This window comes from Calliphora vicina, chromosome 1 (assembly GCF_958450345.1).
Source record: "Calliphora vicina chromosome 1, idCalVici1.1, whole genome shotgun sequence".
Classification (NCBI taxonomy): domain Eukaryota; kingdom Metazoa; phylum Arthropoda; class Insecta; order Diptera; family Calliphoridae; genus Calliphora; species Calliphora vicina.
In genome coordinates this window covers 4,553,300-4,791,759 of record NC_088780.1, presented here as the reverse complement: position 1 = coordinate 4,791,759, position 238,460 = coordinate 4,553,300, and the positions used below count along the sequence as shown (strand labels likewise).

The 238,460-nt window shown below is 28.4% G+C and overlaps 11 protein-coding genes and 1 long non-coding RNA gene across 23 annotated transcripts; 7 read left to right on the top strand and 5 right to left on the bottom strand.

Annotated features, from left to right (window-relative positions):
* Positions 1-1,186: 1,186 nt before the first annotated feature.
* On the bottom strand, positions 1,187-1,870 carry LOC135963606 (NEDD8). The gene is made up of 2 exons (XM_065515528.1): positions 1,732-1,870; positions 1,187-1,663 (listed from the first exon to the last, which is right to left on the bottom strand). Exons 1-2 carry the CDS (start codon positions 1,777-1,779, stop codon positions 1,331-1,333), a joined length of 381 nt encoding a protein of 126 aa, XP_065371600.1. The 5' UTR covers positions 1,780-1,870; the 3' UTR covers positions 1,187-1,330.
* A 1,585-nt stretch (positions 1,871-3,455) lies between these two features.
* wrd (well-rounded) lies at positions 3,456-26,979 on the top strand. Of its 6 annotated transcripts, none has more exons than XM_065498790.1 (9): positions 3,456-3,601; positions 7,508-8,037; positions 8,735-8,897; positions 17,939-18,135; positions 18,211-18,545; positions 20,607-20,837; positions 20,905-21,297; positions 21,362-21,611; positions 26,356-26,979. In XM_065498790.1, the coding sequence occupies exons 2-9, from the start codon at positions 7,774-7,776 to the stop codon at positions 26,356-26,358; spliced, it is 1,836 nt and encodes a 611-aa protein (XP_065354862.1). In that variant the 5' UTR covers positions 3,456-3,601; positions 7,508-7,773; the 3' UTR covers positions 26,359-26,979. The 6 variants fall into 6 exon arrangements, with proteins under 6 accessions (XP_065354862.1, XP_065354861.1, XP_065354858.1 ...); XM_065498789.1 differs by lacking the exon at positions 26,356-26,979 and adding an exon at positions 22,459-25,488 and having other exon boundaries at positions 7,538-8,037; XM_065498786.1 differs by lacking the exon at positions 26,356-26,979 and adding an exon at positions 22,459-25,488.
* Positions 26,980-28,628: 1,649 nt separating this feature from the next.
* cdm (importin-13-like protein cdm) lies at positions 28,629-35,624 on the bottom strand. Its single transcript, XM_065498784.1, has 11 exons — positions 35,307-35,624; positions 35,058-35,225; positions 34,845-34,994; positions 34,601-34,779; positions 32,384-33,071; positions 31,518-32,117; positions 31,260-31,463; positions 31,068-31,205; positions 30,900-30,992; positions 29,364-29,830; positions 28,629-29,274 (listed from the first exon to the last, which is right to left on the bottom strand). Exons 1-11 carry the CDS (start codon positions 35,460-35,462, stop codon positions 29,190-29,192), a joined length of 2,928 nt encoding a protein of 975 aa, XP_065354856.1. The 5' UTR covers positions 35,463-35,624; the 3' UTR covers positions 28,629-29,189.
* A 1,244-nt stretch (positions 35,625-36,868) lies between these two features.
* On the top strand, positions 36,869-38,845 carry RnpS1 (RNA-binding protein S1). Its single transcript, XM_065498802.1, has 3 exons — positions 36,869-37,020; positions 37,081-37,260; positions 37,768-38,845. Coding segments are annotated over exons 1-3 (1,029 nt in total). The 5' UTR covers positions 36,869-37,018; the 3' UTR covers positions 38,615-38,845.
* Positions 38,807-41,014, bottom strand: LOC135949286 (probable tRNA (uracil-O(2)-)-methyltransferase). 2 transcript variants are annotated; one of them, XM_065498801.1, is made up of 4 exons: positions 40,653-41,014; positions 40,169-40,470; positions 39,301-40,006; positions 38,807-39,237 (listed from the first exon to the last, which is right to left on the bottom strand). In XM_065498801.1, exons 1-4 carry the CDS (start codon positions 40,966-40,968, stop codon positions 38,909-38,911), a joined length of 1,653 nt encoding a protein of 550 aa, XP_065354873.1. In that variant the 5' UTR covers positions 40,969-41,014; the 3' UTR covers positions 38,807-38,908. The 2 variants fall into 2 exon arrangements, with proteins under 2 accessions (XP_065354873.1, XP_065354871.1); XM_065498799.1 differs by having other exon boundaries at positions 38,807-40,006; positions 40,653-41,012.
* Positions 41,015-41,340: 326 nt separating this feature from the next.
* On the top strand, positions 41,341-43,380 carry BckdhA (Branched chain keto acid dehydrogenase E1 subunit alpha). Its single transcript, XM_065498781.1, has 5 exons — positions 41,341-41,517; positions 41,602-42,133; positions 42,198-42,363; positions 42,437-42,640; positions 42,702-43,380. Exons 1-5 carry the CDS (start codon positions 41,443-41,445, stop codon positions 43,042-43,044), a joined length of 1,320 nt encoding a protein of 439 aa, XP_065354853.1. The 5' UTR covers positions 41,341-41,442; the 3' UTR covers positions 43,045-43,380.
* AP-1mu (adaptor protein complex 1, mu subunit) lies at positions 43,112-45,760 on the bottom strand. Of its 2 annotated transcripts, XM_065498783.1 has the most exons (3): positions 45,701-45,760; positions 44,588-45,566; positions 43,112-44,096 (listed from the first exon to the last, which is right to left on the bottom strand). In XM_065498783.1, exons 2-3 carry the CDS (start codon positions 45,407-45,409, stop codon positions 43,638-43,640), a joined length of 1,281 nt encoding a protein of 426 aa, XP_065354855.1. In that variant the 5' UTR covers positions 45,410-45,566; positions 45,701-45,760; the 3' UTR covers positions 43,112-43,637. The 2 variants fall into 2 exon arrangements, with proteins under 2 accessions (XP_065354855.1, XP_065354854.1); XM_065498782.1 differs by lacking the exon at positions 45,701-45,760 and having other exon boundaries at positions 44,588-45,661.
* Positions 45,761-46,781: 1,021 nt separating this feature from the next.
* LOC135949057 (uncharacterized) lies at positions 46,782-48,436 on the top strand. Its single transcript, XM_065498516.1, has 3 exons — positions 46,782-46,838; positions 46,912-47,405; positions 47,485-48,436. Exons 1-3 carry the CDS (start codon positions 46,782-46,784, stop codon positions 48,434-48,436), a joined length of 1,503 nt encoding a protein of 500 aa, XP_065354588.1.
* Positions 48,437-48,743: 307 nt separating this feature from the next.
* LOC135963668 (uncharacterized) lies at positions 48,744-61,594 on the top strand. Its single transcript, XM_065515614.1, has 6 exons — positions 48,744-48,807; positions 57,221-57,661; positions 57,713-57,872; positions 60,319-60,606; positions 60,979-61,195; positions 61,263-61,594. Exons 2-6 carry the CDS (start codon positions 57,276-57,278, stop codon positions 61,448-61,450), a joined length of 1,239 nt encoding a protein of 412 aa, XP_065371686.1. The 5' UTR covers positions 48,744-48,807; positions 57,221-57,275; the 3' UTR covers positions 61,451-61,594.
* Positions 61,595-68,905: 7,311 nt separating this feature from the next.
* LOC135963189 (uncharacterized) lies at positions 68,906-69,457 on the bottom strand. The gene is made up of 3 exons (XR_010576833.1): positions 69,371-69,457; positions 69,227-69,313; positions 68,906-69,166 (listed from the first exon to the last, which is right to left on the bottom strand). It is a non-coding gene; the product is annotated as an uncharacterized LOC135963189 (long non-coding RNA).
* Positions 69,458-77,204: 7,747 nt separating this feature from the next.
* Positions 77,205-139,407, top strand: mura (murashka). 3 transcript variants are annotated; one of them, XM_065498779.1, is made up of 9 exons: positions 77,205-77,504; positions 111,034-111,501; positions 132,372-132,723; positions 135,748-136,140; positions 136,215-137,195; positions 137,257-137,426; positions 137,507-137,691; positions 138,070-138,182; positions 138,242-139,407. In XM_065498779.1, the coding sequence occupies exons 2-9, from the start codon at positions 111,203-111,205 to the stop codon at positions 138,512-138,514; spliced, it is 2,766 nt and encodes a 921-aa protein (XP_065354851.1). In that variant the 5' UTR covers positions 77,205-77,504; positions 111,034-111,202; the 3' UTR covers positions 138,515-139,407. The 3 variants fall into 3 exon arrangements, with proteins under 3 accessions (XP_065354851.1, XP_065354850.1, XP_065354849.1); XM_065498778.1 differs by having other exon boundaries at positions 77,206-77,504; positions 132,375-132,723; positions 136,206-137,195; XM_065498777.1 differs by having other exon boundaries at positions 77,206-77,504; positions 136,206-137,195.
* A 15,327-nt stretch (positions 139,408-154,734) lies between these two features.
* aqz (aaquetzalli) lies at positions 154,735-160,497 on the top strand. Of its 3 annotated transcripts, none has more exons than XM_065498773.1 (3): positions 154,735-154,884; positions 155,007-155,938; positions 157,735-160,497. In XM_065498773.1, exon 3 carries the CDS (start codon positions 158,393-158,395, stop codon positions 159,449-159,451), a length of 1,059 nt encoding a protein of 352 aa, XP_065354845.1. In that variant the 5' UTR covers positions 154,735-154,884; positions 155,007-155,938; positions 157,735-158,392; the 3' UTR covers positions 159,452-160,497. The 3 variants fall into 3 exon arrangements, with proteins under 3 accessions (XP_065354845.1, XP_065354847.1, XP_065354846.1); XM_065498775.1 differs by having other exon boundaries at positions 154,737-154,884; positions 155,430-155,938; XM_065498774.1 differs by having other exon boundaries at positions 154,742-154,884; positions 155,041-155,938.
* Positions 160,498-238,460: the final 77,963 nt, after the last annotated feature.

Genomic DNA, 238,460 nt, shown 5'->3' with positions numbered 1-238,460 from the left:
CAAAGACCTTTGCAACGACGTATATAAGACCATAGTAAGTAAGACCTATACACAAAAAAATCCATAGGTTATATTTCCTAAAAATATGGTATAAATTTAACTATACGCAAGGGTAGAATGGCATTTGCAAAGTTTCTTAGTTAATATAACTAAAATTTTATATAATTTCATACATACCCTTTTGCACCAAAAATATTTTCAATTGACAATAAAATAAACAAAAACAACATCAAAGAAGATACCAAACATCAAATTACTAATTCCAATAGTTATATTAACATAGTTTTTAGGAAAAGTGTATAGTTTGAATTACCTATTGGCATAGATAATAAAATTTAGTTTTTCAGTCTCATATAAAAAGAAATTACCTCGAAATAGCCTCGATTATTTTTTTGTGTGTACAATGGGTCAAAATCGGAAAAATATTTTCTAAGTCGAATTTTGTTTGTTCACCAAACGTTTTTTTTCGCTAAATATTAAAAAAAAAAATATTTAAAAAACAAAAGAAAAATATTTTAAAATTTAAAAAAAACAATTCGAAAATTTTTTTTCCAAAAAATTAAAAAAACAACTGGAAAAAAGAAATAAATTTTGTTTATCTAAAAATATTTAAAATTTTTATTTTGAAGTATAATTTGGTGAATAGTATATAAGATTCGGCACATCCGAATATAGCTCTCTTACTTTTTTTTTGTGCTTTAGGGACATAAATCAAGATCATCGGTGTTCGATACACCTCAGAATTTAATGTGTCTTCGTCCGGCCGAACGCCGACTGTAAGGAAATATGAATATTAACATAAAACAAATTATAAAAAATTAACTGTTACTTGATTTGTTGCAATATTATTCGTTGCGTGCCTATTTTGTTAGTGGTAAAAACTAGAAGGATTAAACTGACAAATTAGTAATAATTAATATACAATAATACAATAATTAATTATTCCTTATGATAGCAATAGTTTTTAGGCCAATTTTGTACAAATTCTTCATATAAAGTCCCTTTAAAGGGCAAAATAGGTATTTTACCTACTTTATTCTCCAAATATATAAACATATCATCGGGATCAGTTTAAAGATTGGGGTATATAAGGGAAATTTTTTTCTTAATAAGGAATCCACATTAAATTTAATGAATCTTAACGCCCAATTTAAAATAAATTTATCAAAGGTTTATAAAACAAATGTTTGTATGAAAATTTAGTTTTATTATATGTAATAGTAAATTAAGTAATGAAAATGCTTTTAAATTTTCTTTTTATTTAAATAGAAACAAAATTTTTTTGGAAACGTAAACTATAAATAAAACATTAAATTCTAATATACAAAATTCAAAGTACGTTTTCTGCTAAACGTTCGATATCATCAAGACTAAGATTTTTTAGTTTCTCCTCAAAATCTACCATAAACCTTCTGGTGAAAAGCTCCGATTGGTTCTCATTGTAGTATTTGCGAAAGGAACGATAAATTATGTCCCGTAGTCCTTCTTGTTTCATTACAATCAAATTGAGTTTTGTGCCATCTTTAATGTTGGAATACGCAGATAATGTCTGTTCGTCGTTTAAAGTGCGTCCTAAGAGTAAAAGTTTCTGGGATGCCTGTGGTATTTTTAATATCTGCTCAATTTGTTGTTTAATTTGGGAAATTGTTGTTGTGGGTGTAACCTGCGGTAAATTGAATAGACGATATAATTTTTTGTGTAGTTGTTTTTGAAATATTGGTTTATACTTACATCTAGGGTACAATCCTGTCCTTTTAATACTTTAATAATTATTTGCATTTTAAATTGGATGTTTCTCAAAAATCACACAAATAAATAGCTTTTTTAGTAGAAATTGCAATAATAGACTAAAAACATATGATTACAGGGTTGCCAAAGTTTAAACTTTATTGGCAACGCTTAAATGAACACTGAATATATTTTTTACCAAAAAAGCTAATAACTAAAAAATCGTTCTTAGTTATTAGCTTCTTATCGTAGTTATGTATTATCTGTAATAAGGGCCATCAATAATATTTGGAAGTATCATATCACACACACAGTTCGAAAGCATATACTTTGTGTCGAAAGTGACACAACTCAAAATTAATTTGTCGGGTTATATAAACCCGAAAAATGAATTTTACTCTTAAACTATGCACAATACACTTGTTTATCTATACAAAAGATATCAGTGTATTCTGTTGTTGTTAACTGTGGCTAATAAAACACTAATGTGTCTTTCATTATGTTTCAGTTGGTATATATTTATTTTCGATTTCTGAAAAATTACAATTTTAATGAAAGCTGGAAATACAATACTGAATTTACCATACTTTTTCTTCATATCGCTTTTCATAAACTTCAAATTTCGGGGTTAATAGCACCATTGCATTGCATGTAAATAAGTTGTTTTAATAACTGACAAAGTCTTGTGAACTAGCTTCTAACTAGGATCGTCATAGAAGAATTTTGTCCTAATTTCATAACATATTGTCTATTACTTGCAATAACGTATTGTTTTTGTTGTGCTTTGACGTTTATGTGTTCATAATAACTTTTGAACCAGATGTTATCTGTCCAAATTGGGCCATTTTCCTTAAAAATCTGGAGTAAAAATTCGTCTCCTGAAAAATTAAATTTTTTGAGTTATGACGACGTTGCAGCAAATGAGTGATATATAGATTTGGATTAATTGTCAAACATTTTTAAAAACTAAATGAAAAAAACTCAAAATCTGTTCTATTGAAAATTGTGTACTATATCAAAATATAATTTCCCTGGAAATATTTAGTATTTTACAATTAAAATCGCTTGAGAATTAACTATAAAACGTCTTAACTCAACTAAAATTGTTTGCCTGCTCTCGCTTAGTTTAGGAGTTTTTGTTCATTGGCATATCTTTTTACTATTTATAATAAAATATCCGCACAATATGGTATATAGTTCTCCAAAATACATTTCATCTAATATTTAATATGGTACAATCGTTATACAAAATGTAAAAAAAAATACATTTTGAATCTTTAGAATATTTTTAATACCGATAAAAGTATTTTTAGAGTAGCCAGTGTTCGATATATCCCAGAATAGAAAGTCCCTGCGCATTACAGAATATGTGAATATTAAATGTAAACAAATTATGTAAATATAAAGTAATGCATAATTTATTTATTTATTAATCCATAGTGTAATACAAAAGCTATTCATGTAGCAATACATTCCTAAGTATAGTTATTATAATACATTAAGCTTATAACTATTCTTATTATTTGTTTTTATAAGTTTTCGGCTACCCAGACGATAAGACTGTATCTTAATATATATATTAAATTGAATAAATAAATAAAAATTGAAAAATATAAAATAATTGAAATATAGGTTGGCATTTCTTTATTTATAGTGTTGCTCTAAAAGTAGTATTTACAATTGTTTTTTAGTACTATTTTAATTATTCAAAACCGGCAACACTCTTAGTTCAGTCATTCTCGTTGCAACGTTGCGGCAGTGTTTCGCAAAAGAAAAACGAAAAAAAAGAAAATTTTCGCAAATTAATTTCTATAAAATTACCTAATTGTTTTAACTTTTATCAAAAAGTCTATTTAATATGTATATTTAAAAGGTGACACATTTTTACAACACATCATATAGTAAAAATAAAGTTTAACAAAATTGTATGAGTTTTGCTTTGTCTTTCATTACACTTTCTAGGGTGATCGAAAAAGTGTGAAAGAAAATAAAAATATTCGCAACTCGTAATTTTTTAGTGATTATATTATAAAAAAATAAAAAGTAAAAAGAGAATCTTGAAAAGCAAACTAAAATAAGTGTTTAAAAAAAGAAAGAAATAAGAGAAAACTTAAAAGGTTGACAAACGCGTTTATAAGTGCGTGTGTGTTGTTAAAACGCTGCGCGATCCCCCACCCTTGTTACAATTATTTGTTCTACAGCTAGTCTTACAACTAGAAGAATATTTTTCTGGTGCTGGTATATTAACTGCAGCTATTTGAGCTATATAATTACGAAAATAAAACTGTATTTTAATGTTTTCAAATTTAAATCGGGGCAAAGAAAAATTTAGTAAAATATTACATCGTTTAGGGGTGCGTATATATATATATTTTATATATTTTTTATGTTCTTTTAGTATTAGTAATATTTAATATATATTTTACAATTTCAATAATGGTTTTTGAAACGCAGTGTTTATAAGCCTCTTAATTATACATATGAATACATACATATGTATCCATACATATAAATATTTTATAAAAACATCATCATTTGTGATGATTTCTTCACACATATACATACCCATACATATTTATACTTGTTGCCTACTTTACGTCCGCCATTTGTTTTGATGAAAATAACTCTACTCTCTCCTAATATTTTTACAGTGTTTTTGAATGATATTAAAACGCAGAGAAATACAAAGTATCTAGAATTTACAAAAAAGTACAGAAATAGGTAAAGGGGACACAATAAGCATTTATTTTTTTACATTAAAAGTATCTAGAATTTATACTATATTATTAATATGAACAAATATAAATTGTAACGTTACGTTACATATTTTAATGGCGATTATTATTTGTTTTTATTTGTATTAGGCAATTTTCTTTTTGTCTATTTCGTTTTTTGTAAAAGAGCATTTAATTATCAAGTGAATTTTCTCTCCTTTTATACGTTTCAAGTGTATAGTATTGCCAGACTATATTAGTTACTGAGGGGGGCTGGTTTATTTGTTTTTTTTTTGTGGGGTTTTGTAAGAAGATGTGACTTCTTAGATTTAGTTAAATTTTAATTCATGTTCGATATAAATCAAGATAATCGAAACATCTTTTATTTTAATATAATTTTGTTAGCTTTATTATAAGCACATATACATAAACCTTTTACCCGCTCTATTATTTTATTATTTAAAGGATTTAAAGTTGTTATATAACTGTAAATATATCCTATAAATAATGATTGACTGAAGAAAGATGTTTCTTAAACAGAACTCGATGCCGAATATTTATTAAATTCATAAAAATAATGATTAGTTATACTACAAATATATGATGTTATTATGTACAGTGGCAGTCAAAATAATAGCACCACAGAGCAATTAACATGAGGTATATTTTTATTTCTATTGTAATAATTAAACTTTTCTCTTTTAAATATTCATTGATAAATACCCAGATTTTGTGCTTTCAAAATAATAGCACCATTGCAAGAAATTGTGTAAATAAGCCTAAAACGGCCAAAAAAAATTATAATACATAGTAATTGTGCCTGATATTATACAATAAAAAATCTATAAATACCTTAATACGTATATAAAAATACATAAATGTACATATCGTTACCTAATATGCAAAACAACGTATCATCAAAATGTTCGAAATTGATTTTATTATTGATTACGATGTGTACAAAATTTTAAAATTTTAATATCAAAAATAACCAAGTTATAACCAAAATTAAAAACAACGTATCATCAAGTGCATGGTTTTCTTAAAAAAATAACGTCTAAGTTTTGAGTAATTAATTAATAAATATTATTCTACTTTATTTTAGGTAGTTTCATAATATTTTTTGCAGTCTTTACTCTTTTAGATTAAATACGTTGTTGTTAGTAATTCAAATAAATGCTGATTTATATTAATGATACGTTTCAAAATATCGTAAGACACATAACATAAATTGTACTTTGAAAAAAAATATATTTCTAGTTTCATTGTAATCGAGATTTGAAAATTTTGATTCAATATCTCAAGTAGTTTTCATTTTATTTCGTTTTTTTGCTTCTCCTATAAACTTATGCAAATTGGTGTTACGTTATTTTGCATTTTAGGTGACGATATACAAATATGTATGTATTTAAATAAAATCCTTAAAATTTTCATAAATTATGTAGATTAATTAAAATTATTTAGTTTATTTTAATTATATTTATGTATATGTTGCTTAACCGCTATATTGCCACTGTTTTGAAAATCAGGCTCTTATGATGTTCAAAAGTGACCTCCATCTAAAAGTAAAAGTTAATAAAAAAATATACCTACATGGCATACGATTTTGATAGAAAAATAGCGAAAAATACGAAAACAAAAAACCTAATAATGTAACTAAATTCAATTTTGGTTACTGAATTCAATAGGTGGGTCGAATTCTAGGGTTCCGAGAAAATGTACAAAGGCACATCGCGATTATTTGGTTAAAAGAAAACAAAATCGGTTTTTGGCATATGTCTCATATTTTAAACTTACCTAACAAGGAGGAGTCGTATTGCATAATTAATTATCTCATTGTGATTTACGAGGTGTCAGCATGTGACCATCTATATATGTACGTGCTTAGCAAAAAAGACATGCAAAAGAAGTAGTAAATGCATGAGTTCCACTGATAATGAACTGGTTCTTTTTTTTAGGTGAAACATGTATGATTTTTAGGTGAAACATGTATGATTTCAACATTACCGAGCATGGGTTCCTATTTAAATAAACTGCTCTTCATTAAAAATATTGCTTAAACCCAATGAAAGTTCCGTGATTAGACAAGGTTTTCATATATGTGCAATATTAATTCAAATTAGTGTTTAAAACCAATGGAAGTTCGATGATTATAATACGTTTAAAATCCGCTAATTAGTCGACTAGATTTTCTTTTTTCTAACGAAAATATTAAAACAAATTTTAATATTAAATATGAAAATTTAATGTTTATTGTATAAAATTATCGTCCCTTTTAAATCCTAAACTAATACCAAATTATAGTGAAATATTGCAATACCTATTTTTTATGCGTTCACTTATGATTAATTTTGATAAAGTATTGTATTTATTAAAGTTTAGTATTTAGTAAATGAATTTCAGTAAATAAATACTACAGAAATCAAGAAAATATCCCTTCTTCTAGAACAACTTAATTTGTTTGATACATAGAAATTAATCTGGAAATTTGTAAATAGTTTCTACAATGAAATGGTGGACCAAACGGTACTTAATTCCACAACATAATTATAGAATAAAATTAAATTCTATTTGAGAAAAGTAAATTTCATATAAATTTTTACTGTATTTATTACATACGTAATATTTGCAATACTATCAGCACAGCAAAAATTGTATTATTTCATCGTTTACCACTCATTACCACTCTCTTTACTTCCACATATTCAATCTGCCGGAATGTTTCATATGTTTATGCTGAATCTAGGAGACTACGAACAATCATTTGGATTTACACCACAGCAATAGATAAATAATTCTTGGCTATTGACACTATAACTATACACTACATATAAACTATCAAAGAGTATGCAATTCAAATTTTAAACTCATGCAATTTTAAGCAATATGTGCGTTCGTATGTTAATAATGTTGTCCAATGTTTTTTTTTATTATTATTAGTTAATATATCACTACATACATACGACATGTAAACAAACATATTTACAAAAGGTTTTCGATACATATACAACGTATACTTAGACTAAAAGTAAATCCTACATTTTCACTTCTCATTGATTTTCTAGTTGGTTGGTTTGTTTGCTTTATTGTTACAGTCATCGAAAACTGTGTGTTGACATTCGTTCGTTCTATGTTTTCTAATCGATAACGATAAATACAAAAACAACAGCAAAAACAGCAACATATGTACTGTAAGTTTTAATATATTTTACGCAAAGAAGATACGCGTAGAAATAATATAAAAAGAACAAAAAGAAAAGCAAAAAGCTAGACAAGCACGCGGAAAGCAGCAGCAGCAGCATAAACAGCAGTAGAGGCTCCTTAACCCGTTATGGATAATAAGGCAGCATCAACGTTACAAACTGCACCAGCTTCTAAAACAGCAGAAGCAGTGTCCATTGTCAACAATAATAACAACAATAACATCAACACGAAAATAGCAACAACTAACGGCATAAAGGAGAATAACAGCAACAATATAACAACGGCCCAAACAACCTCAACATCCATTGTGGTTACGAACACATCAACTGGCTTCGATAGCAGTGGTACACCATCATCTACACCATTATTAGGTGCAAACAAAAACTCTGAGGTAAGTTCAATTTGTCGTTTACTGTTTCATTTCATATAATAGTTTTCTATGTTAATGTTTATTACAATGTATGTACATACTTTTTACACCAATTTAACTAATTCCGCACATACACTTAACTTTGATCGCAAAAACAATACCAATTTCCAATATTCCCTACAAGACAATTTTTATAAAATGAATACATATGTACAAGCAAAATCTAAATCTTCATTCAGTTCGTTAGTCTCTATTAAGTTCTAGAAAATAGCGATAAGTCCGGCAAATGCTATCTATGCAATCTAATCATAAGTAAACTTAATGCGGTATTTCAAGTATTTATTATTTGTAGAACTTGGAATGGCAGTTGGTTTGGTTGGTTTGTTAGTTATTTAGATAGTTAACTTCAATGGACATTTCTCGATTTGGAACAACTATGAAAAAATTGTGATTCGCTTCTAGCAATTCTTAAGTATCCATACCCACAAATTGTTGATAAACAAAGCACTGCTGGTCTTTTTAAAATTGATTTATACATTTTTTTTGGAACTAAATGGACATGGCTGCTTTGAACATCAAAATGAGATCATTGATTATAGAACGTTGATTATTTAAATATTTAATTAAAAGGTCTAAACGTATTTATCGGCTTTGTTTAGTAATCATATTAAGTATTTAGTATTAATTTTATTTCATCTTTTTTTCCGTATATCTACAGGCAAACAAGGAAAATAAAAGAACTCCTCCTCCGGTGTCACCAATAACCAAAAGTTTAGACATAACTACAACACCACTTGTGAAAAAAGAAAAACGTCAAAGCAGCTCACGTTACAATGTTTCAAAAAATTGCGAACTTACACCATTGCCTCCATTAAATGAGAGTAAGTAAATTCAAATATTTATTTGTACTTTTCTAATTTATGTACTTGTAACACAATGAATGAATATGAAATTATTTGACTGGCTTATGTTTTATCTAACATCCAAAGTTTATGCAAAATGTTTACTTAAGGTATGTTTACACTATTGAAGACCATAGTATGTAATCGATGAAATAAGCTTTAACATTAAAATGTCGATATTTGTCCAGCCTTTGAACAAAACTTTATTTAAAAAAACAAGTTGAAATTTAAATAAAAAAGATACACATATAACAATATAATAATGATATTGTTGTAAATTATTTGCTCATACAAAATAAAGTTCTCTTTCGAATTGTTAAATTTTTAATAATAGTATATACCATGATACAATAATTGTAGAAGGTAGAATCACTAGCCCTATAACGTCAAACTTTGATTTTTATTTTTTTTCATATTTTTGTTTGTTTGACGTTACAAGAATTGTAGAATTGAGAAATTATTTTCTACTGAGTGTACCTTATATTGTTGTATCATGGTATATACATTATTGAATTTTGACCGATTATTTGAAACTGGTCTTTGACATAATTTTGTATTAAAAATTACCCTTTAAACAAACCTTTATTGTTTAAAATATGTTTTTTTCGTGTTTTTCTAAATTTGATAATGTTGTGATCATGATATTATAAACAATTTTTGGCATACATTTATGCTTGTATTCGATTATTAGACATTGCAAATATTTTGTATTTTAAATTTTTTAAAAATTTGTAGGCAATTTGAAAATGTACTAAGTCGGTATCCATTGTTACTTTTTACAATGCCCATATTTTGTATTTGAAAATTCTTTTTTTCTGTTTTTCGGAGACGGAATTTTTTTTATGGGGTTTTGTAGTTAACATTTCAATGTGACCTTTTTGCGCTTTATAGTTAAATCTCTTGACATTTTTATTTATTGAATAACTTTCTTCCTCATTTTTCTTCATATCAGGTTTTTTTTAAAATATTTTTCTACGATTATTCACAAAAATGTTAAATTTTGATAGGGATGAATTTAAAAAATATTTTTGAGTAAATTCTGAAACGTAGTGATTTATTTTAGAATTTAAAGCAATTTTTTATTCATCTCTTTTGGAAAAAGTGGAACTAAATCTTCATCAGTTACATTCATTAATCATTTAAAGCACTTTTAAAAGCTAATATATAGGATTCGGCACAGCCGAATAAAGATAACTATTTAGTTTTGTTTTATTTTCGAAAATAATTGAAAACATTACTGCAATATCCAACAACATGATACGGCGCAGAAACGTTACGCAACATAAGTACTAATGTTATATTAGACATGAAATACGTTTAAGTATATTTTAGTAACTTTACTTTAAGTTACATGTTTCTTCTTAGTTTAAGTTTATTCATAGACAATTTGTTAATTTATTAAAGATTTATAAATTAAATTTTGTATGAAAATTTTAGCTTTGATAAATTTAAAAATTGTTTATGAATATGGGGGTAATACTTTCATAGTTTTAAAATTCTTGATTTTAGAAATTCAAATTTTATATTTACAAAAAAAAAACGTAACGCTTGATTCATAAAGTGTACGTTTAAGCCAGAGTATTTATTTGTACCTTTATGGAACCCTAAGAGAATATAATAGAGAATATAAAAAAATTGTTGTGTCAACAAATGTCATAAGAAACAAATATTACCAGTTTTTACCTCATATATACACTAGATCAAACCTTTGCACATGGATTAAGCATCAAGTCCGTTTATGTCTTAGTTTTCAGTAAAATGTGTATATTTTAAAAAATTAAAGTTTTTAACTAAAATATGTTTGTCGCCAATATCATACAAATCATCTGTCATTATTTATTTACAATAATTCAAAAAACTAACTGCGCAATTACCAAAAATTTTCATCTCTTTTCCTAAACAAAAGTAGCAAGCACTCTGTGAAAACTCTTAAAAACTCTGTTAAATTGTCAAACAGATATTGATTTTTCTATAATGACATATCTATACCTACGGTTGTATCTACATTCTGTTCAAGTAATTTTTAGTATATTACAAAGAAAAGTAGTATTAACTTTAAGATCCATAAAAAATAGTTTTCTATAAGTAAATATATACTTATTTGTGTATAAAATAGATATTAGAATAAAAACCCTGTAAAATGTAAATAAAATAATAAACAAGAAAATAAATACTATAAATTTATAGATGTTTATATGTATTTTCGTCTTTAAGGTAAGAAAAAAATAAAAAACCCACAATAAAACACCGGCTGAGAAAAAAAAATCAATATATTATTTGTTAGTATAATTAGAATCAATTCATTATTTTATAATTTATGTCTATGTGTTGTAGGTATGTACTTATTATGGTTTGTTTATAATTATAATTTTCTTGTTGAGTTTTGGTCAATATTGCCATTTAATTATTTGTTGTTATGTTACAGTTAAAATTATATTTGTATAAATAAAATGCATGTGAAAAAAATTTAAGTGAAAATTCTTTTGGTCTGTCTGCCAATGCGAACTAATTTTAGATATACATATGTATTTATTTTTACATGTACACATGTATGTATCTACATATATATATATACATACATACATGTAAACATCATACTCATAAATAATATTTTCGTTAATTTATTATTATTATTATTAAAATTTGTTTTGTCATTCTAGTAATGTGTAAAATAATATTAGTTTTTTCAATAATTAGCAGTAAATTTTGTTTAAATGCAGACAAAATTTCTAATTGTTTTCATTCTTAACATTAAAATAGTTAGCAATGGAATGTTGTTTAATTTTTATAATATATACCTATTAGATATATTTTCGAAATAGTTTTGATTAAAATACAAAAATAATAATAAAAGCAGATTACAGCGCTTGGTAATTTCCCAATTAACATCCTCTGTTTTATAGTTGTAAGACATACATATTTTTTCATTTGAAGTGCAAAAACAAAACAATTCAAAATACATCGTACAACACAGGTTATGTGTTGAGCAATTAAGTACTGTTTTGAAATTTTCAGTTTTTTTTACTTAATTTGGACATTAATCATATTATTTAAAAATCAACAATAAGTTCTATTTAGTGAGAAGATCAGAATTTAGTGCAAAGTTATTTTTAGTTTGTACAAAAGCTAGTAATTTCACATTTTCACGTGGGTTAAAAATACTGCACTATACCTTTAAAATGCGAAAGTAAATAGAATTGTCTTGTTTTGGGCATGAATTAAAATAGAGTCAAGTATTTTTATAGTGTTTCAATAAATAAAATAGAAGAAATATTAATCTTCATTTACATAATAATAAAATAATTACTGTCTCCTCCAACACCCAAAGTTCACTATTATATTCAATTAATAAATTCTCACTCAAGACAAGTCAATTTTTAGAATATTGTTGTAGCTTTTAAAAAATGTTATTATTATTCTTAAATTCTGTTATATTGAATATTAATAATTATGTTTTTTTTTTTTATATATATACACACAAACATACATATATTTTTCTCCATAACGAAAAGTCTTATTCAAAATTTAAATTTTCATAAATATTGCTTTGTTTTACAGATTTTTGCTTGCTTAAATTTAATTTACTTATAATAGTTTAAGTATAAACAAGCACGTTTTAGAGACAGTAGATAATAAAATTTGAAAACAAAAATAAGAAAAGATATAAAGGTTAAAAATAAAGTGTTTTAGTGCATTTGAAATCGGTTTTGATTGAATAAATGTGACTTGTAATGAAATGGTCTTTAATGATATGTTATTTGAAAAGAGTACCAATGTTAACAATAATTCCGAACAAATTGACAAAAATACAAATACAAAAACGAAAGAAAATAAAAGTGAACATAGCAAACTGACTTCTTCATCCATTAGTTATTCGTCAAATTGTTGTATTAACAATAAAGAATCAAACAATAGCTATAATAGCAAACTAATCAGTGCCACCAGTACTAATAAAGCCAATCTCCTAAATAACGAACCGATAAAGATTTTACCTAGCCACCAACCATCCGTGGGGAGTGGTTATTTTGGTTTAGGTATACCAAAATCCCCATCATTTCATAGTGGTCTTGATCTATTGGCCGATGATTATGATGATGATGATGTTGACAATGATAAAATTTTAATACAAACGACAGCGAAGACAGAAGCGACCCAATCTGAAAATATTAGTTGTGGTGGAGGTGGCAGTGGTAGTGGCAGTATTGGCTGTAAATTTAAATTTACAAATATTGAAGAAATCAAAGCAAAATTATCCAATAGTTCCTTTTCAACAATAAATGCAGTTAAAAAAGTCTATAACAATAAAATGCCAGCATTACAACCTCAACCGCAAGAAGTTAATAATATCTCAACCAATCATCAATCACTATCATCAAATTCATCAGCAATATCAGTAACAACATCATCTTCTTCATCCTTATCACAGCAACAGCAAGTGACAGCATTATCTGTAGTTAATACTAGCAACAGTGTATCATTAAATGCGACAACAGCATCCATATCAATGGCGGCCTCTTCCTCGAACACCGGAGGAGTGGGTTCCTCCTCCTCCTCCTCAACTACAAATCCCATTTCCGCAACCACATCATCCATTGTTTCAACACTGGCTCAACATTTCAATGCAGCTACATCAGCTACACAACTTTTAACTACTGCCTCATCTACGCTTGGTTCAAATAACAAGGTTTGATTCAATCTTATCCACTCATCAATTATGTATATGTAATTTAGGAAATCATAAAAGTATCATAATGTAAAATCGAAAAAAAAACAAATTACATACGTATGTATATTTTTATGTAATAAACTAAACGTTGTCTATATTCGGCTATGCTGCTCACGTTAAAAAAATCTTTCTTTTTGTAACAAAGCTTTTTTTTTGTTATGTTTATCGAAAATTCTTAAAGAAAGTAATTTTTGTAAAATCGTTTATATATACTCCATAAAGTATATATATTCTGGATCGTTATAGATAGTCCGCCTGTCTATTACAATCAACTTCCGAAGGACCAAAATAACTTACATGAAATTCAGACCTGTAAAAATCGGGAAAACATATTGTTTAACCCGATTTTTTTTGTTAGCGAACATTTTTTCCCCCAACAAAATTAGTTTTTACCAAACATTTTTTTTCACCAAAAATTATTTTCAATATTTATCTTAAAGCGAACTGTGGTGAAGGGTGTAGCCGAATATAGCATTCTTACTTTTATCATTGAAATTGTATTTTTTTTTTGTGAAAATCGCTTATTTAACTGAACGATTTTTTAACATAAAAAATTAATTAATTATTGGTGGACTTCTTAAAGTTGATGGTTTTTCAACCAAAACAATACCATTAAAAATAAAATTTTCGAAAATCAACATAATAATACATATTTTTTTTTCGATTTTAATTTATGCAACTTATTAGCGTTTTATTAGTTTTTGTAACAAAAACTTTGAAAATTCATTCAAACTTAATCTTCATTATTGTGTCCAATTTCTTTTATTCCATTTTTTTGATTTTTCAAACAATTCATAACAACGTTAACCTAACGCAAATACAAATTGGGTATAATTTATATGATTGTAGTCTCCGGTGAGCGCAGCCACGGCAATTAAAAATATACTTAATGCAACAAAAAACGTGGGCAGTGCTGCTTCTATTAATACAACTAACACCAGTTATAACACAAGTAATGTCAGTGGTAATGGACAAGGACAGTATAATGCTGTGTCGTCTACAACAGCGACGACATCTGCATCATCGCCATCACAATCTGCAACAGCTACAACAAATAATTCTAGTTCTGTTACCCAAACTATTGTCAGTGGCATTAGTATATCCTTGGGAATAGGAAATGCTTCAAACAATAGTAATAGATTAACACGAAATAATGGTTCTAACGCTACACAAATCAAATTACAAAATAGTGGGAGTAATAGCGGAGGACCATCTACTAATGTGCAATATCAAAATGGAAATGAAAGTAACACTGCTAATGCTGATAATATTGATTGCCAAAATATTAATAATTCAGATGGAAGTGGTTCGGGACCTTTCGTGACGCAAACAACTCTGCAGCAAATTTCTGGTAGTCCGGGACGAGCAAGAGATAGAAATGTTTTTCATACACCAACATCATCAGCAACAGCTGTACAGTTACCGCTACTACGAGGTTTTTGAATGACAACAATTCATTAATTTTTGTTCGTTTTTATTTGTGATTTTCATTTATAATTTTTAAAAATCTTTAGTATAATTTTATATCATTTATAATAATCTATGCTTTTTATTTACTTGTTTACAATTTTTTTTTATCTCGATGAGGATTAATTAGGGAAAGAAGGAAAAAGATTACAAAATTTATAATTTGTCTTCTGATTTATATACGATAAACTTAATTTTTATATTTTTTAATACAGAAACAAAATTATCATATCAATGAAGAGAAGTTCATTAATTACAAATTTAAATGTCCGGTAAAAACAAATTCAACCTTTTATTTTTGCATACATAGGTATGAATATCATGCTTTTCATAAATTCCACTATGTCTAGCTAATAAATGATAATAATTAATGTTAAAATTTTAATTAAACACTTGAACAATAGGTAAGGTACATGTTTACATATTTTTTAAAATCCGTTTGGTTTTCACAATGCATATCTAAAAAATGTCGAAATTGTTCGAAATCATATGCAGTTTATATACATACATATGTATCATACTATTGTAAACATTATTATCATCTCTTGTTTTCTTTCTCTCTTTCTCCCTTTTAAAAGTGTGAGCAAAAAATGATGTTATTTGTTTACAAAATAATCTATGTTTTTATTTATTTATTTGGCAAATTGATAATCTGCCAAGAGTCCCAAGTAGGTGCAAATAAATTGCAAACAAAATCAAAACAAACTAAATATATAATAAAAAATACAACATCAACTGAAAATACTATTTCTGACTTTGACGAATAAACGAATAGAAAACCACATTCATATGTACAGTGATTCACAAGACCATTATGATTAGGCGTTACATACAAACGTATGTACATATATAAACTACAAACTTGTGTAATAAAAGAGCGGCGAAAAAATATTTTATAATTATCGATTTTCTTTTACTGTTTTATTTGTATTAATACTTACGTACTTAACATTTTAAATTGTGTGTTGATTATGATGTTATATTAATATAAATCTCAAAAGTTTGTTTATGTTAACAAATTAGTTTTACAAAATCATAATTCTATTGTGATCAAATCTAGATCGAGTAACTTTTTGTTTACATTAGGCATTTTTGTCACCTCTTCATTCTTTATTATTTTTTGTTTTTAAATTATGAATTTTTTCTATACACAGCCTATTTTTTTGTCATTTCACATTAAAAATGTGAAATGTGTAGTATACAACTCCTCGGTTTATGGGCTTAAATCGTATCGCAAAATTTGTAAATAATTTTATGAAAACATTTAAAAAACTTAAAATGTTTGCCAGAAATTTTAAAATTTGTTGTTCTTACATACGGTATTGAAATCGCCTTTCCTATTTTTCGCAAAGATAAATATGAAAAATTCATGAAAACCTTAAAGATATGTTTATCCTTTGAGCTCACCAAGACTGAACCTAGAGCAATTTTGAGAAACGTTATTTTATAATTTATTTTAGTTCCGCACTAATCCACAACATTTTTTACTGTTTATGTTATGTAATCAAAATGTAGGAAAATTTATTATCAGACCAATCATGAATAAAAAATCCGCGGGAATTTTTTCCCTTTTCAAATTTTTAACACTGAATTTGAATAGGAAAAATGAGAAAAGGGAAAAAACTCCAGCGTATTTTTTTATTCATGATTGTGCTGTATATACAAAATTTGTAGTAATAACTACTTAGCCGCAGGACTTATGGCGACTTTTAGCACCTTATTATTATTCATGCTGCAGTACTTTTTATATAGAGCTGGTGTATAGTTTTAATATTTATTTTTAAACACCAAGAATTTACACGATAAAATAACTTTCACAAAAAATTAAACACCGGGGTGTCACAGTACCATTTATTTTTAATTTCATGAACACTATTTTAAAAAAAATAACATTATCACTAAATTTGTTATACCTCCATATCACTAAGCTGTCGTCTCCCTGTTGAAATCAACTTTTCGAAAACCCCAAATAACTTACACATTCCAACATGAAAAAATATAACCATATACGGACACCACTACGTGATAAAAGACTAAAAAAGTCCCGTGTCTCCCAGTTTTGCCCCAAGTCATGCACTTTTTTTATGACTTGGGCCTCGGTGTAACTTTTGCAAAAAAGTGATCATTTTCTCAGGCTCATATATTGCAAACCGTTCGGAATTTTGATTTACTCTCTGAGGCAAAGTTGTAGCTCTTTTTTTCCCTGTTCAGGTCCATAGGTAGCAAACCGTTCAAAATTCAAGGAAACAACTACAAAAATGTACCTAATATAATTATAAATGTACATGATTGATGCATCAATATATCCGCTGTAGCCCTGGTTCGTTGTTGTTTTTGTTTTCACATAGTCTTTTCTACTAATACATTCTCACCACTTAGATTTTTGACAACTGAGTTAGGTCTTTGACAGGAGAGTTTCCGCTCTATATGGCTATAGGTTTTTTGTCTCTCAGTAACGCTTTTATGTTATGAAGCATTTTATTTATTTATTTTTTTCAAGACAGTTCTTTAGGATTTTCTTTTTTTAATTATAATTTTTTTTTATTTTTTATGTGCATATCATTTTATTATATAATTAATAAATTTATGTACGTCCTGACAACTTAAATATCACAAATTTTTCTGAATTTTGTAAAAAAAATATTTTTTTAATAATGGATATTGAAAAAAATTGCATAAGTACAGTTTGGTGTTAATAAACCATCAAATCAGTCAATTAATATATATTTGTCATTGTTATAATAGAAAAAAGTGCTATTTATGTTGTTTATTTCTTTTGGATACTTGCGAAAACAAACTATATTTATTTTATAATTTATTCATACAGAAACACCAACCACTGAACGCGAGGAACTTTTTGTTCAGAAAATAAGACAATGTTGCACACTGTTCGATTTTTCCGAGCCATTAAGCGACCTGAAATGGAAAGAGGTGAAAAGGGCGGCTCTACACGAAATGGTTGAATATTTGTCTAATCAAAATAATGTTATTACAGAAGCCATTTATCCAGAAGCAATAAATATGGTATAGATACATATTAAATCCCTTATTTTGTATGTATTTATTGTTTTTAATATTTTCTATGTTGTTTGAATATAGTTTGCTGTAAATTTATTTCGTACTTTGCCTCCTTCTTCAAATCCAAATGGTGCTGAATTTGATCCGGAAGAAGATGAACCAACATTGGAGTCTTCTTGGCCCCACTTACAATTTGTTTACGAATTGTTTTTGCGCTTTTTAGAATCGCCCGATTTTCAACCAAACATTGCCAAGCGTTACATTGATCATCAGTTTGTTTTGCAATTGTTGGATTTATTTGACTCAGAGGATCCACGTGAACGTGATTTCTTAAAGACTGTTTTACATCGTATATATGGCAAATTTTTGGGCTTGAGAGCATTTATACGCAAACAAATCAATAACGTTTTTTACAGGTAAGTACATTATGAGCTACAAAGCAAAGTACAATCTCTAGTTTGGACGTCCGATTTGTAAAGTTTAGATAGAATTTAAGACAAAATATTCTATTATATAAAATCTCTTCATAATAAGTTTTTGGTATTTTTTTTACCCTACACCATGAGTGATAAGGGTATACATAAGTTTTTCAATCCGTTTGTAATTTCCATACTATTCATGGATCGTTATAGATAGCGTGCTCAATATAGCCATGTACGTGTGTCAGTTGAAATCAACTTTCCGAAGACCCCAAATAACTTACAAACGTGGTTGATACATTAATATATAGGGTAGTCTTGGTTCGGATGCTATTTAAAATCAGGCCGATTTCCCCGCGAAAATATAAGCCAAAAACCACGAATACCCCGATTTCAAGTCATGTACATCGTCAATGTAGATTTCAAAAGAGAGGAATATAAAACACCTTTCCAATAACTTATATAACGTTATAGAGACACCTACAATGGGTCAAAATCGGCAAAAATATTTTTTCACCAAAATTTTATTTTTAAACCCGATTTTTGTTCACCTAATTTTTTTTACTAAAAATATATTTTTATTTCCAAAAAAAAAGTTATTTTTTTTTATCAAAAATCCATTTTTTTTTTAAATATTTTCCATTAAATTTAAACACAAAATAAAATTAAAATTTTTTTTTGTTTTGAATCTTTGCTCAAGGGTATAAAATATTCTGCACAGCACAGAATATAACACTCTTAGAGCTAGTTTCTGGGATAGAGATAATCTACATTCTTCGCTTAAACCTAAATTAAACTAAAAATTTTGTTTCTCACTTATTGTTTATATGCTATATAATCTAGGTTTAACTGAGCATCATTGGTGAGTTAAACCTAAGTATAAAATGCCAAAGCACAAACAGATGGAAAATAAAATAAACAATTCAGCACAACAGCTCTTTGTTTTTATTTGCTTTATTAACATCAATATAATTTTTAATATACATTTTATATACTTTTATGTCGCTTTTTCTTTTAGAAAGTTAAAATTTACAAAAAAAAGTTATGTAACGCGGTTGCTTTTTCTTATAAAATGTATAGTATTGCCATATTTATATGAAAAAATTTGAAGAATAAACATGTGATTTGACTGAAAAGTATGGCAATGCTAACAAAATTAATCCACTAGTGAGAAACACAATCATTGGTTAAATTCCGGCAAAATATATTTCAGGATTAATATAACAGCGTGTTAAGCTGAGTTTAACTGACAAGTAAGAAACTAGCTCTTACTTGTTTAAAATCAAGTTTATTTTTTCAATATTTGGAATTTCTCATGGAAAGATAGCGAAATGTTATATATTTTTGGGCCGATTTTGATGAAACTTAAGAAATGTATAACACAAAGTCTAGTATTTCTCGAAAATCTGAAAAATCTCAAAATTTAAATCGCAGGTACGGAAAAACTATACGAAGAATTGTCATACTTTTTTCATATTTTTATTCAAAATAATCTGAAATTTGTTTAACAAAATTTTTAAAAATTTTAAATTGGAGTTTTGAAACTGCCGTTATAAAAATTTAATTTTTTTGGTTATACGGTTATCCTACGAAGGCAAAAACTCATATACATATAAGTAAATATTGGAACGACAATTACGTACACATTTCGATTCTTTTAAATTAAATTGCAAACGTAATTATTTAATGCCAAAATTTTTACAAAAACTAAAAAAAAATATCCTACCATCCTAATATTTTACACAACGTGTTTCTACAATACATAGAACAATTGTTGTGGAGGGACGGCCTGTACGTCCATAACATCTTGGAGCAATCTAATGTACATATTTATTTTATTTATTATGAATTTTAACATATCATACGTTAGGGGTGATCCTTGATTATAGTCAGCCTCACAAAACGCAGTCCTAATGGCTGCTCTGTTTTCCCTGAACCCTATCGTTCGTTGGCCTTTACGCGTAAACAAAATAAATATATTTATTAACAAACTTTAAATTTTAGTAATATTAATTATTCATTTATATGTTTTACACTTTAATCTAATCACTGTTTTAGGTTTATCTACGAAACTGAGCATCATAATGGCATTGCTGAATTGTTGGAAATTTTGGGTAGCATAATAAATGGATTTGCTTTGCCTCTTAAGGAGGAGCATAAACAGTTTTTGCTTAAAGTTTTATTGCCATTGCATAAAGCTAAAAGTCTATCTGTTTATCATCCACAATTGACCTATTGTGTGGTGCAGTTCTTAGAAAAGGACCCCAGCTTAGCAGAACCGGTTATAAAGTATGTAATTTACATATAAATTAATGAATTTTTGTTTTAAAAGTATCCTCGTATCTTTGTGTTTAAGGAGTCTTTTGAAATTTTGGCCTAAAACCCATAGTCCGAAGGAGGTTATGTTTCTGAACGAACTTGAAGAACTGTTGGATGTCATAGAACCAGCAGAGTTTCAAAAAGTGATGGTACCATTGTTCCGACAAATTGCTAAATGCGTATCGTCACCACACTTCCAAGTGGCCGAACGTGCGTTGTACTATTGGAATAACGAGTATATAATGTCGTTGATATCAGACAATTCTCAAGTCATTTTACCGATAATGTTTCCTGCCTTAAATCGTAACTCGAAAACTCACTGGAATAAAACAATTCATGGTCTCATATATAATGCATTGAAATTATTTATGGAAATGAATCAACGCCTATTTGATGAATGTAGCAAAAATTATCGGCAGGAGAAGCAGCTGTAAGTTATAATTTTCATTAAATATTAAAGTTTTTTAACACTGTTTGAATTTGCGTTTTCTTAGGGAGCGAGAAAAATTTGCACAGCGCGAAGGTCTTTGGCAACAAGTTGAGAATATGGCTAAGACAAATCCAGACTGGACAAAGGTTGTAGGCCAAATGGATAGTTTGAGTATTTCTAGTAGTCAAAATGAGTTTGATCAAGACAATGACAATTGCGATTTAACTTATGATAAATTGGATTACGATGACAGACAACTACAGCAGCAACACCAACCATCACAGCTACATAGTTCTGTCCAAGAAAATCGCGAGGTATGTTTTTTAAAAAAGAATATACAGATACCTTAAGCATGTAAAGTAAATGGCGTCATTCATGTTCATGTAATACTCTTTAGAATATTTTACTCAACCTAAAAATTATGATGTTGCATTAACACTTTCTAAACGATATTAAAAACACAACTATCTTATACATTCCAATCCACTCTGTATTTTCTTTAACAAATAATATGTATTCAAGTTATTATAATTACTGAATTCTATTTCACACATACATACTTTTATTTCAAACTTTCGAAACTTTTTCATTTGTAGCGTATTGTGTCTGTAGATTAGCTTATTAGCTGGTGTCTTAAATTCAAACGTATGTAATTTAGAAATTTTAATATATTACTAACCCAATGGCTTTTATATACTCATACATTGTAAACTTATGTAATAAAACGCAGATACGACAATAATTAACTCAAACGACAATTGAAATTTTAATAAATTAAATAAACGTAATTAAATGGACCGAATGATTAAATCAGGTGAAAGACAGAGCCAGTGACCTGAAAATTGACATATTGAGGATATTAAAAAAAACACACACACAGTTTATGTACTACTAAGGTACTTTTGAATATTATTTTAGTTTAAACAATGACCAAATTTGTTTAATATATTAAAGGAAATTCCAAAAAAAAACAAAAAATATTTAATTAACGAGAATAACGTATCTGTGCTTACTACTTACGTAAACATTAAAATAAACAAAAATTATGTATGTATGTGTATATTTATATATATATATATATTAATATGTATATATTAGTACATTGTTTTAATTTACTAATAAAATATATTTGCTATTTGGTGTGTAAATTTCAATTCTCAGAAATCGCCACGTAACAAGGATAAACCGTTGCTTAGACGAAAATCTGATTTGCCAGCTGACAGCGGCACAGTACGTGCCCTAATTGAGCACAAAAGACCCGATGAATATTTAAAAACACCACCAGATGCAAACATGTGTTAAATGCACTAAATTAAATTATTAAGAGGGCTGCATAAAACAAAAATATATGTATATGTATACAATTATTTGATAGACATGCACACTTACACAAACAACATGTTACCCTAGAGCAGCACAACGCGGGCGTTAAATCCATACATATATATACGAGTAGTATTTTCAATCTACATCAGATATAAATAATAATAGTAGTACGTACTACATACATACAATTTGCCAGCCAGCCAGCTACTTGTTGAAAATATTTACAATTACAACAAAAATATTCATACATATTTAATCTACAACTACACAAAATATTAATAATAATTTCTGAATTTTTAACTATACACATATCTACATATCTACATACTATATACATACATAATAAATTACAAACAAATGTATGCAAGTATATACATGCATATTTAAATATTTTGAAATCAAGACATCTATTTGATTTTAGTGTATTTGTATTTGAGAAAGTTGATAATTATTATGGCGTTTTCTTTTCTCAAAAAAAAAAAAAAAAATGTTGCCGTTTGCTTTCAAAAGGTTACCTTTTTTATGATCACATTAGAGCAAAAGACATTAGTTTTCTTTAACAAATCAAAAATTCGCTGGTTTTAAAAAGGCAACATTTTACCTTTATGATAAAATTAAGGGCAAAAATTTAATTTTTGTTCGTTTTTAAAAAATCAAAAGTTCGCTGATTGCAAAAAAGGCAACATTTTAACTCTATTATAAAATTATGCATAAAAATTTATTTTTTTTTGTTCCTTTTTATGATGTTATTGTTTTGATAATAATCCCGTTAACATATTTTTCGAAAAAGTGCATAATAATCAAATTTAAGAGCTAAAAGGCAACATTTTTGTCCGAAAAGAATAACTGCTTTTAATGTAAATTATTAAAATGTACTAACTATTGCAATGAAATTAAAACATTTTAATTATTTCTATTCAATTCAACATAAGCTTGATTTAAAATATTTATATTTTTTTGTTACCTGTAATGTTAAATTTAAACAGGTTTTGGTTTTTTACTTTCAAAATTCTTTACATAAAATGATTATTTAATTGACCATTTCACTTTCTATATGTACTAAGAGCGTTTGTTAAACGGTAGAAAAATACTATGGAGAAATTTATGCATTTTCAATAATTATAAACTAATTTTGCTGTGAAAAGAAAAAAATGCAGAAAATTTATATTTTTACATTGATATTGCATTTAATACAATTGTGATTTTTTTGTTCAACATGTTTTACTGGAAGATTCAAATTTAAAAATAAAAGCCCAAAATAAACTTACAAACTTACACAAACTTAAATTAAAATCATTTTTTTGTCAACAATATTAATAAACCAATGGGAATTTGCACATAGCCGTAACATTTTTTCTGCAGTTTGGCATAAGCTCTAAATTATGAAAATTGTACATAGTTACATTTCATTTGTCGGTATACATATGTATATAGGTACGTACATATGTATACAGAAATAAGTATAGTATGTTATTTACTTTAAGTTTAATTTGATTTTATTTGAACAAGACTAATCAATAATTAATTTTTAAACATTTAGTGAGAATTTAAGGATTTGCACTGTAACTCAATAAAGAAATTACAAGAAACATGTTTTAAAGTACATTGTCCAATTAAAAGCAGACTTGATATTCTCATCATTAGTGAACATGTTCGATTATTTCAGAAAACTTCCATTTTTCTCTATAATTTTATTTTTTTTTGCAAACAGAAAAACATATTTTCCTTAAGTACATGGTGGCCGCCAAAATTATAAGATCACATATTTTTCGTTCTGTTTATCCAAAAATACAAATAGTATTCATTGATGCTGAACAAAATAAATTTTTACAATAAAAGTTTTAGAGCACTATTTGCAGATTTACTAGAACTGACCATATAGTTTTGAAACACTAAATAGAACACAGATAATCAAATTAGAAAAAAGTATTCTTATCTGAACAACGTTCAACCAACAACACGTATTGTAGCCAATAGCATAATTCAATACTATTTTTTTTGTAACAATTATGTTAAAAGTTAATTAACCTCCAGCTCTTAACAGAACCTAAAAAATTATTTTTGGTTTACATTTTAGATACACCCTCATGAAACTTTTCGAAACACAAACATTTGTAAGAAGAGAACTACAAATGAGAGTTCTATTCTAAGAGTCATTTAGTTTTTTTACATAATGATTTAAATAATGGTATATAACTAAACACATTTATAGTACTGATAAAGTAAACCATTTACTCTTACTCGTCCAGTGTTATAAATGTTTCGAATTAAAAATTTCTCTGATTTGTAAAATAATTTTTTTTAAACGTTTATTTCGTTTTCAAAATGAGGGCAGGGGCAGAATTACTACCGTATTAGTGATAGAATGAGCTATCGTATCGAAATTATAATAAAATGTACTCTTGCTCGACATCGAAATAAAGAAGTACGATAAATTTTAATTGATTTTGAATGCGGTACTTCGTTATCTTAATTCCGCTATTATATTTTAAAGATATGCATCAACTTGTTGGAAACGGAAAGTGTTATTTTTCATGATAAAAATCAGTTTGAAATGGTTCTATCGAATTTAAAAACTGTTACTTTGCAAGTGTAAAAATGCTGACAAGAGTACATACATCTATTATTTAAAATCTAGATTTGAAACGTTTTGTAGCACTAAATATTTATACGTTGGTTTTTTCTTTGTTTAGCCAATGTTTACTTACACAATATTGTTAATGCATGCATAAAACATGCCAAAATTCATACTTATTTAATATATATAGTTATTATAGATAACTATTTTAATATGTATTTTTATAAACGGTATAACATTTTGAATAAAATCTAAAATATTTCTCTACTTAAGTTGTAATAAGGACACTGTGTTGACTTTTTATTTCAGTATCTCGATATTTATTTTATTTTAAATAAATTTTAAGGCATGAAGTTAAAGTTTAATTTTTGTAAAATTGTTTGCATGAAAAAAAAAATAACTGCTATAAATGAATCCTCCAAATACCACACCTGCATATTTGATGTTTTGTACATGAAAAGTCTGCGCTTTAATAAAATGAAAATAAACGAATATATGTAAACATTAGACCGATTCATCGATCATACAAAAAAGTGCTTTCCGTCACCTCAGTATACTATTTTGAAACTTTATATTTTAGTTTTAACAGTTGAATAAAAGTCAGTTCCCATTTTTATATCAAAATAAAAAAAAAACAATTTTTTGAAGGCACATCATAAAGACGTGTGCAAGTGCAATTTTTGTACATAGACTTAATTTAAGTTCGTTTTATTTAATTAATAATCGATTGAAGTAAAATGTTAAGATTTCTTTTTAATTGGTAAAAATAACGTCTTCACTTAAAGTGTTATAGCATGGTAAGTCAAAATTGATTGAAACTAAAACGACGATATTCCCTATTCCCAAGGATATTAAATTAATAATTATTTCCCTATAAGATATTTAGAATAATCCAAATCAGGCAAGCTAAATCTACCTTAAAATTGAAACTACCTACCACTGTTAATACTAGAACAAAAAGTATTCGAAATAATGTAATCAAATTTAATTTTTAAAGGTGGATTGATGAAAATCTTTTTTGATTTGTGACCGGTGAAGAAGTATAATATTTATACATAAGATGAAGACGATGAACAAACACCATTTTCATATTATGTACATCAAAAACATCGATTAAATAATATATTCTTCTTTTTTTCTTTCTTCTTTTACAGTGAAACAATAGTAGGAGTACACACATATTTTAATTTAATTATAAGGATTTATAGCTATGAAAATAGTTTATTTATTTGTTAAAGAGTGTAATCCATATTTACTATAAATACATACAGACATACATACATATAGAACAAATAAATAAAATACCAATTAAAACACAAAGATAAATGGAAGAAAAGAAACCTTATTATATACATAAATAAACAAACAAACATACATACAAACATATATATAAACAAAAACAATATCTACTACAAATAAGAAATATTTTTATGTATATCTGTAAAAGGACAAAAATAATAAATAATAATTAAAAACAAACACAAACATAAAAACAAATAATTATTAATAATTAAGCTAAAAGCAAATGATTTAAACTAATGCTACAAAAAAAATATATACATAAACAAATATATTTTAATAATTACAATAAACCAACCAGTCTTAAGAACAGTTAAATTTGAGATGAAAAATAAATAAAACAAAACAAACAAACACAAATTATATGTCAACATTGTTGTAAATGCTTTTTTATAAAATTGTATTGATAAAAAAAAATAAATTTATAATAAAATATATATATTATTAAAACAAAATGGATACATAAGTATAAAAAATAATTTTTTATCATTCAAATGCAAAACAACTTATAATTGTTTTGTAAAATAGTAACAGAATCGTGAAACTTACTTACTTTCTTGGTTTATTATATCTCGGCCCTTTGGGGCTTAACTTTTTTAGATATATGAATTTCAGAATATATTTGTGATAGATCTAAGTTTTTAGAATTTTCAAAAATACTTTCAGGAGTCTATATAACCGATATATTGATCATATGTGTTGAGTTGGCTTCGTTTGTATTGAGTAAAAGAAGGTATCGATGTTCCCAACTAAAATTAAAGTTTAGTTTGTTTGCAGAAACAATTTCTCAAAATATTTTTCCTTGCATCAGTATTTGGTAAGCTGGGGCCAAATTACCGCATTCGATATCGAGTAAAATTGGTCGTAATTTTCTTATTAGAAATTATGGCATTCAATATCGAGAAAGAAATTTAGTACATTTTATCATAATTTCGATCACGAATGCGTTAATTTGGCCCCTGGATCAAAGGACAATTATTTCCTTTTTGAGGTTTTTATTTTTTTTTTTGTTCATATTTCTTTCATGAATATGAAAACCTTTTTCAAATGAGTCGACTAGAAAAACCACACTAAACTTTTACTATGTGAAGATATTTAGAGCTTATTACAACTTTTTAAGAGCAAAAATAACAGTTGAAACTGATCATCTTTATTTTTTGACCGTAAAACACGGCGCTGGATCTATCATGACATGGGGGTGTTTCTCTTCTTCTGGTGTTGGTCCAGTATATTGGATAAAGAACAAAATATGCTCCCCGGACTACGTAAATATATTGCAAAGCTTCCATTTGCTGAGGAAGAAATGGGCCCTTGAGATGGGAGTTTCGGCAGGGCAATGACTGGTTTCCTCTCAACAAAGTAACTCTTATGGAATTTTTTTACAAAAATTAAAAATAAATGTGTCTCTTAAAATTTAATCCTTTTACGCGTTTCTATTATTTTTTCCAGTAAAAATATTGAATCTTTACATTGTTAGTCATATGTATTTAAATATAAATGAAAAGAGGAATGATTACGTTTTTTCTTATACTGTAAAATACCCAAGTACATATTCATGTGTAATGAAATTTAAAACTTCGATACCGATAATGTTGATTCTAGAGGTTGTACGTTGAAAATCAATATAAAAGAAGTAAGAGGTTTATATTCGGCTGTGCCGAATCTTATATACCCTTCACCAATTACACTTTAAAATAAAAATTTTAAATATTTTTATGTAAACAAAATCAAAATTTTTTTTCCATAATTTTTGGAATTTTTTTTTTCTAAATTGATTTTAATTTTTTGGAAAATTTTAAAAACAAATTTTTAGTGTTTTAATTTTTTTTTTAATATTTAGTGATTTCAACACACAGACGGACATGGCTATATCGACTCCGCTATCAATAACGATCCAGAATATACTGTGTGGGGTCGCAAATGAAAAATGTGGAAATTACAAACGGAATTCTGAAGGGTATAAAAATATGATTTCGCTGTTACCTTGAATGAAACCATCCAGCCACGCATTCATACAACTAGGCTGTGTCCCACCCACATGTTGCTGGCTTTTGCATGGAAAATAATTTTTATTGATGAATTTGAAGTACAATTTTTTATAGCATTTTATCCTCTAATAAATAAAACATTTTTGTTATATCTGAGACAGAATAAAACATTTAAGTGTTTATTTTGTTGGTTTGTTTAAATCTTAATATTTGACACATTCATTAATGATGATAATTAGGGGGCGGGAATATAATTTTTATGCATTTTACAATATTTTATATAATTTGACACTTAATTTTTATTTTAATAAATTATAACATACACATACAAATTATTTATCACATTTTTTAGAAGCTACACATATTTAAATAAAAATTGCAGATAATTTTTATACGAGTACATGATTTATGGGAATAAAAAATTAATTTCTGAAATCGGCAACATAGTATAGATGTGTGGGTGTGTGTGCTCGTGTTATATACCGCGTAAGTATACACTCGTTATTATATACGAACAAGCAAACATATAAAATTTTGCATCTACATATTTAAATTACGTGTATAATATAGATATTATTCATTATTAGAAAAAAAGAAGAAGGAAACGGTATAAGAAATAAACAATAAAAATAGTCCTACTTAATATAAACATAGTGGTAATTAACTGTAGAAATTTCGGTTTGATTTGTTGTTCTCATAATTTATTGAAATTTATCCGTAAGACCTCGAGCTTTTATTGCGAATTCTGTAAGATGCTGTTGTAGTAAACGCTTATTAACTTTTTCCCTATAAAATTAATGAAAGTGGATTTAATATTGGAAATGTACGTCCGTACATACATATGCCTATGTATGAATGTATTATATCTTACTCACCTTATTACTTGTGTTACGAATTTTGATTTCTCTGAGTCGTCCACTAAGGGAGTTGGAAAATTCGTTACGTGTATAATGTTTTTAAGCCACACAGACATTTCTGCGGGATACTTTTTGTTAATGGCCAGAAAAATGTCGGCAAATTTTTCTACTTGTTGACGCGGTGTAACACATGCTACACAAACAATGGCCGTGCGTAGAATTTCTTCACCAGCTGCCAAAACGGCTTGTGTCATTTGTGCATAGTTACGTGATTGCATTACGAAATGTGATAGGAACTGCACACTTGTGCGTATGGGACCATTCTCGGGTAACGTCATTGCCTTTAAGGCATAAAATATTAAACGATCGTATCGTATGGCCTTGTCATCTAACGATTGAGGTATTTTCTTAATAATTTGCATTAGACAAGCATAGAACATTTCAATAGTTTCGGCAATATTTGAAAATCCATTTTCAGGTGTTGACTGTAAATAAAAACAAGTAAGAGAGCTATATAGTATATGGTGTTATATTCGTCGTTGAAAATGTTTTTGAAATATCTGTAATTAGATCCAGATATACATACAAACAAGTAAGAGAGCTATATTCGGCTGTGCCGAATCTTATATAACCTTCACCAAATAATACTTTAAAATAAAAATTGATTTGAAAAAAAAAATTTAATTTATTAGTGAAAAAAAAACACAAAATTTTTTTTTGGGAAAAAAAAATTGGAGAAAAAAATATTTTGAGCCATTGTAGGTCCAACTTACTTTGGCCTTATATACGCTGTTGCAAAGGTCATTGAAATATCTATCCATATTGTCAATATTAATGACTTAGTAATCCATATATAGATCAATAATCGAGGTTGTCCTGGTTCCTTATATCTCAGCCATTTGTGGGCCGATTGTCTCGATTTTTCCCAATATATTGATATATGAATCATTATTTGGGGGCTAAAGAAAGTTGAATTCAACGTACAGACGGACATAGCTATATCGACTACGTTATCTTTAACGCTCTAGAATATATCGGGGTTGTCATAAAATCCAATCATTGTCGGAATCGGTTTTGAAAACGACAATAAAGGTACATTTTACTTATAAAATCCAATGTAATTTTTTGTTTAATCGAATGTTTAAAGAATTTAATTCTAGATCGAATATAAAACCGATAACTTTCGATTTCACGAGACAAATGTACTTTTTATGTCGTTTTCAAACCCGATTCCGACAATGATTGGATTCTATGACAACCCCGATATATACTTTGAGGGGTCGCAAGTGAACAATGTAGAAATTACAAACGGAATGACAAACTTATATATACCCTTGCACTCATGGTGAAGGGTATAAAAATAGGTAAAAATCGAGGTAGGCGGACATGGCTATATCGATTATCGCTATCTATACCGCTCCTGAATATATATACATTATTACAAACGGAATGAAAAACTTATACCACTCATGATGAAGGGTATAATTAATGGAAATGAAAATGATTTATAGATATACGGAAGTTCTTTTAGCAAATTTAATTAAATTAATTTACCTCAAATAATTTAAAACTATGCATAACGAATTCGACGAGTAGTTGTTGCATTAGTGATTTACAATCAGCATCCTTATAAAATATAACAATGGCCTGTAGAAAACCAAAAGAGTAGTTAGTTAGTTTACTAAATATGTATATTTGAATTTGGAGTAAAATTAAGCTTACGGTTTTAGAAATTTCCAAAGTAGGTGCACAACATCGAGTTTGGAAAATGGCAACTATAAAATAACACAAATCCTGCAGCATTGGCTTAAAGCTGGACTTTAGATTTACTATAGCATGTTTAAGTGCTGTACAAGCAGTCTGAAAAATAATAGATTATTTCCGGTCGAATGCTATATGACTTCAAGATCTTACCTCTAATACATCTAATTCTTCCACCCATAGTTCAGCTATTTGTCGAAAAATGGGCATAGTCTTTTGCATTACTATTAACACTGGCTGGACATTTTGAAGATCTTCAATGGTCTCATCATCATCGAGATCAGTGTTGAGCGAGGAAAACAGAGTCGATACCATATTTAAACGGAATATTGTGCGTATGCGCGCTTGAGGAGTTTTCTATGAAATAAAAAACTTAAAATTTTTTGGAAAAAAATAATAAGATTATCTTACTGCTTCATTTTGACATATATTCGATAATTCTTCAAAACATGGACTAACTATTATATCCAAATAGTTGGGAATTTTATCCGGTGTCAACAGACTCATCAGTTTACCAATGCTAAACATTAACCGAACGCAGTCGGAATTTTTCATTTGTCCCGAAGTCAAGCTGACTTGACAGGCATTTAAGAGGGGCTCGGCATAAGGTTTCATTTGCAGCTGACAGTCGCGACAAAGTTCTTTCAGACCTAATGTTGCTTGGGCCGACATGCTTGAATTGAGACCTCGTACTAAAAGCTCTATAGCGGATGGAATATAAGCAGGATTATCCTTAAGCCATTGACAATAGGAACCGACTGTTTCCAAGGCAGTGCCCAGTAGCTTTTCATTCATTTTCTCATAGGGTATTTCGTTAAGCATACGCATTAATTTCGGTATTTGTTTTGTTTCTTCGCCATCAAAGTGTTCGGCTACTGACTGAAATGAATAAATACAAGCCTCCAATTTAGTCCATTGTGTTGGATTTGTCTGTAGTTGAGCTATAGTTTCATCTAGCACAGCTGACAATATGTCGAGAATGTGATCGTGTAGAACATCGTAGCAATACATCTAAAATTTAAAAAATATTAAGAATTTATTTAGAAGTACATATTTAATTAATATATAAATACAGTTCACATACAAACAAAAGCGCCGAATCTTATCTACCCTTCACCAAAGTTTAATTTAAGATAAATATTGAAAGAATTTTTATTAAAAAAATGTTTAGTGAAACAAATTTTTGGTGAACAACTTTTAAATAGCAACCATGCATGTAAGTTATTTGTTATAAAAATGTTATTGAAATACTAATTTACATTTTATGTCGTACTTACAAATGTATCTGAAATATCCTGGCGATAGCAACGAAAACTTTCCAGATCATCTGAACTCCATTTGTCTATAGAATTTTCATCGGGTTGCTCTGATTTGCGCACTAAAATCCGTGTCAAATGAGCATACAACGGTTTTATATATTCCCAACATTTTAGACGCTCCTCTTCATTGGACATGGCAAATACTTCATCTTGAAGAAGATACCAAAAACCTAATGCCATGCTACTGCAAGATTCTTCAACGGGATATATGCCTGGTTTATCGGTACACTGAAGTATCTCATGAACCAAACGACTATACAAGGTCGAAAGTTCTGGATCTGTTGTCGTTATGCCACTCAACAACAGTTGAGAGTGACGTTCCACTGCCGATACAAACAATGTATATATATAGGATACAATGTCTTCATTGTTGTTATCCGGCTTCCATTCCATTTTCGTAATGTCACACAATGAATCGAGAAACATTTTTATAAGAACAAATGCCGTCTTGGGATATAGATGACAGTCTGGTTGTATAATTATGTTTACTAAAGTCTTTAGACAAGTTTCGGCTAAATCATTTTCGTCGGCCGACATGCAACCATCTCCATCTGGATCTTGAGTACATGGCCAATAACATTTATTAACCACTTTCAAGAGGATACTTGTTATATTTACGCAGTTTTCAATAGAGAATCCAATATTCCTAGAAAATATTAAACATATGTATTTTTTAACAAATTTTTAAGTTTTCTTCAAAAATCGAAAATTTTACAAGTCAAAAATTTTTTTTTTTAAAAAAATCAATGATTTTGCAGAAATTACAAAATCATCATCAATTTTACAAACAAAAATCGCCAATTTCACAAAAAATATATAATTTCGCTATACACTTTCGATTAATTTCGGAACTTTATATTCATTCAATAATTAATAAATTTATGGATATCCAATAATAGATATTTCAAAGACCTACAATGAGTCAAAATCCGAAAAAATTCTTTTAACCCAGAATTTTTTTCCACCAAAAAAATTGTTTTTATAAAATTTTTTCACAAATAAATTTAAAAAAATTTTTCTTTTAAAAATTAAAAAAAAATTCTAAAAAAAAGTTTGCCATAAAATTAATAAATTAAAAAAAATTAATTTTGAAAAATTTTGTTTACCAAAAAATATTTATTTCAAAGTATAATTTGGTGAAGGGTATATACAGCCGAATATAGCTCTCTTACTTGTTTTTATACCCTTCACCATGAGTGGCAAGGGTATATATAAGTTTGTCATTCCAGGACAACCTCGATTTTTGACCCATATTAATATCCCAAATAATATAGACAATATGGATATCTAATGATAGATATTTCAAAGACCTGTGCAACGACGTATTAGTTGGACCTACAATGGGTCAAAATCGGAAAAAATATTTTTTAACCCGAATTTTTTTTTTCACCTACATTTTTTCACTAAATATTTAAAAAAAAAATTAAAAACTTAAAAAAAAATTTTTAAAATTAAAAAAAAATAAAATTTAAAAAAAAATTAAAAAAAAAATAAAATTTAAAAAAATTAAAAAAAAATTTAAAAAACAATTTCGAAAAAACAACGGGAAAAAAATTTAAATTTAAATATTTAAAATTTTTATTTTAAAGTATAATTTGGTGAAGGGTATATAAGATTCGGTACAGCCGAATATAGCTCTCTTGTTATTTATTTGTTTTATTCTAATTTGAGTTTTTATTTTAGCACACTTGCACATGCCCGATTATAACCAAATTTTTTTTTATTGGGAGTTATATGAATGTATATCCATACAGAAGATATTAAATATTTTATGACTTAACATGTTTTTGATCTAATGTCTCTAGTTAATGTACCAAATTTTCTTTGAAAATCATTCATCGATTCCCGCAACTTATAGACATCTTAGTGATTTTTATGACGCACATAACGATGAGGGTAATTTTTGGTTTAACAGGTTTGTCATCTAATGTGCAAAAAATACCAAAATCGATCGACAAAAAAAAATTTAATTTGGATCAATTTAATTTTGTCAATCTGTTTAATGATTTAAGTTTATATCACAGGTACATTTAAAGGTTTATCCATCACCTTAAACATTTTTCAAATTATGTTAGGATATCATCTTGCATTTTAGATGACGATAGTTGTGTCACTTTGTTATAGCTAGTTGTAATAGAAAATAAAGTTCTATACGTATTTAAACAAATTACTTACTTAACCCACGTGCCCACACATTTTACAGCCCTTGTCATATTATTAAATGCCTCTACGTCCCATTGTCTATCCAATTGCATTTGTAGATATTTTTCAGTAGTTTCAATAACAAGTGGCGCCCTTTTGGCTACTTCAGCACGAAGAGTTGTTCTTTTTACCGAAGAATAAATAGCCTGCATCTAAAATATAAAAATATTTTGATCATAATCATACTGTATTTAACATAATTAAACCTAATAATTACTTCTTCTGGAATAGCCTGTAGTATTTCTAGCATTATCCATAACTGAGTTTCATTGGTAACATTAGGTATTTGTTGATTTTGAAATGTGTTGATCACATCTTCAATGGCAGTAGGCCATTCTCCCAGCATGTGGACAATATAAGCACTCAACTAAAGGATAAATTTAAAACATATAGAAAAGCAATTCTATTTATCATGTGTATTGAAACCTACAGCAATACATAGTCGATTTAAAACCAATTTCGGACCACCTGCAAATTGTATTATTTTCTCCAAAATCTTTTGTTTTAGTTCATCTCGATTCTCGGGTGGCACTTCATGCCAAAACTTCATCAGTTTAGAGTGCAATGTTATCGCACCGAAAAATTGCACTTCTTGACTCTGCAAAGTTGTAGTATATGAACGGATGTGTATTAATAAATCGATTCAACAATGGTTAAACACTAAAGTACTCATATATACCTTTCCCAATTGCATAAGTTGCCAGGAAAATTGCCACGCCTGTGTGCTCGCCTGAGCCTTTGTAAGCCATTCATGCAATTGAGCTTGTTCCTGAGATGTTGAACGATAAAATACAACAACTGCCTCCTCCAGACGTGCAATGTCAATGGGTTCCATTATAACTAATATTACCGGGTTATTCCTTTTAATAACTATTTACTTTACAATCTTATTTTTACTACGTTTACAACTTAATATTTGTCTTATAGATACATATATTAGAATTTTTCTAAATTTCTTAAATTTTTCGTTTGCAAAAAAAAAACACTGTCAATAAAATCTTTCATTTGCAAACAATGATGGTAATTTAGCGAATTGCTTATTAAATTCAGCGATTTTGAAACCAGTTTACACGATATGTTTTTCGCATGTATCATTCGTATTTTATATGGCGTTCAGAAACCGTGTTTGTGAATGTTTAACTTATGGGTTTTAAAACCAAAACAAAACAGTTGCCAAATAATTTTTTTTCTGTTTCGCTCTGATATTTACCAGGCACATTAATTTTCTTTAATGTATTGTGGCTGTAGGGTAACATAGAGACGAGACATAGTTGTCAAAACCCTAACTCTAGCATCAACAAAATACACGTAAGTCAATGTTGTTGTATCAGACCTATGATTTGTTGTTTTTTATTGACAAAATAGAGTGTCTCGTCTCTATGCAAGGCGTATTAACAAGGTGAGTGCATACAATCAGCTGTTTCTTAATTCGCTGTGGTTTAATGTACACCAGGGCACACTTAGAAAGGTGACTGCGATGAAACAGCTGATTATTTTTTTTATTCAGTTTGAATTGTCAATTCACTTGTGGTTGTTGTGGCGAAAAATACAACAAACCCAAAAGCAAAAACAACAACAGGCAACTTTGACAGTTCACCTACTTTTTAACAAAAACAAAGTACCTGTTGTTTTTGTATTGTTGTAGTGATGCAGTCACCTTTCTAAGTGTGCCCTGATGTACACTATATGTCAAACTTTGTTTATGTTTACATTTGTTGTTGTAAATAACATAGCAAGGTGCATTTAATATGGTGCCATCGGCAGCACAGCTGATTATAGAAATAGCACGCACAAATGTCAAACTACATATATAAAAAATATTCGCCCGTACGTCCGTATGTCAAACTCTATATATAAAAAATAAGTGAATTCGCCTGTATTTATTTCAATTCGCCACTGCTGTCACCTTGTTAAATGCGCCTTGTAACATAGTAATATTTTAATTCGCCTTGATTTTGACATTTACCCTACATTTTAACAAAAACAAAATGCCTGTTGTTTATGCATTGTTGTATTTTTTGCCGGGGCGCACTCACCTTGTTTGTTATTTTATAAGTATTGTTAATAAAGTGCTGCCAGATCTGTACGATTGCACAATCTGGCAGCATCTTATTATCCGTTCAACGTGAACAGATCCGGCAACTCTCATTACAAAAATAACAAAATTATAGATAATTATAGCTATATCTGTCTCTTTCTGTCATGCTTGCTGCCGGCTGCGAAAGATATTGTAAAAAAAGAGACGCGTTTAATTATAAAAAAACTTGAGTGTAAAATTCTTTACTTGTGCTAAACATCTCCATTACCAACTGAAAAAGTCAATAATTTAAAGTAAATTAACAATATTTTCGATAAAAAATTATAAATTCGAACAAGAATATCAGGAGAACTATGTAAGTACATTTTTATATTTGTATTGCATTCTAATATTAAGAATGATTTATTTTCTATAGGGCCCGGGATCTTTCGCCCTCTATAGAGACGGCAGATAAAAATAAAGATGTTAAAGACAGCAAGGAGGGTATTAAAGGAAGTAACAATAAGGTGAGTTCTTCCTCGAATTCCAACCGTGGCAGAGAAAGGGACCGCAGAAGACGAGGAAGTGCTTCTTCCAGCAGTGAATCGAGCGACAGGTAAGATAAATATGAATTCGGGAGTAATATTTTATGTTGGTAGTGGTGCACGTTTTGAGACCGATTGTAAGGGAATACTTTATAGCTACCGTTCATTAGCATTTATTTCTATGAAAAATTTTAACCTTTTGCAAAAATGTCCATAATTGAGATCATAAAATATATATTACCACCTAAAGCACAAACCAACCTTACAACAACAAAGAAAAATGGCTTCAAACGTTTACGTTTGTTTTATAAGTTTCTTACTTTATACACCTAAACTAAACTTAAATCCACTTTGTGGCGTGAGGGAAACCCTTCTAGACGGATGTTGGCTTCGACAAACTCTTCCGACTAGTTACGGCTACATAGAAAATCATTTTTTGAACTTAGTATTTTTTAATATCATTTGCGGTCGAAATTGTATGTGATATTTTAGAATTTTGGTGGTGTAAATCCGTTCTAAGTCTTTCTGTGATACTATAATTTTGCTAAATTATTTTATTTCTAAAATTGTATAAATAGCTCTTCGGATAGCAGCTCATCACGCAGCAGTTCAGGATCGCGTTCAAGTTCGTCTAGTTCAAGCAGTTCGTCATCTTCATCATCGTCATCTTCGACACGTAAGAGTGGCTCGCGTTCTCGTAGTCCACCACCTAAACGTCGTGAAAGATCCCGCAGTCCTCCACCAAAGCGTCGAGAACGCTCACGTAGTCCGGCTATTAAGCCGAGGGAGCGTAGTCGTTCACGGTCTCGTAGTCCACCACCCAAAGCTCGTGATCGTACACGTTCTCGATCACGTTCACCACCACCGAAACGTAGAGAGAGATCCCGTAGTCCAGTAACAAAAACTCGTGAGCGAACTCGTACTCGTTCCCGCAGTCCATTAGGTAAGGCCAGAGAACGATCAGCAACACCCAAACCCACACGTATACACATTGGCCGATTAACACGCAACGTCACCAAGGATCATGTTGTTGAAATATTTGGATGCTTCGGAGAGGTAAAAAATGTTGAATTCCCAACAGATCGTTTTCATCCGAATTTTGGACGAGGCATTGCTTATGTGGAATATGCAACCAACGAGGAGTGTGAAAATGCCATAAAACAAATGGATGGTGGCCAAATTGATGGACAGGAGGTGAATGTTTCACCAGTCCTAAATCCCAAAATCCGACAGCCGCAACGTCGTCCATCACCAATAAATCGTAGACCAAATGAACGTTGGCGTTCTCCACCAAGATTTAATCGTTTCAATCGTAATAACCGGAATCGATCACCACCAAGAGGCGGACGTCGTTCACCCCGCAGACGTTCACGCTCGCCCATACGTAGGCGTAGACGCAGCAACAGTTCAGACAGTTCTCGTTAAGATGTTCTTCATTCCTCCAGTCTGAGAGAATGCACAACTGCGAACCTAATAATAAAACAAAAAATAAAACACTTTTTTTTAAAGAAATTGACATTGTGGTAGCAATTCTTAAACACAAAATTTTGTCATTTAATAATTTTACTACTTCTTTTGTTTCAGAATTATGCTTATGTAAAAAATACAAGAAAAATATTTAAACATGTAATAAATATTAATAAATTTTAATTAAAATTTGTATTTGTAATAAAATGAAGAATAACATTTTGTCAATGGATTAAAAAATAAAAACACTGCTTAATGTACAAAAGTGCATTCATCATCTGTCAAAGGACAACCTTGCGGATGGTGTAGTTTAAAGAAACAGGCTCTCTTCTTTACCGTTTGAGGTTTATTCGTATTGTAAGTCTGGAGTTGTGGTTTACGTAATAAAACAAAGTCTGGTTGTTGGAATTGAAAAATCTCATGTTTATTGCGTAGTAATGTTTTCAAGCCACCACATTCAGATTTAATTTGTTTCAAATTTTCCTTATCTAAACACTTCGCTATTTGTGACATTGTTAAACGACCTCCTGTTTGCCATTCGTCATCATTAGGTTTAACATATGGATCTTTAGAACTTTCACCTAACAATAAAATGAAAATTTCCTTAACCAACTTATCAATTACAGATTTTTCGATTTGTGTACAATTTCTAACTGCTTCTGCCTTTTCCCTCAGTTTAATTTCTTCTAAGGACGAGTTGGGATGCTGTTGTTGTTCATGTTTCACAAACTCTTTAATATGTTCCATTCTAGCCGAGTAATCGTTTTCAGTATACATGCGGGAAAGGCCAATTAAAGCAATGCGTTTAGTACTTGGTATTTTTAAACGATCTTTTTCGGTTTTAAAACCACAAACATTTGATATGTGTTCAGCATAATCACAAAAATCTTTGTAACCTGAAATAGAAGAATTTCGCCGTTGAAATTTATTGCCCGAAAATTCAAATGCACAGCAGGGCAATAGGAAATAGTTAATATTTTTACGACAAGTCGCTGCTAGAACTGGTAACCAGGGGGACAATTCATCGGAATGATTTCCTATAAGCCAATCTACTTCAGTTGGTAAATTAAATTTGAATGGTTCTACTGCTTGTTCATATAAACGTGAAGTAACTTGAATTGGATACAGTGACCAAAGTTTTCGACAGCGTACATCGTAACCGTAACCCTGGTAACCTTCTTGAATAAGAATGTATACCAAGAGTCCATTACCACAACCTAAATCGGCAAATGCTGCAGGTGGTTGGTTTACAAGATCACTTTGCCATAGAGTTATTAAATATGCAGCTATGGCTAAGTCTTCGTATATAAACTTCAATGGGTCGGTAGATTCTTTAGCATCATTCCATAACTGAAAAATATGGAAATAATTAAGTTACAAAAGGTACCACAGTAAATTGATACAATTGGTCTTTTCCAGTTTCAGTACAATTTTCAGATTTTTCCAAGTAAAAAAACTATGTACAGTAACTTATCTGACTAATACTAGAATAGAATTCCATTTAATCCTTACCTTCATAGCATTTTCACTGTATTTTTGTTTAAACTCATTATAAAGACGATTATATTTTTCGATATCTATCAAACGCAACGATGAGCAGTCATTGGATTTATCACATTTCAGCTTATCATCATTTCGGCACCATTTGTAAAACTTTGGTTTCAGCACAAACTCCGACCATCTTAAACTCGCATCAATATCGAACCTTGAATCTTCATTAAGCATATGAACCACTAATTCGCCGTTAAGTTTAATTTCAAAATCTGACATGGTATCGTTTTGAAAAGTCATTCTGTAGGAAGAATTTAAAAGATCTTCAAAAGAAAATTAAATATGTATGTATGTAGATGCATATGGTATTTTATTTTATAAAATTATTTTTGAAATAAATAAATCATCGCCTGAAATTATAGTGGACTTTTTAAAAAGTCCACTCGGTTAACCGTGTTTGAAATTTGAAAAAATAAAATGTTTGCTGTGTCTGTTTGTTCCATACCTAATATTCCTAATGCTTTCACATTACAGCCGCCTTTTTTCGGAATGCATTTAAAATTCACAACAAATCCTTCGATGTTTTCAATATTGTCTGCTTTGGTGATTTCCAGCAATTGTGGTATTAATAGGGATTTCTCCAAATTATTCTTAATAAGCTCTTCATGTGGTTCATTCAAGTTTGATTTTAGGTGCGACAAACCCTTGGTAACTGTTTCTGCAGTGATGATGGAACAAGCAAATAATTTACGATTGATAGCATGATAATTGTTTAATAAAATGGAAATGCCCCTCCAAAATTGCTGTTTATTCAGATTCATGTTTTTATTTATTTAAACGTGTTTGAGCATGTCCACAATAATTTTAGTTTTTTTTAGTTGTTTACATTTTTTGATCAGCTGGTTTTTGACAGTCGCATTATTATAAATGATACAAGGCAACAAATAGTTGGCAACATATTTATTTCTGGATTAAAATGTCTTAAGAATCATTAATTTGCAACAAAATTGTTCTGAAAATTAAATTATGTTCGCATTATATGTTGCAATATCCTTAAAAATATTGGCAAACGTACTGTAAAACAAGTGTAAAAATAATAAAATTTAATTTTCTTCCGAAACCTGAATAATAATAGTGTTGCCATTCAAACGGATAAAAATGCTGTCAAACTTATGTAATTTTTTGCAGTTGTCTTCGAGGTGGATAGAAGAAACACGATCATATTTTTAGTTTTTTTAATTTTTGCAAATATATTCCAAATTTCCCTTAATTATTCCCTTTATTTTACTATCAATATGTCGTTTCTACGCCAAACTCCAAATTTACTAAAATGTGTTGCACGTTGTTCAAAAATTCAAGGCCAAATAAAGGTAAGAACAATGACAAATTGGAAATCAACAAGTAGGCATATCTGATAAGAGGTAATGTCTATAATGTTTTATTTTTTTATGTAGAATGTTGCTGCTGTATCACAAGTTCGTGGCTATAGCAGCGATAATGTAGAACCCTCTTCCAGTTTTCCGGGTGCTAATGCACCATTTGTGAATAAAGCTACTTTTACCATGCCTACTGATTATTCCCCCATACCCATTTATCGTGTCATGGATCGCGACGGTAATATTAAAGACGAATCTCAGGATCCTAAGCTGGACAAAGGTGTTGTTCAGAAAATGTTTCGTGACATGGTTTTGCTAAATACAATGGACAAAATTCTGTATGAATCACAGCGTCAGGGTCGTATATCCTTCTATATGACTAACTTTGGCGAGGAAGCCAGCCACATTGGCAGTGCAGCAGCCCTGAATATGTCGGATTTAATATATGGCCAATATCGTGAAGCTGGTGTTTTGGTATGGAGAGGATTTACGATCGAACAATTTTTAAATCAATGCTATGGTAATGACCTGGATGTTGGTAGAGGCAAACAGATGCCTGTCCATTATGGCTCTAAAGAATTGAATTTCGTGACAATTTCCAGTCCTCTGTGTAAGTTTTTTTCAATTCTCCAATTAAACCCTAGACTGTAATAACAAGCTATTTTGTTCTAAAGCCACACAGATGCCTCAAGCTGTTGGTGCTGCCTATGCCATGAAACGTCGTCCCAATAATGACAGCTGCGTTGTGTGCTACTTTGGTGAAGGTGCAGCATCGGAAGGCGATGCTCATGCTGCTTTCAATTTTGCAGCCACTTTAGATTGTCCTGTTATTATGTTCTGGTGAGAGAGAATTAAAATTGTCCAAAATAGTGTCTTTATTTTCTATTATACAAAAAACTTTTTGTTTCTATAGCCGCAACAATGGTTTTGCCATTTCAACTCCATCTCATGAACAATACAAAGGTGATGGTATAGCTGCCAGAGGTCCAGCTTATGGCATTGCAACGATCCGTGTAGATGGCACTGATGTATTTGCTGTTTACAATGGCATGAAGTTGGCCCGTGAATATACTTTGCGTGAAAATAAACCTGTTATTTTCGAAGCTATGGCTTATCGGTAAGTCAATGAGTTCACTGCTTAATTTGATTTCTTGTTTTATTTGTTCGCTTATCTGCAGTGTTGGCCATCATTCCACCTCGGATGACTCGACTGCCTATCGTTCAGCAGAGGAAATTGAGATTTGGAATTCCACAGAACATCCCATTTCCAAACTTAAAAATTATATGATTAAACAGGGTTGGTTTAATGAGGAGGAAGAAAACGAATTTGTTAAAGATGTGCGCAAGCAGGTTTTAAAACAGATTTCTGTTTCTGAAAAGAAATTGAAACCCAGCTATAAGGAAATGTTTGAGGGTGTTTATGATGTAATGCCCGAACACTTGAAAGAACAATTGAAAGAATTGGAAGAACATGTAGCCGCTCATAAAGATTACTATCCCGTTAAAAATTTCAAAGCTTAATTGAAACGAGGGAGAATGAATAATTTTCTACACCCATTTCTCAAATGAACGGACCCAACAAAGAGACTAGTTTAAAGTGCATTTATTAGTTTATTTAAGTAGTACAAGTTATAGAAATACATATATGTAAATAATTTTAAAGCAATTATTATTTTTGATTGAGGGTATATTTTGCATAAACAAATTCTGTATAATTGTTGTGAATTGGACAAAAGTGTATGTTATGTTGTATATCCTTCAGATATCAATATCAATTTATACATGTAAATATATTTTGTTTTAGCCGATTATTGAAAATATACAGAGCAACAGCAGTTAAATACAATTAAAAACAAAGTCGTTTTATTTTCTTCATTTAAACTTTAATACATATGTATACACGAAATAATCAAAGAATACCAAAAATTCTCAATAGTTTGTAAAATTTAATACGGAATGAATTTTGTTTTGTTTTTTTTCTCTTAAAATATTTGAATAAAATCTTACAATGTATAATAAAAACAGAAAAAAACCTTGCAAACAAGTAGTAATACAAAATAAAATATATATTTTTAAGCAGAAACATCAAGGCATTCCATTTATAAAAGCAACTATTAATTAGTGCGTAGCTGATAGTCTCCATTCTGAGTGATGTAACGCACCCAAGGTAGAGCTTGATAACCACTCTTTTCAATGATTTTCAAATAGCGTACTTGTATGCCAGATGTCGTAAAGTATGGAATTTCAAATCGCACTTGGATAGGCGGTTTGCCCTCTAAACTGTCTTCACTCTTAACACTGGGCAGTCCAAAGTGAGCTCGCATTAAATACTCCTTGCCGCCCGGAAACGATTTAATAGTCCAAATGACAGCATTTTGTTCGGGTGCATATTTGCAACTGCCAATGGTGGTCTTGAATTTCGGTGAGTCTGCATCGGCTGGTACCGGAATAATAATCTCCACATTGTTTGCTGTAGAACGACGTTTAAACTGTGATTTGGCCTTGATCATATACTCAACACGAGAGTGCTCATGACGTTCAATGACTGATTCTATCCAGATCAATGGTTTTACCTAAGAAAAAAGTTTTGTTAATATTATTATGTATAATTATTAATATCAGAAACTAAAATTCAGCCACAAAACTATTATTCTGGTAAGGGGTGTGTGATTAATCGAATAATCAAACATTCTGATTAATAAATTAATCAACATATCTGATTAACCGTAACTATAATTAATCAATTAATTTTAATTTATCAAATTAAAATATTTTTGTTCAGAAAAATTATAAAAAAAAAAAATAAAATAACAAAATTAAAATAATTTATTTGAAATTATTAAAATTTTCTAAATAATTAATTATGCTTTGCTTTGGACCAAAAAAATTTAAATCAAAATTATTCAATTAATTCTAGATATTGATAATCTAACATGCCTAATTCGGCCTAATCCGAATTTTGATCGAATACTAATATTAGACCGATTATTGGCTTAAACCGAAACCGATTATTCGATCGGACTCTAGTTTAATGTTTAAATTTATACTTAATCCCATTACTTACATGTGTATTCAATCTGTAGGACATTAATTCAAATTCGCCATCAGGTGGTATAAAAGAAATTGTACGATCATTTTCAAATCTAGACAAACGAACGCATTGATGAAATTTGACATCTTCCAATTCTACAGATTTGGATTTGCCACGACCTGTGCTCTCAAACAGAACCTTGTCATTCAAACCCAATCTCAATTCGGGCATACCCGACAGATAGACGCGCATTTTAATGGCACCTACAATTTCACTGCGCAACACATTGCCGTTTGCATTGGCCAGGAGATTGACGGACTCTATAACATCCAAAAATACTTCATTCTTACGATATTTAATACCCTCTGAACGCCATGAAACCGCATTTGTTACGGCCATGGGAATGCGTGGTTGTATTTCCAATTTGTGACCTTCCTGTGTAATGTACTCCTGTAGTATCTTCGAGTCTGTGGTCTGGGGGTAGCCAAAATCTAAGAGCTCATCAAGCAGCTCGTATATTATGACAAAGTTGTCACGTATAGACTCTTCCTCCAACTCCTTGAAATACTCGATAAACACTTGAGCTATTTTGTGTAGAAATACAAACACCAACGCAATATTGACATTCTTGTTGCGCGGCGTAGTGGATACAATATACAAATTGTTTGTTTTTATGTAGGCAAAAGTACATTCGGCCGTTTGCAATATGGGTGTGATCATTCCCTCCTCTTCCTTTTCCATTAACAACGGCATGAATTTGTCTATTACGGCCAAATCCATGTTGTCGCCACGGTAATTGCGCGATATTAGCACTTTACCTTTTACATCCAAAACATATATCGCCGATGAAGACATATTTGTTGCTACAATTCACCAGAAATTATTTCAATTGTGGCAACAAAACTGTCTCTTCTAGACCAGTCAATACAGAAAAAAAAGTGAGTCAGTAGTTGAAGTAGCTGTAGCAGCAGACTGGTTTTTATTTTCACTCCTTATGATAAATTTATTGATCCTGGAATAAATTCGGATAAAGCCAAGATACTAATTATACTTTTATATAATGTAATTTACTTTTTTTTAACATTAATCTTCGAGTTTTTCATAAATTTTCACTAAAAACTGAAAAAAACCAACAAAAAAACTTACGTCGACTTGTCAGTGGTAAAATGACAGGTGTGCAAAGCAAAGTGATGCCAGACTATTGTGATATAATTTGTCCGTATGTTAAGGGTTTGCCGATTTTATTTTAATCGAAAAAGTAAAAAAAAACTATTTTGGTATTTAAAAAGCTCTAATCATTGATTAAGATTGCATTATTGATATATATTTTTGACAATATTATAAAAATTGTTTTATTTCATAATAATTATCAGATTAGGCCAAAAATCGGCTTTGTTACACAAGTTCATTATTCCTCAAAAATCTTAAATTGCTTCGGTTTGTCTTTTATCGATGTTCAAAGTTAAAATTATATTTAAGAATGGTGTAAAATAGATAAATTTTTCCATTGTATATAACTTCCATCTTTAACTTTTTAGTTAACCATATATTCAACATTTTTAAAATTAATATTTTTATGTTTTTTCTTATTGGTTGATAATTTAGAAAAATATATATATAATGGTACCAATTGGAGTTTCGAGCTCTGTTTTAACGGAAAAAATTGGTTTAGAAATTATAATTATCCCAAAATCTAATCTGTTATCAAAAATATACAAGGTGTTTTTATATATTACCGATCGGTTTTGGCTTTATTAATTAAATATGATAATTTAAAAAAAAATTTTTCACGAGTCCAATTAGAGTTACCAACTCAAATTGTTTAGGAAACAAAAAGCACTTTATTGACATTACTGATTATACAATACAATCGCATTTGACGAAACCTAACGGTTTTTTAAAAATTTGTGAGAATGGCCTGCTGCAAAAAGGGCAAATTCACTGTTAGGTGAGAGCGTGTCTACAGCACGTACAACATTTTTAAAAACCACATGCAGTTTGTTTTTGTTTATGTTGGCTGGAACTGTCGAAGTCGTCCTGTTGTTATTGTTGCTTTTATATTTGGTGTAGTTTTCACAAGATGAAACACTAGTAAATTTGACAGCTCGAGCCTCGAAACAAGTGAAGAAAAAAATTATCAGCAGTGCCATCGACAGCACCTTGTATAAATTCGCAAAAATTTGGCAAAACTTTTTGAAATAATTTACTAATTAATAATCTTACAAATATGTTTATTAAAATTAAATTGGAACCTCAAAGTTTAAAGGCTCTATCGCCACTTAAGGTATAAAACATTTATTTAAATAATCTTTATCAGTGTTTACTTCATATATGTACATATGCATTATTACATTTAGAATATTTCATATTTTTCTATCGATGATGATGCAACCATTAGTAATTTAAAGAAGAAAATTGAGGAATATGTTGATGTTCCTGCCGCTCGTCAAGACATTCGTACACTGACAAAAGTTTTCCAAAACAGTTGGTTTGTAAAGGAAGTATGCGATGTTCGTGGCTCAGCTATAATGCTATACGCATATGATGAATACTATGACAATCCTCAATTTGTATGTTTCTTGCAAGTGTATACGAATGAATTGGCTGTTCAGCAGCAAGAGCTTGAAAATCATTCAAAACTGCCCATAGCCAAGGTTAAATTACCGACACCTAGTTCCACATCATCGATAACACTGATCGCCGATTCGGATATAGAGAGCAATTCTGAAGCAACGGATACTGAAACGGATTCAAGTAAAAATAGTGATTCGGATGGTACGGATAATTCAGATTCATCATGTGGCAGAAAACGCAGTAAACATGTCATGAAAAATGTTTCACAAACTAAAAAGTAGGTATTGCAGAGAATTGAATGTACTTATTAGTTTTTTTCGGCTTTGTAATTAAATTTTGTCTTTCCTTTACAACAGGTTAAAAGTTACAGCCTCTTCGGGAAGTCAATACTCGGAAACTTTATGCCAGTATTTGGATGAATTTCCAAAATGTTCGAAGCAATCAAATTCAACTGAAGGGTCAGATAATAAAACATTAAAACCAGCTTCAACTGAATGTCCTAATAAAGACACCATCTCGAATGAGAACAGCTCATTATGCAAAACGAGCACAGATAAGGCAGTAATTGAAGATAACAATAAACATCAGGAAAATACTAACACCCAAGCTTCTCTTGGAACAAATCCACTAAGTAGCAGTTCATTAAATTCTAATTCAAGCATCAAAATACAATCGAATATTATTACAACCACAAATAACAAGTCCAATAACAATAATATCCATCCTTGTTATAACATTAATCCTGAAATAAGAGATTACTTGGCCATTATTTCTTCAAACGATATGAATACCACTATCAGTAATGTCGAATGTGAAGAATTGTTAGTTTGGTTTTTTGATCGATTTCGTGCATGTGATTCATCCAGTCATCTACAGTTTGATAACAAAACAGCGATAACACTATTTGATGGTAAACTTTGGATAGCCTGCATGAATAACAATACGTTTCAATGGATATCTACAAGTATAACAAAATATTCCCCGAAATCTTACAAGATATTATCCCTAAAAGATTCAAAACATTTGTGTGAAGTTGTGGTTCCAGTTGTTTCAAATAAAAAAAGTGTTTTAGATATTTTTGATTTGTTGGAAAAACAAAACAAAAATATCACAACATTAAAATGGTCGTTGCAAAGTCGCAAGCCCTTAACGGCCACGGATGTAGATTTTAACGAGAAAGCCGTATCAGCATTTTGTACAAACGAAATGTTTAATATTGTTGTGGATACGGAAAGTAGAGAATATTTAGAAAAATTAGATTTTAAGTTAAAATACTGTTTCTGGCAAATTGTATTAAAATTTATTTAAATATGTAGTATCAAATAAATATGTATTAACACTGTTTGGTCATATTTTATGAACAGAATGCGGCCCAAACTATTTGCTTTCTTAAATAAAAATGTTATATAATGAATTAAGTCTTTAAAATGTCTGCTAAAATATATATTGTACATCTAATAGATTTATAATAACTACGCGAAACTTCAATATGATCAACATTCGTTAACAATAGATACACAATAATAACAGCAACACTACGAATCGAATCAATCACATAGTACGTATTTATGTACGAGCAAAGAGTTTTTGAATATAATTTTACTCGTGAATATCAGTCGAAACGTTACTATCGTGCAGTTAAGAACGCTATTTTTACCTGACAGTTTTAGTACGTTTTAGTAAGTGTATGAAACTATTAAAACTACAATACAAAAGTGCTTTAAAAGAAATATTAATTTACACAATAGAAATCTGTTTTTCTCTTTTTTTTATTTGTTTATTTTTCTTTGGTAAATCAACATAATGTGTGTTTGTAATAAAGAAAATGAGTATTAATATTTTTTCTAAGTTAATAAATAGTTAATTCATTATAACAAACTGGTGATAATGATGATGATGAAAAAAAGTTGTATGTAATCAGCGCTAATTGTTGCATTGTATGTATGAGTTTGTTGAAACATAAATAGTTTTGGGAATTAGTGAACCGTTAAAAAAAAATTTGGAAAAATAAATTCTTTAAAATACTTATTTAAATGAAAATGTTTAATGTTGTTTGTTTTCCCGAATTAAAGTTCACTTCATCACTGAAAGTTAGAAGAAAACAAGGGACAAATGTATTGGACTTGAACCTTTTCCAATGTATAATAATAGTTTTGCCGAATCTTATATACCCTTAACCACAGTATACATTAAAATAATTTTTGTCAAACATTTTTTAAAAAAAATGTTGGTAAAAAAACATTTTTCCCGATTAGGTAAAAAATGGAGGCAGTCGTTATGGAAATTAACGTTATCTTAACATAACGGTACCGAAATAACTGCTATTACTCTTACCGCTAAAATACCGCTTCCAAAATAATCCAAATTAGTGTTATCGTTACCATATTACCGTTTCGAATCGGTTTAATTTAACTTTGGCATCTATGTATATTAAAATCTTATCTGCTTTCGGTCATATTTTCAGAATATATTTTTTTTAATCTGATTCATAATCAGCCCAATTATGAAAAAAATTCCCCGGGAGTTTTTTTCCCTTTTCCTTTTTTTAACATAGAATTTGAATAGGAAAAATATTAAATGAAAGAAACCGATTATTGAAAATCTGGGCGGATATTGCGTAACTCAATCCGAAAATGAACATGTTCGAAAATATGTGCTAAATACATACATTGTAATTCGAAAAGATTTCCTGAAAACCCTCAAATCTGTTAAAAATACTTTATAAAATATCTGCGAATCTAAAAATCCCGGCTTTCCAAAAAAACCATAAAATCAAACGCCACTGTTTCAGTTTTAAAAAATTAAGAACCGATCGGTTTAAGTGATGTTCATTAAATAGTATGATATTATAGAAAAAATTCTGTACAAAAGATCCTCATGTTGATAACTCGTAAAGGACGGATTTATGGCAGTCATTCAAAAAGCAGTATGTTACTTCTCCTTAAACAATTAATGTAAATAATACATCCAATGATATTTTTTATCGATTTGTCTTTATAGAAATTATGTTTATTGAATTATGAATATTTTTTCTTGTACGTTTTTAAATATCTGTTCTGTGTATCATACTTTATTAAAATAACATGAATATCGTATTTTCACATTTAATTAAATGCTAGAGAACAATTAAAAGATTTTGCAGACCTAAAAAGGGATAATTGGATTTTACATTAGGAAATCCATCTACCTCTTGTTTGGTCTGGTTTTACCATCCAAATAGAATTTTTGATGAATAATTTCCTTATACATAATATAATAAAAAGTTCGATAAGTTTGTCATTCCGTTTGTAATTTCCACAATATAATTTTCCAACCCTATAAAGTATATATATTCTGGATCCTTATAGATAGTGAGGTCGATTAAGCCATGTCCGCCTGTCTGTTGAAATCAACATTCCGAAGCCCCCAAATAACTTCATACATCAATATCTCCTATTGCTTGCTATTTAAATCGAGAAAATCGGTCCACAAATGGCTGAGATATATGGAAAAAACCAGGACAACCTCGATTTTTGACCTACTTTTGACCTAAATCTGGATTACTAAGTCATTAATACAGACAATATGGATATCTAATGATAGGTATTTCAAAGACCTTTGCAACGACGTATATAATAGTAAGTTGGACCTACAATGGGTCAAAATCGGAAAAAAATATTTTTTAATCCGAATTTTTTTTTTCACTAAAAGTTTTATTTTTCGCTAAATATTAAAAAAAAACAAAAAAAAAAAAATTATAAATTTAAAAAAAAAATTCGAAAATTTTTTTTTCCAAAAATTAAAAAAAAAATTTTGTTTACCTAAAAATATTTAAAATTGTTATTTTGAAGTATAATTTGGTGAAGGGTATATAAGAATCGACACAGCCAAATATAGTTGGTTCTAAATTTGTTATTTTTCGGCTAAAATTAGTTCCGATAGAAAAAACCGAAAACCCGTAGTTTATAGAGTACAACAAAAAATACAAATTATTTATCGACGACGCCTATTTTCGAGTGGGTGTGGCATTAAATTTGGAAATATTTCTGTACATAGAAAATATATGTATATATGAAATGATAGGTATTTCAAACACATTTCTAATGAATAGGGTTTTTATCCCTGGAATTCCCGGGAATTTTGCGAATTTTTCACTACCCGATTCCCGGGATTTTTAGTCGGGATTCCCGGGAATTAAAAACTGACGAAACTACAAAGAAAACATGTTAGAACTCTATTTTTTTTTTTTTAAATGTGTAAATTTTTTTTACAATTTTTCGTTTATATCTCGGCAATAATAGACCACTTATTATTTATTTTTGTTTTTCGAATGAACATTTAAAAAATCATATGGAAAACATCAATGCCAAGATTGACCGGTGCGAATTATTCCAGAAAACACTAGTAGAACAAAGGTCCCTACTTTTGATCGCGGCACACCATTTGGTATTTTCAAGTATAGAATTGATTTTGGTCTTGAAATGAAACACAGCAATAGTCCTTGGTAACAATGTCAGCTTTATAATGAGTGTCTTTTGCAGATGTTGTATTATAAAAATTCACCTTTGAATCCAATAATTTGAAAATTTTCAAGATCAACATAAATTTTATCTCTTAACTATTCAGTTAAATGTATTGAATTCATTCATTTTACTTAAAAGGATTTGAAGTAGATCTGAATCAACAAAAATTTAATCATTCAAAGTATGAATAAATTTTGTTATTAATTAACTTCAAAATTAATTCAATTTAAATGAAGCTTTTGAAGGAAGCTAAAGAATTAGATATTGGGAATGGATTTATGAAATGAATTAAGCTCAAATTGAATTAATTACTACGAAGTTCTATATATAATGATTGTAACACTAAATTTTTATATAAAATTTTGCTATAATATTCATAGTTTACAGTATTATTATATATTTCGGGAATATGCGGGTACCCGGGAATGTAGAGAAAAATTTTACCGATTCCCGGGAATCAAAAAAGGTCGGGAAATTAAAAATCCTACTAATGAAGTATAATGCAACTTTGTATTGACAATGGGCCAATTAAAATTATTGAAAACCTATATAAATGCCTTATTTCGGAGAAATTAGCCACCTTCTTATAAAATCGTGATTTGTTTTTGGATTTTAAGGATAAGGAATAAGCCAAAACATTTAAATTTTCAGTATGTATCATCATATTCTATTATTTTTAATCTTTACAGAAAATATTTTTATTACATTAAAAAAAAACAGAAATAAACATATTAAAATATTCCTCTTCGACATCTACAAATTTCTGTTTAATCAAGAAATTAAACACAGGTTATTATTATTCTTTTTATTGACTCTGATAACTAATTTTTGTTATTTATTTTTCAGCTGATAAACCATTATCACTATCAATTTTTCATACATATGTACGTAAAATGTACTCAAAGTGTAATGTGTATCTACTATATATTACATACATACATATACATATTTACATACAAACGCACTGCTCGAAATTATATTACAAGCATTATTATTTTCCCAATCAACAGATCATTTAAGCACAATATTTAATTAGTAAATCATAATTAATTAAAATGTTCAAATTTATATTAATTTACCATTTATTTTACCTAATATGATTCAGAAATTCGTCTCAATGAAAACAACCAGTTAAAATGTCCACCAGCTTAACAAACAGACTCACTTTAAACCAAACTCCGTCAGTGTTTCTTATAGAACAAAAAAATTCACACTTTATTTCTTATTCTGGGTCAAATGAACTCAATGTAATATGCTCGAGTGACCATTTGTTGAAAATTTTCTATTGTCCGATCGAAAGGGGTCAAGTTTGATTATTAAATAAAATAAAAATATATATGTATGTAGTATATACTCGTATATACACATGTTATGTCATACATAAAGAATACTAATTGAATATAATAACTCGAGTTATCAATGTACGTTGCTACATTGTATATGTACATTAGACCAGCCCTTAAAAAGTATTTTGCTACGAAAGAATGGGCCATCAATATGGATCTTCCTGTTGACTACACAATACCTAAACACGTCAATGGCCTAAATATTTTGCACTACGTCATCCAGTTATTCACTGAGGGATTCTGTCCTTAATGCTACCAGATTATGGTAGCATTATTTAAGCCGAAATAATAGCTATAAAAGTAGACGCGGAACTGATAGCAAAGCGGTCATTAAATCCCTAGAGAAATTGAAATCTGTCAAATAATGATGAGTGTCTCAATAGGATATAGCGAGACACTCATCGGTTACCCGATACATACCACTATAAATTTGAATGAATTCAGACGTGATATTGGCCTTCCTCTCTTTAGAGGTAAACAACCCATTTCACATATACTTCACTCGTACGTATTATAAACTCGCACCTCATTGGATTGTAACCACATCCAAACTAGGGTCAATTTTAATATCATTTGAAATGGATCTGTATCCAATTCCAGTTGCATTTACGATTTGAATTTAACGGTCTGTAACGGCTGCTTGCAACATTCATCATGCTTGTAAACATTTCCATCAGTAGAAACTTCTACTTAACAACACGCAGCTATTAACATTGCTTATAAGTATGAAAACATTTACTGTTAAATCTGTTATTATTAACATTAAAGCTGCTAAAAGCTTTAGAAATACAACATTCTAGTTGTGTCCGTTAGATAGATAATTCATGAAACTACTAGAAGATGTCACTATGTATAAATAATGTAGGAAGAGCAACAACTTAGTCAGTTGATCATAAGCACTGTTAGAATTAACATCAACTGTAGTGTGCTGTTATTGTACATTATAAAGTGTGTAATTTTAGTGTGTGTATATTCCTGTGAATTATACATGTGTATTTGTATAAAAACACATAGTAACTTTTTAAACTGTTGTTGCGCAAATTAGAATAAATAAAGAGTTGTTTCAATTTTAAACTACTAAACTGCTTTTATTTGCAATCAAAAGTATCCGGTTTATTTAAAGGAAATAAAACAAGTAAGAGTGCTACATATATTCGGCTGTGCCGAATATTATATACTCTTCACCAAATTATACTTCAAAATACAAATTTTAAATATTTTTAGGTAAACAAAATTTATTTTTTTTCCAAAATTGTTTTTTTAATTTTTTAGAAAATTACTTTTTTCGAAAACTTAAAAAATAATTTTTTTTTTTAAGTTTTAAAAAAAAATTTTGGTTTTTTTATTTTTTTTTTTGTGAAAAAAAATTCCGGTTAAAAAATATTTTTTCCGATTTTGACCCATTGTAGGTCCAACTTACTAAGGTCTTATATACGTCGTTGCAAAGGTCTTTAAAATATGTATCATTAAATATCCATATTGTCTATATTAATGACTTAGTAATCCAGATATAGGTCAAAAATCGAGGTTGCCCTGGTTTTTTCCATATATCTCAGCCATTTGTGAACCGATTTTCTCGATTTAAATAGCAAGCAATAGGAGATATTGATGTATGAATCGTTATTTGGGGGCTTCAGAAAATTGATTTCAACATACATACAGACGGACATGACTTAATCGACTCCGCTATCTATAAGGATCCAGAATATTTATACTTTATTGGGGAAATTACAAACGGAATGACAAACTTATATATACCCTTCTCAATAAGGTGAAGGGTATAAAAACAGCCCAGCCACTGCCAAAATTGTCTGTCTTATTTGTGTAGTTGGGGTTCAGTCTCTTTCCCTTCGGCTGCCTTACAGACGTTCTCCCATAACCGCCTCTTAAATTGTATTTCTATTCATCCATAAAGATAACAGTATTCCATTTCTGATTCGACCAGAGGGCAAATCACGGCATTTATTTAAGTTTAAATATTCAATTGGAAAATTGTATATTAGAGAAAATTAAATAAGAGTTTTGTCGCGGGGCGATAACACTTAAGAGCAGCCATATTTGCCTTGTGGCTAACAGTTCGAGAACTAATTTTCAATATTAGATCTTTAATAACCTATCGGGGATTAATTTTTGGGAATTGAGTTTAAAACTCTCTTGCCATTTAATTATCTTCTCTTGGCGTAGTTTTACGAGGCCTTTCTCTCAAATATTATTTCTACAGTACCTGTCTGTAAACTGCTGATTTATTCATTGAATATATGAATATCACAGATAGTTTTTTGCTTTAATTCATCTCTAAATTTGCGAAAAAAATTACAATTAAAATAAATATTGAAATAATGGTAAAATAAAGCGTGCTTTTTACATATTGTTACGTTTTAACCTTTTCAAAACGTTGGTTTATTTCCTTTAAATAAACCGGATACTTTTGATTGCAAATAAAAGCCGTTTAGTAGTTTAAAAATTGTAACAACTCTTTATTTATTTAAAATGTACAACAACAACAGAATGTTCGTCACTCAATGTTTTTTTATATACGAATTTACTTGAAAAATACAACACACTTTAAGGCACTCAGTTGATGTTTATTCGAATAGCGTCTCTGATAAACTGACTAACGACTGCAGCCTCTGCCACTATAACACTGCCATCTGCACTCTAGATTGCTCTTTAACTGTCTAGAGCATTCTAATACATACGCCATCTGTGGTGTACTTTCTACAATGTTCTTTAACTGAATATTCGAATATACGGTCGCAGCAAACAGCGTGGCCATACTTACAATCAATGGTCAACTGATAGCTTTTATTCAATGTTAATAATGCCCACAGATATGTTACAGTTTGCTACTTTAAAATCAGCCGTTAAAATCGTTATATTTGAACTCAAGTACAATTTCGTAACAATATTATTTTTGTTTTAGTCTTGTTTCTTGTACAAGTTTCCATTGTTTTGCTAATACTAAGAAGTACTCGTATAACCACATTCTATAAATGTATTTTTGTTAAGTATATTTTTCGTAAAAGATCATGTTTTTGAAAAGTGAGATTACGGAATAAAAAGTTTCCATTTTATTGTCACTAGAGTTTTTCACGGGAATTCCCGGGAAATTGTGCTAGAATCCCAGGGAATTATTTTGTTTAGTTTTATGTGATGTTTTTTGAACATGGCTTTCTCTAAAAGATGATTAAAGCTCCAAAACAAATGCAGAAGATTCATTCAACAAAAAAGATTTAACCCAAATAGAATAATAACAAGTTCATTATTCCAATTATTCCAAAAACTCCAAATGTTCAGGGCTGTCACAGAATTCTATTCCGAATGAAAGTGGAATTATTTTAGAATTTAGCTTTTTCACAAAGAGTAAAACGACATTTTTTGGAATAAAACCATCTTCAGTGGAATTGAATTTTGTTTAATATTATTGGGTTTTCTTCAAGTTTTAATTAACATCATTACTTAATTTTTGATTTAATAAGCAAAACATTGCCAATTCAAAATTAAAAAAAGAAATAAAATATTTATTTTTGCGAATTAACAGAATTAATTGGAACAAAATCTAATGGAAATACAAGCCATTTCGATACAAATGACAAATGGTGACAGGTTTGTATATAACCAAAATTATAAATCGAGTCAGTTTATCTCTTTATATTAATTTTTTGTTGGATTTTTTTTATTTGTATCCAATTACGTTTTAAAACCATACATTTTTTAGTTTTTAACAAAGTCTACATTCTTAAAATTGAATAATTTGTTCTAAGCGAGAATTCCCGGGATCCCGGGAAATTTCAAAATCAATCCCGATTTCCCGGGAAATAAAAAATTGCGGGAAAATAAAGAACTCTAATTGTCACTCACTGTATATCAAGTGCCCAAATAATCGACTCCGACCCACATTCCTCGAAATTCTCCAAATAATTGTGTATGTATTTCTTTGCTCCGCATTAACGAAATAATTTATCAGTAATTTTTATATATTTTATTTATTTTTTTTTCATAAATCTTATCTTAAACATTTCGATTTTTATATTCAACATACTGTGCAGTGTTGTATGACAAATGGGTTTAATTTAACTGATACTTCATTTGAATGTATGTGTGAATGCTCATATTTGCCGGCATTTTAATAAAATATTTTATTTAATTCTTTTTTAATTTTAACAAAAAATCTTATCTTAAACATTTTTAATTTATTTATATCTAACACAATTTTTTATCAACACCTACATAATTAATTACAGATTTTGAAAAAACAGTATTAACCCTTAATACTGTAAAACTAGAATAACACAAAAAATGGATGAGTCACTACAGCCCACTTGTTCGTCCTCGAAAGAGCCATTATGGCTTGACAAGGAGTACGTGGAGAAAATCATACAGCATTATTGTAACGATCAAAAGGTTGTCATTAGGAATTTTATCAAAAATCCTGCCACCAGTAAAGGCGAAAACTATTTTAGTGCCTTGTATTTGCTAGGAGTTGATTATAGCACGGAAACGGATGAGGAAACGGTGAAAAATGTTTCATTTATATTGAAAACGCGTTTAGAAAATGATTTAATGTCTCAATTGGAAGAGGACTTTGATGTTTTTGCTCGAGAGGCTCAGTACTATACGGTTATAGGCGAGGAAACTCAAAAGCTATTGGATCAGATCAAGGATACTACAATATTTGCTCCCAAGTAAGCATTATTTTTAAAAGAAAAAAATATTTTTTAAAATTAACATTTTAGAGCTATTTATGTGGATGATCGTATAATTGTTATGGAGAACTTAAAATTGAAGGGATTCAGTATAAACGATGTCAAGCTGGGTTTCAATTTGAATCAGTGCCATTTAGTTTTACAAAAATTGGCCAAATTTCATGCTGTCAGTATGGTTTTGTATAAAAAGGTAAATATTGAAGACTAACAAAACATAACTTAAATTTAGCACTAACTATAGGTTATAATTTTAAAAATTATGAATTAATAATTTAACCACAATGAATGATTCTGTAACCAGAAGTGCTACCAGAGATTTCTCATTATATCCTACTAACGTCGGAATAGACAATCCTTAACTATATCCGATCGTCTTAATTTTTGTAGTTTTTATACACTTCACCTTCGTGAGAAGGGCATATATGAGTTTGTCATTCCGTTTGTAATTTCCACAATATAATTTTCCGACCCTATAAAGTATACATATTATGGATCCTTATAGATAGAGGAGTTGATTAAGCCATGTCCGTCTGTCTGTCTGTTGAAATCAATTTTCTGAAGACCCCAGATATCTTCGGGATCCAATCATCAATAATTCTTTCAGCCATGCTTTCGAGAAGTTTGCTATTTAAAATCAGCAAAATCGGTCCACAAATGGCTGAGATATGAGGAAAAAACCAGGAGAACCTCGATTTTTTACCTATTTTGACCTACACATCTGCTCAAAATAATAGATATACCTAATTGGAAAAAAATTAAATGGCGGTAACATTGAAAATTTCCTCGCAAGCGTTAAGAATACATCATATTATTAAAATTTCTATCTGGCAATGTCATGTCAGTCAAAAATCTGGCAACTATTTGCTTTCATGTTGATTTTTAAAAACGAATTTATTTGAATTACAAAAAATTATTTGCTCATAAAAATAGATACACATCAGTAATTTGTAATTTGTTTATATACAATTTTTTTTTTGTGCAATTTTTTGTTCCTATTTACGTGAAACAGTAAGTATAATTTAAATTTTAGCAACAATTTTATAAAAAATAGGACTCTTTTGAAGAAAATGGGACGAAATCATCATTGTACCGAAGATGAGAAAAAAATTGTTCAAACGATGAGAAATCAAGGAAAATCATTACGGGAAATAGCAAAGAGCATAGGAAGATCTTTACATTTTGTCCAAAATGCTTTATCTAAAAAACAAAAAAGAGAAACTCGCGGTAGACCAAAGAAAACCAGTCCAGAAACAGATAGGCGGATCGTCCTTATGGTTAAAAAAGACCCTTTCATATCATCGAAAGCTATTTCTGCGGAGCTATGTAACGAAATCAGTCCACAAACAGTTCGTCGTCGTCTTTTACAAGCTAAATTGCCGGGAAGAATTGCCAGAAAAGTGCCACTAATGCGCCAAAAAAATATCAAGACAAGATTAGAATTTGCTAAAGAGCACTTACAATGGTCCGGGTGTGAAGGCGAAAAAAAATGGAGAAATATTTTATGGAGCGACGAAACAAAAATAAATTTGTTTGGAAACGACTGGAAAAGAATTCCACGTTAAATTTACAAAAAAGACGGTAAAACATGGCGGGGGAAACATAATGGTTTGGGGTTGCTTTTCATGGAATGGTGTTGGTCCGATATTCCGAATAGAAGATACCATGAATGCTAGTGGGTATAGAGACATATTGGAAAACGTAATGCTTCCATATGCATCGGAAAATATGCCATTAATATGGACATTCCAGCAGGACAACGACCCAAAACATAGTTCAAGATTAGTTAAAAACTGGTTCTTGGAGAATAACGTACCGGTTTTAAGCTGGCCCAGCCAATCCCCTGATTTAAACCCAATAGAAAACTTGTGGAGTGAATTAAAGATAAGGCTTTCGAAGGAAGTTTTCAAAAATAAAGACGATTTATGGGAGAAAACGCAAAAAATATGGTACGAGATTCCATTGGAGAAGTGTCAGAACTTGATATCCAGTATGCCCAGAAGAGTGGAGAAAGTTTTACAAAACAAAGGTGGATATACTGGATACTAGCTTTAATTTAATAATAAACTAATTTTTTTAAGATAAAATTTATTAGCTTTTGTTTAATAAGAATTTTTAAAAATGTATCTATTATTATGAGCACCAAATTTTTCGAAATTTAAGAAATTTAATTTACTTTATAATATTTATTATTAATTATGAAATATTTTGTTTTTGTTTTTTACTCTCCTTTTAACTATAAATAAAAATCGACTGAATTTTTTTTATAATTTTACAATATACCATTATTTTTTTTCGTTTTTAAAAAATAAATTTTGGTGTATCTATCTATCTATCTGGATTACTAAGTCCTTAATATAGATAATATGGATACCAAATGATAGATATTTCAAAGACCTTTGCAACGACGTATATAAGCCCATAGTATAGTTGGACCTACAATGGGTAAAAATCGGAAAAAAATATTTTTTAACCCGAATTTTTTTTTTCACCAAAAAATTTTTTTTTTTAAATTTAAAAAAAATTCCACACAGCCGAATATAGCTCTCTTACTTGTTATTGAATAAGTTTTAACCATTATATTCATTATTTATTGAAATATTTGAAAAGTTTATTTACTTTTGTACTCTATTTTTCAGAATCCCGATATGTTTCGTTATCATTTGCCCGGCAATATCTCCGAACATCCCTCACCCATACATGAAATGTATACGAAAGCAATAAAATCGACCATAGAATATTGCAATAGCCAAGAAGAATTGCAGAAATATGTTCCAAAATTGGAAAGTTTTAGCACCACCATTATAGCAAAAATGATCAATGTTTATAGTCGTTCGTTATCAGATCGTTTTCATGTGCTCAATCATGGTGATATGTGGGTGAACAATTTGATGTTCCAAGAGCCAAACGACGAGGAAGTTATATTTGTAAGTATATGAAGGATAAGGAACCGGAAGGTTCTGAACACAAGTTGTGTTAAATTGATCACAAACAATTTTAAAATTTTTGCTGAAAAATTATTTGAAAAGTGAGGGATTTTCTTTTAAATTTTTAAAATAAATTTTCTATACGGTTTTCTGTTTAATTAAGTCCATTTTTAGTTGTGTTTTCGTACTAGTCAGATTATAATCCAGATTTTCTGATTTTATGATTCTTTGTTTACATTTTTTTCATTATAAGTTAATAAAATATTTAAATTTAATTAAAAATACTTTCAAAGTTACTGTTACTCTTATTCAGTATTTGTTTTAGCAATAAGTTGAAGCACATTTTTTTAAATTTTGTTTATCTCATTTCAGATTGATTTTCAAGAGGGTTTTTATGGCTCGCCTGGCATTGATTGGAATTATTTAATGTTTACCTCGTGGCAGGCAGATGTTTTTCAAACACATTTGGATGATTTAATCATGGTGTATCATGAATCACTCTCAGATATTTTGCATAAACTAAATTATCAACAACGTATTCCTACAATAGATGATGTTAAAAAGGAAATTATCAACAAAGGTTTCCATGGTCAGTAGTTTTGGAAATTAATGTTAAATATGTATTTATAATTAAATTATTATATATTTTTATTTAGGCTTAGCTACTGCAACCTGCTTGCTACCCATTTTAATAAACGAACATCCCGAATTGGCTGATCCCGAAAATTTCGTTTTAGAAACTGAAGAGGCTTTAAAAAATAGACGCATTATTTTTCATAATCCGAAATTTGGCGAAAGACTAAAAGTATTTTTGAAATATTTTGAAGATATTAAAATTTTGTGAAATTTTAATTTATGAATTTGTGGAATTTTTTCTTTTATTAAAAACAGTATTAACATGACTATTATAAACTATTTTTTTTTTTTGAAAATGCTGTTAGCACTAAGAAAATGTTATTATTTTTTATAAATAAATTATTATTTTATATAAAGAGAGTGAAAATACAATGGAAACTTCCCTAATTTCAAATACATTACATTTTACTAACAGACATCTAGAGTTGTAAATGAGTGATTTCAATTCAATGAGTTACGTGTTTTGAAGTGGCCTGTCCAATCGCCAGATCTCAGTCACAATTGTACCACGAAGGAAGGATTATGAGATGCGTTTATAAGGGAATGTTTATTACGCTGTGAAGCAGTAATAAACAAGTAAGAGAGCTATGTTCGGCTGTGCCGAATCTTATATTCCCTTCACCATATTATACTTTAAAATACACCTTTTAAAAATTGTAAGGTTAACAAAATTAAAAAAAAAATTATAATTTATTTTAAAATTTTTTAAAAAAAAAAAATTTTATGGAAAACTTTTTTTAAAATTTATTATGTATTGAAAAAATTTTTTTTTTGGTGAAAAACAAGTTAAAAAAATATTTTTTCCGATTTTGACCCATCCAGATATAGAAAAAAATTTCGAAATTGTTAAAAAAATTTTTTTTAATATTAGTGAAAAAAATTTTTTGGTTAAAAAAATTCAGTTTAAAAAATATTTTTCCCGATTTTGACCCATCAAAAATAGGCCAAAAATTTAGGTTGTCCCGTTTTTTTCCTTATGTATATCTCAACCATTTGTGGGAGTCAGTCAAACAGCTGATAATTTTTTTTTCGCTTTTTGGTTCTAACAACTGTCAAAGCTTGTTTTTATATTTAAATATCTACATATTCTAAGCTTATTAACAAAATATTTATTGTTTACATAAATAAGTAAAGCCCTCACTATTCAATTATCTACACTATATTAAGTTTAAATACTTATTTGTTTAATTTTTCATTTTGGTTTTTTGACATTTGGAAAAAGGGCTTAACATGCTCATTGTAAAAATGAAGAGGTGCATCCAGAGGCAACCCGAATGGTAATGGTATTAAAAAAATAAACATATTTAGATCCTGCTACAAGAGAGAAGTCCAAAAAGTGAAGAACAGTTTGAAGTCAGGGTCATCAAAAGATGACATTTATAAACCGAAATTATGGTATTTTGACCAATTGGCATTTTTGGACGAAACTGTCGATAACAATGTTGGAAAATCGTCCATGTAAGAATATATGGTAAGTGGCAATAATAGTATCACTTTTTTTCAACATAAGTTAAGTTTATTTGAGACTTTTAAATATACATACATATTATAGGTACAATGGATCTGATTATAAGAAGTGTTGTTTTAATACAATATATATTGTTTCACAGCAACAAACTTGTCCGGTTAAGAAACAATTTTTATAATAGATTGTGGTGCTTGCTCCCGGCACAACATAAATTCAAAATGTAATTAATGGTGTACTTAAAACTAAACTTAAAGCTAAAGTAAAAAAAACTAAAAATATTATAATAATAAAAAAATCATCCTCAACCTTGAATTTTGGCAATGTAATATTAACGTATGCAACTTCATGCTCCACATAACCTAATGGTGAGTAGTAATTGGTATTCAACCAATTTAAACCACTTTGATCGTTCAAAACATCTAAGATTAATTCATTATTCAAGCAGTGTAAAGAGTCAATAAGGGTCCTCATGTAAACGCTTATATGTCTCGCAAACTGTGCAATCTGTGCATTTTTACACTCTCGCAAATGAACTGTCAAAAAATGTATGGAAATTCGTTTGCACAACTCCGATAAGTTTGCGCGTCAATTTAGACTCGCAAACTTGAATTTATTGTGCATTTGATGAATCAGCTGCTTTTTTTTATTTTTATTTATAAGAAATAAAAATTGTGTGCATGTGAAAATTGTGTAACTTTGGAACAGAATGTTTGGATTAAATGGCATTGTGTCTGAAAACATTAACCAACAGATAGAATATAAACAAAATCTTCCAAACTATGTATACCACCATTTGTTCCAAAGATTTAACTTTCATTCAACATTTTTCAAATTAAAATGTATGCAATTTGAACAAATTTTTTTAAAAGCTTTTGTTGAATTTATTTTTATTTGACATTTTTATCAAATATAAATTTTCTGTATAAACTTGCACAAAATTGAAAAGGTGAGTTCATGAAACACGTCGCGCAAATTTTGCACAAATGGGAAACTTAAGCGTTTAAATGAGTACCCTTAATGAAACTTTTCATTAAACCAAAAGCGTATGTAGCCAATGGTTTAATATTTACTAACTCGTAAATATACTGATTTGAATATTTTTTATTAGTATCATCAAAATGTTTATTTACACAAATCCTTAGAATTTTTCGCTCAAAAATTTCAAATTCTTTCATTACCAAGAGTTATACGGGAATACAAAATTAATATCATAGTAAGAATTGTGCTGAATTTCCCAATTATTGATAAATTCACTGACATTTATTGTTGGGGGATAAGCTAGTTCCTATGCGATATTTCACTGGTTGCTTAGGCCAGATCATCAGGAAACCTTTTCCAAAAAGGCTTTAAACTAAATATATTATACAAATCAAGCCATAGAGTGAATGAGAATTACAGACACTCAAGCTTTATTTGTAAAAATATCAAAGCTTAAACAAAATTCCAACAATAAACAGTGAGTTTATCTTTTATTAATTTCCCTCTTACCGTTGGTGAAATAATAAACCAAATTGAAAAGGCATAAAGAAGCACTGGTATAATACTTACTTTGTAAATAAATAATTTTGTTTTCTGTGGTAAATATTTACTATTGAACAATCTTCCAATTGAAATTTTGATACCTCTGGCTTTATTGAGAAAAATTCTAGCATGACGATTAAATTTAAAAAGTTTATTAAAGTGTACACCCAAATATTGCATTCTTAAGTTTCTTGCTTTCAGGAACAACAATATTTTTGCATTTACCGGACGCATTCCATAAACAAATAGCCTCACTTTTAAACACATTGATTTTTAATCCCCAACATTTATTGAGTTTAAGGTATCTTTCGGGGAGATACCGTGAGTATAAAGTAATGAATCATCTGCATATAATATGCCAGGTGAATTATTAAATTCATGTGTGGGAAATCATGAATAAATATGTTATATAAATATGGCGCTAAAATCGAACACTGAGGAACACCACAATGAACATCAACAAAAGCAGAATATTCGTTTTCCAGTTGAATGCAGAATTTTCTATTTTAAAAAAAGTTTTTTATTAATTTGATAATGAATGGATCAAAACCAACATTAATCATTTTAAATATAATACCATCATGATAAGCATGGTCAAACGCTTTCTCTATATCAAGGGACACCGCAACAGTACATCTTTTTTCCCTTAAATTCTTTACAACGTCGTTTTGAAATTTCAAAAGAGCATGGTTGGTAGAATGACCTTTTTTGAAACCAAATTGATGATTTGGAATATAAGAAGTATCCACATTCACAATTTTCATACTGAGACAAATGTACTCTAATAGTATTTTCATCATCTGAAACATATCTATTTGGCTTCAAACCAGAATAGATTACCGACATATGATTTTGAATATTTGATAATTTTTGAGCATTATCAGTAATTTCTATTCCGTTTACAATAATTTTGGTAAATGAAGATTTTTTGATGTTCCTAAAATATTAGAAATTCCCTTATAAAATATCTAGGCCCTGGAACAATATTTTTAAGACGTTTTTTTAAAAATTTCAGCCTGTTCAATTTGAACAAGTTCTTTTATAATAATTTTTATCAGCTGAATTTGCTTCGACAATAGTATATAATCTGGATGCGTTCTATTTAAAGTTCTTCTAAATATCCTTCTTAAATATTTTTGCCAATTAAATTTAAATTTGTATAATTTTTTAATTTTGTCAGAGACAAAAACTTGTTTATTTTTTAATTCTATTTTTTCACTATGATTATTTGTTACTTGTCTTATTGAAAAGAAAATTCTTCAACAAATTGATCTATTTCATAATTTGATAAATTTGTAGTCGAGGGAATTTTGCAGATAATTCTGATATAATTTAATTTTTAAAAGAGTTCCAATTAGTATTCTTGAAGGAGGTAAAAATTCGAAATTTAAAAATTATAACTGGACATTTATGGGAAAATGGACAGAAAAAGTTGGAAGTGATCTAATTAAAAAATTTGGATTAAAAATATCAACTAAATTTGAACTTATCAAAAAGTGATCCAAAAAGGAATTTCCATTACAAAACGAAGGCACAGAGTCGGAAAATCTTATAAAATCAGAACAAAAGTTGTATTATGATTTGATTTCAATTCATCTGCTACAAAATAACACTTTTTGTCAGGTTCTGAATTGAAAATCGAACTAATGGGGGTTGTAGTCCTAGGTGAGGACATACTAAAACCGTTTTCAAAGATTTTGAAACACCCTCAAATTCGAATTTTTTGGAATTATTTTGAAAAAACTGTTTTAGGGTAGGTCGTAGTACTTTAGTACCTCTAACTCACATTATGGATATGATAATTATGAAGTCTTAATTAAGCTTTCACAAAATGTATGCACAATTTTAGAAATTGTGTAAGTTTTTATAAAAAGTTTCGCTTTATTTTTTTTTCGTCATTTTTCAAATTTCTGTGAAAACCATTCTTTTTTCTGTGTAGGTTTTTGATTTTTTTATTCATATGCGCTGGGAGAGAAAATACTTACAATTTTCATCCGATTTGAAAAATTAAAACCATGTTTTACAAAATGAGAAAATTTGCACCAAATACTATTTCAATACTATTTCATTCGTTTCATTCTAACAAGACACCAAAAAAGGAGGACATAATGAAAATTCGGTAGACGATACATTTTTAGCAGCGGCCACCAAAACTTTGAAAAAAGAAGATGAAATTGAGAAAGTTTCTCTTGCAGAAGAAGAAGATGATTATATGCTGAAATGGTGGTATCTAAAATTAAAAAATATGCCACATGGAGTGCAACAGGAACGGGTGCAAACATGATATGTTGATGTTGCATTTCACTGCAGTCAGGGAGGTGAGATTACAATGATGCAATTGAAACAAATCCAAGATATTTTACATAGCAATGTAAGCCTAGAAACAACAGTCAATATTTTAGGTAAAGAAGAATTTTAAATCAAAGTTATATATATATAAATATACATAGTATATAATTTTATATTTATAGTATTTTAAAAATTGTTAATAAATTCGTGAAGTATTAAAAAATAAAATAAAAATTATTTGATTTCCTAATGTAATAGAAGGGCTATCTTGATCAAATACATTAATTTTAATAACCTGACAAAAAATTGCCCCTTTAATATTAATTTCTTATATTATTTTTAAACCTCTAATTATAACAAGAATTATTCTTTCAAGATTAATTGGAGCATTAACTGGCTAGGATGGATAAATAAAAAAAATAAGGAATAGCATTCTTTCTACTTTTTATAAAACCCTGTAACAATTTCAATATTTTTTTCATACATATAAAAAAATCGATATATACGATACTATATATCGTATCTAAAAAAAAATTAAACATTTGATCCCAACCAGGGTATCAAAAAAAAAATTAATTCAAATAAGTACGTACGAAAAATGCTCCAGCACCATTAAAATAATCTTTAAAAGTATTATGAACATTTTCACTTGTGAAATTTCCTACGAACCTAGAATTAAAATTTGTGTCATTGCTGTTTGTATATATTTGTTGAATTTTATGTCGCTTTAGAATAAAATTATAGAGGTAGCAACAAGCCATCGTACTTTTTCTGGGGATAGATTTATGGTTGTATAAAAAATACGGAACCGGCTGGACAACATTCCAAAGGCATTTGGAAAAATTGAAAAAGTATTTAGTTTCCCAAAACTAAAAATGCTGAATACTTTGGCCACTCCTCAAAATTAAAAAAATTACAACTTTCCGAAGAGCATCAATAAAATGGCGTACGTTTCGTAAAGTTAACTTCACGGCGCAGTATGACCTGGTCTCAAAAATTTTTGCAGCTAAATCCTATCCAAAATAATGCTAAATGGATTTTTAAATGCCAAAAAAAAGCTAAATTTGTATACCCTTCACCTTCGTGAGAAGGGTATATATAAGTTTGTCATTCCGTTTGTAATTTCTACATTTTTCATTTCCGACCCTATAAAGTATATATATTCTGGATCCTTATAGATCCAGTCGATTAAGCCATGTCCGTCTGTCTGTTGAAATCAATTTTCTGAAGACCCCAGATATCTTCGGGATCCAAATCTTCAATAATTCTGTCAGACATGCTTTCGAGTAGTTTGCTATTTAAAATCAGCAAAATCGGTCCATAAATAACGGAGATATATATGAGCAAAAAAGTGAGACAACCTCGATTTTTGACCTATTTTTTATCTATATCTGGATTACTAAGTCATTAATATAGACAATATGGATATCTAATGATAGATATTTCAAAGTCCATTGCAACGATATAGATAAGGCTATAGAAAGTTGGACCTACAATGGGTCAAAATCGGGAAAAATATTTTTTAACCCGAATTTTTTTTTATAAAAAAAATTTTTTGTCATACATTTTTTTCCCCCAAAAAAAAATTTAAAAACTAAAGAAAAAAAATTTGTAAAAAAATTTTTTTTATTAAAATTAAAAAAAAAATTTCAAAAAAAAAAATTGAAAAACTAATTGTTTTTCAATTTTTTAAAATTAAATTTTGTTTACCTAAAAATATTTAAAACAAATTATTTTAAAGTATAATTTGGTGAAGGGTATATAAGATTCGGCACAGCCGAATATAGCTCTCTTACTTGTTTTTTTTGTCTAATTGTTGATTTTGAAAACCAGTTGTAGGTTTCCGCCACCAAATATTCTATCTCTTCTGGTAGTTTTCGATGCGGAAGACACTGACAGTTGTATCGAGTGGCAGACACAGGGTACTAATACAATGTTTTTATTTTTTTCTTTTAAATTGGCGATAACACCACGATTAATATCTGTCATTACTCTGGCATTGTATGTGCCCAAACCCACCATGTTCGAAATATTTAAAATAAATTCCTTTAAAACATTCAAAATCGCACTGGTTATACCTTGAGCTGATCCATCTTCTAACGGGCAAAGCTGTAACAACGTACTTACTATGTTTTTGTTAGTCTTACTGTACTATCGAATCACTATTCCTAAATATTTTTCTATAGTGATGTCTGTTGATTCATCTATAATCAGGCTAAACTTACTGTCACTGATATCATCAATAAGAAGCTGTTGAAAATGAGGTGCCAAAACCGACTTAATTAAGGCCGTGTATTTGGTTCCACCCAAAGTCTTGCTGTCATAAAAAATATTTTTTTGTAAACGAATTAAATGATCAGTAGACCTTATGCTCGTATGAACGGCGACATACAAAGACTCTAATAACTCTGCCTCTTTTATTTTGGAATGACAGCTTGTTTGGTTAAATTGGAGAGTTTTCTGGCCATTGCTACTGAATGGGGCTGACAGTTTTACATGTTTAGACGTTTTTCCATGAGCTATAAGTGTGCTTAGTTTTGATTTTAAAATGCATTGCCAAAATTTGCATTTAACCTGCTGTTCATTTATTTCGATAATCCACTTAGACAGTCTTGGGTCATTAAACCATTTTTTTGCGTATACATTCTATAATATAAACACTTTTGTTTTAAAACAATAAATGGTAAGTTAAATTACTATTAATACCTTTTACTTGTAGTTGGACGACATGAGTCTTCAGAATCACTGATATATTCTTGTACATTAATATTTTGGTCACTTCTTTTAAGATAGCTTTAAAAAAACTAATGAGTATATCTTAATATGAATTAAAATTTATTTTGTACCAACCTTTCCATTTTAATATTTATAAAATTTGAGCATTTGTTTTGTTTACGCAGAAATCTAAGAAGTAACTAAAAGAAAAACAGTTAAAAAATAAGATGAACCAATTTGATTTTCGACTACAAAAACAACAAGCACTTGTCAGCTGTTTATTTTATCTTGGTCCAATCAAAGCAAATGTAAAATAATAACCAAGGCGAATTTATACAAGGTGCTATCAGTTCTACAAATACAACAATTGGTCTTAACAAATGTCAAAAAACAAAAATGAAAAAATAAACAAATATGTATTAAAACTTAATGTAGTGTAGATAATTGTATAGTGCGGGCTTTACTTATTTATGTAAAAAATAAATATTTTGTTAATACGATTAGAATATGTAGATATTTAAATATAAAAACAAGCTTTGACAACTGTTAAAACCAAAAAGCGAAAAAAAAATTATCAGCTGTTTGACTGACTCCACCTTGTATAAATTCGCCTTGATAATAACTCAGTGTGTTCATGTTATAATCTTGTTATACTTATTCCCTTGTGGCGGTTTGTTATTATGATGCCAGATTTCTGTTTTATTTTTTATCTTTTCATGGTTTTCGTGGTTACCAATAAACTATGTACAATCAATCAAATTTTAATTAACAAGGCGAGCGCGTCCCGGCAACAAATACAACAATGCAAAAACAACAGGCATTTTGTTTTTGTTAAAATGTAGGGTAAATGTCAAAATCTATATGTTAGTTTGACATATAGTGTACATTAAACCACAGCGAATTAATAAACAGCTGATTTTATGCACTCACCTTGTTAATGCGCCTTGGATCTATTTCTTGTAGGTAAAAATTTGGCGCGCCAAATCGTTAGTACACTAGAAAGGTACGTTCGTAAGTTATGCTATGTTCACACTTGGGCTTTTAAACGCGTTTAAGCAAAATGTTGATTAATACTATGTTCACATTTGCAGAGTTAATCATCTCAAATGTGATTAAGCTCTAATCACTTCAAAATCGAGATGATTATCCATACATTTAAATGATTTGTTAATCACTTCAAATTGACATGATTAAATCTTAATCACTTCATTAATCACGTAGGATCAACTGAACATACCTCAAACTGATGATGATGTAGCATCGGCCACCTTTTAGTGTAGTACCGATAAATAAATTTTGACAGAAGTTTTCTTTTTTTCCTTAAAAAACCTTAAATAATTCATCAATGTTCACAATTTCATTATTAAAAAGTTTAAAATAATTTGCTGATATCTTTAATAAAGTATTTATTTCCATATTTAATGCCTTATGCCCAGTTTTTGACTTGTTATTTAAATACGTATTTAGTTAATTTTTACTTAAAATTAAGTTGTATTTAAATACAGTTTGAGTTTTTCAGTGCTACATAATTTGTCTTATTTAAATAAGATAAAAGTATGGCAGCACTACTAAATATCAAAAATTTATCGATAGTTTTGCTTAAAACAGCTGTTCAACCAAAACAAAAATTGATACATTTTGCCCAATAAGAAATAAAAGTTTATTAAACAATAAAATTATTGGTAGGAAAATGCACAAAAGAAGCTCCAATTGCCCCGCATCGGAATTGTAGTTTTTGCAAGACGCTTTTTTTAGCAAGACGCTGTTGTTTGTTTTTTTTTTTTTACTACAATAGAGTGAAAAAAAAACCAAACAACAAAAGTCAGCTGTCAAAAACATATGGTAGTTTATGAAACTTAAATAGAATTTAAATGGCCAACGTTGGCCATTTAAGTATCATTTAAAAAAGCACTGAGAAACTCATTTTCGTATTTAAATAGAACTTAAATATAATTCATATTTAAATACGAAGTCAAAAACTGGCTCTTAAAGAAATATAAATTTGTTTGTTGTTTTTTTATTTGTCGACTTAATCATTTTAGTGTCAACTTAATCATCTCAAATGTAATGTGAACGGCTTTGATTAACTTAATCAAAATTTTGCTTAAACGCGTTTAAAAGCCCAAGTGTGAACATAGCATAAGTTAATCAAAGCCGTTCACATTACATTTGAGATGATTAAGTTGACACTAAAATGATTATGTTGTACAATGTACAAATAAAAAACAACAAAACAAATTTATATTTCTTTAAGGCATTATATATGGAAATAATGACTTTATTAAAGATATCAGCAGATTATTTTAAACTTTTTAATTATGAAATTGTGAACATTGATGAATTATTTAAGGTTTTTTAAGGGAAAAAAAACTGCTGTCAAAATTTATTTATCGGTACTACACTAAAAGGTGGTCGATGCTACATCATCATCAGTTTGAGGTATGTTCAGTCGATTCTACGCGATTAATGAAGTGATTAAGATTTAATCATGTCAATTTGAAGTGATTAACAAATCATTTAAATGTATGGATAATCATCTCGATTGTGGACTTATCCCCAAATTTAAATTTTTCATCTCCGAAATACCCCTAAAACAGTTTGTGATATCCCCAAAAATCCCCAGTGAAAATACTAGTTTAATTTTAATTCATACATATTTATATGTACATTATTTGTTCAACAATTCTTTTTATTTAAGTATGTATGATAATTTAAAAAATAAAATTTATAATACATATACATCTAAAGGTTACTTATTTCAAAAAAAAAAAAATTAAAAATTACACAAAAAGTTGTATTTTGAACAAACTATAACCAATTGTAAGAACTCAGTGTAATTTTCCATTTAATTTTGAAATGAATACCCTTCTTTATATACATTTAAATTTCAGATTTTATTCCATAAGAAATACCTTGAGACCAATATTCAATTTCCCAGGTGGAATTATGCTTTTTTTGCAATTTTATTTTTTGCAATTTTTAACGTTACAAATTCTTCTAAAACAAACATTCACGTCTATTGATAACACATAATATCAAGGATTGCCAGTATAAAATGTCAAATAGCATATTGTTGAAATTTTACGATTTATCAGACTTAAAGTTCAATGTTTTCTTTCGATTTTAAAATAAACTCTTACATAAATTAAATAAAACAATTCAGTAAATACGAAAACTAAAATGAAAAAATAAAAATCCCCAAAACATACAATATTTCCCCAACTGTTCCCCATATCCCCAAACCAAATTATTTATCCCCATTTAAAAAATAAAATCCCCAATATGGAGAAAAAATCCCCTAATCTGACAACACTGATAATATACCAAATTTTATTCGTATCTGTCAGACGTTTGTGGGACTCAGGTGTGTTAAGAAGGTAACCGCAGCGTAATTTTTTTTGTTTGCTATTTTCTATCCACAAAATCTTTTAATATAATATACCAAAAGAATGAAAAAATAAATACATATATAAATTACATATATATGCAGCAGTAAATGTGCAAGAAAAATAAACAAAACAAATGAAAAATTTATAATAATCATTGTTAAACGTACATTCTATAACTCGTTTGTGTGAATTAATAATAATAATAAAAAATAAAACAGCGACGAAATGAAATCATCCAAATCAACATTGTAAAGTTTTTTTTCTGTTTTCTGTTCATCAATATACAAAAAACTCACAATAAAATATATGTATATAAAAAAGTGTATAAATATGTGTGTATATAAATTATGTAAAGAATAAGTGTGTATTGGTAAACGAGCTGTATAATAAGAAAAAAAATTTAAAAAAAAAATTAAATATACATAGTAGATGTCTGTATGTATATAAGAAAATCTTTATATATCTAAAATGATAAAAAATAATTAATAACAATAAATTCAACAGAATTCTAAAGTATATGAATGTGAAAGAAAATAAAAATCAATTAAAAAGTTTTTCGGAGAGAATTAAAAGTTAAATATCTCTTGAAATTGTGTACTATATATAATTACATACATAGATACATAGTATGTAGAGGTACCCAATGTATTAATATTATACTACTCGTATGTAAGTATGTAAATATATCCAAATATATACAAACTTACTTACATACTCTCATATGTTTGAGATACATATGCATGTATGAATGGATGTAACATGTATGTACAAAAGGAAGTGAAGTGTTGTGTATATTGGTTGAATACTCCAACTACTCTATAAAAAATCTTAGTTAAATATCAATGTAGATGTATGTATGTTTGTCCCCCCGAATATCCCATAACAGAGTAGTCAAATAATTCATTCATCAAAAGAGCTATTTATGCTATTAATTTCTTCTTTAATAAATGGACCTCCAAAATTTAAATATCAGTCCTTATAAATTATCAAATAACCTTATTTCAAGTAAGGTAAACAACTAATCTACTAGGGAAAAAAGGGAATAAACAGACTGCACGCAAAGAAAAGAATATGGTTATGGTGATCATAATTGAATAGCTTCATATAATGCTTGGATTTTATTGTTGTTGTCAAAATATATTATGGTTCGTATATATCATAAATATGATCATCTAAATTAATCATAATTACATCCCTTGTTAAAATTATTTGTTGTATGATAATCAAAATATATGTATGTGTTCAATTATATTATGATTGAACAATCAGATTATAAGTGTAGATTTCTAAAGACATCCTTGCCAGGTTAGGAAATACATAAAGAGTTCAAAATAGTAACAAAATATCTAGTACAATCATAATATAATACAACCATATTATGATTTCATCTCAACTATAATATGATTATATAGAAACATGATAGGTTAAATGATCAAATTATGGTAGTAGCGCAACCATTTTATGGTGAACTCAACCATATTTAGATTAATGCTCAATCTTAATGTGATTATTTTTAATTGTATTAGATTAGGACGGGCTTGATTTGGCTTAATTGTCAAGCAAGCTATTTCAATGCGTGACAAGAATCAAGAAAAAATTTCATTAAACAAAAATATAAGTAAATTACTTTTTTAAATATATTGAATACTCGTTGTTGTCATTGAATAATTTAGAAGAGCTGCCAAATATTTTAAAAATTCAATTGATATGTTGTATGCAGATTACTACTCGGGAAGTTTTTGATGAATTACCAAAAGACAGAAAAAGAATAAAGCAAAATTAATATGCAGACAAAATTTTGCAGTATTTACTTACACCAGATGCTAGTGGTATTTTTAAATGAATTTTAATTGAATATTAAATTTCGATCTGGAAAGCCTAATTAGATTACATAATTATAATATAGTTGTAATCATAGAGAACATAGAGCGGAAACTAGAAAAAAACTCAAAAAAAAAAATTACTCAAAATAATCACACATACGAGTGTTGTTTTTGTTTTCACATAGTTTTTTTTTACAATACATTCTCACCACTTAGGTTTCTGACAACTGAGTTAGGTCTTTGACAGGAGAGTTTCCGCTCTATGTCTATTCTCCAACCAACTTTCCGAAGCCTCCAAATGACTTACATACATGATTCATTCATCAATATATCTTCCGTCTCGGTTGCTCTTTAAAATCGACAAAATCGGCCCATAAATGGCTGAGATATTAGGAAAAAACGATTTTTGGCCTATTTTTGATCTATATCTGGATAACTAAGTCAATAATATAGACAATGATATATAATTATATAAGGCTATAGTAAGTTGGACCTACAATGGGTCAAAATCGGGAAAAATATTTTTTAATCCCAATTTTTTTTCATCACAAACATTTTTTTTGTCATAAATTCTTTTTTGAACATTTTTTTTTAAAATTAAAAAAAAAAAAAAAAAATAAATTCGGTTATCGCAACCACAACTATTTTATATGTGTGACTAAAATGGAAAAAAGTGTATTAAAATTCAGAAATCAGAAAATTCCAATTAAATTGCGGAAATTTCTTATTGATTTTCAGAAATTGGGAATTTTTGAAATACAATTTGAAAATTTAGAAATATAAATGGAAAATTGTGAAATATAATTGGAAATTCCTCAAATATAATTGCACATTTCTGAAATATTAATCTGAAATATAATTGGAAATTTCTTAAATTCAATTGGAATTATCTGAAATATAATTAGAAATTTCTGAAATACAATTGGAATTGGTATAGTAGTTCGACTTAATACAAATTGAAATTTTTAAGTTCCTAGTTGCTTATCATTACAACATATAAGTATTTTCATATTAATAGAAAATAGTGCCATAATTGAAAAAGTTAGTTTTCGAAACGAATTTTTTCCAGACCCCTTAATTTTTTTAATAAAATTATAAACACTAGGTTCGCCTGGTGGCCGAAATTCGACCACTTTTAAAACGATTTTTACCACTTTTTATATTGTGCACATCTAGAGAAAAAACCTTTTAAACCATATATGTATGTTTCATCAATATTGGTGGACAATCATACTTAAAAATGTACCACAATAAAACGTGTGGCCTATTTATATATAAGATGATTATTGACCTATTATCTGAAATTTTTGTACTGTTTTTTGGATTAATTTAGTATTAAATAGATTTTGGAATTAATATAATAAACTGTTAGGTTATTCTCTTTTTTAAAGAATGCCTTCTTTGTGGGGCTGTATTTGTAGTATATATACATACATACATGTTTGGGGTTTGTTTTTTTTTTGTTTGTGTTATTTTTTTTCGTTTAGTGTGAGGGCGCTTTAGTCAATATACGGGTGCGGCGGTGGTTATATAGCGATGAAAATTTTTAATTTTAATATTTTCGTATAATATTCGTAAATTTTGTAAAACATAAGAAGCAATTGTGACATGTACAATGAAAAACTGATTATTCCAGTTCATACGAAATTATTGTCATAATATAGGAAATAGAATTTTACAACTTTTTTGTAAATGCGAATTGTTTAAACGTCCCTTAATTTTATTTATACAACCTTATGAAGAAATCATATTATTGCATGTATTTTTACTTAAATGTGGGGAGGGGAGCTATTTGCATTAATTTATATAAACTCACCACGGCACAGTGGTATGCAGGACAAATGTTAATTAACTACCTTATGATGAGACAAAAAATTATATCATGACGAATTTTGTATTTTGTTACTCGTTAAACAGAAAACTATTTATTATACATATTTGATTCTTAACATTTCTATAAAATTTCATAACAATTTAAAAAAAGCTCAAAGTAAGCTCTATTTACCACTGTGTTATTGGTAACTAATCATTCACAATAGTACTTTTCGTTTTCTGCTGTTTTGCTGTCTAGCTCATTCATACGAAATGTTGACATTTTATAAAGACAACAGACATTTGACAATTCACCACATTGTGTTTTTATTTTTCTTCGTGAGTGGTTCGCTTAAAAATAAACAACGTAGAACTTGTTTTATCATAATTATTTCTTCACAACTTGTGTTAATCTTTTTGTTTATTTTTTTTTTTAATACATATTTATATGTACTAATGTGAGAGTGTGTACATTAAATAAAAAAAAATACAAATACAAGAAAATAATAAAAATCAAAAAAATAAACAAAAGATAACAGTGTTATTTGCACACACACATATGCATACATATCAATAAACACGACAAACAAACATTCAGACATACATACGTGTATATAAAAGGCCAAAAGCACAAAAAAACAACAACAAAACAATGAACAAAGTCTTCTAAAGAGAGAGAAAGACATAATAAAGAGGCTCACAAAATTGACTGACAATAAAAAAATAATGAAAACAATAGAAGAAAAATAAAACAAAACGGAAGTAAAGTGTATTCTAAATAAAAAGTAATAATCTACAATACAACACAAACAAAACAAAAAATTCAATAAAATAAATTAAAAATTGTGTTTTAAATAATTTAAACAATGAGCAAAATCCAGAATAAAAGCTAAACAATAAAGTTTAATAATTATACTGAAAAAATAATATTTAAATGAAAACAAAAATATGTACAACAAAATTAAAATTTCATTATAATTTAGTTAAGTGTTAGTGAAAAATAAAATTAATCATCATAGTTGCACCTCTCCACTTCCGTTTTTAGGAAACCTTAAACAATAATTTCGTAAAAAACTAAATTTCATTCACAAAATAAATGAAAATAAAGTTATTTAAAATTTGCAAACATTAAATGGCAACAGGAAATCAAAACAACAACAACAATAAACAGCTATAAACCTACTATCTAAAACCCAACAACTGTAACAATAATACATACATTTGAAAAGAGAAATTATCATAAAGGTGGGAAATTTTCCTTCATATTTTTACAATATTTGGTTTATTTTCTTTTTTTTAATGTTTTTACTTGGGTTTCTTGGCATTTAATCAACTTTTGTTTGTTTGTTTTTTAATCTAAAACGTATTTACTTTCATATATAGAGTATTTTTTAACAAACATAAATGTATATTTACTTCTGGGTAGTTTTTTTTTTTGTAAAATGCACACATTTCATAATTGAGCTTAAAAAATCGTTTCAATTTTATTGCAACCCTAATTGTAATTAATGCTAAAAAACAGCTTTTGTTTCTTTTGCTGTTATAACTACATAATATATTTTTTTTTTTAAATTTTCAGTTTCAAATGAAAGTTAAAAATTATTTAGTTATTTCATATATAATTTCAGAGACGTGTTGATTTTATTGAATACATATTTTGTTAGACACATTATTATGTATTCTGTTCATTATAATAATGTAAAATATAACAATATGTAAAAATATGCAAATACTTTGTTAAAGAGAGTTTGTTATGCCATTTTAACTTTATTTCAAAATTAATTTGTTTTTTTTTTTTTTTTGGTATTTGAATACAAAATCAGTTTCTTAAAGTTATGGGTTTAAAGTACAATGTTTTATTATAAAATCTGTGATAGGGTTAAAATTATTTCTATATCTATTTTTAAACGTAATTAGGTGGTAAAAGCTGTTTTTTTTTAATAACTGGCAAAATTTCAAATGTTCCATTTCTCTTATATCGTTCGAAGATGTAAATTTGAAATAATTAATTAAATGGAAATTTATTATTAAACAACTTCAGATTTTAGTTAAGGTATTTACAGACATTGAAAACCTAAATATTTTTATACCCTTCACCTTCGTGGAAAGGCTATATATAAGTTTGTCATTCCGTTTGTAATTTCCACAATATAATTTTCCGACCCTATAACGTATATATATTCCGTCTGTCTGTTGAAATCAACTTTCCGAAGCCCCCAAATAACTTACATACATGATTCATACATCAATATCTCCGAAAATCTTCCGGCTCGGTTGCTATTTAAAATCGAGAAAATCGGTCCAAAAATGGCTGAGATATAAGGAAAAAACCAGGACAAGATCTATTTTTTATCTATTTTTGACCTATATCTGGACAATATGTATTTCTAACAATTTCTAACAAGTAAGAGAGCTATATTCGGCTGTGCCGAATCTTATATACCCTTCACCAAATTATATTTAAAAAAAAAAATTTTAAATATTTTTAGGTAAACAAAATTTAAATTTTTTTCCTGTTGTTTTTTCGAAATTGTTTATTTATTTTTTTTTAAATTTTTTTAAAAAAAGTAAAAAATTTAGGTTGTCTTGGTTTTTTCCTTATATCTCAGCCATTTGTGGACCGATTTTCTCGATTTTAAATAGGAACCGAGCCGGAAGAATTCGGAGATATAGATGTATGAATCGTGTATGTAAGTTATTTGGGGGCTTCGGAAAGTTGATGTCAAAACACAGACGGACAGACGGACATGGCTATATCGACTCCCCTATCTATAACGATCCAGAATATATAGACTTTGTGGGGTCGCAAATGAAAAATGTAGAAATTACAAACGGAATGACAAACATATACATATATACCCTTGCCACTCATTATGAAGAGTATAATGATAGATATTTCAAAGACCTTTGCAAGTTGGTCAAAATCGGAAAAAAATATTTTTTAACCCCAATTTTTTTTTCACCAAAATCAATTTTAAACAAACAATTCGAAAAATATGTTTCCCAAAAAATTAAAAAAACTACTTTGGAAACAAAAAATAATTTTTTTTACCTAAAAATATTTAAAATTTTTATTTTGAAGTATAATTTGGTGAAGGATATATAAGATTCGGCATAGCCGAATATAACTCTCTTACTTGTTTATTTTATCATGTTTTTTCCTCCTCCTATAATATTAGTAAAATGTAAGTTAGGGCACTTTGCTTTTCAAGTAACGAAATAAAGACAATTTAAGTTTGGAATGTGAAAAAAACATTTAATTGATATTTGAAGAAAACTCAAATTAATTTAAACTTGTATTTATGATTTTTCCTATGCATATTTTCCCTTTTATACTTATTAAACTTTCCCTGTTTTCAACTCTCAGACTAACTAAAGTTTTAGGCTCAAAAGTTATACTGATATTAATTCCAAATAATTGTGTATTTCTGGGTAAATTCATACGATACATACAACAAAATATGTGTAAGTAATGGAAATCCTTTGTTCCAAAAGAAACCATTACTTACATATCGCCCACTAAAATGCAAAATAACGTAACATCACTTTTTATAAGTTTAAAGGAGAAGCAAAAAACGATATAAAATGGAAACTATTAGAAATATAGAAACAAAATTTTTTAATCTGGATTATATATATTTCAAATTTTGAAGTATACTTTAGGCTGTGTCTTATGTTATTATGATTTGTTAATTGCTAAAGCCAAAATAAGGTAACATTAATATAAATTATATAAAAGCTGTTATAGGTTTTTTATATTTCAGATTTCTTCTTATTTAAACTAAAAAATATACTTCATTAAATTGAAAAATAATTAAAATACGTTATTTGGTTTAAGAAATTCATGCATTTGATGATACGTTATTTTGAATCAATTTCGAATTTTTTTATCATACGTTGTTTTACATTTTAGGTGACGATATATACTTTTTCTTTCTATTTATTGTGTATATTCTTACCCTTTTTTATGTTTTACATTTGGCTCTTTATTAACACTGAGACTATTTACAATTATATATTATGTATCTGTGTAAATTAGACTGCTGCAATATTGCAAGTAGAAAAAAATTACCCAGCCGTATCAGCTCTGTAATTTGGAAATATGTTTACAAGAAAGAATAATATTATTTTCAAGTTTTGTTATTCAATTGCCGCTATTCCCAAATATTTTGACTCTGTCAGAACTTATATATCATCAAAACATTGGAAAAAACAAAATTATAAGCCTAAATTCAAAATGCCGAGTTATTGAAACTGAGCCATAGTAAACAATTTTGTCTTAATAACAACAATTTTGGAAAATATTAAGGTTTTTCTGAAAAACGCCGAAAATTTGAAATTGAATTTTCAAAATCCTTTAAAGAAATTGAGATTTTATGCCATTTGTTTTTCAAGAAACTGAAAAAATAGTCAATTTGTCCCCTTATTAAAGCATTTCCAAATATTTGAAACCAATGCGACAATGATTTTTTTGCATAACTGTCACTGTTACTGTCAAAATTCATTATATTCTGGAGCAGTCTAATGTTTACACAGGCATACATACATATATATTTGTATGTATGTAAGTATTTACATAAATTTATGTATGTGTATAGATTTATCTACTTGGGTTTTCTTTTTTTTGTCAATCTCTTATTACAACATACAACAAACAAACAATAACGAATTGTGGCTCTTGGCACCATCAATTGAGTGCTGAAAGCTCCAAAAAAATAAAAACGTATTGAGTAAATTCAAAACAAAACAAAAAGCAGAAAAGAAAACTTAAACCAATTGCGTGCAAATAAAACAAAAATGAACTGTTTACAAAAAAAATAGCAATGACTGTTAGTATTTACACAGACATTCATGTACTCAAACATTTCTATGTATGTGTCTCTTATGTATTTCGCATTTACTTCTTTATATATGTATATGTAGATACTTAAAATTACCCACATTGAAATTATCAATAGCAACATTGTATTCTTTACTCGCCTCTTGACAGATCCTTAAAAATTGATTTCACTAACGTAAAAACTTTGGGACTCATTTTATAAAAATGTGTATTCAAGTTTCAAACCTTTTCCCAGTATTTTTCGTTTCCTTCTAAAAAAATGGCTCTTAATGTGAGAATTTAAGAGATCAATTTGAAAGGCCAACAACTAGCCCCCCTGGTCTAGACTAATGTCTATAATGTACTTCAGTCTGCGTTCCTAATTTGGAGTACATGTACATTTCAGAATGCTATTAAATATAAGAGTCTAACCCAATACGGGCTTCTTGGCATATTTTGGAACAGACGCAGATATTTGTATTCAATTTATTAATAAATCAGTTTTTTATTAATTTCGAACAGAAAAGTTTTCCTTAACTCTGAAATGTTGGTCGAATCTTATTTTCATTTAAAGTATTTTTCGAAATATTTGTTCATCTTTTGCTGTTATTTTTGGTGCACCCGGTTGGAAAAGCCTGACTGAAGTAGTAGACATATAATTTTTTAAGATGTACTTCATTGTTTAGGCTAATTTAGGTTTAATTGGCAACCATTTAAAGCGTTACTCACTTGGGTCCAAAACTTTGGAGCCGTTGAAAAACCTACTTCTTATAGCACCATTGGTCCCATGTTTCTTGGCCTTCATCACTCTCCAGCCAAACAGTGGATCTAATAAAGGTATGATCCACCCAAATCATCTTTAGAGACACAAGTCTTTGCAATAAGTATTTGTTGACCAAACAATGTACGTCTTCAAATGTCGAACAATGGCAAAGAAAATGCTTAGTCGTCTCTCCAATATTGTTGTCACCCTTTTCATTAAGTATTTGTTGACCACCTTTAATTACGGAGGTGAAATTTTTAGACATATTCACTGACACAGTCATAACAATTTTGATGTTTCAAAAAAGGCAAATCAGTTTCCTAATAAGTACAATGTCTTAAGTCTCCAAATGACCGACATTTACCGAAAAGAAGCTGAGTCATATCCTCTTCTTCCTTATCATTGCAAGTTCTGCTAAAGTTGCTGACAAATTTTTAGTCAAATTTAGTCTTCACCCATCTTTCCTTGGAATTGAGATAATATCGTTTAACCCTCGTGAGAGTTATAACAATATTGCAACTAATTTCATTAAAATCTGGGGTAGTGCCGGAATTCTCGAAAATGAAATCAAAGAATTTCTCACTTTCTCCTCCAGATTCTCCCGAGATTTTCGGTCAGTTTTCGATTTGATTAACTCATTAACTCATACAGGGAACTTATGTTTGCTTTGCTATAAGTAAATATGTGGTATCCTGGTCCGCATAACCCCTACTTTCAATTTGAATTACGCTACCATAGTCCAGTAATCTAAGCGAAAGTCTAAAAATTAAATTGGTCGAAATAAATACCTTTACAATAAATACATCCTTTAATGAGAACTTGATCCTGAGGATAATCCAAAGAAGTATGAATTATTTTGATTAGATTTTGTTGGTTGCTGTCAAATTATATTATGGTTCGTATAAAAAAGTCTGATGCGGCTTCAGAACTGTAGCAAGCATCATAGCGACAATCATAACCATAACAATTGCAGCCAAGAAACTTTCTAAAGTGTATAAAAAGTTAGCAAAAAATACCTCATCCCCTAAGAACATCATCCGCAAGGTATAACTGGATAAATCAATACTGAGCTGGCAAAAGAGATGGAAAAATTTTCCAAAAACGTAGGTGGACTTTTTAAACAGCAGCTTACATTGAAAAGTGGTAAAATCGTTCACATAAACTAATTCAAAGGCAAAATATGTTGGTTTTAGAAGGGCATGACAACTCATCTACAGCATTTCCAATTGGATTTCAGAAATTTCCAATTGTATTTCAGAATTTTCTAATTGAATTTCGGAAAATTCTAATAGCAGTACCAATGGAAATTTCTGAAATACAATTAGAAACTTTTTAAGTATAAATTAAAAATTCTGAAATACAATTAGAAAATTCTGAAATTCAAATGGAATTTTCTGAAATACAATTGGAAATGGTGAAGATTGCACTAATGGAAATGAATGCTTTTTACTAGAGATCGAGCGTTACTAGAACATCATTGATGAAATTTTGGGTACCCAAGATAAATCTAATGCTATAAATGCATTCATAACGGAGTAAATTAAGCACAAAGAGAACAGAGAGGATCCGTAAAAGCCATTCGGGGTAACAGTACTGAATTTTTAACCAGATCTGTAGGCACTTCAGTACAGACTGAAGGTATATTTAAAAGAATTTACACATTCACGGATGCTTCACAACTATATGTGTAAATATCATCCGCGCAATTCAAATCATTACCGCCACTGTTATTATAACCTGACACCCATCACAGTTTTAATACGTTTTGTTCATTGAAAACTTGTAGTTGTAGTTTTTTTTTTATATTACCAAGTCCAGCCTGATTATCTACGAATATGGTGATATCGCTTGAATATATCGACCCCAAGAATGTCAGCCTGGCTGAGCCTCCATTGCCTCCACTGTTATTGTGACCTGCTACCCAGCAGGTTCCAACTTAATCAGAATTTAATCCCTTGTTTGTCATTCTGTTTGTAATTTCCACAATATAATTTTTCGACCCTATAAAGTGTATATATTCTGGATCCTTATAGATAGCGGAGCCGATTAAGTCATGTCCGTCTGTCTGTGGAAATCAACTTTCCGTAGCCCCCAAATAACTTATTTAAATTCTCAATAAATTCTTCCGTCTCGGTTTCTATTTAAAGTCGAGAAAATCGGTCCACAAATGGCTGAGATATAAGGATAAAACTAGGACAACCTCTATTTTTGACCTATATCTGGATTATTAAGTCAGTAATATAGACAATATGGATATCTAATGATAGATATTTCAAAGACCTTTGCAACGACGTTTATAAGACCATAATAGTAAGTTGGACCTACAATGGGTCAAAATCGGAAAAAAAATTTAAGCCGAATTTTTTTTTTATACCATGTTTTTTTTGTTGCAATATTAAAAACAAAATTGAAAAATAAAAAAAAAATTTTAAAATTTAAAAAACAATTCAAATTTTTTTTTCCAAAAAATTATAAAAAACAACTTTGGTGAAAAAAAAATTTATTTTGAAGTATAATTTGATGAAGGGTATATAAGATTTCGGCACAGCCGAATATATTTAGCTCTCTTACTTGCTATTAAGTATTTGTTTATTATTTCATGTGTAATCATACTGTTCAACGATTTAATTTAATTTATTTAATCTTATTAGGTGATATTATCATAATATGGTTGTGCAAAATCATATTATGGTTGATTCAACCATATTATGGTTGATTCAACCATATCATGGTTGATTACAATCATATTATGATTGATCTCAACCATATTATGGTTGATACCAACTATATTATGGTTGTATTTAAATAACCGTATTATGGAGTATTTGTGATCATGTAATAATTTTAAATATAACAATATTTTTATAATAGTTATTCTTATTTAATTGTGTTTAGTATTTTCAGAAACACACCATTTAAAATGAACATAGCATAGTGGCGGCAAACATGTCGTAACCATGTGTTTTCTCTGCGTGTTGACAGTAAGAAATCAAAACATTTAAAATTTAAAGAATTTAGCGTTAAACTGTTGTTAATGAATTATACATTTTTATATGGGAATTTACTCTTATAAATATCTGGCTTTTTGTTTCGCATTTTATGGTTAAGAACACTTAAAGAAATTTGGGAAATTAGGGAATACACAAGCAATATTTAACATTTGAAAAACATTTTTTTTAATTTAATCCAAAATTCCAATTACAATAAAATATTTGTGAAATATTGCGTTTGGTCATCAATACTTATTCATATTTCGTTATTTTATATTTTGCGTGTAAACGGGTAAATTTAAAGGCGGACAGACTAAAGCGACAGTTATGAATCGGTGGCAAAGTAATGGCAGGAAGTACAAAGTGTAGGCAGGAGTACGGGTGTGCGGATGCATTTGTATGCCGAGTAAATGTATGGGGACACGCAGTATTTATACTCGTACTTTGGTAGACATAGTAAATAGAGTGAGTTATTTGTAGACCCAGTAATCGTTCGTTGTCCTTCCAATCAATGTTAACAGTGTATATACATTTGTATATGGATGGATGTATGTATATAAAGATGTGTACCTCCGCCTGGCAGCTGGTGTTTTTGTTTTGTTGTTTTTAATTTATTTTGCATATGGGCCCATACATAGTTACATATATTTTCATACAAACATACGATTACTTTGTTGTTTATTTCCATTTTGTTTGTTTTCAGTTTTGAACGCTGTACACTGGGAGGTTTTAATACTGGAGGTCTTTTCTTTTTTTTTTTTGCTTGGTTTTATTCCTACTCTTATCCATAAACTCCTTTGTAGTTCTTTTTTTTTGGTTAAATATATTGTAATACTGGGTGATTGTGTTAAGTTTACTCTGTCGTAGGATTTCTGTTTGAAATATAAACTTAGATTTGACTAAAAGTTAGGCATATTCAACTGCTAGACTTAAATGTAAACATAGCGTTAGATACAATGCAAACGTTCAGAAAATATTAATAAAAACAAGTAAGAGTGCTATATTCGGTTGTGCCGAATCTTATATACCCTTCACCAAATTATACTTCAAAATTTTAAATATTTTTAAGTAAACAAAATTTAATTTTTTTTAAGTTGTTTTTTTATTTTTTTGAAAAAAATTTTTTTCCATTGTTATTTAAATTTTTTTTTTAAATTTTAAAAAAATTTTTTTTTGTTTTTAAAATTTTTTTTTTTTGAAAAAAAAAATTTGGGTTAAAATTTTTTTATATATCCACATTGTCTATATTAATGTCTTAGTAATCCAGATATAGGTCAAATCTCAGCCATTTGTGGACCGATTTTGCTGATTTTATATAGCAAAATTCTCGAAAGCATGTCTGACAGAATTATTGAAGATTTGGATCCCCAAGATATCTGGGGTCTTCAGAAAATTGATTTCAACAGACAGACATGGCTTAATCGACTCCGCTATATATAAGGATCCATAATATATATACTTTATAGGGTCGGAAATGAAAAATGTAGAAATTACAAACGGAATGACAAACTTATATATACCCTTCTCACGAAGGTGAAGGGTATAAAAATATATAGAATTCTACAAATATTTGGCTAAACTTTTATTATAAACGTTTATTTCAATTTATTAAAGAAAAAGTTAGCCTGCTGGCATTTTATCTGGCTTTAATTAGTGCCTTAAAAATTTATATAATTTTTCTTTTCAAAAATTTGTTTTGGCTGGTTAAAATTTTAACTTGGATTAAGTCCAACAGTTAGTGGGGACAGTCAACGAAAGGTTAGTCAATTTATTTGCCAAATAGCGCACTAATCCATTTTTTCTTCTTTCAAAATAATAAAACTATTTGAAAGTAACTGCCAAAAATATGCATCCTTAAACAGTGCCAGAAAATATTTATGTATTTAAATTTTAGTTAAACAAATAATCATACATTTTTTTTTATAAATTCCGATTAGTTTGGATGTTAGTTTTCCATTATTTTTATTAGTGTATTTTTCTTCTGTTTACACTAGAAAATTAAATTTGTGTAGGTTTCACAAAAACAAATATTTAGCATTTATGTGCCAAGTAAATGTTTTTCTTAATATTAATTTATTTTTTATGTAATTTCAAAAATTATTATACATATAAAAGCAGCTAACGAAAACTGATATTTTATTTCAAATATCCCCTAATATTAACTTGTATTTAACACTTTTTTTCGTTAATATACATGAAATCTACTGAAAATTTTACTGACATCTAGGTCAACATTTTTAAAATATTGGATTTTTCTTTAAAATACAGCGAAATTATATGTAGTTAATGGTGAATGAAACTTCTGAAAAGAAATGAAATTGGAAGTGCAGAAAATGGATCGTTAGACAGTGTATTTTAAGAGCTTTCAAAAATGTGGCTTATTTTGAGCTCAAGTACTTTACAGAGTTAATTTTGACTAAAATTTAATCTTCAGATTTTATGAAATATTTCTTTAAAATCCGGAAATAAATAGCTAATAATTTCATAGCTTTATGTGAAAAATTCAAAATTTTGAAAGATTTTGACCTTTGATCCCGGTATTGAAAAGGGTTAATTTTGCCAGGTCTGAATAAACACTTCAGCAATATGTTTCAGCAATAATATTTTGAATTTGTTTTATAAAACAAGTAAGAGAGCTATGTATATTGCTGAAACATATTTACCCTTCACCAAATTATACTTTAAAATAAAAATTTTAAATATTTTTAGGTAAACAAAATTTAAAAAAAATATATTTATTCGAAATTTTTTTTTATATTTATTAATGAAACAAAATTTAATGGCAAAACATTTTTTTTTTAAACTTATTAGTGAAAAAATTTTATGAAAAAAAATTTTATGAAAAAAAATTTTTTGATAAAAAAATTCTTAAAAAATATTTTCCCGATTTTGACCCATTGTAGGTCTATATACGCCGTTGCAAAAGTCTTTGATATCCATATTGTCTATATTAATCTATATTAATGACTTTGTAATCCAGATATAGATAAAAAATATGTAGAAGATCGAGGTTGTTCTGATTTTTTTACTTATATCTCAGACATTTGTGGGCCGATCTACAGATATATCATGTATGTAAGTTATTTTGGGGCTACGATAAGTTGATTTCGACTCCGCTCCAGAATATATATATATATACTTTGTAGGGTGGCAAATGAAAAATGTAGAAACTACAAACGGAATGATTAATTTATATATATCCTTGTCACTGGTGTCATGGTGAATATTATACAAATTTTCCCTTAATCTAGTAAGACAAAAATTCACATCGTAGTTCTTGTATTACAGAATATTCCCAAAACTACTAAATTTGACTCTGGCATTCTTTATGTAAGAACTAATAATCATTTGGGGTATTCAAACGAATAATCATTTGTCATAATGCTTTGAAAATGTCAAACTATCTACTATAAGAAGTTTAATCTACTGCTGAATAGATAATTAGGGTATTCACACAGGGTATTCACATTAGTCATATTGTCAAAATGTAATAATATATTATAATAGTTGTTGTTGTGTTTTTTTTTTTAAGGTATTGTTTTATGACAAAACAATAAACATAAAGCTAATTCTCAAGGTGTCCTAATTTCAGAAGTACTAAAATAATAACATGAACAAATACGACTGTTATGAACAACCCCTCATAACTAAGTGTGCTATTTCAAATCTAAATCAGCTGATATAAAAGACCGATACAAAATAAAACAATTACAATTAAGGTTAAACAAATTACGTGTAAATATTTCTAATAAGAAATTCTGAGAAAATTAGATACTATTGTTGTAATTGTGCTTTCAAAAATAAGGTGAATGGTGAAAGTGAGAACAGGAATAACCCTGAATAATTATTTTCTATAGCGTCCATTAAATATTATTCTGCAACCACTTTTACGAAAACAAATAAATGAATGTTGTTCAAAAAATAATTGTAAACAAAAACAGCTGATTATCAGAGACCTGTGTCGAATACTTTTATCGGCGGCGGAGGCTTGTGAAAAATGGTATGGCGGTTTTGCTTAATTTTTCGAGACTAGAACTTTTTGGTGTCGGCTCCCGAATATTATCAGCGGCTCGACGTATGCGACTAGTAGGGGTTCGACGCAGGTCTCTGCTGGTTGGATACGACAGCACCATAAACATAGCTTACAGAGTAGTAATAGTTTAGGACATTTTTTGCTTGAATAGCAACAATAACAATTTTAAACCATTGTGAAATATTAGAACATTATGACAATATGACATGATAAGAGACCTTGTGAATTGACCAATAGTTCAAATAGTCTTATTAGTTTAGAACTTTTTAGTTTGAAACACAACAAAAATTTGTTTAAACTATCATAATATTTTAGGACATTATGACAATTTGAATAACCCAAATATATTTTGTCATAAAATAACACTTGTTTGCACCACAACAGCAAGTTGTTTAAACTATCATTATATATTAGGACATTATGACAATATGACTTAATAGCAGACCGTTTGAATCTCCCAATTATTTTTGACCGATTTCAGTATAATATTTGAAATTTATGAAATATTTGTTTAAAGTTTCATCAGAATCCGGTGTATTCTAGAAAAATGGTATTGAAATTTTCAGGAATAGCCCAGAATATTTCACAATATATTTATATACAACATTTTATGTTGTTGGATTTTGTTGACATTTTTAGTATATGTTATTTGTTTTATTTAGGCCACAATATTCTGAAATTGTTTTATAAAGTTTGAAAGTAAATATGTTAGTCAATATATATTTTGATTTCTTTCAATAACATGAATGTTTTGAAATCTTATCGGTTATTAAAGTTGCACTCTTTATATAACTATGTTGGTATTTCATTATTTTCAATTTCTGATAATGTCGAGTATTGATTTATAGCTTTGAAATGTCACTGACATTTTTGTCTTTCGAACTTTACAATCATATCATATCTTGTAAATGTGTGTTTTATTGTTTATTTTAGATAAATTATTATGATTACATTGAAATTACCTAAATATATAAAAAGTTTTTTTTTTTTTTTTTGGAAATATTTGTAAATTTATACAATAAATAAGTTGCTATATACAATAATATATGTATTTAGATGATTAAATATATAATCTAGAGGAATTACTAGTGTTTATCAGTGTGTGGTAATATTGACTCTTTATATTCAGTTTAAATAAATATATTTACAATTATTGTTATCACAATCATGTGTAAATAACACAGACAACACGTAATTCATTTATAGCTTTAAAAAAAATGCTAGATAAAAAGCAACATTTTCCAAAATAGTTATGATAGTTTTTCGATAAAAATATTTTACAGTGACTGCTTAATATAGATATATAAATTAAGAAACGTATAAAACAAAAATCTCTAAACAAATATATTTAGATATTTTGATGTATATATTCTATAGTAGGAACCATTAGAAATTTATTACTTTATAATTAGTTTGAAATATGTATTTGTGTTTCTAATTAAGCAGTTTTTAATGGCTTTTAAGTGTAAAAAGTCAACAGGTGATTTTTGTTGGCTCATTTTGATTTAATGTTTTCAGCGCTTGTGTCAAAATTAAAAATAGGTATTTTCAATTTAGTTGTGACTTTCGCAAAATCAAAAAATTTCTTAATTGCTTTTTAAAAGTTTTTCTTGTTTTCTTTTGATAAATCGTGTTATTTCTGTAGAAAACATCGGGTCCTGAAACGTGTCGTTGTCTACACGTGTACAATTTTTTGGTTTCTTTAATTGTTATACCTAAATATTTTCATTTCATGTATGATGATGATAGATATTTTGGTTGGTTGGCTGGTATTTATTTATTTAAAATGCGTGTGGTTCTGCTTTGTTAGTGTGATATGTTGGTCACGCTATGCTGGTGATTGACTATTTAATGTAAAACTTGGTTATAAAATTATTACCAAGATGTTACCATAGCAATCGTAACAAATAACAAAAACAAAACAAAGTATTTTGTACACTCACAGAAAAAACAAATAAATTTCTCTTTTAATACGTATGTGAATCCTTAAAAATAGCTAAAAATGAATGTAACTTTGCAATAACGTTGCAATGGGAAACCTTTGCCATTGCAAATTCGTTACAAAACTGCTGTAATGAAAAAAGTTGGCAAAAAATGTGGCATTTACTTTTTTGATAATATTTATAGTATATATGTATGTATAGAGGTTTATGTATACATAATAGTGCAGTTCAGTGGTCTTGTAAAATTACAAATGCAAAAATTTGTATTGCATTCCAGCAACAAAACACACAGGATTGTAATTGTCACGCCATGGCGTTTTTGCAACTATTAAAATGGGTTTAGCTTGTTTGCAATGTGCATTGCATTGGCATCACTATCTCTCTCTCTTTCAATATGGCGGAATGAAAATAATAGAGAAAGTGAACGAGAAGAAGAATATAAACAAAGATGTTAAGATGTTGCCATATTTTAGTGGTTTTTTTGCATACTCTTCTTTCTTTTCCAATATGGCGGAATGAAATTAATAGAGAAAGTGAACGAGAAGAAAAAAATAAACAAAGACTTTATGATGTTGCCATATTTTTGTTTTCTTTTTTACATAACAAACTATGTTTTGAAGATAACAAAGGAAAATACTTTCACAATCATGGACAAAAAATTGAATTTTTAAACTTTTGCAATCTATAATGCATCGTTTGTCGAATTCCACAAATGTTAAATAAAAAAATTAGCTCCAAACTGTATATACTAAACTGTACCAACATTTAATGGAGGAAAAAAAGGTCTTAGCATTGATTCATTCACGGATAAGTTAAAATTTAAAATTTTTGAATATTTGGTATTTTTCTGAAAATATATATTTTTTTTAAAGAAACTGGAAAAATTATTTCCTTAAATTAACCATGTAAACAAATTTATACAAATGTAAAAATAAGCAAATAATAACCAATATAAGAGAATTCCATTACTATTGAACGTGGAATTAATTCCGTATTTTGATTATTTAGGAAAACAAGAGAATTATCTGAATTGAAACCATTCCGAAAAAATGTGGGAAATATTTAACATATTTATATTACTGTAAATTAGGCTAAAGTTGACCCTAAGACATTTTTTTTTTATTTAGAAAATTATATCTTATTTTCTTTATAATTTCTATGAATATAAATTTAATAAAAAACTTAATACATATATATATATAAAAATAATATCTTAAAAATAAGTTTTTCTTGTTTTTTTTTTAAACAACAACTGGAAGTCATAAATTCCTATGTTAAATTCAAATTATATATATCAAGCATTGCCAAAAAAAATGTACATAAATACATATATGTTTGTTTAAACTATTAAATTTTGTCACAGTTTTAATATTTTTATATAAATCTGTATGCTTTAATATACATATGTATGTAGCTATAAGATAAAATGTAATAATGTAAATTACTTTATCATTGCTAAATAGTAAAAGCACAAATGGGTGGGTGTTCCATCAATGTAAAATATTTGGCTCAGAATCTGCTATAAATGTATGTGAAGAGAAAACATACTATAGTTTTCCAATATCTACTAAATAATATATCATTGACGTGGCTTTATTTTTTCTAAGTGTAACGGCCCCAACTTACGTTACTTTAACTAAATATACATACTTATGTGAAATATTATACATACATATGTGTATATGCATACTATAACTTGTTTGTATCCTTTTTCATATTTTTCTTTGTTCTATATAAGGCCTTATAATACTTGTATATAGCTTGCATGTGTGGATATACACACATGTATAATAACAACAGGGGTCCTTCTTCAATAGTAATTTAGTACCTTAGACTTTTATCATTTAGTTTGTATGTAAAACTATATACCAGAACACAAATAAAAAAACACGAAAACAGATGTTTAGCTGTATCATCTTACTCCCTAGTTGAGTCCTTTACAGTTATGTAGCAGATGCTTAAATTACCATATTATCGTAAAACTTAAAGACACCAAGTGGTAATGTCCTTTTTGCTCATGAATTTCAAAAAAAATGTTAATTGTAATAATATTATTTGCGGATTTTAAACGTAAAATTAGTGCAATAACAAAATTTCAAAATTACGTTATAAAGTCCTGAAATCACTTGAAATAGAAATAGGAAAAACAAGTACATTGTGAATATATTCTAATCTATAAGTGCACAAATATTAAACTAGGTCTCTTTAATAATTCGTATGTTGATCAAAATTTAAAAAAACAAAAAGAATTAAATCAATTTCATTCCTATTTTAGCATTTAACTTTAATGTAAATTCAATATATTTGGGGAAAGAAGTATTCGATTGGAATAATTTGGACAGATTTAATACAATAATTTCAGAATATTGCTAAACCTGACTATAACTTAAGATACAAAAAAACTCTTCATTTTAAACATGTTTTTGTTTTTAGCTGGAAACATAATTAGGTTGGTCTTGATCATATTATAGTTGGGCTACAATATTAATATGATCGTAAAACCATAATATGATTATACATGATCATATTATGATTAACAATAAACAAATTATATAACAAAGGATTAAATTATGGTTAAATGGGAACATATAATGATATTTAATAATGCTTAGCTTAGTGGACAAATGTGCCAAGTCCACTTTTTATGATAATCGGTTATAAATTTCTACTCAAAAAAGTTATTAAAAAAACAAGTTGTTATAAAACTTTAGTGACAATAGAGACCGTAAATCAAATTACAGTGTTAAAATAATAAAAATTAAGAAAAAAAAAGTTATATAGAAAATATGATGAGTCCAGTATAAAAAAATGTCACCACAACCATGTGTACTTTATCCATTGATCTGAACTAACCGGTGATCGCTTCTTAAAATTGAAGCTGTATATTATCAGCAAATGCATAGAATTCAAATGATTCCAAGACAGTAATAGAGGATAATTTGTTCATGTGAACCAGCACTAAAATAGACAAATAGAAATAAATTTGTAGTCATTAGAAACAATTTTTAAAATTATATCAGGCCGATCCAATATGGCGGTTCTAAAATAGCCAAATAAGAGATATTCCGTTTAATAAAATAATATAAAGTTAATCTGTGGATAGATATTTATTAATATCCAGAGGATGTTTTAAAGGGCACTAATTACAAATCAGATATACTTTTTCAAAAACTAAAAAATGCAAATCCAATATGTCGGATAAAATTTTAAATTAATGGCCCATAATCATAGTCAGAAATAAAGTATATTTTAAGAGAAATAAAGTCGTCTTTACTGAAGAGTGGACTTTAGGTCTACCATAGACAAGATAAAATATACTTTTGACGTTAAAGTCGACTGTAAATATAAAACTAGGTGAAGCTGTTTTTAACTAATTTAACAACAGCATCAGATGTTCTTCACCAAGTAAAAAAGTTCGACAAAAAGTCAAAAATGTTTATGTTACAAGATATTGGCAGAGATTTTGCAATTATTGAACAGTTATCAATAAAATTAGATCCAAAATATCCTAATTATGATATTAATCTTATTTTTTCCATTTTTCCACCACAATTTACTTTTTTTCTTTAGATTTCGCTGTTACTTTTATTGTTTACCTTTTTTGTTTTTTTTTTTTAATTTTCTATGTCAGCTGTTCAGCGGTGCCACTTGTCTATATTTTTTTGTATATTGTATGAAAACATTTTCTACATTTGAGGTGGCACCCAGTTAAAGTCGGTGCAATTTAAAACACACTTTAATTTTGACTATAGTTGCAAAATAATTAAAAGCAGGTTTTTATTTTAAAGTTGTTTCTAAGAAGAACCGACTTTATTGTATGACTATGATTATGGGTCAATGTTTCTATTTTCCTATTAATAACCACCTCAGCTGGATTTATAGGAGCTGATAACCAATATGAAAACAAAATTTTCATATTTAAAAATCTATTCAATATGTCTTATAATTTTGATAACAACATTTTGATACTCCATTTAGAATTGCCAACATTTTATGTTACAATAATACACAAATCAACCACAATTAAATTATTTAAATAGTAAAATTTTGTAAATCACAATATTTACTTTAAATTTGACGAAGTATACAAAATCAACACTTAACGATTTTCTTTATTTTCCCTGCAATTCCTATATTTCCTCAATATATATTAATGCAGAATGCTGTGTGTTGGATTATACTTCCACTTGACATTCAGTTGTGAAGAGGCGTAAATACTTATTTTCCGCTAGATGCAAACCTACCTTCCATCTATTAACTTCGCTGTCCTACTCCTACTTCTTATTGTTAAAAAGCCATCGTCAAAATAGTTTAATTAAAACCTTGGAAATTCCTAATCCTTTTGTTTTATTTCATTCCTTTACTTTCCATATTTATTTGTTAAATTATTCTGAGTAATAAAATCTGGCTCAGAGAGTTTGAACATCTCTTTCTATTTATCCAGCCTTTTGCCACTTCACACGGCTTACAGCTAAACATTTGGTCCTTCCTTTTTAATAACATGAAGATTTTCTAATCGTTTTTGGCTTTTTGATATAATTTTGGAACAAATCAATTAAATTATTCCCACATATTTACAGCAAATGCTTGTCCCATGTATTTATTATGTTGCTGGGGTTTATGAAATTCCATTTAATTTGGATTTTTATCAAAATGATGTGGTCAATTTATTTCCAAAATTTATCTTTCAAACACAATCCATTGTTATAAGAAATATTTATTTAATACTCTTATTTGTTGACCTTCATTACATGTGCACATTCGTATACATAATGTACATAATTTAACAAAGATATTATTATTATTTTTATTTGAAATTAAAATTGATCAAGTGTAGATTCATGTCTGAATGGCTTCATATTATGACTTTATATTAAATCTATTTTTGCAAAGAAAAAAAAAATCTGTTTGTTAGTTTTTGTAATTAAAGCCAAAGTAATTTATAAAGTAATTAAGTATTACGAGAGTATTTGTCAGTGCATATACGAGTATGAAAATAAATATTTTTTGTTTTGCAATTTAACGTTTATTTTAACGTGTTTTTGTTTGCTTTTGCGATTATTTTATTATTATTTTTTTGTATTCTAAATATATTTGTATGATGACATTGTTTTCTATTTATATTCTGTTAAATTAACAGATTTTAAGCAACGGGTTTGTGTCATCGTTTTTATAATCAACATTATCATCATAATGTTGATTATAAAATATAATCCTCACTCAGTTAAATGTTAACCAGATTTTAAATGTTTTAGAAATTAAAAAAATAAAAAATAAAATATTAATGTTCAAACAAGACTTTATAAATTAAGTTTAATAATAAATGATGAGAATAGTGAGGTTGTTGCTGCAAATATTGATCAAATGAATTCAAAAAATAGTGACATAAGTAGTTAAGTACCTGGTGGCGACCATGAATTGGCATTAAGTTTAAAAAAATCATTTGATTTGTATTAAGAGGGATTTTTTAATAATTACTGTTATACATATGTAGTTCATTACAAATGCAGAAAATATTGAGTTTGAGTTGTTACTTTTTGAACAAGGTGTTGATTTTAGCAGTTACTTTTATTTATTTTATTAGCGTCTATTTCTTATAGTGTAGATAGTTCAGTCAGTGTTGGTTTCCATCCACAAAAAAAGTTTCACTTTCATTTCATTTCAATATGATTTTGTTTACAGCCATGTTAACAAAATTATATTTTTAAAACTACTTAAAATGCTATTAGCCAAACAGCAAAGAAAAACCTCACTAAAATACCCAAAATCAAGTTAATATTTACAATAACAAAAAAGCCAAAAAGTTAAAACAAAAAGAAAAAAAGTTCAAAATTCAAGTTATTCTTGAAGTGTTTACTTACACCCCATAAAACGTAAAAAAAACAGATGAAGACAAAAAAACAAACTTTCGCTTGTTAACTGAAAAAAGTACAATATTTCATTTTGGTAGGTTGCAAACAGATTCTTTCTTTTGAACTTCTTCAAATTGAAATGTTATCATGGCCTACTCTCAAACATTCTTGTTTTGGACCAACATTATAATTATCTTGACCTTAAATTATTGGAAATGTTTAACGGTTGCCTAGTTTTTGGCTCTATTTAATTTTCATTAAAAATGTTGCAGTTAGACTTGTTTATTAATTAATAATTTAAACACGTTTTATGTTAAATTAAGTGCTTACATGAATTGAAAATTATATAATCAACATACATACATACTAATTTAACACTACTCTCTTTATTTCCCACAATATGTCTGCCATACAAATTCATCAGTACTACTCTCTCTTTATTTCCCACAATATGTCAGCCACGTCTTCTCTCTTGTGAAGAAAATACTTAATAAACAAGTCATTGATTGGCATCCATTTTTCACTAAACATAAACAAAATGTTGCCACAGTTAGCGATTGTGGCCACATATTCGGTTGTCACATCGAATCAGTACTTTATTATACAAGGATGGGTCAAAAAGCTCGTGCCGTTTTGCATGAAACACAGGTTTTTGGATAAAACAATTATTTTATTTGTCAACATGGTCTTCTTTAAACTCTATGCACTTTGTCCAACGTTTCTTCAATTTGTTGTATCCCTGACAAAAAAATAAGTTTTTGTGAGATGATTTCATCGTTGGAGTCAAATCTCTTTCAGCCGAGATATTTCTTCAGGTCTGGAAACAAGAAATAGTCTCTCGGGGCTAAATCCGGAGAATAAGGCGGATGAGGGAACATTTCGTAGCCTAATTCAGGGATTTTTGCAATGGAAACTGCACATGTGTGAACGCGGCAGTTATATTGCGGAAAGCTTTCTCATACCCAAGTGATCATTCCAAATGGAAACCACTGAGCCATATCAGATACCTATGGCTTCCACAATCTCTCGCTTATTCAATCTTCGATCGACCAACACCATATCGTGATTTTATTCAATTGTTTCGGTTGTTTGTAGAGACCTCAACTGGGCGCCCAGAAGGTTCGGCATCTTCCGTGCTTGTACGGCCACAATGAAATTCAGTAAACCACTTTTTTACCATTAAAATTTATGGTGCAGAATTCCCATAGTATTTATTAAGCTGGGCCTTGGTTTTAGGGATGGTTTTTTCCGCAAAAAATAATGCTTGAGCAGACGTAATTCACTTTTTCCAATTTCTTCTCAAGTCACGGGGTAGTCTGCCATCAATGGCTAAATCACACAGCTTGTTCAAATTCTGACAGGAGTAAACTGACAGATGCCTGTTGACAGGAGCAGTATTGCCCTTTCAGTTAAGAGCCGGGAAAATCAAAAAGATTGATTATGAAATTATGATTAATAGCTTGATAATTACGTTATTAATTAATCTGTGATTTTTAGAACATTTTATTTAAAAATTAATACTCGTACTATCTATAAAGTTATATGTATATCTGTTGATTTTTGACAAAGCAACTTAAGTGGAATTTTCAAAATTTTTCAGGAGAGTGTAAAAATTGTTGAATTTATCTATAATTATTTTATTATTTGTCCCTGAAAAACTTTATTATTTGTCTCAAAGAATTATACAAAGCTTTCGAAATTCTTTAAGGACAAATAATAAAATAATTCAATAGTTTTGCGCTTCTGAAAAATTTGAAAATTTCACTTAAGTTGTTTTGTCATAAGTCCACAGATATATACATTTATGTATATTTATGAATCCGATCTAATATCTTTTTGATATAAATTAGTTTCATGTTTCCAAATACAACTTAATTAGGCTAAAAGAAACCATAAACATAAAAGTTTTATTAATTTGATATTGATTGAGTATTTAAACTTTTGATTTAGTTTGCTTTTTTATATACAATTGGCAAATCTTTTAATAGATTTGAATTTAAAACGTTTAACGTTTTCAAAACTCATTTGGTTTATATTTGATTGTTTTGTGTGTTTTAAATCTTGTTTAAGGTTAATTTTTTAACTGTCACATTACTAACGCTTGACATTTAAACTTTGAATGTTATATTGTATGAACTTTGTTTTGTACATAAAACTGACCAGTTGACAACATTTTGAAATTTGATATACTACATACATTTATTACGAATTTAATGCTTTGTGTATATATGCTAAGTGTTATATAATTTGAAGCTTTTTATAAAGTTTACATACATTCATGCTTAATTGTAACATAAGTGTAATTTTAGCACACAAACTTAGAATTATTTTACTTCGAAAAACGAAAATTCTTTAAGAGTATCATTATTAGGGTTCCTACTCGGTCAATTATTCTTTTAGAAATTCCAGGAAAATTTCTATATAAGTATTCTGCTTAAATTACAGTATTATTATAGCACAGATTCGTTGTAATTTCTTGCCAATCGAATGTTTCGATTATATTTACAGATTCGGCAACAGAAAATCAATTGACATAGAAATACTATAATTGAAATTACCAAATGTGTGTCGCCGCAACTATAATATTTTAGCTACAATAGAAAAATTCAATAATTTAGACTAAATTATTCCCCAGGATTTTTTTTGGGGAAATTTCGGGATTTTCTTTAAAAATTTTCTTCTTAAAGTCACAGTCAACATTAAACAAATTGAAATTTTAAGTTCTTAATGGAATTATTTAAGTGCTTAACAATACCCTATGTCTATACATATTTGATAAATTTTTGTCATGATAAACATCAAAATGGTTGTCAAAATGGATATTGCATTGTTATGACAAAATTGTTAGCAAGATGTATTAACAAAGTGGCAGGATAACTACAACAATAGAAGAATAATAGTAATTTTTTTTGTATAAAACCGTCTAAAATTCACAAAAACGTACTATTATAAATTAAATAGTTTTTTTTAACACTTTTAAAACATAAAGCGGTGACAAATACTCTCTTTTTTAAATATAAAATAATCTTTTTAAGCTTATAACAAATTTAAAAATGTTGAAAACAAGCTTTTTACATTTCACAAGGCAAAACACGAGTAGAGCAAAAAATAGTCAGCTGTCGTTACTCTGCCACCTGGTTAAATATGCCTTGATTGTTAGTGCCAAGGCGAATTTATATACAAGGTGGTGTCGGTGGCGAATACAGGCAAATACGAGCGAATTCATGCATTTTTTATATATAGAGTTTGTCATTCGAAACAATGAGCGAGTGGTTTTGAATGTCAAACTCCATATATAAAAAATTAATGAATTCGCTCGTATTTTCCTGAATTCGCCACCGACACCACCTTGTATATAAATTCGCCTTGGTTAGTGCTTTTGCTCAGATAACTTTGCTTTGACAACAAACGTCATTTATTGTTATGATAAATATTTGTCAAGTAGAAATAGGGGAACATTTCTGTTTAGAGATAATAATGACAATAAGAGTGATTTAAATTTGTTGATAGACGTTCTGAAATGAAAAAATTCTTTTTCGAAACAAATTACGTAAAAAGAAATGGTGGTGGCCAATATTTGCATATCTCATCTCTTATGCCTCAGTTGTTATTGCATGGCTGCTGATGAAGAAGTTACATCCTAATGATCCGACATGTGCATTTCTTCTTTTTTTTCGTCGAAATCTTGCTACATCCTACCTTGAAACGTATGGTACCCCCTAAAAGGGTACTGCTACACGTTCAATATATATTGTGATATTTGGATCGCGATCCATTGTAATGGATCACGTAAAATTAGGTTATTCTGCGATTTGGATCGCGATCCATCAATACTGTATGCTACACATTCAATAAATATCACGATACTGGATCGCGGTCAATATATATTGAACGTGTAGCAGTGGCCACGATACACGATATAATGGAAGAAACCACCATATTGAATATTCAAAATCTGATAAACGATGTGGACATTGCGGGAAAAAATAAACTCCATTTGCAACAAATATCAAAAGGGCTTCACCCCAAAAAATGCTTTAAAAGTTATCATACGCCTAGTGTACCTACTGCGCAGTGTCCCTTATAAGGGACGGTCCATAACTCCAAAACTTTAAGTTTTTTTGAATAAAGTGTTTTTAAAATGACTTAATGGGATAATTTAAAAATAGTTGGTGAAAATTAGTTGAGGAAAGTGCCCAGGGAACTTCGCCCACTAATAGGTTAACTTAGTCCGACCTCTTAAATATTTTAATACAAATAAAGACATTATTGAATTTTGGCAGATTAGAATTACGAATGTAACAAGTCCAGTCAAATATATTTGAAATTTTTAAAAAACCCTGGAAATAATAATAATGTATATTTCTTTAAAAACTGCTTTACTGGTTGTTGGCTTAATTTATAATTAAAAATTCTTGGGAATTATTGGGAATTCCCCGAAATGACAAGATTTCCCTGGAATAGAAAAATACTCGGAAATTAGGAACACCCCTAGTCATTATGTAAAAATAAACGTGTAAACTATTATTTAATTTTTTATCCAACACATGTTGTTTAGCTAATAATGTCATTATCATTTAAATATTTATTAAAACTAGTTTTTCTTTCAAACTATGTAAAGTTTCTATAATAAATTTAATGTTGTTAGCATTCATTATTACAAATTATAAAGATTTTTAATAATTTTCAAATGCTTTTGAAGTGTATTAAGCATGAAATTTGTCAGCATGTGATATTTGGCCAAATATATGTATATACATATAGCTATTTTATTTTATAAATATAAAAATAAATAACCAGCCATAAATATTATTAAATGACCCTGAGATGAGTTTTCAAAGTCTAGATGATATTTGAATTTTTCTTTATTGTATTGTACATGTTATTGAGAATTTTTTTTGTTGTTTATAACTCAAAACCCCTTCTGTCATAACAAACAAGTAAACATTTCTTGTACACAAAAATTCTCATATAAAAATTTGTCTATTCTTGATTGTTGGGCACATAACAAGAAAGAAACACCAAAAAATAGTTCATTAAACTTGACACAAGTTTGTTCATAAAAAAAATGTTTTAATTAAAAAAAAAATTCAACGAAAAATATACACTTAGAAAAATATAAATGTAAAATGAATACAGAAAGAAGGTGACCTTAGAAGAACAGCTGATTATTTTATTCTTTACTTGTTTAGATGTTTGAACCGTCAATTCACTTGTGTTTGTTGTGGCGAAAAATACAGCATATTCAAAAGCAAAAACAAAGTACCTACCTGTGGTTTTTGTACATGTTGTAGTTCTGTCGTCACCTTCTATAAATTCGCCTAGCTTGTAATGTATGAAAAATGTCTTCATAAAAAGTGAAGAAAAACATAATAGTCTGAACAAAGCATGAAACTGTCAAGAGGCCTATTAATTGTTTTATTTATAAAACTGTTATATATTAGTTTTCAAAAATGATTAACCTGTTTTTTTTATAAACAAAAAAAAATAAGGAAATTTGTTATTTTGCTCAGTGTTGTTTGATTTATGTTCACACAAACGGTTATAAAATTAAAATCAAAAACTTGTTTTCGGGGAAGACTTACCAGCTATGAAGTAATATTGTTTAATAATAAAAATTCAATAAAAAAAATTGATTGAAAGTGATAATAAATAAAAAATACGCTTTAAATTACAAAATATAAACAAAAATAAATTAATACTATTAATTAATTCTATGCAAACGAGTTATACTATAAACATAACTACTTATACATATATTTTAAAATACAACATACTCAATTAATCGCACTTACTACTTGTATTCCTAGATAATTTATCCACATTTTGTTTGCGTTTATTTTTCTTGTACAATATAATATTGCTTTTTATGTCTTCATTTGAATTTATTAAAATTTAAAATATTTACTATTATTAATCAATGTTTTATATTAGCATCATCAATTCTTGTTTTGTCTTTCTTTCCTTCTATATATTTTTTTTTAAATTTATTTTTATCTAATTTTAGATTGTTTTTTTTTTTGTTATATATTTTAGTTGGTGGTTTTGGTAAATGTTTTCTTTTGCAACGTGCAGCATAATCTCTAATCTTTAAGTATTTTGCATTTAAATTAAAAACAAAAAAAAAATCAAAACAAACATTTTGAAACAAAGCCAATCTAATGTTGTATTTTATAAATGTCTGCTCTATTAAAAAATAATATATATAAAAAACATAAACAATTATACATACCATGTGTTCTGTACTATAAAAGACAAATTGCATTCAGCGAAATTCATTTAAAGTCAGGCAATCAGTTTAGTTCATTCCCTCAGTGTTAGTTTAAGGGTTAGTCTTGTCTATACGAGACATAAATTTATCATAATAACATTTTTAAATTGTGTGTGGTTTCATAGTTAATCCGCTTAGAATAGTTGATTTTGTTGTCGTCTCTTATTTTGAGAAACTCTTTTTAAAGGATAGAATTTAATATTTTTAAAATTTTCAAAAAACAATGCTATTAAGGGTCTGGCTCACTAAATGCAAACGAACATTTTTTTTCTTATTTTACATTGAAAATAATAAAAAAATTCAAATTTATTTGTTGTTTTCAATATAAAATAAGAAAGAAAATGTTCGTTCGCATTTTGTGAGCCAGGCCCTAAATATTTGTTTTCCCATTTTGTTATAACAAATCTGTTGAAACATATTCATGTTATTACAAATAGCCCTGATCATAGAGAAAAAATTACTCAAAATAATTACACATACGAGTGTTGTTTTTGTTTTCACATAGTTTTTTCTACTAATACATTCTCACCACTTAGATTTCTGACAACTGAGTTAGGTCTTTGACAGGATAGTTTCCGCTCTTTGGATCTGAGCATAAGTAGTATAAGAGCACTTAGATAAACAATTTTACTTTTTTTGAAATTTACGAATATTTTTATCTTCAGTTCACTTTCAGAGGCAGTCCAAAACAAAAATTTATTTTTTTTTTAATTTCGGCTTAAACTTAAAAAAAAAATTATGTAAAAGTAACATTTGCTAAAACATTGTCCTTTTCTCTCTTACAAAAGTTTTAAAGAGAGAGGTATAGTTTTGCCAGATGGATATACTTTGGGGTTCAGTTGTTTTCAAAAAACACAAACACATTTTCACTCACGAATGTTCTTGACAGTTGTGATAAGCTTTTCTCTTACAAAAGTGTTGAAGAGAGACGAATAGTCTTGTCGGATGGATATACTTTGGATTTTTGTTGTTTTCAACAACAAAAAAAGCTAATTTTCTACCACTAACGTTTTGAAAAGAGACGTATGGTCTTGCCAGTTGGAATAAACTTTGTAACCAACTCAAAAGCTCTTTAAGCCCGAAAGAAAGAACTGTCAAACGAACTATCATACTGTGCTTTCTTTTTTATACCCTTCACCTTCGTGAGAAGGGTATATATAAGTTTGTCATTCCGTTTGTAATTTCTACATTTGTCATTTCCGACCCTATAAAGTATATATATTCTGGATCCTTATAGATAGCGGAGTCGATTAAGCCATGTCCGTCTGTCTGTCTGTTGAAATCAAATCAATTTAAAATCAGCAAAATCGGTCCATAAATAACGGAGATATGTGCAAAAAACCGGGACAACCTCGATTTTTGACCTATTTTTGATCTATATCTGGATTACTAAGTCATTAATATAGACAATATGAATATCTAATGATAGATATTTCAAAGTCCATTGCAACGATGTAGATAAGGCTATAGTAAGTTGGACCTACAATGGGTGAAAATCGGGAAAAATATTTTTTAACCCGAATTTTTTTTCATCAAAAAATTTTTTTTGTCATAAATTTTTATAAAAAAAATAAAAACTAAAAAAAAAATATTGAAAAAACTTTTTTAAAAAACAATTTTGAAAAACAAAAAAAATTAAATTTTGTTTACCTAAAAATATTTAAAAAAATTTATTTTAAAGTATAATTTGGTGTATAAGATTCGGCACAGCCGAATATAGATCTCTTACTTGTTACATTTATGATTTGAATATCAGACTTATAGACGATTCTTTTATCGTAAAATTGTGTTCAGTGACGAGGCTAATTTTTGCTAATTACAGAATACATTACACGCTGGTGGCATCATCGGACCAATCAGTGGCCCAAAATTAGGCGTCCAGAATGCGCTTCATCAAGAACAACCGAAAAATAATTTCGGGCATATGAACGTTTTTTACAATTTAAAGTTCCATTGGGCTTAAAAAAAAACATTTAAAAATTATCCACAAATTTTGAAGTTTTTATAATTAAAACGATTTCTGTTTTATGCATTAGTATTTAGGATATTCTAATATCTTCAAGATCCGTTGGACAATGGGTAGAATCAAAATATTTTGAAAATAAATCTGCTATTTCAAGTTGAAAACTCTCAGGAGCGGCGATATGGTGACGTAAAGTGGGGCACCTCAGACATGCAACATTTTAAATGCTTGCGAATTTTTTGAGGATTGTCTAAAATCAATGATTTGAACATATTTTAAAGGCCTCGATTAGGGAAGTAGTGTTTGTGGACATTCGATTTGAATAGAATCAATAGAGTTGGATACCCTACTATCACCAATAATCATCTTCGCTCACTCATGTACGCAATACGAGAGTAAATACAGTAAAAATATATTATATTTATTGTAGAAAATGTATAGATTTGGTGTAAGGCCGTCCTTTTATTTTAGTTAAATGAAAGCTTTTGACCTTTATTGAAATTTCGCTGAGTGTCTATTTGTTTTTATTTATTAATAAATCCCAAATATATTTATAAAAAAAAACGATATTTTATTAATATGTTGTTATAAAATCCATATTGATAATAAACATAAACATATACAAATATAATATAAATATACTCGTATAAATACAAATCACCCATTTTATTGCATCTCATTACAAAAGTATTAAATATAAAAATAAAACGAAAAAAAAAATTAATAAAAAATATTGAATATTGTAAAATGTTTTATTTGTTATACGAATTAAACGTGCTCCTATTATCACTACTACAGCTATAACTACTACTTGTACTACTACTACTACATACACCACCACTACTACTACTACTACCACCACCACCACCACAACAACCACCTGTAGTAACTACATACCTAAAATTAATAATAATTCTAATATTTATTTGAAATCAATTAATAATCCAATGAAAACCGGCTGTTTACCTTATTTGTAAAATAAAATCATACATTTTATTTATTTGGATTTGAAATAATTAACCATATATTTAATACTCTCTCTCTCTCTGTCTCTTTAAAACCAAAAAAGAAAACTAAGTAGTATTTAAGCATTTTATTGTAAAAAAAAGAACAACAAAAATCAATTAATACATTTTTTATTTTGAAAATTATCATACATACCACATACATACATAACGTATAATTGAAACAAAATTTTCAACTTTTGTATAGTTTTTTTGTGTCTAATGGCTCATTAAATACAATATCTCGCACATTTTTATTTTATTTTTCTTGATTTAGTGGTTTGACATTTTAAATAGATTGTATGCTTACACTGAGAGAAATTACAGACAGACATTGAACTAAATTTGGACGTGTGTCAAGGAAAAGAAACAGACATTAATAGATGTAAAAACATTAGACTGCAGCAGCAAAAAATTAAGTAGATTCGAATTTGAAATATTTTTTGTTTGAAATTTAATTCAGTAAAGATTGCGATGCCATCATAACTAAATGAGAAAACAACTATTAAATTATGTTCCCTATAAAACACATTTCCGAGCTTCAAATCAAAGAGATGAGGAATTAAAGCCCTTTTATCGATAATCCCAAGGCGAATTTATATACAAGGTGGTGTCGGTGGCGAATTCAGGCAAATACGAGCGAATTCATTCATTTTTTATATATGGAGTTTGACATTTGAAACAACTCTCTTATTGTTTTGAATGTCAAACTCCATGTATAAAAAATTGCCTGAATTCGCCACCGACACCACCTTGTATATAAATTCGCCTTGATATGGAGTTTGACAAATTCGCCTTGGATAATAATTTGTTAACGTTTGTAGAATAGTGTCTTAAAAACTCTAAAAAAATAAAAAATAAACGCTCTTGATCTGGGAATGAGAATACAATCACCCTTATCGGCAATAACATGTGAAATTTTGTTCCCATGAAATATTCATTTCCCTCGAAGGGAAAATTGCTATCGTGAAATTCCCCACGAATTTTTCATTCACAATAGTTGATTTTGTTCGTAACAGCTGTTTATTGTTTACAAAATTCCATCTAAAAATTCCACAGCATGCGGAATTTTTTCACGTGAACAAAGTTGATGAACGAAAAAAGGAAAAGGGAACATATTTCATGTGAAATATTGATTCGCAATAGGGGTGAATGTGATGTCCGCTGGTCTAAACACATTTTCAAGTGTCGAAAGCATTCGACGGAAGAAGTGTTTTCTGAAACGGTGTAGGAATAACATAACTCCATCTGATGTCCTCACTATTTATACCACCCATATCCGACCGAAAATGGAATACAACTCCCATGTATGGGAGCTTCTCGACCGCGTACAGGAGATGGCGAAGGTGATTATTGGTGACAGTAGTGTATCCAATTCTATTGATTCGCTGGAGCACCGACGCAATGTTGGCAGCGTTTGACTGTTCTATCGGTATTACAATCGAATGTGTTCTGATGAAATTAGGGAACTTGTTCCTGGTACCCGCTCAAGAAGCAATCTGGACATTTTCCGGGAATATTATTTTTTCGAAATTTCGGGAATAACTTTATAAGTTTTCTTCTTAGTATCAAATTAGTATCGATTATATCCATGCACGTTTTGATACTAGCAACAGCAAAGAACATAGAAGCATTTTTGACGCATACAAAATTCGGTAAACTGAATCATTTGATTTGAAAATAACTTCGGTTATCACAACCAAAACTATTTGCTTTCTGGGACAAAATCAGAAAAATATTTATTTAAAACAGGAATAAGAAGTTTATAATTAAAGGATCGAAAGATATTTATATTTACAGACTATAGTGGTTTAAATTTTTGAATTAAAAAAAGTTTTGTTTCGAATTATTATCTTCCAGTTTTGTCTTAGTATTATTAAGAAAAGATTATTGAATTTAGAGCGATTATTTGAAATTCATGTTAAAAGATCCCGGGAATGAACATGGAAATGGAAAAAGTCCGAGAAATTAGGAAAATTTTAATCAGATTGTATGATGTTACTTGCAAATAGTATTTTCTTCAGTGTAAGCACTTCTATTAGCACTTTTGTCTATGTGTATAATTGATAAATTGTATTTAATTGTTTATATTCTCAAGCAAAATTAACAACATTTAAAAATAATAATAATAAACCTTTTAATTTTCATTAAACAAAAAATTAACAAATTTTATAAAATCCTTTTTTTTGTACATTTTTCATCATTGGCTGCATAACGAATTAATAAAAACAAATTCATACACCAAAAGTAATTGTTTATTTTTGATAAATGTTCATACATAATTTAAACAAACTAATATTTACTATCTATTTGAATAAAAACAACAAAAAATAAAAACTAATTATATTGTAATATTATTACATTTTTTTATTACTATTATTTTTGTTCATAACTGCTGTTTTGTAGTACATTAATTAATTAATAAATTTCAAAATGAATTTGTAGTTGTACCATAAAACTAATTTAGTTTTAGTAAAAAAAAAACAAAATCAAAATGGGTTCTTTTGTTATAAATAATATTATGTTATAATTTCTTATAATTTAGCTTTTATCAAATAACCATTTTTACCATAATTAAAAACTGTGATCTAGTTACAACAAATCTAAAAAATATAAAATACGCTTTACATGATAAATTCATAATAATAATAATAATTTAAATATTTATTTATATATACTCGTGTCATAATACTACCTACCTACATGCATACACTATATAATATTAAAAATTACAATATAAAAACACTAAAAATCAGTACTTTCAATTAAGCACTTAAACCAAGCTCTATTCAAATTTCTTTTCAAAATCCTTTAACTATCTAATAGAAAAATGTGTATTTATCACTCAGCTACCATCCCTTTCTTTGTGTTTTTTCTTTATTTATTATTGTTATCGAAATTGTGATGGGAGAAACTAAAATCGATTAAAACCCTGAGTGTAGAAATTTAAAGTACTCTTTTTTTATGTGTGTTTGTTGTTACTCTTTTTTTTATACTTAATGAATTTATAGCAAATTGTACTTTTGTATTTGTTTGTATTTTAGCATTTATTATTACATATTACCATTTACTACATTTTATATTTATTAAGCTTAATGTTAAACAGAAAAATAATAAAAAGAAATGAAAAAATCTTTATGGTTGAAATATATATTTAATAAACTTTTACAAAAAAAAAAAAACCATAAATTTTTTGGTTGTTTTACTTTTCTTTTACGAATGTTGTTGCTACTTTCTCTCTAAATATATGTGTGTGTGTCAAATTGCTCCTCTCTTCCTTTACTCTTCTAACTACTAGTATTTACTTAAAGGTCATTTGTCATTCCATTCGTTATCCTTAAAATACCTACATATTCTATTTATTACATAAATATTTCATTCTTTTTTTACCATTGTTATTTTGGAAAAAAAAAATAAAATAAATAAAAACACAGCAATTTTACCAGATTTTAATTTCGTATGATTTTTTCTTTCTATTGTATTCTTTTTGTCCTGGTGGTTAAATTAAAAAAAAATATATTTTTTTTTATATTTTGGTTTTTATATTAAACTTGCACGCAATTCATTACAAATTTCATTAGTTGTGTTCTTTTTTGGAAAATAGTTTTATGATTTAATAAAAGCAACTTTAACAAATCCATAAATGTAAGTATAAATTGTAATTGTGATGATTATTTGCTTATAATTTGCATGTTCATTTTAATTATTAGAAACAAAAAAAAAACACCCAAAATGTGTTGGTTGGAAACATTTTACATGGTAACTTAGTCGTACATAAACAAAAGTATAAACAAAATGTTAAGGACTGTAATATAACATAGAATTATGTATTTCAAATAAATGTTTTTTCAATTTTCATTATTACTTTTTATACCCTTCATCTTCTTGAGAAGCGTATATATAAGTTTGTCATTCCGTTTGTAATTTCCACAATATAATTGTCCGTCCCTATAAAGTATATATATTCTGGATCCCTATAAATAGCGGAGTCGATTAAGCCATGTCCGTATGTCTGTCTGTTGAAATCAATTTTCTGAAGACCCCAGATCCAACTTCGGGATCCAAACCTTCAATAATTCTGTCAGACATGCTTTCGAGAAGTTTCCTATTTAAAATCAGCAAAATCGGTCCATAAATGGCTGAGATATGAGGAAAAAACCAGGACAACCTCGATTTTTGACCTATTTTTGACCTATATCTGGATTACTAAGTCATTAATATAAACAATATGGATATCTAATGATAGATATTTCAAAGACCTTTGCAACCACGTATAAAGACCATATAGTAAGTTGGACATATCAAAATCGGAAAAAAATATTTTTAAACTGAATTTTTTTTCACCAAAAAAATAAAAATTTTAAAAACAAAAAAAATTTTTAAAATTTTCAAAACAAACATTTTTTTTAAAATTTAAACAAAAAATTTCAAATAACAATTCGAAAAAAAAATTTTCCCAAAAAAGAAAAAAATAAATTTCGTTTACCAAAAAATATTTAAAATTTGTATTTTGAAGTATAAAATAAAAAAAATAAAAATTTTAAAAACCAAAAAAATAGTTTTAAAATTTAAAAAAAATTTTTTTTTAAATTTAAAAAAAAAATTTTCAAATAACAATTCGAACAAGTCGAAAAAAAATTGTTTTCCAAAAAATTTAAAAAAAACAACTTTGGAAAAAAAATAAATTTTGTTTACCTAAAAATATTTAAAATTTGTATTTTGAAGTATAATTTGGTGAAGGGTATATAAGATTCGGCACAGCCGAATATAGCTCTCTTACTTGTTTTTACTAATACATTCTCACCACTTAGGTTTTTGACAACTGAGTTAGGTTTTTGGCAGGAGTGTTTCCGATCTATGGTTGCAGTATTAAGTATTAATGAAAATAACTCATAAACATTTATTTTGAAATACATAATTCATTAGTTTTTAAAAATGTTCTCTGTTGCTCAGCTGTCTAAAATGCTTCTTATTGGTTAAATTGGGTTCATAATTTCTCTTTTTAAATATTACATATGAATGTATTTTTCTTTAAAAACAAAAAAACAAAAAACAATAATCACATTACAAAGTTAATTTTAAATGGAACTTCCACTTATTTCGATGAAATATACTTTTCTTTTATTGACATTACAGTTTTGAATACACTCCCAAAAACTTACCTCAACTAAGAATAAAAAACAATAAACAGAAAAACAAACAATTAACGGAAATCTTGTTATTTTTATAAATAATACAACAACAATAAAAGGAAGCAAAATAAAGTCCATAAATTGACGGTTAGCAGAACAATAACAAAGACGTCATGATAAATTCAAATCACACGGGTACCACCCGTAGACCCTTTTCTCGCAATGGGCCCTCTACATCGAGAAATCATCGAGGACGCATGCTCTTCTCACCGCATTCATATCAGCAGCAGCAGCAACTGCAGCAGCAGCACCAACACAACAGCAACAACAATGTGCGCTTAAATCATGGCAACAATGGCAATTTGAGTGCGGCCAATGGCAATAATACCGGTGGTGCTCCTTGGTACAATAACAAGGATAATACCAATGCAAATAATAGTAACAACAATATGGATCCTTGGAATTCGCTTGGGTAAGATATTTTAATTCCTAACTTGTATCAAACTATCCTATATAGTTTTATATTTCTACAATATTATATTATTATTATTAAGTATATATATTACATTCTTACTTATAAAATAAGTAAAATCCATAAAAATCCTCTTCCCTCCTTAAATTTCCCCATTCCCCAGTTGGAAAAAAAAACTATATCTTTCAAATTAATCCACGCTTTAGGTTAAAGGGTGAATTTTGTAATAAAAAAATAAACCAAATAAATAATTAAAACCAAAAAACATCTTTAACATATTTAATATTTGTTTAAAATAAACTTAATGTTGTTGTAAAGCTGCTACTCTTTAAACTACACCATTTTCAATTTTATTTTCACAAAATATAATACAATATATTATTCATATTTTAATATTTACTTCTATTCTAAAAAGTTTATGATTTGAATTTTTTTTTTTTAAAAATTTTGAAATTATTTTCTTGTTTAATTGTGTAATTATAAATTATGTTTTAATTTGTGTTAATGAAAACGAAACACCAGCAAAAATATTCAAATGCCAATCACTATTAAATTCTTTTTAAAATTGAGAAAAATTGAGCAAAATCTTTCATTACCAAGTAATGGCTCAAAATGCTAATCCAAAGACTTTTCTTCACTACTTATACTTCCACATTTTAACTCATTATTTTAACACGATGATTTGTCATTGGAGGTAAAGAATCGACTAAATGTTAAATGACAGCCTGATTACAATATTAAGTGTATGACTTAAAAATGCGGAATTTTTTAAAATGTTGACATCTTTCTGGCAACATATGGATTCCGAGCCTAAAGTACTACTCATCTTTTGAGGTGAAGAACGAATCAAGCCAATTTCGGATACTCTGTTCTGAAGTGAAGCTTATCCAAACAAATATTAGTCGGGCGGCGCAAGGTCTGGACTATAAGGCGGGTGAGGCTAAACTTTCCAACCACTTCTTTCTAGTTTCTAAAAGGTATTGTAACATTCTGTTATCTGGGAAGCATACTGGACAAAAGTGGTGGTTATAAGGCTGACAGTTGCCCCGATAGACCAGTCGATAGTGTGCTGAACTTTTAATCTGAGGGTTGCGGGTTCGATTCCTGCCAGAGACTCTGTGTGTAACTGCTGACAAGCAAAACGTTTCGCAGTTTGTGTTTGTTTTTTTTCTAAAAAAAGAACCATCTCAAGCCGCATAAACAATACAAGGCAAGCATTCGGACAACTTAAGTCGGGTTAACTCAAATGTAAAATCCACACTGTTGTATGGATGCGAAACGTAGAATGCAGCATCACGTGACGTACATTCCGTACAAGTTTTCGTAAACAAATGCTTAAGACAGATCCTACATATATATTGGCCCAGAACAATTTCGAACAACGAGCTAAGGTCAGAAACCAGACAACAACCGATCCATCTGGAAATTCGAAAACGTAAATTGTGTTGGTTTGGACATACATATATCCCAAATAATGCGGAATCCGCAAGGCAGTCGACGACAAGTCGAAATAGGAACATCCTATCTTCATCTACGTTGGATTGAAATAAAATTTCATGCATCAGATCGATTCAAATATATATTGAAACATGTTGCCTAGCTTTGTCATGACGGAATATTACGTTTCATATTCGGCCAATGCTCGCTTCAAACGAATAAGTTGGGTCCGGTACAGGTTCCCTGCGATGGTCTGACCAGATTTAAACACGGAATATTACGTTATTCTGGGCGTTCTTCGATCAATGCTCTCTTCAAACGAATAAGTTAGGTCCGGTACAGGTTCTCTGTGACAGATTTAAACAGGTCATAAACCCTTTTGGTCCCACCAAATAGAGAGCATTACATTAAAGCCATGGATATTTAGCTTTGGTGCCGATTCGACTGGTTGGCCAGCTTCACATACGACCTCTTACGTTTCGGGTTATCGTAATGGATCCATTTATCATCGCAAGTATTGATTCGATGCAAAAATGATTTTCTTTTATATCATTCAAGCTGCATTTGAGACATTTTGGATGAATTTTGCTCCCAATGATTTTACAAGCTCTTGTTTAGTTTTACAACAATCTTCAGGGATTAATGAATCCAGCCTAGGCGATATTTATCTTCCGTGTCAAAATCACCACTTCTGAACCGCACAAACCATCTCTTGCTCGTTGAATCCGATAAAACACATTCACCATAAGCTTTGGCGAGTGATCGGTGTGCTTCAGTGGCACTTTTAAATTAAAGATTTAAAGCAAAACTTTCCGAATATGACGCTTTGTTGGCACAATATTCGACATGTTCGCAAAAAGAAACTTTATTATTTACACTGTTCAACTGTGCTCAATAACTAAGTGAGAATAAATGACAGACAGATTATTAAAAACAAAAAACCGCATTCAATAGATACGACATCTATTGTAAATCCTACATTTTTAAAACATACACCCAATACAAAATCATTAAAATCTGAAAACCGGGGTAAATAAATTTTTAACATTCAGCTACTATATTTTGAAATTAAAATTGCAAATGGTGTCGTCGTAGTTTAGTAGTAGTCAAATATGGAAATGAAAATTAAACAAAAAAACAATAATAATAATCAATCATTTATTACTAATTTTGATGTATATTTGCTTCATTTCCACAAAAACAAAATAAACTTTTCACAAAATGTCATTGCAAATATTCACCACTTAAGTTTATTTCTTTCTTAACACATTAATTTATTAACTTTTTTTTTTTTTGTTTTCAATACAATTCTTAACATTTATCTTTATGTTTTGTTGTTGTTTTCATAAATTGGCATCTAAATACTTGTATTATACGTTTTTAAATAAAAATTAAAAAAAAAAATTCTAAATAATTTCTATTTAAAACAAAACTCAATTTTTTATCGTTGTACACCTTGAAAGTTAAATGATTAAATATTAATAATATTAAACGAAAAACAAACACAGAATTTAACAACTACATACTATAAATAAAAAGTTCCATTATTTATTTTGTAGCATTTCTAAACAATACTTGTCATAGTTTAAATAAATTAAAATACTTGAAAAAAAAATATAAAAAAAAATTGTGAATTAAAAAGAATTTGCATGAAAAGCACAAACAAAAAATAATTTTTTCCTAATTCTTAATTTTCTTTTCTCTGTAGCAAATATTAATTATGTTTTGTTTAAATATAATTTAAATCAAAAAAACCAAAACCTCAATTATATTATATATTTAAACATATATACTTACTTACTTATATATAAATACATATATACTAACTAAATAAATCTCTTTTTTTATATATAAATCAATGTTTTAATTTCAATATATTTTTTTTTTAACAATTAGAAACTTTAACCCTGTTTACAATGCAACATTAATTGTGTAAAATTACACCTGTTGTGTAAATTTTTTTACTTTATTCGAACGCTTTCAATAAAAAAGCATGTTAAAAAGGTTTTCCTACCAGTTTCAATTATTATTTACAGTATTTTTTTTTTCATTATTTTTGACAAATACTGTCAGTTTTTGTATTTAGTAGAAAATTGTTTAATATTTTATGTTTTGTATTCTAATAAAGTAAGTAAAGTGCGTTTATTTCAACTAACTATTTGTGAGCTTTCAAATTACTTGCAATTGTAGTTTCCAAAAAGTTAAACTTTTAAATAGGTTGTATTTAGGAGAATTGAAAATTTTATATTTTATTTATACGCTACGATCGCGAATTTACACTTGGTATGAAACTGCAACGCTGAACATTTGAGTCTAATCTGATAATGTTAACCTATGTCGCAGCATCTCTAAAGTTTTTGAATATTAATTTTCACATTTAGTGAAATAATCTATCCAAAAATATATAAAAGACGAAAATCACTTGGAAAATTTTCGAGTTGTTTAAAATTCCCACAACTATTATGTATCCGAGATGTAAATGTTAATCTTGAAAGAAAAAAATGTTACTCATTTTGGAAAATTTCCAAATACAAGACTATTTTTACCTAAGATTCATCATATTGTTATAAAATTGCATTATAAATTTGAATTAAACGGTTTGTAATTTTTGCTTACAACATTCGTAATGTTTATTAACATTCCCCATCAGTAGAAACTTGTACTTATTAACAATGTTGATAACACGCAGTTATTAACATTTGGTCATTTCACAAGGTCTCTTATCATGTTATTGTCATAATGTCCTAATATTTCACAATGGTTTTTATTGCTTTTCAAGCAAAAAAATTTCCTCAAATAATATTACTACTGTATGCTATGTTTGTTGTCGGTTAAGCCGAGCTGCCAAGTTGTGATATATTAGGAGATTATGACAATATGACTGATAAGAGACCTTGTGAATTGACCAATTGTTTATAAGTATGACAACATTAAGTGTGAAGCAGCTTTAAAAGACCTAGGTGACCATTGTGGAAATAGAACATTCTATTGTAGTATTTAGTTAGATTATTCATGAGACTTCTAGAAGATGGCGCTGGGCATATAAATAGTAACAGCGACTTGTGAATGAGTCAATATATCGTAGGCGCTATTAGAGTTAACATCAACTGTATTATCAGTGTATCCTTGTAAATTATAAATTGTGTTAACAAAGTGTGTGTATCAAAAGAGAGTGACTATTTAGAGTTGTTAATATTTTTCAAACTACTTATCGCTTTTATTTGCAATTAAAAGAATCTGATTTATTTAAAGGAAATAAGTCACCGTTTTTAAAAAGTAAAAACGTAACAATGTGAATATTAGTCTAACTAGGATAACGTTACGTCCTATTGCCATCAGTGGCCAAAAAGAGAAATTTGTTTATACCATATAGAAACATAGAGCGGAAACTAGAAAAAAACTCAAACAAAAAATTTACTCAAAATAATCATACATACGAGTGTTGTTGTTGTTTTCACATAAGTTTTTTCTACTATTACATTCTCACCACTTAGGTTTCTGACAACTGAGTTAGGTCTTTGACAGGAGAGTTTCCCATCTATGTCTATTCTCATTTTCAAAACTCAAATTTCAGACTTATAAAATTTTCTTAAACAAATTCTAAAATTTTCAAAATAACTCTTTATAATTTTATTAAAAGAATAAAAATAATAAAATGTACTTAAATACATACATATATCTCAAAATTATGTCACGTCTGCTTTTTTAACTTTATAAATTTTTGGCAATAATTAGCTATTCCTCAGTTTTAATAAAATCAATTCATAACATTATTCCCCAATCCGTTGGAAATATATGTTGAAGATTTTACTGAAATCGTTAAATGAATTGACATTTCAATATCAAGGTCAAAGTTTAAATTTTAAGTATGAATTTATTATCAGACTTTAATTAAACTTTAAACAAATATTGATATTATTAATAAAATTAAAACCTTGATATACTTGTGGTTAAAGCAGTAACTGACAGATGCCTGTTGACAGGAGCAGTATTGCCCTTTCAGTTAAGAGGCAGGAAATTCAAAAAGTCGTGGACTTATTGACCGACCATTTTATATTCTGGTTCCTCATAAGATACGAAGACAATCTAGCTATGTCCGAAAACAAGATTTTATTCAATGAATGAATGAATTATATTGTATTCAAATACAAGCCTTTGAATGAAGCTAAAGAAAGGAAAGAAAGGGAAGGATTTATGGAATTTTTTAATTCCGAATTAAGTTATTAGTTATGATCAAAATATTATTATTAAAAGAAATATTTTCATTGTCGCCAACCTTAAAGGGAAGGTAATCATTATAGAACTGGCTGTGCATTTGGTTCTTTAGGATAGGGAACTGTCAGGCATTTGTGACTTTAACATGGCGATGTCCTAGGATGGTTTAAATTATCACCTTTTAGGCAATCTGTGACAGGTCGCTGAACTGACGCATACAATTTTGTTGAAATTAATTGCAACAATATTGTTTTACCAGATTTCTTTAAAATTAATTGATAAGTTTTCAACTTTTTGTCACAATTAGACTAGCGAAGTTGAAACTAAAGCTGAAGGTCCACACCGCAAATAACATAGATACGAAACAAGTGACATGTCTCTAAAAATTAATATCGAACCGTATAGTTTTTTTGACGTTCTACAATCACTTTTCAATGATTGTGGTTTGCACATCGAGAGAATAAATACAATTTTCAATAACAGATTGTGTAATCTGTTACACGTAACGTTTTTTACGCATAAAAAAACCGCTTGTGACGCGTACAAAAGTAGAAAGTAGACCAAAATATAGTTGTGCATGTTTACTGTAACCATTTCAATATTGTTACAAGTTTTTTAACAATATTATATTCACAGTAACTAGTTACATAATTGTGGTAACCATAATATGGTTAGTTTACGATTCACATGATTGTATAAACCATATATATTGTTACAGTAAACAAGTATATGTTTGTGGCAACCATTTATATGATTAAAAAAGAAGAAACTCAAAAAGAAGAAACTCCAATGTTGGAAAATGGTGAAAAAATAAAAACAAAAATATGTTTGCTGAAGAAATGCACACAAATTTTGACAAAATACTTAAATAATATATATACCATTGGAAAGGCCACAGTTTCTTCTTTTTAAATCAGTTTAAAAAATTAAAATCGATTGAGAATTATCTTAGTTAATGCCTTATAAGTGCTTAAAGGTATGAAAAACCGGTTTTTTACACGTAACTCAAGATTTTGGAGGTGTTTTGCAAATTTCAAAGACAGATTCTTGTTATACTCGACAGCACCTTCCAGAAAAATTGTATCACTTTCCAGGTATTATTTTTTGTCGCATAGTGTTATTTTTGTAACTCGTTTTCTAAATAAATATAAATTTTTTTTACCAAGATACCAGTTGAAATAAACGCACTATTCAGGATTTACAATTATAGTATAATATTACATTTTTTAAAAACCACATTTTTTGAAAAACATTTATCAAATTGTTTAAATAAACCTTGATCACAAGATCATTGAAACAAAACAGTGCTTTTCTTGCAATTTTTTTTTTTTGATTAAGCTCAAACTTTTTTCTTAATATTTTAAGTTTTTAAACGTAAAGGAAATAAAATTAAAAAATAATTTGTAACTTGTATTGTTTTGAAATCTACGCTTAATTAAACAAAAAAATAATAAATATAAAAATTAAAGCAATTACTAAGAAATTTCATTATTATATTAATGATGAACCGTTCAATTGTTTGCTTTAATCTTTATATTTTATTAAAAACTTAAACCAAACCAGCTTTAAACACTTTTATAATTTTGTGTCAATACTATACATATTCTTCTTTAAAACTCGTATAAATACAAAAAATTTGTGTTGTCCTTTTCTTTCATTTGTTGTTATATTTTTCAGTATTCGTATTTTTTGTTTTCCTTTGTATTTTAACATTTTTTAAGGAGCCTAATTTGTGTGTGCTTTATTTAATATTTAATAAATAGAATTGAATTAAAATTAAATTGATATGATATGATATGTATGGGTTCTACTACTAATACCAAAATAGTAATAATAATAATAATTTGATTGTTTATTGTGTCAGAGGATGTTTCTATTGTCCGCTTTTTATTTTTTTTTTCATTACAAATTACCAAATAATATACATACCTACTTACTTATATTAATAAATACATACATTTACAAATTTGCAAACAAAAAATAACAATAATAATAATAAATATTTTAGTTAATACTTTTCTAATACTTATGTAGTAGTTTTTCTAATAATTAAAAATACTTTGGGGATACTCACATTATAATACTTATACAACGTATGACGATACACAGTCGTTTGAAAATAAAATTTGTTCAAAACTGCTGGCTCCATATGTCAATTACGCAGGAGGATCTAAGTTAAGCAAAACAATATTTAACATGAACTGCCAGTTATCATTACAGAGGCTTCATGCACCCAGACTCATAGGATCTTTTGTGTAGCCGTTAACTTCACCAAAACAGGTCCAGGCTTCTTATGAATCCAAAATTGTCTTGTTTCGTAAGAAGGCAAAACAAATCTTCATTGTTTTGACTCAAGATGGCCCAAAGTAAATTGATAGAATATAAGACCACAATACCAGACGCAGATGTATGGGGGGGGGGTGTTGACAAAAAAGAAATACCCACCATGAACGCACTTTTCGACCGATAGCAGCTTCTGGGATTTATCACTAGACAAAGTAACAAAATTTTTCGACTTATAATAGGATTAGGCCCTATATAAATCATACCTTTGGCGAATAAATAACGTCACGCTATAGTTCCTATTCGGGTTCCTTCCTATCTATGGATATTCTGACAGAAAACTTCGGTGATTTAGACAGAATAATTCGATTAGAAACAGACACATTTTTTATTAAAAACAATTAAATTTAAGTTGTTAACATTACAACATCTAACCCCTTGTCTATACTTGATAAATTTTTATCATGATAAACGTCAAAATGGTTGTCAAGATAAAAAATGTTCAGGTATAGTCTCCATTTATTAGTATTATTGCTTCGTTATGACAAAATTGTTAGTGCTTTTGCTAAGACAACTTTGTCTTGACAACAAATGTCATTTATGGTTATGATAAATATTTGTCAAGTATAGACAGGGGGTAAGGATGATGTTGAGAGAAAATAATGACAATAATAGCGGTTAAAATTTGTTGGTAGACATTCTGAATTGAAAAATGTTCTCTTTTGCAACAAATTACGTATTTTTTTCAGATTTAACTTAGTCAGACCTCTTAAATTTTTTAATAAAAGTAGAGACATTAAGCATTTTCTATGGAAACTGTTTATTCGAAATGTTTTACTGGTTTTTAGCTAAATTTAGTATTCAAAAGTCACGGGAATGAACAGATTTTTATATTTGTTTCCCGGGAATAGAAAAAATACGGGAAATTAGGACGCCTATTCTGGTTCTATGAATAAATAACGACCCTTCTAATCTGCCTGGCTATCCAACATCACAAAAATTCTGAAACACCTCAAAAACTCAACAATACTAGAGGATGATGTAAACCTCAGATCTATATAACAAATTATGTTATGATTTTCTGTAGAAATTCTATTATACACAAGATTTTCTATAGAAACTACTGTTATACACGAGGTTTTTCATAGAAAATACTGTTATACACAAGATTTTCTATAACAAATACTGTTATACACATGATTTTTTATAGACAATAATGTTATGCACAAGATTTTCTATAGAAAATACTATTGTAGTCACGATTTTCTATAGAAAACACTGTTATACACAAAAATTTCTATAGAAACTACTATTATACACAAGATTTTCTATAGAAAATACTGTTATACACAAGATTTTCTATATAAATTACTGTTATGCACAAGATTTGCTATAGATTCTATTATATACAAGATTTTCTATAGAAAATACTGTTGTAGACATGATTTTCTATAGAAAACACTGTCATACACATGATTTTCTATAGAAAACACTGTTATACACGTGATTTTATATAGAAAAAACTGTTATACAAAAGATTTTCTTTAGAAATTACTGTTATACACAAGATTAGCTATAGATTCTGTTATATACAAGATTTTCTATAGAAAATACTGTTGTATATACGATTTTCTATAGAAAACACTGTTATACACGTGATTTTCTGTAGAAAACACTGTTATACACAAGATTTTCTAAAGAAAACACTGTTATACACAAGATTTTCTACAGAAATTACTGTTATACACAAGATTAGATATAGATTCTGTTATATACAAGATTTTCTATAGAAAATACTATTGTAGTCACTATTTTCTATAGAAAACACTGTTATACACAATATTTTCTATAACTAATACTGTTATACACAAGATTTTCTATAGAAAATACTGTTATACACGAGATTTACTATAGATTCTGTTATATACAAGATTTTCTATAGACACGATTTTCTATAGAAAACACTGTTATACACAAGATTAGCTATAGATTCTGTTATATACAAGATTTTCTATAGAAAATACTATTGTAGACACGATTTTCTATAGAAAACACTGTTATACACATGATTTTCTATAGAAAACACTGTCATACACATGATTTTCTATAGAAAATACTGTTATGCTTTTATAACCAAGATTTTCCATTGAAAATATATTGTGCCAGTAGATCTTAAACTTTGGTGCTAAACAGTTTAGCTAATTTTGGGCAATGCTATGCGAATAATTCATAGAGTTATGACAATCTTTAAGCCGTTAGTATTTTCCAAAATTGATTGATCTGATCTATATGAAGGAATATGAGAAATGTTATCTATGGTTAGAAACATTTGTGCGGATAATATTGCGTTTGCATTGTCCTTTTTTCTGAGAATACATTTCGTAGACATTTCATAGTCAATTTAACGCTCCGTTACTCGCAACGGATCTGGTTGATACAGGCAAACATTTTTTTATTGTAAATTTTAGGCTATTTTTTGATAAAATAATATTTTTACTGCATTTTTTTTTTGTATTACTCTTTTAAATATATTGCATTTAATATTATTTTTCTGTTTTCGAAATAAAAAGTGAAGAGATTATTTTCAAATGCGCCTTTTTCATTGATATCAATTTGATACATTGCAACTAGTCTCGATTGAAAATGATTGCGACTAACGGAGGGTTAACAGCTGCTATTTTGTCTGAATCTTTTCCGACATCCTGATATTATAAAGTACAAACGTTTATTAGATGTTTTAACATCCTGGGCAAATATCGTATTTCCACAACAACTTAACTAATATTTCTAGTTGTAGTTGTAGTATTTTGAACAAACTGTGAGTATCCCTGCGTATTCTAGTTATTATTATTATTATGTATGTACAAATGTTTTTTTTTTTCTCATAAATAGTATTTAGTGTTACCACTCATTTAAACACAATGTTAATTGCGATTGTGTGTTTTGCACATTAAAAATGCTGCCTGACTGTGTTTTTTTTCTTTAAAGAACTTGGCTTAATACATACAATACAAATTAAATACAATATACCAAAATAATACTCGTAAATCAATTAACCATGAACTACATGAACATTTCTTCTTTCTTTTTTTTACTAATGTACAACTTCCTTATGATTTATAAATATATAAGTAAATTTATATAAATGATAGAAAAAAAAACGATTTATAATAAATGGTGGGTATACAGAAGAGTGTATATTATACAAACATACTTATACATACATATATGAAGGTTTGAAATCTCAAATTATTGTGGATTCAATTCTATTTTGGTTTTGAAATAAATAGATGATGAAAATGAAGAGAGGAAAAGCGAAAATAAATAAATAGATGTTTACACCAGCAGCGAATGTATACAAAAGATACTCCAGTTTAATTTATATAAAATTTTAAATTTTCTTGATAAAAATTTAAAAAATAAAATGTTAAGAAAATCTTAGAGCCTTTAGAAAACTATATACTTTTGATATTAGCTGCTAGTGTAAATATTTTGTATTAGGCCATACATATTAGAGCTCCCTATCAAATGTTATTTACCATTGATTTTTTTCTTTATTTTTCAATAAAATTTTCTTTTTGTTTTGTTTTTTGTTTGCTCAACTTAACGCGCATTTTTAACTTGTTTAAATTGAAAATATTAAATGAAAAATATCTTTACTGTATTGTGGTTGAAAATAACAATAAATTACATAAAAACTATTTACAAAATTTTCTCTTTATCCAGATTTATATATAGATTTTATATTTTAAATAAATTTTAATATATTAGTATTGTATAATTTTTAGATGTATTTCCAACAATAAAAATATAAAAATATTAAGTACAAATACAAACATACAATTAAATTGAAAATACAAAAGGTTTAAAAGTGAAATACGCAAATTGTTAATTAAATAATTGTTATAATTGTTTGCTTAAATGATAATTTACTTTCAATATTTATTAACTTGTTTGTAAAATGATAAAAAATAATAAATATTAAATCATTTAATGAACAGTGTGCCAGAATTGAAAGCCTAACAAATTTGCACTCAAATACGAGAGCTAAATTATTTCGAAAATTGGCAGAATAATAAAAAGTATCGGATTAATACAAATATTTGATTCTGTTCGGTTTCGGTGTGTGTCTCATGCAAACATATGAGTAATATTAACTATGTATATGAAATTAATATTACTCATACGTGGAATGTTAATTAAAAAAGAACGAAAAAAGAAATTGAAACCTTTTAAGGATCAGGTATGGAAAAATTGATACGATTGTACTATTTAGTACTATTTCATATTTAAAAGTAAAGTAGTAACCGCGACTCATTTGAACACGGCAGATTTACACAATCCTCTAGACTGCTACAGCTAAAGTATATTGTTTAGAAAATCTTGTGTATAACTGAATTTTCTATAGAAAGTCTTGTATGACAAAATGTTTCATACAAAATCTTGTGTATAACAGTTTTTTCTATAGAAAATCTTGTGTATAACAGTGTTTTCTTTAGAAAATCTTATGTATAACAGTTTTTTCTATAGAAAATCTTGTGTATAACAGTTTTTTCTACAGAAAATATTCTGTATTACAGTAGTTTCTATAGAACATCTTGAGTATAACAGTTTATTCTATAGAAAATCTTGTGTATATAGTTTATTCTATAGAAAATCTTGTGTATAACAGTTTATTATATAGAAAGTCTTGAGTATAACAGTTTATTCTATAGAAAATCTTGTGTATAACAGTTTATTCTATAGAAAATCTTGTGTATAACAGTTTATTCTATAGAAAATCTTGTGTATAACAGTTTATTCTATAGAAAATCTTGTGTATAACAGTTTATTATATGGAAAATCTTGAGTATAACAGTTTATTCTATAGAAAATCTTGTGTATAACAGTTTTTTCTACAGAAAATCTTGTGTATAACAGTATTTGCTATAGAAAATCTACTGTATTACAGTAGTTCCTATAGAAAATCTTGTGTATAACAGTTTTTTCTATGGAAAATCTTCTGTATTACAGTAGTTTCTGTAGAAAATCGTATGTATAACAGTTTATTCCGTAGAAAATCTTGTGTATAACAGTATTTCTAGAAAATCGTGTGTATAAAAGTATTTCTAGAAAATCTTGTGTATTTGCTATAGACAATCTTCAATAACAATCAAAATATATGTTCAATCAAAAATAATGTTTTCTATAGAAAAGCTTGTATATAACAGTATTTTGCATAAAAGATCTTATGTATGACATTAGTTTACAGAAAATATTGTGTATAACAGTATTTCTTACATAAAATCGTGTGTATAACAGTAGTTTATACCGAAAATTTTGTGTATAACAGTAGTTTCTATAGGAAATATTGTGTATAACAGTATTATCTATAGAAAATCTTATATATACAGACTCTCGTGCATAACAATATTTACAATAGAAAATTTAATTTTTTAATTTTAGTACTCTGATGTTGAAAAAAGTACTTTAACCTTTTAATTTTGATACCGAACAAAACTTTAAAGTTATGTTTTTGCTATGTATTTGTCATTCTCCTATCAACGTATAAGTAATATTAATTATAATAATTATGAATATTATTATTTATCTGTCTCGTATTAAAGTTATCTGTCAGTTACATTTTCGAACTAAAAACCGTGTTCTTTAACTACTTATTTGAAATAAAAAAATCTGCAATTAGTATTTCACTTTTAAATATTCAAACACACTTGTAGTTTCGTTTACTATTGTACTTTTGATTTACAAAAGAGAAAAGTTTGCCAACTAAAGTGACATTTGAATTGTTGTATTTGTGTTTAAACTCTATATATTTTATCTACTGATCACATTGATGTTTGTTTTTTTTTTCCTCTATATTTCTTTAAAAAATAATAAAATAACATTTTAACATTTTAGTTTTATGTGACAGCAATGTGATCATATTTTTTTTGCTCAGCTTTATTTTGTTTTATATTGAATTTGAGTTTTTGCATTTTTTGCACACTACGCCTTATTTTAGAATTACATATTTTCAACTTACAACTGAATGTTTTAATAAAATTAAAAAAAAAAATAAATAAAAATCGAATAAATAATAATAATATTAATAATAGTAATGACATAATAAATAAATACTTTTGTAAAACTGTGTGTAAATACATTATTTATTAACAAAACTTACTTCCTATATATTCGTTATAGTTAACTACTACTACTACTTATACTTATACTCGTATTTCTAATTGTAAGCATTTTAATACAAAATTAATTAGTTAGTTATTATTATTATTTCTCTTTATTTGAAATTTATGTGTATTTTTCACTGCGTTCTTTATTGTCAATTAATGTTTGTTAAATTGTATTTTTTGTTTGAAATTCTGCTTACAACAAATCTGCGGTTTAGTTTTAGAGCGAAGAAACATTTTATAATTTCAATATTAGTCAGAAATTGGAGATTTATTAGCAAAATGCTCTTTGATTTATGGCACATATCTTTTATGTTGCTGACCTTCATAATTTTATTAAGTTAGAGTTTGTTCAGTTAGGTTGTACTTTATATATCCTTCATCAAATCTATTATTTGTAACAAAAATCGTTGTAATATTGCTTCATGAAATTGGAAATACATGTCTATCTCGCTGGAAATAGATCCACATAGAAGGAATTTGTTTGAGGGTAACAAGACATTTAACTAGTACCTATATATAGTTAGAATGTATGTTGAAATCAACTTTCCGTAGTCTCCAAATAACTTACATGATTCATACATCAATATATACGCTATAGGCCCCGATCGGTTGCTATTTAAAATCGAGAAAATCGACCCACAAATGGCTGAAAAAATCCAGGACAACTTCGACTTTTGGCCAATTTTTATACCCTTCACCAAGGGTATATACATATAAGTTTGTCATTCCGTTTGTAATTTCTACATTTTCTATTTGCGACCCCACAAAGTATATATATTGTGGATCGTTATACATAGCGAAGTCGATATAGCCATGTCCGTCTGTTTGTTGAAATCAACTTTCCGTAGCCCCCAAATAACTTACAAACATGACTGATACATCTATATATCAGGAATTCTCCCGGCTCCCGGCAATCGGCGCACAAATGGCCAAGGTATAAGAAAAAAACAGGACAAGCTCGATTTTTTACCTATTTTTGATCTATATCTGGATTACTAAGTCATTATTGTAGACAATATGGATATCTTATCATAGATATTTCAAAGTCCATTGCAACGATGCATATAAGGCTATAGTAATTTGGACCTACAATGGGTCAAACTCGGGAAAAATATTTTTTAACCCGATTTTTTTTTTAACATACAAATTTTTTTCCACTAATAAATTTTAAAAAAAATAGTTGGAAAAAAATTTTGAAAATAAAATTGGAAAAAACAATTTTGGAAGAAATAAATTTTAAATTTTGTTTACCAAAAATATTTAAAATTTTTATTTTAAAGTATAATTTGGTGAAGGGTATATAAGATTCTGCACAGAAAAATGGTTTTGTTCTACATTTTTTGTTGTACCGATTTTGCCCATTTTCAATACCCAAAATCCTTCTGATCAACTGAAAATATTTGGAGACATTTTCATCCACCTGAATTCTAAAATTAGGAGCCACAAAAAGGTTCATTGATTCATACAAAAATTATCTGAGGCTTACTTAGCTGATTCTAAACGACTCGATCATATAGCCTTCTGAAGATTATTCTTTACAAGATCCTCAACTGGAAACAGTAGATGCTTGCCAACGGGTCTTTGGTATGAATTGGGTGCTCAGACCTAGAATGATCTATTGGTCATTTAATATTGACTTACGCCTGCATGATGTGGTGGGATAATTTTGAATAGCTCACTGGGCTTTAGTGTATAAAGCTTATAAGTTTATCGCCTAATTTCCATATCAATCACTGGGGCTATGAGAACCTGTGCTAATTTACCATGAACGCTATTTTGTTTATTCAACAATATCCCTGAAAATATTATCGGGCTCCTGGGTTGAGTAGGGGGATCAACATTTGGGCTTAGACAGACGCTGATACGCTGTCAAGGGGAGCAGTAAACTCGGGGAAATGCTGCGACGAGATTATATAGATTCAGTGGGTTACAGAATGAAAAATATTGTTTTTTGTAAATTTCCAGAAAATTTTTGTCCGAAATTTCTTTATACGTTTTCTTCTTAATGTTACAATATTCCGATTTGTTGTGAAAGCCAAATTTGTTGCTAATCGAATTATTCCATTATATCTATTGATTTTTTCGGTTCCAACAACAAATAGTCAGTTGGCAAAGAAGCCTTGCAGTTGAAATAACAGAAGTTGTTGAGTGACAAAACAATTTTCCAGCAACAGCAGAAAAATTCGGTCATTAAGAATGAATTAAATTAAAATTTTATGATCTTAAAGGAATTATTAAGGTGTTTAGCATTTCAACTTCTAAAAATGTTCATATTTAGAGAAAATAATCTGATTTAAAAATTTCTCTTTCGAAACGAACTACGTATCTTTTTCAGATTTACCATAGTTTATATTCTTCAGTTGTTAAGAAAACAAGTGCCGGCCAAGTGCCATTTTTATACCCTTCACCTTCGTGAGAAGGGTATATATAAGTTGGTAATTTCGTTTGTAATTTCCACATTTTTTATTTCCGACCCTATAAAGTAAGGAGTGAGATCGAAAAATTCTTAACATACATATATGTTTATAAAAAAGAAACCACTAAACTTACAGCTTTAATTTTTTTTTTATTTGATTGAAATTATTATTACAATTTACAAAAAAAATTATTTTTATAGTTTTAATCACTAGTGATGAAATTTTGAACCTTTTTCGGAAACCCTTCCATTAACGTTTTTATAGTGCTTTCTGTCACTTTGCTCGAACATGTAGTCCATCTCCGTTTAAAATCTACCACACTTTTGGACGCCTTTTTTGTACTCTTCAATTCTCTTTTAACAAGAGCCCAATATCTCTCCACTGGCCTTAGCTCCGGGCAGTTTGGAGGATTTGCCTCTCTTGGTACAAATACCACATTATTGTTCTTGTACCACTCAAGGGCTTGTTTGCCATAGTGACAGGATGCCAAGTCAGGCCAAAAATAAGTGGACACATTATGAAGTCTTATGAATGGAAGCAACCTTTTTTGTAAACATTCCTTGATGTAAATTTCGGTATTTATAGAGCCCGTTGTAACAAATGAGTGGCTTCTTTTGCCGCAACTGCATATTGCTTGCCATACCAAGAACTTTCTGGGAAATTTTGTCTGCTTTTGGGTCCTAAACTTTTCTTCAACATTCCCTCGAGCATCAGCAACATAAAATTTTTGACCTGGAAGTTGCGAAAAATCTGCCAGAACATACGTTTCGTCATCCATTATGCAGCAAGAATATTTTTTTATAAAACTTGACTTCAATTTCCGTGCTCTGTTTTTGGCCTCTAAATTTTTAGTAGCGTTCCTGTCAGGAACTTTTTGAGCCTTGTATGTTTTTAAACCTGCATTAGCTTTAACTTTTCGTACCAAATAGTCCGAGCACTGAGCTAACCGGGCTGCTTTCCTACCGGATGTGTTGGGAGCTCTTTTGAAAATGCGTTCTATTTTTTTGGCTTTAGAAACATCATGTGGACCATTCCTTCTACCTGAACCAGGTTTTCTATCAACTGACAAGTTCTCCCGGTACTGTTTAATAACATTGGAAACAGTTTGACGGCAGACCTTTGTATGCTTGGCCAACTTTTTGTAAGACCAAGTTGGGTTTTGTTGAAAATATTTAATAATTTCAGTACGCACTTTTTTCTGGTCACTCATTTTAATCAGATTAACAAAAAAATTAATATAATTGACATTACACATAATAACTGACATGTTTTTCAAAGGTAACTTGATCAAAAAAAAATTCAAATAATACTTGGGTTAAAAAATGTAATGAAAAACGTGTGTTAAGAATTTTTCGATCTCACTCCTTATATATATTCTGGATTCTTCTAGATAGCGGAGTCGATTAAGTAATCTCCGTCTGTCTATTGAAATAAACTTTCCGAAGCCCCAAATAACTAACTTGTATACATCAATATCTCCGCAATTCTTCCGGCTCGGTTGCTATTTAAAATCGAGAAAATCGGTCGACAAATGGCTGATATATAAGGAAAAAACCGGGACAACCTCGATTTTTGGCCTATATCTGAATTACTAAGTCATTAATATAGACAATATGGATATTTAATGATAGATATTTCAAAGACCTTTGCAATGACGTATTTAAGACCATTGTAAGTTGGACCTACAATGGGTCAAAATCGGAAAAAAAATTTTTATCCGAATTTTTTTTTCACCAAATGTTTTTTTTTCGCTAAACATTAAAAAAAATGAAAAAACAAAAAAAAAAATTTTAAAAAAAGAATTGGATTTTTTTTTCCAAAAAATGAAAAAACAACTTTGGAAAAAAAAGATTTTTTTACCTACAAATATTAAAAATTTTTATTTTGAAGTATAATTTGGTGAAGGGTATATAAGATTCGGCACAGCTGAATAGCTCTCATACTTGTTATTTTATAAACCCTTAAAAACGTTGTACGAACATTATACCAACTACTTAGTCGAAAGAAGTTTACTGGTTTTTAATTTAATTCCCGGGAATTCCCTAGAATGAAAGTATTTTTAATTTCCTACTGGAAAGGGAAATATTGCGGGAAATAAAGAAACCCTAGTAATAACAACAAAGGTTTAATCAATTTACTCTCTATCTGACTCTCCTTCTCATGGTTTTATTATTTTATATTTTGCTTTAATAAATTTGATTTTGAGTATAAAGAATGAATGACTTGTAATCGTATTGTTTCAAATCTTAACATTGTAATTCGTAGTGTGCAGTACATGCAAAATTTATTATACTTTCGATATAAAAAAAAATAAAATAATTTTTTTAAAAAAAAATAAGTAAATGAAAATAGAAAATGAAAAGACACAAAGTATTAAATTGTATTTGTAATTGTATCTGTTTAATTGTATGTGTGTATATAATAAATTCTATATAAACGTATTAATTAATCAATTAATTAAATATTATAAACTAATTTTAATATTGCATTTTGGCATTTATATTACATATTATTTTCTTTTTTCGTTTTTTCTTTCTTCTTCATATATTTATCGAATCAAAAACCAAAAACTAAAAAAATAAAAATGAAACAAATATTTATTCTATATGTATGTGTGGCAAAATCAAATCAAATCTATATACATATACAACATACGTATATATACTACCTATATGTATTACTGTAAATGTTAATGCATACCACAAAAAAAAAAAAAAATAAAAAAAACAATAACTATTATTGGGTTGTGTTTGTTTATATATACTTTTTTTTAAAAATTAAAAAAAAATTAACTACAAAACTACTACCACCACCACTCTACCACTGCATTAAATTAAAAAAAAAATAAATAAATCTTTTTTAAACCATAAAATATATAAATTGATTTTTTGACTTAAATCCAAAAAAAATAATTGATAAAACTTAAAAAACATCCCAACTATATACATATATCTATAAATCAAACTGCCAGCGATGTACAGACAAGTAATAATGGAAGTTGTTCTACTAGTAGCAAAGAAAATCACTACAATAACAATAACAAAAATAATAATAATAATTCCCATTTAAATCATGTTAATAATCACCAACATCATCACCACTATCACCACCACCATCATAACAATTACCACCATCACCACCACCACCATAAAAATATTAGTAGCAATAATAGCAATGAAACTATTAATAGTAATAATGTTAATAATAGTAATAGTGGCAGTGGCGTTGAGAGGCGTCACTGCCAGCCACACACAGATCTCCAGCAACACCGTCAGTATTCTGCCTCATCTGCTTCGGCGACGGTATTGTCATCGCTACATAACTCTGATTCATTGCACTGTTCTAGTCCTTTAGCATCACATGCTCAACCATCGCCCCTTTCACCTTTAAGTAATCTGTCCAATTTAACAAATTTACAACAGCCCACCTCAATTAGTACAATTGTAAATGCCAATAAATCGAGTAGTTTGAAGATTTCTAACCTATTATCCCCTGCGGATGTATGCTTAACCTTAAGAACTCTATCGCCGAATAGCGCAAGAATTAACACAGCAAATCATCTTGTAATGTCCCCAACACGCCTCAGTCAAACAAATACCCAAAATATACCACCAACCATTCCCCATATCCATAACCAGTCTCAACCAAAGCCCCGCCAACAACACCTCCGCCTTAGTAGTTCTTATTCTAATACTAACAATAGTAGTAATAGTCCTTATACACAACAACAACATACGAGTACTTCCTCTTCCTCCTCTCCCCCCAATAATCGACACCATCAACATAATCAATCACAACACAACAATAATAATAATAATAATACACACCACCCACATCGTCATCCAACTCACCACCACCATAATTTTCATACTCACCACCAATCACCACGACAACCTTCACCACAAACTAATCACCCAACCCCCCTTCCGCTAACAAATTCAACAACAACTTCAAACTTACATACAACAACAAATAGTAACTGTACTGATGATGTGAATGTAAATTCTTGTAATGACATGATTCCTCAACATGCACAACAACGATCTCAACAACGCCGTCATCATAACCATCAACGATCTCGCCCACAATCTCAACCATGTAATGCAACAATGTCTTCCTTACCAACAACACCAACAACTAAACCAATGATGTCTTCTCCACCAACTCATAACGGCGATGACCATATTGATGATGCCAATGCCAATGCCGCCGTAATCCAACCAAATTGTGAAAATGTACAAACATCCGCAACGACAACGAATACATCTCCACCTCCACACCAACCTCTATATCTCCACCATCACGCCATTTCAATCACTGCCAATGATAATCCCAACTATAATAATAGCAGCAATAGCAATCACCATCAGCAGCAACTAGCAGGCGGCTCAGGTCCCCAGTCATTGCAGCAGCAGCAACAGCAACAACATTTCCACGGACCAAATTATTATAGTGGTCGCAGGGGAATAAATTTACACGCCAGTAGTGACTTCAACAGTTTTCGACGTGGCAACAATCTTAATAACAACAACAATAGCATGGCGATGACACATCGCAGTGGCGACTTTCATCAGTTCGGTGATCGTTTCAATCACAATCGAAATTATAATGGTAGCAACAATAGCAACAGCAACAACAATAATGCCTCAAACTCAGGACTATGTGATCGAAATGGTCACAGCAACAGTGTTAGCAATTTGGTGAGTCACAATCTCAATGTAATAAAATAAGAAAATATAATAAACAAAACTTGAGTTGTGGGGATTTACATTTAATATTATCGAAATTTACATTATGTTTACCTTTACACTACACCAATATCCATTGAAATTGAGAAGATTCCAAATAAATGTTAGAATTTCAAATTGAAAATATTCTAAATTCTGAATTTTATTTGGAAAATTTATTTTATGGTTTAACCGCTTATCCATTTGAACAAAGGATATCTCAAGAAACGTATTTTCCTTTTTCTAAAGATTGTCCTCAATTATAATTAATTTTTTTAACTATTTAAGTATTTAAATCCTTGACTAGAATTAAAACTAATTGGTACCTAAGCGTAGCATTGACATTGACAAATATACCTCATCTTAGTGAGGTGGTAGAGCGGCTCATGATCTCGTTTGGCTTTGTACAAGAAGTCGAACAAGCGGATTCGGGTGACATTATAGTTTCAGTATATATTTAACACGGACTTTCTTAAACTGATCCTTCACTACATCATTTCCAATTATATTACAGAAATTTCTAATTGCATTTCAGAAAATATTATTTGAATTTCAGAAATTTCCAATTACATATATTTCAGAATTTTCCAATTATATTTCAGAAAATTATAATAGCAATAACAATGGAAATGTCTGAAATACAATTAGAAACTTTTTAAGTATAAATTAAAAATTCTGAAATACAAATGGAAATTTCTGAAATACAATTAGAAAGTTCTGAAATATAATTGAAAAATTCTGAAATTCAATTAGAAAATTCTGCAATCTAATTGGAAATTTCTGAAATTCAAATGGAATTTTCTGAAATATAATTAGAAATTTACTTCCATGTCCCTGTGGATGTGTCATGGTGCACCCGTCATTGTTGTAAGAATTTTCGATTGTGCCCTTTGTATAAGATCAGTATGTACTGGTATTACTTGTCGTTCCCCATAATTGGATTCCATATCTCCAAATTGATTTTAAAACATGATCAACCCAATTATGAATAAAAATTCCCCGGGAGTTTTTCCCCTTTTCTCATTTTTCCTATTCAAATTCAATGAAAAAAAACTCCCGGGAAACAAACTCCCGCGGAATTTTTTATTCATGACTTTATAGTCAAGGCTTAATTTTGAATGGTCACTGTAAGACGTCTATCTAGGTGAATACCCAGTTACGTAAAATAATCGGACTGAGGTATATTAACATTGTTAAGTGTAACAGGTGGACAATTTACCCTCATTAGCGCAAACTTTACATGTTGACTAGAGTGACAATCAGTGGTATTTTGTTAAAATTTTAAAGAGTGCCGGGTGGAATATTGTGACGCTAGGCCTAAATGTTAAATGCTGAAAATTTGAACCAAATCGGACAACGATTTCAGGACGCGCATCGAGGTCAAAGTTCAGATATATGCAAAATTTTACTATTTATATGGAATAAATAGATGAAACTCGTTAACTTTCTGCATTGTTTTCTAGAAATATGTAGATTTAGTTATATTAATGAATATTACATTAAATTTTTTTGGAAATTAACCCTGTATCTCCTTTGGGTCAAAATAACCCAAAAAATGTATTATCGCCAAAATTGGGAAAAAATTCAAATTTTTCAATTTTTGTAAAAATTTTGCTATTAAATACTTTTGCAATTGAATGCAAAATAATCGAAATGTCTACGTAATTATCGTTGTAATGAGATATGTATGACAAAATTTGGTTAAAAAATTTTAAAGTTATTACAAATTCGCCAGACCATTTACGTGTTTCAGGCCACTTGAACAAACAATTTTTATGAAAAAAATTAACATATTTCGAAAAAAAATTAAAATAAAAGCTCATTTTTATTTAAAATATATCCGTATTTACTTGTGTATGAGTTTTTGTCTTCGTAGGATACCGTTAACCTATTCGCATGTATGGCCAAACAAAATATTTTTTTTAACGGCCGTTTAGAATCTCCATTTTCAAATTTATAAAAAAAAATTTGTTAAACAAATTTCAGAATTTTTTGATCATCACATTGGGATTTATTGAGATCATAATAGGGAATAAAAATATGAAAAAATTATAAAAATATCTCCTATAGTTTTTCCGTACCTGCGATTTAATTTTTTCGATTTTCAAGAAAAACTAATTTTTTGTCCATATTTTGGCGAATGAGCCCAATTTCCTTACTGTTATAAATTTTAAGCAAAACCTATTCATAATGTCATAGTCCTGGTAATTCTAAATGTGGTCTGAAAGTTTTACTAAAATCGGAAAACGTTAACCTTTAAATCGTGAAAGTCAAAAGTCAAATTTTTCAATATTTGGAATTTCTAATGAAAAGATAGCGAAATGTTATATATTGTGGGCCGATTTTAATGAAACATGAGGAATGTCATTCAGTTGTCCAGATGCTATGTGTGGGTTTTCATGTGACAAAATTCTCTTGTCACGTGATCTTTGTACTTAACAGTAAATAAACGGTCTGATAGATAAGATTCGAGTAGTTAGTAGCAAACATTTAACTTTATATACCAGGCATTTGTGCTATAGTTTGTGGAAGGCTTTCCATAATTCAAAAGATTTTCTTATCTCTCCAGTTATACGATTTACTTGTTCGATAGTTCCGTGGCGTTAGCGGAAACCAAATTGATGAACTGGGATTTTCTTTTGGAATATTTTTCGAATAGCTTTGAGCTAATAGGTCTATAGTAGGACCAATTAGTCTTTACCAGTATAAACAAGTTTTTATGAAAATTAAATACAAAAATTAAGGACATGAATTTTGTGATATTCTTCGTCAAAGGTAAAAATGTTTATTTGAGTAATATAATAAGGCCAAGTTTATAAAAATAAGTTATAAAATATTTTTAGTTTTATGCTTAAGAATTAAGTTAGTGTAATAACACATTCTACAGTATATAAACACAAATAGAAAATCAAAATTTTGAAAAATCTTTTAGTATTTTTAACAGATTAAAAAATAATCAGTTTAACTAATTTAAAATTACAACATTTTATTCCTCAGCACATGGATGGCTATATGACGGGTAGTAGTGGTTCCCGTATTTCGGATAATAGTGAGGGGAATTCGAACTTTGCCATGGGAAATAATAACAACAACAATCGTAATGGTGGCGGTAGCAATAATTCATACAATCGTTCGCAATATTATAACAACCATGGAAATCAATTTAACAATGGACCATCAACGTCTGCTTCCGCATTAGCCGGGGCTTCATCGCTTTTGGATGGACCTTCTGGATCGGGAGGAGGGATTTCAGGTTCTACTAGCTCTTTAAATGGTGCGAATGTTTTGAAATCGGACAGTCCATCAAGGAAACGAAGACGTATATCAGGACGTATGCCCAGCCAGTCACCACCAGCTATATGGGAGCAAAGACGTTCCCCGCGAATATTGGTAAGTATTAATATTGTAGTTGTTACAAGCTCATTTATATCATTGTATATCAATAATCAATTTAGTTACAACAGGGAAGCCCACCTATACGACGACCACGCCTCAGGGACACTAGTTCGGTTGCACAAAATCCAAATTATTTTAACAACGGTTATCATCATCCCCACCCACAGCAACAGCATAATCATCAACAGCAATTGCAGCAACAACAACAGCAACAGCAGACTAATCATGTCAACCAACATTATATACAACAGCAGCAGCAGCAACAGGCCGTTCAACATCATCCTACCTGGGAATTGGCTACAGCAGCAGCAAATTCGAATGCTGGACCATCGGTTGCACTCATTCATACTCCGCCTCCCGCCCATCATCAACAAGCACAAAGTCCAGCTGCTTTGCAGCCACCACCGCCGCCACTAATGGTTGATATAAATCAAGTGCCCGTTAGTTTGTCACTACGTCATGCCGAACCCATCTGGGCCTCGATTTGCACGTATCCCGCTCAGCCACCACAACCTCGTCTAGCTCCTTGTCACCTACACAGTATATACACTCAGCCCTTCACTGCTCAAGCTGCCTGCAATTCACATCCCCATGCCCATGCCCAGTTTGCAACGAATGCCACCGGCTTCACAGCAGCCACCAGTGCACCCTTGCAAGTAGCTCAAGCTCCACAACATTTGGCTGCGGCCACAGCAGCAGCCCAACAACAACATCAGTCACAACAAGCAGCCGCCTTAGTAGCTGCTGCTACCGTAGCTGCAGCTAATTATCAAAATACTACCCATTTGACGCAACAACAGCGTTCGGATGCAGCCGCAGCAGCTGTTGCCAGTTTATCATTAGATCCAGCTGGCGGCCATCATCACCACCATGGCCAGGGTGTGACAGCCGTGCCTCAGTTACAAGCCACTCCCATACATTTGACATCTATGTCGGCTGCAGCAGCAGCAGCTCATCATCACTCACATTCCATAGCAGCAGCCGCCGCGGCTGCAGCACAGGTCTCACAGCTTTCGGCTGCACCACAACAAATTATTATCTCTACAGAAGTAAGTTTTTAATTTAAAAAACGATCACAAAATATTTATTGTAAATTTTAAACTGTTACAGAGACGTACATTCCCTCCACACCGTCGCATTACCCGCTTCTGGCCCGCCAATCATCCACATGGTCCTCATCGGCATGTCTTGCCACCCCAAGCTTTGGGTCCACATCAAGCCACTCCAGTCCAGATACAAACAACTGGCATTATAAATCCAGGATTTTTACTTAATTTCTTGTAAGTATTGTTATTTTCAATTGTCGATTTCCTTTTTCAATTCTATACTGAATATGTATGTATTTATATTTAAATTTCAGGGCCATGTTCCCCTTGTCACCGTACAATCAACATGAGCTTAGCTCCTCTGATTCCAATGAAACTGAAAACTATGAAGCCTTGCTAAGTTTGGCCGAACGTTTGGGTGAAGCCAAACCACGAGGATTAGGTCGCAATGAAATTGAACAGTTGCCAAGTTATAAATTCAATCCGGAATCGCATACTGGTAAGAATACACGGGAGAATCTATCCTAAATAGGACGGAAAATTAATATTTTTGGGATTTGTCATTTCCGATTTCAATCAAAATGTTTCGACAAGGCATCGGTTGTTACCCGTTCTAAATTTAGGCTCATACAATAAAATGACTGTATTAAATAACATTAAATCTTTTGCGTAACCACTAAACGTAGTATTTGAACTCATGTCGAAGTTTTCTGATGTTAAACATCAAACCCTTCTAGAATGATGAAAGTTGTTGGCATCTTGTGGCCTTAAGCAATTAGCTAAAATATGAATTTAAAAACAATTGTATTGACATCAAGTTGTCCTTATACTATATACCAGTATTCAAATTAATTAATCTTTTGTATTTTTCCAATAGGCGATCAAACCTCTTGTGTAGTTTGTATGTGTGATTTTGAGTTACGTCAAATACTACGTGTTCTACCATGTTCCCATGAGTTCCATGCCAAATGCGTTGACAAATGGTTAAGGGTAAGTAAACAATTCAAATTTTTAATAAACTTTATACTAAAACTATTTGTTATCCACAGTCAAATCGGACTTGTCCCATATGCCGTGGCAATGCCTCGGATTATTTTGATAATCCAGAACGTCAACAGCAAACAAATCAAACAACAGCAGTACCCAGCAATAACAATAATAATAATAACAATAATAACAACAATACAACAACAAATAATAACAATAATAATATAACAACAATTAATAACAACATCAGCAACAATAATAATAATAATAATGCTACAACTGCTGCAACAACAACACCAGTCCAAACCACCAGCCAAACAACACAAGCCCATTGAACATCCAACAACATAAAAACTCAAATCAGCAAAGCAGACAGACAGACAGAGAGAGAGACACACGATTCAACCAACACAACGAAATTTGGTGTATCCTTTTAATTTCCGCTTTTTTGTACAACTAAATCAAGTCTATTACCCCTAACTACAGACATATAGATAAATATATGTATGTTTGTAGACACACCTTCCTCCTCCCCCCTTTTGCTAGTTCTGAAGCAGACGAGTATAAAAATTTAAAATTAAAAAAAAAATTATGCCACCAAGTTTTCTAATTCTATTAGGAAAACCAAGTTAATTATTGTGCCCTTTCTTCACTATACAATTAGAATTAAAATATAAATTTAAAAGAAAATCGAAAAACAAAAAACAAAAACTATTATTATCACATAATTACAATGTGTACTAAATATAACAAAAAAAAACCAACCAACAAATTCTATATTTTTTCTTAATTACTCTTCAAATATTCTAGTTTTTCTTTCCTATATTAGATAATAATAATTTAAGAAATCGGAATTTATTAATGCAAATTATCGCTCTGTCTTTAATACGATAATATAATAATTTATCCTATAGAGTGTTCAAATTGTTCAAAAATGTCCACTTTGGATTTATGTAGTCCACTTACAATACCACCAACTATGCAACTATTTAATATAGTCTTTTTTTTAATTATTTTTTTTACATATAATATCACAAAATAATTATAAATATTTTATTCAATTAGTTTCGAAAGCTTTATTTTTAACCATAATAGATTTTGCTTAAAAAACAACTTATTAAAACGATATATTTTATGTACTAAATATTTACTATACCTACATACATACATATATATTTCTAGCAACAATTGTGAAAATTTTAAATAAAATGGAAAATTTCAATTGAAATTCAGATTTTTTTTTTCGTTAAGAAATTGCTACAAATTAGATTTTATTATTTTGAAATTTAACATTTTAGGATCTATTTAATTCAGATAATTTTATCTAAACAATTTATATGAATATGTAGCATTAAAAGAAAATATTTAAAAACTCAGTGTTTTTCATATAAAGTTTCAAAATAAATGTTTGGCTTGTTTCACTAGAAAAAATCTTAGACTGATCATGAGAAATCGTTTAAATAGTTTTTGTAAAACACATAGCTTCGGCTACTGTGTATTTGATTATATTAAAAATATTGAAATATTCAATCAAATTAACATATTTTGGAGTTCTACATATATCTCGCTTTTTGAAAATCGCTCGTTTCATAAAACACACGACTTAAAGCACAGGATGAAATATTTTTGTACTAAAGAATAGAAATAATGCCAATACTAAGTTATTAAATAAGTTTCCATTGAGGTTTTCAAAGACTAGTGTTTAGTTTTAGAAGTTCTCATATTAATTCATTAGAAAAGAACTAGAACTAGTTCTAGAACCAATGATTAAGAAACGAATTGTTCTCATAATCGGTATACGTTTTAAAAACGCTGATTTTTTTAATGTTTCTGTTATACTATTTGAATTTAACTTAAGTTATTTAACAAAAAAATTATTGCAAATCAAATGTTCGTTGCCATGGTATTATTTTCAAATGCATAAATCATTTAATTATTATTTAATCATATATACAGTTTGAATTATGAACCACTTGAGTTTAACTTTAATTTATTATAATTGATTTAAATTAAAACGGGGTTTGCTCCTAAAATTAATTAACGTTCAGTGGCGTTCTGAAATAAAACTGGCTCTCTGAAAACACGATTTCTGTTCTGGAATATTTTGCCTTATTTATGCAACTTTTATAGAAATGGATAACAGTTTTAAAATATATTTTCAATACTTTGAGAATTATCAGTTATGTGATGAAAATCGATTTCGAAAAAGAAACGATTTTAAAATGGAAAAGATTGTGATACATTTATGATTTTCGTTTTGTAAAGTGTTCAAACTATCAATTCGATTCAATTGCATTTTTTTATAACATTTTTGGAATAAATTCGGTTAATTTATTTGCTATTTGTCATCTGGGCTAGATTTAGCCACCAAATAATATGACATTGGTTGAAAAATTACTCTTGAAATCGATCGAAATGCATCACCAAAATTTTATTTTTGAAATAGGTCGATTTTCATCACATAACTGATTTCGAGCAAGCTTCACAATTTTAGAATATTTTCTGTGTGTAAGTGTTCTAAGTCCAAATTTTATGATAATTGAGATTTTCATATAAAAAAGCTTTCAGAATTATTTGCATAGAGAAATACACATAGAGCGGAAACTAGAAAAAACTCAAAATAATCACACATAATCAAACAAATCTTGTAGTTTTTGTTTTCACATACTAATTTTTTACAACTGATTTACATATATAGGTCTTTGACAGGAGAGTTTCCGCTCTATGTATATTTTCCTATGGTTTATAGTTTTTCTTGTTTGAGTGATTTTCATAAACATTTTGATACTATTTCTTGTTGAAATTGAGGAAATCCAAATTTATATAAAAAAAAATTAAATTGAGAACTCCAAATTAATATTGAGTAATACAAATTAATGATAATTCATGCTTTGAATTACACTTGCTTTCAACTTGAATTCCACTAAAAATGCTTTTCAAGTTTGAGGAATAATTGTATTTCCATTCAAGTCAAATTCCAACAAAATGTTCATGTGCTTGAATTTTGTTTGGCTTTGGTGCTTATTGGGTTGATATTGAAACAAAAAACGAAAATTGAAAATGAGAAATCCGAATTAATATTAAAACAAGTAAGAGACCTATATTCGGCTGTACCCTTCACCAAATTATACTTTAAAATATTTTTAGGTAAACAAATTTAAAATTTTTTTTTTTCAAAATTTGCTTTTGAAAATTAAAAAAAAAAATTTTGTTTACCTAAAAATATTTAAAATTTGTATTTGGTGAAGGGTAAATAAGATTCGGCACAAAAAAAAAATTTCGAAAACATTTTGAAAAAAAAAAATTGTACCTAAAAATATTTAAAATTTTTATTTTAAAGCATGACACAATAATATATAGTAGAAAATAAATTCTCAATTATACAATTTTTGTAACGTCAAACAAATGAAAATCACCCCTATTGCGAATCATTATTTCACATGAAATATGTTCCCATTTCCCATTTTTCGTTCATAAACTTTGTTCATGTGAAAAAATTTCCCATGTTGTGAAATTTTTAGATGAAATTTTGTAAACAATAAACAGCTGCTACGAACAAAATCAACTATTGTGAATGAAAAGTTTAGAAGAATATCACGATAGCAATTTTCCCTTCGAGGGAAATGGATATTTCATGGGAACATAAATTTCACATGTTTTTCACGATAGGGGTGAATATGAAAAAAATCAAAATCAAAGTTTGACGTTATAGGAGTAAATATTGAAAACTCTCCCTAGTGATTCTACATTCTACAATTACTGTATCATGATTTTAAAGTATAATTTGATGAAGGGTATATAAGATTCGGCACAGCCGAATATAGCTCTCTTACTTGTTTAATGATATATGGAAGCATTTTAAACATTTGAGTTCTCATCTGAGGTTAATGTTAAACAAACAGTTTTAAGTCAACTGAGTGTCCTTATTTAAGTATCAGATTGGCCTACACTAAACGTCTGAGAAGCTTCAGAATCAGCTGATACCCACACAGACAAAAATGGCAATGTGCATAATAACGTATGATGTTGACCAAGACCGCAATGTGCGAAATTTTTATAAAACTCGCATGACAATAGACGAACGGTGGTTAGGCGTCCAAGTCATATGCAAAATATAAAGCGAAGTACTAGTTAAGTACATTTGGTTTTTTGACAAAATAAATCCAAATATTTCCTGAAAACAATTTTACAAAAGGCAGACTCTTGAGAATGTCAAACTCCTTATATAAAAATTAAATAAATTCGCTCGAAAATTCAGGAATTTGCTTTTGCATCCACTTTGTATAAATTCGCCAAAGCAAATCTAATAAGGTGATATAGAGAAAACGGCTGATTATAGAAAATGTATGGTGAAATGTCCAACTATAAATATTCGCTCGAACTCTGGTATAACAAACTGCATATCGATGGCTTAATATAAAAAGGCCCTAACTCGACTTAAGAAAACACGAGTTAGGGTCTTTTTATATTAAGCTATCGATATATAAAGAATGAATTCAACTCGATTAGCTTGAATTTGCTAGAATTCTGTCACCTTGTTAAATTCGTCTAGAGGTATGCCATGTTTTGCCAAATAAATTTTGCTCTTAAGTTGTTTACTGGATTTATTTTGAATTATTTTGAAAATTATATGATTTAAATTATATAATTTAAAGTTAAAACATGTTAAAGTGTGACTTTTTGTTTAATAAAAGATACAAATCCTAAAAGTATAAGAATAAGAACACTATAATATAAAAAAGGTGATTTATAGAGTTTCATTTTTTGAATTTATTGAATATAAAACAATAACAATTAGTAAACATAAAAGCAATCTACCCCCTCCCCCACAAAAAAAAGTAAGTTATAGATTTATAATAAAATTAAATGAAAAACAAAAATCAATTTTTTTTACTATACAATGATGGCTTTTATAAACGAGACTTAAATTTAAAGCAAATTTGAAACTAAAAAAATAGCAACAAACACTAAGTAAAAAGTAGCAAGAAAAACGAGAAGAATTTAGGCCAACTACAATAAAATACCACAAATATTAAAAACTTTAAAGACAAAATTTAATTTTTATATTTGAAAACAAAAGCAAAATAATGCACTTTGACCTTTCTTAAAGTAAAATAAAAATTAAATACAAAACAAACCAACTGTTCAGTAATGTTTTGAAAATAAATAAAAATAAAATCTATATCAGACATTGGTATTTTTTAAAAAAAAGTTCTTAAAAATATAAATACAAATATACATATATTTTTTTCCCCTATTTTGACATTTATATAAATTATTTATTGATTTATATAACTATGTATATTATTACAATGTACTATATTACATACATATATTTAAATAAATACAAAAATTTAAATACAGATAACGTGTGACTTGTGTGTATTAGAGTAGAAAGTTTATTATAATTAAATAATAAAGAAAACAAAAAGATTTTAATGTTAGAAACTTAATACCAAAACAATAACGAAAATAAAATAAAATGCATATTAATAATTTAATAATAATAATAACAACAATAAAGTACTATGAGAAAATTACTTGCATAAACTAATATTAATAATGAAAAATAAATAAAAATTAAAAAAAAACAACAAATAATTATGAAAATGATTCCTGCCCTCCATTTGCAACTAGTATTTATTTATGTAAAAGTCTTATTATATACTATATATTTAAATGTATGTAAAATTAAAACAAAAATAATAATAAATAAACAAACAAACAAACAAAAAAGTACATCAACAAATTATAATGCAAATTTTCAACAACAAAACAACAGTAATTATTAATTATAATAAGTCAAATTTGAACTTGAACATATGCTTTTTTGTGCTAATTGAAAGAAAAAAAAAACCAACTAAAAATATACGATTAATTAAAATTGAAATTAATTATACATAATTAAACACATAATTGTAACCTATAGACTAAAGTAAACCTTACGAAATCAACGATTTGATCTTAATCATAGTTTTTTTGAAATCACCTTAAATCCTTTTTATTATGATTAACTTCCATTTTCCTAATCTATCACCGAACCGAAAAAAACCCCTATTTTCTATTACAACTCGGTTTTTATCTCAAAATATCATCTTTATCAAATAAAACAAAAATCTGCTTTCATTTTAAATTAATGAGTCTGGGGACAAGGGATTGTAGCTTAACCAATATACATATTTATGACAGCTCAAAAAGTATTCCGGGGGACATTTGTATGGGCGCTACGTGAAATGATAGTGGCTATAAAAAAACATGGACATAATGACTTATGAATATTTGATTACAACTTTTTGAATATATGTACACACAGCCTCAGAAGTGAGTAAACACCAGTGATTTTTTTGATTTCTTAAGATCATAAAAATCATTATATTCCGACTTAAATCTTTTTTTTTTGAGAACAAATCATATAATTGTTGGTGTTTATTCACTTTTGAGGCTCATTGTATGTATTTTGTACCAGGATTGGAAAACATCACAATAAACCGTAGATTTATTAACCCTCTAACCCGCAAGAGTGCCTCAAGGCATGTATTACAAAACACCAATTATATCAAAAAGGAATCATAATTTTTTTTTTAAATTCAAATGTGACTTTAGTTACAGATTTGTTAACATTTCCCTAGAAGGTAGAAATCTATTCTGACTTTTAGTTTTTGTTCTGTCAGCTGTTTTGTGAGTGATGTCATAATTTTAGCACTCGAAATTTTGTGTGTGATTTTTTTTAAATCAAAGTTTTACTAACTTTTAGTCGCTCGATCTATTCCAAATATTTTTTATTAGTTCTTTTTAATTAGTTTTTCAATAAAATCGTATCATAATTATTGTTTTACCGGCAACAATTCCCTGAGGCACTCTTCACCTTTTTGCACCTGGTTCCTAAACTTAATCTGCAAATTAGTTTATAATGGCTTTTCTGAATTTATTGAGTCATAATTACCCTAAAAAAATTATTCGAGAACTTTTTTTTTAGCTTTTTAAAGTTTGCTGGTTAGAGGGTTAAGTACTTTTGCATAGGGTAACGAAGAGACGAGACGTAATTGTCAAAAACCTAAGTCTGTTGTCAAAAACCTATCTCTCGCAACAACAAAATACATGCTAGTCAATGTATTTTGTTGTTGTATCAAACATATTTTTTGTTGTATTTTTGTTTGACAAATAGTAGTGTCTCGTATCTATGTATAATTCTCTATGTACTTTTGCTTCATTTAAAACTTGAATAATATTGCCCAAAACAAACTCAGTTTAAAAACATTAAGAACTTACTTTTTCCTTGTATAAATTGTATTAATATTTAATACAATTTTCAAGAGTTTGCTCCGAATATTGCAGTGACATTTTAAAAACTTTAGAATAGCTTTATTGACGAACACATTCTCATTCTCCAAAAAAAAATTCTAATTCAATATTCAAAATCAAATTAAATTCTATTTCATTAACGTATTCAGCATGAATTAATTCATTGTCTTAATTTCTTACTACTTTAAAAGTATTGAATTCATTCGTTATAGATTTAATTCCTTATGGAATCATTCAAATTTTCTGTAATTCAAATCCATTACAAAATAGCTTCATAAAATGTTTAAATTGTTCTTTAATTCAAATCTACGAACTTTTTTGGATAAAAAATTATTTTATTTTGTCTAACGTTTCTTCAATTTTTTTATCCCTTCCAAAAACTAAGATTTGTCGAGGTCAGCAAAATTGGTATTTTTGTGAGACGATTTGATTTCATCGTTAGAGTCAAATTCGATCCGGAAAAAAGGGAGGAAGAGGCAGTATTTCGTAGTCTAATTCGTGGATTCCACAATCTCTCGCACTTTCAATCTCCTATCGGCCAACACCATAACGCGATTTTTTTCAATTGTTTCGGGTGTAGAGATCTAAACTGGGTATTCAGAACGTTCGACAGATGACAAGATTTGAAAACAAGAAATAGTCACCCCCGCTAACTCTGGAGAATAGGGAGGAAGAGGGAGCATTTCGTAGCCTAATTCACTGATTTTTGCTATGGAAACTGTACATGTGTGTACTATTTTGTGCACCCAATTGTGAGCAAACGTGGCAGCCATCTTGCGGAAAGCTTTCTCATACCCAAGTGATCATTCAAAATTGCAACCACTTGCCATGTGAGATGTCTATGGCTTCCACAATATCCGATCGGCCAACATCATATTGTGATTTTTTTAATTGTTTCGGATGTAGAGACCTCAACTGGTCGTCCAGAATGTTCGGCAACTTCTGTGCTTGAACGATAACACTTTTTTACCATTGAAATTGATGGTGCAGTATTTATCAAGCTTAGCCTTTAGTTGAGTGAGGGTTTTTTTCGCAAAAAAATAATGCTTAATGAGCTGACGAAATTCACTTTTTTCCAATTTCTCCTCAAGTCACGAGGTAAATGATGCAGCTTGTTCAAACTTCGTCAGGGGTCAACTGACAAGTGCAGTGTTGCTCTTAAGTCAATTTTTTCAATTCGTTTTCTAAATGATTAAAAGCAAAACAAAAACGAAACTGAATGAAGAAAAATATTTTAATTCCATTTGTATTAGATTTGAATTAGCAAAAATCAAATCATTCCATTATGAATTGATTCAACAATGAATGAATGAATTCTATTAAAATAAAAGCCTATGAATGGAGCTAAATAATTAGATTTTGGAAATGGATTTACGGCATAGAGAATTATACATAGAGGCGAGACACTCCGTTGTGTCAAACAAAAACAAAACAACAAAATACATTGATTTACACTTATTTTGTTGTTCCATGAGTTACGTTTTTGACAACAGACTTAAGCTGAATTCACCCATGAGTTTCTGAAACATTTTTTGTTCGGAAATTTTTTTTTTTTTTATATGTAGTTTGAAGTCTCTCTCAAAAATAGAACGTCAAACAACATATAAAAAAATTGTTCCGAACAAAAAATGTTTCAGAAACTCATGGGTGAATTCAGCTTTAGGTTTTTGACAATTACGTATTGTCTCTATGTTACCCTATGATTTAAGGAATAAATGGCTGTCATTTTTTAATTCTAAATTAAGATTTTAGTAAATTAAGCTCAAATTGAATTAATTATTGTAATTCAAAGTTCTGGCTGTTGCAAAATTCTTCAATTTGTTAAGTTTTAAGTATGCATACAAACCATTTTGTACCTTTCGCCTTAAAAAGTACCAATAACGTTTGAGTTTAGTACCATTTCGAAATCTGCAATATCCATACACAAATCTTGAGTCTATAAAGCATCGAAAAGTTCCAATTGGACGGTCTGTGGCGGCCGATGATTGCATCTGCCAAATCTCTTGATTATTCTCCAGTCACTGATGCTAAATCTTCATGACAAGTTACATGATTGAGCAACAAGTTAATGGCTATGCTAACAAGAAAATCCAAACCAGATTCTTCAAGTGACAATGCATCTACTAAATGTTACCGTTTGTTGCGAATTTTGGATTGTACTTCATCTAGCTACAGATCAATGATAAACAATTTCTTTTGTTCCGAATTGAATATGACGTATACGTGGTGCTTCCATTAGGACTCCGTTACGTAACCTCTCTCGTGGAGCTAACTTGAATTGGTACCCAAAATCGTGCGATTTTAGCCCGCAATAATTTTTCTTGTGCGGTTTTCAACATAAGACAGGACATTGCACAGTGGTATGAAAAAAAAGATGGAAATGAATCTGTAACTTCTAAACCCTTAGTCCAATTTGAAAATGTGCTCGATGAGAAGATTCTATATATGTAATTTTTTTGAAATCGGAACACAAACCAAGAAATATGATAATTTTTAAAATTGAACATACCCGATGTGTCCTACTTTAGGGACCCCTGGTCCCGCTCGTGGTGGGTTCATGAGGTTCGAGTTCAAAACTTAAACTCGACAACACTTTCTCTTTACGCATGTGAAATTTCGTTTAAATTGGACTAAGCGTTTAGAAGTTACAGATTTATTTCCCTTTTTTTCTCATACCACTGTGCATCGTTCCAATTCAGCAGAGTCCATGAAAATTGGACCTCTCAAATCCGTGGCATAGTGCAATGTCTGGATATGAACTTTAACTCAGAAGTGCGACTATGTCCTACTCATCATAGATATTGAAATGGGTTTAAAACTATTTATCAAAGATAAAATTAACAAAAGTTTTGAAAAGCGGTAGCCATGTTAAGGGATGATTGTTTTCTTAAATATCTGAAGTGTTTATTAACACTTTTCAAAATTTTTATTCAGACAAAACATTATTTTTTTTTCTAAATTTTAAAAAAAAAATTGTGCGTGGGGAATATTCGAATCTGGGAAATGTACCAAATATTTTTTCCTTTCCTTAAATTCCTTCATTTCCTAAAACTATAATTTTTTTCTTAAATCCCAAAATGTTTCAATAAGTTTCGAAAACAAATTTTCGCAAAATATTAAACCAGAACGAGTTAGTATTCAAATTAATATTTATATTATAAAAAAAATTAAAAGAAAAACTATTCATATTATAAATAATATTAAACTAGATTAAATGGTGTTTCCAAAAGACCATTTGTAAACGTGTTGTGCTTTTTCTAGATTTTAACAATTATAAAACAAACATTAAAATATATATATATTTAAAAATTAATCAAAATATTCAACTTTCAAATAAATGGTATTGTTTTACGAACAAAATAATTATATATACATTAAAAAACAAACAAACAAATAAAAAATAAAGGTAATTTTTATACGTGCACTAATAATTATTTACATGTATTTAGATTTATATATGTAAAATAAAACAAATTAAAAAAAATTATTAACAAAAAAGATAATATGCAATTATAAATAAAAGTATGTATTTTATAGAAAACTTATGAAAACAAAGTACTATTTTAACAAAACTTTTCAAAACAAAACCAATAAAAGTAGTTTTAGTTTGTGTTTTAATTCAATTTTTATTTAAGCAGATGGTTTTTAGTATTATTTTAGACTTTCTATGTTTTGTGTTAATTATTTTTTTTTAAACATTATTACTACAATTTTATATAATTAAAAATTTTGTATTTTAAATCTTCTCAATTTCACTTAACGCTCTTTTTAGAACATAAATTAATTAATAAAATTAAAAAATACAATATATAAATTTTTGCTGTGATGTATGTTAAATTGAGAAAAATAAAGAAAAAAAAATATTAACAAAAATGTTTTTCAAAAAATTGATATTTGAAATAGTACACTCACTCACTCACAATTCTTTCTTCCTTTTAAATAAAAAATGCATGTTTTAAATACCAAAAAAGAGAAAAAATAAATAAATGCATACTTAATGAAAAAAAAATAAATTATATATTTATGGTTTTTGTTTTTTAATTTGAAATCTCATTTATTTTGAAATTGTTACTAGACCAGCCAATTAGATTAGAGCTATACATAGGATCCTATTAATTGAACAATGACAATGACTACTTAGTCTGCTTTTACACACAGCAAGTTTACTTGAAGCAAGTCTCTTCGATTCCCTTTTAAACTTGCTCGACTGTTTACACACAGCAAGTCTGTGTTCAATTTTGTATGTCAAAACCTAATAGACGCCATAGCAGCGTTGCCACTCATAAAATATTTTTCCTACCAAATTTCTAATTAAAAACTACCAAAACCGTCCAAAACCTACCAAATTTAAAATATTTGAGAAATGCTATATGGATTCGTTTCAAAATTAATAGTTAACTTAGGGCACTGCTACACGTTCAATATATATTGACCGCGATCCAGTATCCAGTATACGGTATTGATGGATCGCGATCCAAATCGCAGAATAACCTCATTTTGCGTGATCCATTTCAATGGATCGCGATCCAAATATAACAATATATATTGAACGTGTAGTAGTGCCCTTAAAATTATATTATTGCTGCTATAAAATTACCCAGAGGAAGAAAGTTATTTAATAACACTACAATCATAAATATGTTAAAATCGTACAGTTTTCGAGATTTTATTTTTGAGTCGATTTAATGATGTCCTTCCGTACGTCTGTCCGGCTGGTTGTCCATGTATTTCACATAGCCCCCATATAAATGTCCTCCAGAAATAAGACATTATCCGTTATAAATGCTTGATTTATATAGATATTAAATAACATTTTTACAAATAAATTACACCTAAAAATTCAATTCATAATTGACCATAGCTCCCATATGAAGCAGAGTTTAACACATATGTATTATTAGAAAATAAAAGTTTTGAGAGCCCTTTGGCAATTTTTGAACTCAACACTACTAAATAAATACACATTTACCTGACTAAACTAAATATTTAAGAAAATGCTATGTTGATATTTTGCAAATATGTAGTTTTATTATTTTGGCTTAACATAAGTAGTTTTTCGCTATTATTTTAATTATTTTGTTCTTAAAAATACTTATGTATTCAGAAATATCGTAGCCTACCAAAATACATCAAATATCGGAACAAACCAACCAAACTACCAAAAGTCAATTTGTTAACTTGAAACTACCAATTTTGGTCCAATTGGACCAAATCGGCAACGCTGCGCCATAGTGAAAATGAGAAAACAAAAGAGAATTGAAGAGACTTGCCAGTACAAGCAAGTGTGTACCCCTCTTCTTTCTTCTTGCCTCTCTCTCCTATAAACTCTAGACTTGCGCAAGAAAACTTGCCCTGTGTAAAAGCAGACTTAGCGGATTTACTTGTATTACTTGGACGATGACGAATAAGCTGATTTATCATGCTCTAAAATTACTAGAAATATGCAAATGAAATCAAAATGTGAATTAAATATTACCCCAGATTCTTGTCTAGTGGTCAATTATTTCAGATTACTCAAGGGGACTTACATACATACTTTGTATGTAGAGAGTGGTCCAATTAGAATAATCTAAGGATGTGTGATTAATCGAACCATCATCAATTTCAATTAATTTAAATTTTGATTTTTAAATATTGAAAAACTAAACCAATAAAGAACAAGTAATAGTATTATATTCGGCTGTGGCAAATCTCGTATACCCACCATAAATATGTAGTTTTGGCCTTCTATGGTCCAAAACTGTGCAGAATTTGATAGAGTAATTAATTTCTTAGAACTTTTAATGACTTATGTCGAAATTTATTTTAAAATCAATAATATATTGGGTGTATGACTTAAAAATAAGAGATTTTTTTTTTCAAATTTTTAGCTTTTATTTTGAAACATTTGTAGAATATAAATTTATTCAAGGTTAGGTTAGGTTTCCAGGCAGCCACGAAATGAAGTAAAGAAGAGCAGCTCACATGGTTCCAAGCAATGGTCCCTTTGTGTTACCTGAAAGTAGAAGAAAACAGAAGTTAGAGGGACAGATATAAGTGAAAAGGAGAAGATTGAAAAAAAAATTAAGAAGGAGATGTCTGAACAAAGAGAGGGAAGAGATCTTAAGAAGTTACGTGCCAATGAGTCGGCGGTTATTAGGTCACTCTAAAGAGATCCCCGTGTCTGGTCTTTTTTTAACCAATTACTACTTCCTATAAAGGCATTAATGTCCTCAAGCCTCATATTCGAGAGCTCAGAGAGACTATTTAGGGTACGATGTCCCAGAAACCTTAAGCGTAGATCTCCTAATGCCGGACAATGACAAAGAAGATGAAAAATAGTCTCATCCTCCTCCTCGTTTTGACAACTTCTGCAGAAGTCGTGGTATGGGTCATTGTTAGCAAAAGAACAGCTCATCTTTTGAGGCCAATAACGAATCAAGCCAATATCGGATAGAGAGAGCGTTCTGCATCGATCGAAACAAATAATATTCGGACGGGGAAAGGTTTGGACTATAAGGCGAGTGAGGCAAAACTTTCCAACCACTACATTTTAAATTCTAAAGTATTGCTTAAATAGATAGATAGCTCATAATAGATAGCATCCTTTTGCTCCCAATACAGAGAATTACTTTTACGCCATTTGGCTTTGATGTCGATTAGGTTGGTTGGCCGGGTTTCAAATACGATCTCTTACGCTTCGGGTTATTGTAATGGATCCATTTTTTATCGGAAGTAATGATTCGGTGTAAAAATAATTTTCTTTTATAGCTATCAAGCTTAATTTCGGACATGCAAAATCGTCTTTAATGGTCTCTCGGCTTCAATTCGTATGATATCCAATTTCCCAGCATTTGGATGAATCGTGCTGCTCGCAAACATTTCGAAATTCCTGCTTGAGTAGCTCTCAATGATTTTGAAAACTCTTATTGAGTTTGACAAAAATCTTCATGGAGTAATGCCTCCAATTCTTGGTCTTCAAACTTTTTTTGCTGGCCTGGGCGATCTTTGTTTTCCGTTTCAAAATCAGCACTTCTGAACAGCATAAACCATCTCTCGGTCGTTGAAACCGATGGAACACAAATATGTTGTATGGGGACTAGGGATAAATGTTGCCCGATTTTCGCAATACTTTACAGTACAATTTCAGAGCACTAATTTGTGAAAACTTTTATCAGCATTTCACAAATTAGTGCTCTGAAATATATTTATGACTGCTCACACAGTATTCTGGGGAGACATTTGTATGGGCGCCGATATTGCCTATTTCCAATACCAAACAAACCTTAGCAACAGAGAGTGTTTTGGAAAATTTGAGCCCGCTTGCTCTATCGCCCTATCGTGTTTTCAACAGGCAGACGGACGGACATAACTAAGATCGCCTTAAAATCTTAGGTTTTACGTCCAATATTTCGATATGTTACAAATGGAATGACAAAAATCAATATTCTCCCCATATTTTTTTGATGGTTAACCAGAAATCTTATGTGATGTTGGATAAACGCACATCCCTAGAATTATTATTTTTTAGTTTTAGAAATCGTTTCAAAATTCGCGTTAAAAAATATTTTTCCCGATTTTGACCAATTGTAGGTCCAATTTACTTTAGCCTTATATACGCAGTTGCAAAGGTCTTTTAAATATCTATTATTGGATATCCATGACTTAATAATCCAGATATAGATCAAAAATAGGTCAAAAATCTAGTCCTGGTTTTTCTCCTTATATCTCAGCCATTTGTGGGCCGATTGTCTCGATTTTAAATAGCAACTGAACCGGAAGAATTCAGGATTAGTACGAGATCTAAACACTAAATAGGTAGGTAGAGCTTTCATATCATAATAATACTGAGTTTCAAAATGTCCACATAGAAAGTAATTAAACACTTTTTTACTAATCTTGTTTTGTTTACTTCAAAACTTTTTTATTTTGAAATATAAATCCTATGTTAGGAATACTACTAAATCTTAAATATATTCTGATTGTATTCGAATTATCAAAATTTGTTTTTATTACAAAATATTTATAACTTTTTATGTTCCAATTTAAAGAAGAAAAAAAAACATTAAAAAACCTTACGCAACGTAACAAAACATAAAAACCTCAATAATAATTAAAAGAAACAAAAAAAAAATAATTTTTCAATTAACTCTTTTATCTTATTAAAAATTATGAAATACAAGAACAAATACTATGTGTTAGCATCAAAGCAAGAGCGTATAAAAAACATTTTAAATAGAATTTAATCAATAAAAATGATATAAAATAAACCTTTAAATAAAAAAAAAATTATTTGTATGTTTTTCATTGAAGATTTGCAATTTGAATTTATCCAAAGTCTCCACTCATGTTATAACATTCCTGTAGTAGATACAATTTTTCATAATGCTATTTGCTGTTAAATGCAGCTGTATTCCACTAAACTAACAGAAATGCGGGTTTGAAAACATTTCAGGTATCTTTTAGTTCAGTGCTTCGCAGCTGAAAAGAAAAAAAACGGAATTTTTGAAAATATTTTTCTATTTACATTTGTTTCGAAAACAATATTACTTTTCTGTAAAGAGATTAAATAGAAAATTCCAAATCTAAAATACAGGTAGAATGTTACGTTTGAATAATGATGATTTAAATGTCATAAAATATCCATCGTATCGTAATCAGCTTACTTAACATACAAGATGCAAAAATGTGCAGGGTACAAACAATTAAATTTGTCGTATGTAGCTACGTGAGTTTTTACAGGCTGTCGATGGCGGTCTGATAACAACCTAAGAATTCAGACTAACGTATGTTCGTTGTTTATTCAAAATATTTCATGTTTACTTATTTAATTCTTACGATATGACGAGTTGACTAATCAAACATTGAAAACAATAATTTTAGTACCAACTTTTTACAACTCTGTAATAACTTTTAAATAGACAGTGATGGTGGACTGTTAATAGAAAATTTTAGTTTCTTTAGAATCATTATATGTTTGTGAAATTAGCATTTGATTTGTTAAATTCTAAATATTTGGGAAATACAGAAACCATAAATATTAACTGTTTACTTTTCCCTTGAACAATGATACTTTAGTTTATCATTTCTGGTACCTGAACTACCAGCACTGTTAATCAATATCTCAGTAACAGTGATCCCTAAACTGTACGCACTTTTCTGTACCTGTGAAACAGAGACAACTAATGCCAAACGGAAGTTTATGCTCTGTCTCGCTTCTTTGCATGCATTCGAAAATTCATGTATTTTTCATAAAAACTAGCGCTTCGTCAATTCGTTTTTAAGTTTGTTCGAAAGAGTCATGGTATAAGGTTCGGAGAAGGCGTTACATACGCGATACACACAATATTGAAAAAATATAAAAAAAATTAGAAAAAAAAGAAATATTTAAGTGAAATTTCAAGTTTGAATACACAAAATAATAGTAATCTATCTGTTATAATTATTATTAATTAAATATAATTTGTAATAAGTGATAACAAATCAAATTTAATAATACAACAACAAATTCAATAATAATAAGAAAATTATTCTATATGTATGTAGATATCTATTATTTATATATGTATGTGGTGAAAAGTTTAATTCGAAAATAGTACAACGAGTGAAGCTATCAGAAAAAAACACAAATTAAATTAATAATTAAAATAAAAAAAAAACAACTCAACATTTTTTAAAGTAAAATCTGAAATACGTTGAAATAATTTTCAATAAAACAATTTCAACGTTATATATTTTGTGAGTTTTACTCGTTTGAACGCGGAAACGTCGGTAAAGCGGAAATTAAAGTTGAAAAAGTTATAACTAAAACAGTTATACAAAACAAAAAAAAAAACAATCTAAAAACCATCGTCAGCATATAAATTGTACAAAATTAAAAATCTGCAATATAGACAGTATAAAATACATCCATACATACAAACAAAAATTTAAATAAAAAATTTCCTATCATCGTTTTTTCATAAAAAGCAAAATAGTGTGATTTTTTGTTTCTTCGGTACCTTGTTTTTAACATATTGAGGTTGAGAGCTAAAAACAAAGTGAAAATTTATTTTTCTGTAAAAAGCTAAAAAGAAATCAAATCAAATAATTAAAAAATAAAAAAGCAGTGTTCAAGCGAAATCATATTGCTGAAACAACACTTTAAATTATACAGAAAACGCTTTGTAAAGTAGAAGAAAAAATTCCCTCAAGTTTCGTAAAATTTTTTTGTGATATTCGAAAAATTTCCCACTACGTAACGAAGGTGATTTCTTCTTTCATTTATTTATTGTGTATTTTAACGCAACAACAACAACAAAAGCTAGCCATCTTATTTTTCTCAACACTACTCTGGGAATTTTATTACAAATTTACAAGATACGTGCGTGAGAAAGAGACAGCATTACTACGGTTTTAATCAAAATAAAACGACAGCAAATAAACACCAATAACAACAACAACGACGACAAGAAACTAAATGGTTTACAAAGTCTAAAGTAAGTACACAATCTTTTATTTTTTCTTTTCATTGTTGTTTTTTTTTAGTTATTTATGTTTTTATTTTTGCTTCATTACTTTAATAATAAAAGTTGAATGATTTGATGTTTAGGTAAAAATCGATTATTTATTTGTTTTTTTTTTCTTTTATTACGTACAAACAATTTCAAACGCAGGAAAATTGCTAGAAAATCACGTTTTATAAACAGTAAAGTAAAAGTGGCAACGTAGCTAATACGATATTGAGCACACACATTCAAACTGCAAATGCTACGTTGCCGAGTTTCATTTAATTTGTATATATTGGAGGTCGTTTTTTGTTGTTGTTTGTAGTAAAAAGTTATTGCCGTGTAACCAAACATTTTGTTGTTGTAGTCTTCTATATACTACTTTTTTTAACGTACGTACGTCCATATGTTTATATGTATGTATCTACGTAGTATTTATTTATATAAAAATGTATATGAATTACGGGTAGTAGACTTTATGTAGAGTATATACAATAATAAACAACCCTCTTTATTTTAGAAAAACTAAAAATGTTTGAAAAAGATATTTTTGCATTATTCAAATTAAGAATAGGTACAAAATTTTTAAGTAAACATCAAATTTAAAATTGTAAACAAATTTATATAATTTTTATATTTATAAATTAAAAATTGTTAACAAAGTAGTTCAATCAATATAATTTTTATATTTATACCTATGCACATTTTTCAAAATTTAAAAAGGATTTCAAGATGCTTTTCTAAGTTAAATAGGTACCTAGTTTGATTTGTAATTCAAATAAATTATAGTTAGGAATAGTGATTAAAAATCGTGAAATTAATAAAACAATGAATGAAACATTTTTAAAATAAGAATTAACCTTTATATTAATAAATAGTTTTTGAATTTATCAAAACAAATTTAGTTTGAAACACCTTTTAGAAATTTTAACATTGTTTATGAATATGGGTATTAATTTTTATTGATAAAAAGTTAGCCTTATTTGTATTTTTAAATAGGTAGGTATATATGAAAATAAATGTATGAAAACTGACCTGGAAATTGAAAAAATAATCTGAATTATTTTAAAATCAAATACAATTTTTGTTTAGACAGTGAAATTGTATTTATTATGATACATAAGTTTTTGACGATTATTATTATAATCAGTATTGTAATCCTTAATTAAAATACATTTGTATTACATACAAACATTAAAAATAGGTAGGTACCTATAAAAGTTTTAGTTTAAAAGAAAAAAATATGTTTATTTGAATTTTACAAACATTTTTGAGACATTACAATTATATTTTATTTTTGAAAGTCTACATGTTTTTAAATACATATTTTGGTTAAAGCGAAATCGAAACACAATTTTAAATAATTTTAGTAAATAGTTTTATTTACAAATATATTTTTATGCCTACTACATAAATATACAACTGTGTACTTAACAATGAGTCTTAAACTGTATTATGACAAATAAAAAAAAACGTGAATACAACTTGTCAAAGTAATGAAGTATTTTCTAGATTTTCATTTAGTTATTTTGCATTAAGTTGAGTTAAGCAGAGTTATAAAGATAAAATAATAAATTAGTACATTGTAATAAAATTATATATTAAAAACCGAAAAGCAGTTGTGAGCTAGATTGTATTTTCTTATCCTATAATCTCATGTTTCTTGTAAATAATTTTATACCTATTTTGTAAAATTTTTATTTTTTAAGTAATTTTTTAACTAAGTTTTCTTTTTTCTTTGGTTTCTCTTTTTCTTCCCCTCATATTTAATAATCATCTTTGTAAAGGACCAAAATTTAATGCGCAATAAAATACATCAATATAAAAAAAGCAGTAAAGAGAAGGCGATAAATTGGATAATAAGAGAATCATCGCACTACAACAACAGTTAACGCCAGTGACGACAAAAAAAAGTGAGAAGAAGAATACGACGATAAAGCGTTAGCTAAGGATAAAAACAACAACAACAAAAAAGTTAAAACAAATCAACAGACTGATTAAATTTATAATAATAATAAAAGATAATATAATAATTTATATATAAAACGCAAATATATATAGAAAAGTATATAATAAACAAATCTTATATATAATATTGTAAATAAGACAGAAGAGAGAAGAAGCAGAAAAAAGTCGAAGTCGACGCAAAGCGAAGGAATCAAGGAAGTGCGGCGAGAACTAGAAGGATAGAGACGACTACGACGAAGAAGAAAAAAAAGGAGAATAATTAGAAGCAGGACTCGCAAAAAGAAAAAAAAACCATTTATTTAAATAAGCGTTGATTTTATTGTGTGTGATATTTAAATATTAAGCATTAATTTAAAAACAAAAATTCAAACAAAATTTTTGAATAAACCAACTAAATAATCAGACAAAGATTACAAACAAATAATAAAATAAAAATATTACTCAAGAACCAAATCGGAAAACAATAAAAATTGTACTATGACATACTCGCACAATAGCGTTAGTAAAAATCTGAAAATGACAACAGCAGCAACCGCGGCGGCGGCGGCATCAATACGTTCGAAAAATGGAGCAGGAGGAGCCGGTAAAGCCAGCGGAGGCGGCGGCGGTAATTCACCACCATCAACACCACCCCTTAGTGCACATTCCAACAGTATTGCTAGCAACAGTACAAATTATCATTATCATCATCAACACCAGCCGATGCTGAGTAGTTCCCCTCCTGGTAGCAACATGTCTTCGGCCATATCAACCAGCTCAAATTGCAGCAGCTCCTCCAGTGTATCATCCATAGGTTCAAACAGCAACGGTAGCAGCAGCGGCTATTTCGCCTCAATGCGTAAACAACAACGCCAACAACAGCAGCAAAGACGCTCGCCCCAGCAGCAGCAGCAACAGCATCATAACGATAGTGGCAGCTATTATAACAACAACAACCAGAGCTATCATTATCAATCGCAACAGCAGCCGGGCAGTGGTGGCAAACGGTATGCCGGTAGTGGGGGAAGTTCGCAAAAGTATCGTGATGGGCAGCGATCGCCTCAGAACCATCAACGCCAATCGCCCGCCTCGATTTTAGGTGGTGGCCTAAGTATATCACCCGTTATGTCGAGCAACAGTGGAGGCAATAATTCGGCACGCAAGCCACGCTCCAAGCACTCAAGCCCCTTACTGTGTATTGGTGGTGGTAAGATCTCACCTACTCATCCTCTCATTCCCACCGCCCTCACTCACTTTGCCGGCAGCAAGTGTTTCGATGCCCCAGCACCCACTGCTTTGCCCAAACCACCTGAACATTGGACCGGTAGTAAGAGCGCCGAGAAGGCTATCGCCAGCAGTGCTGGTCCCGGCCTCCAAAGTGTTTTAAACGCTACTGCTGCCAGAACTCCCCATCACAATCATCACATCCATCATAACCATGGCTATGCACATGATTCTCACAGTTATGGCGGCCATGTGGTCAAGTCCTCGAAGCGTAATTTGCTCGATGATTTTGATACGCACAATTTGAAATTGTTGCTAAATGTGCAATCGTAACCGCATTGTTAGTTTAACTATAAAATAAAGTAAAAACGCCAATATAACTTAAAATAACAATAACAACAGCAACCGCAAACAATGTTTTAACTTTTTTAACAGCAACAACAACAACAAAATCCGTCAACAATTACAACAAATATATGTATACATATTTAAAAAAAAATCTTAACAAAAAAATAAAACAAACAAACAATAATCCAAATCATCACTCTATGCCCGGCAGCAGAGTTGCTATGAAATACAATCCCAAAACATTCGATGATAATGATGGTGGTGGCAGCTCTCTGTCTGTCTGACGGCAAGTGCTTGTGATCTCAAGTTTATTACAAAGCAACTACAAATAAAAATATATATTTTAACTTTAAATTAAAACATACAAACAAACAAATGCAAAATACACTAATTCATCATATAATTTTAAATACAAAACACAACAAAAATAAAATGCCAAAAATGCAAAATTCATAATCATCAATTTATAATAAAACAAAACAAACAAAAAAAAAACAAAAACTCTTAAACAACTGTGACTTTATATAAATTATTGATAATTTTATTTAATTTAATTTGAAACCAAAAAATCAAAGAAAGAAAAATCTTTAAAATCTACAACAGAAAAGTGCTAGACAAAACAATAAATAAAACATTAGTTTGGAATCGGTTTAAAAGAATATAAAAAAAACTATAAGAATAAATCTCAAAATAAACATTTTTCCTCATGAACAATAAATTAAAATTTGATTTCGAAAGTGATATATAAAATAGACTTGATTGTATTAAAAGAACATTTTAAACTAAAATTAAATAATAATAAAAACAAAAAACTATTAAAAACCAAATACTAAAGACAGTAACAAACAATTCAGTTTAAATTATAATGAAAACAAAATAAAAAACATGTTAAAAAAGCCCACCAAATAAAATACATTTGCAAAACTACAAGAAAAAGCTTAACAACAACAACAACAAATATAATACAATAAGAAGACATTTTCTAAAACCCAAAAGACTCAAAACAAAACAGATAATAATAAACATAAAAAGGCTTTTTCAATAATAAGAACAACAACAACAAACTAAATAAGAAAGGAAGAGATTAAGAACAACAACAACAAAAACATTACTCTTGCCCCTCTTTCGAGACAACAATAACTACCAAAATAACAACAACATGGAGTATAAATACAGTTCAACCAATAAAAGCCTTAAAATCTAATAAAACTAACATCTGTAGCCTCATCTACAAAAACAGAAACAACAACAGCAACAACAACAACAACAACACAAGAACATTAGCAGGATCTTCAGCAGCATAATTCTTCAACTTTAATTTAATATACATACTTAAATTATAACAAATACACATACAAATGTATTTAATTTTTGTTTAAGCTAAGTAAGCCTTATTATTATTCATATTGATTGACCCCATGCCCCTTAACTGACCTAAACCCACCCCCACCCCCTTCACAGAAACGAATTGATGTGTATAAAAGATTTGAGATTTGTATTAAAACAAAAAGAAAAAGACGTAGTAGAAAAAAAAAGCCAAAATATTACTATTAGTTTTGTAAATATTATTTTGTTTTTTCGTTTTCGCTTTTTTACGCTTTAATCAATCAACATATTTTCCCTTTATTTTCATTTCATTTTCTTTTATTTTTTTTTGTAATTATTTTTTATTTTCTCTTTTCTATTTGCAATATCATCAACAATTTTGTGTAGCAATTTATCAACACTACAAATTTAGTTTTACTTATTTATTTTTATGTATATTATTTTTTTTTTATTACTTTCCCCCCCTCTCTCTTACTCACTAAATCATTGCTAAAGGCTCTTGTACACGAAAGAGAGTTTAGACCAAAAGAAAATTATGAAAAACAAATATGTAGTTTGAAGACAGTGAGAGATTTAAAGGGAACTTCATGACAAATTTAACTGTGATCAGTGATGGCAACTTAAATTTAAATATAATATTAAACAGCTAAACGTATAAGAACAATTGCAACAGTGATTATGATAAGAATTAGTAAGGGACATAATTAATTAATTGAGTTAGTTATTTATTTAATTGTAAAGTATTGTTTTTTTTTAGTAAAGCACGTTTTCTTTAAACAAAATTCATTTTACTTAAATTTAAAAAAAAACAATTTTTTTAAAAAACTTTGTTTTGTTAAAAATAATTGTTAATTAAAATTTCGTTTAAAATAGTTAATTTTTGAATTTTTTGCCTTTTTGCTTACTTTTTCATATTCACTGGCACAATTATCAAAATTATAATAAAAAAAATCAAACTAAAATAAGAAAAATTAAAAAAATATTGAGAAATTTTATAAAAAAAAAACATAAATTTTTGTTTTTCAAGTGTAAACAAGTAAACATTTTATAAGTAATTGCTTTAAATTATTTACCTGTTTTGTTTATTAAGCTTGAAAGTAATTTATTTTGTTTTTGAAACAAATTCATTCATTCATGAGTATTCAAATCGGCAGTAGCATAGCATTAAGAAGTTGTCATCATTGTCTGTGATATTTTCTACATTATATTTGTCATGATGAAGCTTTAGTTTAAAAGTAGGTACAACTCTTTTTTATAAAAAGAGCTTTCTTTTAACAATTTTCCCTTTAGATAGGTTTTATTTTATTGCAATTTTTCTATTATTTTCGAAAGCAGCTTTTGCTCTCTCTTGTATATTTGAGCCTTTGGTTTTTCGTTTTTATTTTTTTTATATATTATCTCTAAATATATATACAAATATATATACAGTGGTGGTCAAAACATATGCAACCAGCAACAGAATTTTACAAAAGTGGTTTAAACTACTTTAAGATGTAAAAAAAAATATTCATTTGCTTATAATATTTTTTAATTAATGCTTTAAAAATAAGAATATGAAATTTAATTCAGAATTTTTTGCATTAAAAAGAAAAAAAATTTAAAAAACTACGTATGGGTTGATATTTCATTGGCCAAAACATATGCAACTAATTGCTTTTAAAACATTTCTGTCTATAAAACTTAATATTTCGTGGCAAATCCTATATTTCCAATGACGGCCTTACATCGGCAAGGCTGTGAAGCTATTAAATTGGCAATAAAATTTGCAGGAATAGCGTTCCAAGCATCTACCAATCCTTGAAACATAATATCTGAATTAGTGCAATTTTCGGTGTCGATTCTTTGATTAACGATTTCCCAAAAGTTCTCAATGGGATTTAGATCTGGTAATTGTGGTGGCCATTCCATTACCGAAACTCTTTCTTGTGCTAACAACGATTTAACAACATGTGAAGAGTGCTTGGGGTCGTTATAGTGCTGAATAACTCATCCAAGAGGCTTATTATCCTCAGAATTTGGAAGCATTACTCTTTCCAATATGTCTCTATAGATAAATCCATCCATTATTTCATTAATTTAGAGCGATTGGCCAACTCCAGCAGCAGAAAAACTGCCCCCATACCATTACGTTGCATCCTCCATGTTTCAGTGTCTTTTTGCAGTATGTGCTTGAAGCCGCGTGTTAAGTGGTCGTCTTACGTAACACATGAAATCACTTCCGATGATATTAAATTCGGATTCGTCGCTAAATAGGACAGTCGTCCATTTGTTTTCTGGCCAATTTAAATACTCCATAGCAAACTTCAAACTTTTCTTTTAATATAAGCGGTTTTTGCGCGTAGGGAAATCGTCGGTGAAGCTTGCAGGATGCAACGTAATGGTATGGGGGTTGTTTTTCTGCTGCTGGAGTTGGCCCATCGCTCTAAATTAATGAAATAATGGATGGATTTATCTATAGAGACATCTTGGAAAGAGTAATGCTTCCAAATTCTGAGGATAATAATCCTCTTCGATGAGTTATTCAGCACGATAACGACCCCAAGCACTCTTCACATGTTGTTAAATCGTGGTTAGCACAAGAAACAGTTTCAGTAATGGAATGGCCACCACAATTACCAGATCTAAATCCCATTGAGAACATTTGGGAAATCGTTAATCAAAGAATCGACACCGAAAATTGCACTAATTCAATATTATTAATAATATTATGTTTCAAGGATTGGTAGATGCTTGGAACGCTATTCCTGCAAATTTTATTGCCAATTTGATAGCTTCACAGCCTTGCCGATGTAAGGCCGTCATTGAAAATATAGGATTTGCCACGAAATATTAAGTTTTATAGACAGAAATGTTTTAAAAGCAATTAGTTGCATATGTTTTGGCCAATGAAATATCAACCCATACGTAGTTTTTTAAATTTTTTTTCTTTTCAATGCAAAAAATTCTGAATTAAATTTCATATTCTTATTTTTAAAGCATAAATTAAAAAATATTATAAGCAAATGAATATTTTTGTTTACATCTTAAAGTAGTTTAAACCACTTTTGTAAAATTCTGTTGCTGGTTGCATATGTTTTGACCACCACTGTATGTATATATTTATATATGTATTTTTGTAAATGTAAATTTATATATTATATAAAACAGCTTGTAAAACTCTGGGGCCTTTTTTTATTGTTTAAATTTTCAAAAATGTTTTCAATATTTTCAAAAGGCCTGAAGTTAAGTGATTTTAATGATAAAATAAGCTATTCAAAAATGTTTTAAAAACATGTATTGTGTGATGATTAAATTTTGTAATTAATTTGAAAAAGAAAAAAATATATTATGTTTTATTTTATTTATTATTTTTTTTTTTTTTTGTTTGTACAAATTTATAATTATTTAACTAAATCACTGCTGATATAATAAGGATTAATTAGGTCCAACAAATTTTATAATTTTACTTAAAATGCTTGGATTTATTTGGAGTTTTTAAAGAAAATTTTAAATTTTAAAGTAGTGAATTAAGTTATGAGCAGACTTTCTAAAAGAGTTGATGAAATTGTTATAAGATCTCTTAAACAACAATTTAACAATAATTTCTTTTATATTAAAGCCTTTTCTTTCTTTTTATAGTGATAAGTAATTTTATTAACGTTTTTTTCTTCTTAAAAATCTTAAATTCTCTTCTACACAGCTTTCTTTTTACATTTTAGTTTTTCATTTTCATTTTCTGTTTAAGAGGGATACTTACTTTAGTTTATTTTCTTCCAAACCCCGCCCAACCAAGTCTCTTTTATATACAATACTAGCTATATTATTTTATACGATGTATAAAACAAAACTCTGATGATCTGTATAATATTAGACATGTATTACTTTTTATTTGATTCTCGTAGTGTATTTACAACCAAATCTAAAGAAAACATTTACAAAACTTAAACCCAGTACCTTGTTTTTTGTTAGCATTTAATATTATAAATTATTTAATAAAAACAAAACGTAAGAATAAAAAAAATAAAATACAAAAATAAACTTTTAAAAACTTGTTGTAAAAACTAGAGATATTTTTTGTATAAAAAAAAATAAAAATACATAATAATAACTTTAACTGCAAATACAACGTAAAACTCAATTAAATAGTGTTTATATATTTAATTTAAAAAATTAAAAAGTTTTAAACAATAATAATAACAACAACAACGATATTAAAAACCAAACTATAAACAATTGATTGAAAACTGCTAATGTTTTATATAAAAAAAGAAGATTTTAAGGTTAACTTTATTAGGTTTATTTTAACTAAAACATGTAAAACAATTAAAAGCAAACGTCCCTATACAAAATTTTGATTTTGATTTGATATAAACAAAACAACAATTCTTTAAAAATGCCAAAAATTTAAACAAAAAAATGCACTTCATTTTGTACAAATTGTAGATTTTTCATTTTTAAATTCTTTTAAACTAAAAAAAAAACTAATGTAAACTTAATTTTATGTTTGTAGTTTTTGCTCTTTGTTAATTATGATGTTAAAGTTTTTCTTTGCTTTGCTTTGGAAACAAACAACTTTAAATGAATTAAATAAAATTATTAAAACGTGATATTTGTATGCAATCTTAAGTTAAAACAAGAGCAGTGCTCTTTATCTTTCATATATTTATATAAATACAAAGAATTTTGCATTTTACTTTTTACCTTTTACTTTTTCTTAAATTAAAACAAACCCCACAAATTTCTATTACTATTCTTAACTTCTTTTATTTTTATTTTCCATTTTGCTTTCTTACCATTTTCAAATAGTCCATCATAGCCACTGAAAACACACTTTTAAAAGGATTTTATGTTTTCTCTAAAATTTAAAACAAAAAAAATGTTTTTTTAATTCTATAAACTAATTGAGAAATTAAAAATAAAAAAAAATGTTTACTCTTAAACACCAAAAAGTACAAAATTCTATAAACAAGAAATGTTTTTTTATTAAGAGAAAAAAAATGAAATAAATAAAAGTTAAACATAAAATCAGTTAAAAAGTTAACACAACACAAATGGCTATAAATTAAAAACTCATTAAATTTTGTTGGAATGCAATACAATTTTAATTAATTTTTTTTTAATTTTTAAAATAAAACCCCACTACACACAGCCTTTAAGAAAAATCTTTTATTTTTATTATTTTTATTTTATAATTGAAAAAAAAAAACAAACAATGTGAAACAAGCTTTAACAAAGACTTAAATACACACACACACATTTTAAATAATAATATTATTATTACTTTTATTTTTATTTTATTATTTTTTTTTATAACTACCAAGTTTTAAAACCACAAACAAAAACTTTAAAACAAGTATGTATACTGCTTCAAAAAACAAAAAAAAAAAAAACGAAATCTTTAAATAAACAAAACATCTTTGTGTTATATTTATATAAGAAACAAACAAAAAAAAACTATTAAAAAAACAAATTTTTAAAATATATATTTTTTTTTTTGCAAAAATTTATAAACTAACTAAACTCTAAGAGTTTTATTATATATAAAATTTAAAATAAAATAAAAATTCATATAAAAAAAGAAATGTTTTAAAAATTTGTTTATTTAACATTATCTAAAAAAAGAGTGTATTCCATTGAAAAACAAAACAAAAACATCTTAAAAAAAATATGCTCGAATATTAATTTAAAAACCAACAAAAAAACTGTTTTTATTTTAGTTTTTTTAAATATACACAGTACTTCCAAACAATCTAAATAAAAAAATACAGAAATAAACCAAAAATCCAAAATTAAAAATTAGAATTCAAGCAATTTTGAAATTGTTGAAAATAACTTTTTTGAAAATTGTTATAATAAAAACAAACCCCAACTTCAAGTAAATAAAATTAATGTTTGTTTGTTTGTTTCTTTCTTAAACTTTTGCATTTAAATCTTAGATTCTTTTAGAGAATTTTTAATTTTGGTTTATTAGTTTATTTCGTTTCTTTTTAAATGTTTAAAAAAACTAAAATTAAAAATGCAATTATGTGTGATAAATACATGAGTTTTAAAACAAACCATTTAATAAATAATAATAATAATAAAAAAAACAAAATTGTTCTTGATAAAAAACAAAATAATTCTTTACTTTTACTTTTTACTTAAAAAAACAAACAAATTTGTTAAAAAAAAAAATCTGAAATATGAAAATATGAAGAGAAATAAATTAACCAACAAATCAAATCAAAGAACGAAATATCAAGAAGTAAAAACAAACAAAAAATATCAATATTATTTGAAAAAAAAAAACAAAAACAAAATGAAAAAATCTTTTATTTTTTGTAACGAAAAAAACATTTGGATAACAAACAAACGATTATTTACAAAACGGAATATGAAAAACAAAAAAATCTTTTAAAAAAACCCTATTTCTTTGTTTTAGCTCTCTCTGTTTTGAGCTAAACAAAGAAATAAACCAAAAAAATTGTAAAAAAATTATTTTAAAAAATTTTATTTTTTTTTAAACAAAAACTCAACTAAAGTTTAGTTTTTAAATATTTAATTTTAAAATCAACTCATAAAAAAATTTAAGATTTTTTTAAAATCTTCAATTTTTTTATGTCGTCAAAATTAAATATTTAAAAATTTATTTTATTCTTTTTTCAAAATTGTTATTTTTAGCCACAAACTTATAATTATGTATGTATATGTATTAAACTAAATATGTATGTATGTATATTGTAAAAATAAAACTAAATTCTGTTTATTATTTTAAATTCGAATACAAAATCTACAACCTAAAAAAAAAACAATATTTACCTAAATAGCCTGGAAAAAAAATACTACAATTCTGAAATATTCAAATAAATGATTGCAGTGCAGATCTTTTGTAAAGGTTTGTGCTCAATTTAACCAAAAACAAACAAAAAACCTTGTCTTTTTATTTTATTATATCTTTACACTTGTGTACGTACATTCATATATTCTACATAAAGTAAAATAGTATTTTATGACTAGATTTTATTTTCTTTTAGCTGTTTGGTTTATTTCTTCATTTATTTTGTTTTTTGCTTTTATTTTACAAAATCTGTTATTGAGCAGTCATTTGTAGTTGAAAGGCTAAATACACTTAGAGATAATATTTAGGTGGAAGAGTAACAATAGAAAATATTTTGTTCTGGTCTTCACTTTAAAATACCAGATACCAGGTTTATATGCGTAATAAAGTGAAATTCAGAACTTTATAAGAATTTTGAGGGTTTTACTCTTTATGAAATTAAATAACTAGGTATTAGTTTGAGATATATTATTCAGTTTATTCGGAGTTCAGAAGTGATGAAAATTTGTTTTTCACAAACAAAAAAAAATTAATTAAAATAATCATGTTTTTATTTTTATATGATTTTTTAGTTTTTAGGTCTTTGACAGGAGATTTTCTGATTTATGTATGTATATATGGTGGAAACCATAGAGAATAGACATAGAGCGGAAGCTCTCCTGTCAAAGACCTAACTCAGTTGTCAGAAACCTAAGTGGTAAGAATGTATTAGTAGCAAAAACTATGTGAAAACAAAAACAACACTCATATGTGTTATTATTTTGAGTAATTTTTTTTTGTTTGAGTTTTTTTCTAGTTTCCGCTCTATGTTTCTCTATGGTGGAACATTGATTTGAGTGACAAATTTATGTGAAGAAATTTCATAGTGAAATTGGAGAAAACCAATTTTAAAATGTTTGTGTTGGTAGGAATGAAAAGTCAGGGGGCCGAATTACCACATTCGTTATCGAAAGAGATATCGTATCGAAACATGATTTCGATATCGAAATTATAATAAAATGTACTACATTTCTTGCTCGATATCGAATGACATATCTCAAATCAGATGAAATCACCCCTATCAAGAATCAATATTTCACATGAAATATTTTCATTTTTTCGTACATCAACTTTGTTCACCTGAAAAAATTCCACTTGTCAAATTTGTAGATGGAATTTTGTAAACAATAAACAGCTGTAACGAACAAAATCAACTATTGTGAATGTAAAGTTCATCGTGATATTCCCGATAGCAATTTTCCCTTCGAGGGAAATGGATATTTCATGGGAACAAAATTTCACATGTTATTGCCGATAGGGGTGAATTACGATCAGTTTTACTCGATATCGTATGCGGTAATTTTTTGTTTCAGCTTTACGAAACTTTATTTTCCAAGCCAATAATATCTAAAAACGGAATTAGTTTTTGAGTATCAAATTTCCTTACATTAGATCAATAATTACATACTCTCACGATAATTTAATCACAAACACTTGATATTGAATATACTGAGGTTAAAAAACACATAACGAAAACTAAATATGTAATTCGAAAAATTTTGTGGGAAAAAATTTAGAATATTGCTTCAAGAACCCATGAAAAGTGAGATATTTTATGACCTTTGACCTCTTACATCTTAAGGTGAGTTTTTGCACCTTATTCAGAACATCGACATTTGACTATGTCCATCATTGCAATACATATCTTTAATTCCGTAACGTGTGTGTCAAATTTCACTGACCTTTTCTGGAGGCTTATAGATAGAGATGTCGGACTGATCGTCCAGCTGTGGAAAATAACTTTCCGAAGCATCCAAATAATTTACTAACATGAATATGTATATCAGATATTGTTGCTCTATACCAGGAAAATAGACCTGTGCCTGCGTAAATTTGTGTCAATTGTCTTGTCCACTTGTGGAAAAATGTTTACAATTTATCAATGAAGTTTCACATTTGGTAAATAATCACCCTTATCGTGGTTGGCGTAAACGTCATACGCCTACGACAGTTTCGTACTAGATTAAAGAAACAGTTTGCATTTTATCTTTAATCTAGTACGAAACAGTCGTAGGCATATGACGTTTACGCCAACCACGATAAGGGTGAATATATTCAATTAATTATAATCAAATATTTTGATCAGCGTTTTAGTATCCATAAAAGAATAGGAGCTTTTGGTTTAGTTCCGTGATTTCACAGTGACAAAAAGTTGCAAATTACAGTGACAGTTCGCTTTCAATAAAGTGTTAGAACTAGTCCCATTACCTTAGAACGAGTCATGTGATAAGTTTTGTGTTACTTGTAGAATATGGCTGCAAAAAACATAATCTGAACTTGTTTTATATTGACAGGAGGCATCGGTCGATTGAGCCCAGAAACCCCATCAGGAATAGTCTAGAGGGGTTAATTAGGAGAGGTCGTAGTACCCTCTAATCGTTTATGTAGAATGTCCATTGTGACTTTCGCAGAGTGACAGCTAGAGCATTCCGCTCTAAACCACAAGTCGTCCGAGACCATATCGTTCAATTTGGGCCAATTATAAATTGGTTGTCATTTTTCTGTAGCGCTTTTCGTTGATTGAGATAGCCTTACTAATGAGGGTTTCGAAGAAGAGTGATTCCAAATTCGCTCTAAACCATAAACTAAACCTCCTGGTGAACATCGTGTGGATTGGCGTCGTCCAATATATGTACATCAATTGTGCTTGCTAACATAGCCATTCATCCAAAATATGATTTGAAAATAATGATTCTGACGTTTGCACTAAAGTACTTGTTAATGAAGTGTTATTATTTGGACGTGCCGCTCTTGGCGTCAGCACGTGACCGCTACCGATTGTTAACATCAATCAATCCTTATTAGAAAAAACATTATTTTAATGTAGATGAATTCCTTTTAAATTCTAACAAAATAGAGTCCGACCGAAACCGGGTTTTAAAAATTTTCAAACGTTATATGTACTTTGAATTTCCGAATAATATAGTAAATGATTTTAATTTTAGAACATATTTCAGCAGCCCAATTTATATTTTGTGGACTCCACTAATCGTGTTTTTCATCTTGAATTGAAAAGTTTTTCCTTATTGAACTCTAAAAATTATTTTAAATTTCAAACATTCCAAGACAGCTTTTTCTAAATTCTAAATGCATTTTCGACGGGAATGAACTGCTGAGACAGGAATTCTTTATTCCAAAATCGAGTGGTATTCTGGTTACAACAAACTCTGAAGGCCAGAGCAAATTTATTTGTTGTAAGCGAAGTTTTTGGTTGTAAACCATCATTCGTTGTAAAGGCGACTATTTGAAATATTTATTATAAAAAATGGATCAAGTGCAGAAATAGGAAATTGAAATGTTGTAACAGTTTTATTGTTGTCGAGAGATGTTTCCTGGGGAAAAGACTTGGTTGAGACAGTTGTCGCTGTGTTGATAATCTTCGGCCGTTGATAATGCTCGGGTCGTTTGGGAGCGCAAATCTAATTGTTTTGGGAACTCGGAATTTAAGTTTAAACAAATTTAAAATTCATGCTCAAACTATTTTGCTAAGTGTATGCCAACATATAAATTTGTTTGAAAAATGCCCAAAAAAGTAAATTGTTTACCTCTTGTTCGATTTCTTAATTTTATGGGGGCAGACGTTGGATGATGGTATTTTTTTTGATTTTTTTAAAAATAGACAAATTTTTCATCACATTATTTGTTTTGCATAAACACAGTAAGAATTTTTTTGTTAAAATTGTTTTCATTTGTTTTTCTTTATTTTCTAAGAAATTTTTTATTTGACGTAACAGAAGCGTAATCGCGTAAAATTCTTTTCTTTATTTTCATTAATTTTTTTTTATTTTGTTTTTCATTTTTAGTTTTACCTCAGTCGTTGACTTTAGTTGTTGTTTTTTTGTTTTTGTTTTGCTTAGTGTTGGCTGGCAAAAACATTCGTGTTGTTGTTTTGTTTCGTTTGGCAACATTCTTAATACTGGCAGATTGCCCAAGTTTTATTAGAATTTTGTTTGTTTGATTGTCTTTACGGCATAAAATAAATAGATATTGAAAATACAAAAAAATTTTAATTTTTAAATAAAAATCAATATTTATTTTATGTAATCGCCAAATTATATTAATAAGTCTAAGGTAAAAATAGCCTACGAGGGATTTAGTAAAAGTTTAAGTGAATTTTTTAAAAAAAGTTTTTTTATTATGAAAAAAAATCCAAAAAGAATGAACAATTAAATTAAAAAAAATGTATTTTATTTTAAATATTTTGAAATACATATACGGATTTTATTAGCTATGATTTATTATAAAATACTTACAAAATGAAGTGCATAATTATGTATATCTTGTGTTATTTAAAAATTTTTTTTAAATGTTTAAAAAAGACGATTGCTTAGGAAAATTAATGTTGTCTTTATAATTCAGATAAAAATAAATACAAAATTCTGAAATAAATAGAAAATTAATGCAAAACTAATGATTTGATAATATTGAAATGTAATGTCATTAATTGAATTAATCTTGATATTAAACGACCCTGTTCTGTAAATCGAATCGTTTTCAAAATTGAGTGATTTTCACAAAAAAGCTAGTAAATGAAAATATTAGGTGTTTCTAAAGTAAAACGAATGGTTTCGTGTGAATTCGTTTTTAACAATGAAAACGTTATTGAGATTCTCTTTGCAGAACAGAGCAGATTTTGTCCTTTTTAGCCAAGTCATAATGGTAAAAAATCATTTAGGTAAGAATAAAGCAATAATAAAATGGCATTCCTCTAACAAAAATTATCAAATATCTACTATATCTTTTTATAAACACCTACTACTACTACTAACTCTAAAATATGTAAATGGAAACCATATGAACTAAAATTGTTATTAAACATTTTCTATTCTATGTGTTATGAGAATCATTATAAAGAAATATCGAAAAAAAATCTAAAAATCTAAATAATTTAATATAGCTACACAAACAACTGTTCTGAAACAAAAAAAAAAAAAAAAACAAAATGGCGGAAATCTAAAAGAAAATGTCTCACAGTCCTGTTGTTATGGTTAAAGAAAACTCCGTAAATGAGATAAAAAAAAAATCAGATAAAAAGCAGACAGTTCAGTTTATATTTATGAAACTCACCACCACCAACAACTTTTTCTTAAACAAATCATTTAACAAATTTGTAAGCAGTTGATATTAACAAAATATTCTATAAACAAAACTTTGATAAAGTTTCTTGCAACAGTTTTCTTAAAAAAAAATGGTTTTTACTAATAAGTATTAGTTATAATTAAAACAACAACAAATTAGTATATACATTAATATATTAATTAAACTAAATTAAAACTTTGGTAAATTAACAACAATGCTAATTTTTAGGGAACCAAAATCATGGAAAACTAACTAACAAACCAACCAACAACAGACGACACCAAACTAGTAAATTTAAAAAAATTAAATAAAAATTATTTAAAAAACAAAACAAAAAAAAGTATAATCAATCAACAAAGAAAATGATTTTTATAAATGGGTTTTGGGAAACCAACAAAAATAAAACATGAAAAAACTGTAAGAACTTTAAAAAAAGTTTAAATTGAAATCTAAAAATAATATTCTAAACAAAGATAATATTTATAAAAATGATGATGATAATAACAATTTTTATTTCTCCCAGATAAACAAACAGGCATGTCACAAATTGATACTCTAAAATATGTCTGTTTTTTTAAAATAAATTTAGAAAATTATTCAGTTTATGTTTGTTTTCATACTAATTTTTTTAAATTAATAAGTGTGCAGTAAATAAAATTAACCTTCCCCCCCCAAAACAAAACAAAATTTAGCAAAAATGATTAAAATAATTAACAAAAGGTTAAAAAAAAACTTAAAATTTATTATAAACAAAGACACAAAACCTCTTAAAATAAACAACAAAAAAAAAGCTAAAAATTATAAAGAATTGCATCTAAAACATTTGGAAAGAAAAACTATAATCATATAATTCTCTGTGATTTTTGTATTTACATAAATTTATTGACAAACAAAATATTGAAAATTATAAAGAAAACCAACAAACAAATATGATCACTGAATTACTTTGTTAACAAATTTCATTAAAAACAAAAATATTGCAAGTGATCCTAAAACAGTTTTCAATTATTAAAAACCAAAAAAAAAAAAAAACACACACACAAGAAGAAATGCCATAATCATTACTTGATTGTACAAATTATGTTAAAATTATAAATATATTACTATTAATAAAAAACAAATAAAAATAACAACTATAATAGCAAACAAAAACAAATTATAAATTCTCACTAAACATAACAAAATTTTTAAATGTACGTATTAAAAACCACAACAAACAAAACCATATAAATTAAATGTATTAAATGTAAAATTTCCTTTAAAATCAAGTAAAACAAAACAAAAATAAAAATTTAATGTAGAGTTGTAATTTTAAATTTGTAAAATCTTTAAATCTAAAGGATCAATAGTTTTAACATACAAAAAAAAAAAAAAAACAAATTATTAGAACAGCAATAATGCAAAATTGTTTAAAAAAATAACTTTTAACAGAATTTTAAAAAATTTCATAAAAAGTGTTTAATTAAGCCTTAAGTTTACCTTAATCGATTCCAAAGTAAACTTTTTTTGAAATACTTACAATGTGTAAAGAATAAAAATTTGAAATATTTTCTTTTCGAATTGAATTCTATTATAATTCAAATCAAATGTGAAATAATTGCAAAATCCATGTCAAAATGGCCAAAAATGTTGCTAATATAGCAACGATTTTAATGAAAAACAAGTAATAGGGCTATATTCGGCTGTGCCGAATCACTTTCAAATAAAAATTTTAAATAATTTTAGGGAAACAAAATAATTTTTTTATTCAAAAATTTTTTTTTTTTTAATTTTTTTAGATCAAAAAATGTTTTTTTTATATATTTTTTTTAAATTTATTAGTGAAAAATTTGAAGATAGAATTTGTTTTTGGTGAAAAAAATTGTGCTAAAAATAGTTTTCCCGATTTTGACCCATTATAGGTCCGACTTACTATGGCGTCCTTGAAATATCTATCATTAGATAACCATTTTGTCTATATTATTGACTTAGTAATCAATATATATATAAATAAAAAATAGGTCAAACATCGAGGTTGTCCTGGTTTTTTTCTTATGTTTCCGCCATTTCGTGGCCGATTTTCTCGATTTTAAATAGTAACCGAACTGGGTCTATAGCGGTATGAATCGAGTGTGTACGTTATTCAGGGACTATGGAAATTTTAATTTCAAAATACAGACGGATAAACTTATATACTCATGGTGAAGGGTATAAAAACTATCGGTTTCCAAACTATGACTTGTTGAAAATTAGACAAAAACATAAAATAAGATTACAAAGTTTAAAGCATTTAAAATCGGCAAAATATCGCTATTTTGTACAAAGATGTTTATGAAGATTCCAATATAAAGCGGATACTCCTTTCCATGCGAAAGGATTTTTGGTCGTAAAGTTACGGAGTCTTAAACCTGGTCTATGTATTTCTACCTTTTCACCTTTTAAAAACGATGGTTTATTTTCTGTTAATAAAGGTTAATTTCAGTGTCTTGCAAAATAGTTTTTCTCAATAAATTTCTCTTTTCAATATGGCTAAATTAAAATCATAGCGAAAGGGAAAGAAAATAGAAAAAATCAATTTTTGCTAAAATGTTGCCATATTTGTTAGGTATTTGCTTTGTAAACATTGTTTCTAACTTTACATTCATTGACAACAAATTGCATTAGTAAGCTTTTGCAATCTAACATGCATCATGTGTTGAATACCACTAATAAATACACTTTTATCTTAGTTTAATGGTCAACTTGGTTAAAGCTTTAGATAAACTAATTTTGTAAGTCGAATTCAGTTCTATTTTCCAAAATACAATTCTGTCTAAAATGTTTAAAAAATATTCCCAAGCTAATATTGTAGTTTAAATAATAAGTTAAAATACTAAAAAAATCTCTTATTTATAAAACATTTGGATTTATGATCAATAAAGATTTAAACTTCATCAGCACGCTACTTCATCAATTTAAAGAAATTGACATTGATTTGACTTTAGTGAAATTGGATCTAACATCTGTTATTCACTGTTAAGTCTGCTTTTTCCATAAAAATTGTATTGTTTTTTTTTTTTGGAAATTACCTTAACTTTTGACTTTTTCTACTGAAAATAATTCAAAAACATAACTCGAAAAATAATTGACGGTTTTAGGCCTTTTCTCGGTAAAAACCGAAACAAGAAACAAATTTAAAAATAGCAAAAACTCAAAGCAATTTAAAAATAAAAAATTGCGGCAGCCATGATAATTTAGGGAATTTTATAGTTATCATTATCATTCAGATTGTAGACTGTAGATTAAACCCTCAAATATTATTTAATAATTTGCTTATTAATAGAAAACAATAACTTGCTTTAACATAATCTTGCTTTAAATTCATTAGCCGCATACTCTACAAAATCACAACTCGAGATAATTGTTTAATTTTCCATTAAAAATCTTTGCATTATTTCTATTACTTCTACTTAGTGGCGACCTTACGCAAACCAGCTGAAATATGGCAACATCAACATAAAATTAATTTGTCTCTGTTTATTTTCTCCATTGTTTTTTTTTATTTTGTCTCTATTTCGCCATTACAGAAAAAGAGTGTGATGCAAAAGCAATTGTCAGACAATTGCCAACTGTCTAATGTTGTTGTTGGTTTATGAAAAATGGCTACGACATTTTGTAAACATAATAAACAAAGTATGTACTGTAATATATACCCAAAAATTTACTAAATTTAATAAGGCCAAAGACTTTTAAAAGGAGTATTCAATTGAGATAACATTTGATTTAACCAAAAAGTAAACTTAAGGCTAAAAAAACTGTTATACCGTGGGTATTGAAAAGCCATTTGTTTTTCTGTTAATAATAAAATTATGTGGTTGTGAAACATCTTTAACAAAAAAATAAAAAATATAAAAATAAATACATAAATAAATAAAATAAAAACAAAACAAAAAAATCCTTCCAATTTAAAAGAAAAATATAAAAATAAAGAAAAGAAAATAAAATATATTGATATAAATAATAAAAAAAATCATAAAATTTTGTAATCATCAATCATGTAGGATTTACTTAACGGTTTGCCTTATAGTGTAGAAATGTTTTATTAACAATAATAAAAAGAAAACAAAAAAACAAAACAAGAAATGAATCTTAAGTGAATTTAATTAAATAAAATTAAACTAAACAATTTCAAAAACAAATAGGTTTTACTTTGTAACTTAAAGCAAAGTGAAAATTATATTTGGTTCCTGCAACAAAATTCTTCTAGCTTAAGAAAAGCTTTTACAAATGTGCATACGGCTTTTCGATACAAATAAAGAATTTGGTTTAGAATTTCTCTAACATTAAACAATTTTGCATTAATTACTACTTTTTTAATATTGTATTTACTTTTTAATTATAATAATCTTAAAAATACCAAAAAAAAAAGAAAATATGTAAACAGAATTAAACTATATAATATATAATAATAAAAATAAAAACAAAACAATTGAATAAATTAAACTCATGGTGTTAAATCTAACTTTATATACAATGAATTAAAACGAATTGCGTGCGTTTGGTGTGCCATTATAAATTAAAATTAATTAACAAACAAAAAACCAAAAACTTAATTTTAAACAACAAAAATTACTATAAATACCAACAAAAAGTTATAATCAATCTCTTATAAATACTTATAATAATAAAAAAAAACAAAACATAAATATAACCATTGGATTTCATACAAAATGAAAAAAACAAAATAAATATTTAATTTAAAATGAGAAGACAAAACAAAATAAGAAAAATTAAAAAAGATTTTATATTTTTTTTATTTTTTCAAAAAAATAAAAAAATTATTACAAAAACCAAAAAAAAAAAAATGATAAGAATTTCAACAAAAATATTATATATATATACATACACAAAGTCTAATGGGAAAAATATCATACCTTAAATCCAAAAAAACCTTTTATTAATGTGATGAAATCAAATTAAGTAAAAAAAAATCTAAAACTAAATACTAAAATAATGGAAAATTTAAAAACAAAAACTATCATCAATTACTCACACACAAAACAAAGATTTTATACCATTTAATTTTAAGTATATTAAAACAATATTAAGCTCAAAAGTCCAAGAACCTGAGGAGCTATTCAAAAAAAGAAAAACCGAACAAATGTCCATCATTTCGCTCTCAAAAACTTTAAACCACAACAAAACACCCACAAATCTTATAAATGCATTTATGAACAAAATTATAACTAAGATACAAAACAAAACAACAACTAAACAGCAATATGAGAATATGTAATAATAAAATTAATAATTATGATAATAATAATAACAGAAAAAAACAAAACAAATAATTTGTAACAACATTTTAACATGAATAAATCACAAAAAAACACAAAACTTATTATCCCCAAAAACAAATATACAAAATATACAAGAAATTGATTACAATATGGACTATTAAGGACTTTTGTTAGACTATTTTTGGACCAAAATTCTTTCACAACCCCTTGAGGGTATTGTGAGGGTATTGTTCTGTTGGCATATTAATTAATTTAAGAGCTGACACAAGTTTCAGTCTTTTCCAAAGTATTTTCTTAAAGTTAAACTAAAACATTCATGAAACATGTTTGAACAAATTCTATGCATTTCAAAATTTGCGTCTTTATTGTAATTTCAAAACTCAAATACATCATCTATCCCTGCATAAAGAAAATAACAGAGATTTCAAATTTCAAATACATATAAAACGAACATCTAAATATTGTAATAAACAGCTTTGCTGTTTTTTTTTTGAATTTTAAATTAACAAAACTCTTATAAAAATTAAAGAAAATAAATAATATTAAAAAAACATTTATAAATAACTTAACAACTCAAAAATTCCTTCTTAAGTCTTTCCTAAAAAAACATTAACTACAACATAAGTGAAATGAATGAAATAAATAACGAAAATCAAGTTACATATAAAATGCCTTAAGTATTTTTAAACAAATAATAAAAAGACAACAACAAAGTACCAAAAACCAAAAACAAAAATTATAAATTATAAAATATATTATTGTATAATCTTAAAATTAAATGAATAAAACAAAAAAAAAACAAGAAGAATCCTAAAAAACAAAGAGACCCACCTTTGAAAAAAACTATAAAACCCCCTTCCTTTCTAAAGGTGTGAAAAATAAACACACAATTCAAACCAAAAACAAAACTAATTGCTTTTGAAATCCAAAATTGTAAAGAGAGCGTAAAATATAACAAACACATGAAAAAAGCAAAAAAGGTTTTTAAATAAAGATTGATGTATCCGCCCAAATTAAAACAAATACTTTGAAAACAGCAAAAAAAATCCCCAAAAAATCCTTTTACTTTATTTATCCCTTGTCTAATTTATTTTATTTATTTATTTTAATTTCTTAAAATAAAGAAAAAATGAAAATTTTCATTTAAAAAAAAAGAAAGAAATTCAAATTTTTGGTTTTTCATTTTCATTTAAACTTATTTTAATCCCCCCCAATCCCCCAAATGGTTTAAAAAAGAGATTGAATTTATGTTTGAAAACTTCAACATAACCAGCAAAAGCAGCTAATATGTTTTTCTAAAAACAAAGAGCCAGAGATAAAATTAATTTTTACTGTTCACGGGTAAAAAAGGTAAGTGAACTTATGTTAAAATGGTAAACAAAAATTAGTTTAGAAGCTTCAAATTTTTTATCACATTTTGCAAACGTTCTCACTTGTGAATAGCCTAAATTACACAATTTTAACTTGACAAAGGATTACAGGGCGTATGATTATCATGTACACAGTTGTTTATTAAGTATGCGCACGGTAGGTTTTAAAATGGAGGAGAAGAAAGAATGTTCTCACGAAACTGAGATTTTCTCATGCTCTTTAATTTCTGTTTACAGAAATTAAACCGTTACAAACAAAGTTAATCCAACATGGAGTAAATAAACAAACAAACAAACAATTACAGAATTTTGAATTACACATTTCTCACCACACTGATTAGAAACAAAAAATGGGCTTTATTTTAAAATTTTGTAATATTTTATTAAGAAATATATATTAATCATCAAATAAGTCTTTTATTTTGTTGATTATCTATGAAGGTCTTCGAAGACCAACAGTTTTTTTTTATACGTTTCAAATTTGTTAATATTTTTGTGTGTATAAAAATGTGTTGCCAACGAGAAAAGCAGCCTAACAGCCACTATTTGTCAATAATGAAATACAGCAAGTAACTTTGACATGTTTTCTATTGTTTAAAGCAATTTTTTTTTTGTGAGTGTATTTATAAGCCCGTGCCAAATACTAAACAACGATTTCATTGTTTTATTTGATTATTTCGTTTGTTTTATTTTAACCAGTTTCTATGTAATTAAAAAAAAAAAAACACAAACTATACAGACAGACAGATAGACAGTTGTAGATGTTTCATTATAAATTGTTTTATGCTAAAGGGGAATCTTTAACAAAAATTATGGTTTCAGCAACACGCGGTTTTTGTATTTTTTTTGTTAAGATTTTGTTTTATTTTTAAAAAACACGTTTTGTTACAAAAGATTAGAAAAATACAATAAAAGAAATTCTGATAAGTTGTGCTAAAATTATTTATAGTTTTTTTTTTTTTGGATGAACATATCATGCCATGACCGCGAAAATAACTTAAGTGCATAACAACAAAATTTAGCTGGGGTTGGTTTTTTTATGATTGTTTACAGCTTTTAAATAGTGCATAATTTGTTTGCCATTTTGAAATAATTGAGTTTAAAAATATGCTATTAAACATTAAAATATGCTCTAATATATGATATAAATATGCTCTTAAAACCAATATATGCAAAAATATGCATTTATGGGTAAAATATGCAAAAATATGCTCTAACAAATCGATGCCAAAATTCTTAAATAGTTCTGAAACGTGTAAATATCTTATCCATGTGCCCATTAGACTCACCAGGAAAAACATGCATTTGCATAATTGGTTTCCCTGGTTATTACTTTAAATTATTTTTATTTCTCACAAAAAATTTAAATTTTGTAAAAAAAACTTTCTTTTTTATTCTTGACAAAAATTATTTTTTTTTTACTTTTAAGACAGACAACCGACGAATAAAGCTAGATCGTCTTTTTTGCTTGAAAAACTTGCCTGGATATAATTAATTCTACACACAAAGACGAAATATTGTTACGAATTTGCAGTAACGATTTGAATTTAACGGTCTGCTTGCAACATTCAGAATATTTATAAACACTCTGATAATACGCTGTTATTAACATTGTTTGAAAGTATTATAACCTTAACTGTTAAATCAGCTTACATTAACATGGCTGCTAAAAAAAGCTATAGAAATAGAATATTTTAGTTTTTTCCCTTAGATAGATAATTCATGAAACTACTAGAAGATGGCAATGTGTATATAAATAATAACAGAAAATTGCATTCTGTCAGTTCATCATAGGCGCTGTTAGAATTAACATAGTGTATTATTGTACATTATAAAGTGTGTAAATTTGAATAAATAAAGAGTTGCTACTATTTTAAACTACTAAACTGCTTTTATTTGCAATCAAAAGAATACGGTTTATTTAAAGGAAATAAACTACTGTTTTTTTTTTCAAAGGTAATAACGTAACAATATTATTGTGGTGACCATAATTGATTGCTGTCGAGACTAGACTAGACGATATTGCGCTGGACTATCAATCTGAGGGTTGCGGGTTCGAATCCCACCAAATTATATGACCGTATTTTTATATGAAGCACAATCATAATATAGTTCAAACAAACCATTCGATCGGAAAAGAATTTAGGGGGGGGGATTATATTTGTTTATTTAGTTCTTCATATCTTAAATGATCTTGATTAAATGGGATGTCTTCTTAATTGTGTTCAATGTTACTTATATAGCTAACGATCCCTCTTTTTTCAGTTATATATGTGTGCATATCTAGATAAAATATAGAAATATTAAATAAAGTAAATACTAGGAAATATGTACATACTTTTATGTACAATAATATTTATGCGAATTACTACACTATTTACACCATTTCCAGCTAAACAAATTATTAAAGAAAAACAACAAAAATTTAAATACTTAAATTAATGAATTATTTACTTTTGACCAGTCTTAGAATATGGTGATCCCAGGTGATCTCTCACTTGGAAACTTGCAATATCCATCAGTTCATTTAAATCATATTTTCAAAGACCCCAAATAATTTATGAACAATATTAGTATGCGTGTAAAAGTTTAACAATTTAAAATAGGACCTTTCGACTTTTGCTAATTTAGAAAAGTTGACTTTTCGATTTTTAAATAAATTAAAGAAAAATTTTACCCTTTTCAGTTATTAAACATTTTTGGGATAATGTAATCTCGATTGTTCCGATATTTACATAATAGCAGATTATAATACATAATATTGTAAATGGTGTAGGTGGCATTAACTAACTCATTTCGCGTCAAACACTCATTAGCCAGCCACAAAATGCGGAAGATGGTTTGCCTACATTCAAAACTATTTGTGTGTGTGTGTGTGGCTGTGTGCATGAATGTTTCATAAATATATTTTTGTTTAAATTTTATTGTTCATTTAAAAATATAGCTTGTAGGAAATACCAATTTGAAAACATAAAAAAAATTAAAAAAAAAAACATTCATTTAGATAATATTTACACTCAACAATTTATTTGTTAGAGTAGTTCGTATTAGGAAATACCCAAAAATTATTAAAAACAAAATATAACAACTGATAAAGAAAAAATAAAAGTACCAAGAGTTATTTTATATTTGTTAACTAATAACAGCTATCGAAAAAATATATTTTTAAGTACTTAGACAAACAATTATTGAACTAGTAATACATCTAAAAATAGCTGAAAACCTTTAAAGATTTTTTTAAATTATCATATAATTTTTGACAGGAACTTCAAATCCTCAATAATTAATTTGATATCAAAATAAGAAGAATATTCGTTTTCAATTCGTTTGTGAATGGTATTAATTCTAGCGAATATAATTTTACATTTACAACTTTGTTTTGTTCGCGAATTTAATAATCACAATAAAGCCAAAAATGTTTGATGCTTGTCCCAAAACTAATCATTAAGGCATAATACTGGTTACCGAATAAGCTACTTGACAAATTATTTTAATAGGTTCGTGTTTCTGAAGGAAGTCAATTGAAATTTTTGCAGTGAAGTTTGTAGTGAAAGGTTTGAAACATCTAACTTTGAAATAAAGAATGCACAAAATTGAGGTGTAAAAGTAAATTGGCTATTAAATAATGAAATGTCAAGATTTTAACTACTGTCCTTTTGACATTTATTTAGCAAAAACTTGGGAATTTTTTCAGTTGCTGCATGAGAAATTTCCAGGTCTCGTAATTTCTTGATTTGTGAATGCCAATTGGCAGCCATGCTCTTGTGAATGAACGCCGTTGGACTATTTTCTCTGGAGCCATTTGAAAGGCCGGGTTTTTCGTGAACAAGCCACACACAGCTGATGCTTAGATAGATGAAATTTGAAGCTGCAATTAAGAGATAAGGGAAGCGATTTTTGGTTAAAAATTTTGTGAAAGAATCGCCCGTCTGACGTCGAGATAGAGGTGGACATTTGCTGGTTTATATTCCATTATTAATCAGTGCTTAGATACTTAGATATGGAGTAAAAATATTTGATATTGATTTGAAATTAATGCCAAGTTACCATTTAGGTAAATTTATCTGCTGGGTATTTTACACCGTAGTTATCTATTTGTTTAAGTTACGGGCATAATTTCTATAATTCTAATTACATTAGTGTCAACAAAACTGATTTTTTTTTAAAAGAACTGTGCTTTTAAGTCCATTTTATAACCTCAAAATTTCCGACACTTTATTTGTTGAAGATAATATCTTAATTTATTTAAATATAACAACTATTTATTCGTAACATTATGAAAAGTGAAGACAATTTCCTATTTGTTGATATAATTGCTCAATTCACAAGGTCTATTATCATGTCATATAATTCAGAATGGTTTTTAATGCTTTTCAAGCAAAAAATGTCCTAAAATAATACTACTCTGTATGCTATGTTTATTGTGTTATCGTAACCAACCAGCAGAGACTTGCTCCGAATGCCTAAGAGTCGGTTAAGGGGAGCCGCCGAGTTGTGATATATTAGGACATTATGACAATATGACTGATAAGAGACCTTGTGAATTGACCAAATATGTCTACCTTTTCTTTATCACATGTCAAACAAACTAACCCAAATGTAAATAAGCAGCTGGTGGTGGGACTACGTAGAAAATTTCCAAGGAGTATTCGAGTTTAAGTTATAAAAATGGACCCTACAAATGCACCAGGGGCTGCGCTATGGGGGCTCAAAGTAGGGTACCTTCGACATTTTTAAACAAGTTCCATTTTTTTCCATCCGATGTCAAATTGCAAGTCAATATTTTAATTAGATTCAAAAACATGCCACTTTAAAACTCCGTCCTTCAAAAATATTGCACTTTTTTTTTAAATAAACAAGTAGGAGAGCCAAAATATACTTTAAAATTTTTTTTTTTTAAATATTTAGATAAACAAAATTTAAAAATTGTTTTAATTTTTTTTTTCAAATTTGTTTTTAAATTTTTTCAAATTTTTTTTTGGAAAAAGAATTTATAACAAAATAATTGTTTTAATGAAAAAAACATTCGGGTTAACAAAATATTTTTCCCGATTTTGACCCATTGTAGGCCCAACTTACTATATATAGGCTTATAAACATCGTTGCATAGGACTTTGAAATCTCTATTTCTATATCTATCATTAGATATCCATATTGTCTATATTAATGACTTAGTAATCCAGATATAGATAAAAAAAGGCCAAAAATCGAGGTTGTCTCGGTTTTTTTCCATAAATCTTAGCCATTTGTGGGCCGATTCCCGATATGTTGATGTATAAATCATGTATGTAAGTTATTTGGGAGCTACGGAAAGTTGATTTCAAAAAAATTTAATGGGAAATTTTCGTCTATTTTCAAATTTTAAAAACCTCTTCAATGTAGTAAGAATGAATAGATTAATTAATTTATTAAATTTGTTCAAATTTTCAAAAAGAAATCAAAAAATTCATGTGAGAAATTTGAGATAATGATTTTAAACAAACTAGTCCCGTGACATATGTATGAAAAGAAATATATCACTTCACAAGTGCAATTATTGCAATAAGTTGACAATTTATCAATGAAAAGGTACCCTTTATATAAAGTGTTAGAACTAGAATTAGTCACGTGACAAATTTTGTGTTAGTTACCTTTCCCCAAAGGGCTATTTACACAGATCCCCTGGAGTAAATATTGCTGTCATTAGTTTAAATATTTTCTATTTATTAAAACGTAATACAACTAAAAAAAATTAAAAATAAATAAATTAGAACAAATATTTGTTTATTAAATAAAATAATCTTAATTTAGTTTAAAAAACAAATCGTAATTTCGAAAAAAAGAAAACAAATTATTAAAATAATAATAAAAATAATAATAAAATACTTTCTGTTTATTGTTTACCACACTATTTTGTATCTGTGTGTGCGTATGCATGAATGTATAGATAATAAATTATCTACATTGAGGCCAAGTCTTGAAATGTATGCATTTGTGTGTATGTTGATATCAAAATAAAAAAAAAATATATAAATTTTTTGTATGGAGTATAAAAGTCTGTTCGTTTACGTTGGTTGTATATATTTAGTGAAAAAATATACAATAAACACGCAACGTTTCTTTATAAATAAATGTACAGACAAACTTATATACATAGATACATATGTAAGTAAATATGTATGTAGATACATTTGTATGTATACATATATACTTAAATTGTATTAATATAATAAAAAAAAACTGTGACTTGCAAACAATAGCAACAAATGACAAGATAGTAAGAGTGTTTTCATTTATCTGGAACGAACTTCACACACCCTCCACTACATATTTCTTTTAGATTGGAAAATGTTGATAAAGAAATTGTTTAGACTGAAAGACAGACTAGCAAACAAAATTTACTATATTCAAACAGACAGAAATTTAGACTGACAGACAAACACCCTAACTGCCAGAGGACACATAAAGTCCAATGTAGCCGCAAAACCAAAAATACTATTCTAAATAATCGAATTGAAATAAGTAAGATAAAAGTATGGCTATGTTATATCCCAGTAAGCACCAAAGCCCCAAAAATTCAAGCAATTGAACATTTTGTTGAAATTTGACTGGAATGCAAATCTAATTAAGCTTTAAACTTGAAAAATATTTGAAAAAATTAAATATTTTTCAAACAAAAAACATAAGGACATTTATGTTTCCTTTTAACTGGAGAATGCTATTGAAATAAAGTGTAATGCTACTGTAATACAATTGCTTGGCAATAATTCAAGGCTTGAATTACACTTGCTTTAAACTTGATTTCCAGCAAAAATGTTTATCGGGGTTACAATAAATGTCTAGGATGTCTAATCTATAGTTTCCAAAATACCAATGAATTTTAAAACCGCGGTTTCGGTCAGCCATTTGTATGTAAACATAGCAGTTGTTATCATTTTCAACTGACAAACGACTTTTTTCTCTTCCTCAAGTGGTAAAGCAACCTTATCATGCCACTTATTTGTTCTACATTTTATGTCAACAGCAATATTTAATGACATTTTTAAGAGCTACAAGGGAGTAGGTCTCATATGTAAGTTATAGTAACTTATCAACCGATCTTCTCGGGTTTGATTTAAAACAGAGATCGAAAATAACTCGTCCATATACCAAAAACCCCAAATTGTGATTTATATTTTTGTGATAAAAATAAATCACTGAAAATAACAGTTAAAAAATGATTTTTATTTAAATGTTTTTGTTGTTTTTTAATGGTTTGGTATGAGATAAACAATTCATTTGTTCTTGTTCTTAATAACTGTTACTTTCTCTTTTATTTACATACAATAACGTATTGTTAGCAATTTTTAATAAATTATGGAAATAATATGATAAGTATGAAGTAATGAGTAACAGAAATGACATTTTTTTTTAAATTGTTATTAATCATTTGATAAATTTTATATATTTAAGCGTTGATTTGCATCAAATGCATTTTTGCGATTTATTTTTCATGTTCGCAAATAAAAGTCACAAGCTGACCTTTACGAAAAAAATAAATTTTAAATCACTCATTCAGATTATTTGTGTTTGTTTCTTTTCTGTTTCTCTCAACCCCAAACCTAAAATAAATCACTCTTTCAGTGATATATCACAAAAAATTACTTTTAAATGGCTGCGAATGAGAATTTACCATTGAAATGAAAGTGAACCCGTTATTTTCGGTCTCTGATTTAAAATTAAATAAAACCTTATTGCATAACGATACCGACTTACATGGCTACCCGTTCAAAACTTTAATTTGTATCATTTCGGTAACGGTATTTTAGCGGTAAAGTTATTTTGGCTTATGTCTGTAACGGTTTTTGCTTTGATTTCAGTAACGATATTTTAATGATAACGATCATTTCAAATTGAGTTCAGTCATAAATACAATTAAAAACAACTAAGAGAGCTATATTCGGCTGTGCCGAATCTTATATACACTTCACCAAATTATACTTCAAAATAAAAATTTTAAATATTTCTAGGTAAACAAAATTTATTTTTTTCTAAAGTTGTTTTTCTCATTTTTTGGAAAAAATTATTTTTTTTTCCGATTTTGACCCACTGTAGGTCCAACTTACTATGGCATTATATACGTCGTTGCAAAGGTCTTTGAAATATCTATCATTAGATATCCATATTGTCAATATTTATGACTTAGTAATCCAGATATAGGTCAAACTTAGGTAAAAAATCGAGGTTGTCCTGGTTTTTTCCTTATATCTCAGCCATTTGTGGACCGATTTTCTCGATTTTAAATAGCAACCGAGCCGGAAGAATTCTGGAGATATTGATGTATGGATCGTGTATCTAAGTTATTTGGGGGCTTCGGAAAGTTGATTTCAACAGACAGGCAGACGGTCAGACGGTCCGCTATCTATAAGGATCGAGAATATATATACTTTATAGGGTCGGAAAAGTATATTGTGGAAATTACAAAAGGAATAACAAACTTATATATAACCTTCTCACGAAGGTGAAGGGTATAAAAATAAGTTGAAAAAGCTGATATATTTTATTAGATTTTAACTTTTATAGACTCAATTATGAAATGAAAGATTTCTATTTTTATTTATAGAATAACGAAATTTTTGATTATTTCGGTAATATTAAAGGTAATTGCTGTTTTTTCGGTAACGGAAGTCGAGATGAAAGGGTGTTTTAGGAAAACTGTAGCTCAGCGGTAATCACATTTAATCATGCTGTTAACCATTTATGTCCATTTAAATTTTATTTGTTTAAATTTTATTTGTTGCTGAAAATCGAAAAATTTAAATTTATTTCAAGATTGGCTCGTTACCGCTAGTCACTTATTCGGCTCGATTACCGTTACTGAAATAACCATAAATTACTGTTACCGCTAAAATACAGTTACCGAAATAATCGAAAATTAATCGTAACATAAATAATTTTAAATTAGAAAAATATTGGGTGTATTACTTAAAAATGCGGGATTTACAATAGATGGCATAGCTTTTGAATGCGATTTTTGTTTTTAATAATTTATATGTCCTTTTGAAGGGTACATATCTGTCATTTACTATCACTTAGTTATTTAACATTAATGCTTAGAAAATGTTGAATTTTGTACCAACGAATGGTCATATTTTAAGACTCTGCCATTATTTAGCTAGGGTTGTTTATCATGTTTTGTACTTTCGTAATAATAGACAAATAAATAATACTTTTTATATAAAATAATATTTTCCATATACTGTAGCTGTTGCTTAAATATATACTTACTAATGTGTATACATACACATTAGTATGTACAATACAATATACATATACAAATATTGTACATGATGCAGTAAATAGGCCTACATAAGGGCCTTATTTTGCAGACACAAGGACATCCAGCAGCAGTGCAAAATCGTTTCCATTTGACACAGCGGGTAATTCTGTTAGAGGACCGATAGAAGGTTTATTAGAAGTTCTTTCCTTGAAGGTCTGTAAGGAGACCTGTCGCGTTATGTCCCATAGAATGTCTAGAAAGGAACTTCTGTTAAAAGGTGTGCTAAAGCAAGCCACTAAAAAGGATTATTAAGAAAATATTTTTATTAACTAACAATTGTCCAATTAACAATCGCAGCCGTAGCGTTGTAAGTTGTTTGTCATAAATATTTTTCAAAAAAAAAAAATTATTTTCAAAAATTATTTTCCAAAAATATTTTTTCAAAATTTTTTCCAATTTTTTTTCAAATTTATTATTGAAAAAAATTTACGACAAAAAATTTTTTTGTTAAAAAAAATCGGGTTAAAAAATATTTTGTTCCGATTTTGATCCATTGTAGGTCCAACTTACAATATTTTTAAATATTCTTATTTAAACAAAATTATTATTTTTTTTTTCAAAATTTTTTTTTTGGAAAAAGAATTTATGACAAAAATTCTGAATTTTTTTGGATGAAAAAAAATTCAGTTTAAATTTTTTTTTTGATTTTGACCCATTGTAGGGCCAAATTACTATAGCCTTATATACATCCTTGCAGTGGACTTTGAAATATCTATCATTAGATATCCATATTGTCTATATTAATGACTTTGTAATCCAGATATATATCAAAAATAGGCCAAAAATCGGTTTTATCTTCATATCTCAGCCATTTGTGGGCCGATTTTGTCGATTTTAAATAGCAACCGAACCAACATGTGAGTTATTTGGGGGCTACGGACAGTTGATTTCAACATACAGACGGTCAGACGGACATGGCTATATCGACCTTGCTATCTATAACGATCCAGAATGTATATACTTTTTGGAGTCGCAAATGAAAAATTTAGAAATTACAAAGGGAATGACAAACTTATATATACCCGTGCCCAAGCGCGGAATCAGAGTGGGGGAAATGGGAATTTTGCCCTCCCAAAACCGAAAAGTTTTCATATAAAAAAGGACAAAAATAAAAACGTGGAACAAAATTTAATTCCCCCCCCCCAAATGGTTGACCTTGATCCGCGCCTGCCTTTGCCACTCAAGTTATAATTGGAAAAACAATCATGTTTGAAATTTAAATAAAGTTTTTTCAGATCTTATTTTGCAATGCAATATAAAGGTTTGACATTTTTTTAGAAGGAGAAGCAAATTCCTTCTAGAGAATCTTCTACAAAAAGCCAGAGTGGAATCTTATAGAATCTGTAAACAGATAATTTATAAGGCCTACAAAGTGAAGCCCTAGCAGTTTTTTCGCCGCTGGGTTTACTTATTTATACTACATAAATAAATCTGAATTATTTGTTTACTTGTCTCTTGGTCATACTCATCGTATGAATATTTATGTAAAATATTTCATTTGACTCAAGCATTGATTGATTCGGATGTTTTGTGTTGGAAAGAGAAAATTAGAGCTGGTGGGTAGAAGACACGTGGTGTCTAGTTGATTTGTTATCTACCAAATTAGACTATTTAAGGGGGGTCAAACAAGAATATTTGAATAACAAATACATACTTAGTATTATATACATACATGTGGCATTTATAGGTTTACATAGAAATTTGCACAAATTTTGTAGTAATATAAACACGTGCCAATAAATATACACGAAATTACAATATTCGAAATTTTATCAAAAGAAAATTGAGACCCTAATTGTCAAACAAACAGAGTTTAATTTGTAAAAATTAAATATTTGTGAAATGATCAAAGGTAGGTATAACTTAACAAAATAAATTGTGAACAATGTTAAAATTTCTTATCTATTTCAAAGCAATTAACAAAAATTTTAACAAATAATTCTGTGTTATTTGTTAAAAACATATTCAAAATCAAATTCCATTTTCTACTCAATGCAGTTTCTGCCATAGAGATACATAGAGCGGAAACTAGAATAAAACTCAAACAAAAAAAATTACTCAAAATAATCACATATACGAGTGATGTTTTTGTTTCACATAGTTTTTCTACTAATACATTCTCACTCACCACTTAGGTTTCTGACAACTGAGTTAGGTCTTTGACAGCAGAGTTTCCGCTCTATGTCTATTCTCTATGGTTTCTGCAACAAAATTCATTGACATTATAAGAGACTTTTTAAAAAATTTTAATTTATTAAAAAAAAGAAAAGATTTTTGCTATCAATTTTTATGAAATATGTTTGTATACATATGTACTACAATAAATAAATTTCGTATGTGTTTTAACCTTGACAGTGCTCTTGAAAATTTGTGTATTTATTGTCTTCAAAATAAATACACAACCATATAAATGTTTGCTTTATGTAGTACATATATTTAATATAATATAGTATTTGTTTTTAATTTCAATGATAATGACACAAACAAATTTAAAAGGTTTCATATAGATATTTTTCTTATTTGATAAATAAAAGTTACACAAACCTAGGCCTAACAAATGGGACCGACCTTCTATTTCAATTAAAACTAAGTTTGCATTTTTTTTAAATTTTAGCATTACAAATTTAAAATAGACAATTACTTGTTTATAACCAACATTAAAAAAGATGGGGGTATATTGAGTTTGTCATTCCGTTTGTAACACATCAAAATATTTGTAGCGGACCCACATGATCTAGCTATGTCCGTCCGTCTGTCTGTCAGTTGAAAACAAAAGGAACTAGCTGGCTGAAACTGTTTGGCAATATCGGTCCATGATTTCACCTAGCCACCGTACAAATGTCCCTCCGGAACACTGGTTGAGCAATCATAAATATGTTGATTAAGTAGCAATCTTGATAAAATTTTGCACAAATTAGTTCTAAGCACAGCCGACTATAACTTATTCTTATTTGTTAAATTTATCATTTACAAGTTAACTTAATTAAGTAGCTTTTTTTAAATTTTTATATAGAATCTGTACATATTTATAAATGTATATTTTTTTATCATTTATTTTTATTGTATTAAACAAAATTGCGCAGTTGATTTAAAAATGTGTTCCAAAAAAATTAAGAAAAAAAAAACATTCAACAACCACAAAACATGTGTTATTATAGGCTAATCTTTAAACAAAATCTTCTAAATAATTTTTAAAAAATGCCTATAAACAAAATATTTAAATCTCGTATTCAAATATTCTCGTACAGTGTACAGTGTCTCACATAAGTATACGAATTTTGTTATAATATAAAAAAAATTCCATGTTTTGAGTTACAAAACATTTTTTTTGATAGATATCGAACTCGCATCCCACTAAGCGACCAAATAGGTCCTCAAGGAAAATATCTAAGCTTTATTTTAAGAAAAAAAGGGCCCATTTTGAAAAAAAAAATCAAAAAAGTTTTTGATTTCGGAAAAAAATATTAAAAATTTTTTATTTTTTTTTTTTAATATTTTTTTTTTCGAAAGATTGAAGAAATAAATAGCTATGTAAACTATTTGGAACACATTTTTTCGGTCCACAAAAGGCTGAGATATAAGGAAAAAACCAGGACAACCTAGATTTTTTACCTACATATATCTGGATTACTAAGTCATTAATATGGACAATATGGATATCTAATGATAGATATTTCAAAGACCTTTGCAACGACGTATATAAGACCATAGTAAGTTGGACACCAAAAGTTCTTTTTTCGTTAAATATTAAAAAAAAATTTAAAAAACTAAAAATGCAATTCGAAAAATTTTTTTTTCCAAAACAATAAAAAACCAACTATGGTAAAAAAGTAAATTTTGTTTACCTAAAAATATTTAAAATTTTTATTTTGAATTATAATTTGCTGAAGGATATATAAGATTCGGCACAGTCGAATATAGCTCTCTTACTTGTTTTCAAGATTCTTCGTATTTTAACTAAATTTATAGGGTGTTAATGTCAAAAACAACACTTAGCGATTTCCCTGCAATTCCTATTTTCCCTCAATATATATTAATGCAGAACACTTCCACTTGTTATTAAGTTCTAAATTAAACGTCAAGAGTCGTAAATACTTCTTTTCGGCTAGATACCAATCAAACTTACAACTGTGTACTTCTTACTCCTACAGCTCATTATTGGTAAGAATCCATCTTACAAATAAATAAATAAAACTTCTAATCCTTTTGATTTATTCATTCCTTTTCTTTTCATATTGTTTGTTAAATTGTTCTGAGTAACAAAATCTAAAGGATTTTGTTTCCGCTCAGAGATATTGAACATCTCTTTCAATTAATCCAACCTTTTCCCTCTTCACCCGGTTTTCGGCTAAACATAGGAATTACCGATAAGTACTTAGGAACTTATTTTGTCAATGTAGGTCACAATTCGGGTGAAATTTCAACAAATCCTTCATATTAATATCTTTAAATGGTCGTTATGGGGAAAATTATTATGTTACCAACTTTGTATAATACACTACACTAAGTAAAAGAGCAAGTAAAAAAACAATTTTCTTTTAAAATATCAATAATTTATATTTTTGAGTGATTTTCGGAAGTGGGCCTTATATGTGAGCTATGACCAATTATGGACCGATCACCATGAAATTAGGTCGAGCGATTTCTGTCTATATTAATGTTAACTATGTTGAATTTTGTGTGTATACCAACATTTTTAAGAGATTTATGCACGTAAAAGTGATTTTCGGAAGCTGGTCTATATGGGAGCTATGACTAATTATGGACCGATCGTAACAAAATTTGGTGACATGAATTTTGTATATATAAAACTTATTTGGAGCGGAATTTGTGTAGATACATATATAAATAAAATATTTATGACCGATAAAGTCCAATTTCGGAAGGACATTTCTATGGGGGCTAGGTGAAATAATGGACCGATTTCAGCTAGTTTCAATAGGCTTGGTCCTTGGGCCGAAAAAATAATATGTACAAAATTTGATCGAAATATCTTCAAAATTGCGACCTGTACTCTGCGCACAAGGTTTATATGGACTTTAAATGACTTATGTCGAAATTTATGTTGATATCATTAAATATAAAATATTTATTTCAGCCTTTCGATTGGGTACTAAAGTGTTTTCAACAGAATATGGCAGATCGTCTTGGAATCTTATTTTTTATTTTTTGCTGGAAAAAGCAATAAAATGTTATTCATAGAATTTAAAAATTTCTTTTGTGACTATCATTAGATCATAAAATAATTAGGTTAATGCTAAAAAAATACTAAAATCGTATACTTATGAGAGACACTGTAAATGTAAATACAATATTGTTTTCAAAATTCTCATTAAAACACAAAACAACAATTTTCCAGTCGTAAAACGTGTGTAAATATTGTATTTTATATTCAAATTAATTTGTTAAAAATTAATTGATTTCGCACAGAATTGTTACATACACAATAAATAAATTCCGAAATTGTGGTTGTGTTAAATATTTATTGTATTAAGATTTTGCGTCACTTTTTTTTTCCACATCATCCATCCATTCGTCCGTTTAGTCTCTGCCCCCTGTGTTTCTAGATTTTCATTGGGTTGCCTGGCTGGCTGGTTGATTGTCATATTTAGAATAATCCCACAGCTTGAATATTTGAATTAACATTTCATTTCAATTAGCACGTGGTCATATTTTGTTGCCAGTTGCTACGTGCCTTTTTATGACTTGACATTTTTGTTGTTTTTTTTTTTTATTTTTTGGTTTTATAAAAATACATTATTTAAATCTTCTTTTGTTTAAAACTTATGAATTTATCAAATTACGTATTCTTATGAGCAAATATTGCGGTGTATGATTAAAATAGACTGAGAATTATTTGTTACGAGTGCAAATTTTTTTAACGATTACATAGACTTTTTTTAAAGTAAATTTATTGTTCAAAATTTCTAAAATAACTTTTCAGTACCGTTAACTCTAAAATACCGTTGTCGTTTTCATATAAAATAAAAACTTAACTTTAAGTCGTAATATTTAAAAACATTTTGTATTGGTTAAATTTTTAATTCATAAAGAGTGAGCCAGAAAAAACTTATACTTGTATTAAGTTAAATAAAACGTAAATTTATTCAAATATTGTACAAATTCATTAAACATTAAAATATTGTCATATTACGATTATAAATTTATTCACTTTTTCAGGAAATCCTCCCATTAAAGATTTTATAGTTGCTTTCGTTACCACCTCTTTGAACATGTTCTTTACTTCCTTTCTACAAGAGCCCAATACCTTTCCATAGGTCGAAATTCTGAACAGTTGGGTGGATTTCTGTTCCACAAATGATTGGCTTCTTTTGCCACAACTGCAAATGGATTGCCATACAAGAAACTTCTTGGGGAATTTTGTTTGTTTTTTTGTCCAGTATTTCTTGAACAATACCTCTTCTATCAGCCACATAAAAATCTTGACCCGGAAGTTGTGAAATGTCTGCCAGTACATAAGTTTCATCTTCCATCATATAACAGGTGTATCTTTTTATACCCTTCACCATGAGTGGCAAGGGTATATATAAGTTTGTCATTCCGTTTGTAATTTCTACATTTTTCATTTGCGACCCTATAAAGTATATATATTCTTGATCCTTATAGATAGCGGAGTCGATTCTGTCTGTCCGTCTGTCTGTTGAAATCAATTTTCTGAAGACCCCAGATATCATCGGGATCCAAATCTTCAATAATTCTGTTAGACATGCTTTCGAGAATTTTGCTATTTAAAATCAACAAAAAGACAACCTCGATTTTTGACCTATTTTTGACTTATATCTGGATTACTAAGACATTAATATAGACAATATGGATATCTAATAATAGATATTTCAAAGACCTTTGCAACGACGTATATAAGACCATAGTAAGATGGACCTACAATGGGTCAAAATCGGAAAAATTTTAACCCGAATTTTTTTTCACCAAAAAAAAAAACTTTAAATTAAAAAAAAATTAAAAAATTTAAAAAACTATCGAAAATTTTTTTTTCCTAAAAATGAAAAAAAAACTGGAAAAAAAATTAAATTTTGTTTACCTAAAAATATTTAAAATTTTGAAGTATAATTTGGTGAAGGGTATATAAGATTAAGAATAAAATTTGACCTCAATTTTTCGCCAGTTCGTTTGCTTCTAAGTTCTTTACCTCATTGCGATTTGGAACTTTATACGACTTCAACTCAGGCTTAGCTTTGGCTCTGCGCACAAAAGAATCAGAGTATTTAACTTTACGGGCTGCTTTTCTTATAGAAGTTTTCGGTGCTCTTCGAAAGAGTTGTTTGACTTCTTTTGCCTTACCAATATCTGTTAGACCTTTTTTCTTCCTTATTCAGGTTTTCTATAAATTTTCAAGTCTTCCTTATACTATTTAATAGCTTTTGAAACAGCTATTTTTTTTTGAGCTTAATTCACTAAAATCTTAATTCGGAATTAAAAAATGTCAACCATTCATTCATAATGGAATTAATTCATAATAGAACCTTTGAATGATTCAATTTTTGTTAATTCAAATCTAATACAAACTGAATGAAATATTCCCAATAAGCACCAAAGCCCCAAAAATTCAGGCACTTGAACATTTTGTTGGAATTTGACTTGAATTGAAAAAATTAAATATTTTCCAACAAAAAACATATGGCTTGATTTATGTTTCCTTTTTACTGGGGAATGCTATTGAAATAAAGAGTAATAGAACTGTAATTCAATTGCTTGACTATAAATCAAGGCTTGAAATACACTTGTTTTCAACTTGAATTCCAGTAAAAATGCTTATTGGTTTGTTCTTCATTTAGTTTAGTTTTTGTTTTGCTTTTAATCGTTTACAAAATGTATTGAACAAAAAATTACTTACTTAAGCCTTTTTGTAATAGATTTGAATTGAGACAAAATTGTATCATTCAATATAATTGGTTAATTCACAAGGTCTCTCTTATCATGTCATATTGTCATAATGTCCTAATATTTCACAACGGTTTTTATTGCTTTTCAAGCAAAAAATGTCCTAAAATAATACTACTCTGTATGCTATGATTGATTATTGTGTTATCGTAACCAACCAGCAGAGACTTGCTCCGAATGCCTAAGAGTCGGTTAAGCCGAGCCGCCGAGTCGTGTTATATTAGGACATTATGACTGATAAGAGACCTTGTGAATTGAACAAATATTAAACAGATTTGTAATATGTTGATTTAAATTAAAGAAAATTTAAATGATTCAATAAGGAATTAATTCTATAAAGAATGAATTCGCAAAGGAATGAATTCATTAAATTTGAAGTAAAAATTAATTAAGTCTATGAATTATTTCATTAACGTAATGGTTAAGGGAGAAAATTTAATTTGACTTCGAAAATGGAATTTAGAATTAATTCCTTCGAACATTTGATTACAATGCCATAATTTTTGGAAATTTTATTAGCCGTTTTGAAGCTGTGGACAACCTTGAATTTAGGTTAGTCCGAAACTATCATGATCATTTAATTATCGTTACCGAAATTAACATTACCGCTAAAATATCATAATCTGTTTTCAAAATTCACAATTTTTAGACAATATTCTAGATATTTTTGTTCAAATGTGGCCTTAAATCAGAATAAAAATCATCTAATTCAATTAAATATTAAAAGAATAATATTTAATTTTCTTTTTAATTTTAAAATAATGTATTTATATTTAATAAAGCCTGATTTTCTTTTTGATTTATGGTCTAAATATAATCAACATTAAGCAGCTTATAATAATGATAATTTAATACAAAACTATTGTTTCAATATTTCTCAGAAGCTTGTTTTAATTTAAATTCCACCTAATTTTTGTTGGATGTAGCTTCTTTGTTCACACAAACTTGAAAATGCGTAAGAAAACAAGTTGCTCAACTTGCCCGAGGTCTACACTTTGATTCCAAAAAACTTAAATACATACATACATACATATGTATGTATATATATTTGTAGATAAACATTTGAAAATAAAAAATAATTCTAATCGTAAGTTATTTATTTCTAAATAATTTATTAATTTATTTATTTGTTTTTATTTTACCTGTTCTAAAAAGTTTATAAATAACAAGAACAAAAAAGTTCCATACAATCTTTTTCTTATAATTTTTATATTCAACATTTTATTATTATTATTTTTGTATGGAAAGTAGAAAAAAAAGAAAACAAAAATTTAAAAAGCACACACTCTCTGCTATATAGAAATTCAGAAGTCTGTAGATTTGTATAGCAATCATACGATTACATATTTACTGTATACCATACTACATACAAAGTGTACAAACATTCTACATATATACATTCAAACACACTTATATTAGGCTGTTTGTTTGTTGGTATGGGTTTGTTCTGATATAAACAAGAAATTGCGCATCAAAAAAATACATTTTATTTTCATGTGCAAAAAAAAAATTATTAAAAAACACGCAAAAATAAACAAAAATGTGTATAAGAACAATAATGGTGATATAAGTTTTAACGGAGTGAGTGAGTGGCTGACGAAGTGGTTGTTGTTTGGTTGGTTGGTGGTAAACAAACATCACCAGAAATACGCACTTATTTACGCATTGGTATATTCATATTTCGGCGTGTGTTTTTGTTAAGTACCCCAGCAGGTTAAGCAAGTAGTTAATGTGTCCCTTATGGACAGTAATTGTCACTTGGCTAACTCCAATTACTCTTTGTAGTACAGAGATATGTCAATTGATTACTTTATACATCCCGGGTAATATAATTGTCTTCACAATTGTCACTTTGGTGTATCTTTAAACGTTTATTTTGTACTGCACCAGTAGTAATCTATTGAATAGTTGTTGGAGGAAGGATTGTTTACTAGCATTGGGTTATTGGACTGTCTTTTTAACTGACTATTTAAAGCAAATTAAATCCGCTTGCTCCCGCACATTTTAAAATAACTAATTATGTAGCTGATCGAGTACCAGTTAGGAAGCTACTAGCTAGAAAGATAACTGACTCTATGTAACCGGTATGTGAATCCAATGCGTTGACTACTTTGGACCAGCTATCAGATTAGGGATGTCAGATTCAGATTCGCAAAAAGCTGGACATTGGGTTTAAAAAAAAAAACAAGTAAGAAAGCTATATTCGGCTGTGCCGAATCTTATATACCCTTCACCAAATTAAATATTTTTAGGTAAACAAAATTAAAATTTTTTTCCAGTTGTTTTTTCGAAATTCTTTTTTAAATTTTTTTTTTTTAATTTAAAAAAAATTTTTTTTAGTTTTTAATTTTTTTTTAATGTTTAGTGAAAGTTTTGGTGAAAAAAAAATTCGCGTTAAAAAATATTTTTTCCGATTTTGACCCATTGTAGGTCCAACTTACTGTGGTCTTATATACGTCGTTGCACAGGTCTTTGAAATATCTATCATTAGATATCCATATTGTCCATAATAATGATTGAGTAATCCAGATATGGGTCAAAAATAGGTCAAAAATCGAGGTTGTCCTGGTTTTTTCCTTATATCTCAGCCATTTGTGGACCGATTTTCTCGATTTTAAATAGCAACCGAGCCGGAAGAATTTCGGAGTATCATTCGTGTATGTAAGTTATTTGGGGGCTTCAGAAAGTTGATTTCAACACACAGACGGACATGGCTATATCGACTCCGCTATCAATAACGATTCAGAATATATATACTTTGTGGGGTCGCAAATGAAAAATGTAGAAATTACAAACGGAATGACAAACTTATATATACCCTTGCCACTCATGGTGGCCAGGACAACCTCGATTTTTTACCTATTTTTGACCCATATCTGGATTACTAAATATATTAATGTAGACAATATGGATATCTAATGATAGATATTTCAAAGTCCAATATTGCAACGACGTATATAAGATATAAGTTGGACCTACAATGGGTCAAAATCGGAAAAAATATTTTGTAACCCGAATTTTTTTTTTAACCAAATTTTTTTTTTTTCACTAAATATTAAAAAAAAAAAAATTTAAAAACTAAAAAAAAAAAAAAAAATTTAAAATTAAAAAAAAAAAATTAAAAAAACAATTTCTAAAAAACAACTGGAAAAAAATTTTAATTTTGTTTACCTAAAAATATTTAAAATTTTTATTTTAAAGTATAATTTGGTGAAGGGTATATAAGATTCGGCACAGCCGAATATAGCTCTTACTTGTTTTTGCTTCAATTTGTTATTATAATTTTGAAAATACTAAGCCGACTAAAACGCAATATATAACTTCAATAATATCGGACTAACTCTTTTTGATTTATCATAAATTATGTGGAGAAATATCTAAAAAAAATTCACAATTTTAGAAAAAAAAAATTTTTTAAAAATCTATCCATAGAATTAGAAGTACTTAGGTAACCATGATGCATCAAATCAATATAGTGATTAGTGAAGCCTTTTGTTCGGTAAAGTATCCTAGAACTGCTGTTTTTATTGTATTCGAAATTTAATCGCAAATATAGATGATATTTTAAAAAAAAATTGAACATCCGCAGGCCCGTCATATCCAAAAAAAAATCGAGCAGAATTAAAAAATAAATAAATAATTCTAAATATCTCTTGAACTTAAAGACATAACTTACATACATATGTATGCAAGTTTTTTGTAGATCTTCTTAAGGACTATTTACATTTTAAATTTCAGCTCATTCGAATGATATGTACTTGAATTTTTGGCGATTTTCAGATACAAAACGGAAAGCTTTACGCTTTAAGCTTAATTAGCAAATTTACAAGCCATCTCGGGTCTCACATTTTAAAAAAAATCGGCAAAAATTCAAGGCTTTATTTACAACTTTTGTATCTGAAATTTTCCGGCAAACATTTTCGTAGAATATTTTAATCCTAAATGTCCTTTTTGAAAGGACTTTTTTGATTTTCTCAAAAAAAGTGTAAAATTGACCCCTACAGAGGAGAGATAGAGGGTTAAGATCTTCCACAAAAATGATCCCCATAAAATTCCACAATATAACTCTGACAATAAGAATTCTCTCAGATATTAACTTACATTTTTCCAGGTAGTGTAATGCAACCTTCAATCAAAAAATTAAAACTTTGAAAAAAATTCAGAGCAGCTGAACATGCCCTCTCAGAATTATAGGGTCGCTATTCTGTTCCAAAAATGCTGTTGGACAGTGTTATTAAAATGAAGTAAATTTATTATGCTGGCACAAGTTCATTTGTTTGTTATAATTTAAAAAAATACATAATAATTTTAAAAATTAAAAATTAATTTAGATACTTAGCACTATTTGAACCGCTACTAAGAATATCCGAAATATTTATGATTTGCTGGCAACTGTCAAATCATTACCAAAATCTATTTCGTAAATAACGAGGACAACTGAAGATTAATTAATTTGTTTATGAAAATTAAGAAATTTTGTTATTTAGAAATAAATGTGGAAATATGTTTTGAAAAAACACAAGAACAAAGCCAACGAAATTTGTTTAAAGATTTTACGTGATTTTTTTTTAATAACGCTTATTGTGTATAAGCTTGAACGGAAAATTTCCTTTTAAATTACAAGTTAAATGATTCATTTTAAAATAAATATTGAAACAATTTAGCTGATTATACATACAGCTAAACATATTTATTTATTATTAAACAACATAATGATGAAATTTAAAAATAAGCTAATAAAACGTCACAACAATGACGCATAGATGCTAGCGAGTACAATGATTTCAAAAACTTGCGTATTTCATTGAAGTTTTTTTTTCTTCATTTATGCCAAGCTATTAAAAAAACACAAACACACAATTCAAACTACTGTCTAAATACCTACAGATATGTGTATAGTATTGTAGTATAGCTCTAGTGTATTTAGCTCTAGCGTATTCTGTTTTGCGAAAATAGGAAATTAACAAATAAAGCTGAACCGAAAAAAAGAAGGCGATAAAAAAATTCACAATCAGTTTTCTTGTTTTGCTTGATTTGTTAGTGTTTGGCTAAACTATTTCTTTGCTCGTTTAGCTCGAAACTTAAAAACAACCTAGGGTAGTATAATCAATTTGTCGTGACATTTGTAAGATTCCCATACTAATCTAATCCTGATTCAGCTAAATACGACCGACCGACTTTCTAAAGGCAAAAAGAAAAGTTTATATTTCCTAATAAGTTAAATAAAAATCATACATTAGCGGGAAACATAATTGGTTACAATTAGAGTTTTTTCTTTTCCCGGACTTTTTCATTTCTCGGAAAATCGGCATTAATTTTAAAATTTCCAGGGATCATGGGAATTCCCGCCTAGATCAAATTATTAAATTTTAAGAATGTAGACTTCGTTAAAAATCTAAAAAAATTCTTTGGTTTTTAAATGTAATTGGATACGAATAAAAAATCCAATAAAAATATAATATAAGGAGATAAACTGACTCGATTTAAATATTTGTTATATACAAACTGTTACCATTTGTCAATTGTATCGGAATGGCTTCAATTTCCATTCGATTTTGTTCTACCTTCGTTAGATTCCAATTAATTCTGTTAATTCGCAAAAAAATAAATATTTTTTTTAATTTTGAATTGGCAATGTTTTGCTTATTGAATCAAAAGTTAAGTAAAGATTAAGTTTTAATTAAAACTTGAAGAAAACCTAATAATATTAAACAAAATTGAATTCCAATGAAGGTTAGTTTATTCCAAAAATTTTCGTTTTACTCTTTGTGAAAAGGCAAAATACTATAATAATTCCACTTTCGATCGGAATATTTTTTGAATAATTTGAATAATGAATTGGTCTGTTATTGGTCTAATTGGGTTAAATCTTTTCTGTTGTATGAATCGTCTGCATTTGTTTTGGGGCTTTAAGCCTCTTTTAGAGAAAATCAATTTCAAAAAGCATCACACGAAAGAAAATAATTCCCGGGAATTCTCACACAATTTCCCGAGATTTCGCAATTGAACATTTTGCGGAATTCCCCTGACAAACTCTAGTCGCAACCCTAATATGATCATATCAGCTACCATGCTTTTGTTTTACCATAGTATGGTTAAACTCAATCATATTATGGTGGAGTTACTACTTTATATTAACCATACAATAATTGCACACGATTATATTGGGTGTAGGACTTAAAAATGCGGAAATTTTTCAAAGTTTCAGCTTTTATTTTGAAACATTTGTACAATATAAATTTATTCAATGTATTGGCCATTGTTAGCTATGACCTTTTCACCTCTTTCTGACAACATATGAATTCCGAGCCAAAATAACTGCTCATCTTTTGAGGCCAAGAACGAATCAAGCCAATATCGGATACTCTGTTCCAAAGTGAAGAGTATCCCAGAGTGAGCGTTCTGCATCGATCAAAACAAATAGGAGAAGGACGGGGCACGGTCAGGACTATATAGGGGGTGAGGCAAAACTTTCCAACCACTTCATTCTAAATAGTTTTTAAACATGTATTGCAACATATGGCCGAGCGTTGTCATAATGGAATGTCTGGCGCATATTCTGGTTTCTTTTGTCCAATGCTCGCTTCAAACAAATCAGTTGCGTTCGGTACAGGTTCCCTGTGATGATCTGTTCAGATTACAGCAGCTCAAAATAGATAGGACCATTTTGGTCCCATCAAATACAGAGCATTACCTTAGCACCATGGATATTTGGCTTTGGTCACATACAATCTTTTACGCTTCGGATTATCGTAATGGATTCATTTTTAATCGTAAGTAATGATTCTTTTATAGCGTTCAAGCATCATTTCGCACATGCAAAATCGTCTTTCAAGGTCTCTCAGCTTCAATTCGTATGGTACCAAATTTCCTTGCCTTTGGATGAATCCTGCTGCTTGCAAACGTTTTGAAATTGCTGATTGAGTAGCTCCAAATGATTTTGCAAGCTCTTGGTGAGTTTGACAACAACCTTCATGGAATAATGCCTCGAATTCTCGGTCTTAAAACTTTTTTGGCTGTCCTGGGCGATCTTTGTCTTCTGTATCAAAATCACTACTTCTAAACCGTATAAACTATCTCCCGCACGTTGAATCCGATGAAACACATTTACCATAAGCTTTGGCGAGCAATTGGTGTGCTTCAGTGGCACCTTTTTTCAAATTAATGAAGTTTTGCATTACTTCATGACGCTTTGTTGGAACAGAATTCGACACTTTCGAAGCAAAAAAACCTTGTTGTTTACACTATAATGTTCAATAATTAAGTGGGAATAAATGACCCTTAAACATGGTATGGGGGTATGACTATCTTTTGAACGATGTTCTTGTTTTTAATAATGTAAAACAGAGAAAACAGATTCGTGATAGCAACCGAATTTGTTGCCAATCGAATGATTCGGTTGCACACATAGAATTTTTCGGTTCCAGCAACAGAAAGCCAGTTGATAAAGAAGAATATCGGTTGAAGCAACCAAAATTTTGTTACTAACATATTGTAGCTACAACTGTAAAATTCGGTTACTAAGGTAGAATCATTCGATTGGCAACAAATTCGGTTGCTATCACGAATCTGTATTCTCTGTGTGCATTATTAAAAACAAGAACATCGTTCAAAAGATAGTCATACCTCTAATAAAATTCAATTATAATATGACGATGTTGGACTCTGTTTTTTCTTACATGTAAACTGCTCCCTCGTCTTTGGCAGACATAACTATTTATGCCTAAAATGTTCCTACTAGATAAAAATGACAATTACATTTTTTTCTTTTCATGGCTGCTTTGAATTTTTAGGTTTTTGCTTTAGATGCTAATAACAATCATTACTAAAGTGCTTCTAAGTAATAGTATTGGTATGTATTATACATTACAAAGTAAGTTAAACGGTACTGACATACCAATATCAACATTTTGCTGGGATTTTATATATGTTTTTATATACTACATGTGTATTTAAATATTTGCTTTAGAGGGTAAAAAATATTCGCTAAAGTCGTATATTTTCATTTTGGTTTTTTACCCATTCAATTTACAATAGTGTTGAATTGATTGTTGTTGCTATCGAAACACTTTAAAAATATACCTAAAAGTTTTCGTTTCTTCTTTTTATATATAGTTTCTTTTTTGTTTTGTATATTGTGTTGTGTTTTTACTAAAATTATACTTTGAGTCATATTTAAATGTCTTTTTACAGTTTACCAATAAAAGGTCAAATTTAATGATTTGAAACTCAAACAAGATTGAATGAAACACATACAAATTAAAAAAAAACGATTCGTACATTTGTGTTTGAACAACGAATGAACAAATTATATTAAAACAATAGTCGTAACCGACTATTTAACTCATAGTGATATTTACTGTAGTAAAATGTTTTTTTTTTAATTAAAACCCTACACATTGTTTACTTTACAACGAATACTTTACACTTGTTTGTGTGTTTTTACATTGTTTTCTTTTCGTATTTAGTTGTGCTTTTATTTTTTTATTTATTTAAATTAAAGTCACGTTAAATAATGCAATTCTTCCCCTTTTTAACCTTTATTTCTTTTTTAGTTTTTGCTTTGGGATCGACCTTTAATATTTGTTTTCAAGTCGTACTTAGTTTGGATACTTAAAAGTCAATTTGAAATATAAACAATCTGGTATTTTCATTATTTATTATTGTTTGTTTTTTTATTATTTGTTACTAAGCTATTTTATTGTTATTTTTATTATTATTGGGTGCGTATGCGTGTCGTATTTAAAACTATATAAACCGGGAAGGTCAAGTAACACCTTAACACTAAAATTTTATTCAAATACTGTTAATTTTAACAATAGCAGATAAAAAGCTGTGCAATTTTAATTTAACAAGATTAAAACAAATATTTATTTACATATTTTTATTTTAAGTTAACGAATATTAAACAATTGGGGACAAGGGATTAGCTAGAGGTCAGTGGAAAGAAATTTGTTTCTAATATCTATAATTAAATGAGATTCCCGATAAATAATGATCTTGTTATAATAATAATTAAACAAAAATATAACTAAAAAACCAGTAAGAGATCTATAATCTTCTGTGCCGAATCTTGTATACTCTTCGGCAAATTATACTAAAATACAAATTTTAAATATTTTTAGGTAAACAAAATTTTTTCAGAATTGTTTTTGAAATTTTTTTTTAATTTTTCCCCAATTTTTTTTAATTTATTAGTAAAAAAAATTTGCGACAAATTTTTTTTTTTTTTTTTAAAAAAATTCGGTTTAAAAGATATTTTTTCCGATTTTGACCCATGTAGGTCCAAATTACTATAGCCTTGCATACATCGTTGCAATGGACTTTGAAATATTTTTCATTAGATATCCATATTGCCTATATTAATGACTTAGAAATCCAGAAAAATAATAGAGGTTGTCCCGAGCCGGGAAAATTTCCGATATATTGATGTATCAATCATGTTTGTAAGTTATTTTGGGGCTACGGAAAGTTGATTTCAACATACTGGTGGTCGCAAATGAAAAATGTAGAAATTACGAATGGAATGACAAACTTACATATCGCTCATTTGCGATCCGGGCGTTTTGAACTGAGTAATAAAAAATATGCGCCGTTCTTTAGTCTTTCATATACTTTTATCAGTTTTAAAAAAAATTCAATTATTTTTTGTACGAGAGTGTTTTTTCGTTGTAAAAGTCAAAATTAAAATTCTTGTTTTCTTGTATATTTGACATGTAAAAATTTGGGTTAAATACATATTAGAAAGATATTAATATCTACTATTTAAATCAGGTTTTATTTCTGAAATCTCATGATTTGTTGAAAATTTATTTAAAAAATAGTAAAATGTCATAAAACATTCAAAGCCGTTTTTCTCGAAACGATTTTTTTGAATTATGACGTTGTTGCAGCAAATGAGCGATATATCCTTGCCACACATGGTGTAGGGTATTAAAATATTTTTCAATAAATGTTTATTGTAATAAATACAGTGTGTTTTTTCGTCAATAGTGCATCGAATGTTGGCTTCTAAATAATCAATCGTTGCTGGTATATCAGCATAAACCAGAGAGCTGTAGTACCCCCCAAAAAAAGTAGTCTAAAGGTGTCAAATCACACGAAAGAGGTGACCAATTCAGAGGTCCATTTCTTGAGATTTCACCTTTTCTCTTCCAAATGATTTGTAATGACATGAGGAATAAAAAAACACGAATCACACGGCACCGGTTTTCGATTTTAAGACAAACAATGTTTTTTTTCGGGATGTAATTCGATCGTGCTCTCTTCAAACACGACAAAGCAAGAAATGCGCCTCATCGCTGAACACTATTTTGCGATAAAACAGTAGTATATAAGTTGCGCCAATCGATGACTGATTTTCAAAGTAAATTTGGATAATTTGGTAGTGTTTTTCTAGGCATCAATTTATTCATGATGATTTGCCAGACTATACGGATCATAAATGTCAAAAAGTGAACGCAATATGACAGCTAGCTTTACAATTATCTCCAGCGGAAGAAACAGCCCTTATAATACCGACAAACAGGGAGGTAAAAAGTTCATTCGATCGTACTTTTCTGAAACTATTTCTTCTTCAAAAGTAACGTAGTACTCCTGAGACTTATTTGATCATTTAAAACAATTTTCAGAGTTTTATGTAAAAACACTAATTTCACATTCCTATAGACTCTTAAAATGATTCGATGTTTCGCCATAATGAAAATAAAATTTTAAAATGTTTGTGCATAACAATATTTCCTAGAGAAAAATGTGCGGAAAACTGTATTTTCTATAGAAAATTCTAAGGGCACTGCTACACGTTCAATATGTATTGATCGCATTCAGTATTGATGGATCGCGATCCAAATCGCCGAATAACCTAATTTTGCGTGATCCATTGCAATGGATCGCGATCCAAATATCACAATATATATTGAACGTGTAGCAGTGCCCTAAAGAAACTCTTCTGAATAACAATATTCTCTATAGAATAACTTGTGTATAACAGTATTTTCGATAGAAAATTGTGTATAGCTGTATTATTTATAGTGTATAACTAACTGTATTTTCTTTATAAAAGTTTGTGTATAACAGTATTTTCTATAAAAAATCTTGTGTATAACAGCTTTTTCTTGTGTAACAGTATTTTCTATAGAAAATTGTGTATAAAAGTATTTTTCAGAGAAAATCTTGTGTATAACAGTATTTTCTAGAACAAATCTTGTGTATAACAGAATTTCCTATAGAACATTTTGTGTATAACAGTAGTTTCTATAGAAAATCTATACTAATGTCTATAAAAGTTTTTTCTGGACAACATTGTGTGTATTTCTATATACAATTCTGTGTATAACAGTCTGTTCTACAGAAAATTATGTGTATAACACTATTTTCTATTCTAAATTACAAAATTTAATTTTTTTTGGAAATTTTTTTTTGGTAATTCGAATTATTTTTATTCGAATGACAACCCCCTAATCAATACACATTCGCAAATAAAAATTATAATAGTGTTCTAAATGTGATCGCAAATTTGTAAACTAAATTTTGATAATAACTTTGTTATATTTCCTTTTTGTCAGTAATAATTCATTACTTTTCTTTAAAAACCATTTATTTCAATTAACTGAAATCTGTTGAATATTAAATGGAAATTTTTCCAAAAATTTAATTAATGATTGATGTGTTAATTTGAGCATTAAAATAGATTAACCATTTCGAAATACATTTCGGTATAAATAATTATTTTAATAATTTATTTTTGATTAAATAATAAACATAATCAATATGATTAATTCACTATATGTACATATATATAGTAGATCTGTATTCTATTTCCTATTATTTTTAAAAAGAAAAGATAGCATTTTCAAAGAATTCATATTTCTTTATTTTTATTTTAATCTCAAAACCGCGAAATAAATAAGAATAAGAAAAAAATAGTGGAACTTAAATTGAAAATTGTTATCGCTCTACCATCTCTTCAACTACGTATGAATGAGTATTTATGCAGCAAATATTTAGTTATTAGAAACTTATTTCAAATATTCATGTAAAAATAAAAATATTATATTCATGTATGGACAAACTTAAATGAGTGTGGGGGTATTTTTTTTTATGACATTTCATTATTATGCATTTCATGTATCCCCAACATGGATTGTATTTCATTTAAATAATTACAAATAGCCACAACAAAAATATATCAACACAAAACAGGCGAGACTTTATTTATTTATGTATATTTATGTACGACTATATAGAAAATTTCAAAAATATTTATATTGAAATAATTAATATTACTTGGCGACTAATCGTGTATTTGGTCACGCCAACTACAATAACAACTACAGCATTTAAACAATAACAATTATTATGTTGAAATATTATTTTCAAGATTTCAGTTATATTTTCTAATACTTAACCAGATCATAAGTACGTAAACTTTTGTCCTACACTCAAATACACCATTTATTTTTTTTTATTATTGTTTTGAAAATGTTTTGTTTTCTTTGCAAATTGAGAAAATATGTTTTTATTTATTTATGAAATTGGAAAAGTTTAGTTTTATTGTCTTTTTATTTCTAAAAACTCATTGCTTAACTGTATCGTAAATATGGTTTGGACGTATTTTTTATTTTTTTTCCAATATTTATTATTTGGTTATTGGTGTTAAACTGGTATATTCTTTTTGTTTATAACGCCAGTACCCTACAATTGTGGCTAGCTTTGTAAAGTTAAGTATTATGTATGTATTAGGTAAATAGTGGTAAACAATAAATATTTTTCAAAGAAAATCTTGAAAATTAATAAAACTTTCTATGCTGTTATACATGATTTTCCATAGAAATTTTATTTATTAAAGACTTTGGATTTACAAAATATCCTTCGTTTAAAAATAATTATAATAATTTGCTGTTATACACACAATTTTCTATAGAGAATACTGTTATGCTCAAGTTTCCTTGTATGCCTCTCTTTGATCACTGCTACACGTTCAATATATATTTACCGCGATCCAGCATCTATATATTTATTGAACGTATAGCATGCAGTATTGATGGATCGCAGAATAGCCTAATATTCTGAGATCCAGATCGCGATACAAATATCACAATATATGTACATATGTATATTGAACGTGTATACTTTAAGTCAGGCGCGGATCAAGATCAACCATTTGGAGGGGGAAAAATCAAAATTTGTTCTACATTTTTCTTTTTTATATGAAAACTTTTCGGTTTTGTGGGAGGGGGGAAATTCCTATTTCACCCCCTCTGGATCCGAGCCAGCTTTAAGTTAAATATTATAAAAGGTTAATAAAAAATGTATAGTGAAAAAAAAATTATGTGAACAAAAATTCGGTTTAAAAAGTATTTTTCCCGGATTTCGCCGCGAATTTAGATGATGTTATGTATATGGGGGATTTCATGTCAAGTGAACCAACTTTTGAAATTGATGTCTTCCGATGTAACTTATTTCCTATTGTTCTTAGCAAAATGTGTCGCAAATAGTATAGATAGCTATTTCTTACATTTTCGAAAAAAAAAATTTTAAAAAATAAAAAATGTTCCTATCGGACGACATCGATTTCAAAAGTTGACATAAAATCCCCCATATACATCATGGTTCTTTGCATATATCTTAGCCATTTATATAAAATTCCAGAACTCCAGACCTACACGACTAGATGGTAGTTTTCTGAAGATTTCGAGTGAAGCCAAATATCTTGGCGTAATTCTGGACTCTAAGCTCTCGTGGAAATGTAATGCTGAGAGTAGAAAGAGGAAGGCTTTCTATAACTGTAAGGAAACCTTCTGGAAAGAGATGGGGTCTTAAACTCATAAGACCTATTTTCACCCATGGACCTTTTGTTTGGAGGAGAGCGGTGGACATTAAAACTCATCATTCTATTCTAAACAAGGTAACTACAAAGACTAGCCAGCCGGTCTTGCAATTACTGGTTCTATGAATTCCACCCCTCAGGGTAGTCTAGAGACGATGCTAAATATATCCCCCCTTGATATACATACATATATATCAAATGTATTTCTGCTAAGTCTGCTCTACGACTCAAAGAGTCAGGCGGACTGAATCATGACCGTATTGGTCACTACACGGATTGGACTGCGAATGCTGTCCTTCCGGACGATGTGATATCAATCTACACTGATGGTTAAAAGACAGAAACGGTGAACTGGACCCTTTGATATCTCTTCGATTGCCCAATACCTGCACGGGTTTCCATGCAGAGATATATGGCAGCTTTACTGAACTGAATCTCGAAAATTCGACTGAAGATCGAAATGTCTTTTCACTGGCACAACCAAGACAACATCCCGTCGAGTTAATATGGGCATCCCCGGATGCCCTCATGACCTGCACGTAACACTTGCTCAAATGGATTTTGACATTTCCTTGGTGACCGTATAGAATTTGATAGAAGAATGGGCGTTGAGAGAGACGGAACTCAGCTGGTCAAATATCTGCACTTGTAGAATATCCACAATGCTCTGGCCCACTCTGACAAGGGATAGGATCAGGAATCGTTTGTCGCTTGTTAGGAATTCGATTAGGCTGGGCATTGTATGATTTGACACATGTCGGAACATATGAGTTACCCACGTTATAGCTATTGTTGTAGTTGTTTAGACTAGGAGGAGGAACAATCAACACCTTCTTTGTGAATGCCCGACTGTACAAGAACGTGTTAGAGATCTTTTTCATGATCCGGACTGTCTGAACTGATTTTCTATATGAAATTGTTTGGAAAAGTAGGATTATTAGTAAAATCGTGTTTAGACAAATTTGGAGAACCCATAAGTTATATGGAGACTCTTAAGCTTTAACTGTTTAAGAATCAAAATTCCCAGTCAGTAATTTTCACACGTTTTTTTATGAATAAATCATCAGGTACGTCAGCACGAAAGGTGCTGAAAGGTGTTTACCAGTCGTCACAATTAACTATAACAGAAAAAAAAACACTGACTGACTGGTTTGAATGTTTAATATTTTAAAGTCGATTTTCAACTTTTTTTTGTACTGGAACTCCTCGTACAAACACAGCCACAATGATACCACGAGTGCTGATTTAAACGCTTATAATTATTAATCACAAGCAAACTGGAACTACAGCTTTTATTGTTGTTGCTTATATTTTGTTTTGCTTCTTTATCTTTTTTGGGGTTTCATTTCTATACGAGTACGAGGTATACGAGTATATTCTGGTTTCATTTGTTGACTTGAAATCGACTTTTATTTATATTTAGCTTTTGTTGCTGTAGTTTAAAAGTCGTCTTAAAAGAAAATAAAATATTATGGGTAGAAAAGAAAAATAAAAAACAAAAAAAAAATCAATCTGTTTCTGTTTGTTTGAGAAATATGTATAAGAATAGTACTCAAACTAGGGTCAGGGTTATCACAAATTTAAATCATTTAATTAATATTAAAAAGCAACAAATGTATTGAAATTTATTTATTTATATTTAAACATTTCTGATTCGCTATCCACATTTCTACGTATGTATGTATACATTTACAATACGAAAACAATCATGAATTGTGTGTTGAAACCCCAATAGGATTTTCGAAATTTTAGAAATGTCGCCATATTTTCTTTCTATTTTATTTAGAAAATTTCACTTTTTTTTGCACAATATTATAGTTAATCATTATATGTATTTTTGTATTGTACTTTAGTGTTTATTTAATAAATATTGTTGTATTTACTTGTATCTCAAAAAAATATATTTATATATTTACGTCAATGTTTTTTTTTTTTTTTTACTTCATAAATATTACTGTTGTTGGTTCTACTATGACCAGTATTAAGTAGCATTATCTATTCAAAATTGTGTAAATTATATTAAATTACAATTCTTATTTTTTACAATATGTATATTGTTTCCACATTAAGATTAGATAAGAATGTTAATAATTAAGTACCAAAGTACTTTTTGTATTTGAACGAGTTAATATTTTTAGAATTACCAGTCATTCAGTCACGATGAACTTTTAACATTTTGATGACTTCTTTAATAACAATAGATTAGGAGATTAAAATTGTGGGAAATGATAAGGAATACACCCTTTCTAAAGTCCAAAACGTGTCAAAAAGTCTTTGGCTCATCATTTCAAAAAGTATCGGCCCATACATGAAATTTGTATTTTATTTTCGGTCAAATATAGTGGGGTATCAGATGGATTGAAGTATTTCACTGTATTACAAATCTGAGGTACTTTAAAGCTTCAATTCTTTCGCTTAACCCCATTCAGAGATTGACACAAGATCTTGATCAAGCGTATTCTTCATGTTTTTTTTTCATTGTCCCGATCTCCGAGAGTCTTATCATTAGAGTTTCCAATAAACCGAAGAATTTAAAAACCGCGGTTTCGGTTTTTTTCGGTTTTTTATTAAATAATAAGTGTCAGTTGATAATACTTATAGGAAATGCTATACAAATTTAAAATTCAAACTTGACGGGTGTTCAAGAGGATAAAGGAAAATTTGTACTTTTTCTTTTAATTGTACTTTTTATACCCTATACCACCATAGTGGGGAGGGTATAATGCGTTTGTGCAGATGTTTGTAACGTCCAAAAATATTAGTCTAATACCCACCTTAAAGTATACCGATCGACCTAGAATCACTTTCTGAGTCGATTAAACGGTGTCCGTCCGTCTGGCTGGCTGTCCATGTAAACCTTGTGCGCAGAGTACAGTTCGCAATTTTGAAGATATTTCGATAAAATTTGGTACATATAATTTTTTCAGCCCATGGACCATTCCTATTGAAACTGACTGAAATCGGTCCATTATTTCTCCTAGCCTCCATACAAATGTTCTTCCAAAATTGGACTTTATCGGTCATAATTGTTTAATTTATTTATGTATCTCCACAAATTCCGCTCCAAATAAGTTTTATATATACAAAATTCATATCACCAAATTTTGTTACGATCGGTCTACAATTAGTCATAGCTCCATATTCAACATAGTTAACTTTAATATTTTTGAAATCTGAAAATTATTGAAATTTTAAAAGAAAAATGTTTTTGCTCTTTTACTTATTGTAGGGTATTATATGGTCGGGCTTGACCGACCATACTTTCTTACTTGTTTAATATATTAAATTAGCTTATATACATTAATTAATTATTAATTAAATTAGGCTAATATGCTCTCAGTAAGGAAATAATCAAGAATATGTTGCTCAATGGTATTATAATACCAAAAAAGGAGAACTAAACCAAACTAAGGAGAACTTTTTCATTCTTCAAAATTATACTTTTGAATTTTCTATAATATTGAACATAGAATGAGAAAATTACTTTAATTTCAAACTTGGTGGGGGTTCAAGTGTGGAAAATTAGTACTTTTTCTTCTAATGGTACTTTTTTATTATCTTAAATTATTTATATATTTATTTATATACCTAATAGTTGGCTGATATGCTTCTGAGTAAAGAAAGAATCAAGGATAGATGGCTTAATGATATTGAGGTAACAAAAACTATTAGTTTCGAATGAGCTAGAATCCACATTACAATGAAACAATAACATGAATCTAGAGATGTTATCCTGAATTATTATTAATTGACAAAGGGAGACTTAATAGTACTATTTATTTATTCACATTGGGGTGGCGAAGCGCGCCTGGTCAGCTAGTACTCCATACTTTTATCGGATATTTGAAAATAACTAAAGGTAACATATAATAACAATAACAAATTTTAAATTTATTAAAGGTTTATAAATCAAATTTTGTATTAAAAAGAATGAATATTTTTACATCGACTTGTTTTTGGAGAAATTGGATGAACAAGTCTGTTTTTCATTCCTTGATAAAGTGATATCACACTTCTGGATTTGTATACCCTTCACCATGAGTGGCAAAGATTATCATTCCGTTTGTAATTTCTACATTTTCATTTGCGACCCCACGAATATTCTGGATCGTTATAGATAACGGAGTCGATATAGCCATGTCCGTCTGTATGTTGAAATCAACTTTCCATAGCCCCCAAATAACGTACATACACGCAGAGAAAAAATATAATTGGGCATGGTTACTGTAACCATTTAAATAGTGTTACAAGATTTTTAACAATATTATAGTCAAAGTAACCATTTACATGATTGTGGTAACCATAATATGGTTAATTTACGATTCACATGATTGTATCAACCATATATATGGTTACAGTAAACAAATATATGTTTGTGGCAACCATATTTATGATGAATAATTTTATCATAATATGTTGTTCTCAGATTATGATAAGCCTTAAGCCGAGAGCAACATAATATGATAAGTACTTCATCATATGAATGGTTGTCATAAACATATATTTGTTTACTGTAACCATATATATGGTTGATACAATCATGTGAATCGTAAATTAACCATATTATGGTTACCACAATCATGTAAATGGTTACTGTGACTATAATATAGTTAAAAAACTTTTAACAATATTGAAATGGTTACAGTAACCATGCACAACTATATTTTTTCTCTGCGTGTACATGATTCATACATCAATATATACACTATAGACCCGGTTCGCTAAGAGCTATTTAAAATCGAGAAAATCGGCCCACAAATGGCTGAGATATATAGTAAGTCGGTCAAAATTGAGAAAAATATTTTTTAATCCAATTTTTTTTTTCACCAAAAATCTTTTTTCAAAATAAAAAAAAAAATTTCCAAAAAAAAATTAATTTAATTTATCTAAAAATATTCGTTTCAGCCGAATATTGCTTTCTTACTTGTTTTCATTGCGGTTATGTGAAGTCAAAAGTCTGCAATTTCGGACTTGATTGCCAACATTACTTGTGTAAAAATGTAATAAATTATGGTTAAGTAGGATGTAATAATAGGGTTAATGCCAGGGTTCATGCCAGTGGAATTATAGTTTTTCGTTGCAAGATATTTTAGTTAAATAAAAAAATAATTTTTGTAACATGTCAACGTTTGGAAAATATTAAAAAAAAAACTTCTACCACCTATTGTGAAGACAACATAGGATACATAAAATAACAATTGTAGGAATTCAGGCATTAATAATACTTTCACCATTATACCAGCATATTTTTCACATATCTAATCGATTAAAATTAGAAAAAGTTACATGCTGTTTAGCTAAGAAACACATCAATGAAATGTTATAAAAATCATTTCAATTAATATATATTTTCTTTAAAATTCTCCATAAAGCCCTTATATGAACACAGACTTCTATTGTCAAAAATAAATACAAAAATGCAAAAAAAGAAACGTAACGTATTTCTCAGTTAAGTGGAATGAATGAATGACTGAATGAACGAATGTTGGGGAGGGATGGAGGTCATTGTTGAACTCGAGCACTACAGCAAATAGCAAACAATAAGAGCGAGCTCAACAGGGAAAACCCATTCAGACAGTTCCCATATGAATGTGTGAGAACATTTTCGTGATATTTTTTTTTTTATTATATTTTTAAATGTGGAAAACAACCCTTGGCAAGATGATGAGTGCTGCATGTGGAAAATATTGATTATTTTAATTTTCTCAAAACCAAATACACACTTAAATGATAATGGAAAATTCTTACAGTTCTTACATTGCAATGTGCTGGTAATTGAACGAAATGAAATGTTTTATATATTATGACAATTTGATAAGGTATTCAGTCACTCTTTCAAGTTTTGAAAATTGTATAAATTAATTTCCATTTATTATATTGCATTTCAACAGCAATTAAATACAATTTAGAAATAAAAGAATTTTTTTTTGTTTATAAATAGTTTGTAAGGTAAACCAGCTGTTAATGTGATCGTAGTTTCTAGTTTTGGTACAAAAATATAACGGATATTGAGGGTTTATTTTAGGTTTCTATTTTATCAAGGTTATTTGATCAAACATTTTAATAGACATAGAAAAGCCGTTATAAAATTACCATAAACATTTGAATTTTGTGTATAATGTTTTGAATATAAATAACGTATTTAATTCAAAGTGTTTTCAAAACAATTATTTAACAAATAGTTCAAGGCATAGAATAAAATATACAAATTTAGAAGCCATACAGAGGAACAAAAAACCTAAGCCCCATTTGCTCAATCTCTGGTTATTTTTTATGTTATATTAATAGTTTTCATACAAAAATTATTGGAAGTACATACTATATCGTTACGAAAAACAATAACCAGAGATTGATAAAATGGGGCTAAGTCTGCAACAACAAAATACATATATCAATGTCAATGTATTTTGTTGTTGTGTCAGCCATAAAATTTTGGGAGAGAGAAAATATTTTAGTCTCAGCTGCGACTCTAGATCTAACCTATGGTTCGTTCAAAGGTCCAAAAAAAAACTCAACTCCAATTTTTATACCCTTAACAATGAGTGGCAAGGGTATATATAAGTTTGTCATTCCGTTTGTAATTTCTACAATTTTCATTTGCGACCTCACAAAGTATATTCCGTCTGTATATTGAAATCTACTTTCCGTTGTACCCAAATAACTTACATATGTACATGATTCATACATCAATATATCCGCCATAGACCCGGCTCGGTTGCTATTTAAAATCGTGAAAATCGGCCCATACATGGCACAGAGGGATTTTGGTATCAAAAAGTCAATTTTTCAAACACTCAATTTTAAAAATCAAATGATGCAGTTTTGTAGAGAAATGTTTAAAGATGAGATGTACACTTATAGTTTTAAGAAAAATTTTATTTTATTTTTAAAAAATTTAAGTAAAGTCCATGCAAGGGTGTTAAGCAAAAATTTACTTATATTTTCACTCAATTCAGTGGTTTATATATGTATAATTTTGCTAATAATACCATTTACCTTTAACATATTTTAAAAATATAACATTTCTCCATAAATACAAAAAAAAATTATGGGGATATCATAAACCGTTGCCCAAATCTATAAGTCTCTAAAAATTATTTTATTTTTGATTTTCCATGGAGAAAAAAAATGTAGCCCCACTTTCCCCCAAGCTGTTTCTTTAATAAAATGAAAGTTGGGAGTGTCTTGTTTCGATTAAAAGAAAAAATAGTTATCGGAAGTTTTCGGAACAGGATGAAAACTTAAAATTTTTTGTCGAATAATAAACGAAATATCAAAAAAATTCTAATCTATGTATGGGTTTCGTGGGCGGTGGGCATGGCCGATTTTATTGAAACTCGGCATACGTTCTTGTTTTGTTTCAGAAAATATATGTACCAAATTTCTAGACTTTTACTTGGATAGGAACAATTTTATGCGAAAAAATCCATTTGGACTGTATTGGCAGTGGGCGTTGGGCGTGGTCGATTTTGATAAAATTTTATTTTTTTCTTAGTTTGGTCCATATAATTCTCTGTGCCAAATTTCAGCGCTCTACGACCACTCCTTATAATTTTGCATGGCTGAGATATAAGGAAAAATCAGGACACACTCGGTTTTTGATCTATATCTGGATTACTAAGTTATTAATATTGACAATATGTATATCTAATGATAGATATTTCATAGACCTTTGCAACGACGCATAAGTCGGACCTACAATGGGTCAAAATCGGGAACAAAATTTTTTGAACCTAATTTTTTTCACGAAAAAAAAATTTTTTTGTCATATAATTTTTTTCACTTATAAATTTAAAAAAAAAAATTAAAACAAATTTTTTTGCCATACAATTTTTTCACTAATAAATTAAAAAATAAAATTTTGTGCCGAATTTTTATTTCGAATTTTTTTTATTTTAAGGATTTCAAATCCCGAAAAATATTTTTGATTTAGAATTGTTTCTTAAATGATCAAATATCGTTAAACTTCGGCTCAAGGGATCTTAAGTGTTGAAAAGCTTTTAAAATTCTTGCTATAATTTGGTTAATCCCTAGCTTCTAGAGGGAAAAGAACTGATAAAGAGCTAGTCTTGTTACAATTCGATAAGAAACGTTTTGAGTTGTAGCAATTTATACAAGGAAAAATTGGATTGGGGTGACCATAACGAACAGAGTCATACTATGATTGGATTTTGCGATTTAAAGCTATCAAATTATATTCATTTGAATTAGAAACGAATTGCAATTCATTTGATAAATTCGTTTGAATTGGAAATGAATTGCAATTCAGTTTTACCAAATTCATTTGAATTGACTCAAATTTCATTCAATTAATTTTTGTGTGTGAATGATTCGCGAATTAATTCAAAAATTAATAATTCATTTACAGCTCTGGCAGTTAATATCATTGATTTTTTCAAAAACGAAAATCATATAAGTAGAAGTTAAAAAAATCATTTTGGCTGTAGTTATAGGAATATTCTTGTAGGAAATACATCAGAATACATATAAACAAATATTTGTTAAACTTAAAAAGTAATAAGTTTCGTAATACAGTAACAAAACCAATATAATAATTTTAAGGTTAGCGGAAGAAGCCAAATTTATTTTTAAGTTTTATTTCCTTTGACGAAAATGCAACTACGAACAAATTTCCAATAATGTTGTTAAAAGTTCATATAAAAAACACTTTAGGTGACAGTTTTCTTTTTTCTTCGTTGCATTAACTGTTATGATAAACATAAAAATAAAATAAAATAAAAAAAATTATTGCTTAAATTTTTTGTTAATTAAGCTGAAAATTATAGCCTTTCATTAATTTTGTAAATAAAACTGCAGTAGCAGATACTAAATAAATTTGTCATAAAGGGTAGCTAAACAAAAGGTGTTTCTTTCAATTAAAGCAAGAAAGAAAGCAAAATATACAAATAACTAGTTAAGATAACCATCAAGTGTCAAAAAGTATTTAGATACTGTTATGGCACTAAAGCAGCTCGTAACAGTATCTCCAATTACATTTCAAAATTTAATAACAACAAAGTTTGAATAAATAAAATTACATCTCTTATTATAAAACATTGTGGTTTTGCGTTAATTGTTTGCATGTTCATAAAATCGTGTTTATTAAATTTATATGTTTGTAACTGTCTGCAGTTTCAATTTCATAAATAATATTTTTATATTTTTATATTAGTTTTTTGGTTTTATTGTTAATACTTAATTTCATGTTTTTCTTTCCTCATTTCACGCGTAAAATTGATGATATTGTACAATACAAACAAAAAAATAAACACAAAAAATACTCCTCATTCACTCACTCACTCACAAGTTACGAGTAACCAGTTAATGAAACCCCAATCCAACAAATACGTTTTTTGTTTATACTCGCAGTTAACTCTAATGTAGTTTAAAACGTAGTTTTGGGAATCCGGTTTAAAATGAGTTTTTTTTTGTGTTATTGTTTGGTTGGCATAAGAGCCTCTACAATTAAGTTGCTTAGATTTGCGAAATATTAAATAAACCAACAACAACAACAAAAATAAACAAGATACAAAAGAAATATAAATAAATAAACAACCTACAAGATGTTATAAACAATTAAAATGAGAAAAATAAAATTAACCTTTTAATGGCCGATAAAATTGTTAGGTTACTCTTAATAAGTGAAAATCCGACAAAAATCAATCAAAAAATATGGTTGTGTTGACCATAATTGTAAAATTATGATTGATTCGTAATATTACTAATGATGAAGCATCATAAAATATAAAATATCATAATATAATCCTACTTAAACAAAATTTAATCCGTCGTATATGGTATTTACAATATAATCATGTGCAATCATATTATGGTTCAACGATCATATTATGATTGTACCCAACCATATTATGATTTCCATGATCATAATATGGTTGTAGCACAATTATATTATGATTGAGTTCAACCATATTATAATTCCAGCTCAATCATGATATGATTTCAAATTTTTTTTTTTTTTTTTTCAAAATTTTTTTTTTAAATAAATTAACGACAAAAAAATTGTTGGTGAAAAAAAAAAAATCGGGTTAAAAAATATTTTTTTATTGATTTTGACCCATTGACCTTATATAGGTCATTGCAAATGACTTTGAAATATCTATCATATTGTCTATATTAATGACTTAGTAATCCAGATATACATAGATCAAAAATAGGACAAACAAGTAAGATAGCTATAATCGGCTGTGCCCAATCTTATATACCCTTTCACCAAATTATACTTAAAAATATTTTTTTTTAAATATTATTATTTAAACAAAATTATTTTTTTTTTCAAAATTGTTTTTTAATTTTTTTTAAAAAAAAGTTTTTAAAATTTTTTTTTTTTTAATTTTTAAAAACTTTTTTGGTAAAACAATTTATAACAAAAAAAAATTTTTGATGAAAAAAAAATTCGGTTTAAAAAATATTTTCCCGATTTTGACCCATTTTAGGTCCAACTTAGTTTATATACATCGTTGCAATGGACTTTGAAATATGTATCATTAGATATCATATTGTCATATTAATGAGTTAGTAATCCAGATATAGATCAAAAACAGGGCAAAAATCGAGGTTGTCCTGGGTTTTTCCTTATATCTCAGCCATTTATGGGCTGATTTTGTCGATTTTAAATAGCAACCGTGGCGAAGGGTATAATAACGAGGTTGACCTGTTTTTTTATATCTCAGCCATTTGTGGGCCGATTTTCTCGATTTTAAATAGCAACCGAATTGGGATTTTAGTGGATATATTGATGTATGAATCTTGTGTGTAAGTTATTTGGGGGATGCGGAAAGTTGATTTCAACATACAGGCGGACATGGCTATATCGACTATATATACTTTGTGGTGTCGCAAATAAAAAATGTAGAAATTACAATCGAAATGAACAAATTTATATATATCCTTGCCAATCATGGCAGAGGGTTTAATTAGCATTTCCTCTAAAATACCGTTATCGTTATTTGGCAAATAATTTACAAATTCTTGATTTGAGTTTAAAAGGTAACGTCCGTATGGATTACTCATATGGATTATTTCAGTAACTTAATTTTAAAGCAAGGTTGCTTGTTACACTTTCAGCTCACCTCTAAAATACCGTTAACGGAATAACATCAATTACCGTTACCGAAATAGTCCAAAATACCTTTAACGATATGTTGCCGTTACCGAAATAATCCAAATTAGTGTTAAGGTAACCTTTTAACCGTTTTGAATGGATTAAAAGTTTAAACGAATAACGATTATTCGAATAATCAAAAAAAAATAATTTATACAGGCCAATTATGAATGAAAAATTCCGCGGGAGTTTGTTCCCCGGGAGTTTTTTCACATTGAATTTGAATAGGAAAAATGGGAAAAAACTCCCGGGGAATTTTTATTCATAATTGGGCTGATATATTTTTTATGCTAATCAAATTTATCAATTTATAATTCGAAATTATTCGATCAATAATTGTCGGTTTATCAAATACTCGAATAAATTAATTTTGATGTTAAAATTTAAACAAAATTTTTAACATAAACAAAAATTTCCAAAAAAAGATTAGACCAATAGTTTTTTAAATATTATTCGAAGTTGGTTACATTGGACATCTGATCAGAAAGAACTTTTTACATACAGCCTTTGATTTAACACAACAAGATCAGAACCTTTTATAATTTAACTTAAAAACAAAATTCTTGTGGCTACTAAAGACAACTACGTAAGGTTAAATTGTCTGTAATAGATTTATAATAATTTTCCAATTAATAATAAACAATATACATACATAGATATAATTTATAATAAGGGTACTCATTTAAACGCTTAAGTTTCCCATTTGTTCAATTGTGCAAATTTGCACGACATGTTTCATGAAACCACCTTTTCAAATTTGGACAAGTTTATACATTAAATTTCTCTCTATTTGATATAAATGTCAAATAAAAATAAATTCAACAAAAGCCTTAAACAAAATTTTCAAATTCTATAAATTTTAATTTTAAAAATGTTGAATGAAAGTTAAATCTTTGGAACAAACGGTGATATATGTACATTAGAGTGCTCCAAGATTGTATGGACGAAAAAAACTTTCTAGGTACAGGCCGTCCCCCCCTCTAGAATTGTTCTATGTATTGTAGAAACACGTTGTGTAAAATATTAGGATGATAGGATAACGTTAACTGGTGGCGCAACGACGCTGAAGTTTTGAGGTGCATTTACAAGGGGAAAATACGCAATTTTTTCAGTTTTTGTAAAAATTTTGCCATTAAATAATGACTTTTACAATTTAATTTAAAAGAATCGAAATGTGTACGTAATTGTCGTTATAATAAGATATAAAAGACAAAAATTGGTGAAAAAATGTTAAAGTTATTAAAAAATCGCCAGGCCATTAACGTGACTCAGGCCACTAGAACAAGAAATTTATGAACAAAATTAACATATTTTGAGAAATATTAAAATAAAAGCTTATTTTTACTTAAAATATATCCATATTTACTTGTATATGAGTTTTTGTCCTCGTAGGATACCGTTAACCTATTCTCAGGTATGACCAAAAAAATTAAATTTTTTTAACGGCAGTTTCAAAACTCCAATTTAAAATTTTTAAAAATTTTGTTAAACAAATTTCAGAATTTTTTTATCATCACATGGGGATTTATTGACAACATAATAGGGAATAAAAATGTGAAAAAAGTATGTCAATACCTCCTATAGTTTTTCCGTACCTGCGATATAAATTTTGTGATTTTCGAGAAAATCAAATTTGTTGGCCATATTTTGGGGAATGACCAGAATTTCATTACTGTAATGATTTTTAAGTAAAAGCTATTCAGAATAATATAGTCCAGGTAATTTTAAATATAGTCTGAAAGTTTTACTAAAATCGGAAAACTTTAACCCTTAAATCGTGAAGGTCAAAGGTCAATTTTTTCAATATTTGGAATTTCTCATGGAAAGATAGCGAAATATTATATATGTTTGGGCCGATTTTGATGAAACTTAAGAAAAATATAAAATGAAGTCTAGTATTTACAATAACAGTACAAAAATGGAAATTAACCCTTAATAGCACTTGGGGTCCAAATGACCCTCAACTTTTAAAATCACGAAAAACACATTCATTTTGACCCCAAGTACTCTTAAGGGTTAATTTCCATTTTTGTACTGTTATTGTGAATACTAGACTTCATTTTATATTTTTCTTAAGTTTCATCAAAATCGGCCCAAAACTATATAATATTTCGCTATCTTTCCATGAGAAATTCCAAATATTGAAAAAATTGACCTTTGACCTTCACGATTAAGGGTTAAAGTTTTCCGATTTTAGTAAAACTTTCAGACTATATTTAAAATTGCCTGGACTATATTATTCTGAATAGCTTTTACTTAAAAATCATTACAGTAAGGAAATTCTGGTCATTCCCCAAAATTTGGCCAAAAAATTAGTTTTTCTCGAAAATCGCAAAATTTATATCGCAGGTACGGAAAAACTATAGGAGGTATTGACATACTTTTTTCACATTTTTATTCCATATTATGTTGTTAATAAATCCCCATGTGATGATCAAAAAATTCTGAAATTTGTTTAACAAAATTTTTAAAAATTTGAAATTGGAGTTTTGAAACTGCCGTTAAAAAAATTTAATTTTTTTGGTCATACCTGCGAATAGGTTAACGGTATCCTACGAGGACAAAAACTCATATACAAGTAAATATGGATATATTTTAAGTAAAAATAAGCTTTTATTTTAATATTTCTCAAAATATGTTAATTTTGTTCATAAATTTCTTGTTCTAGTGGCCTGAGACACGTTAATGGCCTGGCGATTTTTTAATAACTTTAACATTTTTTCATCAATTTTTGTCTTTTATATCTTATTATAACGACAATTACGTACACATTTCGATTCTTTTAAATTAAATTGTAAAAGTCATTATTTAATGGCAAAATTTTTACAAAAACTGAAAAAATTGCATATTTTCCCCTTATAAATGCACCTCAAAACTTCAGCGTCGTTGCGCCACCAGTTAACGTTATCCTATCATCCTAATATTTTACACAATGTGTTTCTACAATACATAGAACAATTCTAGAGGGGGGGACGGTCAAAATTCGCAATTTTATTTTTTTGGAGCACTCTAATGTACATAGTTTGCAAGATTTTGTTTATGTTCTAGCTGTTGGTTAATGTTTTCATACACAATGCCATTTAATACAATCATTCTGTTCCAAAGTTACACAATTTTCACATGCACAAAATTTTTATATTTTATTTGATTTTTATTTCTTATTAATAAAAGCAAACAAAAGCAGCTGATTCATCAAATGCACAATAAATTCAAGTTTGCGAGTCTAAATTGTCGCGCAAACTTATCGGAGTTGTGCAAACGAATTTCCATACATTTTTTGACAGTTCATTTGCGAGAGTGTAAAAATGCACAGATTGCACAGTTTGTGAGGCATTTAAGCGTTTACATGAGGACCCTTAATATATTTTAGACAAACGCCTTATAAGAATACTTTGGAATCTAAAGTATTTCAATCAACAATTATTTCATAAAAGATTTTACGAGACTTTGTATAATTAAATGCTCTATTTTATTATTATTTACATCTAGTATATATTATTAATTACTTTTTTACTCGTTAGAAATTCGACGAAATTCGAAAATCGATCACTCGAGTAACAAAAATAGTATAAAATTACTTTTCATGATACATTTTTATTTGGTTGAAATAAAACTCGAATAAATTGCAATTTCGAGTTTAATAATTTCAATAATTCAAAATAAGTTCAAAAGTAGGTATTTTAACACATTTTAACTTCAGTAGATATTTATTAAAATATTTTAATAAACTATTCGATAGAATTTTATAAACTGAGTGTTTTTCATACAAATTTTTTCGACTCATTTTTTTTTTCAACATCGTGGGCCAGGCTGTTAGTTATGGAAAACAAATTGGTATGTTGCTAGTTTCAAATTATTTTGAAACTGTTAGTTTGCGGTTATGGTAGTCAAACTGAAATTATTTTTTTTTTTAACAACCAACCGTAACTTGGAGGAAACCTCTGCCAGTATTGAAAATATTCCAGTAAAAAATTCCATCTTAAAATAAAAAAATGTTGGCCTTTTCCGGTTTGTTGTGAAACCTTTTTTTATATTTTCGAAAAGGAACTGAGCAAAGCAATTTAATTTTCGAAATGCATCAACAAATTTTGTGACCCTCAACATATGGACACTTAAAGAAATCAGTTGAAGCATAAACCCCGGCATGTTTTTTTTATTGTAAAATAAATTTACAAGAAAAAAAAAATCGAAAATGAAGGGAGCAGATTTATTAACCTTAACATGTTGTTTCTTTTAAAATAACACTAAATTCTCAATATTGTCTGAAATTTAATACTTTCGAATTATAAACAACAGTGTTGCACATGCACTTACATACATTCTTTGAGCATGTTGCAAGTACACAACAAAAACACACACAATCTTTGTTCAGGGTCATTTAAGACTGAATGAAGAATGATCTGCAGGAGTCTCTTTATTGTTTTGGGTTCGTAAAACACAATAAGTGAATAAAGTGCTTGAGAAGGGGAACTAAAAGAAAAGGGAACCACAACAAATAGTAACAGCAACAGCAACAACGACAACAAAGACAACAAAAACTACAACAAAAGAAACACGCAATAAGTAATTATGATCTTTTATGCTTAAAAGTGCTTCTCGGCTTTTGTTCCACATCCTCTCTACCTCTACAGCAACTGCTTACGACGACAGAAACAACAACAACAAACTATAAAAACTATTTACAAGATCCTTTGTCGGTTTTTGTAAATATCGTTGTAGTTGTAGTTGTTATAGTACATAATTACGAGTATTGCGTTGTTGTTATTATTATTATGAGCGATGAACCGAAATTTAAATATAAAGTCAGAAAGACAGTCAGACAAACAAACACCAAGACCGACAATTGTGTATATTGTAAAAAATAAATTAGGGAGAAGACCAGCTAGCCTGTTTGTCAGCCACTTGCTTGCTTACTTAGTTAGTCAACCAAAAACAACAACAACAACACAGCCAAATCGTAAGAAATCTTTCCCAACAATTTACACACAGCCCAACAAATTATTCAAATTATATTCGTTCGTTCGTAATCTCCAGGGTGTCTTTTTTTAAGTATTTTTGTGTTATTTTTTGTTGCTGTTAAACTTACAACTGATGGCAGGGAAATAGCAATACTAAAGATTGAATTGGTCCCAGATCTTATCTAAATTACATACAAAAGATGTAAGATTGGCTTCCGTTACTCCTAAAATACTCCTTCAACTCAAATACCTCTGGAATACCGTTACCGAAGTAACCGCAATTACCGTTATTCCATAAATAATTTAAAAATTATGAAAATAATTATCTTTGTTATTAATAACACTCTGCTACAAAATGACACTTTTTGTAAGAACTTGAAAAGCGACCTAATGGAGATTATAGGCCTAGGTGAGGACATACTAAAGCCGTTTACAAAGATGAAAAAACTGTTTTAGGGTAGGTCGTAGTACTTTAGTACCTCTAACTCACACATTTTTAGACCCATTTCGAAATTTTAAACAATTATGAATAGACATAGAATTAAGCATTCCTTTTATGTAGGCATAAAATGTATATTCCAAGAAATTGTTTAAGTTTTTATAAAAAGTTTAAAACTTTTTTTTATTTTCTTTGTAATTTTTCAAATTCAACAATAGTTATTTTAAATTTTTTCTATGAAAACCAATTTTGATGATATTTCGATCATATTTGGTACATATTATTTTTTCGGCCCAAGGACCAAGCCCATTGAAACTGGCTGAATTCGGTCGATTATTTCACCTAGCCCCCATACAAATGTTCTTCCGAAATTAGACCTTATCGGTCATAAGTGTTTAATTTACATATGTATCTACATAAATTCCGCTCCAAATAAGTTTTATATATACAAAATTCATGTCTCCAAATTTTGTTACGATCGGTCCATAATTAGTCATTAATTAGATCTGCTCCCGAAAATCACTTTAACGTGCATAAATCGCTTAAAAATATTGGTATACACAGAAAATTCAACATAGTTAACTTTCATATAGACATAAATCACACGACCCAATTCCATGGTGATCGGTCCATAATTGGTCATAGCTCCCATATAACCCCACTTCCGAAAATCACTCAAAAATATAAATTATTGAAATTTTAAAAGAAAAATGTTTTTGCTCTTTTACTTAGTGTAGGGTATTATATGGTCGGGCTTGACCGACCATACTTTCTTACTTGTTTTCTTTCCAAACATGTTAAAAAATTTAAAATCGGACAAAAATTTACTGAGTTACAGGTCGATAAGTTGACGAAAATCACTGAAAACTGTTTTTTTAGAATAACTTCCAAATTTGAGGTGTTTCTGCATTTTTTTTGACACAATTTGTAATGTACTCAACAAGACCTATAACAAACGCTAGGTCGTTTTCCCAGTTTTTTTTCCATCGTAGCACCGTGTAATTGTTTTTATTGCATTTTACAGATGTTTTTATGTAATACAATAACAATTTTGTCAACTTATGTTTAATTTTTATTAATAATTGCAGTCAGACCAAAATAAAATAAGCGTTACCGTTACCGTGTTTAACAATTTCAAACTAATTTTATTACATAACTGGAAACGAAATAATGTTTTTAATTATGATTTGTTCCAAAAATGAAATTAACAAGGATTTGGCAGTCTCTAATAATATTCATATTGCCTAAGCAGTCAAATATGTTTTAAAAACGTAAAAATATGCCTTAAATATGTTATTAAGGACAAGATATTCATAAATATGCTCTTAAAGGAAAAACATGCAAAAATATGCTCTAACAAATCGATGCCAAAATTCTTAAATTGTTCTGAAACTGATAGATATCTTATCGTTGGTAACATAAAGAGTTAGTAAATACAAGTAAGAGAGCTATATTCGGCTTGGCCGAATCTTATATACGCATCACCAAATTATACTTCAAAATAAAAATTTTAAATATTTTTAAATAAACAAAATTTATTTTTTTTCCGAAGTTTTTTTTTTAATTTTTTGTAAACAAATTTTTTTCGAATTGTTGTTTTACATTTTAAAAAAATTTTTGAGTTTTTTAAATTTATTTTTTTTAATATTTAGCGAAAAAAACATGGTGAAACAAATTCGGGTTAAAAAATATTTTTTTCCGATTTTGACCCATTGTAGGTCCAACTTACTATGGTCTTATATACATACATACTTCTATGGTCTTATATTTATCATTAGATATCTATATATCTATATTAATGACTTAGTAATACAGATATAGGTCTAAAATAGGTCAAAAATCGAAGTTGTCCTGGTTTTTTTTTAAATAGCAACCGAGCCGGAAGAATTCCAGATATATTGATGTATGAATCGTGTATGTAAGTTATTTGGGAGATGCGGAAAGTTGATTTCAACAGACAGACGGGCATGGCTTAATCGACTCCACTATCTATAAGAATCCAGAATATATATATTTTATAGGGTCGGAAAATGATATTGTAGAAATAACAAACGGAATGACAAATTTTTTCAATCACGTCAGATATTATCTTTTCTAATGCTAGGTATACACGTTACGATAAGTCGTACGATAAATCGTATAAGTATGAAATTAGTAACGTGTATCATGTTGTCGTACTAACGAAGTATGAAAATCAAAAATTTTTGATTTTTGTGATATTTTTATTACTTGTCATTTTTTTCAAAGGAAATAGTACGATTTGTAGTAACGTCTATCACAAAATCGTACTTCAACTCATACTACGATTAGTACGAAAAATAGTATCGTGTATACCCAGCATAAAATATTTAAAACTTTTCAAAAAATCAAAAAATTCAATATGGACTTTAAAAAAAATAACAAAAGATTTCAAGGTTCATCGTCACACTATTTCAAAAGTATTTAAGCAGTTATGGAAGACTTTACCATTGAAAGGAAACTTGGATCAGAAAGAAAAAGGTGTAACAGATACTGGTAATGCAAAAGAACTCGAACAACTCTTTCGAAGAGCACCAAACACGAGAAAAGCAGCTCGTAAAGTTAAATGCTCTGAATCTTTTGTGCGTAGAGCCAAAGGTAATGCTGGGTTGAAGTCGTATAAAGTTCCTGATCGCAATTCGGTAAAGAACTTAGAAGCAAAAGAACGAGCGAAAAAATTTAAATAAAATTTTATGAAAAAGTACACTTATTGTGTGATGGATGATAAAACTTACGGACTGGCAGACTTTTCACAACTTCCGTGTCAAGATATTTATGTGGCTGATGGACGAGGTATTGTTCAAGAAGAATACCGGACAAAAAAAAAACCAACAAAATTCTCCAAGAAGTTTCTTGTGTGACAAGTAGGATTTGGGATTTCCCGGATAATTTTATTTCCCGGGAAACGGTAATGAAAAATTCCGGGATTTCCCGGTCGTGAATTCCCGTAAACCCAAGCCCTAGTGACAACCCATTTGGAGTTGTGGCAAAGAGAGACATTCATTTGTAACATCAGGCTTGATAACACAGAAATATATATTACGAAGTGTCTACAAAAACGACTTTTACCTTTCATAAAACAGCACAGAGTGGCTTCCTATTTCTGAGCGGATTTGGCATCATGTCTCTATGGAAAACAGACCTTTGAGTGGTATTCAAGCCATAATGTCAACTGTCCAGAACTGTGGCATGTGGAAACGTATTGGGCTCTTGTAGAAAAGAAGTAAAGAACATGTCCAAAAATGTAACGGAAGCAACTAAATACCGATATAACTCGCTCAACATCTTAATGTTTAATGAATTTGTATAATATTTGAATAAATTTACGTATTTTTGAATTGAAATTTTTATATTGAACGGTTTAGATTTTATTTAACTTAAAGCATAGTACTCAGTTCATATTTGAATATGTAGTTCACAGGATTTCGCACGAAATTTTGAACAGAGTACTAAACTTAACCTTAACTGGTGTCGATATTTCCAGTTAGTTAATTGGTATCGGCGTTTAAATTAAAGAAGAATTTCCCTACATAAAGAAGAGTTTATATTTCTTTCAATAGCGCATAAATTCATTATGTAAAAACATTTCTAATTAGCTGAGAACTACTGTATTTTATGTATCTACAAAATGAGTTGCGTGAACAAGTTGAAGCAAACAACTCCACTCTATGGACTGACTGTTCTCTGCTGTTATGAATTTTTATGTTGCTCGTCTGTCTGTCTGTCTGTCCCGCTGTCTGTCCAAAGAGTTTAATGTTGTATACAGCTAAAACATAATAATAAAAAATAAAAACAAACAACAACAAGTTGAAAAACAGATTGACAAAAAATACGTATAAAAAATTAAATAGTGAATTGAAGTGAATTCTTATAAAGAAGACCAACAGGAAGACAGTGCATGACTTTTTTTTTCTTCTTGTTATTGTTGGCCTACGAGTACAACAACTGATGCATATTAATATAATATTTAATCAAGGAAAAGACAAAGAAACAAAAAAAACAGTAAATAAAAGTTCAAACTTGTCTACACACTCGTAGCTATTAGACTCCCTAAAACTAAGGTTGGGTTCATTTGCCTGGGACTCCCGTTTCGAAAGTAGGAAATCGTAGAAAATAATGCGTCCAAATTAAGACAATATGATCCAACAAAGAGTATACCCCGGATAACCAAGAACTCGGTTCCAATTATGTAGTAACCCTGATTTATGGTCTCTAAGGAACATCCTCATCAGAATGCTATAAAAGATCACTTGAATATTTCAGAATTCTCTATATAATTACATGTTTTGTTTCGTATATTTAATGTAATTTCTCTTTTAAATCATTTTAAAACTAAATTTCCCAAAATCTCTTTAAAATCAGCTTTCAAAATTATTGTTATTTTATATATGTATTCCCTTAATTCTCATTACGGTTTTATGTTTCCATTTTTGGCAATAACAAGAATAATGCTCGTATGTACTGAATACAACCAAAAGCCAGCCAAAAATGAAACGCAGATAAAACTTGCTGGGAAAAAACAACCATTTATTTATGTGAATACGTTACAAAATATTGTTTTTCATACTGGAGCAAAACAAGATTTTTTGTATAAACAGCAAATACAGTGAACAATAAAAATGCACGGTTAACTGCAATCCTGTTATGATTTGAATATTGTCTTAAATCATTTGAGTCCAACATAGGGTTCCTAATTTCCCGAACTATTTCCCTGCCGTTGAGGGTATTTTTTAATACTAAATTAAACCATAAGTATATATTCTAATATACTTTTACCAGCGTTTTAAAGGAAGTATAAAATATCTATATTTTGTTTATACAATGTTGGTCCAACGTTTTAAAAGGTTTACAATTTAATAGAGACTTTTGGAAGGTCTTGTCACTCTCCTAGTTTTCATCGTTATAAAATCAATAAATTCTATTGTTTTATTGATAAACTTAAGAATTCCGACTATGTTAAATCTGGAAAACATAAACCATTATTATTGTTATTATTTTCTCTAAATATGAATATTTTACAATGAAAAACATGTGAAATTTATGTTCCCATGAAATATCCATTTCCCTCGAAGGGAAAATTGCTATCGTGATATTCCCCTGAACTTTTCATTCACAATAGTTGATTTTTTATTGTTTACAAAATTCCATCTAAAAATTTCCCAACATTGGGAATTTTTTCACTTGAACAAAGTTGAACGAAAATGGGAAAAGGGAACATATTTCATGTGAAATATTGATTAGCGATATTCCTTCAAGAACATAAAATTTCCCTTTTATTCATTCTTAATGACTGAATTTGTTTGATGTGGTTAAAAAATTAGAACCGAAAAAATCTATGGATAATGGAATCATTCGATTCACAACAAATTTGGCCATCACAGCGAATTTGAATATTGTAAATCCAAAAAAGAAATTACCGACAAAAATTTCCCTGAAATTATTAATGAGAACTAATAAACCTAGATTACCCCTCAACTTTTTATACCCTACACCACCATAGTGTAACAATATTTGTTAATTGTCAAATTCAACTTAAAATCAAATATTAAAAATATAAAAAAAAACTACTGTCTTCCAATTTTAACCTGACTGCTACTCACTTGATTTTATTTCATTCAATATTTGTTTTACTAGGAAAATTATTTTTAATGTCAATAAAAAAATATAAACAAAGTTTGACAGTAAAGGGCACAACATAAGCAAACAAATAAAAATCAGGTGCGTTCATAACAAAAAAAAAATTATTTAAAAAATTTCATATAAATTTAGAATTATGTATTAGTCGACATCTATTTTTATTTTCTCAATATTACAGAACTATTCTAAATTTCAATTTGTATATTCTCAGTATAATTTAGGATTTCTTAATTTAATTAAATTTTTCTCTCAATAGTAATATGAATTACAATTTAAATTTTCTCAATATATGATTTGGAATTTCTTAATTTCAACTTAAAATGGTGTAGACAATATAGCGAAATATATAATTTAGTTTTCTCCTGACTTTCCTGAAGTCTAAAGGTGATATTTTAATCAAAATTAATCTTCTAATCCCTGCAGTACCAATCGGTTTTACAATTTTCGAAAATATAGAAAATAACCCTGTTTCAATTACTACAATTTAATTGAGAAATGAATAAGTCAATTAGAATGGATCTATAGAGATAGACCCACTGACTACAATAAAGAAGTTTTCATCAACCATTGTTCTGGTTTATGCTGAAATGTTCTCAAATCATATTTTCCAAGTATGTATTTTAGTTGTTGGATAATGTTTAACCAATTCGAAAAACAAAACTCTAGGAAAAAAACACAACATTTCTAACCGTATACATTGTTTACATACAAAATACTCTATTTAAGTATGTACTCACTCACTCTGTATATAAACATAACAAAAAACTGGTTGGTATATAAAAGATAAATATACACATTTATGTATATATAGTTATATACACAGAAGTACGAGTATACATATGTATACTCTATATACATTTAGTAACGTATTTTTATCTGTATGTATGTATATTAGACAGGCCCTAGATTTACTTTGGATGACTTTGGATAACAAGAGACTGTGAATCTAGAGAAAATTACCTTTCTAACAAGGTATAAAACAATAATTTCTAATGAACATTCGCGAAACTGGAGAAAAAAACTATCAGTTACGCATATTTTATTTGCATTTCTGTGCAAAACTTTTGCATGCAAAACAGTGGGTAAATAATACAAAAAATAATTTTTTTATTGAATATATGGGCAAAAACATTTTTAAAATCAAAAACATTTTTTAAAATCTATGAAACCGACTACAATTATTCATTATTTCTTAAGTGTTTTTGATTTTGACAAAATTGAAAATAACCAGCAACAAATTAAAAAGTTCCAAAATCCTAGGTCTATATCATTATTAGTTATAGTTTCCTAAAGTGAAAAATTAAAAAAATAAAAATTGAAACGAACGGGAGTTATTTTCCTTTTTTAATTGTTTAGATTTAAAGTTGTATGAACGAACTGCTCAGCGGATATGGAAGAGCAATATTGCTATATGGGCAATTCTACGAGAATAACAACCACGACTGAAAAAAACAAAAACCCTTGAAACTTTTGTTCAAGATGATTTGAGTAGGAGAAAACACTAAAATGTTACAATAGCATATATGTATTTAGAGCTTATTACAATATTTTAAGGGCAAAAACAATAGTTTAAACCGACTATATTTAATTGGTATGTTTTAGGCTAAGATTAAGGCGAATTTGACTCTGATTGTTTTTCAGCTATTATCAAATTGTGTTTTAAAACCAAATATATTTTTCCTATTTATTTTTTTAGTTTTTCAGAAAAATCTGTCACGTACGGTATGTCACGTACGATATTAAATTTTATTTATTATAAAATCATCCAAAGATTGTTTTTATTTAAATATGACGGATTGTAAAGGAAAACTATTTGGTTTAGTGTAAGAAATTAAAAAAAAAACCTAACGCCTCTCACGATTAGCAAATTTTTGCATATTTCTACATGTACCTCAAAATTACTTCCGTTTTATGTCACGTACGATATATCCTTATTTCGCTCCATATTTTGGACAACAATGTTTCGAAAGAACTTATTATTTTTTTAAAATACAGTACCGTCTGAATGGAACATAAAGACCAAATTATTTTTCAGATACTCTTATTTTTGCAAAATCTATTCCACTATATAAGCGTACTAATGTCACATTTCGGTAATTATCATTTTTTAGTTTTTTGATCAGTGTATGTGGGCCCCTTAACAAACAAACTATGCTTCGTTTTTTCAACCAATTTGTATTAGCAAAAGCGGTCTAAGGTTGATTCAAAATTCTCTGGAAGAGTTGTGGAAACTTAATGGAAACAACGAATGATACAAATTCATTTCAGAATATTGATCGTATTTCCATCAAATTAAACTTCAAATTGTGTTATACAAAATTCTAAAAACAAAGTTTTATTTATTTTCAAATATCCGAATTATCGCTGAAATATGCTGGACATTGTATGGTAATGAAGTGGAATTGCCTAGAACTAAAAAATGTAATTAATGAATACTTCCTATCAAAATTTGCTATCGAAGGTAAAATAATAGAGATATTAATGATTTTTAGTTAAATTTGAACTATTTCTTTTACATGCAAAATTTTTGGGTACTTAAAATAAAATTCTTAATAAATGCGAAATTAACCCTAAGCTGTCTTTTGTTGTGTCTTATTTCTGACTTTCTGGTTGAATTTTTCGTTTTGGTGTTTTCAGGGACTCATAGTAAAATTTCACGGATAATATTTTTGCGGAACATTTTAACCCCTTAAATCCCTGTTTAATGGTGTTTTTTGCTCTTTTTTAAAAGAAGGACAAAAAAGACCCATGCCTTGAGGATTTGGAAGGTTAACATATTCTACAAAAATGTTCTCCGTAACATTTTACATAAATTTGCTGAACACATTTTATACCTAAAATGTAAGGATCACATGGTTTCTTATGAAGATTAACAATAAGAATGTGCCAGAGTTAGGAAACTTTAACCCCCCTCAAATGAAATTCAGATGTAAACTGTTTTTTTTTGTCTCCTCTAATTTTGTCCTTGTAATTTTTTGGTGTTGTACAGTGTAATCAATAGTAGTAAATACTATATTTTTCTATATTATAAACTGATATTGTTTCTATAATATCTTAAGGCCTTATTCATAAACAATCGAATTGTTGTTTTAAATTTTAAAATTTTTGTTTTTATTTTAATATTTAGCGAAAAAAACTTTTGGTGAAAAAAAATATTCGGTAGGTCCAACTTACTATAGTCTTATATACGTCGTTGCAAAGGTCTTAAAATATCTATGATTACTAATCATTGATTAGATATCCATATTGTCTATATTAATGCTTTTTTTCGATTTTAAATAGCAACCGAGCCGGAAGAATTCCGGAGATATTGATGTATGAATCGTGTATGTAAGTTATTTGGGGGCTTCGGAAAGTTGATTTCAACAGACAGACCGACGGACAATGCTTAATCGACTCCGCTATGTATAAGGATTCAGAATATATATATTTTTATGATTCGGAAAATTATATTTTGGAAATTACAAACGGAATGACAAACTTATATAAACCCTTCTCACGAAGGTGAAGGGTTGGTTGTTTGGTTGGTTATGTCCATATGTATGTATATATGATTTTTTTAGGGGCATGTCTAATGTTTATGTTTGTTGTTTTTGTATCTTTTGCTGTGTCTGGAATAAGAAAAAGAAAATAAAGAATGAAATGAAAGGTAGTAAGTAAAATAAGTAAAGCAAGTAAACCAACAACCGAAAAAGTACCAGTTGGTTACATACTCGGTTGTATACAAACATCCATATCCATAGTTAAGAGTTGGTTTGGATTGGATTCGAGTGTCGTATATCATCAACAATGTGTGTACAACATTTTCTATATACATATGTATGTAGTGTGTATCTATGTTTGCATATAAATAAGTGTGTGTATTTGTGTAGGAAAAATATCTACAACTTCTTTTTTCCTCCCTGCTTTTTTTTAACATCCATACATATGTATACGGCAGATGTTTCGATATTTTTGTCTGCCTAACTGCTGGCTGCTGCCAGTCATCCAGCCAAATCAGCCTGCAGTTTTTCGCTACCATTATCAACGAAATAATAAATATACGCAGTTACTAATAAATTCAGACTGTGTTTTATAACGTTTTTGTTTTTGCTTTATTTTGTATTTCATATCTAAATATAGGGGTACAAGATAGGATAGTAAGTCAGTCAATTTGTTTAGGAGACAATTTTAACGAAAATTTATGAAATTAGATATTAATCATAGAAAAGTGCAATATGTTTTTTTTGTTTTTCTTCTCCAGCACACATGATTATGTGTATCTGTCTGTATGTGTTTTATGAGGGTTTCCATATGATAAAGAGTTCAGTTAAACACACAATAATATTATAGGCAATAGAAAATACTGTAGTCAGTATATGGAACTAATTGGTTAAATACTAGATGGTTTCTTCGAATACGAAAAATAAATGAACTTTTAAATTATCCAAAATCTAACTCATAGGGTAACATAGAGACAAGACGTAATTGTCAAAAAACCTAGCTCTTGCAACAAATTTATAATTCTCTATGAACTGACTGTTATTCAGCTAATTTTTCTCTTATATATTAAAGAGTCTACAAAATTACAATATGTATTTAAACAAATCCTTACAAAAATAAAATTCAGGCTGTCGAATTTTGTAACAATCGCTCTGTAATTGGTAAAAGCTCTCATTAAAAGCATAACCATAATATGGTTAATTTGCAATTCACATGATTGTATCAACCATATATATGGTTACAGTAAACAAGTATATGTTAGACTTACCATAGTATGATGAAGGACTTACCATATTATGTTGCTCTCGGCTTATGGATATCATAATCTGACAACAACATATAATAATAAAATTATTCATCATAAAAATGGTTGTCACAAACATATACTTGTTTACTGTAACCATATATATGGTTGACACAATCATGTGAATTGCAAATTAACCATATTATGGTTACCACAGCCATGTAAATAGTTACTGTGACTATAATATTGTTAAAAAAAAAACTTGTAACACTATTTAAATGGTTACAGTAACCATGGACAACTATATTTTTTCTCTGCGTGTAGCCACAGCGATTGGAGGAAAAGTCTATTTGACTTTGAGCGTATGTCACAGTCAAAGTTTCGAAAAAAGCTTTTTTTATAGTTCAGATTTTCATTGTATGTATATTTATAATAGAAATACAGCCGAAGCCAGAATCACAGAGTAAAATAAAGCTCCATCGCTTCAAAGGTGCTTTCTACCTTGATTTAATCTAAGATTGTGAGTGTTCTTCTTCTTTATTTGCCAATCCGTATTCGGATATAAGCGATCATACAATTATTATAAAGTAACAATATTTTTTTTTTATTCAGTTACAGAGAGTTGTCTGTTTTTGGCTGCCCTCAGAAGACTTCCTTCGTCTTGGTGACCTGTCCATTATTAAATGTTTTTCAACCATGTTATTTCCCTTCTTCCTCTCGGTCGTCTTCCTACAACTTTAGCCTGTAAAATGGTTTGGGGAATTTTATATTTTCCATTTCGCATTATGTGACCCAAATAAGATGTTTTTCGTGTCTTTATATTTCTTATTATTTCACGTCCGACATTCATACGTCTCAGCACTTCTTCATTCGAAACGCGGTCAGTTCGTGGTATCTTTAATATTCGGCGAAAAATCCACATTTCAAACGAATTTAATCTTTTCTCATCTGACGATAAAGGGTCCATGTTTCTGCCGAATATGAAACGTATTTTTGTTGTTAGGCTTATGTCGTGACTAGTTAGTGTTTTACTGTATTTAAAAAAGGCATATCTGGTCATTTCAATCCTGCAATTTGTAATTTCTACATTTTTCATTTGCGACCCCACAAAGTATATATATTCTGAATCGTTATAGATAGCGGAGTCGATATAGCCATGTCCGTATGTCCGACTGTGTGT

Excerpts from the sequence above, each read along its gene's own strand:
- LOC135963606 (XM_065515528.1), bottom strand. The coding sequence starts at position 1,779 with ATGCAAATAATTATTAAAGTATTAAAAGGACAGGATTGTACCCTAGAT. Across the intron at positions 1,664-1,731 it reads GACAGGATTGTACCCTAGAT|GTTACACCCACAACAACAAT; the intron begins GTAAGTATAAAC and ends AATTTACCGCAG.
- mura (XM_065498777.1), top strand. The coding sequence starts at position 111,203 with ATGATAAATTCAAATCACACGGGTACCACCCGTAGACCCTTTTCTCGC. Across the intron at positions 132,724-135,747 it reads GCAACAGTGTTAGCAATTTG|CACATGGATGGCTATATGAC; the intron begins GTGAGTCACAAT and ends TTTATTCCTCAG. Across the intron at positions 136,141-136,205 it reads GACGTTCCCCGCGAATATTG|TTACAACAGGGAAGCCCACC; the intron begins GTAAGTATTAAT and ends TAATCAATTTAG.
- aqz (XM_065498773.1), top strand. The coding sequence starts at position 158,393 with ATGACATACTCGCACAATAGCGTTAGTAAAAATCTGAAAATGACAACA.
- cdm (XM_065498784.1), bottom strand. The coding sequence starts at position 35,462 with ATGGAACCCATTGACATTGCACGTCTGGAGGAGGCAGTTGTTGTATTT. Across the intron at positions 34,995-35,057 it reads TAAATCGACTATGTATTGCT|TTGAGTGCTTATATTGTCCA; the intron begins GTAGGTTTCAAT and ends TTTATCCTTTAG. Across the intron at positions 31,206-31,259 it reads AAGAATTAGATGTATTAGAG|ACTGCTTGTACAGCACTTAA; the intron begins GTAAGATCTTGA and ends ATTATTTTTCAG.
- LOC135949286 (XM_065498799.1), bottom strand. The coding sequence starts at position 40,968 with ATGAATCTGAATAAACAGCAATTTTGGAGGGGCATTTCCATTTTATTA. Across the intron at positions 40,471-40,652 it reads GAAAGCATTAGGAATATTAG|ATCTTTTAAATTCTTCCTAC; the intron begins GTATGGAACAAA and ends TTTCTTTTGAAG. Across the intron at positions 40,007-40,168 it reads ACAGTGAAAATGCTATGAAG|TTATGGAATGATGCTAAAGA; the intron begins GTAAGGATTAAA and ends CATATTTTTCAG.
- RnpS1 (XM_065498802.1), top strand. Across the intron at positions 37,261-37,767 it reads AGCAGTGAATCGAGCGACAG|CTCTTCGGATAGCAGCTCAT; the intron begins GTAAGATAAATA and ends TTGTATAAATAG.
- wrd (XM_065498785.1), top strand. The coding sequence starts at position 12,655 with ATGGTCTTTAATGATATGTTATTTGAAAAGAGTACCAATGTTAACAAT. Across the intron at positions 18,136-18,210 it reads ATCCAGAAGCAATAAATATG|TTTGCTGTAAATTTATTTCG; the intron begins GTATAGATACAT and ends GTTTGAATATAG. Across the intron at positions 18,546-20,606 it reads ATCAATAACGTTTTTTACAG|GTTTATCTACGAAACTGAGC; the intron begins GTAAGTACATTA and ends TCACTGTTTTAG.
- LOC135949057 (XM_065498516.1), top strand. The coding sequence starts at position 46,782 with ATGTTTATTAAAATTAAATTGGAACCTCAAAGTTTAAAGGCTCTATCG. Across the intron at positions 46,839-46,911 it reads AGGCTCTATCGCCACTTAAG|AATATTTCATATTTTTCTAT; the intron begins GTATAAAACATT and ends TATTACATTTAG. Across the intron at positions 47,406-47,484 it reads AATGTTTCACAAACTAAAAA|GTTAAAAGTTACAGCCTCTT; the intron begins GTAGGTATTGCA and ends CCTTTACAACAG.
- LOC135963668 (XM_065515614.1), top strand. The coding sequence starts at position 57,276 with ATGGATGAGTCACTACAGCCCACTTGTTCGTCCTCGAAAGAGCCATTA. Across the intron at positions 57,873-60,318 it reads GTATGGTTTTGTATAAAAAG|AATCCCGATATGTTTCGTTA; the intron begins GTAAATATTGAA and ends TCTATTTTTCAG. Across the intron at positions 61,196-61,262 it reads TATCAACAAAGGTTTCCATG|GCTTAGCTACTGCAACCTGC; the intron begins GTCAGTAGTTTT and ends ATTTTTATTTAG.
- AP-1mu (XM_065498783.1), bottom strand. The coding sequence starts at position 45,409 with ATGTCTTCATCGGCGATATATGTTTTGGATGTAAAAGGTAAAGTGCTA. Across the intron at positions 44,097-44,587 it reads CCTACAGATTGAATACACAT|GTAAAACCATTGATCTGGAT; the intron begins GTAAGTAATGGG and ends CTTTTTTCTTAG.
- BckdhA (XM_065498781.1), top strand. The coding sequence starts at position 41,443 with ATGTCGTTTCTACGCCAAACTCCAAATTTACTAAAATGTGTTGCACGT. Across the intron at positions 41,518-41,601 it reads AAATTCAAGGCCAAATAAAG|AATGTTGCTGCTGTATCACA; the intron begins GTAAGAACAATG and ends TTTTTTATGTAG. Across the intron at positions 42,364-42,436 it reads TGTCCTGTTATTATGTTCTG|CCGCAACAATGGTTTTGCCA; the intron begins GTGAGAGAGAAT and ends TTGTTTCTATAG.